The sequence below is a fragment of the Lygodium microphyllum genome, chromosome 27 (genome assembly GCF_053477565.2).
Source record: "Lygodium microphyllum isolate KBCC chromosome 27, Lygodium_microphyllum_v1.1.10, whole genome shotgun sequence".
NCBI lineage: Eukaryota > Viridiplantae > Streptophyta > Polypodiopsida > Schizaeales > Lygodiaceae > Lygodium > Lygodium microphyllum.
In genome coordinates, this window is record NC_141161.1 from 77,196,539 (window position 1) to 77,484,896 (window position 288,358).

General features: G+C 41.8%; 1 protein-coding gene, 1 non-coding gene and 1 pseudogene across 5 annotated transcripts; all 3 read left to right on the forward strand.

Moving 5' to 3' along the window:
• Positions 1-20,230: 20,230 nt before the first annotated feature.
• TRNAQ-CUG (transfer RNA glutamine (anticodon CUG)) lies at positions 20,231-20,302 on the forward strand. The gene has a single exon. It is a non-coding gene; the product is annotated as a tRNA-Gln (tRNA).
• Positions 20,303-60,376: 40,074 nt separating this feature from the next.
• Positions 60,377-216,282, forward strand: LOC148012489 (zinc ion binding protein). Of its 4 annotated transcripts, none has more exons than XM_087669722.1 (25): positions 60,377-60,644; positions 60,745-60,940; positions 61,072-61,284; positions 61,369-61,508; positions 61,616-61,711; positions 61,818-61,885; positions 97,321-97,422; positions 97,525-97,669; positions 97,742-97,885; positions 98,355-98,429; positions 165,691-165,810; positions 165,955-166,011; positions 185,671-185,730; positions 185,828-185,935; positions 199,588-199,736; positions 199,848-199,926; positions 200,031-200,093; positions 200,311-200,441; positions 200,614-200,719; positions 200,825-201,013; positions 201,102-201,329; positions 201,412-201,567; positions 201,680-201,829; positions 202,079-202,213; positions 209,657-209,847. In XM_087669722.1, the coding sequence occupies exons 1-25, from the start codon at positions 60,549-60,551 to the stop codon at positions 209,693-209,695; spliced, it is 3,045 nt and encodes a 1,014-aa protein (XP_087525848.1). In that variant the 5' UTR covers positions 60,377-60,548; the 3' UTR covers positions 209,696-209,847. The 4 variants fall into 4 exon arrangements, with proteins under 4 accessions (XP_087525848.1, XP_087525849.1, XP_087525846.1 ...); XM_087669723.1 differs by having other exon boundaries at positions 209,663-209,847; XM_087669720.1 differs by lacking the exon at positions 209,657-209,847 and adding an exon at positions 215,412-216,282 and having other exon boundaries at positions 60,385-60,644.
• LOC148012490 (uncharacterized) lies at positions 124,629-127,428 on the forward strand (annotated as a pseudogene).
• Positions 216,283-288,358: the final 72,076 nt, after the last annotated feature.

Genomic DNA, 288,358 nt, shown 5'->3' on the forward strand with positions numbered 1-288,358 from the left:
GAGATGGCAATGGATTCATTCGTGGGTGGACTCGATGCTTTATTCCTCAGTTCTTCATCAGCACTCTTGGTCTCAATCTTTTTGGCATCTACAGCCACTTGCAACTGCCATTGTTTTCACTGTTTTCTCCTCTTTTTCTTTGGCAATCGAGGTGTATCCTTTTAAGACTCAACATTCTCTTTCTCTAATATAGCTGCGGCTTGCTGAATAGCCTTGCTAGATTGTGAGGGTACAACTACCTCTCTTTCTAGAGAGTCTAGCCCTTTAGCTAATTACCCTCCATCTAGCCTCTCATCCAATTGCATTGGCAGTTGCTCCTAGTCGGGCATTTGCTCTAGAGTCTTGTCCTTACCCATTGGAACATGCCTCCATTGCTTCTTATCAGAGTGAGTGTTGTGTTTAAAGTTGTTTTTCTCTTGCTCATGAGGATCGAGTGACGGTAGTGTAGAACCAAGAGATGGTTTAGGATTCATGTCATGCATGCTTGGATGAAACTAGCTGAAGAAGTCAGGGTTGTATTGATGGGAAGTATAGAGATATAGGATTGCAGGGTCTTGAGTGAGGCAAAAGACATATGTGCTAACATCAAACACCATGCTCCCTACTCCTAGCCTACTAGCCACATGTGGATCTTCTTCTAGAAACAGTTTATTGTACAAGGGATATTTTTAGACAGTGGTAGAAAGTTGGACCTCATGGACCATTGCTAACACTCTTAATGAGGTCGGGGCAATGTACGAGAGATCATGTATTGATGTCCAAAGGGCTTTCCTTTTCTCAATGAGTGTCATTAGTCAGTGGGGCCAATTTTGGCTGCCAAAACTTTGGTTGGAGTACCATTTATACACAAAGTTACCTTGTCCTTTCCCTTTTTGTTTGATCGCTTCAAGTTTTTCCTTGTTTGTCTCACATTGAGCAATATAAAGTAAGGATATCAAGCGCAATTCTCTAGTTGTGGCTTTTGGGATGTCCTTTATGACTTCTTTAGCGATAGCTACATAGCGGGAGAAAACATGTTGTTGCTCGTCCCACATCAGGGGTTTGGCTATGAGCTTTGTGTGCTCTGATGTTGGCCTTCCAATGTCCACATGGACATACGCACGTGTGATGGTTGTCAACTTGTGGTCAAGCTTCATCATGCACTTCACCTTTGGTTCATTGGTTAGTTGCGCTATCTGTTTGGCCAAATCTTAGAGAGATTTCTCCTCAAGACTAGGGTTTAGGTGCTTTGCAAGTGTTGGAGGTGTCAAGGATGTTGATTGCGACACCACTTCTATAGGTGAATTGCTAAGGACACATTTTGCAACAAGGGATGTCATCATGGCCAAAGGTTGTGAGTGTTGTGATTCTTGATTAAAAGTAGTAGTGGCTAGATCATAGGACTGGCTACTATTGGTAGACTGCAGTGTCAAGTCCTTAAGCAAATTAGAAGTGGTCATGTCTTTTGTTACCCTTTGTGCATTCAATTGTATAGATCAAGCATCAATTGAGCTAGTCATGGTGGATTGCACAGGCATATCCTTAGGCTAAGAGCTAAGGGTGGTATCATGTCCCACATCTTGGACCTTTGGAAGCTCATATGGACATGGAGATTGGGATTGAGCAACTGCACTTAATGACTACTATTGTGCAACCTGTGTCTATTTAGGGAAAGAGGGTGTAGGAGATTTGGAACTCCTAGGTGGACTTGGCAGTGTGGCTGGAAGATTTGCTCATGGCTATTAGACGATTTTACCATTTTCTTTGTTGAGCAATCAGCCTTACCATGAGCAGCATTGTGCCTATGGTGCTCACTATCCTCTTGGGAAGTCAAAGGCTCCTTGAGCACTCTTGGTCTTTGTGCACACTTGATGGTTACATATGATATCCGCTTGTTAAGTACGGTAGGGTGAGGATCTACCTTCCGAATAGTCCTGTTTGGTTTTTTTAAATTCAATTGTGAGGGACTCAGTCACTCCAATGTTTTTGACTCGATACTTGGATTTTCGTTTAGATTTTCTTCAGCGCTTCTTAGCTTTTGATACGATCGCCTTTAGTTGATAGAGGTGGTTTAGCAAGGGGCTTTGGTACCCAAATCCATAGGTTACTTGCGTAATACCCTTGAGCACATAGCAAGTCAAAGACCTAGACACTTTTAAACCAAACTTAACATTTGGACAGTTGCTAATTTTGTCTCCTAGCTATTGAAAGAAATTCAAAATCATACTGACAAGAAGAAGAGACCTAAGAATTGCTCCCTCTACAAATAATAACCAAGTCCAACAGAGCCTCAAAGTATGTGAAGGAAGTGGATGTGGCTAATGTCTTCCTGGATCTAAGAACCCTAGAGATTGGCATATGGGTTGAAGGATGCTTTATTGCAGATGCATTGATTGATGGAGACTCATCAGTAAACATAATGATGGATGTGACAATGAAGGATCTAGGCTTGCAAGAAATACAATCTACATAGTGGCTTATGACCAAAGTAGAATCAAGCCTTTGGGCATTCTCCCATACATAAAGACAACCCTCGTAGGAAGAGACTATTGGAGGCTGACATATCTGGTGGTCAAACCAAATTCCTGTGGGACCTCATACCCTCTATTGTTGGGAAGACCTTGGCTTTTTGAAGCAAGAGCAAGGATAGATTGTTTCAAAGGAACCCTAACCCTAGGCAGAGGACCCAACAAAGTGGTGTTGAAGTTGTATGGATCACAAAAAGGCAATAGATCCATGTCTATCAAAGTCATAATAGACTCCTCCAATGAAGTAATAGATGGTACATCAAGAGACGAAGAGGCCGTCAAACAAATCCTTTCCAACAAAACAAAGGCATTGTCCCTAACAGTGGGCACTGTAAGCCAACTACCAAAGGAAGCAAGGTCCTTGTCCATGGGAGAATACCTCTTGCTTGAACCCGAATTGACTAATCACCTGTGATGATTGCGAGATAGAAGCATAGATGTAATGCTCTCCTTGTTACATGGCAGTCATAGAGACAGAGCTAGAGACAAAGACAGAGCCAGAGATAGAGACAGGAGCAGAGCTAGGAGCAGAGACAGAGACAAAAGCAGAAGTAGAAGCCGAAGTAGAAGAAATGATAGAGAGTCTATTCTTCTCTTACAAAGCCCCCACAGAAGCAAAAATAGAATTTGAAGAGGACGAAAGTAATAATGCACATGAAGATTCTGGAAGCAAGCTAGAAAAGGCTATCCTACTCGTAGAAGAGGCAGAGATGAGAAAGAAGTTCCTGGAGTTCCTGAAGCCTCGGAAGCAGAAGATCCCTTTCTGTTTGACTAAATGATTATGGTACCCTTTGGACTAAGTAATGAGTCACGTCATAAGCAACGTCTTTATAAGAAATGGATTAAGAAGAATATGCCTTCCTTCAATAGTAGCTCTTGTCATCCAAAGTTACCCTTCCTAAGAGAAGATGATGATAATGCACCTTGCCAACAACCCCCAGCCCTACAGTTTAAACAGAACGCAAAAGGTTCCTGTTATGTGACGTTCTTGGATGCATCCTCAAAGGACGAATCCTCGAGTCAAGAAGTAACTCATCCCTAACCCAAACGTGAAATTGCAATGATGCCTTTTTAGCCTTCCAAAGAGTAAGCTAAGACTCCATTAAAAGAGGATATAAGTTCCAATGAATCATTAGAAGAAGAGACCACTCCCTTGAAGGAGTCAGATCTCTACCCACAAGCAGTCTGTGAGACATTTATCCGCGAAGTGGAAGGTGAAAATCAATTGATGTTCGTGGATGTGAATGGTACTGAATGTCACCTAAAGGTGGGTCTAAATCTTCCAGAAGAAAAACTACTAGTCTTGTGAGATCTACTAAAGGAAAACTAAGACGTGTTTGCATGGTCGTACAAAGATTTAAAGGGGATTGATCCCATAGTATGCCAACACCACATGGACCTAGAGCCTAATGGTAAACCTATGAGGCAAAGGCAGAGGTGCATGAATCCAAATTATTTTTCCCTAGTGAAGGATGAATTATTGAAGCTCCTTGAAGCTGAGTTTATTTATCAAATGGCTAATAGTGAATGGGTTTCACCCATTGTCTTAGCACCCAAGAAGAACGAAAAGCTACGAATATGTGTGGACTTTCGAAAGTTGAATTCCAAGATGAAGAAGGATCATTTCCCTATCCCTTTCAAAGACCAATTGTTTGACACAATGGCAAGCCATAAGCTTTATTCCCTCTTGGATGGATTCGGCGGATACAATCAAGTCCAAATCAAAGAAGAAGATCTATCCAAAACGACCTTCACAATAGAATGAGGAACCTATGCTTACAGAGTGATGCCATTTGGGCTCTGTAATGCTCCTACTACCTTCCAAACGAGTGATAATAGTTGCCATCCAGAACCATTTGCATGACTTCATTGAGGTGTACACCTAGATGACTTTTATGTCTATAGCCTATCCGTGAGCACTGGGGACACCTAGAGTAGTATTTTGACAGATGTTGAGTGCATGGGATTTCTCTCAAACCCGACAAATGTGTCTTTGGCACCTCGTCAGAAGTTCTTCTAGACCACATTGTCTCTTCACAAGGAATAGCTACAGATCCTGCTAAGGTTGAGAAGATTGCTACCTTAATAGCCCCAACCAACCTTAAACAATTGAGGGGATTTCTTGGCCATGTGGGCTATTACAGAAGATTCATTGCGCACTTTGCAACAAAGACAGCCCCTTTGCATAAACTCATAAGAAAAGATGCAAAGTTCATGTGGACCACTAATTATGACAAGGCATTCAACACCTTAAAGTAGTATTTGATTGAAGCACCCATTCTACAGCCTCCTGATTCAACGAAGGAGTTCCATGTGCACACTGATGCATCAGTTAAAGGCCTAGGTGCAGTCTTATGCCAAAAGGGCCCCTCTAAGTTAGATCAACCTATCTATTATGCAAGTCAAAAAGTAACCGATAGAGAGCGAAACTACACAATGATAAAGCTTGAGTGCCTAGCAGTGGTGTTTGCCTTGGAGAAATTCTGACACTATCTATTGTCGACGCACTTCAAATTCTACGTGGACCATAAAGCCATGTCCTTTGAGATGAACAAGGCTGTTGTAAAGGGAAGAATGATGCTATGGCTCCTTCTATTTCAAGAGTTCAACTTTAAAGTGGTTATGAAACCCGGTTGCTCTCATGTCCTGGCTAATCATCTTTCGCAAATCCCTCAAAACAATGATGAAGAAGCGAAAGACTATCTAGACTGTTGATGCTTCCTTGTTTCTAGTCAAAACGGTTATCCCATGGTACACAGATATAGCCAATCTCTTAGCAACCCAACAGTATCCCCCTAGTATCTTGAGTCGTGAGAAGAAGAAGCTTCTGTTGGAATCATCCCCCTACACCTTGTTGGGTGGTGCTCTATACAAGAAAGGCAAGGACAAAGTCTTGCAAAGATGTGTTGTAGAAGAAGAGATTGGTATAGTATTAAAAGCATCCCATGAAAAGCCCTGTGGTGGACACTTCGAGGGAGAAGAGACAGCCAGAAAGGTCTTATTTTGCAGGATATTGGTGGCCAACCCTCCACAAGGATGCTTATGATTACTACAAACTGTGTGATGCTTGTCAACGAATGGGAAAGCCTACCAAATCCAATGCCATGCCTTGCAATCAATCCCTTTCCTCAAGCTGTTCGAGAAGTGGGGAATTGACTTCTTGGGACCTATTGATCCACCAACCAGAAGGAAACAAAATAGATACATCTTAGTATGTATAGAATACGTAACTAAATGGTGTAAAGCTAACGCTCTGAAACAAGATGATGGTAATAGCATGGCCTTGTTCTTGTAAACATCATCACCCATTTTGGCAGTCCCCTAGAGCTCGTCAGTGAGACCGAGGTACTCACTTCCTTAACAAGATCATGGAAGAGTTAACAGAACTATACAAGATCCGTTATCGTAAGTCCACATCCTATTACCCTAGAGCCAATGGCCAAGTCGAAGTTACCAATCGCATCCTATGCTTGATTTTGACAAGAACAATAGCTGCACATTGTCGTGATTGGGATGATTGACTTACAGAGGCCCTTTGGGTGTACATAACCTCCCATAAGGCGGCTACAGGACAAACCTCTTTCTAGTTGGTGTATGGAATAGACATCGTCTTTCTTGTTGAACTTGAGCTACCCTCCTTGTACGTGGCCATCAAAGAATGTGAGTCCTTGCAATGCCCTCTCTTGCACTTGGAGTGTCTCAATGATACTCGCAGAAGGGCCCTACATTGCTTGGAAGCGACACAAGCTCGCAGAAAGGCCTATCATGACAGTTTCATTAAGCAGAATGAGTTCAAGAAATTAGTCCTAGCTTATGATTTCCGATTTGGCAAGTTTTCGAGTAAGCTTCAACAATGCTAGATGGGCCCTTATAAGGTACTTGCCGTCAATTCTAATGGCTCGGTCCAAGTCCAGATAGTCGATGCTTCAAATGATCCCTTCATTATTAATGGCTATTGCCTCGAGAAGTATTACCCTCCCTAGGGATCTTGACAATCATCATCGATAACTTCCTCATTCCTTTTACGACAGTCGATACACCTTTACCTAATGCTCATGATAACCCTCTTACTGATCTTGATGATGTGATTTTGTTTTGATAACCCCTCGCACAGTCACCTTCCCCTCCCCTTTGGCTTCCTTTCTGTGTGATGTAGTAGAGGTGGTAAGGATGGTTTTGATACATGGTGTTCCTTCCATTCTACTCTTCAATTTTTTTATTTTTTATTAAAAAAATAAAATAAGGTTATGGGAGAAAAGGAATTTGATCCCTGTCATGCCGACCTATTCTTCGAGAAAAGGTGGAAACACCCTCGAGAGTAATGCAAAAAAAAAGAAAAGGAAAAGAGAGAAAAAAACAAAAAAGAACAAAACATACAAATAAAATTGTTATGGGAGAAAAGAAAGCAATTCCCTGTCATAACATGCATCGTTCCAAGAAAAGGTAGCACACACCCTTAGACGGGAAGCTAGCTGTGGAAAAGGTGGTAACACCCCATAGTCCAGGATCACCAAATCTCTAGTTGAACTCTTGCAGAAGAAGTTTTTGAGCCACCTCCCTTGGTGTGTTGAATCATGTAATCTCATCAGTGCTTCTGATTCCTACAACAGATGATGTTTCCAACATGCAATTTAAGTAACCACCTTATTGGCTACCTCCTTGTGTATGTTTCTTCATCAACCGATCCAAGTGACATTATCAATGTGCTGACACCGATCTTTATTGACACACCTTGAGCAACGGGAGCTTTCATCCTAACCAAATGGGGATGTGAGTACAAGTTTCCCTTCTATATCTATCAACTGAGTGTGAGAGAGAGGGTGGGGTGAGTGACCAGTTCTTGCCCTTTATATCCAATTGAGAGGTGAGATGTGTGAATGGAGCGTTGCACGCATGGAATGGGCCTCTCAATGCACAAAGCACAAAATTATTCTTGTGTATAGAATTATAAGGCTCCCTGGCCTTCTTTCTTTCATCGTATACTGGCATATGGTAGGATGCATAGTTGCACCATCAATTGCACACAAGGCATACACCCTCTACACAAGTGACAATGAGGATTATATCAACGGGTTTCAGGAATGGGATGGCCTCCTGTATCTATCAACAGAGCGTGAGACAAAGGGGGAGTTGAGCATGATTGATGTTTCCTCAAACAATTATTGAGAGGTGTGGATTGAGGGACATTACGACACTTGGAGTCATGTACATTCTTGTTTTCCTATGCACACAGGGGATGGGTCTCTACCATCACCATATTACACGTCACCCTGTTTTGTACACTTCACTACAAGGCTCACTGGCCTTTTGGCTTGCATTTATGCCAAACGGGGTGGGATGCACTAATGCACCATCAATTGTGCACACTGACATACTCTCTCTGAACCATCTCCCTTATCGCTTTCTAAACCAGGTGTGAGACTAGGTTTCGATCATTATTCAGATCGAGCGATGTATGTTGTGGGGAGAGTGGATGTTCTTTCATTCCATTTGAGTGAACATGAGCTGAGTACAATATCCTTTGCCATCGATGATTTCCCACGACTTCATTGGCACACCTGCCTCGTTGGGTGCTACTATATGGTCCCTACCCTGTTGAATGCGTGTTGTGAAGACACTTTGGTACCTCCTGATAGCTGATGATGACACAGCATGTGACATTGTCAATCAACTTCAAATCTCTACAACATGGGCAAAGTTTTTCTAACCCTACACCTTCTGTCTCTCATGATGGCCATGTTTTAAGTGTGGGGATATCCGCGGTTGGTCTGATGTGTGGTCTTAGGTCCTTGTTACTCAGTTCACCCTTCCCGGTAAGGTCTTAAGTTTGGGGATGTGTACATGCACATCTATATTGAATACCCTTCTACATCTACCATTATCTGCACATGCATGTCTGCGATGTCTTGATTTTACTCTGATGGGGTCCCTTCCCGACCCACCCATCCTTTACACCCTTCTCAAGGTCGTTCTGTCTCCCTTGTTTTGATGTTTCTTAAGAAGAATGCATCCTTCATTCACAAAACCCCCATCCAACCTTATAGCCATGTTTGTCCCTTTGAATTGGCCACTTTTTCCCTTTATAGGCCCCTATTCTGAGCCACAGATCATGAGTTATTAATTTTTAAAAAAATTTATGTCCATTTCACGTGTTTCCATGGGAACGCACCCTTTTCACATCGAAACTACAATCTGATGATCCATCCTTGCCCTACACCTTCTCATGGATATTTTTCCTTCTTATTGCCTATCATTCCAATGTATGATCTGTATGTTATTAATTTTTTTGTAAATTTGTGTCTTTTGTGTGTGTTTTTCATTATTTTCTCATGTGAACCTACCTTCATTACCTCCGAATTTCATTTTGACTACATAGCCAAGTCCATCTTGATCCCCTGCCCGATTTTCATTTTTCCCCTATCCTATTCCAGTCTAACAATTTTATTTTATTAAATTTTCTGTGTGTTTTTATGATCTTTTTTCCATGTGAGCACCTCCTACTGCCCTCAAAACTGTGTTTTGACTAGACAAACTTGTTCCACTCCCTTCCCCTGACAATTTTCCTTTTCGTTGCCCTCTATTTTGATGCACGGATTTCTCCGTATTGATTTTCGACTCTATTTTTATTTGTGTTTTTGTCGTTTTTTCCATACGAATGCACCTTTCCCTCCCCAGCACTGCGTTTGACCTTTTCCATCGTGACCGCCCTATTCCTAGCGGACATTTTCAGTGTTCACTTTGTCATGTTTCGACTACCAAATCTTTTTGTATTCATATTTCCTCTCCGTTTTGAATATGTTTTTCTGGTTTTTTCCATGTGAACGGGTCCTATCTCTATCGGAATGGCCATCTGATGTGATAGACCTATCAAGCACATTGTTTATATATTTTTCCTTTTTTTGCACTTTGTTTCGACAGACAGATTTTACAAAATTAAATTTTGTTTATTTTTGCGTCCTGAAGTCATACAAGTTTGTGTACAAATGCCCTCATTTTTGTCTTTCAACACGTGTGTTGCATTCGTTCCATCATCTACCATCCCTACCCCTATTGCAGCACGCCACGTTCCTAGAATCACAAAATTTTTACCCCCCCCCCCCCATCCACGCCCGCACACAAGACGGGGGGCGTTTCTCTTCTCTTCTTATTCTTATTTTTCTTATTTTTTAAAAAAATTTAAACAAAAAACATTCCCCCCCCCCCCCCCCTCTAACCACCCTCCCACATCCCCTCACCCCCCCCCCCTCCCCCCCTCTCTCTCTCTCTCTCTCTCTCTCTCTCTCTCTCTCTCTCTCTCTCTCTCTCTCTCTCTCTCTCTCTCTCTCTCTCTCTCTCTCTCTCTCTCTCTCTCTCTCTCTCTCTCTCTCTCTCTCTCTCTCTCTCTCTCTCTCTCTCTCTCTCTCTCTCTCTCTCTCTCTCTCTCTCTCTCTCTCTCTCACACCCCCACCTGCCCCTACCACCCCTCCTCCTCCTCCTCCCGCTCGCTATGGTACCAGCGCCGCCCGTGCATGGTACCACCGCGCCCTGCACCATCCACTGGTTATTTTGCCCCATTGCGCCGCCCATTGCCTATTCGTCCCACCACCCACTGCCATCACCCCCCCCCCCCCCCCCACTACCCCCTTTCCCATCCCCCCACTAATTCCCTTTCCCACCACCCACAAATCCCCTTCCCACACCCCCCCACAAGCCCCTTTCCCACCCCCATAAAACCCATTCCCACCCACAAAACCGCCCTATCCCACCCCCATAAAACCAGAACCTCCTACCCCTTCGCAGGCGGGCCCCCCCTTCCCACGCAACTTGCGTCCGCCATCACAACCTCCTACCCCTCGCCACCCCCTTACGTCACACGGCAAGACCCCACAAACGACGCCTACTTGCCGTTCCTGCAGCACCCTCCTCCCCCCACAGGCCATTCGTGTATTGGCGTGGGTTTTTAATTTTTTGCGTGCTGCAAGCCCCCGTTCACGCCTAAGGACACGTGTTTGTTTCATTCATGTCGCGAGGTTGCTACTCACATGCAGCTGCTATCGTGTGCCTTGCTGTCTCGACTTTAATTACTTTATTCCCATAAATTAGAAAACCCCACAAATTTCATTAGAAAATTTGCAAAAATGTATAAAAATCAATAAAGTTTTCATTAAAATGCTCAAAATGACAATAAAATTTTAAAAAATCCAACCAATTTTTGAAAATTCAATATTAAATTTCAAAACTTGATGAGGAAATCATAAAATTTAAAAATATTTAAAACACAATAAATATTATAAAAACTCTTAAATTTTATAAAAATACCAAAATTATTATGAACATTTTTTGAAATAATTTATCAACTTTTTGAAAATTTTCAAAAATTTTCTTTGATAATAATGATCACAAAAATTAGGAAATCATTAAAAACCCTTAATTTCATGCAAATTTACCTAAAATGGTTGAAAATTGGTGAAAAAATCAAAAAAAATTCCCCCAAATATTTTAGAAAATCATTTTCATATTTTTAGATTACTTGTATGGGCTAACCTAATCGAAATTAATTGGAAACAATTAATTGAAAAAAAGACTCATTTTTAATGTAAATTCTTTGCAAAATTCTTTTCCACTCCAAAAATAGCAAAAGAAATTTGGAAAATTTTTAAAAATTTATTGGAATTTTGTGCTTCACTTTTAGTCCATATTGTTGATTAACCAAATAAGAAAAAAAAATATTAGTTTACCATTTATATCCAAATTCATTTTATTATTCGCAAACTTTTTCAACCGGTTGGATTTTGTTGATTGGATTACATTGTGGTTGCATCATCTTTATTACTGAGCGCATTTAGACTGTGCTTGCATACACACCCCCGCCAGGTATTTCTTTTTCTATTCTTTTTTTTTGGTTCCCCCAAAACCACGATTAACTACTTAAAAGAACTTTAATCCACACACATTTTCACACGCATCCACGCTAAACACACATATTTCTAATTTAAAATAAATCTTCCTTTCACTTAGCACGTGCTTCATGCGCTACAAGCAGATCTAAGTTTATTTAAAAATGAATCCATCGTCACAAGTGCACATACTAAACAAAAAGTGCTAAACACACACTTAATTTTGAATCAATGAATTTGCATTTAGAGACCACAGTCAAGGTTCACAGTCAGGATTACGATTAAAAAACATCATTTTACACTTAATAATTTTTAACTAAATGATAAGAAAGAATCACCATTTTCTTTTAAAGGTTTATAACCTAATAAAATCTTACCCATTATTAATAACATTATTAAAATGAACCCTTCATTATATTTAATTCCCCTACACTGCACATTCCCTTTTTAATAAACGGGATTCGTGGGGATGGGTCATGTTAGAGTCTTGTCTAGTGTTTGTTGTCGATAATGGTGGTTAATATTTCCAATGTCATGTCAATGTGATTAGTTCTTTTAAGATTTTTCTTTTTGTTTTATCATATGGACGTGTCAAGGATACGGTATGTCTTGCTATTTTTCTTTTCTACCTGATACGAGGATCCAGGGTGTGTGATTATATTGCATCGCATGAAGCTTTCGATCGCACGTGTGTAAAGATCATACTGAATTTTTTCTAGGATGTGGATTGCTTGGAGTGGTCAGTTAGTTAGTCAAGTCCGAGTTTGTGTCAGTTCTTTCATATCTTATTTCTACCGTGTTGTTTTGTAGCCATTCGTTGTGATTGTCTATGTGTGTGGTGTGTGTATGTAATCCATCTGAATGGCACCTCATACTCCTCCTCCAAGTTCAGTATGTTCCATTGGTGTCTCATGACTATTCTTTATTACTAATTTCAGATCTTATCAGCAAAGCAGGCTTAGCCAAGTTTGTAGCACTCTCATTTCCACTTATCCCGGAGGATACTAATACTTAAGATCAATTTCTAGCCTCTTATAGTAAGAGGTCTGGCCCTGTAAGACGAACAATTATCCAACTAACACTACCTAAAATCTTAGGCAAGGCTCTATCTTTATCTTATCGAGGAGACTCTTTCCTACTGCTCGACAATTATTCTCGAACGAGAATATCCTTAAGTTGTTGTAGAAGTAGGCATAAGATGTGTTGGACCCTAAGAAGGTTCTTACTACCTTAGGCATCAGTGTCTCCATGATCTCTAATCTTGTGTGGAAGCAGCTATGTCAATTTCTTCAGGACAAGTTTATGCCTGCCAAGACACCCTCTAATTACCTTTCAAAGGAGTTGTTTACAGCTTCCAGAATGGTGTTGAAAGGCATAACTATTGATTAGAGTTCCTAACTTTTTTCAAAGATGAATCAACACTTTGTCAGAGCCACAAGGGGTAATGTAACTAATGCTACATTTGGTTCCTACCTTTTTGTCTTCTTGGCATATGCCACCCCTCTCCGACGAAAGTTCCTACCTTGATAGTTGATCCACTAGAAGCTCCTCCTTCTACTGAACACACTGATGTTTTCATTGAGGATCTTGATCCTATTCCCCCTGTGGTCATTTAGAGGAAACGCCTTCAACGAGTGGTTGAATCAACCCTAGTTCCTCTTGCCTCCATTCCTGTTCAATCTAGCAGTCAACTACCAGCTTTCCTTGCAACACCACATCTTTTTAGAGCACATCGTGATGGTACAGTGGAGATTTCCATTCCTTCTGTACAATGCTTGGTAGTAGCTGGAGATACAATTCCCTTCCTATGTCAAGACATCCAAAGTTCTATTGAGCTCTCGGTGTGACTGCATGTATCCAACAGCTCTATTCCTCTTGCTGTGACGAAGTTCAACAGACCAAAGAAGAGCTGACTAAAGCAAATGATGAGCTAGCTTCTGCTCATGAACACTTCTCTGATCTTTGTACCCAAATGGAGCAGCAGACTAAGATTATTGACAATCGAAAAATGGAAATTTCTAGTTTGCACACTCAGTTGGCTAACACTAAATCCCAAGTGGTTAATGTGGCTGAAGAGAGGGATAGATTATTGAAGGAATCTCAAAATCTTCAAGCATTGATAGCTGCCCAAACAGAGGAGCTTAAATTAGCAAATACCACCTTAGAACAGAGCAACATCCAAATTCAGCAACTTAACGATCAGTTGGTTCAATCACGTTCTTCTTCATAGAGTCCTACTGTACATCTAGTTCCTTCTTTGTCCCCTGCGGACTTGGCAGTTCTTCAAAGACAAGCCACATTATGCACTTTGTTCTAGGATAAAGTGAAAAGGCTTCAGTCCAGGATGGACTTATTATGGTTTTCATTTGAGCAGTTCTAGGAGTATGTTCCTCTAGATTACTCATTTTTTGTACACTATTAGCTACAGAAGTTGGCCTTCTATATTAAGCTCTCAACGATGGATCTACCTCTTCCAGAAGATGGACGGGGTGGAGCCTGCTCTTTTGAATTATTGACTGAAGTAGTCCAAATGGTCCTTGAAGATGGATGGAGTGGAGCCTAGTCTTTTGACTTATTGGCTGAAGTAGTCCAAATGGTCCTTGAAGATGGATGGAGTGGAGCTTGGATATACCTCTTCCAGAAGATGGATGGAGTGGAGCTTGGTCTTTTAACTTATTGACTGAAGTAGTCCAAATGGTCCTTGAAGACTTTGTGACTTTAATACAATGTTGATGTCTTATATGTATTTGAGAGTTGATCTGTTGATTCCAGACGATGAAGATCTAGCTTTGTATGTTGGGGATGTGGTCTTACAAGCTGCTTTGTACGTTAAACATTTGGAGTTGTTGATAGATGAAATGTTTCAGTGTTATTCCTCCAAAGTGGTTGCTTGCCCTAACACTTTGTGGCATATAATGATTGATTTTGTGATCCTGAACCAAAGACAGAACAAAGCCTCTATTCATGTGCAGAACATTAACCAATTGAGGGTGGATCTTTTAGCTTATCTTTCCAAACAACAACCATTTGATTCATCTTTCTTTGATGCTTACGATCGACGAACTGCTTTAGGTCCATCCGTTCGTAGCTTATCTTACAATAGATGGCCCATCAATTTCATCCTTATTTTTCCCTTTATAAATCCAACTCAATAGTCATTTTACCTCTCCTTTTTCAACCTCAGGGTACCCCTCAAATTCCAATCTTTACTTATTGTTCTTTCATTGAAGATCAAGTATTTTTCCCTTCTCCATCTTGTCCTTCACCATCGATACATATTCCTTCCACTTTTCTTACCTATCAATTAACATCTTTCTTAACCAATTCGCCTATATTCTCAGCTAATCCCTCTTTAGCTCATTCCTCATTTTATGATTTTTCCTACCCCTTTCTTCATCCTCTTTTACCAGTTCCTCTTCGATCTCCTACCACTTCTATTTCTGAACCCCCTCAGTTGGTTAGTGGATATGCAGACTTTGATCAGAAGATTCCAAGAAGAAGAGGATGGAGCTCAATTGATTCTCTTACTGAACCGAAAATTAATTGGACATTAATTCCATGGGAGTGGATGACTACCAATCAAGCGTATCAAAATTATCTCCTTTTTTCTCAACGATATTTACAATCTACAGATCCTTCAGTGAGATTGACGGCTCACTTTGCTTAGTACCTAGCATATATGCATAGGCATTCACATAATGATCCAAAGGCCATTCCAAAGTTATGCATGAATGTCAATGTGAACATTGATTCCCAAGAGATTTCTTATAAACCGGGTCAATGCTATTACCCGATAGATCATCAGAAGTAAATGCATTGATTCCCAAGATATTTCTTATAAATCGGGTCAATGCTATTACCCGATAGATCATCGGAAGTGAATGCGTTTTGAATAGGTTTGTTGAAACCTTGAACATAAAGGATATTTAGCATTTCATATTTTAGTTGAGCTTTGGAATCAATGTGACTATTCAAGATTGTGAACTTGGTGGTGCATACCTAGACTGATTTGTCACTTTGCTTCATGTGGCAGAGTCTTTCAAGTTTCTGTACGTTTGTTTAGTTTAGTTGAAACTGGATACGGAAGGCATTGAGTGCTTCATTTCATGATGGCTATCCATGTTCTATTGCTCTAGCTAGGTTGTAGCTTTTTTCCACATCAAGAATTTGAATATGGTGACCTTGTGGGCTTCATTGACCTAACCATTGTAATTGTTTGTGCAGGCCATGTCAAACTATCTGATAAAAGTATTTGAATCTTCATTGGAAGATCCAGAGAACATTGGGAAGGATATGCTAGGTTGGTGTGCCATTGGAATTGGAAGTGAAGGTGGAGTTGTGACTATTGATGGAACACCTACTACCGAGTTGAGTGAATCTAGGAAACGACTTGTTAAGTTTAATGGCATAATGGTCAGAAAGGTTAGGTTTGCTCCCAAAATCGAAGGAGTGGAACAACCTCAGAAGGTGGTATCATTTTGCATTGTCTAGATTGGGACCATAGTGTGTGGCCTACCATCCAAACTACCTTAGATGGACCATGCAAATGCATATACATTCAGTCTAGTGTGTGGAGGAATGGTAATCATGGTCGCCATGTGTAATTGGCATCCAAGCACAACTACCATAGAAATGATGAAGGGTATACTCAGAACCAACACACACAGACACTAACGTCACTTTTGATATTTAGCACCTGGGTTGCAAAGTGATACATATTCGGAGCACAGAGATCAAACACCAAATGAAATCAAGAACCAATCCAAAATATATTAATTATTGAAGTAAGCATCAATATAATAGTTAGGGATCGGAATGGTCACAATTACAGATCTTTGGGAAAAAAATGCACTAACAACTATAGGGATACAAGAGCAAGGTAGTATAATTGTTGAATGCAATGACTGGGGATAATAGAGTATAAACTCTATTGTTAGAGAGCACTCACAATACCAATCAAAGAAGACTAGCAAAAAAGACTCGGGAAGGATATGGCATGGAGTAGGAGCACCCTTTGATGCTCGAGCTCTGTTATGTGTATGCTTGAACATCAACAATAGTGATTTGCTCCCTTGCTTTATATAGACCACTACCTATAGTAGGACATTTTCTCTCCTCATGTGTCATGTTGTGGGTAGTCTTTATTGCTTCTACACCTGTCAGCTCTTTAATGTGCCACTAGCAGCTCCTCACTTTAAAGGCCATGAACTGGCATTGCCTTTAACAGGATTGAACCATGAGACAATGACATTGAAAATACTTGACTAGAGATCTTGAATTCAATGCAAAGGCAAATATTTTGACTGAGGTTGTGTGATATTCAAATATGAGACAAGCTAGTTGCAAAGAACCATGGAATTTCAAGATACATCATGTTCATGTGGATGGAGCACATTTTATATGGGCTAATGGAGGTCAAATGTGTAGTCAAGTTTGGTTATACAATGATTTTCAAGTTTTGGAGAGTTGACAACAAAAAGGTGTGTCAAATAAATGGGTGCTTAAGGGAAGGCTTAGCCTTAGCCTAAAATAGTATGTAGTATATCTGACCTTTTTCTTAGAGATTGTAGAGGTGTGTTGAGAGTGTTAGATCCTTACTTATATTAAGTACTTAGTTAAAAGTCATGTAGGGGATATTACCACTCACAATTGATGTCATTATGACAATTTAATATGGTTGCATTTATTGTTGTATTAGAATGATTGTCTCAAAGTTAGCGGTGTTGATGATTATTATTATAAATCTTTACAAATTTAGGAATGAAATACATTTGAGCCGTATGCAATGATTTGATTTCAGTTTTTTGATTATCTAAGTACTTTGTGGTGTAATGTTTGATTTTTCACAGTTCTATTTAAATATAACCTTTATTGTGTAGGGTGCAATGTTCAAATTGTTGGAGGTTTGACTAAATACAATTTTTATTAAAGATTGGCGATCTTGTTGTTGCAAATACCTTGATGTTGAATTTAGGGCATATTTCTAGAATTTGAATGATACATTCTACATCAAATGAACATTATTTGGGGTTCTACAAGCAAGGACACATGGCCTTTTACCTTAGAAGTAGGGTTTAGAGCAAGGCAAGCAAGTATTGGTGTGGATATTCCACAAAAATTAGATATTGTCTTTCATGAAATAGAAGTGGATCAATCCTTTCCAAAAGTTCTTGGTTCTTGTGATTAGTGGGCAAGTTCTGATATTTCTCAGTATTCCAAAATACAAATAAGCAAGTAATCGAAACATTATATGTTTCAAGGGAGGTAGCAACTTCAATTAACAGGATATTGAAATTCAACATATATCCAAAAAGACATTAATAAAAGAAGCACAATCAAACAAATATGAGTTCTTTAGGACAAGCCCATCTACCATCACTCCCACCAACATCACACATAAGGAAGATCAATGTAGAGGGAAACTCAAAGAGGACCCTAGCCATCATGTAGCATAGTTCTAAACAAGGTGAGAGGCTGGTGGCTTTGACAATCTATATGGGGATGTTATCAAAATTCATTAGTTCGCAATAACATTGAAGGGAGCAACAATACTAAGCAATCTAAGATATGGAGTTGAATAATATGTTAAAAGAGGACTTTCCTTGAAGTTTGGGGTATATGCAAGCATATTAGGAGTAGACTAGCTTTCTAATGAGATGAAAACATCTTAGTTCTTGGAAAGCTTGAGGCCCAAATTCATATCTATTGTTGGAAGTCCTAGATGTTTTATAAGGATTTGATAACCTAGTGGATGTAGCTTTAGTAGTTGAAAAAAAACTTGGAGTATATAAATCCAAGAAGAGGAACAAGGAAAATCACAAAGATGATTCAAACTTTGATTCTAAATCCAAGTATGGACCTAGAAGTGATGATTTGAAACCAGATTTTGATTTTGATTCTGATTTTGAGGATCATGATGAAGAAGATACCAGCTCCAATAAAAAGAAAAGCTCTTTTCAGAAGAAAATGAAGTAGAAGCGAAAATTAGACAAGGATGATCAACTTCTAAACAAGTTGAAGTCTTTGGGACTAGGACTAATGGCACCAAAGGAGAAAACCATTTTACCATACTTGTGAAATGTCTAGTCATTTGACTTTCATTTGTTGGGCTAACCCTAATTTTAGAGATAGAACTCCACTTTAGGTTGCCTTACAAAAGCAAGAATAGGATTCAATTTGCCTTGCAAATAATGTCATTTTTGTCTAGTTAGGAAGATGACCTAATAGGCAGCAAATAGGAACTTATCAGAGACCTAACTGATAGCAACAAAATTCCATTAGACCTAGTCAATTCAGATGTGTTTATTGTGACAAGAGGGTCATATAGTTGACCCAAATTATGAAGTTTGGTGTCAATGTAGGAAAAAAGAGGAATTCCGATGATTTGATATTCTTGAAAAGAAACAAAATGGAGAGGACACCTATGGCTCAAGGGCAAGTATCCAGAGGCTAACTTAGTTTTGTGGAAATGGGGAAAAAATATGAATCAAAGGTTGAGAATTCAAAGCTTTTCAAGGCTTGTTTTTAGATATTTGAAGTTCAAAGCCATATCCATTGTGATTGTTTGAAGTTCAAGCTAAGTTGCTTCATGTGGCTCTAGAGGACATTGATCTAAAAGCTCCTACTCAAATATAAGAAGTTTATAGGGGTTCTACTTGATGGTGGATCTGGAGTTTACATACATCTAGATTCATACATCTAAGTTCGAGTGTTCTAAAATCAAATCCAACATTGTTCCAAGTCAAAATGACTAAGCAAGGAAGGTTACAACCTCAAATAATTGAAGATGAGTTTTAGGATATTAATTTGGTGAGAGAGGAGGATTTCAAGATGAGTTTTAGGATCTTATTTGGTGAGAGAGGAGGAACTAAAAATGGTCAGCATTGGTGCTCAAGTTCAAGGAGAGTTTAAGCCAAAAATGCAGAAGTTGTTATCAGAATATAAACGTATTTTTACTTGGGATTACTCAAATATGAAGGGAATAGATCCCAATTTTTATTGTCATCAATATAAGTTCAAGAAGCATATAGTTGTAGTAATTTGGAAAAGGTATAGGATGAATATGAATTGCACCAAGTTTGATGAATAAGAAATCGATTAGCTTCTACAGGTGGGATTCATCAAGTGAGTCAGTGTGGTCACATAGCTTTCAACTATCATGGTTGTGCTAAAGAAAAATGGGAAGATCATAGTTTATGTGAAATATAAGAAGTTGGATGCAACCACAATTACTAATTCTTTCCCATTGCTTCTATGTGATACCTCTTATGTTAGCTATAATTGCATTTGATTTGTAGTTTATGATAAAATGTTCTTTAGATCAACCCATGGATTGTGCTAGAGACCCACATATTGGAGCACCCACGGGGTGCCTCCCTCCCAATATCAACTAAGAGATTAGAAAAGAGAAATAATGGCATTTTCATATATGTAGATAGGATACCTCGCTACTTGAATGAATATTGGTGCTTGATTGCACTAGGACCCTCCTCCTTAGTGACCCTATTGAGGAGGAGAACTAATGTTAGGTTCAAGTGGGCAAGAGAACACACTTACAAAAACACACTATGTGAACATAGGTGTCCATGAAGTGATGCATCCAATGAGACTTGAACCCACATCATCACATTTATGAGTGCAATGGCTAATTAGTAGGCTATTTATTCCCTTTGGGGTTCTAACTTGAGTTTTCGCCTTGTTTGAGATGTTTAGACTGTTAAATTTGCACAAAATTATGTGGCTATAATGCGGGTATTTCTGATTTATTTAACCAAAGACCTAGTTAGATAAAATTAAATAATTAAAAAAGTATATAGATATAAAATATCAACACTTGTTTCATCGATCGGTTCCGTGGTCTAGTGGTCATGACACTGGACTCTGAATCCAGTAACCCGAGTTCGAGTCTCGGCGGGACCTATGTCTGACGCCGGCTGTCGGCTTAATGTTTCATACTCGTTCTTCTTAACAGGGTACAATTTTTATGTGAAAAGATGAATCGATAAGTTTTCTAAATCGTGCAAAATGGTGGCATTTGTTTTCGCCGTTTGTCCGTCTTTAACGATGGCGTGCAAATTGTCTGGAAGAAAGGACTAATCGATTAATTTCGTGCTCAATTTGGTCACATTCTCGAATTTGAACTCTTTGGAACTTACTCTTGAGCATTGTGTGTTAAAAGATGAATCCGTTATATGAAGTATGTACAACCTAACGATGCAAAATCAAGCTGCTATGGAGCTTTGCAGCTTCGCGATTAAGTATAGGCTTCCAGTTGTCCTCTTCGGACTTTGACATTCAAAATAGGCCAAATTAAAGATTTGGCAAATTGATGATGAGATAGCAATGCCAAGCAAGCAGGGTAGGGTGTAGCCACGGAAAGCAAGGCATGTCTCCCTTCCTACACCTTCATAGTCGCTGCACTTCTAATCACCCAATCCAGCCTCCACATCAAAAGATCATGTCTTATTAATGAGGGGAGAAGATTACAATTTACCACAGGCCACTCCTCCTTCCTCGACTCGACAATTGACTTGATCCAATCCAATCTAGTCTCTTAAAACCTACTCTTGGTTGAAGTACAATTATGTTGTAAATGCATGTTGTGTGCTTGGTAGCCCTCTATTTTTGAAGCTTTGTGCATTAGTTAGTAATCTTGAGAACGATTATCCAAAATAGTTAAGATTTAGCCTTGCCAAGAGTCAAACAAATGCTTGTTGAGACTCCACGAAAGATGCTCAAATGCTTATTGAGTCTCTATGAAAAATCACTTGGACCACGAATTGGTTATGCTCATTGAGACTCCATGAAACGGAACTCGCACCATGATTTGGTTTCGATGAGCAACCCTTTAAATGATTAATTTACTCATATGGAACGAGAAGAATAGGGGAGGTAAGGTAGTAGAACCAAGTCGCATCTGTGCTACTTAGTGATGCCTTTTAACAAAAATGCTAACAAGCTTGGAGACACAAACCATGTATCTCATGTTGAAAAACATAATTTTGAATAAAGTAGGAAAAATTTAACTTTGAATTAAACCTAATAGACATTAAAATTTCTACTTGTTATAACACCTCTTCTTCTCTAATCTTTACTATTCATTATTTAAAGGTTCACTTGGGTGATTCTTGAACTACCGAGCCTATGTGGCACAAGGAAAAGAGTTTTGGTATTTAAGAAATAAAGGGTTTTTTAAAAATGACAATTTAATAATGAAAAAGAAAAATACGAGTCTTTGAAAAGTTTGTATGTGGCTCTCACATACACACACTCACTCTCTCGTTAGAGAACAAAAGAAAGGTTAGGTGTGCAATAAATAAAAAGGGGTTTTCTTTTGAAAGGTGATATATATAAGGGAAGCAATGGTGGGATGGGAGATAGAAGCTATGGAGTGCAAGAGGGTTAAGAGAGAGAAGAATACAGGAGTGTTATGTGGGTACAAAATGAATGATACCCTTATTCTTATCTTCACTTATATATGACTATACAATGTGTATATATATAAGGGGTACCCTCCTAGGTATTGGCTAGTAGTCTTTACCCGAACAACCTCCCAATGAAAGGCCAATGTGCCTTTATGGAGGTATAAGAAGAAAGTGAAGATAATAACCAATGCCCATAAGCACTTTGTAGTGTGTAAAGCACTCAAAAGGTAAACTCTTCATGAGAAGATATGTAAGACGATCATCTATATGGATCTTCACAAACACAAAAAGCTTGCCCTCAAGCATTTCCCTAATGAAGTTATATTTTATCTCAATGTGTTTTGTCTTTGCATAAAAGACAAGCTTTTGTACCAAATTGAATGGCACTCAAAGGACTATCACAGTGCAATGTAGGCACCTCTTTGACAATATCCAAATATCCAACAATATGAGTAAGCCATATAGTTTTCTTGTAGGCCTCAGTGGCTACAACATACTTTTCCCCAAAGGTAGATAAAGTTGTACATGGCTGCAATTAGAGATCCAAGAGACTGCACCACGTTTGAAAGTGAAAACAAACCTAAGACCTCCTAGAGTCTACACTCCTAGCAAAATTAGGCATCTACATATCCAAGAATAAATGTATCATTTCTTTTGAAGAGTATGCATGTAGACCTAGTGCCATTCATAATGATAGTCTTAACTACCTCCCAATGCTTGTTGCCAAGGTTTGATATTTATGTACTAACCATTCCCACTAAGGCAATGTTTGGACATGTAGTAACCATGGCATACATTAAGCTACCAATTGCAAATGTATAAGGAATTTTCACTTTTTCAGCTGTTTGCCCATTTGACTAGGGGCTATTCTCTTGGCTAAATTTCAAACGGCAATAGAATAGTGATAACCTCCCCCCTCTCCATATTGAAATGCTCCAATACCTTTCTAATGTATTTCTTCTGAGACAAATAGAGTATCTTTTTGTCTCGATCTCACATAATGCACATACTAAGAATATTAGCATTTCCCAAGTTCTTCATGTCAAAGGTCTTATCCAACCTTTTCTTTAAAGCATTCATATCCATAACTAACTTCCTAGCAATCACCATGTTATACGTATAAAGAATCAAGATCATAAAGCTATTATCCTTAGCCTTCCTTGTGTATAGGCAAAAATCAACCTCAGTCCTAGTATATCCTTGAGATTGCGTAAAGGCATTGAACTTATGATACCATTTCCTAGTATCTTATTTCAAATCATATAACCTCTTATGCAAATTAGTCATCGACTACTCCTTGCCTTCCATAATGAACCCTTTAGGCTATTGTATGTAAATATCGTCATGCAAGTCCCCATGCAAGAAATAGGTTTTTATGTCCATTTAAACCAACTCCGTGTCCTCTCTAGTAACCAATGCAAGGACTGTATGAAAGGTAGTCATCTTGACTACTGCTGAGAATATCTCATCAAAGTCAATCCCTTTCTTATGGTTGAATCCTTTAGCCACCAATTTTTCCTTGTACTTGGGCAATGCATTAGATGGAGTTACCTTCAACTTGTAGATTCACTTGCATGGCAATGCATGTTGATCCTTAGGTAAAGGAACTAACTCCCAAGTAACATTCTTTTCCAAAGAATCCATCTCTAATGATTTCATATCCCTCTTCCACTTATGCTCGCTATTCTTAATCGTAGTATCTGTATAACAAGAAGACTCACTATAATTTGTGATCAAATTATACCTATTTGGTGGTCTTAAACCCTCACAGACCTACATAAAACTGACTCAATAGGATTATTTGCTTGTCCCACTTGTTTATCCTATAAGACATGAGGTTCTCCACCATCATGTGGCACTTCCACCTCAACATTAGCAAGTTGTTCAAGCCTTACATTATGCGGAATAGGTAATACAATCTACTTATGTACAACAACCTGCCCATCCTCTTAACAAACCACTCTACGAATCTCAACTACTTTGATAGTCTGATTCTGTATGTTATCTTCATTAAAGATAACATCATGGCTACGTACTACCCTTCTAGATTTAGGATCCACAAGTGATAGCCTATTTCACCTAACTCTCCATAGCTAAGCAAAATGATTTTATGGTGCACTAAAGTGGGAGCTCACGCTCAACCGCCAAGACCCACGAACCGCTTATTGTTTCAAGCGTTTCAAGTGAGCTCTATGGCTATCTCTCACCTAGCCGATGCGTCGTCGATCCTACAAGTGTAGTGAGCTTACCTTAATGCTGATATGACTAGCCTCGTCCCTCGCACACTTCGGTAGCTCCACGATCCTAGATGCTAGCTCAAGCATTCTCAAGCCTCCTGCATCTCCAAGCTCCATCCTCCATAGCCGCACGCGCGAGAAAAGAGAAGAGAAGAAGAGAAGAGGAGATGGTGAAGAGCTTCACCCTCTTGATCCCTCACTCTTACACACTCACTCCCTCACACTCTCACACTTCCTCTCTCAAGAGCACACACAAGCAAGAAGATGAGGAGGAGAGAAGAAGACGAAGACTCTTGTTGCCACACACTAAAAGAATGAGCTTTCATTCACTTTTTGAACTTTATATACAAGCCCTAAAATCCCATGGGCACCCATCCCTTTTTTACATGACCAGCCATTGTGGCAAGGTCCTTTTTCCATTTCCCTCTTCTAGCCTGTGCCTCTAGCCTACACCCATCTAATATTTTACAATTGGCACAGGAGGGAGCCTGGTGCTCTTTTACAAGAGTTTTCCGAGTTTTTTGAGGCGCCTTTTCATTTAAAGTTGCGCTTTTTGCCCCGGTTCATCTTTAGAGGCCGCCTACGTGTCTTTGCTCTTTTTTCATCTTTCTTTTGCTTTTTCCTTCATTTTTCTGCCATCTCGACTTGGGGTTAACATTACCCCCCTCCTAGACGAGTGCCAGTCCCATGGCACTTCGATATTAGGGTGGTGTAAGGGTGAGGGCCACATGTAAACTCAGGTGCTTGTGGAAGCTTAAGAATGATGTTTGTCGGAGCAGCTAACTGGATATCATGGGTTGACGAGGGCCTCCGAAGTTGGTGGCTTGGCGCTTTTGGGGTGCCTGAAGGAGAAGGTGAGATGCTCTACCTAAGGGAAGTGTCTACCTTATTGTGTGAGTGCAGTGTGCTCGTGCTAATGGAATGGGGAGGTGGGTCCAATCACATGCAAGCCTGGGTGATGTCCCACTCTTGAGGACCCCATTGGTGCAAAGGGAGGTGCGGTGCAAGTAGCTTAGGGTGACAGGTCTAACCATAGGCGAGTGTTACCTCCCTAGGTATGTCCTGCCCTTGATGGGCCTTAAGCGTGAAGTGGGGGAGTAAAAAGGGCTAGGAGGTTAGGAGAGGAGCCAGCCGATCGAAGCCACTGGGCATGCCTAACTTGAGAATCCCTAGGTGCAATGATCGTGCTTTAGTGGTGCTAAGTGGTTCTGCAAGTGAATTTTTCCATCCATTCAGTGTGGAATGGCGTTCGTGCTTTTCTTTTCACGCTGTTCTTTTCCTTGTCCTTACCTCGCTCTCCTCTTACTCTCTCTTTTTTTTTTTTGGTGGAATGAATGACAACCAGGCCTAATCCTCTTCATTTGAATGAGGGGGGGAAGGAGGGAGGATGGATTTGCGCAAAAATTGGTGGCTTTGCATGTACCCTTTCAAGTTCATGTGGACGTGGAGAGAGGTGGTGGAGAGGAAGGGGTGATTACACCTAGTAAATTGGTTGTCACTCATGTCCTCTAGGAGAGCTAGGCAAAAGGAGAGGAGTAAGCTAGCTCTCATCATCAAGCGTGCCATAGCACAGCTATCAATAGCATTGGGATCAAAAAATAGGGGGGGCAAGCCATTCTCCTGTGACGTTGGATCTTGCTTGAGTAATAGCTTAAGAAGCCTAAGGTAATTATACATAGTTATAAAAGTGGGGTTGGGATAGGAGGAGAATTCTGCGAGAAAGCGAGTCATGGAGTCGGTTAGGCTTCCTAAATAAAAAAGGAGGGCATTCTCGAAGGAGGTGGCATTGGAATTGTAGATGATGGGGAAGTCATGCTGTCCATAGAGGGTGGCGACAAAATCCACGCCTACCCTACGAGGATACGCCATGAATGTAGGGTCGTTCCTCTTGTAGGGTAGGGTGTTGTAAAATGCCATCCAGGCGAGCATGTTGATATTGCATATTCGCCTTCTCCAGAGGGGTTGGCAGTTGTAGCCCCTTACAGTGTGCGGTGCCTCGAACACTTTGTCTTGCCAAAACTCTGCTTCCTCCGTGCCCCATAGAGTGGGGGTCTTTGCCATGTCGTCCAGCCATTTTTGGCCCAGTCAGCTGCCAGCCACGATCACCTCCTCCATTACTTTGATTGACAGGACCCTTCTCACGCTGTTAGGCATAAGGAAGCTGAAAGAAAAAGGGTCCTTTTCGATTTCCTATCGTTCCCAGATCACCAGCTTTGCGTGGAATTGCGTTGGGAGATCATCGGGGCATGGTGGGAGGGATGTGAATGGCCACACAACTGACTAGCTTGGCCTGTAGCTACCTTTTGGCTTCTTCCACCAATTTTTTCCATCGCTCCTTGAGCGTGGCTTGTCTGTCCAGGTGCGGGTCGAGTGGTTGATGTTCCTGATCATGCGGCAAGGGGGGTTGTGGGATCACATCTTCTCTGAATCTGCCCATGTCGAATTCGAGTTCGGCTTCCTTCCCCTGTCAGTTTCCCTGTGGTGCTCTCTCTTCAAATCCTAGGGTGTCCACTTTCTGGGGGGGCTAGGCCGGCCAGCAGTAGGTATTTCCTTTGCTCTTCCAAGCTCAGTCTAACCTCCGCAGGTTGGGGTGGTATTTGCAGTCCTGCATGCAGGGCTATGTGATGAGGCGTTGTTTGATTGCTTGCTCTTTGGAGATCTCACTGCTGAGCAATTCAGCAGCGGAAGTAGCAGCTTTTGCGAACATGAATTCAAACGTTTCCCAAGAACAAGGCATCGTTTGAAGTTCGGTTGCGAAGGATTCGTCCAATAGGCCTAAACCCAGGCAATCGTAGCTCAGAGCTAGCGACACAAAAGTGGCGTCCATTCGCTTAATGCAATCCACCACGTCATCCCCTGTTTCTTCAGCTAAATCAGTTGCTAGTGTGAAAAAGGATTACATGGACCAATGATTGCAACGCGGTGTTCAACACCCTAAAGCAATGTTTGATTGAAGCACCCATCCTGCAACATCCCTCTCGTAAGAGGGTCTAAGGCCTGTAGGTGGTTGGGGTTTGGTAGGACTTGAGCCTTTGGCAACGAAAAGTTGCAGTTGTGAGTGTTCTTGAGCTTGCGATTGGGTCGCTGGGACTATGGCTAGGTTAGCAGCAGCCTCAAGTGATGGCCTGCTGCTTTCAAGATGGATTTGGGAAGTGGGATCGACTTTGGCAGGTGATGACTCTTGTGACAGTGGCTATCACTTGGATCGATAGGCTTGGGCGACTCTCTTGGGTTTACGCGTGGATGAACTTGATGGTTGCGGGTCAGGGAAGCTCTGCGGCTTGTGGTTTTGAGGTTTTACGATTTTTGGGATGATCAAGCTTTAGGCTGGCGTACGAGTGGTGCCTTTGGCCGTATGGGCCTTAGGTATCCATATCCAAGCATTGCCCTCATAGTAGCCTTGTGCGTGCAAGAGGGCTTTGGGAACCCATCTTTGACTGATTATGCATCTATTCCTGTAACTACGTCTGGGCCTCCTAGGTTTAGAGTTTCTGGTCTTATGAGGGTAGGAGCATCGACCCCTAGGCGGCTGTTGCGACTGTTTGGGCATCCATTGAAGGTGAGGCTGTTGGGCCTTAGCTTTGGTTGCTATGGGTTGCGGTTTATGAAATTCGAGGAGTAGCGGCCGCGCACTACCCCCCTCCTTAGACTTGACTACATATGTTTCTATCGGTGGCTTTGTGGCCCGGGATAAGGTCGCGCAGCCCTTGCTGAAAGCTGTAACAATACGAACGTTGCCTATTGCGAGGTGGATGTGCTGCGACTCGTAATCAACATTGCACTGAGCCTGCTTTTTGAAAATTTGCCCCAGTAGCGACTCCGTGCCCGCGTCTTTAATGTCTGGCAACACGTAAAAAATCAGTGGTACAGTCGCAGACTCGATAGAGACGGTGGCTCTGCACTTGCCCAGAAGTGCGTATGAGTGGGCCCCATATGGGCTTAATTTGGCAGTGGTGGGTTGAAGTCGTGGTTTGCCAAGTTGGGTCCAATGATTGTGAGTTAAGACATTGAAGTATGCTCCCTCGTCGATCAGTGCATTAAAAGTGCATGTTTGGTTGGTAGTGACCGTGATATGGAGGTATGCGGGCTCTATGGCTTCCTCATCCTCATCGTCAATTTCAGTGATTGTGGCTACTCGTACTTTGAGAGGCGGTTCCAACATCGGCGGCTCATGCAAAGGATGCGTAGGAGGGTAGTACTTCTTAACACGACTGCCATTGAAGAAGCCTATTCCTTCACCGTCTAGGGTCTCAAGTTCGACATTACCTGTTCGACTGATCGCACGAACTTTGACCTCTTGCATCGGGCTTTCTCACAAATCAGTGCATGGATGGCTAGAAAACGAGTCTCCAAGAGGCTATTCTCAGGCTAGGAATGAAGAATTCTAATGGTAGAATCGCTTATGTTCCATATGTCTGCCTGAAGGGGGTTTGACTGACAGCCATTTTATAAGCTGTGCCGTAAGCCCACAAAGCTGCCATCAGCTTGTTGTCCCAGTCGTTGCATGAAGCAAAGACAACCTTGGTTAGGACATTGACAAGAATCTTATTCATTGATTCAGCCTGGCCGTTTGCCTGAGGGTAGTATGGCGAGGATTTGCGATGGATAATAAGGAAGGTGGATAGGAGATGCGTGATCACTTCATTGATGAAGTGCATGCCTTGATCACTGACCAGTTCGATGGGGCAGCCAAATCGTGAAATCACTTGCTTCCATAAGAACTTAGCAGTCGTTCTAGCGTCATTTTTTTGTGTTACTCTCACTTCTGCCCATTTCGTGAGGTAGTCTGTGGCCACAATGATGTACTTGGCCTGCAAATACTGTGCCGCAGGACTGATGGGTCCAATGAAGTCAATTTTCCATTTTTTGAAGGGTTGTCAAGCAATAACTGGGGTTAATTCCATTTGATCCTTGCGAATCGGAACCTTCGTCCGCTCTGGCACTCATCACAGTGCTTGACAAATCATGCTGCGTCGTAGAAAAGTGTGGGCCACCACAGTTGAGACTGTAGCACCTTTCGTACTGTCGTATCCCCACTAAAGTGCCCTCTAGCAATGCTGATGTGTACCTCTGAGAGCACATCGTGCATCTCATGCTCGCAAACACATCTACGCAACAATCCATCGTGCCCCAGCCTATAGAGTTGGCCTGCAATTAGTTGACAGGGCTGGATCTTAAGGATTAATCACCTAGGCCATGATTTTTCTATCGGTCGGTCAGGCAGTCAGTACTCAAGCACTTGGACTATGCCATCTGCCCAATATGGCATTAGATCAGCCTTAAATAGATCTCTCTCGCTGGAAAGGTTAAATAGATGGGCGTCGGGTAATTCATCAACAATACCTTGTCCAGCGGCTTCTCCGGTGGGAATGCGTGACATGTGATCAGCCATGTAATGTTGTTTCCCTTCCGTACCACCACGAAGAAGTCAAACTCTAAAAGCAGAAGGAGCCATCAAGCTATGCGTCCTGTAGCGCAAGGTTTGTTTACTAGATAGAGCAAGGCTTGATGGTCCACGAAGAAGGTAAAGGGCGTGGCCAAAAGATAATGCCAGAATTTCTTCACAGTGAATACCATGGCTAATCCCTCTCTTTCCGTCTCATCGAGTAGTTCATTTCCGTCTCAGTGAGTTGTCTACTAGCAAAGCTCACTGGATAGTCTAAATTGTGTTCACCAAGTTAGCACAACATTGCTCCCACGGCAAACTTAGAAGCATCGATATGCACGTGGAAAGTAATGGTCCAATCTGGGGCTCGTAGGATTGGTGCTGTGGTTAGAGCCTTCTTCAACTCTTCGTATGCCCATTGGCATACTTCGGTCCATTCAAAGACAATAAGTAGCTTGTACAAGGGTCTGGCGATCAAAGCATAATTCAATACAAACCGCTGATAGTATCCAGTATGGCCTAGGAAGCATTGAACTCCCTTATAGTTGTTTGGGGGTGGAAGGTCAACAATAACCCTGACCTTCGAGAAGTCAGTGGCAATGCCGTTCTTCGATACCACATGCCCTAGGATGCATCCATGCTTCACCCAAAACTGGCACTTTAAGGGGTTCAAGGAGAGACGATATAAACGACATCGCTCGAAGACTGCTCGGAGTTTGTCTAGGTGTTCGATCCAGGTCGAGTGGACACAGAGGTCGTTGACAAAGACTTCTAACTCCTTGTGAAGCATGTCCTTAAAGATGGTGCACATGAGGTGTTGGAAAGTGGCAGGGGCATTAGTCAACCCCAAGGGCATGACTATGTAAGCAAAGACACCCCACTCATGGCGAAGGCAGTCTTATGCCTCTCCACAGGATGCACTTGCACCTGGTTGTACCTTGAGAAGCCATCCAGAAAACTGTAGGCTTCCTTGCTTGCCACTCTCTCAAGCATGTGCTCGGTGTACAGCAATGGATAGTTGTCCCTCTTGGTAGCAATGTTCACCTTCTTATAATTGACGCACACTCGGATTTTTCCATTCTTCTTCAATTTCGTAAATGAATCCCGCTCTCGTCAGCTTATCAATCTCTTCTTTGACAGCATGAGTGTGTTTTGAATTCATAGGGTATGGTCATTGCTTAACCGGCGTTGCATCTGGCGTCATGGGTATATTGTGAGTCACGACACTCGGATCTACCCCCTTAAGCTCTTCTAAGGACAAGGTGAACATGTCTATTTACTCTCACAAGAGAGCGACAATACTCGTTTCTTCTTCATCAGTCAAGCCATCGGCAATGAAGACTGGTCGGGGTGTTTCCCCTTCCTGGGCTAGGTCCACCTCCTTGACCTGGGCTGGTCCCTCGATTGGTTCGCTCGTCTGCGCTTGACATTTGGCACCTAACAGAACTACTACCCTATCCCCTTTTTTGAATTTTGTAAATCGTTTAGAGAGGTCCTGTGGTTTTCGTTGTTCTTCCGTTCATGTATCCCTGGGTTGTTTTGCCTTTTCCTGCCTTAATTGTCTGCGCCTTAGGTGGATGGGTAGGTCCCCCTTGGTGCATTTGGTTGTGGGCGGCCTAGGGATTTCTGGATCACTATCCGAACTAACCTCCGATTCAGAGTCAAACCCTCCGTCTTCGCTAGAAGAGGTGGTCTCCCCTGGTGGGCACAGTTCAGATGGTAACTCAGTCCTAAGTACTGATGTCCTTCCTAGCTGGGATAGGCCTTCTTGCTCAAGGTCTATGGCTCCTACATGTTCCAACCATGTGCGATCACATTCCATGCGCATGACTCCTCGCTCCATCCTGAAGATACTCTTTTTCTGCGGCTTGGAGTCTGCTCGTATTTGCTCTATTTCTTGTCCTTCAATGTCGTATTCCACGGTATCTACCTCACCCTCACTTTCATCACTGAAGGATTGGCAGTCTTCGTATTCGTCGTTAGAATCCTCTTCATCAGACTACTCGTCGTCTCCTAGGGCTTGGTATATCTCTTGTCTTTGGTCAGGAACTAGGGCCCAGTTATACATGAGGTTTAAGTCATGCACTCTGGTCCATTGCCACTTGGATTCATCTAAGAGATCCTGGAGTGGTTTGAAATTTGTAGCTAGATTGCCAGCTAGATTGTCTATTAGGTATTCCAGTATCCCCTGGAGTTCCCTTTTGTTGGTCGGGACTTGGAAGTTGCAGGGCTTCGGTTTTCCATGAAGGCTTCCTACCATCATGCAGACTGGTACGGAGGGTGTGTCGTTAGCCTTGCCGATTGTTTTGATGGCTTGCTCATACGCCTCATGATCTGAGAACAGCAGGTCGATTGTAGGGAGGACGTGCATCCAATCCTGCTCATCCTCTGGGCATGGAATATACTTGGTCAAGGGCCCATAGGACTTCTTGACCTGAGCATTACCCTTGAGCATAGCAGAGATGGCATCTAAGTCGACTGGTGAGGTCTTCCAGGTGTCCATCTCTACTCTCACGGCGTTCGTCCTATTGCCAAGGATGATCAAGCCGTTACCCCAATCTTCGATGACTCTAGCATTGCCCATCCATGGTTGGCCTAATAGGATGTCGTAGTCCACTCCCTTCATGAAAATAAAGTCAACGGAGAACTGGACACCTGCGATCTTCATTGGCCAATTCTTAAGCACCCCGAATGGCTTGACTCTCATACCGTTTGCTAGTGTGACATTAAACCTACCAGTCTCAATAGGTGGGTTTCCCCAAGTTTGAAGCACTGTGTGGCTAAGCACACTAACCCCAACTCCCGTGTCTACGATTCCCTTTCTCATTGTGTCACCTAGGGCTACAACCGGTAAGACCGCATGCATCTCCGAACCTTCCCAGAAGGCATTGACGTGTAAGGATTTAGGCATAGAGTGTAGCGTCAAACTCGGTATTTGCGTCTCTGTGTTATGGTCATGAGAGTCTACCGTGACCTACTCTCGTGACCCTTCAACCCAATGCTTAAGATCTTGCCATAGGGTGGGATGCTGCCTAAGTAGATCTCCCAGGCTAAGTCTTACAGGGGTAGTCACCAACATGGTTAGGAGATCGTCGGGTGCTCGTCTCTCTCCTAACCTGGATTGTCCTGGCCAATGGTCGTGACTAATCTGCGGCCCTATAGCATCTTGTAGAGCCATTATTCCCCATATGAACAATCTTATAATAAGGACCATCCCATTTGGGTTCTAACTTGCAAAGAAATAACTCATGACATGCATCATAATATAAAACTACCTGACCCTTCACAATTTTATATCTTTTAGCATGAAGTTCATGAAGCACTTTCCTCCTCTTCTTCCCTATCTCTTGATGTAACAAAGCCTGCAATCAAATCTCATCAAGATATGCTAGGGAAGTCAACCTTTCCTACAATGATTCTTCCTCACCCAATGAATGGTCCATTGCAAACCTCATAGTAGCTAACTCAATTTCCAAGGGCAAGACACACTCTTCCCCATATACAAGCCTAAATGGGGTGTGGCATGTTGCTCTCTTGAATGTTATATTATAAGCCCAAACAACTACATGAAGTTTCTTGTCCCAATCTTGCTTTCCCTCAGATACAGTTTTAGATAAAATCCCCACAAGCTACTTGTTGGTACTCTCTACTTACCCATTCGCTTGTGGATTATATGGGGTGGTCTTATTGTGCTTAGTTTTCAAAGCTTCAATCAAGGCTTCTATAACCTTGTTCAAAAAATGTGTCCCACAATCAAATACTAGTTCTTTAGGTGGATGGAAACGGCAAACTATTTGTTCCATAATGAAACTAGTTGTTTCCTTAGCATTCTCCTTCATAGTAGCTCGAGCTTCAAATGATTTTGTAAAATAATCCATCACCACAATTATATAATGCTTCCACGTAGTAGATGAAGGATGCACAAGTACAATGAAATCAATAACCCACTCCTCAAAGGGCAAAGTCACAAGAATAGGATTAAGCGGCCACTTATGGTTTTTCCTAACATCATATCTTTAACAAACATCACAACACTTAACATATGCAAAAACATCCTGGAAAATCATCAGCCCACCAATAGCCAGCATGTAAAGCTTTCTGGGCAGTAAATTGTTTAGCAAAATGACATTCACATGGTGAATCATGAAATTCCTCTAAAACAAAGAGTACCTCATTAAGCATCACACAACAACAATAAATCTTATCCACACCTTTCTTATATAAAACACCCACTATTATTGAAAAGTGAAGTACTTGCTAGTTAATCTTTCTCTTCTCGAATTTAGAAAGAGTGTTGGGGGTAAAGGCGCCTTCGCCTAGCCACCCATGTATTACTACACTAACAGTTACCACCACTGCACACTGCAGGTGGTGGGTGCCCATTACCGTCACTTTATTATTTATTCTTTTAGTGACACTTTGAATAAAGGAAGGCCCGGTCACACATTGTGACTGTTGGAGTTCCCATTTCTTGTCTCTCTCTTTCTTACTCTTGCTCTCCTGCCATAGCTCTCGAGTGCAAGCTTTGATCCTTCTCACCTTTCAACTGGTATTAGAGCTCGGCTTCTCGACTCTTGAGCTTGGATCGTGGCATTCTCAGGTTTCCATCGACTCCCCAGTCGCATTGGGTCTCCTTCCTAGTAGCCATATCCGACTCCTTTGAGCTCCCGTCACTCCCCGGCTTCCCAAGCACCTTCCCGACCCCTTTGGGCATCCTCAAGGCATTCACACAGAGGTATTGCTTCACTCTTTACCGGATTTACCTCAGTTTTTAGATCTGTAAGAACACAGGGCAGCCATTACACTCCCAGCTCTCATTTCATATGTGGGATGCTCTCCCCTTGCTGGAGCTTGTCTGAGGCCTTCCTTGGCTTTAACCGGACCCCTCTGAAGCTTGGCCACCATTTTTTGCAGCCCCAGGACTAGCATTTATAGTTCACGCAATCATGCAACCCTCCTATATATGTCTTCAGCATTGACAGTCACAATAGCAGCTCTCCCCTGTCGAGATATCGAGCTCCACTCGTGATATGCCAGGGTGACCATTGTGTATTTATGTCACTGACTCGTTAGTTGCAGACGCGGTTGGTACACCGCCCATGAATAATAGCTACATGATAGCTATCCTTATCTACTCTAGTTCGTGGCTCAGTTAGTATGCCACCTTAGTTAGTTGAGTTTGGTTTGAGACCCATATATATGGTTCTTCTATTTCTTTGTACTAGAGTTCTTTTGGCTTACACAACTAAGAAGAGGAAAACTGTTTTCAGCCTCCACCTTTGTGTGTATTCCCCCATTGTGCAAGCAAGAAAGCTACAAGTGAGACTCCTTCCTTCTCTCCCACAATCTTGACATGGTATCAGAGCCATGTTCGTGGTAAGGAGCTCAAGAAAGCAAGCCAAGCTCACGGTGTTCTGGTAAGAGGAGCAGTGTTGCTTTCATTTTCTATTTTGGGAGCAGATCTCTGTAGGTAGCACAGCCGAAAATTGCAAGAGTGCATTGTCTCAGGTTGAGACGCCCTTCGCGGTGAAGCAAGAGGGTAGTATATGCTGCGGGAAAGTGCTATAGCCCTCGGCGACCTTGTTTTTTTTATTTGAGGCCATTTGGGGGCCTGTCTTGGAGGCGGAAGTTTTCTGCACGCACTCAGGAAAAGGCCCAGTTTTATGCTGTACAGCTACTGTTCTACAGATCGGTGAAAAGTTACTGTAGAAATTGCATCGTTTGCTTGTGCGCAGAGACATTGGGAGTTACAGAATCATCCATGTTGCCTGTTGATGCAAAATCGTCACTAGGAAGTGACTGTGTGGTCAAATACCACTTTCGTCAGTTTTGCAGATTTGCCTTTGTGAGGCTGAAGCTGTGTTCTTTGCAGTGACAGAATTTTTTGCAGTGTTCTGTAATGGCGTCTGATTCTCTCTCACAGATTGTCACTGAAAAGCTTGACAAGAACAACTTCCAAGCATGGAAGTTTAGAATGACGAATTTCCTTATGGGAAAAGGATATTGGGAATTTATTGCAGGAAATGAAGAAGAACCAGTTCTTCCTGATGTTCCCAATCAACAGCAAATGCAAGCATTTAAAGCATGGCATGAGAGAGCCAGGAAAGTTATGTACTGGCTGTCTATCAGCATTTCAGACTCTATGATTGTGCATATTCAAGATGCAAGTACGCCAAAGGAAGCATGGGATACTTTGTCAAAAATGTATAGCACAAATACGCAAGCCAGGAAAATGCAGCTCAAGCAAGAGTTGCACAATGTGCAAAGAGAAAGTATGAGCATCAATGACTACCACATGAAGGTGAAGAAGATTGCAGATGCACTTGCTTCCATTGGGTCTCCAGTGGAAGATCATGATTTAGTCTCAGTGACCTTGAATGGTCTAGGAAAGGATTATGCACAGTTCCGAACATCCATTTCCGTCCGTGAAAGATTTCCTGATTTTGAGGAGTTGATTGCTCTTTTAATTTCTGAGGAGCAGAGAAATGGAGGTGCATCTTCTTCAAGAGGAACTTCAAAAGAAGCTGTCTTCTACTCAAATGCTGGAAGAGGTAGAGGCAGAGGTAGAGGAGGCCGATATGGAGGCCGTGTAGAAATCAGAATATGCAGCAAACTCAAGAAAACCAGTCCTATGGAGGAGGACGTAGTAACTCTAGAGGCAGGGGGAGCCAAAGAGGTCGTGGTGGATGGCAAAGAGGCCAAAATGCAAACAGTAATGTTGAATGCTACTACTGTGGTAAAATGGGTCATATGGCTAAAGACTGCTATAAAAAGCAAAATAACATCATGAATGGAAAACTGCAACAAGGGAATTATGCATCTTCTAGTAGACAGGGTGATGACAGAAATGAGCATTTGTTTATGGTGCAGCACATGAACAATTCTGTGACAAGTGCAGAAGAAAGCAATGATGTATGGTATGTTGACTCAGGTGCATCAAACCACATGACAGGTCATGCAGAATGGATGGAGGATGCAAGGAAAATGGAAAAACCAGGATTTGTGGAGACTGGTGATGATACTGCACATCCTATTGTGCAGATTGGAAAATTTCCTTTGTCTTTGCAGGATGGGAAAAAGAAATACCTATCCGATGTATTTCATGTCCCGAATATCACCAAGAATCTGGTTTCTGTTGGTCAAATGGTTGAGCAGGGCTTGCAGGTCAGATTTAATCCTCATGGATGCTTTGTTGAGAATATGAAAAATAAAGGTCGCTTGATAGCAAAAGGAAAGAAGAAGGACAGAATGTTTACATTGGATGCAGACATGTCTGAATTGAGTGCAGCAATGTTTGCACATGGGACCGGTGTAGTTGCAGATATTGATATCTGGCATAAACGCATTGGTGATGTTAATGTACAGCGACTTAAATCAATGCAAGCCCAAAATATTATTGCAGGATTGCCCAAATTCAAGGTTGCAGAAATGCATAAGGTATGTGAAGCCTGTCAATTTGGAAAACAGGCAAGGAAACCATTTCCTAGACATGTTCAAGAGAGTGAGAAGCCATTGGAATTAATCCACTCTGATGTGTGGACTACTAAAGCTGCATCTCTTGGAGGCTGTCATTATTTTGTCACTTTTATTGATGACTATAGCAGAAAAATTTGGGTGTATTTTATGAAAAAGAAAAGTGAAGTTTTTGGGCATTTCAAAACTCTTAAAGCTATGGTTGAAAAAGAAACAAGCCTGCAGATAAAATGCCTAAGGTCAAATGGAGGGGGAGAGTACCTCTCAAATGAGTTTGCAAGGTTCCTGCAGGAGCATGGCATAAAGCAGCAATATTCATGCAGTCATACCCCACAACAAAATGAAATTGCAGAAAGAAAAAACAGGCATATTGGAGAGGTATCTCGTGCCATGCTCAATGAAAAAGACTTGCCAGATTTTTATTGGGCTGAAGCAGTTGCTACAGCAGTCTACATAATGAACAGGACTCCCACTGCAGCAATACATGGAATGACTCCAGAGGAGAGGTATACTGGTAGGAAACCAGATATTTCTCATTTGAAAATTTTTGGTTGCATTGCCTATGTACATGTGCCAGATGAGTTGAGATCCAAGTTGGATCCAAAAGCTGAGAAGTGCATCTTTATTGGTTACTCTCTGCAAGCAAAAAGGGTATAGATGCTATAACCCTTCTACTCGTAAGTTTACAGTGAGCAGAGATGTTGTTTTTTATGAGATGAGCAGTTGGTATAAACCAGTAAATGTGATTGATGATGTAGATGCACAAAATGGTAATGCTGCACAGAATTCACAGCAGCAGTCACAAAATATTAGTGGACCTGGAGCCTTCTCTAGCAGTGGTTCACATTCTTCGCCATGGACAGGCAGATTGAGATTAGGAGAATCTTCTCAAAGCAATGCAGATAGTGGTATGCAGGTATCACGAAAAGGAAAAGAGAAGGTTGATCAGCCCATGTTTGATGTGAATGCAGGTCACTCTTATGTGGATGGTGAATCCAGTGGCTCAGAACAGAGCATTGATGATGAGTTGGGTATTCCTTCTATTGTTATACCTGGAGTAAGGAAGACCAGGGATGTTTTGAGAGCACCTGGGAGTGAACCTACTTTGCGCAAGTCTATGAGAGCTAGGGATCCTGTGGATAGGCTGAAATATGATGGATTTACAGCCATTCACTATGCATATATGGTTAAAGTGATACAGGAACCAGAACCCACTTCTTTTGAGGAAGCCATGGGAAAAGAAAAATGGGAGAAAGCCATGGATGAAGAAATGGATGCCTTGGAAGCAAATGCTACATGGGAATTGGTACCTTTGCCTAAAGGTAAAAATGCAATTGGCTGTAAGTGGATTTATAAAGTGAAGCACAATGCAGATGGTTCTGTGAACAGATACAAGGCAAGATTAGTAGTCAAGGGGTATGCACAAACATATGGCATTGACTATGAAGAAACATTCAGCCCGGTTGCAAGGATGGCTAAGAGCAGTCATTGCTATGGCTGCATCAAAGGGATGGTCTTTACATCAGATGGATGTAAAGAATGCCTTCTTGCATGGTGATTTGCAAGAAGATGTCTATATGGAGCAGCCACCAGGTTATGTGCATGCTGTTCATCCTGAGTTTGTTTGCAGATTGAAGAAAGCCTTGTATGGCTTGAAGCAAGCACCTAGAGTATGGTCTGGCAAGATAGGACAATATCTTGTCACTATTGGCTTTCAGATTTCCAAGGCAGATTTCTCACTTTATGTGAGAAAAACAGAGAAATGTATCATGCTACTTGTCATTTATGTTGATGATTTGATTGTGACAAGTGACAGTGGTGAAGATATCCTTCATGTGAAAATGCTATTGAATCAGAAGTTTGAAATGAAGGATTTGGGAGAGCTGCGTTATTTCTTGGGCATTGAGGTGATTAGATCACCAAGTGGGATACAGCTCTTGCAGAGACAGTATGGATTGGACATGCTGTCCAAATATGGGATGATAGGTTGTAAGCCTATTTCAGTTCCTTTGGAGCAGAATGTGAAGCTGAGCACAGATGCAGGTGAGCTTCTAGAAGACCCTACTATGTACAGACACATAGTAGGAAGTTTGATTTATATGACTATTACCAGGCCAGATTTGAGCTATGCTGTTGGATTGGTAAGTCAGTTTATGCAGGCTCCAAGGAAACCACATTTGGATGCGGCTAGACGCATACTCAGGTATGTGAAGTCCACATTGCAGTATGGACTATTTTATGAGACTGGGGTTCACATACAATTGCATGGATACACTGATGCTGATTGGGCTGGTAGTATTTCTGATAGATGATCTACCAGTGGATATGTGTTCTCTTTTGGGAGTGCTGCAGTCACTTGGAGCAGCAAGAAACAGCCTACAGTTGCCTTGCCGAGCACAGAGGCTGAGTACAGGGGTGCAGCAATGGCTGCATGTGAGGTAGCTTGGTTGCATAAGCTACTTTATGATATGCATCAGTCTACAGATGGGCCAGTTGTCATTTATTGTGACAACATGAGTAGTATACACTTGGCAAATAACCCAGTCTATCATGCTAGAACAAAGCACATTGAGGTGCATTATCACTATGTGCGAGAGAGGGTTTTACTAGGTCTTATTGATCTAGTTTATGTCAGCACAGAGGATCAGGTAGCTGACATATTCACGAAGGCATTGGGCGCAGAGAAGCTGCGCAAGTTCAGAGACCTGCTTGGTGTGCAGGAATTGGGATTGAGCTCGAGGGGGAGTGTTGAGATATCGAGTTCCACTCGTGATATGCCAGGGTGACCGTTGTGTATTTATGTCACCGACTTGTCAGTTGCAGACGTGGTTGGTACACCGCCCATGAATAATAGCTACATGATAGCTATCCTTATCTACTCTAGTTCGTGGCTCAGTTAGTATGCCACCTTAGTTAGTTGAGTTTGGTTTGAGACCCATATATAGGGTTCTTCTATTTCTTTGTACTAGAGTTCTTTTGGCTTACACAACTAAGAAGAGGAAAACTGTTTTCAGCCTCCACCTTTGTGTGTATTCCCCCATTGTGCAAGCAAGAAAGCTACAAGTGAGACTCCTTCCTTCTCTCCCACAATCTTGACATCCCCCTCCTTTGGCACTTGATTTTAGCTCATTTGGAGCCCTCGTGCACTTGGCATTGAGCATTGACACTTGCATTTGACTTGGGTGATGTTTTGGGTCTAATTTGCACAGTCCCAAGACTATTTACAGTAGCTCATAGACATTACACAGCAGTGTTACACGTACATTTGATGCTACAGCTTGTTTGGCATTGTTATTTGATGCCCAGTTGGTCCCGTTTGATGCCCAGATGTTAGGGGAATGTATGCCTATTGTTTGGCAACCATTTGGAGCTGATTTTGGTGCTGAAATTCTCAGTTTTGAACAATAAATCACGGCTGTACACAGTTGAGCTGAAGTCATTTTACTCATGTATACTTATGCCTATGCTTTTCGGGCTATGTTTTGGGCATATATGGTGATGTATTGACACTTGGGGCTTGATATAGAGCTTGGTTTTGATTCGGGATCATTGGTTGAGCTTGAGCTTTCTTTGCAAAGCATTTGGATGCTCCCTCTTGGATGTATTTATGGCATGTATGTTACTTATGTCTGACCGGTCTTGACATGCTTAGCCTATGCCATTCCTACATGCTAGTTACATTGTTTGGAGCCTATTGCTACTGGAGCTCGATCTTGGCTTGACCTTGGATTCCCGGAGCTTACTTGAGCTATTTATTGGCTTGCCAGAGTTGTATCTTGGGATGTACTTGATGTCTTACATGCTTATGGATGCTACATATGAATGCTCTATCGCCTACATGTCCTGGATGTACCATTGATGCTTGATCTTGGACGCTTGTCACTGGTGCTTATACATGATTTGTTCGAGCTTTGTTGCTTGATATTTATGGCTTTTGTGCCAGTGGGAGCGTCTTTGGATACTTGACAGCCATTGAGTAGGCCGTCTATGCTCTTTGAGCTTTTGAGACTATTTGGAATCTTTTACCCTTCAGGATGATGCATGGTTCATATGTCTTGGTTCCTCTGATGCTTATGAGTTGACTCTTTGCTTTGGGTTCCTCTCTTTGTGAGCTGATACCTACTTGTGTCAAGTCTTGGTAGTGGCATGAACACTTTGCCCCGTTGACTGGGGGTGTGCCTACTCACTAGCAGATGTTTGTATGACATGTTTGGGTGTTGGATTCATGCTTATCGACTGTCATATACCTAGTTATGCCCACATGATGCTGGCTTTGGTCTTGGCAGTATCTGATTGACCTGGGATCCGATTTTGGCACTGTTAGCTCTCATTTACTGAAATCTGTAATTTATTACAACAAGCATATATGTATGGACTGACATGGATTTTTCATGCTGAAATATTTAGAAATGATATACTTTCACTAGTACTTGGTGGGCAGCAGCTTTGGTTACACTTTTCTCGCCATTTTCTCTAGATTTTGGTGATTTTTTGGTCATTTTCTGCAGTAAATAGCAAGCATTTTTGAACTGTCTACAGTTTTCAAGCTTGCATTATGGCGAGTTTGTCTACTGAACATGCTATTTTCAACATCACTAACCTTGATGGTACGAATTACTCTTATTGGAAGAGCCAGATATGGCAAGTGTTGGTGCAAAAATCACAAATCAAACCTTTGAGGTTGAGCAAGCATCCGCCTGCAACTATGCTAGATGAGGAATGGCTTGAGCTTGATGAGTTATGCAAGTCCACTATTGTATTATCTCCCACAGAACAGATTCATTACAATGTATTTGAGGAAGAATAGAGTGCATGGCAGTTGTGGGATAAAATCAAGAATCTCTATGACAAGAAAAGTCCATCGAGTCAGATGTATTGGCTGAAGCAGCTTATGGATCTGCGCGCATGAAGGAGAATGTGACCATGTTTGCTCACTTGAGCCAGTTCCATGCTATACTCAAGAACTTGACTTCGTAGGACATCACTTTTGCAAAGGATGTCACTCCTCTTTTCTCGCTTGGTACTCTTAATGAGTCATGGGATGTATTCCACACCGCATTATGTGCCTCTACTGCTACCTTGAAATTATCTGATGTTAAGAGTGCTCTTCTGTAGGAAGAGGTTAACCGTAAGAATTTGGATGCCTCTCATATGTCGCATGCTATGACAGTTAGAGGCAGGAATGATGGATATGGAAAGCATGGCAGTGGCAGTGGCAGTGGCCGTGGACGAGATTCTCAGAAATTTCAATCCAAGTCTCGTGGAAAGTCACGTAGTAAATCCCATGGCAGGATTGCAGATGTTACTTGTCACCATTGTGGGAAAAAGGGCCATATTAGGCCACAATGCCATGAACTGCGTAATGAAAGGCACAAAGATAAGGGGAAAGACAAAGTGCAGGATAAGTCTTCTGATCGCAGCATAGTGCCTGCAAAGTCTAGTGTTAAAATTGAAGAGATCAATGTTATGCAGCCTGAGAATGTTGATGATGATGATGATGATTATATCCTTGCAACTTCTTCTAGTGCTTCGCAGATGATAGAGATACACTCTATGTATGCACAGTGTTGGCTCTTGGACTCAGGTGCGTCCTTTCATGTGACACCTTGCCGAGAGTGGTTTCATTCATACCGTACTGTTTCGGCCTCTAAGCGCTTGGGAAATGATAGCTCTCTTGATATTGTGGGCATTGGTGCTGTTAGGCTGCAGTTTCCTTCTGGCAACAGTTTTGTTATGCAGGATGTACGTCATATATCTGCTTTGACACACAGTCTCATGTCAACTGGACAGCTTGATGACGCAGGTTATTATGTATCTTTTGGAGACTCTGCATGGAAGATCACTCGTGGCAGACTTGTGATTGTGAGAGGTGCCAAGGCTGGCAACCTCTATTCCTTGATTATATCAGTTTCTTCTCTTGATCATGTTTTGTATGTGGGTTCTATCCCACATGTATCTCTTTGGCATGCCCGTTTGGGCCATATGTCTTTGAAGGGAATGAAAATGCTTTCTAGTTTGCAGTACTTACCGCCCCTTGATTATGCATGTTTTGATTCATGTGACCATTGTCTTTATGGCAGGCAGACTAGGTCTACGCATAAGAAGTCTGGTAGGCCACACATGAGTGAGCCCTTGGCATTGGTACATTCGGATGTTTGTGGGCCCATGCCTTGTCAGTCTATGGGTGGTGCAAAGTATTTTGTTACTTTCATAGATGATTTTTCACGAAAATTTTTGGCTTATCCCATTAAGTTGAAATCCGATGTCTTGGCTATGTTTCAAAGGTGGCTTGCATTGGTTGAGAACCAGTCTGGGTATAGACTAAAATGCCTAAGGACAAATAATGGGGGTGAGTATATCTCACGTGATTTTGAGCAGTAATGTGATGAGAGGGGTATTAAGTGTCAATTGACCACCCCCTACACCGCCCCCCAGAATGGTTTGGCTGAGTGGATGAATAGAACCATCCAGGAGGTGTACGTAATATGCTTAGCCATGCATGCCTATCACAAAGCTTTTGGGCTGAGGCAGTTATTATAACTATGCATGTCATAAATAGATCACCTTCTAGTGGTTTGGAATTCCACGTTTCCGAGGAGGTAAGGACTGGAAAACCTCCCTCTTATGCACATCTCCGTATCTTGGGATGTGAGGCATTTTGCCATGTGCCCAGGGACAAAAGAAGTAAGATGGATCCTTAGAGTGTCAGATGCATTTTCCTTGGTTATGGGGATGTAGGCAAGATGGGTTACCGTCTCTAGGATCTGCAGGTGCGGAAAGTCATCTGTAGTCATAATGTAGTCTTCCATGAAGACAAGATGCATATGCAGCCTGAGAAAGTTGCTAAGATCCATAGGGTCATATTTCAGGAGGAGCCGAGAGCTCCCGCACAGCCAGTTGGATAGCCTACAACTGCAGCAGATGCTCATGGTCAGGGCATTGGATAGGCAGCTGGGCAGGCAGCAAAGCCTGCCGTGAGATGGTCTACTAGAGACAGACATCCACCTGATAGATTTCAGCCCTCGATGCATTATGTCTTGGTTACAGATGCAGGAGAGCCTTTCACTTATGATGAGGCTATGCACAGGGGTGACAGTCACTCCTGGGAGAGGGCTATGCAGTTTGAGATAGACTCCTTGCATAAGAATGACACTTGGGATTTGGTTTCCTTGCCTAAGGGCAAGAAGGCTTTGCCATGCAAGTGGGTATACAAGCTGAAAAGTACCCCTGGACACCCCAAGCCGGCATACAAGGCTAGATTGGTAGCAAAGGGTTTTAAGCAGGAGCATGGTGTGGACTTTGATGAAGTCTTTTCTCCTGTGGTTAAGATGACCACCTTGTGCTTAGTCTTGGCTTTAGTTGCCCAGCTTGACTTGGATTTATACCAGATGGATGTCAAGACGGCTTTCTTACATGAGGACTTGCATGATGAGATTTATATGGAGTAGCCAAAGGGCTTTGCAGAACCTAGCAGGGAGCACCTAGTGTGCAAATTGAAGAAAAGTCTTTATGGCTTGAAACAGGCACCTAGGGAGTGGTATCATAAGTTTGATGCCTTTATGCAGTCTCACAGGGCTACAACAGGAGTGCTATGGATCCGTGTCTTTACAAGAAAAAAGGCCATTATGGTTCTTTATTGATTTTGGTCCTCTATGTGGATGATATGTTGATAGGAGGGAAAGCTCATGACAAGCTACATGCTCTTAAGTCTCGGCTCAAGAAGAGCTTTGAGATGAAAGATTTGGGACAAGTCGCTCACATACTTGGTATGCGCATTAGACGCGACACACATCAAGGACTCCTCTACTTGTCACAGAGGGAGTACATTCATAAAGTCCTTGAGCGCTTCCGCATGTAGGACGTAAAGCCTATTGGCTGTCCATTGCCTTCTTATGTGAATGTATCATAGGCTGATTGTCCACAGACAGATGAGCAGAGGGCCGAGATGGCCAAGATTCCATATGCATCCGCAATGGGCAGTCTTATGTATGCCATGATAGCTACTCGTCCAGATATTGCCTTTGCAGTTGGTGTTGTGGCACGCTATATGGCTACACCTAGCAAGAAGCATTGGGATGCTGTGAAGGGTATCATGAGGTACCTAAAGGACACTACAGATATGTGCATATGCTATGGCAGCCAGGATACAGGAGTCATGGGGTACACTAACTCTGATTATGCAAGACATGCAGATAGTAGGAAGTCCACTTCCGACTATGTATTCACCTATGCTGGAGGTGCTGTTTCTTGGATGTCCAGGGTGCAGAAATGCACGGCCCTTTCTACTACAGGGGCCAAGTATGTTGCAGCCACTAAGGCTTGCAAGGAGGCCATTTGGTTGGGTCATTTGGTTGCTAACCTTGGTATTGATGCTATCCCTACACTGCATTCGGATTCTATGAGTGCTATTCAATTAGCCAAGAATCTGGCCTTCCATGTGAAGACGAAACACATTGAGGTGAGGTATCACTTCATACGTGGAGTCGTTGAGGACAAGTCTACTGACCTTGTCAAGATCTCGACTAACCAGAATCCTGTAGATCTGCTCACGAAAAGCCTCTCTACAGAGTGCTTTGCCTTCCTCAGGAGGTTGATGGGAGTGGGATGAGATGACGTCTTTCCTCATCCTGTTGTACATGTGTACATGTTGTACTGTATTTTTCCTTTTCTTTTCACTCGTCACTGGGGCAGATTCGCCTTTAAGTGGGAGGTTGTTGTGGGTAAAGGTGCATCCGCCTAGCCGCCCGTGTATTACTACACTGACAGTCACCGCCGCTGCACACTGCAGGTGGTGGGCGCTCGTCACCATCACTTTATTATTTATTCTTTTAGTGACATTTTGAATAAAGGAAGGCCCGGTCACACATTGTGACTGTTGGAGTTCCCATTTCTTGTCTCTCTCTTTCTTGCTCTTGCTCTCCTGCCATAGCTCTCGAGTGCAAGCTTCGATCCTTCTCACCTTTCAAAGAGTTTTCATCCAATTTCCTGTCGATTTAGATAATGCATAATGGACACATACCATGATGGAAGTACCTAAGGTTAAACAAAAAATGAATGCATTGCATATCAATGAAATGTGCCAAATACTAGTCTAATGCAAAAGTTGAAAAGGATAGGGATGTTGTAGCTATAAAGTGGTGTGGACAACATCTTGCCCAAAATAAAAGAATGAATGCTTATACATTGACATGTCACTGAAGTCCATACTTAGGAAATGAAATCCCGACTAGGCAAGAGATAATCTCATCGTGTGTAGTATAGAAGACACATCTATCACTGCAGAACATTGTAATTGCACATCATATCCCACATGTGGAAATCCCGTATAGGAAGCCTCCATATAAAAAAAATCATTTTGCTTAGGAAGCTTAGACCTCCACAATTGAAGCAACAAATCATGCCATTTAGCTTTACTATCTTGGGTAAACTAAAATTTATTTGCTTCCTCATTTACCCATCTCTTATTCTCAATCATTTTATGATAAACTTGATTAGCTAATCATTTCAAAAATTTATCCACTTGCACAAAATCCCAATTCAACCACAAGTATAAAGGCTAAAATGCAGGCAAAGGGGAAGGTTGCCAAAGTCATTCCTCCAAGTTTGACCAAGTCAATATGTAATCTCAAAGTATTCGAAAGTATTAGCAAATACAATGAAAAGAATAAACTTGAGATAAGCTAATAGCAATTGAGGACAATTGCTATCCACCCCGGGGGTATGATGCCAGGAGGCATATTACACGGTGGATTCCGTGCCACGGTGGATTCCGTGAGGTTTTACAGTGGATTCCGTAAGATTTTATTACCGGGGCTTATACACAAAGTGGATTCTTTGTGTGAGAAGTCGATGGGAACGCCTATCCTTTTCGGGCGTTTTGTTAATTTTATGTGTACATGGGTAATTCCATAGCGGGTGATTCCGCAAAATACATATTTAAATTAATAAACGTTTATGAGTTTAGAGTGCGCACTTGTGATAAATTAAGGTTAGGATTGATTTCTAACCAATTTATTTATGTAGCTGAAGACTACTAGGTATTCAGTTTTGTTGGTTTAATTGTATTATTTTACTAACGATTGTGAATGCTTTAGTTGATGTGTAGGGATAGCAGCGGTGGCAGTGAAAAGCATTGGAGGATAGCGTGTATTCAAAGTTATCGTCAATATTTTGATGGGCGCATATCTTAGGCATGGAGCCTATATTTTGTCGCGTTTATTTATCAAAGCGCTTGATATTTATTTATTATTTTTGTAGGCTCATGGGCGCATGATTTAGATATTTGTATTTGGACATTGTATTTGGGTACGCCTGACTTCTTGGGCATCCATTAGCTTTAATTCTATTTGGCACAAAAGCAAACTCAAAAGCTAAAGCATGCTATTTTGTAATTTGGGCTATTATTTAAGCTTGAAGATTATTAATATATGAAATACATGCTTTGTGGAGCACTCACGCAAGGCATGGGGGGAGATTACACCCAATTGGTCTCTTGTTCATGTCGTGCAAGCTTTCTATATTGATTTGTGTGCAAAAAGTAGAGTTCTTTTGTTCTTGGGGACCTTTTGATGCTCACTACGCGCGCTTACGACATCTGATCTGTGCACCACTCGACGCCAAGGAGGGGGGCAGGCAAGGCTCTGTCTCTTTGTCCGCAGCCTCTCACACTACCTTGCCCCACACCCTGTAGATGTTGTACCCATCGCACCTCCTGGCCGTCGTCATGTCCACCCTTGTGGCTCCCACATTGCCTCGCCCCACATCGCCTCGTGGCCGTCGTGGCCACTGCACCCCACTTGGCTGTCGTCGCGTGCACCCTGCCCCGTGGTTGTGCTGCATGCCGTCCCCTGTCACGTCCAGCCTCGTGGACTCTTGTCTCGCGCCCCCCGTCGCATCCACACCGTCCCCCCCCCCCCCCCCCCAACCCTGCCCCACCCCACCCTGCCCCACCCCCTGTTGGGTCCAAGTAGTAATATTAATATTAATAGTTATATTAATAATTATTGGTTATATTATTATTATTACTTTTAGTTATTAATATTTATAATAATAATAACAATTATTATTATTATAGTTATATATTATAATATAGTTAATAGCTAGTTAGTTAGTTATAGTTAATTGATTAGTTAGTTATTATTAATTAGATTCACGTTAATATTGTAATATTTTAAGTTATTATTGAGTTATGGGTTATTATTGTTTTTTGTTTAATTTTATTATTCTTATTAGTTTAGTTTTTATTAAATTTATTATTAGTTGTTGTATATATTATTAGTTAGTTATTAGTTATTAGTTATTTGTTTTTGTAATGATTATTATGTGAATTAGTTTGATTGTGATTCAGTTTTAGATTTTTATCACTTTATTAGTTTAGTTAGTTAAATTAAATACGATAGTTATTATGTTTAGTTAGTTAAATTATTATGTTATTGTTTATTTTAATTACTTTATTTTATATGTCTATCAAGTAATTAAATTAACAATAACATAATAATAGCAATAACAATAATAGCTAAAGTTAATAAAATAAAATAAAATATTAACTAAACCAATAAAAATAACAAAACAACAATAAATTTTTATAATAACTAAACTAATTAAAATTGAAATAATAATAAAAATATGATAAAACAATAAAAAATACATACAACTAAACATATCTGAAAAAAATAATACCATAATAAACTAAATAACAACTAAACTAAATAAAATAACAATAACAACCTAAGTAATGAAAATAACAAAACAATAATAAGATAATAATAAATTGAAATTGAATAACAACCAAACTAATAATAATAATAATAATAGCAAATAACAAATAACTAACTAATAATACATAGAACTAACAATACCTAAGTAAAATAACATCATAATAAAATAAACTCAATAAGAAAATTAAAAGAACAGTTAATAATAAAGTGAATAACAACTAAACTAATTAACTAATAATAAAAAACTTTATAACTATAACTATAACTAACTATTAACTACATAACTAATAATATAATAATAATACATACATACATACAACGAATAATATCTAAATAAAATAATATCATAAGAAAATCAAATAATAAAAAACTAAATAAAAACTAAACTAATTAAAATAATAATAACAATAAGAATAACAACTAAACTAATTAAAATAACAAAACAAAAATAAAGTAATAAAAAAGTAAAACTGAATCACAATCAAACTAATTCAAATAGTAATAATAACAAAAATAAAAACAAATAACTAATAACTAACTAATAATACATACAACAACTAACAATATCTAAGTAAAATAACACCATAATATAATAATAAAAAACTAATAATAAACTCAATAACAAAATCAAAATAACAATTAATAATAGACTAAATAACAACTAAACTAATTAATACTAATAAAATAAAACAAAAATAATGATAATAACTCATAAATCAATAATAGCTTAAAATATTACAATATTAACGTTAATCTAACTAATCAATTAATTAAATTAACTATAACCATTACTAAATATAACTAATAATTATAACTAAGTAAAACTAATAACTATATAATATAACTAAAACTAATTATTATTAACTACATTAGTTAATAATTAAATAACTATAATAATTTAACCATTAATAACTATATAATAATAATTAATAATAATATAACTATTAACTATTAATATTAATATTACTATGTGTACACGTGGGGGGCGACAGGCAGGACGGCCATGGGGCGCAGAGTGGGGGGGGCGTGGATGCAACGGGGGGGCGATGGGTGGCATAACCACAGGGCGTGTCGCATGCGACGATGGCCAAGAGGGGGGGCGGCTAGCACGACCACCAAGGTGCATGCGACGATGGCTAAGTGGGGCACGGCGGCCACGACGTCCATGGGGCGGGGCGAGGCGATGAGGGAGCCGCGAGGGTGGATGTGACGACGGCCAAGGGGCGAGGGCCACAATGGCTAGAGGGCGGGGCAAGGCGTTGCAGGAGGCCGCGAACGGAGAGACAAAGCCTTGCCCGCCCCCTCCTTGGCGGAGAGAGAGAGAGAGAGAGAGAGAGAGAGAGAGAGAGAGAGAAGACCTGCTACGCGTGGTGTGCACGTGGATGGCTGGACGCTTGGACCACCCCTTAGCACTATCTCCCACGGGGTCTTTATGACCTCGGGGAGTTGGGATCAACGGCTCCTCTTGACCCCAAAAAAAGGCTCTTCATCTGAGCCGTTGCTTTATGCAGAAGTAAACCCAACCAGCTTTACAAAACCCAACTAGCCGGAAACTTGAATCTGACGGAGCAACGGCGTCTCAAAATTCGGGGATGTTCGTTGCCACATGCAAAAGTAAACCCATCCAGGACTATAAATGCACCGCAAGTCGTTGAAATTGATTGCATGGGCTGGCAGTAAGAAGATAGTAGATTCTGCGGGCCCCACTATCTCTAATGCAAGTTTTTGAATTGTGGACTACAAGTAAACCCAGCCATTAAAGTAAACTGTGTTGACCTGGTACCGAAAGCCGAAAAGCTCTCGGTATTACCCACAGGAAAATCCTGCACGCAAGGCGCATTCTTGTGCTGTTGTGAACGGAGGTTGGAGGCCCATATTCCAAGCGCATACAAGCTCACGAGATCATTGGAACAAAGGTTTGAGGTTCATATTGCGATTTCTTGCTCATGGCTTCCACTACAAGGTGCATATCTCTCTCTCTTTCTTCCTCTCATATTTGCATTGGATGCATTGTGACATTGGAATGATGTTTTGGTGATATATACGTATGTAGTCAACACGCATGGATTATGGAAAGCGACATTGAGATCAATGATCTCGACAGGGATGAAGAGACATTAGATGGATCATCAAGCGACGAGGTTGAGATGCTTGATTTCTTAAGTGGAGACAATGATTCGGCACCACAAGAAATCACTATCAATGCACCAAGCCCAACTACCTATACCTCATCGAAGTACTTTTCTTTTAATAGAGAGACTTATAGCTTGATGGTCAGTGATTTAAGTGGGCAGAAGGCCATCACATTGGAGGTGCTCAAGCAACTCCACAGGAGGGAGTTGCTCGACTTGAAGAAGTGGAGAAGAATCAGAGAAGGTCTTTGCATTGGTAGAAATGGCGATGGACACATTACATTGGCCTTGAAATCGGAGCTATAATTGCGCATTGCATATATAGAGGAGTGGAAGAGCATATTCCTTGAAAATCACATAAATAAGGTTACAGGTGCTCACGAGGGTATCAATGTCACAATTGATTCCATCAAATCCACGTAGTGTACTAACTTGAGAAGGCATAGCATTCCTCTTGCGTATGTGAGAGATCTCATCAGTGGGTGTACTTGCAAGGTGTTCACAAGGCCCCATGGTTATAAAGGCCCATTTTTAGTTCATGGGAAGGTTCTAGAAAGAAAAGCACCCATCTTGGAGCTTACTGTAGATAGATCTCTTGTTGAGCGGAGGCTTCAAGAAATCATGCTTGAACACAATGTTAGGTTGGGCAAGGTCCGCTCGACCAAAAAGCATGGTTTAGGGAAGACAATAGTGGAATATGCATGTCATCGCAGTGGTAGAGCAACTCGAAAGGGCTCCCAAATCCATAGGTTGCGAACCTCGAAGAAATGTGGTTGCCCTTTCAAGGTGCAGATCGAGTACAAAGACGATCTCCATGATGTCACTATACGAGTCCATGGACCACACGAGGTTCATGTACCTGGATCTTGTGCCGACTTGTATCACTTGCTGGTGCATCCAACTGTGATTGATTGTTGCAAGGATGACCTGTTTGACGTTGGGACATGTCGGCACGTCGCGAAGATGAGCCTTAGCAAGGACCGGTTTCATTTGAAAAATGCATCTCCATTGGATTGTGTCATTTATAGGTTCTTCATGATACCAAGGGAGGTACAGACACTATCATATCAAATTCGAATTGAAGGTATATTACCTTCTAAGCCATTGTCTATGATATTAGGTTGCTTTTGAGCGTCAATTTTCTACGTGTCGTCCTGCTGCAGGCAAATTTTCGAAGGATGATTGGACGGCAATGTATTTGGAGGCTCTCCGTCTACGAGATCAAAACAAGGTATTTGTCATATTCTCATAAATGTTTATAAGCTGCGAAAATTAGATGGGTGCATTGTTGGGAAGCATGATTGACACATGTGATAAAGCAAGTTGAAGCTATGTTATATTTTATTATTCAAAGAAAAGACAAGGGTCTATGAACAATGGATGTATAAGTACAATTCATGTGTGTAGCACCAACTAAGAGAGAGGGGTGTGTGTGTGTGTGTGTGTAGCAACTCTATTGAAAGGGCTACTATGAATTAATGAGATGAAACACTTACTGGATATATGTATATGTGTTTTCTAGTCATATATGTCAAAAAGATGCACTCCAAAATGATAACTATCTAGATGGAACACACTTTAACAAATTGACTCATGTGATAAAGCAAGAAGAAGCTACATCCAATTTTCTTATAATGCAAATGCATGGGTCCATTCCAAAAGATGCATGAGTTCAATTCATGTTCCAAAGGTCAATTTGAGAGAGAGAGAGAGAGAGAGAGAGAGAGAGAGAGAGTGTGTGTGTGTGTGTGTGTGTGTGTGTGTGTCTGTTTTATCAGATTACGTAATATAGACAACTTATCAACTTGAACATTTACTTTGAACTTGGAAAAAGATAAGATCAAATAATGATTTCTAAACCACACATCCTATGGAATAATGTAACAAAGTACTATGGTGCAATGAAAACTTTGAACCACATGAGGACTCAATAATGATAAGCTTTGATTTAGAGATTTGTAACATGAGATTAGTGACTTCATCGTGAGATTAGTAACATTAAATCATTAGTGACTTGACAATCAAAGAAGCAAATGTTTATGATCCATTCACAAAACCCCTGCCTGTCCCTACTTCTTTTTGTGACCTATAAAACATGCACTAAATGCCTCTCTTTTCTACCATGAAGCATATGCACTATCAATGTTAGTAAAACATAGCATAAAAGCATTATCTTGACATACAAAACCTTGCATGAACTATGACGTAATAAACCATAACGTAATAAAAGTATTACCTCGACATAAAAAAACAATATGTAATACACCCCAAACCATAGCATGAAAGCATTACCTTGGCATAAAAATACTTGACATAAAATAAACCTTTACATAAAAAACCAATACAGTTGAAACCTTGTATATGCATCATTATATCAATATCCAAAAGACATTGACAAGTGAGTACATGTTTGCCGCAAACCAAGTACATGACCATAAGTGAGACCATAAGTCCATGACTGCCACAAACCAAGTAAATGTCACAAACCAAGTAAATCCACACAAGATCACCTCTCCAACACTCCAAGTGCCCACTGGTAAAGGTCCTCCTTCAAAGTTGTAACGTAGGTGGCATTGAACCTTTTTCTTGTTAACTGCAATACAATAAGTTGATTATGGATTGACGTATGCACACTAGACCATTCAAAGTCGCATAGCAAAAGCAATTATACCAGTATAGGCTTACCCATTTTTTGGTTGGTTTCCCAACCACGCCACCCTCGATGAGTAGTCTTATGAAAGCATCACATAGAATCCACAATCTATTGCATTTGTCTGTTGAGGGGCCTGTGAAAAGGGATTATAGTCATCTTTATGTGAACTTCCCTATGTTACATCTCTAAGGGACAGCATTACTTTAACACTATAGTGACATACCTTAATGTGGATGAGCTTCATTTTCTCCACATCCGATAGAAACTTAGCGCACACTGGGTCAGTACAAAGCCTTGATAATGCAAACACGGCCCTGAAACATAGACACAAAAGAGATGAACATAATACATATGTGACACAACATAAAGCATGGATGCATATAGAATGTTAAGATACCTATGCACATAAGGTAGACATGCCGTGAAATCAGTGCATTCCAAGGAGTCAAGGCATAGGATGGCTCTCTGATCACTAGGTAATTTTTCAACCCTTCTTAGCATAGGGTTGAAGACCACAAAAAGACACCAATGTGACCTATACATCAAAGAATGCTATTAAAACTAGTACATCAAAGGGCTATGATTTGCCATTTCCAATAAGTATGCATAAAGGGACTACAAACCTCACAAGCACAGGAAGAAATATAAATGTGGACCTCGTGGGATCGCAGCTATCAAAGTAATTCCTCAATGAAACACTATCGTCTTGTGGCTCAACCATATTGATGTATGGAAACCACAGACTATCCACGAAGCATACATCATGGATGTGCTCTCTTGGAATCACATACTCCATCCAACTATGAATAAAAGCACAAATTAGTTTAGTAGAATAACAAAACCCCTAGTCCTAATCATCAGGCAACAACCAAGAGAGCTATAACTAGTTTAGCAAACTTACATGGCGAACAAATTCATAGTACGGGTGGATGCCTCCTCTACGCACCGCAATGCATCCAACAAAGCATGGTCGACATCCACACGGGGTTTTGAGCATAGAGCCACGAACTCGATATGTGCGGAACTCTCTAACCTAAAATAATACCAGAAAGCAACCACACACAATGCAACCAATCACAAGTACAAGAAATACAACACAATGAAAGCATTACAATTAATAAGAACGCACCTTGAGGTGGCACTTTTTTGCCCCTTCATCTTGATAGGAGAGCCATTCTTAATGGTGTCAACCGAACTACATCCAATTGTGAATATGCAATGGGGAGCGTCACTTGGATACTCAAGAGGGGAGGAGATGGTGATAGGGGTGGGTCGAGGTGATAGGAGGAGCGACGTGAAGCGCTTACTCCCCTCGCCCTACAATGCCATAACCATAACCATAAACAATGCCATAAACATAAGCATAAACAATAACCATAACCATAATCCTAACTACATAATGCCCATAAACTACACAACAAACAATGCCATAGCCATAAACATAACCATAACCATAAGTATAAACAATAACCATAACCATAATCCTAACTACACAATGCCCATAAACTACACAATGCCCATAGCCATAAACATAACCATAACCATAAACAATGCCATAACCTTCACCATAAACAATAACCATAACCATAATCCTAGCTACACAATGTCCATAAACTACACAACAAACAATGCCATAGCCATAAACATAACCATAATCATAAACAATGCCATAACCATAACCTTAAACAATAACCATAACCATAATCCTAACTACACAATGCCCATAGCCATAAACATAACCATAACCATAAACAATGCCATAAACATAAGCATAAACAATAACCATAACCATAATCCTAACTACACAACCATAACCATGCCAAAGCCATAAACATAACCATAACCATAAACAATGCCATAACCATAAGCATAAACAATAACCATAACCATAATCCTAACTACACAATGCCCATAGCCATAAACATAACCATAACCATAAACAATGCCATAGCCTTAACCATAAACAATAACCATAACCATGATCCTAACTACACAATGCCCATAAACTACACAACAAACAATGCCATAGCCATAAACATAACCATAACCATAACCATAATCCTAACTACACAATGCCCATAGCCATAAACATAACCATAACCATAAACAATGCCATAACCATAACCTTAAACAATAACCATAACCATAATCCTAACTACACAATGCCCATAAACTACACAACAAACAATGCCATAACCAGAACCATAACAAACTACACAAAATCATAACCATAACAATAAACAATAACCATAACCATAACTAACAATGCCATAACCATAACCATAAACAATGCCATAATCATAACCATAAACAATAACCATAACCATAATCCTAACTACACAATGCCCATAAACTATACAATAACCATAAACAATAGCCATAACCATAATCCTAACTACACAATGCCCATAAACTACACAACAAACAATGCCATAACCATAAACATAACCATAACCATAATCCTAACTACACAATTCCCATAAACTAACCTGAACCATAACCATAACCAAAAGCCACAAAATTGAGATAAACTAACCTGAAAGTCCATAGCATCGCCAATGGATGGAGGACCAGTCCACAATAAGCTATCCATCTCTATCTGAAAGTTTCGCTCCACTGTTTGCAACTTGGCATGGTGGTCTAGGACTTGACCCTCATCATCAATATGAGGCACATCCTCATACTCTCGTGTGCGAGGTCGTTTCTAAGGAAGGCAACTTGTGAGTGAATATACATATATAAAAAAATGATAAACTCAAGGCCAAGGTAATAAAATTGCATTTGCATATGACACTATAGAAGAATAAACAATATCAGGTAAGAGACTTACATGTTTTTGGTAGCCATCCGCTATTCGACTTTGAGTTCTCCGCACACGCTCATCTCTTTTGGAATCATATTTGCCCATTTGTCTATTCACAAATGCCTCCACATACTCCTGCCTCTCCATGGTATGCTCAGCATCTTCGAGTAAGTCCCATAATGAGCTCGCTCTCGCATACTAAGTCTTCTCGTACTTACTTCGGGCCAAACTCAACTTTCTTTCAAGGTTAGAGAACTGAGCCTCTGCTTGGCGGTGCCAAGCACCAACAGTATGGCGAGCATGCTGTGCGCCTATGGGACGGCCAGTCTTTCGACATGGAATATCATAATGGATACCATGCTCATCCTTCAAATGCTGTATCATCCTTGCCCGTCTCTTTATGTTGACATGCCTCTTCGGACAAAGAATATCAACACGGCACTGACGGGCAAAAGACCCATCCGGTAGTGTGATCTCCATGTATGGTGGGTTTTCCTATGTAAAGTGACATTCTATTTATAAGTATCACATCTTAGGAGTATGCTTACTAACAAAACCGAAAGTAGGATAAACACTTACCTGAGAGTAGCTCGGCACTTCTCTTTCGATGGATGTTTGAGACGCGCCTGCCGCCCGAACCCCTCTATGAGTACGTCGAGGAGATGATGCAACCTAAAAAAAAAGAAACGGAACTACACAATATGTGAGAAATCAATAATGAACGTCAAGAAAACCCTAAACAAATATTAAATAGGCCACCTTAGTTTGGTATTTTTTCGCGAATGGACATCCGACGAAGGATGGCTACGAGTGCGTGGAGCCATTTGCCAGAGGTAAAAGCGTGCGCACCTACTCATAACCATTGGATAATCCATGTCACAAAACAACAAAAAGTGAGAAGTTGATAACTACTCATAACCAAGTACATATCAACTTATAAGTGCAAAGGAAGTGAGTACTCCATGATATAATCCATGACACAGTATGGTACATAATTACTTATAATCCATTAAAAAAATCCATGTCACCTAATCCATGACAAGTACGTTACAACAAAAAGTGAGTAGTCCATAACTACTCATAACCATCATATAAAACATGAAACATAACATAATTCATAAAGTAATCCATCATGACAAGTACATGACAAGAAGAAATGAGTAATCCATAATGCTTCCCGAATATTGTGAGCCCCATCCTAGATTAGCAAAATAATCAACATGCTCTTCAAAAAATGAGTAGCATGGCTTACTTTTGTGGACATGCTTGATGAAAGACCAAATATAGAATATGTCATGATTTATGACCAATGGTGGATGCCACATCCAATCTAACGACTAGATGTGTTCAATTTAGTAACAATAAAAAAGCTCTATTAAAAAAATTGGTAGGCTATCAATAGTAGGTCAGAAACCTCTAATGTTACAATTCTTCACCAAGCTATCACCTCACTACAACACTTCCAAGTACTAGTGCCTTGCCTTATTATTCCTAGTGCAATAATATATATTTTGACATTGTAACATGGTTATTGGGCTTCTTATAGGATTCCAATCAATTATTTTTGCGAAGGATTGAGACTCAACACATTCATACAATTCCCAAAACTCGCCAAATTTGACCTATATAGATGATCTATAGGTAGATCTGTGCTTTGCACATGTATTAATTGCCATATCCCTAATGGTATGTGACCATTAAGTAGATTTTGGGGCATGGAAAAAGCTAAAAGTGATGATTGGTGGGTTTGCAACTACATCAAGGATAGTCTCATTAATGTGGCTGGAACCAAGATTGAGGTTCTACATTGTAATCATATTTGAAAATAACATTAGACTTGTGACTACATTAGGGGTAGTCCCATTACTACGATTGTAACCAAGATTGAGGTTTTTCATTGTGATCATATTCCAAAATGATAGTGACGTTAGGCACATAGAGCCTTAATCAACAAACCTTGAATATGCCAAGTGATGGCACTTGGACTATGCTATGGTTGTTGGGATTCTTGTATGATTCCAATTAATGAATTTTGAGAAGGATTGAGACTCAATACATTCATACAGTTTTCAACACTCGCCAAGTGATAGTGACGTTAGCACATATTTTAATTGCAAAATGATAGTGACGTAAGTAACATAGAGACCTAATCAACAAACTCTTCCAACATCAATATGCTTGCATCCAAAGAGAGCATTATTATGAGATTATTGTGAAATTTTACAAAAGGATTGAGCCTGAGACGGGAGATAGTGCCTCCCACACAGGCGTCACGCTGATGAAGACGCTTGGGCCTCCTGAGATGTTGCAACCTCCTGAGTCACGGTCACACTGCAGCCTCCCGAGTCACGGTCACGCTGCAACCTCCTGTGTTGGGATCAACGTTGCAGCTTGAGGCCGTTGGCCTAATGTGCTGATGAAGACGGAGTTGGGATGAAGCCGACTGTGGGAGGGATGAAGACGGAGGCGCATACAAAACTGGAGACGCCGAACTGTCTCACCGAGACTCAGACGCCGACTGTGGATGAAGACCAGCATGCATCCAAATGGGCATGGGATGCGCACACACTCAAAGCGGGTATCAACGGCTCCACTCTGAGTTGGGATGAAGCCGCCGAGCTGAGAGGGATGTGCAGGTTGCACGAGCGATGTTTTCGGGATGCGCATGCAGCACTCTGGGAGAGACTGAGACACTGAGCTGAGTGGGTGGCGCACACTACTGTGGTCGGGGTATGCACTTTGAGTTGGGATGAAGCCGCCGAGCTGGGAGGGATGCATAGACTGCACGAGCTAGGGGAGTTGGGATACGCACGCAGCACTCTGGGAGAGATGAAGACGCCGAGCTGAGTGGGTGGCGCATGCTACTGTGGTCGGGGTATGCATGTAGCTCTCTGGGAGGGATGAAGACGCCGAGCTCTCTTTGGATGCGCAGGCTGCAGCTACTATGGGTATGAGAGAGAGAGAGAGAGAGAGAGAGAGAGAGAGAGAGAGAGAGAGAGAGAGAGAGAGAGAGAGAGAGAGAGAGAGAGAGAGAGAGAGAGAGAGAGAGAGAGAGAGAGAGAGAGAGAGAGAGAGAGAGAGAGAGAGAACGAGAACGGAAGGGGGGGCAAATGTGCAAATGAACTCTGACCCATCTGGGACTTCGCATGCTCCTAGGGCTTGATATCACCCTGTTCGTTGGCGGCGGCACATTCTCTGGGTCCCTCCCAATTATAAGGAGTTAAGGCGTCTCTAGTTCGCATGCGCAGACACGTATCAGACGGCCCATCGATGGGCACTTTTCCGGCTGGTCTCGTTTATGATTTGGGCAGGATGACCAAACAAGGATGGGTTTAATCTCCCATAGGATCGACGTCTGTGCCGTGGTCGTGAGGAGAGGGATCAACGAGAGCCGTTGATCCCAACTCCTCGAGGTCATAATGACCCCGTGGGAGATAGTGCTGAGGTTGGACCACCTGCTCTACTTCTTAGACCCGCTTGGACGCCTGGACCACTTGCTCCTTGGACTCGCCTGCTCCTTAGAATGAAAACTCGAATGTTATTTTCTTCTTTATTTTCATTGTGCGTGCATTAAAGGACCTCAATAGGTGATGATTGCAAAATTCAAATTTTAATTCAAATGTAGGTTTGGGGAGAGCACAGGTTTGGGGCCAAAAATGGAGGTTTGGGAGTTCACCAAACCCACAACGAAAATAAAAAAGAAAATGATATCTGGGTGCAGTTTAGTGTCTAACCAAAGCAATGGAAAACTTGCATATAATCCCAACAACCTGAGGCTGTGTGTAACCACCCTAAGATTACATGTACAGCACTTAGGGCCAGTTCACAGTAGGTCAGACGGACACATTCTCTAAAATGTCTGTCCATTCTGATTCAGTTCACACACAATCGGATAGATTTTATATAAACACTTGTGCCCTAGCTTGACAACAAATCATCATCGGCCAGCTAGTAAACTCTTTCAATTACTTTTGACGTGGCACTTGTTCAAGCCTTCCGAATGACGTAGTGTGTTCAGCCGCCTTATATCCGCCATAGATGTGGCGGACAGGTTTTATGTCCGTCCTCAATTCCCTACGCCAATCCTTTTTTGACACATTCAACATACACCCCTGTGCTTCGCCCATGTCCGGGCTTGTTTGAACCCGCCCTTAGTAACAGTAATGGCGTGGGGCGTGGGGCCGGGCCCCCCCTCTAAGATACATGTACAGCACTTAGTAACAGTGAAGGCGGTCAAAAATCAAGCTTTTGATACGACACAGCGATCAAACACGTTATCAAGCTTTATATGACATAATCGATCGATACGTTCAGTGATCGATCCTTTCTACACACACAAAATGCTTGATCAATGGGTCTCCAATCAGGCAGACACATTGCCAGGCCCATCGTATAAGTCATCCTCGGAAGCAGCAAAGGTGGACGATGAGGAGGAGGTATGTCTTCACTGAGCTAACCGGAGAGAGAGAGAGAGAGAGAGAGAGAGAGAGAGAGCTGTGCATCAGCCGGAGGATTTATAATTATGTGGCTTGGCAGGGATATGAAGTTCTGCGCTCTACGACACCTTCTAAAAGTATGAGCCAGCTCTTTGCAGTTGAGGTTCTAGAAAGGAATCCTTCAAGAAACCACGGGTTTGTGACATCAATTGCTGCTGGGAACAATGTCATTCTCGTTGGAACCGACAAAGGATGGCTCGTTCGCCATGATTTTTCCGGAGAGGAATTTCCCCTGGGTACGAGTTGTCATCTTACAGATTGTCTTTGATCTATGTTGGCAAACTGAGATTTCTGCATAGATCATCACACATTATTACTGTGGTTTTGCACCAACTCTTGTAAGGAATTGATCTCTTTGGTTTCCCAGAACTTGATTTGAATACTAGTAAAGCCTCTGAGCAAGCAGTTCTCCGAGTGTTCATTGATCCTGGTGGGAGACATGGTTTGGCGGTGGTACGCACGAATACTGGAACAGAAACACACTACCTGCATACCAAGTGGAAGAAGTCTCGGATTCTAAGTAGACTCAAAGGTGTAACTGTGTGCTCTGTAGCATGGAACAAGTATCAGATCAATGAAGGTACTGGTTTGTGTGTGTCCTGTCCTTAGGGCCTTATTTGTGAGATCTTTCTTACATTTATTTGTGGGCTCATCTTACATAAAGCTACGACACGAGAGATCATTCTTGGAACATTGAGTGGCCAACTATTCGAGACATCCTTGGAGGAGAAGGAGAAAAGGGAGAAACCTTTAAAGCTGCTTTATGAACTTACTGAACTCCAGGAACCTGTGGTTGGCTTACAAGTGAGTCCATATCAATTGGCAAGGAAAAAAGCTATTCAAGTCAGCCATTTTTTCTACATGAGCTTTTCGACACAATATGCAGCTTGTTGGTTTTCTTGGTTTGGTAGATGGAAATGAGTAGCTTGGGAGCTCAAATGCGATATTTTGTGATTGCGGTTACACCAACAAGATTGTACTCCTTTACTGGCTTAGGTTCTTTGGAGGTTGGTATAAAATTTAACTTGCGAGTATTTGCTGTCTAGGCAACTCTTTTTTTGATAAAAGGGTCTTACTACAGTAGAGGTGAATACTGAGTGGTTTGTATTGCAGGCAACTTTTGCTGCATATGCTGAGAGACCAGTTCGTTTCACAGAGTTGCCAGGTGAAGAGAGAAATAGGTAAGGGTTGCTTCAAATTTCTTTAATAATATAATGTAAGGTCTTTCTCACTATGCACTGTATCCAACTTCTATGAGGTTCTGTGATGGAAGAGAAGAGCCTCTTTTATGAAATGCCTATGTATCCATTAATAACTATTCAAAGCATTACTAAAAGTCTAGTTGGGAGCTGAAATGACACCTATATTAGCAAAGTGTTAGACCAGAAAGATCATACCGTCAGGTTTAAGCAACAACACTCAATTGTAGATTCTCTCTTTTCTTTAGTTGCCTCATCATTTGTCATTGGGTAGAGCACATGCATACTAAACAACATAACTTTGTATGCATCCTCCCTTGACTAGGCACCCTCAAATGACATGCTCTACAAGTATCCCAAGTGGCCGTGGTGCAAATGGCCTCCACTTTTTGATATTGGTCATGTTAACATCATCATGGAGAAATGACCATGCGTGGCCATGTGTCACAATTAGGCCACATTTATGTTTCATATGAAACTAATGCAACAATTTGTGATGTCAAAGTGGTAGTTTAGAGGGCTTCTCTTTAGAATCAGTCAATTTTTTTTAATCTCCAAAAATTTAATGACTCGTGTAGAAGTTTTTAAAAGGAGTTTTCATTGGAGACATTTTTTGGCATCGAGAATCTCATTTTGGACACTTTAAAGGCTTCTCTTTAGAATAACTTTTATCTCGTATACGAAGAGGTCCATGCTAAGCCTCTCTTGTCAAGTTCTTATGTAATGTAAGGAACGTGGATTATGTCTGATGAGCACCTAAATCAACTACTAAAACATCGGACTATCACTCTAACCCTTATGTAGAGGATTAAGTATGGTCTAGGGGAGCAAAAGGACTTGCTCATGAGGTGGTATACGAGAGAACATTTGTGTATGGTCTATGAGAGCTAGAGGACAAATTGTCAAAGAGGATGGCAAGTTGGTATTGGTTAGAGAGCAATAGTGCATGGCTTGTGAGAATATACTAGGGTTTGGAGAGAAAAATAATGTACATGTTGAGCAACCAATATCATTAGATGCATTAACATTTAATTGTAGTGTACGAATTTCTAATTTTGGTCTCCATTGAACCTCCCAAAATGGCTTTATTTGTATTGCTGGCATTTATTGCACATGGTAGGACAAATACTCCAAACCCCCTATAAATATGGAATGTGGGGGTATTTTTACCTCTCTTTCTTGCTTTGTGTGTAACCGGCCTTCCTTTCTTGGATGGGTGGTAATTCCTTGATTACAACCTAGTTATAACAGTAACATTAATTACAAAACTGAGAGATGCAAAATAACTTACCATCTTGGACAATGGACACCTTGTTGGCCTCGAAATTGGTGCCCCTTTCGGTATTTATTAAACTAAATAGAAGAAGAAGTTAATGTACAATGGGATCTCCCAATCCCTTTTGGTATTCCCCTTGGTATCCAAAATGACTAGTAAGTTTTCAATCTGATTTGTCTCTTGATTCGGGCAATCAATTGGCATTCTCCCGCGTTGGTGGAGATGGAAAATGCCCCAAATTCATTGATTTTCTGGTTTGTCCACCTGAATTTGATTGAAAATAGCTTTAGCCCTGTTGAATCCAAGTCTTGGAGCTTTCAATTTCTAGCACGCTTTTGGAGGCTGTTGCTAAACCCTAAATGTAGATTAGGGTTTACAACAAAGAAATCTGAAATTTCTCAGCCTTTGGTAATCTCAATGCTGTAATCTTTGGAGCAAGGGTGTAAGAAGGCTAGGAGATGAGTGAGAATACTGAGGAGAGAGAAATTCAGACTTTCTTCGTGAAAAACTGAAGAAAATCTGTCATTTACTACTACTGTCCGCTCTCAACAACTTGTAGATGTAAGGAACTGAAGAAAATCAGTCATTTACTACTGCTGTCCTGTCTCAACAACCTATAGATGCTGTCACCTGCTATTGATTGGTCTTCTTCTGCCCTTGGCTACCTTAGAAGGTCCTCCAATGGTTGCAAATTAGACCAACAACATCTCATCCCTCTCTCTTGGAGGCTGAATATACTAAAATGCCTCTTTCCAGCCTCTAAATACGTTTTTGAGTCTTGCATGGGCATTTTCGACAAGTGGCAGCCTTCCCAAATGGTTTTTTTAGCATTATCCATACCAAGGGCTTACCCAAGGTTAGGCCTATCTCCTAGTTCCACTACACATGCACTTACACCACACCGTGAGATAGACACACCCCTTAGGGAGTGCACAAATTTCTCTTGCAAGCTATGATCGTGACTCAGTGAATCGCTACCTAGCTAAAGAAGATCATCCACGACATTCGCTAATGACCAGGAATTTTTCCCTGAGTCGAACAGGACACCACTATAGCAGCTTCAGGAGCTTTTGCATACTCCGATGGTTGGATGGACCAACATGCTTGATGTAGCTGACCATTTGCCTGTTGATGGCTGCCATGACTGAACCAAATCAAGTAGAAGGAAAACTCAGTGATAGACCCACCATTGGCATAGATTTTGGAACCTCATTTCCAAATGTATGCTCAAACCTTTAAATATTACTTTTTAGTCTTTAAATATTGAAAATTAATCTAATATTTATTTTGGTGCCCTGGAAAATAATGTGATTGGCCAATAATTGAATTGGCTAGGCAACTTTCATTCTCGAGTGTGTCTATGCCATCTTTGACCATTAGATTGGTGTTAGGTACCATTAAACGCCACTTCTTTAGTATCACCAATTGATACTTATGGCCAATGAATGACCTAGGCCAACAATTGGCACCAAATACCACGAAGTACTTGTGCAACATAATTATAGCACTTTTATTATTTTGACATCTTGTGATTTCCTCGAGTCCCGGGGTTGTAAATTTATTCTAACCCTAGTTATATCTCACATGTGTAACTTTTACTTAACCATGTGATTAAAAATTATCCACATGTTAAGTGAAGTTTCAAAAATACATGTCCTCATGACAGCCCTCCCCCTTAAAATCCTTGCAATCGTCCTAAATTGCATTGCCAGATGCATCAGAAGCAAAATAGTAGATTGGAATTTTCACAAGGCATCATAGTTAACACAACATTACTCACTATTCCACAACCATTTCATATGCCCAACACATGCTGAAAATTACTAGCCAATCATAACATAACATAAGACTCACAAAGAATCTTAAAAACACTGCTAGATTATCATGTGACGTGTATTTCTCATGAGCTCAACTTATCTGGCAAAACCAAACCATAGCATAGCATAACCATTCAATGGTATCATAACATATGTTGTTGTCCATGGAACCAGATGTAAACCATTGAAAACTAAGCATAATTTGATTATAAACTGATCATCTTCTGATCTGAGAATTGATCACAAACCGTTGCAAATGTGACCCCAAATTGATCACAAACTCATTGCAAAAACGATCCAGCAATCAATGTAAAAAACTGATGCAAAACTGATTCCAAAAGTGACCGTAAACAGTTCTCAAGCTAACCAAAAGCTGAGCTGAAACTGATCATAATTTTTGTCTCAAAATTGAGGTTAAATTCATACCAAATTGATCATAAGCTGATGCAAAAGTATAGTTCCAGTGCCCAGGTGAAACTCATACTCATCTGCATACATCTCACAGTGACTAGTACACTAAGTAGTGACCTCATGGCAAACATACTGTTAGCGTAGTACCTTGGATGCATGTTGAATCCTTGTGAGATCCACCACATACGAGAGTTGTCCATAACTGGAGGAGTGGATGTGCTACCTCCCCCTTGAGCATCAAGTAATACTTCGGACCCTTGCTCTGTTGAACCTGATGGAGCTCGAACTAAAGTCGGCTCTAATTGAAAGGCATCTAGATAAAGCTGCAGCAATTGAGGATGGTCTGCCAGTCATCCTCTTTCATTCATTTGGCATCCATTGGTGAATAATTTTGAAATTTCACAAAGTATCTTTTGGAAACTTTACCTTTGATCTTTCTTTCCTTATGTGCCAAAATCTGCTCAAGTACCAAAATCTCATCTAGCTCCTCAACCTTAGGCTGAATTTCAGCACATATCCTCTGGTACATCATCATGAAAAGTCATTGACTAATTGACATGAAAGGCATTGTGTATCTGCCAATGTGGAGGTAATTTTAGCCGATATGCCACATTGTTAATCTTCTCCAATACCTGGAAGGGCCCATATGTTAATAAGAGTGCTAGGGTTTGCACTGAGGACACACAGCGTACGACCATGACAGAAACACAAAGACACAGGCACAGACACAGAGGGCAAAACTCAAACCCTAAACACAAAACTCAAAACTCAAACCCTAAACGTAAAACTCAAAACTCAAACACAAATAGAAGAAGGGCGAGCGAGAACACAACTCTGAAGTGAATGAATGCTGTAAATGAATGTAAGAGTGTACAGTGTGCTCAAGGGCAGAGCAATGTCGGAGTGTGACGTCTACTGAAGACGGATCCCAAGTCTGTGACCACTAGTCGGAGTGTAGGAGTGCTAAATAGTGAATGGCAGCAGGTTGGTCACCAAAATGCAGCAGTCTGGAGGCTGAAAATTGGTAAACGCAGTAGTGTACCACCGATTGGGGGCTGGAAAACTGTGCACAGTCTGCTGTAAACATCAGGCTGAAATAGTGTCTAAGAGTGTCAGGGCTTGCAATGCTGAAAACGCAGGCTGCCTGACCCTGGAGATGATGGACAGTAGGCTGAACAGCAGTCTGGAGCAGTCACCAGCAGTTGAGAGCTGTCGCCTACTACAGCAATGGATAGGCTGAAGATGATGTGGCTACAGTCGATGATGGCTGGACAGCAGATGGAGGCGGGCTGCAGGTTGGAATTGGGCGCCAACAGCAGCAGAGGGTGTGTGGACTGGTGTAACTTGCAAACAAGGATGATGGCTGAATGGGGGCAGCCTGTCTATTGATAGATGTGGAAGGGCCCCAAAAATTAGGGTTTCCACTAAACTTTCTCGAACCGCTTCCCGTTTTAGGGTTTCCATTGAACTCTCCGAACCGCTCCCCGTTTTAGGGTTTTACTCTAAAAGAGCATTTTTAGTGTGTTTTGGGGCTGTTTAAGAGGCTAATCAGCAAGTAATGCATATTTTAGCTCAACACCATAGTATCTTATACTTAGTTTCGGGTACAATCTTTCTCTTCCTTTTATCTTTTTCAGCCTTGCCTTTTCAAAACACAACAATACATAATCACCCTCTGCAAACTGCAAAGCATGTTTACTGTGGCAATCAGATGCCCTCTTTTGCTTTTCTTGCGATCTCTAAAGTGCATATTTTAACTTTGCAAAGGCTACATCCAAGTTTTCCACATAACGATCAGTCTCAAAGATCTTATCCTTAGTTTGCAGAATAGGTAGTAGCTTCTTACCACCCTCAACCACCTCAAAGGGAGCTTTTCCCGTAGAACTATGCGATGTATTGTTGTAAGCAAACTCAACCAAGGGCAAATACTTCTCCCAGATCTAACACTGTGGAATTTACTTCCTCAGGCGACTGAGCATTTGTCTATGGATGGAAGGATGATATGAGTTTCAGCGTTGTACCCATATTCTTAAACAACCCCTTCCAAAATAAACTGGTCATCCGGGGTTCTCGATCACTAATGATGGACTTTGGCATACCATGATACTTAAAGATGTGCTGCAAAAACAATTGTGCCATATGATTAGCCTTTATTTTCTTTCTTACCAGAATGAAATGGGCTTGTTTGCTAAACCTGCAAATTATAGTCTATATCCCATCATTTCTTGTAAGTGTCTTAGGAAGCTGAAAAATAAAGTCCATTGGAATGCTCTGCCAAAGCCTATCTGGAATAGGCAAGGGCTGCAACAAACCTGGCATCTTTTGCCTATCATGTTTTACCTTCTGGCATACGATGCATGTTTTAACAAATTGTTCTACATCATGCCTCAAAGTTGGCCAATAAAAGAAATGCTTACTACCTTGACCATGGCATCAATACCTCTATGTTGTGCATATGGAGGAGCATGACTTGCAGTGATAACTCTAGGCCTTAACTACTTTGTGACGCATAGTTGTCCAAGCATCATTAGAAATCCGTCTCTTAGCACAAAGTGTTCATGCCTTTGGCCTTTGCAAAGCTGATCATAAACATTAGCAGAGTTTGAATCAGCAACATATTGCTCTTTCATGGCATCCAACTCGTTTGATAAACCATGCTGACGGCTGAAATTTGTGGCTTATGTGACAGTGCATCGGCCACAACATTCTTTTTCCCATCAATATGTACAATTTGAAAATGAAATATAGAGAGAAAATTTGCCCATCTCATATGCTTCTCTGACAACTTTGTCTGCATCAGAAAGTACCTCGAAGTTTGAGGATGATCTGTCTGCATTGTAAAATCAGCCTCCAACAAATAATGTTTCCATGTAGACAGTGCATGAATTACAACGAAGAGCTCTTTCTCATAGACGTCAAAAAGGTACTTGTCAACCAATTCGATGCAAACATTTTCTTAAATTGTATCCACATTGATGGTGCTCTACCTTGCATCCAAAGAGTAAACCACTATTGTAATGCATTTCCTTTCAAGAAAGTGGTTGCCTTTTGAATATTCGAGGACTCTGTGAAGTTTCCCCCCTAAATAAGCTGTGTCAAACTGCTGAATGAAAGTCAAAGCTTTAGCCTATCTTGTACACCACTGAAGGACTCAAAACTTCATTGCTTTTCCATCCTTATCATAGTCTTTTGCTGCCCCTTTGGGTGTCAAGTTGTCATACACTGGCTGCTGCAAAAAGGGTGCATTTGCTGAATTTACATCAAAACCAATGCCAAACGGAGCATTTGCATAACCAACATTCATTCCTTGAGCCCCATAAGCATTTGGGGGTGTAGATGCAATACCAAACATGCTACTTCGTGCCCTAGGCATCAAGCCAATGCTGCCATACTTTGGGTTGTGCAAATTTCCAACCATACCTGAATACATTGGCCTTGCACACCATGCATTGGTTGGTGCATACCATAGGGATTTGTGCCATACATTCCCATATGCAGTCCTTGTCCAACCATAGCATGAAAAATCGTGCTTCCACAAAAATATCTTGGTTGCCCTATCATAGCATGCATGCCCAATTGTCTAAATCGCCCCGTAGGTACCAATTGTTTTATTTCATCAGCATGTTTAGGAGCTTCAAATGAAGGGTTTGGCATTATGTTTGGTGCATTTTGCTATCCCGAAGAAGTAAAAGACGTCTTCTTCTTCTTGCCTTTGCTGTCCTTCTTTGGAGCATGCAAAAATCGAGTAAATTGAGGATCCTTTGCCAATTCACCAAAGAGATTTGCTGCTGTCCTCATCCGATTTTTGAAGCGGTCATCAAATTCCTCTTCACTTTGTTGGTCATCAGCCTCCTTATGCCTTGAAGGCAGTGCATCTTGCCCAACAACAATATTTTCAGCTTGCTGTCCATGGTTTGAGCCTTGTCCAAGATCAGGCATTGCGTTCCCTTTGTTCCTATGTGAATGTTCATACTAAGAGGCATCACCATTGCTGGAGTCCATCTCACTGTATGAAGACATATTGCTGTACTTTCTCAGCTGAGAGTAAAAATCAGCACTAGCACAAAGCTTTGGTTTGCAATCAGGTGCCTTGGGCCTACCAAATCAAGGGATTGAGTGGTAATCTCGGCGATGGAACCATGAAACCAGCCTTCCTTCCTTGGATGGGTGGTAATTTTTTGATTACAACCTAGTTATAGCAGTAACATTAATTACAAAACTGAGAAATGCAAAATAACTTATAATCTTGGACAATGGACACCTTGTTGGCTCCGAAATTGGTGCCCCTTTCGGTATTTATTTAACTTAATTGAAGAAGAAGTTAATGTACAATGGGATCTCCCAATCCCTTTCGGTATTCCAACTCCCCTTGGTGTCCAAAATGACTAGCAACTTTTCAATTTGATTTGTCTCTTGATTTGGGCAATCAATTGGCATTCTCCCGTGTTGATGGAGATGGAAAATGCCCCAAATTCATTGATTTGTTGGTCTGTCCACGTGAATTTGATTGAAAACAGCTTTAGCCCTGTTGAATCCAAGTCTTGGAGCTTTCAATTTCTGGCACACTTCTCAAGGCTGTTGTTAAACCCTAATTTTAAATGTAGATTAGGGTTTGCAGCAAAGAAATCTGAAATTCCTCAGCCTTTGGTGATCTCAATGTTGAAATCTTTGGAGCAAGGCTATAACAAGACTGAGAGATGAGTGAGAATGCTGAGAAGAGAGAAATTCAGACTTTCTTTGTGAAAAACTGAAGAAAATCTGTCATTTACTGCTGCTGCCCGCTCTCAACAGCTTGTAGATGTAAGGAATTGAGGAAAATTAGTCATTTACTACTGCTGCCCTATCTCAACAACCTATAGATGCTGTCGCCAGCTATTGATTGGTCTTCTCCTGCCCTTGGCTGCCTTAGAAGGTCTTCCAATGGTTGCAAATCAGACCAACAACATCTCTTGCAGGCGGAATATACTAAAATGCCTCTCTCCAGCCTCTAAACACGTGTTTGAGTCTTGCATGGGCATTTTCGACAAGTGGCAGCGTCTCCCAAATGTTTTTTAAGGATTATCCATAATTAAATATTAATTTTTAGTCTTTAAATATTGAAAATTAATCTAATAATTATTTTGGTGTCCTGGAAAATAATGTGATTGGCCAATAATTGAATTGGCTATAAAGAAAAATGCCCTAACACAGAAACATAAACAGAAACCATACGACAAAGCATAGACTGATAAAAAGAACACAGTTAGGGTTAGGGTTAGAGTAACTAAGAGACAATGAACACAGTGAATAAATGAAATGATATGACTATTAATAATACGATGCTCATGCAGCAAACACACGATGCAGTGAATGAATATTGAACCTCGAACTCTTGTATCTCTAGGATCAGGGCAGGGGTAATGAGCTGGAGAGTGTGTCGTACTCCGAACGGATCCCGAATCACAGCAAGGCAGCCTCCAGATGTCGAACACCAGCAAATGCAGTAGTGAGAAGCTAGATCTAATGCAGACAACAGTGAGTCTAGCAAGAGCCAAGAAATATCTTCATTTCTTAGAAGAAGCTCAGAAGAAGTGTGCATGGGAGATCTTGAAAGCATTTGGTATGACTGAGTGCAAGGAGATAGCTACACCTATGGAGGTCAATGCAGAGTTATCCGTTGAGGATACACAACACTAATAGACATTGGGAGGTACATGAGGTTGGTAGGTATCTTGATCTACTTGTATAATGCTAGGACATAGTAGTTCTATTGTTGGAGTTTTGAGTAGGTTCTCAAACAAACCCTGTGAGAGTCATTGGAAGGCTAGGATGATGCAAGTTCTAAGATACTTAAAGAAAACTCTTGGCAATTGTATCACATACAATTCTGGTACTTCTTGTGGGGTTCTATGACTCAGATTGGGAAGTAGACAATGATTCTAGAAAGTCAAATTTTTATTATTATTTTCCTTTTGGTTCAAAAATTTTCTATTGGCTTAGCAAGAAGCAACCAACTGTGGAATTGTCTTCTACCGAAGTAGAGTATAAGGCAATCTATTTTACTACATGAGAAGCAACATGTTTAAGGAGGATCTTATGTCATATGGGAGTCTAGGATGAAGACCTAATTGTGCTAAGGTGTGACAATAAGAGTTACATCACCATTGCCAAGAATCCAGTGTTTCATGCATGCACAAAACATATAGAGATCCGGTATCACTATGTGCATGATTTGATCAAGGATGGGATAGTGAAGTTGTTCTATTGTCCAACAGAGAAGAATGGAGTAGATGAGAAAGTGTAAAAACGGAGCCTGTAGGAGAGAAAAACTAAAAACGTAGGCAGGACAGCCTATAGGAGAGAGAAAGACTAAAAACGGAGCCTGCAGGAGAGAGAAAGACTCAAAACGCAGGCAGGACAGCTTGCAGGAGAGAGAAAGACTAAAAGCGGAGCTTGTAGGAGAGAGAAAGACTGAAAACGCAGGCAGGACAGCCTGCAGGAGAGAGAGAGACTAAAAACGGAGCCCGCAGGAGAGAGAAAGACTGCAGCGATTGCAGATAGGAGAGAGAAAATTGTCAGGGCTGCAGTTGGAGCTTGCAAACGCAGCAGTTTGCTGGCGTGGCAGGCTGTATGATAGCAGTGCAGATGAACAACAGTCAGTCGCCAGGCAGAAACAACAGCAATCAGCCTGTGGAGGGCTGGAAACAGGCGCTAGACTGTAGGGAACAGTGATGGACAGCAAGGGCTGAGATGTCCTTCGTGATCGGGGTGTGGGCAGCAAGCTGGTAACACCTGAAACATGCAAAAACGAGATTGTAAAAGAGTGGAGTGCTGGCTGCCAATTTATAGAAAATTAGGGTTCTAGATCCTCTCCCACTTAACTTTCTCGATTTGCTCCCCGTTTTAGGGTTTAGGCTAAAATAAGCCTAAAATAAGCATGTTTTGGGACTGTTTAAGTGGCTAAGTGCATTTGTTAGCACAACACCCTCTCTCAGGCCCAAAATAGGGTGAGAAAAGTAGGCCAACCTAAATTTTGATTTACCCCAATGCATCCCATTCCAAAGCAGCCACAATATCGGACAAAAGGTGCACGTCGGCTGCCCAGTGGCCTACCAAGACTACAGAGGCGATGGATATCTTACCAAGGGAGCCCAAGTGATCACCCTAGAGAGGTTAGGGCATCGGACCAAGGGTGCTCGTCGGCTGCCCAAGGGCCTACCAAGGCCTACAAAGGTGGATGGAATCAACAATGGACTTGTTTGTTTTTTTTGAAAAGTGTTTTGAAAATACATAAGTAATAGAGAGGCAGCAGCCGATTAAGTGACAGATATAAAAAGATAGAGTTTTAAACCCAAGTTATTCACAAAACTAGCAAGCCAATCCCTCGCACTGACGAGGATAAGTGCCTAAGGATGATAAAGTGAGTGTATGTGCCAATCATGTGTTAAATATGTGAGAGGCAAAAAAAAAATGGTGGACTTAGCAAGACAAGCAAAGCAAGTAAGCAAACAAGGATAGGGAAACTGCCTTTAGGAGAACTGCCATGTGTTATGTTACGAATATGGTGGATCTTAGAGTCGACTACTCCAAAAGACCGAAAAGGGATAAATGCGCACAGATGCATGTTGACATGAATAGAATGCCAATGCATAGGGTAATGCAAAGGGAGATGCAAGATGTTATACTCATGCAATATGTTATGCAACGGCGCCACTGAGACAGTGCCCTCGCAGGGGAAGTGTTCACTTGTCTAAGTGCCCTTTTACAATTAGGTCATCCTGATAGTGCGGATGAAGTTACAAATGCCCATAATACAATACAAAAGAATAAGTGAATGTAATGTCTAAAAAATTGTAAGCATCATCAATGTCACGATCAAGAGTAGGAGCCGCCCCCTCTCAAACTGGAAGGGAAAGCAAGAGGGAAGCACCCTCTCCCTGTCAAGCTGAAGAAGTAGGGGAGGGTGTACCCAAGCGGATCCTAGGTAGCAGGTACTGAAGAATCGGCCGGTTGACCGCTTTGGTTAAGATATCTGCAAAATTATCTGATGAAGGCACAAACTCTAGGCGAATAGTGCCTAGCTCAACCTGCTCTCTGGAAAAGTGGAAGTGGACTCTCACATGCCGTGTCCGTGGTGTGATGATCGGATTGCCCGCAAGGGCAATGGCACTCTGGTTGTCACAGTATACAACTGTGGAAGAGTCACATGGAAAATGAAGGGCTGCCAGTAAACTCCTCAGATAGATGGCCTCGGTTGTGCCATTGAAGAGAGCCCGGTACTCAGCCTCGGCCATGGAAGCCGCCACCGTCTCTTGCTTACGGCTGGACCAAGAAATGGGAGCCGTGCCCAAGGTAAAGAGGTAGCCGCCATGGGAACGCCGGGTGTTAGGATCTCCTGCCCAATTAGTTTCAGTGTACCCCTGCAAACATAAACCAGAACCATATGTCAAGCCATAAGAAAAAGTACATCGCAAATAACTCAACACTCGAAGACATGCAATCCAATGTGACATCCTAGGTGTTGTGAAATACTGACCGAGTATGCTAACTGAGTAAGCTAAATCTAGCCTAGTGTGAATTAACCAAAGAAGTCTTCCTACAACAGAACGATAGGTGTGTGCATCGAAGGGCTCTCCCAGGGTATTCTTCAACAAGTGGACAGTAGGATCAATAGGCGTGGCCTCTGGCCGTGTCTGATCCGAAGTGTACTGTTCCACAAGCTGAAGTGCATACTTTTGCTGTGACACAAAAATACATCCTCTAGAACAAACTACCTCCATCCCCAAAAAATAAGACAACAAACCAAGGTCTGTCATTTCAAATGTAGCTTTAAGCTTAGCCTTAATTTCCGCTATGGCAACAGAATCTGAATTTGTGATGAGTAAGTCATCAACATATAGCAAGGTAGAGCTAACCCCCTCTGGAGTGGATCGAACATATAAGTTCGGGTCATAAGGGGTAGAATGGCATCCATGAGTCTGTAAGAACTCATCCATTCTATGGAACCAAGACCGCGGCGCATGCTTCAGCCCATAAAGAGCTTTCTGCAAGCGGAATACCGTATCCCTAGGGTTCCTTGAGGGAAAGCCTGGTGGCTGCTTCATAGACTTCCTCCTCCAAGTATCCGTTCAGGAAGGCACTCTTGATATCCATCTGATGTATCGGCCAGCCGTGCTGAGCGGCGAGTGCGAGTAGCATCCGAAAGGAAGTCAACCGTGCAGTAGGGGCAAAGGTATCTTCATAATCAATGGCGTGCTTCTGTCGAAACCCTTGCACTACAAGGCGAGCCTTGTACTTGTCTAAAGTCCCATCAGCTTTTAGCTTTGTCCGAAAAATCCACTTTGTCCCGATGACTTTTTTGTGGCTCTGACGATCCACCAATGTCCAAGTCTCATTTTGGTTAATACTGCCTCTCGCCATTGAGGGTGCTGAAGAGCCTCCTGCCAGGTATTCAACTCAGAATGCGCTATGTAATTAGCTGTAAACAGCGATGCAAATGATGCCTGAGGAGCAAGCCGGGCAGATCTTCTAGGTCCCTCCGGAGTGAAATCTGATGGTAGGGTCCCCGAATCCCGCATGGTCTGCTGGTATCAGCAAGGTAACGGGTCTCGTGAAGGGGACCTGGGAGGTGAAGAAACTATAGGAATGTTAGGAGCGGGAAGTAGACCAGGCTCAGTAGGCACGATCTTTGATGATGTGGAAGAAGGAAGCGGATTGAAATCCGGTGCAGAAGGCTGCATAATATCCCTCTCGTCAAAGGTGACATCCCGCCTAACGATCATCTTGTTTGTCCGAGGATCGAACAAACGATAGGATTTTGCTTTAGAGGAATATCCCACAAAAATAAGGAGATCAGCTCGGGGAGTAAGCTTTCCTATCTTGTCATCAGGTGTGTGTGTGTACGCACAACACCCGAAGACTTTGAAATGGGAAATAACAGGCCGAGAGCCAAAAAATGCCTCATACGGGGTCTTTTGAGGAAGAGCCGCAGTCGGGCACCGGTTGAGGATGTACACTGAAGTGTTAACAGCCTCGACCCAAAGGCGCTCAGGAAGCTTTGTTGTGAACAACATAGAGCGTGCCATTTCCATGACTGCGGTTTCTACGTGTTACGACTCCATTCTGAGAGGGGGAGTTGGTAGAGGTAAGCTGGTGAGAAATGCCATGCTTCTGTAGAAACTCGGAAAACTCGTGGGAGATAAACTTACCACCGCTATCACTCCTCATGCACCCAACACGACGACCAGTCTGGTTATGAACCAGCAGCACCCAAGCAGAAAAATATGTGAAAGCATCTAACTTATGCTTGAGGAAGTACACCTACATGTATCAAGAACGATCATCCACTATCAAAAAGAAGTACAACGCGCCGTTCAAAGCAGTAGTGGATATTGGCCCACAAAGATCAACGTGAATCAATCTAAGAGACTCCTTAGCTCTATATGTAGACTGCTGAGGAAATGGAGTACATTGCTGCTTCCCGAGTTGACAGGCTTTACAGACATCTCGAGCTAGCTTCAGGCGTGGAAGGCTCTCAACCAACTCACGGCGTGACAACTCATAAAGTGAGTCATAACCAAGATGCCCTAAGCGAAAATGCCAAAGACGCTTATTGTGCGTAGGCTCCTGAAATGTGGCTAAGGCCTGGAAGCTATGGAACACGGAGCCTTCGGCGGTCGGCTCGGTCAGAAAGTGTGTCATGTGGTATAGGCCATTAGGCTGTGCCTCACGGCGAGCAATCACCAAACCCGTCAGAGAGTCAAGGATCTCGACTGTGGTCGCTGTAAAGAAAACTGCTTGCCCCAACCGGCAAAGCTGCTGAACAGATAACAAGTTCACCCCAAGTTGAGGAACATGATATACATTGTCTAGCGAAGCCAGATCTGGACCCTTGTCAATGGCAAAACTGACGCAACCTTAAGCTTGAATCTTGACCGAGGAGTTGTTTCCTACACGGACCCGCTCGGCTACAGGGGCTTGGGTATGGAAAATGTCCTCTATAGGAGTCATGTGATGTGTAGCTCCACTGTCCACAATCCAAACTGGAGCTGAAGTGCTCGGTTGTGACGAGTGGGCCTCTGCAGTAACCTCGTCAAGAGGCAACTCATAGATGTGGACGAGACTCGCATTTGATGTCTCTATGGAGACGATATGGGCCTCTGCAGACTAGTCAGACAAGCCCTCTGGAGTTGAGAATGTTGTCGATTGAGATGACTGTGCGGTGACATTGTGAGTCTGACCTTTAAACTGCCCCTTGCCATCACCCTGCCTCCCTTGCTGGGGGGTTGCCCGACTGAGGGGCGGGGGTCTGAGACTTAGGTTTTGGTGCTGTGCCTCGTGCCTTTGATCGACACTCATCGTCAAAATGGCCAGCCTTTTGACAATGTTGACAATACCTATTCTTTTTAGGTACATTCTGCCACCCAGGTTTGAGTTGTGACTGGGAGTTTCCTTGAGAATCCCCAGATTGATTTAGCTTTTGAGTTTGATTTTGATTTTGAGTGGAGGTTTGGTTTAGTTTGCCCTTCCCTTGTTGCCCTTTCCGAGAATGAGCAAGAAGAGCCCCTCTGAAGAGGAATTCATATGAAACTGATCGAACAATTGTGTGTAACGCAACAGCTGACACTCAAATTCATAGAATGTAGGCATGGTAGCCTTTGAAACTATTACTTCCACAAAATTGAAGTATTTCTTGAGGAGTTTATTTAGGAACAATGTGACCTGATCGTCAGAGGACTTGGGAGTCCCCGTAGTGGAGAATTTAGCGAGGAGACGCCGAAACTCAGCCAACTTGACTTTCAAGTCATCATGGTGAGTGATTTTGAAAAGCTGAAGCTCATGGTCAAGATTAATACGACGGGTCCTATCTCGAGCCGCATAGCGGTCAATCAAGTGTGTCCATCGCTCCAACGCTAAGCCAAAATGCTGAAGCTGAGAATGAAACTCTGGCAATAAGCCTTGCATCAACTCGACAATAGCGGAGGCATTTCTAGCCTTCCATGAGCGGAGGACCTCGTATGGAACAAATGTGGGATCGGGTTGGGGTTATAACCCTTGCACTAGATCCCATAGGTTCTGTGAATCAAGGACATGTCTCATCAAAATCGACCAAGTAGTAAAGTTTGACCTGTTAAAACGTATTTTGTCATTAAATGCATTCTGGAAGAAGATGAGCTAGAACCATGAGGTGTCGGGTGGATAAAGTAAGATGATGGTGGGAAAGATGGTGGAGGTGAGAGTGTTTGATAAGAGTAAGAAGGAGGGGGAAGAGGTGGGTAGGCAGAAGTAGGCTGTGAGTGTCCAATGAGTGCCGATTGATGCGGAGGCACTGGAACATGAATGTTTCCATAAGGTGCCGGTGTAGATGGAGGCACTGGGACACAGTAGCCTTGTCCAAAGTAAGGTTGGGACATAGCATTATGACCAAAAGGTCCACTAGGCAATGCCATGGAGGCAAATTGTGGAGGCAACTGATCCACACTCGGGAGAGACTGAGTGGGATACCCAGGCTGCAATGATCGCGAAAGTGTGTATGAGGTAGGCGGAACACCACCCGGTTGGGGGAAGGATGAGGCCCTAATGGATGTGCCTATGTTTCCATAACCCCCCGGTGTGATGTGCGGTGCGACATGAGGTGTCTGAAATGGAAATGTAAATGGTATAAATGGAAGTGGTGAAGCAGCGGAAGAATGTGGTGGGTTTTGAAAGTGAGGTGTATGAGGTGCAGATTCTTTTTGTTCATTTTTATCATTTAAAGACTGAAAATGAAACTGTGAAGATGATGATACACCATGTAATGAAGTGAAAGGAACACCAAATTCATTCTGATTATGTGAAGTAGACGGAAAAGAAGGAAGGATAGAAGAAGAGTTACTTGGCTTTTTCTTATAATCCCCACGACGTGTGTTAACATACAAGAATTGGTCCTCTAGAGGATCTTTTTCGTAGTCAACAGACTGGACTCTTTCTTCCACATAATCTCTACCAATATATTGCAAAACAGAAGAGGTAAAAGAAGAAGGCACAAAAGACAAATCAAAAGTACCTTGCATCAGAGAGAACGGAAGAGTGTGAAAAATGCAACATACTCCGGATCTTGCTCTCCAAGAGGGGGGCCCATCCCTGATGGAGGTCTCGACGGCCTTGCAACATCATTAGACTTACGCGCAACATCTGAAGAGTGAAATCCATGCATAGCAGGCTATGATTAGTTTATATTCCTCAGAGGTCAGCTTGCCTATCTTTTCTTCCATGTACTCAAATGTTTCTTCCATCATGTCGGAACTTTGTGGAGCAAGCTGATCGGCCCACTCTCGCTCGATTCTCAGCATAGGCTGATCTGGAGACTGAATCGGTGTTGATGTGTTCGAAGTCATTTGAACCTATTGTTGTTCTTGCTTCTTGCGAAGAGCTTTCAGATCAAGGGCCTAGGTTTCTCAGAGAGTACTAGGCTCTGATACCATGTAAAGCAAAATACCCTAGCACAGAAACATAAACAGAAACTGTACGACAAAGCACAGACTGATAAAAAGAACGCAGTTAGGGTTAGGGTTAGAGTAACTCAGAGACAGTAAACACAGTGAATAAATGAAATGATATGACTACTAATAATATGATGCTCATGCAGCAAACACACTATGCAGTGAATGAATACTGAACCTCAAACTCTTGTATCTCTAGGATCAGGGCAGGGGTAATGAGCTGGAGAGTGTGTCGTACTCCGAACGGATCCCGAATCGCAGCAAGGTAGCCTTCGGATGTCAAACACCAGCAAACGTAGTAGTGAGAAGCTGGATCTGATGCAGACAACAATGAGGAGAGAGAAAGAGTAAAAACGGAGCCTGTAGGAGAGAGAAAGACTAAAAACGTAGGCAGGACAGCCTGTAGGAGAGAAAGACTAAAAACGGAGCTTGCAGGAGAGAGAAAGACTGAAAACGCAGGTAGGACAGCCTGCAAGAGAGAGAAAGACTAAAAACGGAGCCTGCAGGAGAGAGAAAGACTGCAGCGATTGCAGACAGGAGAAAATTTTCATGGAGGCAGCTGGAGCCTGCAAACGTAGCAGTTTGTTGGCGTGGCAGGCTGTACGACAACAGTGCATATGAACAACAATCAGTCGCTAGGCAGAAACAACAGCAATCAGCGTGTGGAGGGTTGGAAACAGGTGCAACACTGTAGGGAACAGTGATGGACAGCAAGGGGGGCTGAGATGTCCTCCGTGACCGGGGTGTGGGCAGCAAGCTGGTAACACCTGAAATTTGCAAAAACGAGATTGTAAAAGAGTGGAGGGTTGGCTGTCAATTTATAGAAAATTAGGGTTCTAGATCCTCTCCCACTTAACTTTCTCGATTTGCTCCTCGTTTTAGGGTTTTGGCTAAAATAAGCCTAAAATAAGCATGTTTTGGGGCTGTTTAAGTGGTTAAGTGCATTTCTTAGCACAACATTGGCTAGGCAACTTTCATTCCCGAGTGTCTCTATGCCATCTTTGACCATTAGATTGGTGTTAGGTACCATTAAACGCCAGTTCTTTAGTATCACCAACTGACACTTATGGCCAATGAATGACCTAGGCCAACAATTAGCACCAAATACCACCAAGTACTTGTGCGACATAATTATAGCAACTTTTATTATTTTGACATCCTGTGATTTCCTCGGGTCCTAGGGTCGTAAATTTACTCTAACCCCAATTATCCCTCACATGTGCAACATTTACTTAACCATGTGATTAAAAATTAATCCATATGTTAAGTGAGGTTTCAAAAATACAAGTCCTCAAGACACTCTGTGTGTGTGTGCACGCCTCTGTGTGTGTGTGTGTGTGTCTCTAATTGTTCAATGATCATTCTTCAATCTTTTCCTTCTCCAACCATCTAGTGCTTACTTCCTATAGCTTGGTGATCATCTTCCACAGTCTAGCGTTACTTTCTACAACCTGGTGACATCTTTTTCAGTTGGCGACCTACTTCACTGCTTTGTGGTTACTCAGCTGTGTGTCTATATCAGTCGACTTGTGTTTTGTGCAGTTCCAGCAGTTGCCCAGCATCCTAGGATCCTCCTAGAGCAGTTGTCTACATCAGCATTCTTGCATTTGCTGGTTCAGGCGTGTTTTGTTTGCTACAGCTTTGTTTTCTTCCTCAACAAACCGCTTTGTTGGTTGTCTACATTTGGAGTAGCAGACTTGGATTGTTGATCATTGTCATTTTCTGTGTTTTGTGTTTTTCCTCTTGTGAAGGGCTGCCCTATACACATAATCTACGAACATGACTAAAACACAATAACTCAGACAAAAGCAACAACACAAACAATGAAGGAAGATAACTCAGAATGAAATGAATGAATGCTGTGAATAAATTAATGTGTGTATAAGATGCTTCGAGGTAGAGTTGTCCAACAATTGATAACTCTCACGGGAGCAAGCTGAGGGAGTAGTTGGAGTGTGACATCTATTAGAGATGGATCTTGAGTGCCGCAAACACCAGTTAGAGCTGAGGTGATGTTGAAAAACAGGGTAGCAGGCTGGAAACCAAAATGTTGTAGTCACTGAGGCCTGGAACTGGTAAATGTAACAGCTTCCCTCTCCAGCTGTCATCCGGCTCCAAACTGCTGCATGTGACCAGCTGTCCTCATTTTTCATGGATGATAGAGAGCTCAGTTCAGACTGACTTGCTTATTTCACTTGTGTGGTCCCTATGGATGATCACTATGCAGTGTTGGAGGAGCTAGTATTCACATTCACATGAAGATTCGCAATTCACATTCACATGAAGATTCGCAATTGGCTTAGCACATGATAGTTAGAGGGGCTAGTCTATTGCCGCACTAACTTACAAATGATGAGGGCTATGATGAGCATGGTAGTCCAAAGCAAGTAAACACTTAACCATAGATTTAAAACTTTAAAGTTTATACTTTACATTTAGACTTGAGCATTTACAATCTCATGTGCATTGTATAGGTGAATGTTGATACATTTAAGTTGATGGGTGACACTCTTTCGAGTATACATCAAGAGGTGGATGAAGAGGAGGAGAGAATCTTTGCGGAGCTCTATAGAGAACTTATAGCAGTAGATACTCGTAGTTAGCGTGCATATGGGCGAGGATCTCCAATAGGTGGTAGCAGAGCCATGGTCATTCGACGCCCTTCGACATTGAGGAGTGATGGTTTGAGTGGCATGTAGATATATGTAAGGCGAGGCTCTAGTAGCTCCGATCTCGTGCCTTATGATGACATCCCTTCCTTGCCTACAGAGCCGGTGCCTAGGGAGCCATCCTTTGAGGATGATGGCAATAACCTCATTGTCGGTGAGGATGAGTATGAGAGTATCTCATCATCCGATGCCGAGGAGTCATCTTCAGACTCCCTTAATGAGTACTCAAATGATTCTGATGGTAATGATGATAGTGATGCCTCATTATAGATTCATAGATCTCTCTCTTTTTTGTATCTATTATCATTGTATCTACATGCCATTATGATCCATTGTTCATGTATGTACTAGACTTTAGTTGTATCACATGTTGCGCGTAATGCATGCAACTGCGAGGGCCACCCTCGTGTATTCATCTTATTTTGTAATGAAATGGCTATTTCCACTTTAAACACGTGTTTTATTATTTAATGATTTATGTGTTTAGAAAAATCAAGTTAATTTTTTAAAATACTAATATTGTATCGTACATTATTAAATCATAAGGTACCATTTGGTATTGTATTTTATTGTACCGTACCATATTGTACCTTTTGTACTTGACAACCATGACCAATCCTTATCTCTCCGAATGGATGTGTATAGAGGACTTCTTGTGGACTTGATCATGCAGCTATGCATAACGCAAGAATTGACACTCAAACTTGTAGAAGGTCGGCAATCTAGGAAGTGAGATAATATGCTAGTTAAAATGGAGGTATTTCTCAGGCAAATTGTTTAAGAAGAACGTAACCTGATCGTCGTCTGACTTTGGGAAGCCAGTAGTGGAAAGCTTAGCAAGTAACCGTTGATATTTGGCTAATTTGACTTTCAGATCACCCACTTCCTTAATGGAAAAATTCTAAAGCTCAAAATTGTGATTGATACATTGAGTGCGATCTCGTGTCACATAGCAGTCTATGAGATTTGACTCCAATGCTCAAATGCAGGGGGAAAATGCTACAATTGTGAGTGGAATTTAGGAAGCAACTCTTACATTAACTCAACATTGGTTGTAGCATTGTGGCTCTCCATTGACAGATGTGATCAAGGTGAGCTAATCGAGGGTCCGTCGGTATAGGCTCGGTACCAATGATGAGGTCCCAAAGTCCTTGAGATTCAAGCACTTGTTGCAAGGAGTTCGACCAAGTGGTGAAATTTAACTTGTTAAAATGAGTCTTATATATGAAGGCATTCTAGGTTGTTGCAACAGGAGTGGTAGTGCTAGGAGAGAGAGTTGTGTAATGGGGATAGGGTGGAGAAGTGGAGTACACTTGGGAAGGAATCTTAGAGTGCTCATCATGCATACGAGAAGTGTGCACAGTGGATCCAAATGTGGGTATGGGCATGGTAACCGGACGAGGAGCCCATGGGGGAGGGATAGGGACACGCGGAGTAGAGGATGAAAAGCCTTGTGTAGGAGTGACCCAAGGGATGTGTGATGACAATTTGTAAGCAGAAGATGGATATCCCTGTGGTTGAAAGGTTGGACGGGGGGGTTGTGAGTGACTGGGGGTAGTGAGGGGGATGCCCATCATAGCCATCCCAAAGTGTAAGGATGTAGTAAAGTGGGGGTATGTGGAAGGTATAGTGTTAAAGGGTGGCATTCCCCTTAACAATGCACCAAGAGGTATAGAGAATGGAGAGTAGGTAGATTGCGGTATGGAGAAATAAAAAGTTCTAGGAGTAGAGATGGAAGATCCAACCCCTAGTGTGCTTTGAGCAGAAGTGGAGTGTAATCCAAGGTTTTGAAATGAAGATGTGAGGAGATCAGAATGTGAGAAGATAGTGGTGGAATAGGAGGGAGTTGAGAAGTGCGGTTTACTTGCTCAAATGAAACACATGGTAGAGGTATACCTGATGAAGGGTATTTGATTCAAGAGCCTCCTCTAGTAAAGTTAACATATTGAAAATCATCTGGATCTTGCACAACAAAATAAAAAACAAAAGAGGGTTTTGGCTCATACGACTCAAAAGGGTTATATAAACATGACATAGGGCTTGGCTATGATGAAGAAGATGGATTGCTAGATGCTTTGAATGTTGTGGTCCCTTCAAGATCAAGGAGATGACTAGTCTCACCAATCGGTCGAGATGGAGTAGCAGCACTCGTTGGAGGGGTGTAAACCGGACTATACGTGATACACAAGTACTCCTCAAACTCTTCATTTGTAAGATGACAAAACGAGAAGAAGAAGATGATAAAGGTGAAGGTGTGTCTACCTCCTCCTTAAGACCATAATGCCTTCTTAGAGCCTCCGATGTTTGAGAAGATGAAACTAGAGCCTTTTCTATCGGGGACGTGTTATGAAATTGATCGAACAATCGTGTTTAGTGCAATAGTTGACACTCAAACTTATAAAATGTGGGTTTCTGAGGTTGTGAAACCACTTACTGCACAAAATGGAAATATTTTCTTTGCAGCTTGTTAAGGAATAGGGTAACCCTATCGTCAGGGGACTTAGGAGCCCTAGTGGTTGAGAACTCAGCGAGGAGATGCTGATACTCAGCCAACTTGACTTGTGATTTTAAAATTTTGGAGCTTATGATCAGAATTGATGCCGACAGGTCTTATTTTGAGCTGCATAGCGGTTAGTCAAATGCGCCCAACTCTCAGATGCTAAGTCGAAATGCTGAAGCTGAGAGTGAAACTCAAGCAATAAGTGCTGCATAAGCTCGACAATGGCGGAGGTGTTACGAGTTTTCCATGAGTGGACGGTGGCCTTGTATGGAACAAGGGCCGGATTAGGTTGGGTTTCCAACCCGTGCACTAAATCCCATAGGTTCTGAGAGTCTAAGACATGCCTCATCAAATTTGACCAAATGGTGTAGTTTGACCCGTTGAAATGAGTCGTCATTAAAAGCATGCTTGGCAGATGAGGAACTAGAACCATGAGGTTCTTGTGAAGATGCATAGATGGGATAAGATGGTGGTGGTGGTGGATAAGGAGGAGGAGGGGGTAAAGATGGATAGGCAAAAACAGGCTGTTGATGTTCAATGAGTGCCAATTGCTGCGAAAGTACCAAAATAGACATAGGTCCATATGATACTGTAGGTGTAGGTGGAAGGCATTGGGACACGATAGCCTTGTCCAAATGTTGGCTGGGGCACAACATAATGATCGGATGGTCCATTAGGTAATGCCATAGAGGCAAACTGCGATACCAAACAATCCACACTCGAGTATGGTTGGGATGCCCTCCCAAAGGGATAACCTGAAAATGTGTGTGGGAGGTCGAGCCTCCGTAATTGGTACACCACCTAGAAACGGGCATGTAGATGTCCTAAAGTGTGTAGTAACTCTTTAGGATCATGTTTCTTTTTAAAATAAGAGGTTTTTTCATTAATTAAGCTTGTTTTGGGGCTGTTTGAATAGGCTAATGCATTTTTAGCTCAACAGAAGGTGTTAATTGTTGAGCTAAAATAGCATTCCTTGCTAAATTAGTCTCTTAAATAGGCCCAAAAATGCTTAAATAATGAAATCCTGAAATGGTACACGGTTCGAGAGAGTTTAAAATGGTGCATGGTACAAGGTCTTGAAACTTTCTATAAATAGGCATGTTGCCTTACATTCATCCAATCTCGTTTTTGTAGGTTTCAGGCCCTCTAGCTTCGTTGTGCACACCTTGTTCGTGGAGGATATCTTAGTCGAAGCTGTCCATTGCTGTCTACATCAGTTTGGCACTTGTTTCTAGCCTCCTCCTCATTGATTTGCACTATTTCCAGCCATGGGACTGCTACTGATTGCTGCCCTGTTGTCGTACTACCTGTCTATGTCAGCAAATTGTTGTGTTTGCAGGCCCCGGCTGCTGCCCAGCCATCAGCAACTTCATCCCAACTGTCGCCCACAGGTTTCTGTCTGCATTTACTGTATAGGCGCTGCCACGTCATCTGTTGCCTGCTTTTACTGGGTAGATTGCTGTCACATCATTAGCTGAATCTGCATTTGCAATTTTCTCTCTCTTTTGCTTGTTCTAAATTGATTCGGTAGCACTGTTTGCTATATTTACCTACGGAGGCTGCCTTGTTGCGTTTCGGGATCCATTAGGAGTACGACACACTCTCCTGCTCATCACCTTTGTCTTAGTCCTCGAGACACAAGAGTTCAAGATACAGTTTTTCGTTCCCTATATGGTCTGTTTGCTACATGAGTATTGTATATTTAGTATTCAGTTATTCATTCAGATTTCTATTGTGTTCATTGTCTGTAAGCTACCCTAACCATAATTGTGTTTTGTTGAGTTTATGCTTTGTCGTATGCTTTCATTTATGTTTTTACGTTAGGGTGTTTCTTCACAAGATGTCCTCCATGAACGGGATGTGAGCAACAAAGCTTTGGCACGCGCAAATGCAAAAACGAAATTGATTGAATGGGAGGGTAGGCTGCCTATTTATAGAAAGTTTGGGGCCTCACAAATTAGGGTTTACATGTGGGACATTGAAACTCTCTTGAACCGCTCCTGGTTTAAAAGAATGGTTAAACTTCATCGATTAACTTGAGTTTTGGGGCTGTTTAATTAAAGCTAATGGTAATTTAGCTCAGCATCCTCTCTCAGGCATAGAACTGGAATTAGAAAGGGATTGTAGTCAAGCCTAAGTTCTTTTTCTTTTCTTTTTCCCAAAGCATCCCACCCCAAAGCAGCCAGAGTTTCGGACAAAGGTACATATAGGTTGCCTAGTGAGCTATCAAAACTATAGAGGGGATGATTATCTTACCAAGGGAGCCTAAGTGTTCGTTCCAAAGAGGATAAGAGCATCGGACAAAGGGTGCTCATCAACTGCCCAGTGACCTAATAAGTCTTGCAAAGGCAAATGGAAACATAATGGATTTTTTTTGGTGGGATGATTTTTTGTTTTATTTTTGAAAAGATTTATGATTGAGTGCGTATTTTCAAAAAGTTTTTGATCGATTGGGTAATAGTTAACCCCAAGACCTTCACAAAACAAACAAATATATCCCGACCATTATTGGATGTTGATGATCAAACATGGTTGCCTTCTCATGAATAATTGCCTTTGTGATACTCCTCACATTCAATAGAAAGTGCTTAAAGAAAGTCATGAACCTCCTTATGTAGGACATAGAGAAAGGGAAACCACTTAAAGTACAATGGAATATTTCTTTTATTGGTCAACATTACGAAGAGATAAACATAACTTTATTAAGGCTTGTTTAACATGTCAAAGATCCAAGTATGATATAAAGAATTTCATCTCAGGTTTCTCAAGAACAGGGTAGTAAGGTATGATCCATCCGATCTGTCTAGTTTGTGGACTTAGTATGGTATCCTACATAAAAAAATGTCGGATAAAATGCGTTGTCTTGTACGGTCATTTAAAAATGTATAGAAATTTAAGGGTTAGGCTAGTAAATATCACTTGTTTTCACATGAGAGTGGTTATCCATGAGATAAGAGTATCACAAGGCAGTACCCATCCAATACTAATATAGTTGACAAATTGCAAATGTTTTTGCTTTAGTTTTCAATATTGAGTCATGAACATGATGAGAGATTGAGACAAAATGTAGATCTAAGACATTAGTCACAAGTAATTTTCAAGATCTAATTTCATTTTTTAGATTGAAATTATATACAATGGATAAAAAAGAAGCTAGTTGCAATGATGGATCATGATTCATGGATCATGGTATGGCAAGTCACAAGTACCAAGTGGCAAGTACAAAAAGTAGTAGATACAAAAAGAAATTGAAGACTAAGACTCAAGGTGAGATGTGTGTAATGTAAATGCTTCATGAAGACTCAAGAGGCTTAGGCATTGTGATAGGGGTAAAGAATATAGAGGTATAGATAGAGGTAGGGGAAGGGAAAGAAGAGGAGGTAAAGGAAGAGGAAAGAGATAGAGCTACACATTGGGGATGAGATACAAGAGGAAGAGAATGATGTAAAGGTAGAAAGAAGTGGATGGAGGAGATTCGAGATAGAAGAGTAGAGGTAGAAGAAGAGGAGGTGGTAAATGAGGTACATGTAGAGTTTGAGAGAGAGAGAGAGAGAGAGAGAGAGAGAGAGAGAGAGAGAGAGAGGATCGAAGCTCAGTTGAGAGTGCAGTAGATAGTGTGGACAGTGAAGCACAACACCCAATGGAATAGACTGAAAGAGTGTAACTTGAAAGTACAAAGTACAATTCTTAAACCTTAGGGTTGTGGGGAGTATTCACACACGAACACAATAAGTGCCTGTAGGTGTGTGACATAAGCACATACAAAAGAAGACTATAAGTTCGGGGGAAAAAACCTCTCGTATCGAGAGTAAAAAGTGCTCGAGTGTCCTACTGATCACCGACACTCCTCTGTGAGCGTAGGTGTGAGTAAAACCTAACAAACCCCCCCTGGAGTGAAGAGTGATGAAAAGTACAAGGATCATCCGCCACCAAAGGAAATCAAATTTAAAGCATTGCGAAATGCTTCAAATTTGTCTGGAGGAAGAGCTTTGGTCAAGATGTTTGCCACATTACTGGTGGTAGGACAATAGACAAGGCTGATATCACATATATGTAGTCTCTCTTTGACAAAGTGATAATGTTCAATGTGTTTCGTGCTTGCATGAAACATTGGGTTCCGTGCCACTGCAATGACACTCTGATTGTCAGTGAACAAATGAATAGGCTCCATAACAGATACATCGAGATCAGCTAGCAAGCGTCTAATCCATACGCATTCAACTGTGGTAGTGAAAGCTGCCTTGTATTCAGCTTCACATGATGATGTGGCAACAGTGGATTGTTTCTTGCTAAGCTAAGATATGCAAGATGAGCCAAGAAAGAAACAATTGCCACTAGTGGAGTGACGTGAATCATAATTACGAGCCCAATGAGAATCACTGTAAGCATGTAACTGCAGTGGTTCCCCCTTGGCATAAAGCAATCCAAGAGATCTAGTATCCTGCAAGTAACGAAAGACACACTTAACAGCTTGCCAATGTAACATGCGTGGCTGATGCATAAATCTGCTTAGGGCTGAAACTGCAAACTGTATGTCCGGCCTAGTGTTGCATAGGTAAATAAGACATTCAACTGTTGGAGCATATGTGTGTATATCAAACAAATCACTGTCATCATGTAATGTCAGCTTTAGTCGAGGTTCCATTGATATACAGATTGGCTTGCAATCCTGTAAGCTTAACTTCTCAAGAAGTTTACCAGTGTATCTTGACTGTGATAAACCAATTCCTCTAGCATCATGTATGAACTAAATGCCCAAGTAATAATGCAAAGACCCCAAGTTTGACATTTCAAAAGTTTGCTGCAATTTTGTTTGAATGCTGAAATTTGATCAGCATATGTAACTATAAGCAAAAGATCATTAACATAGACAAATGATCAGCATCGATCCCCCCTCTTTACATACGTAAAGGGTAGACTCAGATGAGCTGTTTATGAACCCTTGGCTGAGCAAAAAGGCATCGATCTTTGCATACCAAGCTCTAGGAGCTTGTTTTAAACCATATAAAGCCTTTTTCAGCTTGCAAACCAAGTGTTCGGATCCCTCAACTGCAAAACCAATGGGATGCTGTACATATACTTCCTCATGAGGTTTCCCATGTAAAAATGTAGTTTTAATATCTAACTGATGCACAGTCCATCCATAATGGGCAGCCAAAGCAACCATAGATCTGATGGTAGTCATTCAGGAGGTAGGAGTAAATGTCTTCTCATAGTTAATGCCTTTCTTCTGTGCATAGCCTTTAGCTACAAGCCTTGCCTTATATTTGTCAATGGATCCATTTGCATTCTGTTTCAGCTTGTAGACCCATTTTGTTTTGATGGCTTTCTTCCCAAAGGGCAAAGATACTAAATCCCATGTTTGATTCTTAATGATAGAATGAAATTCAGCTTACATTGCTCCTATCCAATGCACATTTTGCTGTGCATCCTTAAAACATTTAGGCTCCTTATCATCAACTGTACTTGCTGCCATAACAAACTCCATGGTATGTGCAGTATCATGTATATGAGCTTGCCTTCTAGTACGACCAGCCATGGGTGCATCCAAATGACTATCTTTCATAGTCTATACATACCATCTAGGCATTTGTCTTGCATCCTGACTATGTATAAGCTCTTGCTGAATTTCAGTTTCAGCACTTTGCTGAATATTCAGATCAGCCAACGGCTGATTTTCTGCATTTTCCAATGGAGTAGTTGGCTGAACATTGAGTTCACTTGCTGAAGCTCTAGCTGAATCACTGAATGAAATGGGCAGCAACCCTTCAAACGGCAGCTTGATATGTGTCTAAACCAGCAAGGGATAATTCTAATTTTTCATCAAAGAGTACATCCCTATTGACAAACACCTTTTTAGAGACTGGATTATAGAGTTTGTAGCCTTTGCTCTCACTATTATATCCCACAAAAATGCATTCCAACTTTTTTTTGAGTACCTGGGGAATGTGTGCATATGCAAGACACCCAAAGGTACAAAAGTGCCCAATAGAAGGTTTCTGGCTGTTTCAAGCCTCAAAATGTATAATTTTCTTTAATGCTTTGGTGGGGCATTTGTTCAAAACATGGCAAGCACACATAACGGCTTCCATCCAAAAACTGTGTGGCAAGCTCTTTGCTTTCAGCATATATCTAGCCATCTCCATGAGTGATCGATTCTTCCTCTCTGCAACCCCATTCTGCTATGGAGTATAAGCAGTAGTGGACTAATGAACAATGTCCTTCTGCTTCAAAAAAGAATTCAGCATAGAGAATATATATTCCCCCTCTCGGTTCGAACGGAGTCTGTTTATTTTATAGCCAGATTGATTTTCAACAAGTGCCACAAAAGCTAAGAATGCATCATACATTTTTGAAATTTTTACCAAAGAATAGACCCAGCAGATCGAGTAAAGTTATCAATAAAAGTCACAAAATAGTAACATCCTCCCAATGACTTTGTTTGCATAGGCCCACATACATTTGAATGCACTAATTGTAACCTGGCTGTGGCTCTAAAAACAATATCACGGGGAAACGAAAACTGATACATTTTCCCCAAAATACATCCTTCGCATAGGTGCTCTGGAGGTCTCTCCAGAAGAGGTAATCCATGTAGCATCTGTGTATGCTGTAAGAGCATCAAGCTACAATAGTTCACATGCCCCATCCGAGCATGCCATAACTCTGCCTTGTATCATAGCAGAAGTAAGAGTGGATGCCAAGTACGCTGGCTGATCAACTGAAAGATCATCCAACTCATATAACCCATGACATAAAGTGCCAATCAAGACCAAAGTCATGTGTTCCTTGTCTCTCACCATGCATTTGTTATCATCAAAGGTGACTTGCAATCCACAACGTGCCAAAGAAGAAATAGAGAGCATATTCTTTTTTATACCTGGCACAAACAAAGCATCCTGTAGGCAGAGAATAGAGCCATCAATGGCTGTGAGCACAATCTCCCCAATATCTCTAACAGGGTATGATGCATTGTTGACACACTGTACAGACTTGCCAACTGGAGCTGCACCAACAGAAGCAAATAAATCTCTACGAGATGTGATGTGCCTAGAAGCACCACTATCAAAAAACCAAGTGTCTGCATCCTCAGTAGAGCTAAATGCTCAATCAACCCAAGAAGAGTCATAACTGCGTGTATAAAAGCAATAGTCCCTGTTTGCAAAACAAAGGACGCTGACTCAGTAGCAGTGGAAGGAGCATCAGAAACAAACATCCCTAACTTTTTTTTCTTCTCCTTAGCGATGCGCTTTCTACACTCAGTGATGTAGTGGCCTGGCTTCTTGCAACAATGGCATTTGCTCTTCTTGGCTTGCGCGCCCCTTGTTTTTTACTTCCTTGTGAGGTGCATGAAGTCCCAGAGCTTTGCAGAGCATTTTTTACTTGGTTGCCATTCTGTCTAGCCATAAAAGCCTGCTCAGAGACTATGACATCCACACCACTTTTTCTTCTTGTTTGCTCCTCCTCTAGAAGCAAATTGACTAACTGAAGAAAGGAAATAGGTTGTGGAGCAATCCTCATTGTGAGGTTTAGGACGATATGAAAAGCCAAGTATGAAGGAGGTAATGAGTTCAATGTAGTAGATATCAGTTGTGTATCTGAATAGTACTCATCGACATTAATTAGTTGCCCATGTAAGTCCTGAATTTTGTTCAAGTGATCCTGCATGGAATCACCCTCATCCATTTTCAATATCTCAAGTTCTTTCTTTAAGAAAGAGATGCGGGTCTCATTCTTACCAGCAAACATCTGCTCCAAAGTTAGCCAAGCTTCTCGTGAAGAAGCTGCCGAACGAATGTGAGGGATGAAGGATGGCTAAATTGCCAATTCAATCAGTGACAAAGCCTGTGCATCCCGTGTGTCCCATGCTTTTTGAGTTGCTGATCTTTGGGGAAGTGGCTGAAGTGGAGTAGGTTGAACAGGCTGAGGTGCCCGTTGTCCAAGTCCTCTTGGAGGAGCAGTAGCAAGAGCCACAACTCCGGGCCTAACTTCTTCTCCACTGACATAGTCCCAAAGATTTTTCGCAACAAGTACATTCTTCATCATGAAGGACCAAAGTGAGTAATTGTTACCATCCAATCTGTCCTCCTTGGATACGTAGGTAAATACATCTCCCTGATTTGCCATGATAATCAATACCAAGAGAAGGCAAAAGAGCAATGTCCAAGCTAGACTAACTTGGAAATCTCCAAAATTTCTAGAAATTTCAGCAAATAACTTGCTGCAATTAGTACATTGAGGTACACTTTGTCAAAACTGTCTGGAATGCACTCAGTCCAAGTTGCATTCAATGTTCAGCAACACTGTATGAGCAAAAGCCCCAAAATTGTCCAAAACAGTCTATTTCTCACCGAGACTGTTGTACATGTGCCAATGTCTTTCCAAAATACAAAAGCCCCAAAATTTTTGATTAATTTGCCAAGAAATTTGCATCAACCGTGTCCCAGGCACGTACTCAGAATTTTGTGCCTGCCTAGGTAGAAGCTCCTTTTTCTAGAGGTGAATTTGGAATAAAAAAGTATTTAAAAAAAACATCTGAAACAAGTCGAGCCAGTGGCAACAGGTACAATACAGGATGTGGCGGCGCAGGTTCCATATCAGGCAGTGCTGCACAAGCGGGCAAGAGTACAAACGGGCTGCAGGGGCAGTGGCAGGCAACGCAGGGCAAAGGGCGCATGACACATGGCTCAGGTATAGGCGGGCTGGGCGTCGCAGGCGATGTCAGAGGCGGGCAATGTGGTGGCTGGTCAGGGGCGGAGCAGCAGGACACGGAGTAGGGAGAGGCACAGGCGGCGCTGGAGGGGCTGAAGGCGGCACACCCAGGGTGTGGTGGCTCACGCACAAGCTGTAGGGCGTTGCATCTGGCAGAGCTGCACAAAGCACTGACAGGTGGTGCTGTACAGGGCACAGGGGCAGGGCGTCTCCTGCTGGAGTGACAACTTTTGATGCACCTACCAGCTGGTATTTCTAATGAGCAGCTAACCAGGTTTAGGCCAGAGCACAGAGAGAAGTCTTAGCTGAACACAGAGAGAAGACTGAGATGTACTTTGCTCTGATACCAAGTGTAAGAGAGAGAGAGGATCAAAGCTCAGCTAAGACTGCAGTAGACAGTGTGGAGAGTGAAGCACGACACCCAATGCAATAGACTGAAAGAGTGTAACTTGAAAGTACAAAGTACAACCCTTAAACCTTAGGGTTCTAGGGGCACTAATGTTAGTAAATTCGACTCAATTGAGAAATATTTCACTGATATATGAAAAGCTCCAAAATTTTCAAGGCCAATGTGCACAATTTTTGCAAATTCTGGGTCCAATGTTACTATTATGCATGATTAACATAAAATTTGGGAAAACCCCCAAAACTTTGGGCACAAATATGCACAAATCTGAAAACTGTGCTTATGGTGCGAACCCCCATCAGTGAATAGGGGGCCCGCTTGCAGAAATTAATAAAAATCTGACAAAAAAAAACTGCTCGAAGCATGATGAAAGGCAGCCCTTGACATTCCGTGTGATTTGCCTGCGCAAATTCTGCCTGCGACGACTGATGGATGTGACCTGTTGCTGTGTTTGAAGCAGTCGCCTGACCTCGTGTTGGCTGGAAGCAGTCTGAAGCAGTTGCCTAACCTCACGCTGGCTGGAAACAGATGCTTGACCCAGTCGCTGCTTGCCCTTGACCTGTAGACTACCTTGCTTGGTCAAAACTGACCTATCACTTGCCTTGCTTGGTCAAAACTTACCTATTGCCTGCCTCGCCTGGTACGCATGTGTCTGAAAAGTGACAACTTGACGTGTGTGAGTGGAAAATGAGCCTGAAACACTGTCGGCAGACCGTTGCCTGCCTTGGGAAGTGTGCACACCTTTGCCACAGCTCTGATATTAGTTTGTTTGGATGAGTGTGCAATGGAATGTGAGACAGTAATGGAGCAAGAGCGGTGTTGAGAGAGAGAGAGAGAATCCCAAGGTGAGTGTACCTGCAAGTCACGGTACACAAAGAATAAAATGTATTTATATGTTAGGGTACAAATAAGTGTGTGTTCACACCCATATAAGTTATACACACGGACATTAAGGGACTTTACACCCAACATAGCTATTTAGAATGAAACAAAACAACCAGAGCACAACATAGCAGATGGTTAGAATATTGGACATTGTAAAACAATAAAAACACAACTCACAGGAAGCATATGACTATGAATTTGTACAATGTTGGCAATTGTTTGAGTTTCAGCATCAGCTGATGCCTGAATATCAAGATCTGTCTGGTTCAGCTAGGGTCACTACTTTTGGGCAATCCATGTTAGGAACTACTCTTCTCTCTCATTTTGTTTTCCCCTCAAAAAACACTGTTTTGCCTTCTCTTTTTCAGCATGTTGCAGCTGCGAGTGACAGCCTTGATAATGCTTCCACATGGCTGTTCCATGTTTATGCTAACAACACTAGCATGTCAGTTCTTGTGACTCAAAAGTGGGGGGTTACCAAATCTTTGAGCAATTGCTGATGCAGCAGGTGATGATATGGCTACCTAACATAAATGCATCCATTTTCTTGGTTAATGTTGGGATATGCTTCAAATGCCTTTAAAACATAGTAACAGGGACAACTTTTAAGGTTGGAAACAGGAATGGGGATGTGAAGGGGAAGTCCGGATCACCATATCACATTACCATGCAATTGGGCTCTAACATGGGACAGGAGTGGGATGGGATGGACTGGCGACTACGGTGGGGAGCTAGAAAATGGCCATCCTATGTTATGAATGCTTTAGAAATTAAAATGTCTTGGTTAATTAGTGTCATGAGGGTATGTATTTTTGAAACCTCACTTAACATGTGGATTAATTTTTAATCACATGGCTAAGTAAATGTTGCACATGTGAGGTGTAGTTGGGGTTAGAGTAAATTTGCAAGCTCGAGACCCGAAAAAATCAGAGGATGCCAAAGGCAAAAGGTGCTATAAGTTATGCCACATAGGTACTTGGTAGTATCTGGTGCTAGTTGTTGGCCTATGTCATTCATTTGGTCATAAGTGTCAGTTGGTGACACTAGAGAAGTGGTGTTTATAATGGTACCTAACGCCAATCTGATGGTCAAAGATGGCGAAGGGACACTCAGGAATGGAAGTTGCCTAGCCAATTAAATTATTGGCCAGTTAGATTATTTTTCAGGGTATCAAAATAATTATTAGATTAATTTTCAGTATTTAAAGATTGAAAATTAATATTTAATTATTGATAATGCAGGAAAAACCATTTGGGAAGGCTGTCACTTGTCCAAAATGGCCATGCAAGATTGAAAAACGTCTTTAGAGGCTAGAGCGAGGTATTTTTAGTGTATTCAGCTTGCAAGAGAGAGGGAGGAGATGCTGCTGGTTTGATCTGCAGCCATTGAAGGACCTTCTGAGGCATTCAAGGGCAAGAGAAGACCAATCAACAGAAGCAGTTGCGTTTAACTGATTTTCAGTCATTCTTCAGGACAAAACTCTGAATTTTCTCTCTCTACAGCTTTCTTTCTCATCTCCCAGTCATTTCACAGCCTTTCTTCAAAGATCTTAGCATTTGGAACCTTAGAGGTTGAGAAATTGCAAATTTCTCTGTTGTAAACCCTAATTTACAGCAGAAATTAGGAATTAGCAGCATGCTTGGAAAGTGTGCCAAAAATTGGAAGCTCGAAGACTTGGATTTTTCAGGGTTGAAGGTGAATTTCAGCTAAATTCAGGTGGAGGACTAGCCAGCCATTGAATTTGGGGCATTTCCATCATTTATGAAGTGGGTGAAGGCCAATTAAGTGGTCGAATCAAGGGGCAAAATAGGTTGAAGACTTGCTGGCCACTTTGGACAGCAAGGGGAGTTTGGATTGCAAAGGGGATCAGGAGAATCCCATTGTAAATCAACTTCTTCTTCAATAAAGCTAAAGAAATACTGAAAGAGGCGCCAATTTTGGGGCCAATCAGGTGTGCATTGTCCAAGATCAGTAGGTAAATTTATATTTTCAGATTTGCATTAATTGTTTGCCGCTGTAATTAAGTTGTAATTAGGGATTTACCACCCGTCCACGGAGGGAAGGCTGGTCTCAATTAGTCTTGGAGCTATGTCATAGGTCATCTCACTCTATCAAGCTACATAAGTTCTAAGCAACTTGCTTTGGCTTTCTTAGTTTGGACCAAGTTTTGAAGCGCTACAAAATGGTGATTAGGGATGCAAGCTAACTCTTAACTCAACAACGATGTTTGAGCAAATATATTGCACATGACCGTCCCCACTAAGCTTTGGATGAGACTGTATCCTGCTCCCTTCTTCCGGATGCAAGTCCTTAGTTGTGTTGACTTGCCAGCCAAGCTATAATTTTGTGACACCCCATGCCTCCGAAGGTACTTCTCCAGGTGTAGGATGCCACAACGACTTTCTCAGCTGCCATCCCTCCCTTTATAGACTTATCGAAAGGCACCAACCAAAGAAAAGCATCCCGCCAAAAACAAAAACGGTGATCTCTCTTCACTCTCTCTCTCCAGCTTGTGTATCAGTCTGGCTAGGCATGCAAATGACAGATTGGGAGTATGGGCATTGAAGGGATTAAGAGCTGGAAATTGCAGCCAGTAGAGATTTCATGGCTACCAGGGGCATCAGGTGAATGGTATTTTTAATTGCAGAACCAGAGTATAGATTCTAGATATACAATCAGAATTTAGAACTGTCCCTGTTATCTATGTGGCATAAAAAATTGGGGATGGGTGCTACATCTTGGAGTGGTCTCGGAAGGTGCCTCGTGACTACCTAGACTTCCTACAAGCTTACATGTTGTGGTTGTAGGTATGCTTAAGAGTAGTATTCAGGTTTGGTACTTGTTTGTTGTTAGTGGTAGAGTTTAAGCTTGATGGGTTGCATGGATAGTTTTTGCTCTTAATGTTTTTGAGTTTGCCTTCAAAACGTTTAGAAGCTTGCTTTCTTAAAACAGCTTAATAAAAAGAGCCAGAGGCAGCAAAGGGTTTTCCCAATCAACCTGGTTAGTTAGGCTTGCAAATCAAAGTTGAAAACTTCTTGTTGAATAGCTATAAATGCGGGAAGGGGTGACTGAGAGTCTATATGCAACTTTTTTGAGAGCAGGATTCAATGGTTATAAACAAGATGTGGAGGTGGTCTCCCGGCAAGCATATGTACTTGTTCTCCGATTCCCATCCCCACCCTCATCACAGCCCCCACCTCTCCCTGTTAGACTGCATTAAATCTCTTTTGGTTTCTGATATATCTAAAGATATATTTAATATTGTATTGAAAATTTTGCAGTGAAGTGCATTTTTCGGCAAAGCAACGACGGACCGAGTGCTTTGCCTGGCTTGCTGGCCCAGGCATCTATTTTGGTGGTTTGAATCTTGGTTTACAGCCAGGGTAAGGCAATTAAGATAGGGCTTTTGCTTTCGACCTTCTCAGTTACTGTTCAACATGAAAAGGACAAGCATATTCTAATGATTTTCTGCGCCAACCATGCAGTGTTCAAAATGTGGTAGAGGATAGCTTTTTGGAGAACAAGTCTCTTCTAGAGTACTCTAAGATGAGTAGTGGGACGCCCATAAAGCCACACTCTATGGCATTAACTGATTTCCACTTCTTACTGCTTTATGAAAACAAGCTCAAGGTATCTATGTTGCATTAAGGCAATTCAAAAAATCAAGAATAAACGTGACAATAACTGGTGCTTTTTGAACAGGTGGTCAATAGGGTCAGCCAAAAAGTAGTGGAGGAAAAGATATTTGATTCACTTTTAGATCATGGTGCTGTGTCTATGCTTGGCCTGTGCACAGATGCTATTGGAGGAGCAGTATATGCGTTCAACGAGAACTCTCTCTACGAGGCAAGCACTATATACTTTTGACATGCTTTATTGACTTTACATTTTTATAGGTTTAAGGTTACTTAGTGATACTCACTGTTCACTTTTTGATAATGCTCTCTCTGTGCTCCACTCCTAAATGTCCAGTGGGTCTTGTGATGTGCACTTGGACAAAACTGTTCTTCAGCTAGAATAGTATGAACTGCTTGCAAGGGCTTTAGTCTCCTGGCTAAAATGTTGAACATTCCTATTTGAAAAGCTAATAGTATTGAAGATAATAGTATCTTGAACCCAGAAAGCTGGAGATGTAAGGTTGTGTCAGTAATGGAGTGAGTAGGTCACTGCCTCATCATGGTATGCACTTTGAGCAGCACTCGACGATGCTTGTTGTAAGCGCTTCTGGAAGAAGAAATCTCGGCTAATGTAGCAAGATGTTAGTGCTTTGTCTGAATTTAAGTCACAAGGTAAGTTTTAGGAGGGTGTTTTGCAGGATTCAAGTCCTGTACATGAGGATTCAAAGACATGGAGGTGTTACATCACATCAAAGATCCTTTCACACTTCAAGGTGTGGGTATGTTTTAAAAGCAAATACCACCATGGAGTCTTTATATAATACATCTCCATTGGTTGGTAGGTACAAATCAAGTGTCACGGGAACATATAAGCTCAAGATTGATTAGGATTGTTGGGGATGGACTACTTGATGCAAGGATGACTAAATTAGAGTTAATCAGAGTCAATAAAAAGTGGAAAAATTAGAATGGAACTCCTAATGTTTAAGTGGAAGCAAGCACTCTTAGTTATGATTCTCAAGAAGAAGGTTGCGACTTGTAATCTTTGATAACATGGATCATGGACAAGGCCGAAATCACATCCATACAAAAGGATAAGTGTGATGAGACAAAATGGTACAAGAATTGCAGCATGAAGATGCAGGTGATATCAAAAAAATAATTGGTTGGAAAGAACTGAAAAGATTGAAAAAATTGAGCTGTTTAGCCTTAGTGTAGCTCTGCTCAGCAACAGCACAGATGTTCCTTAACCATATAAACCATACAGCCCACCTGGCAGACTGCAAAAGAAAATGAAAGAGGGTCCAATGCTCCTCCTCCAAGGAACAGTAGAAATGCTTCTAGATATCCAATCACTTAGCTTAAAGTGCTTCCAGGTAATGGCCAGCCACAATGTGGAGATATACAACCACTCCTTCAGGGCCCCACTGGGATCAGCTCGACTAAATGCAAACTAGTGTAAAGACTGGTTGTATAAAACACACAATACCTGCAACTGGCCTTCCTCTTACCTTGGCTGATCGGCAACTAGTAATTCTCCTACTGTAAGTCTCCATGAGGACATCTTACAGTGAAAAGGTATCTAAGAAGTCTAAGGGTTCATGTTAATGTGGTCTTTCAACAACTTGATGGCTATTTAGCTTTCCTAATCCTGTTCATAGTAGTATTTGCAGACCAGCTGGTTAGATCTTTAGAATCCTTGAATATCCAATCACTTGCAGAGAAGAGATTGTTCCTAAAGTGGACCCCTCTCAAGCCTGCATGTCAACATCTAGATCTTCCTCAAAAGCACTCTTATCAAAGCTTGATACCTTAGCTGCAATATCCCTAGGCTTTGATTGAGCAGCAAGAGAGACAGTACTCTTTGAGTACTCCCTTCTATGCAGTAAGTAGGGTCAAACCTGGACTTGGTGAAATGTCAACATTGTAGCGGTGATCCCAAGTTGAAATCTTCGCGATTCTTGTCATCAAAACTGGAAGAAAACTCACGTTGGTTAGCATAGGACCTTAAATAATTATGATCTTTTATGTCATGCACAACTTGTCTTGAAGTTCCCTTTCCTGCTAAACCAACTTGAGGGTTGATGACTTAAATTTCCAAGAGATATACTTGACTCACAACCATCGGCGAAGGCTTAGAGGACCCTCATTTATTGAGCAAGGAACTTGTTTTAGCATTTCCTTTTTTGTCTAGAGACATCTTCTCAAGACTCTCTTTGTTTCTCCTCAATCACCCAGAGGGACTTGCAATTATCATTAGCTTTCATTGTGCCCACTCTCAAACAATCATGCTGCATAGATAATCCATACTCATCATGAACTACAATTCTCCATTCTTGATCATGACCCTTTTGAGGCTTTTGACAAACACAAAAGACATAGCTGACCAGCGAACATAAGTTAAGAAAGGCTTAGGGAGAGCATTAGAAAGACATGCTTGTTCATGAGGGGGGAACTTGGTTTTACATTGCCTTCATCCACAAGGCTTTCTTGCCTTCTCCTCAATCACCCACAAGGCTTTTCCCTTACCCTTGGCTCTCACAATGTCCACTCTCAAGAGAGTTTGTGATGAAGCAGACGAGAGAGAGAGAGAGAGAGAGAGAGAGAGAGAGAGAGAGAGAGGAGCGCGATGACGGTGACGGGCGCGAGCGTGGGTGATGGCGGATCCGGTGCCCCCTGACTGCGACGCGTTTTTTGTGTGGTGGGCGGGAGTTCAGTCCTGCGCGCGCTTTTCTCTTGAACGCCTGCCCTGTCTGCAGGCGCAGCCTGCAGTCTGCCCCTATTGCACCTGTTTCGTGACCTGCCGCCCTGTCTGCAAGCGCCGCCTGAAGTCTGCGTCCCTCTCGTCTGCAGCCTGCCTCACGTTCGACTGTATCTCGACGTGCTGCCCTGTTTGCAGCCGCCGCCTGCAGTCTGCTTCATTTTCGCCTAGCTTTTGTGACCACGGGGGTGCAGCGCAAGGAGTGCCAGGCGTCCACAGAGTGGACGGGGTCCACAGGACAGTCTGACAGGCCACGACATTTGCAGAATCAGAGCAGTGAGCTGATCTGCTCCTGTGCACAGAGAGAGAGAGAGAGAGAGAGAGAGAGAGAGAGAGAGAGAGAGCGAAAGAGATAGCGTTGCTCTTGCTTGTGTCCCCTGACAGAGAGAGAAGACAGCAGTATGGCTGGCCTGGATATGGATTTTCTAGATCGGACGGTGGCAGCCCTTGGCCCTGATTCTGATACAGAGGAGCCGGAGGACATGGTGCCGTGCACGGAGGAGATGCCTTCGGGTTCTGAACTGCTGCCTGCGGGCAAATGCTCCAAGCATACTTCTGACGAGCCAATGGGTCCTCAGGAACGTTCCTATGCGCAGGTCGCCTCTGATCCTGTGGATTCGCAGGAGCTTGACTGGGAGCATTTGTTGGACTTTGCCAATACTCTGCTTTGCGATTATGTCCAGCATAATAATGAAACTTTTTCTGACTCGGGAACTGATGATGTGCTGGAAGCCACGGTGGACCCGAAATCAGTCCTGCGGTCTTTTTCGGTGTTGCCATTATTCTTTGATCGCCGCTTGGTCCATGCTGTACCATGGCGCCCTATGGGAGACTTCCAGCTCTTGCTCCAACGAGAATGCCCGGTGTGGGTGGAAGTGGAAAATTGTCCGGCGGTCTATTGGCCATTGTTGAAGGATGCGATGGTAGTTGTGGGAATAGTGCTGGTTCCCCCAAGCCTCAGGGCTATGAATCGAAACCATTTATGCATGTTATGGGACACGGCCAAGAAGAGGCCTGCGTGGCTTCGCCTCAATTGTTCTGGCATGCATCCTTTGCATTTTCGCTTGAAATGGGGCAACTTTGCAGGACACTGCTTTTCATGTGGTAATTGGGGCATTTTATGGCCGAATGCCCAAAAAGACAACCGTCTTCCGAGGATGCGCATGTTGTGTTGCCTAAGGATGACATGGTGCTTGATGCCCCGGCACAGGAGGCCCTTCAGCCACCTAGTGTTGTGGATAAAGGCAAACAACAGGTCCTGGGTCTGGATTCCCGTAGCACTGATTGGATTGAGGCTCGTAAAAAAAAAGGTAAAAAGTTGGATGCAGGCCTGGTAGACCCTGGGCCTAATGCTTCACAGGACTCCATGCGCACGTATATGCGCAGGAAAGAAATGTTCACTTCACAGCATGCTGCGCGTACTATGGCCCCGTCTGCCCCCCGTAATCAGTCTACAAGGAAAGTCTATACAGATGGTCCCAAGGGCCCACCTGCTAAGCTGGCGTTTGATACAAAAGGTAATGTGATTACACCCTAGGATCGGCGTTATCCCCGTCCCACTCCCAAGGCAGTGGATTTTCCTTCTACCTCTAAAGCAGGCAGCCAGAATTCGTTTGCAGTATTGGCTGATTTTCTGGATGAGGGTGTTCTGGATGCTCTCGCGGAAAATGTGAAATCGAGGCAAGAGGCGTCTCGCTCCTGATTTCCTTTTTTGAAGATATATGAAGATAGCCACGAGGAATGTGTGAGGCATTTGCTCTTGCCATAAGCAACATGCCATGGGGACTGACTTGCATGAGAACCAGTGGGATGTATTGTGTGCAGTTGAGCACAAAAGTCACTGTGAAGCAGGAAAAGTTGTGGATTGTCATGGATTCCGTTTGTTTTATGTAGGGACACATGCTACGTACTATTCGGGTGTGCTGATGATTGTCCATGAGAAATACCAGCCTGTTCTTGTTAAAAATGATGTGCGGGGCCGCTTTCTGGTAATCGAAGTCTTATTTGAAGGAGAAATTTTATGGTTGTTGGGCCTCTATGCTCCGAATGATCCCGCATCCCGACGGGATCTTTGGTCGACTTTGCAGGGCTCGATGTCACTTGGCCGAAGGGGTTTTTTGATGGGAGATTTCAATATGTGTGTTGACTCTTTTGAGTCCACTTCAGGGCATTCGGTAATGGATGCGCCGGAAAGCCGGGTGTGGAATTCATTTGCTCTGCGCGTACTTGAGCAAGATCTTTGGTCATGGTTTCTCCCTTCTTTTTCAGGGTTTACTTTTCATTCCGCACAATATGCAACTACTTGGTCGCGGTTGGACCGAATGTATATCATGCAGGGGGATGATTTTCTTCCCGAGATGCTGGAAATGAAGGTCTTGCAGCAATATGCATTGTCGGATCATTTCCTCCTCCACCTTGAGATGCATGTACAACCTATTGCACCTTTTATGCAGTTGCTGGATAGGCTCCCTTTATGTTTCAACTCCTCTTATTTGAAGCATCCAATTTTTCAGGGCTATATGCAGCAATTGATTGAGAGGTTCTTGGTGGACTTCGCCTCTGAGGGCTTGGCTTCCTTTGCACGGCTGCTCTCTAATGTGCAGCGGGTTGCTCGGCAGTATGGGATCTATCATGCCTCTCTTTGTCGGCGACATCGACTTGCAGCAGAGGACTTACTAGCTTTGGTCCGTTCGTTGCTCGTGGATAACCCAGATGATGATTTTATGCTGTCACTGGAGAAGCGTTTGGCCAATCTTATTCAAGTGTTTCAGTTGAAATCTTATTAGCAGGCCAAGCTGCAAAACTTGACTGAGACATTACAAGATAGTGCCTGTCAGTTTCATAAGTTCTTTCGCGCCTTGTATGCTTCTTCTGCTCACGAAAATATGACTAGACTCCAGGATTCAGAAGGTCACATGGTGACTAACCCGCAGACCATTGTTAATACGTGCAGAAATTATTTTATGGAACTTCTTGGTTCTTCTCCCTCACCTTCTAGCCAAGTTACGCATGCTTGCTCGGTCTTCTATCATCTGGTCCGCCAGCAGGTTCCACTTGATATGCAAGCTACTTTGGAGGCGGATATTTGCGAGGAGGAGGTTATGGATGTTTTGTTACACCTGCCTAAGGATAAAAGTCCTGGTTGGGATGGGCTCACTAATGAATTCTTTGAGAACTCGGCCACGCAGCTGGTGAAGCCATTGGCGATTATGTTTCAGCAGGTTTGGGAAACAGGGGTCATGCCTTCCTTATGGAAACAAGGCCTTATCAAACTGATTCCAAAGGTCCCTTCGCCGTCAACGTTGCGACACTGGAGACCAATTTCTTTGATGGGCTCGATGTATAAAATCTTCTCCAAAGTGTTGGCGAATCGGCTTCACAAGCACCTTCCAGCTATTGTGCATCCTCTCCAATATGGTTTCATTAAGGGCCGCAACATTCTGCATAATATTTTAAATGTGCAAATTGCTATTGACTATGTGCGGCACTCCAGTCAGGAAGTGGTATTGATTCAATTGGATTTGGAAAAGGCTTTTGACTATGTGGACTGGTCTTTCATTGCAGATCTCATGTCTGCTATGGGTTTTGGTATTTGGATGTCCCGATTGATCTACACCATTAGTGCTGTGGCTTCTTCAAGAGTTATGCTCAATGGTGGGGTTACAGAGCCATTTGTCCTTGCACGCTCGGTCAAACAGGGTTGCCCTTTGAGTCCTCTCTTCTTTGCCCTAGCGACTCACCCGGTTCTTTCAATGTTATCCTCAATGTGGCTTCTGCGCAGCTGGCAAGATTGTCTCTTCCTTTGGGGCAGCACTTTATTAGCCAATCTTTGGCTGATGACACCTTTATGATTTTGCGGGTGGACAGGGACAATATTCGAAAGGCATTAGATGTCTGGACACTCTTTGGTCAGGCCTTTGGTCTTCGCATCAATGCCTCTAAATCATCCATACTTAGTTGCACGGAGTCTGATTTACAGTCATTAGGTTGGCAGGGCCAGGTGGTTTTTCGTGGCTCCATTGTAAGGCATCTTGGATACCCATTGGGGGTGGATGTACGGCCAAAGGAACTACTGGAGTGGATTTCACAAAAACTGGCTGCGAAGTTTATGTATTGGAAGTCGCAAGCGTGGCCATTCCATGTCCACCTCAAAGTGGCTCAGACAATTATGCTGCCAATGCTAACGTATTTCCTGCCATTGCTGCCGTGGACGCCTACTACTTTGAAGGCTCTCACTCATCCCATTTTTTTCATGCTATGGAAGAAGGATTCGCTGCAGGCAGGTATTTCGTGGATTTCGTGGTCACATACATGTACCCCTAAATGCATGGGTGGTGGAGCTATTTTGGATGCAGAAACTCATATGCTGGCTCTTCGTTGGTCTCTTTTTCGTGCCATGTGTGTGGATCATCACCCGTGGACCATTATAGCCCGTTATTTTCTTGAGGACAGCGGGCTACGCCATGGTAATACACGACTTCGGGCCTCTTGGTGGCATGTCCTTAATGCTGACTCTCGATTCTCCAGTCCCTCTTCCTCTCTGTTACTGCACTTGGTCGGCTCTTGGAAAGTGGTGCTCCAAAAGGCCCGTTGGCATCCAGTGGGGGACCGCTTGGAGACTAACTCCTTTCAGCTGGAATTGTTGGCAGTATCGAGATTACTTTCATGGAAAGACAAACATCAGCTTCGACCGAGATTTAACCGCATGGCCCGTTTAGGTGTGACTTCGATTTCGGATGCTACCCTTGCCACTCGCAATGTCGTCGCATCGTTTCGGACTGCTAGGAGACTTTTTAGGATCCCGCGCGGATATCGTGGTTTATGGGAACAGCTTTTGTCGGAGCTTCAGGGTAGGCAACCCTTTCCTGCCCTGGCTGTGGATCGTCCTTGGCAGGACTGGGACCTTGCAGGCTGGTTGAGTCTGGAAAAGGCCTCTACTAATCAGGTGTATCATCTTCTCATTCAAGATCACCAATGGCTGGGTGTGAAAGCTAATACTGTTTGGGGACTGCGGAAATCGCAGGCATGGTGGAAGGCAACGGTCATGGAGGGCTGGCTGAATAGGGCACCTTTCAAATGCAAGGTCTTTCTTTGGCGGGTAATGATTGGTGGTCTTCCTCTTGCCTTAGCCCTTTCCAAGCGTAGAATCTCGAATGGCAATTGTTTCTTTTGTACCACTACTGCGGAATCGGCCCGACATCGATTTCTTTCTTGCCCACTCGCCAAGAATATCTGGTCACTCTTGTCGCAAATTCGGCGCGCAGTGGTGGGGTCCTCGCTAACTCCTTTCGATTGGGCTTTTGTGCGCCCAAAGTACCCCATACCGCCACAGTTACATATGAAGATCTTGTTTCACTTTTTCAGATACTGGGGATGCTGGCACATTTGGACTACGCGCAATGCTTTTCTCTTTGATTCGGCCTCTAATGTACTGAGACACATTGCCAGGCTTAAAGGGCTCTTGCATTGGCAGATAGATCTCATCCGGCGCTCGGACTTGCTCCCTCGGGAGGATTTACTTCCCTGGCATATGGCAATTGTCTCTGGGTCGTTACCATGATTGGTGTAACCTTTTTCGTGGATTAGTACGGGGATTTCCCACACGTTGGCCTAGGGCCCTCGTGTCTCTTGTAATCATGTAATCATGTAATCTTGTACCTTTTTTTCGTAATTAATACAATTACCTTTTACGAAGAGAGAGAGAGAGAGAGAGAGAGAGAGAGAGAGAGAGAGAGAGAGAGAGAGAGAATTTACGAAAAAAAGAGAGAGAGAATCTGACAAGGAGAGAGAAAGACTAGGAAAGGAGAGAGAATGATAGAAAGAGGTGAGAGAAAGAAGGAGAAGCCATGGAAGCTGTTGAGAAGGTGAAGAGACTAGTTCATTAATTCTTGGATAACCCTAACAAAGTCTCTCCTCTCTCTTCCCCACCCCCCGGCGCACTCCTCTCCTCTCAAGTCCCCTTCATTACAGAGTTCTCTAGCATGGATGATCAAGGAACACTGAGCTTTAGGCCATGAACATCTTGAGATTGTGGAGCCATATCTACTTAAGACTTTGACATGAAATGGATATCACTTGTGAAACATTTGTTGGGCTAACATAAGCATTATGTTGGATTTGACTAATGCCTATGCTCACAGAGGAGTGTCGGTGATCTCGGTAGGGCACTAGGGCACTTTTTACTCTCCTTATGAGAGGTTTTCCCCCCCATTTATATTCTTCTTTATTTTATTTGCTTATGTTACACAGTTCGGGTACTTATCGTGTTTTAAACCTTTCGCGTGTGAACACACATTAATAACCCTAGGGTTTAAGGGTTGTACTTTGTATTTGCACATTACTCTTTGATTATTGCATTGGGAGTCATGTCTTCACTCTCGCACTCTCGTCACTGTCAATGGTGTACTCTCAGCTGAGCTTTGATCTGTCCCATCTCTCACATTTGGTATCAGAGCTCAGATATAGCTCAGGTCCAGCTGTACCAGCAGCATTCAGATTTGCTGAGCTCTCCGTTAGCTCCAGCTCGGACAGCTGCTGCCTCCGCTATTGTGCAATCACCTACACCGCCTGTAGCATAGCCCCCAGCTACCTGTGGGGCCCAGCCTGCACCAGGTCCTCCACTGCAGCACCGCAGGCTGCGCTTCCTGCTCCATTCACTTGCACCTTGGTTCATTGCTGCCACCACCAGCCTTACCTCCTCCTGCCTGGTCCGCTCGCTAGTGCCACCTGTTTCTGCTCCAGCTCCTCCATTGTCTCCACCTATTGCAGCTGGGCTGCCTGTTCCAGGTCTCCTCCAGCATCTTGCCACCTCCGCCAATGTCACATACTCCTAGTTGGCTCTCAAAGTCTGCATTAGAGGTAAAAGGAGACATTTATCAAATTTTTAATTCAAAATTTGAAGTTCAGGCAGGGGCTTTTGCCTAGCCGGGCTATTTTTGCTCCTAGACATGTTTGAGACACATTTATTGCAGAAAATTCTTGAGATTCGGGCCAAAATTTGGGGCTTTAGGGTTCAATGCAAACATTGGCACATATACTTCACCTTCAGTGTGAGATAGACTGAAATTGTGCATTTTGGACAACAAGATTTTGGGGCTTTTGCATTTTTTGTGTTGCTGAGCATTGTTTGTGCATTGGACAGGATATACATTGGACAGTTTTGATAGAGTGTGATCAGATTTGCTAATTACAGCATGGTGTTTGCTGTAATTTCTGGAAATTTTCAGATTTCCAAGCTTGTCCAGTTTTAGGTCTTGCTCCTGTGCTCTTTGAAAAGGTGACAATAACCATGGGAAATCAGGGACACAGTGTTGTATTCACATATGTATCCAAGGAGGATAGATTGGATGGCAACAACTATTCTCTGTGGTCTTTCATGATGAAAAATGTGTTGATTGCGAAAAATCTTTGGAATTATGTTAGTGGTAAAGAAGTTCGTCTTGGAGTTGTGGCTCCCGCAACACCTCCTCCAAGAGGACGTGGTCAAAGGCCCACTCTAGCACAACCATTTCCCGAGAGATCAGTAGCACAAAAGGCTTGGGACACACGAGATGCTCAAGCATTGTCTCACTGATTGCATTGGTAGTTCAGCGGTCTATAATCTCGCACATACGGTTTGTAGTGTCTTCACGAGAAGCATGGCTTACACTCGAGCAGATGTTTGTTGGAAAAAATGAGACACATATCTCTTTCTTGAAGAAAGAGTTTGAAAATGTGAAGATGGCTGAAGGTGATTCCATGTAGGATCATCTTAACAAAATTCAAGACTTGCGTGAGCAACTAATGAATGTAGATGAGTATTATTTTGATGCATAGTTAATCTCTACTACTTTGAATTCATTGCCGCCCTTTTATTTGGCCTTTCATATGGCCCTAAATCTCACCATAAGAATTTTTCTGCAGCCATTTACTTCCTTTAGTTGGTTAGTTTACTTCTAGAAAAAGAGCAAACAAGAAAGAACAGTGGGATGGATGTAATAGTCTTTAAACAAGTTTTATAGCGAGGTAGAAAGGCAAGGGCAGCCAGTTTGGAAATGCTTCGCAGAGTTTTGGAAGTTCAGGCTCTTCATAGAGCAGTAAGAAACAGAGGGACACGTAAGCTAAGAAGCGCAAGTGTTACTATTGTAAGAAGCCAGGTCATTACACAACAAAATGTAAGTAGCGCATAGCCAAGGAGAAGGAGTCAGGGATGTTTGTTTTTGATGCACCTTCTACTACTACAGAGTCCACGTCTTTTGTTGTAGACCGTGACTACTATTTCTACACTTGCAGTTATGACTCTTCTTGGGTTGATAGAGCATTTATTGTTGGAGGGCTTAGCTAAGAGGAATGGAAGTTCGAGGAGTGAGCATAAGAGTGTGAGAGTGTGATGACTGGAGAAAGAAAGAAAGAAAGAAAGTTATATTAACGTCTACAACAGGCCAAGTTAGCCTATGAGACCAAAACGTTGCATACAAAATGTTTGGGAGATTTCAAAAGTCCCAATGAAGCTAACGTTTATGGTATGTTGAACTAAATTGAGTGGGTACAAAATGATATCTAGACTGGATACAGTCTAGAGGTACTCCCATTGCGGTGTGGAACTGCTCCTGGAGTGTTCATCCTAGGATGTCCCACATGGGTCGGTCTAACATGGAGAGACTAAAGCGGCGGGGTAGGGCCCTCTGGTGGCGGCGTAGTATCCCTTGTATCTTCGACATGTGTCTTTTGCGGGGACGGGGGCCGGTGGGGGGGGAGAGAGAGAGAGAGAGAGAGAGAGAGAGAGAGAGAGAGAGAGAGAGAGAGAGAGAGCAGAGTCAAGTACCATTCGATAAGAGTGTACTAAGTATGTGTTGGTACACAAACTTCAAAGAATAAAATGTATTTATACTTGGGGCACGTAAGGGTGCATTCACATGTACAATGTGCGTGTACTATACATGGAGGTTAAACCATGCCTTTATCCCAACAACCTCCCACTTAAAGATCCGATGTGAACCTCTAACCAACTCCCACTAGTTGTATGGAATGCTCGTACTGAGCTTTGCTTAGACTTTTAGTGAGAACATCTGCAAGGTTGTCTTGTGTTTTGTTCTTGGTCAATGTGATTTGGCCATCTTCCAGAATCTGTTTGATGAAGTGATATCGCACATCTATATGCTTTGTGCATGAATGATACATGGCATTCTTAGCCAGATACACAACACTCTGGCTATCACATCCCAAAAATTCAGTATCCATAAACATGCCGATATCCTCTGTAAGTTTGCTCAACCATATAGCTTCCTTAGAAGCTTCAGTAGTTGATATGTATTTAGCTTCAGTGGTACTGAGTACAACGATGTTTTGTAATTTGGAGCACTAAGAAACAACCCCACCAGCAACTGTGAAGATATACCTGTTGGTGGACCTACGAGTGTCCAAGTCATCTGCCATGTCTGCATCACAGTAACCCTGCAAACTAAGTGCACCCTGCCCATGGTAAATACACATTCTTTGTGTACCCTTTAGATATCGAAGAATACACGTGACAGCCTCTCAATGTGTTTTGGTAGGATTTGACATAAACTTGCTAACTCCTCCCATTGCATGAGCAATGTCTAGATGAGTAGCAACCATAGCATACACAAGAGAGCGACAAGCTGATGCATAAGGGACTCCTTTCATAGCATTTGCTTCAACGTCATCTTTTGGGCTGTTGGCTTTGGTAAGCTTAAGATAAGGAGGTAAGGGTACCCCAAAAGGCTGCTTTAGCCATGTTAAGTCTAGTACCTTTTCAATGTACTTTTCTTGAGATAAAAACAACAATTTCTGCGTTCTATCTCTACGAATCCTCATGCCCAAAATATGCTCTGCATTCCCCAAATCTTTCATGGAGAAGGCTGATTTCAGGTGATTTTTGAGAGCATCTGAAACCAGCCTTCCTTCTTGGAATGGGTGGTGATAACCTGATTTAAGAGTTAATTACAGCAATAACTAAATGCACATAAAATGAAATATACACTTTACCATAACATTCTTGGACAGTAGACACCCTGTTGGCCCCAAAATTGGCGCCCCTTGCGGCATTTCTTTAGCTTTCATTCAATTGGAAGGAGTACAACTTGAGATTCTTCAATCTCCTCCTACTAACCAATTGCTCTTGATGTCATAAATGTCCAGCAAGCCTTTTGGGTCATTTGCCCCTTGTTTTCCCCCAGGACTTCTTCTCCAATTTGACCCTTGGCTGGCCAAATGCTGTCCCAAATCAATTCGGGATGGGATTGCTTTTGAAATCCCTTGATAATCTTCAATTATCAGCTGCTGATTTCAGTCCCTTGAGCCTTCAATCTCTGGCACAGATCCCAAGGTGGCTACTAAATCCTAATTTCTGTTGTAAATTAGGGTTTACTGCAGAAATTACAGATCAGCCCACCAAAAATGACTGGGATCTCCTCCGAATGGTTAAGAATTGTTGAGAATGGCTGGGCATAGGCTAAAGGAGATGAGAGAATGCTGTAGAGAGAGAAAATTTTGAGATTTGTCGCGAAGAACTGACCAAAATCAGCAACAAGTGCCTTGCTGTATCAGCCCCAAACGGATGCATCAACAACAATAGGAGCATCAGAGACTGTGATCTTCAGGAGAAAGTGCATCAGCACAATTGCCAGCTTCCCAAGGTCAAGAATATGCAATCTCCATCACCAAAATGGTCTCCAATGGCTGGGAATTGGCCCCAAAAGCTGGCAGCAACAGTCCAACATCTCTTTCCAACAGCTCCAAAATGAAAAAACAAGATTTTCCTCTCCCTTTAGCCCTATTTAGCCTTTCCCCCACTTGCATGGGAAAGTTTTGCCAAGTGGCAGTTTTCTTAATCCATTTTCAGCAATTTCCAGCCATTTAATTAATTTTCAGAATTATTTAGTTCTGAAAATTAATTCAGCCCTTAATCCATGCCGAGAAAATTGACCTTGCCCATCCAAAAATTAATTGGCTAGGCCATTTGCAACCCAAAGTGGTCCCATGCATTAACTGACCCTTGGACAAGCATTAATCCATTAATTAATGCCTAGTCCCTAGTGTCACCACTGACACTTAATGGCCATTTAATGGTCCTAGGGGCAAACTGACACCAAAATTCACCTAGAATCTAACAAGTGTAACTTGTTACAACTTTTGCCTTTGACACCCATCTTTTTCACAGGGTCCTTCGGTCTTCAACTGTGAGAAAGTAGCTTGCACCTCACATGTGCAACACATTTGCATCTTTTAATTGCACATTTGACTAATCCTTTAATCAAATGTCAATTAAACATAAGCAAAGGATCAAATTTTCACATCCTCGTGACAGACCACCCCCTTGAAATCCTTGCAATCGTCCTCGATTGCACTGTAATGTGTCAAAGCAAACAATACTGCACTGGAATTTTCACAAGGCATCATAGTCAACACAACATTGGCCACTGCTGACTAACTATCTCATATGCCCACCATTTGCTGAAAATTTCCAGCCAGCATAAACATAGCATAAAGCTCAATAATAGTCCAGAACTGTTGCCAGAAGTCAATCCCTTCCTTTTGTGCATACCCTTTGGCAACCAGTCTTGCCTTGTACTTGGGTTTCCCGTCAACTGTCTTTACTTTGTACACCCATTTGTTTGAAAGTGGCTTTCTTCCCTTGGGCAATGACATAAGATCTCAAGTATTATTTCCATACAGAGATTTAATCTCTTCCTGCATAGCTAGCTCCCACTTATTGCAGAATTCACATGACTTGGCCTCTTTGTATGTAAGAGGCTCACCCTCATCTGTAAGCATCACATAATGCAAGGACGGGTCAAACCTATGTGGTTGCCTTCTTACGCGTGTAGACCTGCGTACCCAATGATCAACATTTTCAGGAATTGGGTCTATATCTGGATGTATATTATTTTTAGCATTTATTGGCTGCTGTAAGCCATTTTCAGCATGCTATTCATGCTGTACAGCACCTTCATTTCCATTACCAGCACCTGCATTTTCATAATCAGCAAACGTATCTTGCTGTCCATGGCCTCCTTGTGCTTCTATTTATTGTCCATCATCATCTGGCTCAAAAATAACTTGCTGATCATCAGTTTCAGCGTGTGGTACAGCACCATGAGGCTCATTTTCTGAAGTAATAGGTGGTTGCAAACTCTGAAACTTCACCTTTTTCAGATCTTCATTAGAGGCTAAAGTGTCTTTCAACAATTTTGCCTCATTAAACACAACATTACAGTTGTGAAGAATTTTCTTGGACTGAGGTAACCACACTCTGTAGCCAAATTCACCCTCATCACCATAGCCCATGAAAATGCATTTGGTGGATTTTGGGTCAATTTTGTTCCTCAGCTCATCCCTAACATGCACAAAAGCATCGCAACCAAATATGCGTAAATGGTCATATGAGGCCGATTTGCCGGACCAAACCTCCTCAGGGATGCCATTATTTAAGGACCTATTTGGAGAGCGGTTGCAAATATGAACCGCGGTTTTGAGTGCCTCTCCCCAAAATTCATGAGGGAGATTAGCAGTGGATAGCATGCACCGCACTCTCTCACATAAAGTCCTATTATATCTTTCAACCATCCCATTTGAAGGACTGTAAGGAGCTATAAGCTCCCTCTTAATACCATGCAAGTCACAAAAGGACTTGAATTTAGTTGATGTGAACTCACCCCCATTATCAGTTCTCAGGCATTTCAGCTTTTTACCTGTCTGAGTGGTCACAAATGCATGAAAAGTTTTAAAAACAGCAAACACTTCACTTTTCTTTTTCAGCAAGTATACCCAAATCTTCTTGGAATAGTCATCAATAAAGGAGACAATATATGCAGCACCACCCAATGATTTCACGGGCATACTACATACATCAGAATGCACTAAGTCCAAGACATTAGACTTACAAGAGACACCAGAGTAAAATGATTTTTTTATTTTCTTTCCAAACTGACACTCATTACAAAAGTCAAGTTTAGAACCTTTTCCATCAACCCTCTTCAAAGAGGTAAGGACATCAAGTTCTTTTTGGCTCATATGGCCTAATCTCTTATGCCATAACTATAAGTGGCTGCAAATTTCAGCAACTGCCAGAAACTTGCCATTCAAGGCTTTATAGTGCAAACAATACAAAGTGCCCTTCTTGGTTCCTTTTGCAATTAGCATGGAACCCTTTTTCACTTTCCACAAACCACCACCAAACAGTGTGGTGTAGCCATGCAAGTCAAGCTGACCAATAGATAGTAAACTCTTTTTAATGCTAGGCACATATCTGACATCTTTCAACACAAGCTCTTGACCATTGTCTAAAGACAAGTATACAATGCCAATCCCATCAATGCTGCAAGCATGGTTATTTCCAAGATACATCTTTCCATAATTGCCTGTATTGAACATAGCAAAACACTCTAAGCAAGGAGTTACATGGAAAGAGGCACCAGAGTCTACAATCCAAGTCTGAGTGACACCATGATCAATTGACAAGAGTGCATCAATCACATCAGTGTTGGTAATCTGCATAGCTTGCATGTGACATACAAGGGCATCATAATCAACTGCACATAATACATCAGCCTCTGTATCTGAAAGCTCCTCTATGACCACACTAGAGGCCACATTGGCCTTTCCTTTGCCTTTGGTTGCCACAGATGCTTCTGTCTTATCTTCCTTCTTCTTTTTATCTCTTGTATTCTTCTTTCTCTCTTGTTTCCTCTTGTAATACCCGCAATCAAGTTTCTTGTGGCCCTTCCGACCACAGTGATAGCAAGTAATGTCACTCTTTTCCTTATCTTTGCTCTTGCTCCTGTTACTTTGTCCTGTATTTGCATTTTTCTTTTCAGCCCTGCCTCTTACATTATAAGCTGAGTTGCTGCCTTCTCCACTAGACATACGTCTAATTTCTTCATTCACGATAGAACCCCTCACCCCTTTATATGAGAGATTGGGGTTATTGCTGAGTGAAACCACCAAGGTCTCCCAAGAGTCAGGCAGTGTCATGACCAAAAAGATTGCCCTCAACTTATCATCAAAGTCCAAATTTGCATCTTTGAGCTGATTTAGAATCCTTGTAAATGCACTCAAGTACTTAGTTGGAAGCTTTGACTCATCCAGTCGCATATTCACCAACTTGCGCGTTAAATGCACTTGATTAATAGGTGTGGTGATCTCATAGGTTGTTTTCAGCTTGTCCCATATTGCATAACCTGTATCTAAACCCTTAATGTCAGTCAAGATGTCATCAATGATACCCATCTTAATGTAAGCCATAGCCTTTTTGTTTACTCTGGCCCAATGTGCATCAAACATTAATGGGGGTTTATCTTCCTGGAAAGCATCCTCACAATCCTTTAGAAATAAAATGCCCTGCATACGGTCTTTCCAAAGGTCAAAGCCATGACCATCAAACGGTTTGATCTCCATCAAACTCTTGATGTCTGAATTGGAAGAAGTTGCAGCCATTTTATCACGAACACAAGAGTAAATGTACTAAACTGTAGAAGTACAAGCTGAGTCAGCAAAATACATTGCTGTTCTTTCTCAACCAGAAATAAATCTCTGTTGTTTGTACATGAACTAGCCACCACACGGGCAAGAAATGCAGAAATTTACCAAATTCTGCACAAATCGCCAAAATTTCAAGTCCAAAATTGCATAAATGTTAGCCAATCTAACCCAGCTGAGAAAAACTTTGCCAATACATGAAAAGCCTCAAATTTCTGGGATCCAATGTCAAGAAATTTTGCTCAAAGGAGCACAATTTTGACTAATTTGGCAAAATCCCCAAATTAATTGAGGTCACCACACGCAATATTTGCAAATGCTGACTTCAAAATTACTAACAAGCATAAGCAGAGTCAATTCTAGGAAAAGCCCAAATTTCTAGCTCAATTTTACACAGAATTGGCAACTGTTCTTTGACGCGTGAACCCCCCACCAAGAGTAAGTGATGGCTGAAAGGATTAAGGGGAAGATTATATATATAACTTTATATGACTTGACGTGGGTCCATTGACCCGTCAGGTCAGGTCGCGTGGCCTGTTTGTCGATGACTGGCCGTGACAGTCTGACGTCGCGTCGGCTGCTACCTGGCCCCTTCCATGTGCCACTGCCCATTGCTGCCGGCAACCAACATGCCTGGTCGCTTTTCCCGCACGCGTGGACTTCTACGTGCTATCAGCCCAATACGCCACTTGTTGTGTGCCTGGTGAACTGTCTGTCACCACACCAAGTTGCTTGAACTACTATCTGTGTTAGTCCACGCCCGCTTGTTGGATGTCGTCCCCTGGTGGAGACTAGTCACGTTGGTCAGTAGTATGGTCGCCCGACTCCAATCTGGTCACGAACTCCAGTTGATCGTTATGTGGAAAACTTGGATGTAGTCTATGCAAAAAATTAATATGCCCTTTAGAGATTGCAAGAAAAGCAAAAGAGGGCAATTGATTGCCACAAACGTGCTTTGCTGTTTCTAGAGGGTGATTCTGTATTGCTACGTTTTGAAAAGGCAAGGGTGAAAAGGATGAAAGGAAGAGAAAGATTGTATCTGAAGTTGAGTATGAGATACCATGGGCCCTTCTAGGTATTAGAGAAGATCAGTGATGTGGCATATCGGCTGAAATTACCTCCACATTGGTAGATACACAATGCCTTTAGTGTCAGTTTGTCAAGGCCTTTTCAAGGTGATGTACTTGAGGATATGTGTGCTGAAATTCAGCTTGAGGTTGAGGAGCTGGATGAGATTTTGATAATTGAGTAGATTTTGGCACATAAGGAAAGAAAGGTCAAAGGTAAAGTTTTCAGAAGATACTTGGTGAAATTTCAAAATTATTCACCAATGGATGCTAAATGTATTGAAGAGGATGACTTGGTAGACCATCCTCAGTTGTTGCAGCTTTACCTAGATGCCTTTCAGTTAGAGACGACTTTAGTTCGGGCTCTATCAGGTTCAACACAGCAAGGGTCCGGATTATTGCTTGATACTCAAGGGGAAGGTAGTACTTCTACTTCTCTAGTTATGGACAGCTCTCATATGTGGTGGATCTGAGATGCATTTAGCATGCATCCAAGATATTGCGCTGATAGTATGTTTGCCATGAGGTCACTACTTAGCGTAGTGGTCACTGTGAGATGTATGCAGATGAGTATGAGTTTCACCCAAGTATTGGGACTATACTTTTGTATCAGCTTATGATCAAATTGTCATGAATTTTGCTTGAATTTTAAGACAAAAATTATGATCAGTTTCAGCTCAGTTTTTGATTAGCTTGAGAATCCTTTATGGTCAATTTTGGGAGGAGTTTGCATCAATTTTTGCATTGATTATTGGTCAGTTTTTGCAATGAGTTTATGATCAGGTTGGGGTCACATTTGCAGTATTTTGTGATCATTTCTCAGATTAGCAGGTGATCAGTTTATGGTTAGATTATGCTCAGTTTTCAATGGTTTACATTTGGTTCCATGGACAACAGTATATGTTATGATGCCATTGATGTTTTAGCCATGGTTTATGTTTGGTTATGCTATGCTATGGTTTGGTTTGGCCAGATGAGTTAAGCTCATGAGAAATAGACATATCACATGATAATTTGGCAATGTTGTTAAGATTCTTTGTGAGTCTTATGTTATGTTATGATTGGCTGGTAATTTTCAGCATGTGTTGGGCATATGGAATGGTTGAGTCATAGTGTGCAATGTTGTGCTTTGATGGCTTGTGGAAATTTCAATCCACTATTTTGCTTTTGATGCATCTGACGGTGCAATTGAGGACAATTGCGAGGATTTTAAGAGGGAGGGCTGTCATGAGGACATGTATTTTTGAAACCTCACTTAACATGTGGATTAATTTTTAATCACATGGTTAAGTAAATGTTTCATATGTGAGGTGTAAGTGGAGTTAGAGTAAATTTACGAGCCTGGGACCTGAGGAAATGACGGAATGTGAAAGGCAGAAGTTGGATATAAGTTATGCCGCACAAGTACTTGGTGGTATCTATTGCTAGTAGTTGGCCTAGGTTATTCATTTAGCTATAAGTGTCAATTGGTGACACCAGAGAAGTGGCGTTTAATGGTACTTAGCACCAATGTGATGGGGTCAAAGTTGGTGCAGAGACACTCGGGAATGGAAGTTGCCCAGCTAATTTAATTATTGGCCAATCAGATTATTTTTTAGGGCACCAAAATAACTATTAGATTAATTTTTAGAATTTAAAGATTGAAAATTAATATTTAATTATGGATAACGCTGGAAAAACCATTTGGGAAGGCTGCTACTTGTCAAAAATGCCCATACAAGACTAAAAAACGTCTTTTAGAGGCTGGAGAGAGGCATTTTAGTGTATTCAACGTATAAGAGAGGAAGGAGATGCTGGTTTGATTTGTAGCCATTGGAACAGTAGGTGACATCATCTACAAGCTGTTGAGACAAGGCAGCAACAATCAATGGCTGATTTTCTTTAGTTCTTTGCATGTACATGCTATTGAGATAGGGCAGCAACAGTAAATGACTAATTTTCTTCAGTTCTTTGTATCTACAAGGTGTTGAGATAAGGGAGCGGTAGTAAATGACAAATTTTCTTCAGTTCTTCACGAAGAAAGTCTGAATTTTCTCTATTCTCAACATTGTCTCTCATCTCCCAGCCTTTCTACTGCGTTACTCCGAATATTACAGCATTGAGTTCACCAGAGGTTGAGAAATTTCAGATTTCTTTTCTGTAAACCCTAATCTGTAGAGGAGAAATTAGGATTTAGCAGTAGCCTAGGGAAGCCTGCCAGAAATTGGAATCTCCAAGACTTGGATTCAGCAGGGTAGAAGCTATTTTTTCAGTGAAATTGAGATGGAGGGACGAGCAAATCATTAAATTTGGGGCATTTTCCATCTCCATGAAAGCGGGTGAAGGCCAATTGAATGCCCGAAACAAGGGGCAAATCAGATTGAAGACTTATTGGCAATTTTGGACAGCAAGGGGAGCTTGATTTCCGAAATGGATTGGGAGGTTCCCATTATACATAAACTGCTTAAATAGATACCGAAAAGGGCGCTAGTTTTAGGGCCAACAGGGTATCCATTGTCCAAGATTGTAAGTTAATTTGCATTTTTCAGTTTTGTAATAAACGTTACTACTGTAACTAAGTTGTAATTAGGGAATTACCACCCATCCACGGAAGAAAGGTTGGTTTTATTGTCCATCAGTATACTATTGCATATACTCCACAGGGAATGGGTTTGCAGAGAGGAAGAATTAGTCACTCATGGAGATGGCCAGATATATGTTGAAAGCTAAGAGTTTGCTACATGGTTTTGGGATGGAAGTAGTTATGTATGCTTGCCATGTTTTGAATAGGTGCCCTACTAAGGCATTAAAGAATGTTACGCCTTTTGAGGCTTGGAACAATCGAAAACCTTCTGTTGGGCATTTTCTTACTTTTGGGTGTCTTGCGTATGCTCATATTCGCAAAGTACTAAGAAATAACTTGAACAAGAAGGCCATTAAATGCATTTTTGTAGGGTATAGTAGTGAGAGTAAAGTATATAGATTGTATGATCCTTAAAAGTATGGATGGTGGAGCTATTCTTGATGTGAAGACTCACATCATGGCCTTTGCTGGTCACTCTTTCCAGCGATGTACACTGATTATCACTCGTGAGTCTTTATTGTCCGTTTCTTCTTGGAGAATTAGGGCCTTATCCATTGTAATACGAGCATACAAAATTCATGGTGGCACATTCTTAACTTTGATGCCCACTTTTCAACACCTTCCTCCTTTTTGGTGCATCATTTGGTTTGTCCTTGGTGCTTGGTTCTTCGAAAGGTTGCATTGGCTTCTTGCCGAGGATCGCTCAATGGCTAACTCTTCTCAGCTAGAGCTGCTCGCTATGTCACCATTGCTCTCTTGGGATGGGAAATAGGAGGATCGCCCCAAATTTATCTATATGGTGTGCTTGGGTTTTTGACTTTTGTTTGCTGATGCCACTCTTATCAACCATGGGTCTTCATGTCCTTGTGCACTGTTAGGAGACTTTATTGGATTCCTCGTGGGTATCGTGAGTTGTGGGGTCAACTATACTGGATGTTGTAAGTTGTGCAACCCTTTCTTGTCCCTGTTCTTGATTGTCCTTGGTAGGACTGGGATCTTCCTGGCCATCTTAACCTTCAAAAGGCTTCAGCTAATCAGGTTAATCATCTCATGATTAAGAATCATCATTGACTGGTTGATAAAGCCAAGCGACTTGGGGTATGCATAGATCTAAGGTTTGGTGGAAGATGATTGCGATGGAGGGATGGCTAAATAGGACACCCTTTAAATGCAAGGTCTTTCTTTGGTGAGTGATCATTGGTGGGCTGCCTCTCACCTTGGCTCTTTCAAAACACCGAATATCGAATGGCAGTTGCTTCTTTTGCATGACCACTGTGGAGTCATCACGTCATCGATTTATCTCTTGCCCTTTAGCTAGGAAAATTTGGACTTTCTTGTCAGATGTTTGGAGAATTATGGCTGGTCCATTGCTGCATCCCTCTGATTGGGGTTTTTCCCGGCTCAAATCTACCCCACTGTAGCAACTTGTGAAGCTTATGTTTCATTGTCTCAGATTTTGGGGTTGTTGGGATAATTGGGTCACCTGGAATGCTTTTATCTTCAATTCAGCTGTAGGTGTTCAAGGACATATTACTAGAATCAGGTGTCTCTTGCATCAGTAGTTAGATCTTATCTAGTATGTTGATCTCCTTCTTCAGGAGGATTTAATACCTTGGCATATGGTAATTTCCTCTCTTCACTTGCTGTGACTTTGCATCTTTTTTTGCATGATGGCCTAGAGTCATCCTTCATCTTGTAATCTTGTACTTTTTTCGTAACTAATACAATTACCTATTGAGAGAGAGAGAAAGAGAGTAGGGCCTCACACCTTCCGTCAGCGCAAGGTCTGTTTTTCCCTGCTTGAGCCCTGCCCTCGGCCACTTGTGAACAACCGCTCGACCTGTCCTGCATTTGGTTTCCCTGGCTTTGACCAAAGCGGGGTCTCATTTTGTCTTGCTTGTCCTGTCGATTCGTCTCCTGCCCCTGACTTCCAGATGCTTGTCTTCCGCCTGCACGAGCGTGCTCAGTCCCAGCTCCTGGTAATCAGCGTCGACCTAATCTGACATCCCTGCTCTGCGCCTAAAAGCGAGGGTGCGACGATCTGCTCTAATCCGGGTAAGACAGATTGTGAGTGATAGAGATTGTAAAAGGCCTGTTTAAATTGAACAACAAAGTATAGATTGGGGCTTAAACGTCGCAAGATGTTGGTTGAAGAACCAGACTTGTGTGCTCTGAATTCACCTCAGCAAAAGGCTTAGGCCTCGTGCTCTCAAACTAACGAGTCTTTTCAGTTTATGCTGGCCTCTGCCAATCATCTGATGTCGGAATATGGTCAAGATAATGAGGGTAAAGCGAGTTCTTTACCACGAGGGGAACATGTGGTCGCTGTTATGGGTGCTGATCTGGTTCTACAGCAGACTGTTGCCTTCCATGAGAAGGCTGCCATCTTTTACTTTACGGGAAGGACCCCATTGATCACTAGTATCCATGCATGGTTGCTATCCATGCTTGCCAATGTGGAGATGTGTTAGGATGATGTTTTAAGGCAACGCTTGGCATCCCTTGTGGAAGAGATCTATGTTGGCCCGAGGGGTTTTTTTGAGGTCCTCTTCCACTCCCCGGAAGTGTGTGCTCATATTATGCAACGTATCTTGTGTTTCATGGATGGTGAGTTAGTCCATATGGTTCCTTGGAGGCCTATGGCCGAATTTCAGGAGATATTGAGGCAAGCATGCCCAATTTGGAGCGAGGTGGTTGATTTTCATGCCCATCTTTGGCGACTTCTTCCCTTTGTTTTGAGATCTCTTGGCGAGGTGTTGGTGGAGCCCGGTTGGCCTCCCGTAAGAGGAATGGGGCGTGCATGCTTTGGGATACAGGGAAACCTCGCCTGACTAAAGTTTATTTTTAGGTTCTAAGGTTGCAAACTTTGGTCTATGAGCTCAAATGGGGCACATTTGCTGGACACTGTTTCAGTTATGGACAATTGGGACATTTCATTTCAGAATGTGATAGAAGCCAGGAGGTAATGCAACCATCTTTGGATCGTGATTTGGATAGGCATGACCATCTTTCCCAGCAAAATGGCTCAATAGCTTGAAGCTGCTTCTCAACAGATTGTCTAGCAGGGACAGTTAGATGGAAAGAAGGTTGCTTCTCAAGCCGGAAATCAGTGTGTATCCTTCGGTGGGTTAGAACTTGTCTCCTCAGGATAACTTCTGGGTTATGGTGGTTTGCCGTAATGCTAGACAGGAGCCTTGGTCTGCTCATGTTCACCTAGCTTCCTGGACTATTACTCGGATGTTTCAATGCCGAGGTAGGGGGTTTTATATGAAACCTTAATTTGCAGATGGTGTTAATGAAAAAAGGGTCTTTGATACTGCTTTTCCCTTTGATTCGCGAGGGAGGATGGTGCCTCCTCGAGATGTTTTCCGTGCCCAGCAACAACAGTTTTCTTCTCGTACTTCGATTGCTAGTTTGTAAAGAGCAGATCTGGTTGATGTGATTGGAAGCTTTAGCTTTTCCGGATTTTCAACCTTCGTTTGTTTGAGGGTTAACATTACCCCCCTCCTAGACGAGTGTCAGTCCCATGGCACTCACTGTCGTAGGTAGCAGGCTTTAGCATGCATCGAAAACGTGGGTGGCAAGGACGTTTGTGGTTGCCATGGATGAGTGTTGGTAGTGGTGGGGAGGAAGGTCGTTGGGGGCACGTTGGTGGTTTAGGTGATTGGTGGTAGGGCTGTTCTTTGTGGGGATTGCACTGATGGAGTACAAGTGGCGGTTTGTTGGGGATTCTACACATGACGATTCTTGGCGGGCTTGCAGGATGATAAAGGATAGGCATTCAGAGTTGAGTGTCGATGAAGAGCGAATGACACCTTCGTTGGAGTCTTCAATACCTGCAATTGAAAACCTCTTATAGGTGGTCTCTCCTTGGAGGTAGTACTAGTTTTCTCCATCGTGCACAAGACATAGTTTAATTAGTTTGGGAGACAGGCCGAACTCTAAGCAAGCTGAGAGTATTGTCCTGCACTTGAGAACCCAAACTGTGTATATACTTCGGTGCAGATATTATGTGAGTGCTCGTGCATACTTAGATATTACGTAGGTAGAAGACCGTGGGCTGGTTTCTCGTAACAAGTGTAGATGAAGCAAAGTTGTCCATGTTGAGAAGAAATACACGTGAAGGTGTATGCGATCCTTTGCATTGTGACTGCACGACGTAACATAATTGAACACAGGAACACTAGCTGGTAGCTATTGGACCTACGTGATGAGGACAGTGTACTTTTCATGGCCATTCGTGCGGTGCTTACCACAATTGATTGCAATGGTATTAAGGCAAAGTGCAAGAGGGAATCGTGTGAATGGGTCAGGGTGATAGGTCTAACCATAGGCGAGACAAGCTCCCCAGGTATGTCCTGCCCTTGATGTGCCCTGAACAATTGTGGGTGATGCTAAGGGGCTAGGGAACTAGGGACGGAGCCAGTTGACCAAGGTCACTGGACGTACCTAATTTGAGGACCTCTAGGTGCTATGCTATGATCGTGGGTGCTTTCTATCTTTTCGTTCTTTCCTTTCCTTTTTTCCTTTTCTGTTTGCTTTTTTTGTTTCTTTTTTTTATTTTTTTATTTTTATTTTTATTTTTGACTTGCCTGAGTACAACCATTGCAATATCTTGAGGCTATCAGCCTTTCGATGGGTTGGGAAATGTCAAGCTTCGAAGGCTCAAGAAATGGATATTACAGTGATGATTGTGCTCTAGCCTCGTTGTTAGAGAAGTAGTTGTTGAGATGGGGAGATACACTTGAGATATTGCAAACCTCTTTGCGACACGCGATATCGGTACAATTGAGGTAACAACTGTCATGAGCCAACTGTAGAGCTTGACCCTGAAAGAGAGCGTAGCCCATGACTATGCTTTGGGTCATGCGATGTGGGCACTTGCAAGGGTGATTTTTCGCGTTCGGCAGTGTGGCTTTGTCGCGGTTCTTTGTGAGGTTGGTGGTCTTGCGGTGACTTAGGCATTGAACACGTTCGCACGAAGACCTATGCCATCCTGCATCCACTTGTCACTTCACGAGAGTATATGCAAGTCGTATGCATCAAGTGCAACGAACAAATGCAATCATGTCAAGATATTACTTTTTCAAAATCCTATGATGTTGATTGTGATGCCTATTCCGGTGCTTGTTAAAGACGTGGCATATATTAGCGATAGGTAAGGGAAGTGTGTACAAGTGGGGAGCTTGCCCCTTTAATCATTAAAGACAAAAACATATGCTAGGATGGCCTTTGTTAAGTTGCTTATATATCATAGGGGCTACTTGATTTGCACGAGGCGGGGTGAGTCCGGGTGGTCAGGCAACTGAGGCTCTGCTGGTGAGGGGCTCGTGTGAGGTTGGGCAGGGAAGATGTCGGCCGGGACCTGAATGGTGTAGTCTTTGGCCGCAACCGTTTCTAAAATGCTTTTGAATAATGCATCTAATTCTTCGTTGTCTCGAGCTGCCCTCTCTGCTTTCGAGCACCTGGTGCTCGAGCGTTTGTTGGGGGCCCGCACAACTGGTGCTGCCACGCCTTGTGTGCTCCCTTGAGCTCCTATTTCCCTGGCCTAGGGATTTTTCGGCCTACGTCTGGGGCGGTGTCACTTGGGGCCTCGTTTCTTTGCATATCTTTTGAGGCTAGGCACGTAGCGTTCCGGCCAAGGTAGATTCAGTACGTACGTACGGATCGTTACCGTACGGTATGTACTGATCGTACGTTTTGTGTACGTATGGAACATAAAAAACGTGATCATATTTTTCATGTAAAATTTGGGGCCCAAAACGTGATGTGCCTAACGATTTCTGCATCGCTTGGTTATTTGTAAATTTTCATGGGCAAATTGAGACAAAAGCCCCAAATGTGTTCACTGTTTCAGTGTTTGCAGGTTACGTGAGCTACAGGAGGTGCCAACGTGCACAGACCAGGTACGTCTCGTCTCTCTCTGTCTCTCTCTCTCTGCGCTCTCTCTCTCTCTCTGTGGGCTCACATTCATGCATGCTGGAGCCTCTCTCTCTCTCTCTCTCTCGCACGCGCATGCGCACGCTCGCTCGCGTGGATTCTTGTGCACGTGTCGCACATATTTACTGATGTTTTTCTCTCTTATCTTGCTCCAGGAGCCATCATGCCGAAACCAGTCAATCCCTATTGGAAGGAGTATACCAATATACTCCATATCATCAATACTCCTGGGCAAGCTGGTTCAGGTAGTCGCAGGTGGTCATGCAAATTTTGCAATTTCACATTGACCAGTACAATTACGCGTGTGGTAGCATTTGACGGGTATCAATTGCACAAACAATTGTAGCGCGTGCAAGAAGGTGCCAAAAGCTGTCCGAGAGAAGTTGATTACTGAGAACTTCCCAGCAATGGGGGCAGTAGCAAAAGGCCAAGGATCCCGGAAAACACAAGATGCCTTGCACGATGCTCTTATTGGGGAGTTTGGTGATCCTCCTACATAGGTAGAGGAGAGTTTTGTGTCTCAGCCCGTTGCCTCAGAGCAACCATCTGCTAGTAGGAAGAGGGCTCGTGTCATGCAGGAGGAGGAGGAAGGTTCTAATGATGTGCATGTGCCTAGGCAAACCACCTTGTCTTCACGTGTGCATTCTCAGTCTTGGGTGAGAGAGCGTCAGAAGGTGGCTGAGATGGAGATTGCTCGTACTCTCATTGAGTGCAACATCAGTTTCAATATCTTAAGGACTGAGCATTGGAAGAGGATGGTTAGGGCCATTGCCCAAGTGGGTGCTAGTGCTACAGATTCATGGTGTGGGCTGGATTACAAAAAAATGCGCACCACTGCACTTGACGAGCGAAAGGCCTTAATAGATAAGGCATTGGCCCTAGTGAAAGATGGCTGGCAGCAGTTTGGATGCACCATCATCTCTGATGGATGGAGTGATATACGCAGGCGGCACATCATAAATATACTTGTCTCCTCTTGTCTTGGTACTTACTTCTTGCGCGCTGTAGATGTAGGGAAGGCAGGAGAGAAGATCACAGGTGAGTTTATCTATGGGTATATTCGTACAGCCATCATGGAGATTGGTAAAGAGAATGTGGTCCAAGTTGTTACAGATAATGCATCCAACTGCAAGGCAATGGGAAAAATGGTGAAGGCGGAGTTCCCACACATTGTGTGGACTCCATGTGCAGCCCATTGTCTAGACTTGCTTATGGAGGACATAGGCAAACTACCTTGGGTGCAGCCCACAGTTTCAGATGCTACTAGGATGACCACATTCTTTCAAAAGAAGCATTAGGCTTTAGCCAGCTTTCGTAGCCACAGTAATCTAGATATGGTGCGGCTCTCCAAGACCAGATTTGCATATATGTTTTTGGTGTTGCAAAGGCTCTTCAAGCTTAGGGATCCACTTTTGCAGACAGTTGTGGACCCAAAGTGGAGGGACATGTCTCATGCACAAAAAGAGGTGACCAAAGCCATTCAAAGGCGTATCCTAGATGAGTCTTTTTGGACAGAGGTGTAGGATTTGACAGTGGCTTTGCAGCCCATGTATGTGATGCTACGAGTCATGGACATGGAGGGGTCCACATTGGGTCTGGTTTATCACCTCTTCATGCAGATGAAGAGCCATATCACAGCATGCCAAGCCTTGTCCCAGCAGCGGTAAGTACTAGATTTTGTTCTTGTACTTTATGGCTGCTTGCATATGCTGTTTACTTATTATTAAATTTTAATGCATAGGCTATATAGTACAGCACATGCATTGGCCTTGCAATGTGTCTAAACTTTGATGTTGCTGATTTTTGTAGTCGAGATGATATCTTGACTCATGTAGAGAGTCAGTGGAAGTTTATAAGTCGTCCCATTCATGGGATGGCTGCTTTACTCAATTCTTTCTACAAGACCCCAGGCTTGTTCCATGAGCAGCATCTCATGCAACTGAAAGACAAGTTCATTGCACGTATCTTTGACGAGGAGCAGCAGCTTCAAATAGATGCAGAGATGTACAGCTTCATGAATAACTTGGGACCATCATTTTCACAGGTGGTGGCATTGCGTTCGGAGGCTACTAGTCTTCCTCTCACATGGTGGCAGAGTTATGGTCGGCAAGGTCTTCCACGTCTGACTTATTTGGCTCTACGTATCTTGTCACAGGTAACTCACTCTCTGTGCTCTCTCTCTCTCTCTCTCTCTCTTTCACTCTCTCAAGTGTAGCAATGGCAATTATCAAGCCAATGATACCTGCAAATGCAGGATTGCTCAGTGGGTGCTTGTGAGCGCAATTGGAGTGCTTATTCTTTGATTCATACAAAGATCCGGAATCGCCTTAGCAATTCTCAATTGGAGAAGGTAGTGTATTGCAGGGTCAATATGAGGCTTGTGCGCGCCTACCATGCCTTGGGGACACCCAAGTAGGTTCGAACTAGTAGCTATTTACATGTTTGAAATATTATATCTCTATATTAGTATTTAAAATTTACATTATTGTTCAATGTTAACAAATGTATGCTATATTACCATCTTGAACAAGTTGATCCCTCACGTATAAAGCTGGTGGGTGATCCGAATCATCCAATCACAGATGAGGACCAGCATATTAGGGACGAGTAGGAGGAGATTTTGCGTATGCTTCATAGAGAGATGGAGGAGGTGGATAGGCATGTGACGAGGTCACGCGCACGTGCTTATAGCATTCTACTACGTGAGCAAGCTGCAAATCCAGAGTGCTCAACGGAAAGGCATTCGCAGAGGGAAGCTACCCATTCGGACTCCTTGGCGACGTGCGAATGAGGCAGTTCGTCTCATTCACACTGAGGAGGAGGAGGATCTAGGTGATGCAGTCTAAGCTACAGGCCTTGTGATGGTAGAGCCAGAGTTTGACGACGATGGCAATGTCGTGGCGGATAGAGACATGCTCTCTTCAGCCTCATCATCGTCCTCTTCTGATCATGAGTTTTGCTAGAGTCTAGGCAGTGGACTGTGGGTACTAGTGACTACACATAGATCTAAAAATTTTAAATTTTCATATATTTGAGTTGGGTGTTTTTATTTATGACATATGTATGCTCTATTAGGAGCCATCTTGACTTGACATTTGTCACCTTGGTGGATTGTTCCTACATTCCTTGTTAGCAATTGTACGTTGTTTGATGCAGTGTACTGTGTTATGTTTTGGCTCTTTATCATGTAGACTTCCTCAATGTTAGTTTGATAGTCTCAAATTTCAGTTTTCACTATTCAGTGTTATGCATGTGTTAAATGTTTAATGCTTAAAGGTTTCAATTGTGATGTGACATGGTCATAAATACTAAGTAGGGAATGTATATATCTTTATGCTTAATGTACAGTGGGAAACACCCTAAAATATCCTCTTGTTTATTATTTTTTTACAAAGGTACGTATTTTTACGTACATAAAAAATTTATCCATACAGAACGACGTATAGTACGTATCTATACGTGCCGTACATTACGTATGGAACCACCTTGGTTCCGGCGGAGGAGCTTGTGCTGCATGCTCCCTTCGACGGCAGAGAGCGTCTTTGCAAGCTAGCTGCACTGGGTGCTCCATGTCTGCTACGTAGGGGGGCCTGTAAAATGCAAACCAAGGATTAGACCTTGAGACAGGATAAAACCATTCGCATGGAAAGGATTATACAGTGAGTTATCAAGCGCATATGACGAGGAGGGGAGAGGTGAGGTATGCAGTGGTTGTAGTAGAGGGATGGCCCCTACGATGATGTTCATTTGACCTCCAACCATTAGCAGATGCTTATGCTAAGTTGCGTGGACTGGTTGTCATGAAGTGGGACATGACTTATCTTCGGAAGGATAGACCGGAAAGGGGAAAGGTATATAGAAAGGGATGGTACCCTGTCTACACCCTCACAGATGTTGGTCAGAGCTTCCTATGGTGGTGATGAGGGTTGTATGCCCTCCACCTGGAGGCGGGAATGGTCACACAACTTCTAAATGTGTGGTGAGAGGACCTGAGGAGCTTAGCCTGTTGAATCCAACTCTTCTCCCTGCGCTTTACTATCATTACTTGTGTGTGTTGACATTGTCTATACAGGGTCACAAAAGTCATTGTTTATTTATATATATATCTACAAATCCATGTCACTTCACGAGGATAAAAGCCAATTATAGAACTCCGGATTGTACTGGAGCATGGCACACGCATCTAGCACTCGTGGCAGCTTACTTAATACCGATAGATATTTTGCAACATCGAGTAGCATGGAACCTTGTCTGAGTCTATTGGCAACATGTAACTCCTCCTCAGTGAAAACCTTATCAGATAGAGAGTTCTCTTGGCTAGTTTCAGCTAAGTCCTTACCCCAAATGGCAGTCAGCATTCGAAAGGAAGTTGGTGCCACATAGGTTGGGTCTCTTTGAGACCGCCATTTGGCCAATCGCTCCTCTGAGACTGTCATGATCTGGGCTCCTAGTTCGGCCATTGCAACGCGGTTTTCACACCAACATTGTTCAAATTGACTTCGACCCTCTGATAGTCGCTTTAGTTGCTCTATCTCTAAGAGATTTGATTGGCAGAGCACATCATTAAATGTTACAATTAAGCGCAGTTCGTCGGCTTCCTCGTCAGTGATGAGTCGCATGTGTTCATACAGGAGCCTGTTATAGTGCTTGTCAAGACGTTCTTGCTTTTCTCAGGATAAGGGAAATGGCAAGTATTCTTCAAGCTGCTCTTTAGGGAATGCGCCCATGTCTGCCAGGACATAGACACGTGCGAACACTTTGAGCTTAGCATCCTACAACGCTGTCACAACAGGGTGACAAATTTATACCAATCACATCCAAAGAGAACCATGACGCAATAACGAAGCCTTAGGAAAAACATGGAAACCCCAAGAGCATAAGAAATCCTAGCGTTGACCAAACCTGCTCGTCTAGACCTCAGCCCCCAGCTATGCTAAAGCCCAGGCAAACTTCTAGAACCTTGCATGAGATACGTTTATTAATTTAATATGCATTTTGCAGAATCGCCCGCTATGGAATCACCCATATACACACTAAATTAATGAAACGCCCGAAAAGGACAGGCGTCCCCATCAACTTCTCGCACAAAGAATCCTCTTTGTGTATGAGCCCCGGTCATCTAAGTTTACGGAATCCACCGTAAAACCTCACGGAATCCACCGTGGAATATGCCTCCTGGCATCATACCCCCGGGGTGGGATAGCAATTGACCTCAATTGCTATTAGCTCAATGTGGAGCTAACAGAGTGGGGAAAGCATTTAAGTCTCTAGCGTGCATCCATTGTGCTTCCTCTACAGGATGGTTCTTAAATTTAACTAGATATCTAGAATACCTTCAGCCAGTTCTAGTGGTCATGTAGTCTGTGTCTATGATGGCTTCTGGTTCAAGTATTTCAGTCTCTTCCTCTAGTAAAGGTGGGTTTTCATAAACAGGGTGGATAGGTAATTGGCCTCTAAATGGTCTCAATAAACTGATATGAAATGTATTATGAATATTAACTCCTAGATTTTATGGACCATTTAGAATCATTCATAAGATTAATGATAATGCATTCAAGTTAGAATTGCCATCTCGCAGAGATGTTGTTTTTGATGAGATGAGTAGCTGGTATAAACCAGTAAATGTGATTGATGATGTAGATGCACAAAATGATGCAAAGGAGAATGCCACACTGCAAAAGATTGTCCAAGTCGAACCCCTGTGAAATCTACTTCTGATACCCAATAGAAGATCCAAGAACCTGCTTCCAATTTGGTGGAATTGGAAGTGGCTGCCATAATACGTGCAAAGAAATGAGAATCTGTAGTTCCAAAGGAGAATGTTCCTTTTGCCAGGACTGTGAAGTTTAACATTCCTCTGGAAAAGCAGAACAATGCAATCCAGAAAAAGGAAGTACAGAGCACCACAGAGCCACAGGGTCAATGCGAGTTCTATTGTCGGTGGATTGAGTGTTGCAAGCAGCCGTTGATGGTAACGACTGCTTTGATTTTTCAAAGCACATGGATGTGTCTGAGGTTTCACCGCTATTAGGAGAGGCATCAATTGATTCAGTGGTGGATGGACTTGATGCTTTATTCCTCAGCTCTCGAGCGCTCTTCGTCTCAATGTTCTTGGGTCCACAACCACCTGCAACTGCTGTTGTTTTCGTTGCTTTCTCCTCTTTTTCTTGGTCAGTGAAGGTATATCTCTCAACGACTCAGGACCCTGGACCAGGTCAACCGTTGATGTGCTTGGTTGGGCCTCAGCATTCTCTTTTTCTAGTGTGTCCTTATGAGACATAGCCGTGGCCTGCTGAATAGCCTCGCCAAGTTGTGAGGGTACAATTGTCTCCCTTTTCGGAGAGTCTAGCTCTTCAGCCAATTCCCTTGTTTTTAACTCCTCTAGCCTAGGCTTTAGGCATTTTGGAAGTGTTGGAGTTGTCAAGGAAGTTGGTTGCGACACCTCCTCGATAGGTAAACTACTAAGGACATGTTCCACAAGGGGCATTGTCACGGCCAAGGGCTGTGGCTGCTGTGATCCCTGATTGGAAGTAGTAGTGGCTAGTCCAGTGGGCTGGCTACCCTTGGTGGATTGCGGTGTCAAGTCCCTAGGGCGATCGGAAGTGGTCGTGTCTTTTGTTGCCCTTCGAGCATTCATCTGTGTAGATCGAGCATGAGTTGATCTAGTCGCATTAGGTTACTCAGGTATATCCTTGGACCGAGAGCTACAGATGGTGTCATGTCCCACCTCTTGGACATTTGGAAGCTTAGATGGAGATAGAGATTGGGATTGAGCAGCTGCACTTGATGACTGCTGTTGTGCTTCCTGTGTCCGTTTGGAAAAAGAGGGTGTAGGAGATCTAGGACACTTAGGTGGACTGAGCACTGGCTGAATGATTTGCTCGAGGCCATTAGACGATTGTGCCATTTGCTTTGTTGAGCGTTCAGCCTTGCCATGAGCAATGTTGTGCCTATGATGCTTGTTATCCTCTTGGGAAATCAAAGACTTTTTGGGTACTAATGGCTTTTGTGCACGCTCAATGGTTACATATGACATATGCTTATTAAGCATGCTAGGTTGAGGCTTTTTCTTTCGAACACTCATGTTTGGTTTCTTGCCTCGAGACCTGGAGTTTCTCTTAGCTTTTCTGCTGTGCTTCATTGCTTTTGATGCAATTTGGCCTTCAGCTGATAGAGGTGGTTTAGCAGGGGGTTTTGGTAGCCAAATCCATCGGTTACCTACGTAATACCCTTGAGCACGTAGCAACGCTTTGGATATCCATCGCGGCGTTGTGCTGACCCTCCATCGATGCCTTCGTCTATAAGGCTTGGGCTTCTTTTGGGGTCTTCTATGATATTTGTAAGTCCAAAGCCCGTCCTTGGCATTGTCTCTTGACCTTCTTGTTTCAGGCATGGCCTCACTCACTGGTTCTCGTTGTTTGACCTGTGCTTGTATCAGCTCTTCCAACAAGTCCTTGCTCTCGTTAGTAGGCTTGACTGTTATGTCAGTACCTTCCTTGCTTTCCCTCGAGGTTCGATGAGGTCACCCTTGCTAAAGGTTGTGACTATCCTCACACCCGGTAGTGTCAGGTGTATCCTTTGTGCTACATAGTCAGCCTCACACTTGGTCGCCCTTTTGAAGGGTCTTCTTAGGAGGGTTTTCTTCCCGTATTTAGCACTATTTGAAGGAACATGAAATAGGATAGGCAAGCTCTCAGTTTCAATTTTCGCAAGGATTTTGCACTTTTCTATGAGTGCTTGTGGATGTCCCCCGTAAGGGCTAAGAGTTGCATTAGTCAGTGCGAGCTCTAGTTGGCCTAGTAGGGTCCATGATTCATAGGTCAAGATATTAAAATGTGCTTCCTCATCAATTAGAGCATCAATAGTATGCTCTCTTTTTGCGGTGAGTTTGACCCTAAGGTATGCAGGTGGTACTATGTCTTCGTCTTTCGGGTCTTGGCTTGTAAATTTAAGCCTTTGGACAAATGCCCTTGAGTCTCCAACTGCACGACCAGATGTGGATTCTCCACCGATGTCTTGGGTCGTCTGTGCAGTGTTGCTCAAGGTACATCTCTCGTCAAGAGTGTCATGTCTAGTCATCTTCGCATTTGTAGCTTGCTGGTGTTGCATTTTGCTCTGACTAGACACGGTCTGAACACAATGTCTTTGTATTCTCGTGGTGTGGCTTTTTTGCCCTTGATGGCTAGATTGGCCTGTTGAGGTTCTAGGGTCTCTTTTTGTCTTTGTTTGGGTGTGGGCTTCTGTTTGCTACTTTCTAAGTGAAGATCTATGCTTGTGTAGAGTCATTACTACACTAGGGCCTAATCCAGAGGATCTTTCACGACGCGCATTTTCTCTCCATCCTACTTGGGGGAGGTGCGGAGGGGGCAGAGCCCCCTCTGCGGGGGTCCGGGGGGGGGGAGGGGGGCAGTCCCCCGCGGCCCGCAGGGCCGTTACGGTAAACACCATGCGCAATTTGGAGGACCATTTATAGCCAAAATTTAAACTACTTGCTCTAGGTTTCAGCCCAGTGATGGATGTGTGATGTGCCTGTAGCTCTACGTAGCCTTTGGGGTCAATTTCGGGGTTTAGATGCGTCAAAATTTGTGTTCTAGATACCTGTCTAATTTTGACAGTTTTTTGTCCGATTCTCAGATGTCCAATTTTCAGGAGTCTGATTATCAGAGTCGGACGTCCAATTTTGGTTGGTCCGATCGGCCCAGTGGTCCGATTTTGGTCACATCCGATTTCTGGAATCGGACGTCCGATTTTGACAGGGCTCCGATTTTGAGTGGTTCGATTCCTTTTGTCCGATTTCCAAGGTCTGAGTGTCCGATTTTCAAAATTGGAGAGGCGAGTGCTCGATCGGATAGGCAAAGATGGTCCGATTTTGGAAATCGGAACGGAAAAGTGGTCCGATTTCGGGACTGGGTCCAATTCTGGGATTGGGATCGGAAAAGTGGTCCGATTTTCGGAGAGGTCCGATTTTCGGAGTCGGATGGTCCGACTCTAGAGATAGGGTAATCCTATTTTGGGACTCGGATGAACTGGTTCGACGGCTCGGCCGACGGCCCGCGAGTTGCACGCGATGCCTCTAGGCCGACGTCTACTTCACTGAATCGTGCCGTGCCTTCTAATTAGATGCAAAGCAACAGAGGGAAACGCCTGGCGTACCTGGAAACGGTGTGGCGCTCGAATCGATCAACACGTCGACGATCTCCTCGCAGCTCTCTCTCTCTCTCTATCTTCCTGGCTCTCAAGCTCACTCTCTTCTCAGAGGGTAGGATGTCAAATGTGGCCTTTCCTGGTTCCCTGGGCCTCTTATTGCCCCATCCCAGCCTGCTGTAACCTTAGAGGTTAGTTCCTCATACTCTTCCAGCCAGAAATCTGAATCTGTGCCCCTATTTCCCTATTTCAGCCTGCTATACAGCAACAGAAAACCCTACTGTTTCCCTTCTTTTTTCCTATCCTAATCTTAACCTAATGCAACAAAAATCAAAACTAGAGATGGAGATGGATGGTCCTACTCTAATATTCAATAACAAATCAAAAACCTACTTGCTAAGGAGATCGAATACCTCTTGAAGCTCCCTCGCTTCCTACCTATCTACTTCAAGCACCGGTTCGAGGAAAACCCTACTTCAATGCTCGATTCGAAGCGTGCAAGTGCTCAAGGCTTGAATCTGTGGGAGCTTTCGCTCAACTGCCAAGACCCACGGACCGCTTATTGTTCAAGCGTTCCAAGCCGAGCACTAATGGCTACCTCTCACATAGCCGACGTGCCATCGATATCTACGGGTATAGTGAGCTTACCTCCATGCCGCTTGAGTTACCTCCTCTCCCGCGCACTCCGTTAGCTCCACGATCCAAGTGCAAGCTTCAAGCAAGCTCCATCCTCAAGCTCCACGCTCCAAGCTCCATTGCCGCGAGCAAGAGAAGAGAAGAGAAGAGAAGAAGAGAGGAGAAGATGGAGAGTTTCTCCTCCCCGGTCCCTCACCCTCACACACTCACTCCCTCACACTCTCACACTCCCTCTCTCAAGCACAAGCTCAAGCAAGTAAGAAGAAGAAGAAGAAGAAGAAGAGGAGAGCCACTTTTGGCCACACACAAGAATGAGCTTCTCATTCACTTTTCAACTTTATATACAAAACCCTAAATTCCTTTTAGGTGGTCATCCCCTTATCCCCTTTTTTTACATGGCCGGCCGTGGCCTAGGCTCTTTTCCCCATTGTCCTTCTATCTTTCTAGCTTTCTTTCCACCGCCCGTCTACATTTACAAATTGCAGGAGTGAGAGAGCCCGACGCTCCTTAAATTAAACCATGATGCGCTTGCGCTCTTTTACAAAAGTATTGACTTGCGCTTTTCCTTGTGCACCTTTCTCCCTTATTTTCTCCTTGTGAATCTTTGTCTTCCGTTTCACTTTGCCTTGACCTTTGTCTTCTGCTTTAGCTTTTCCGGATTTTCAACCTTCGTTCGTTTGAGGGTTAACAACCTCGTTTGCGGAGGACATCTCAGCCGAAGCTGCCCATTGCTATATCCATCATTTGGTGCCCGATTTCTAGCTCTCTTCACGCAGCTTGGAGCTGATTCTAGCCAGGCGACTACTATTCCTGTGTAGACCTGTTGCCCTCCAGCCGGCCACGCCATCACAGTTGTGCTGCTTGCGTTTTTAGTCTTTCTCTCTTTCGCTGCTTACGTTTTAAGTCTTTCTCTCTCTTGTAGGCCGTCCTGCCTGCGTTTTTAGTCTTTCTCTCTTCTCAATGAGTTATTTTCAACCAATGTTGAGCAACTTAAGGATCTGTTGACTCGCCTATATTAGTAAGTTTGGAATCCCGGTGTCATGCCTTCAGATTGGAAGATTGCAGTCATTCGGTTACTGCTCCAAGGTTTCCTCTCCTACTTCTTTGAAACAATGGAGACCCATTTCTGTTATGGGCTCTTTATACAAAATCTTTTCAAAAATCATCGCTAACAAATTGCAAAAAGCATTTCCGCATTTGGTTCATCCATGCCAATATGGTTTCATTAAGGGTCGGAATATAATGCATAACATTTTGAATGTTCAACTGGGGATTGACTTTGCAAAAGCTTCAGGCCAGCAGGTGGTCATGCTTCAGCTTGATATTGAAAAGGCATCTGATCATGTAAGCTGGTCTTTTTTGAGGTAGCTAATGTTCACTACGGGTTTTGGGCTGTGTATGGTTTCTTTAGTGGATACTATTGCTAAGGGGGCAGTGGCCTATATTGCTCTCAATGGAGGAATCATTGATGAAATTACCTTATCCCGGTCTCTGAGACCAGGCTGCCCTCTCAATCCTTTGTTATTTGCATTAGTTACTCACCTGATGCTTTCTTTGTTGGATAAGTTGGCCAATTAAGGTGAGATAGTTGGTTTGTCTCTTCCCAATGGGGCCCAACTTGTGGGTCAATCTTTGGTAGATGATTCTTTTATGTTTCTTAAGGCTGATCACTCGAATGTTAATCGGGCAATGGTCGTGTGGAAACTTTTTGCTATGGTATCGGGACTTCATATTAATGCTAAAGAATCCACTCTACTCTCTTGTACGGAAAATGATTTGTAGACTTTGGGTTGGAATGGTATTGTGATTCCTAAGGGAAATATAACTAGACACTTGGGTTATCCTATTGGGGTGGAGGTAGCTCCTCGTGCCTTGTTGGATTGGATGGCATCTCATATCCATGATCGGTTTATGTACTGGAAGTCACAAGGCTAGCCTCTCCATGTGAGACTTAAAGTAGTAAATCTCCACGTCGGCCTCTCGAAAGACATGCCAATTACCCCGAAGGTTCAATCGATCAATTGAATGCCATGTAGCTAGATGAGACGCCACACGCTCCTTAGTTGAGAGAGACACAAGCCACAAAGATCTTCATGTTGTTGGACAATTAGTCAAACCATTATGGACTTGTTCGACAAATAGTTTGTTGGGAATAAAGGGCCATCGTGCCTGTTATATGTGCACGGGTGTGAACACACCCTTAGCACATTTGTACTTTCATATATATATCTATCTAAACATGAGGTATACCCATTATTGAACCCACAAGTCGTACTCACTCTTCTCTCTACTTTGCACTCTCTCTCTCTCTCTCTTTCTCTCTCTCTCTCTCTCCCCTTGTGTGTCTGCTGTGTGCAAATAGTGCGTGTCTCCATCCTTGCATTACAAGGCACAACAAACTGGTATCAGATCAGGCAAGGAGTGCACGCTTCTCGAAACGTCAAGAGTGAGCCAGGTGAGAAGGCGATTGCCAAGGCGACATTTGGTGTTGGATAGCAGGCAAGCGTGACTAGCAGAAAGTGATAGGCGAGCTCTTGACAGGTAGCAAACTATAGGTGGGTAGTAGACTGACAGTCGATGGGAGGGTTCCTGCATTCACGCGAAGTCAGACGGGCTGGTGGCGGGTAGGTGGAGGTGACAACCTGTAGGTGATCGACTGACATTGACAGACGGGGCAGTCGACAGGAGCCACGCGACCAAGAAGGTCGACGGTGCTGCGGCCGGATGAAGCGAGCTAACACCATGCGACGGGGCTGGTGACGGGCGACGAGCTACACGGCGGATCAACAGACCCCCCCCCCCCCCCCCCCCCCCCCCCCCCCCCCGCGGGTGACATTTCAAAAAAGAAGAATTTTACTTCTTGACGAGTATTTGTGCGCATAATCACATAGTGCAGATTTGTGCAATCTTGGGCTGAAAATTTGGGGCTTTTCTTGGATTTGGGGATTGTGATGTGGAGCAAGACCATTTGTCTCAGAAATTGCAGGAATTTGTGACATTTTGCCTCCGACATTTGGGGCTTTTCATTTACATGCAAGAATTGGGCTGAAATTTACCCAATTTTTCAACATTGATGCACATTGGACCCTGTGCAATTTGGGGCTTTTGCTGTTTGGGCAAAATTTGTGCACCATTTGGTCATTTTATGTACACGTGGGTTTAATTCCATGCAATTTGGACATCCAGCACTTGAAAAATTTGGGGGTTTTGCTGAAATTGCTCTATTTTGGCAAAATTGGTCTATTCTATGCATGTCAGAGACAGTGCAGATGTAAGGTTGATGCTTTGAGCACAAAAGTTTTGGGGCTTTTGACCGTGCGTGTCAAATTTTGTGCCCGTGGATGCATGTAGAACAGAAATTGCAGTAAAAGTTGGGACTTCTCATGTAGTGTGATGTATTTGCCCGTGCAACAGCTGTAATGAGTTGTGGAGTGCTGTAGCACAAGGTTTAGCGCTTCTGAAAATTTATCTGCAGATCTGAAATTTATGCTTCTACGTGGTTATTTATTGTTGGTTGGTACTTGATTGTACCTTACTCACTTGTGTACAGTTTCGGCTTGCATTTGCTGAAATTTTTGGTCACATTTGGGCTGAAAATCATGGCTGGCACTAGTGACAGAAGTCATCTCATGAAGAAGAAGAAGGAGGAGGAGGAGGAGGAGCAAGCAGTGGCTGTGGCGGGAGCTAGAGGTCCGAGGAGGAGGCGAGAGCTCGAGTGAGGTCCATGGAGGAGGAGGCGAGAGCTTGAGTGTGCTGCGCGAGTTGGGAGACGGGAAGTGTGGAACTGGACTCAATCGCAATCTGGTGGGCTAGATAACGAACAATGAAACATGCCGTAGGATCGTGAGACGGTGACCTGCCGTTTCAATTTTGGTCCAAAACGGCCGGTCCGTTTTGGCAGCTCCGAAGCGGCGTTTCAAGATACCATGAATAGGAACATAGAACCATAAAACTATCGATCTTGTGCACATTCCTCAAAGGTGATCTTGAGTGTATTGCCTCAACCTTTGTAGGATCCATACAAATACCATCAACTCAAAATGTGGCCTAACGATGAGATGGGCATTGGCAAAAGCATAGTGTGCTAAAAAGAATATATAGGATTTCTTATGGGAATCCTAAGTTGGGTAAAAAGGACCTACTTTGGTAAGCCGCACGCTAAACATAGCAAGAATTTCCTTTCATATTCTTTTTTTTGGGGAAAAAAAAACATGGAATGGAATACAAAATAGGTTTTTGGATTTCCTAAAAATTTGAATCATTCAATATATATCTATATATGATGAAACTTCAAGGGTTGCAAAAAAATTAAACTGATTCCATAAAGAGAAAGAAGGGAGGAAGTGGAATCATCGCGCATCTTGAAATATCTGTAACTTTCTTCCTAAAACTCCGTAAATCGTTTGAACTAGGCAGTAAAAATAATCAATACAAGCATGGAGGGTTTGTCGAGGGACTCTACCTTCTCTGGTCAATTTGTATGAGTTGCAATCAAGCTCTCTTCTACATCTGTACTCGAAGGCTGATCCTTTGTAGCATCCGTTCTCATGCAAGAAAAACTCACTTTTCTTGTCATTAGTTCCCAGCCTGTGCTTACGTAACTCATTGAACACAATGTCCAAATGCTTTCTATGCTTTGTCTCATTCTTCGAGAAGATAATCATGTTATTAAACAAGGTGTCCACAAAGGCCCCATGTGGCCTAAAGATATAGTTCATTATCCAACTAAATGTAACAGGAGTATTTGTAAGTCCAAAAGGCATGACAAGTAACTCATTAAGCCAAAAAGATGTCTTGAAAGCTGTCTTTGGAACATCCTCTAGTCTAATGCGAATGTAGTGATATCCAATTTTTAAGTCGATACAGCTGAGTATTGTTGTTCCATGCAATCTATCCAAAACATCATTGATCTGAGGGATCGAAAATTTATTTCTTATTGTCTTTTGTTCAATGTAGATATAACATGAGCCATTCTATTTTTGTGTCAAAATCACTAGAAAACAAAAGAAAGATGACTTGGGCGGAATCAACCCTTTTTTTAATAGCTCATTCACCTAACTCATTATCTCCTCTTGATAGGTTGTATACCCCTTATAAGATGGCTCATTAGGAGGGCTATTTCCAGGCATGAGAACTATACCGTGATCTTTAGGCTTTTCAAGTGGTAGCTGCATCGGAAGTGACTAAGAAAAGCAATCAATATATATTTCAGAAACGAAGTGCGATCCTTTTCCAATGTAGACATATTCCCTACATTTTCATTATCATCCTTATCCTTAGTAAAAACCTAGTATGCTAAAAGATGATTTTTTATTACTTTAGAAATGACAACAATCAATACAACACGGACGGATTCCCCTTTCAGGTTTATATTTAATGTATGGATCTTGCCCTTACACTGAATAGTAATCACTCTAGCATGGAAGTCAATCATTGCATGCACATGATGGCATGAAAGGCATACCAAGCAATACATCTCACAACCCTTGAGCGGTGCAATGAAAAACCCTTTGCTATCCACATAACTTTGAATGTGCAAGTGAAGTTCCCTAATGAGCGGTGTGACAGACTTTGCAAGGCACTTGTAGACGTGGTGGATCTATTGTAGAAATCCCTGATTCGACTCCTTTTGGCAGCCCAGAATCATACTTCTCAACTTGCTCATGAGGAGCAATTGGATGGTAAAAAGTCACAGGTAGCAAGGCATTCCAAAACTTCGTATTATACTACTCCAAGTTCTTGCATTGAGTTGCATCTAGCTTATTGCAAGCTATCATAATGCCCACCTCAAAAATACTTGTCAAACCAATTTGAAGCAAACATTTGCTTGAATTGTATCCATGTTGATGGTGCTTTACCTTGCATAAAGGCCTCAAACTTCACCCCTTTTCCACCCTCATCATAATCTTTTGCTACCCTTTTGGAAGTCAAGTTATCATAAACTGGCTACTGGCAAAAGGGTGCACTTGTTGCATTTGCATCATAACCAACACCATAAGAAGCATTTGCATGACTAGAATTCATCCCTATAGCTCTAGAAGCACTAGGGGGTGCAAATGCATTACCATGCATACATACAACTTTGTGCCCCAAGTATCATGTCACTGCGACTATACATGAGGTTGTGCATACCACCAGCCATACCTAGACACATTGGATTTTGCATTCCATTTATTTGTTGTTGTATACCATAAGGTGCCCCCAAGCATCATGCCAGTGCTGCTATACATGTGGTCGTGTATACCACTATCCATACTTGGATGCATACCACCAGCCATACCTGAATACATTGGATTTTGCATTCCATGCATTGGTTGCTATATACCATAAGGAGTTGTGCCATACATTCGTGTATGTGGTCCTTGACCCACCATAGCATGAAAAATAGTACCACCACGAAAGTATCTTGGGTACCCCATACTTGCATGCATGGCACATGCCTTGCTGTCCAAAACTCATTGGATTGGCACTACCAAGATAGCCTTGCATTTGTGTATTTTGCTCTGCTGGCACTAATTGCTTTTTCTCATCAACAATCTTTGGTGCATCTTGAGACTACAATGCCTGTTCTTTGGGAACTTCTTGCTGTCCCAAAGCCTTTTGAGAATGACATCTTTGTCTTGCTCTTGCTGTCCTTCTTTGGAGAATTCAAAACATCTCTCCGATTGTGTATCCTTAGCCAATTGGGCAAAGATGTCAGCTCCTGCCCTCTATGGAGTCTTCAACTGGTCATCATATTCTTCACTTTATTAACATCTGTGGCCTAGAAGGACCCGCTTCTTGGTCAACACCTACATTTTCTTGTTGCTGTCCATGCTGTGAGCCGGTTCCAATATTAGGCATTGCGTTTCCCCCTTCATTATGTGCATCTTTAGATTGAGATGCATCATCACTGCTTAATCCCATCTCATAGTAAGAAGTCATACCTGCTGTAATTGCTCAGCTGAACACAATTTCAGCACTAAAGTAGAGCTTGTGACCTCCAATTAGGTGCCTTGGGTCCACCAATTCAAGGGAATTGATGTTATCCTAGCAATGGAACCATGAAATCAGCCTTCCTTTGGAGAAAGGGTGGTAATGCCTTAAACTCTAATTACAACAAGACTTAATATCACATAGATTGTAAATGCAAAATTTACCACTTAATCTTGGACAATGGACATCAGCACATTGGTCCCAAAACTAGCACCCCTAGCCTTATCTTGTATTGCAATTTGGATGGAATACACTAAGATTCCATGAATCTTCTTCACTCTCCAATTGCCTTTTGCTGTTACAAATGATTGGCAAGCCTTTGGATTTGCCCCTTCGTTTGCTTGGGAAATCGGCCTTCACCGTGCTCCTTGGGTGATAAATTCAGCCCTGAATCATTGTTTGTTGAATGGCCTCTTCGATTTTAGATTTGCAGTACATAAACCTGTCATGAATTTAGGAGGCCATCCAATCCAGCAAGGCACGGGGAGCAACCTCCACACCAATAGGATATCCCAAGTGTCTGGTTATATTGCCCCTTGGGATCACAATTCCATTCCAGCCCAAGTCCTGTAGATCATTCTACGTACAAGAGAGACGTGTAGATTTATGAGTATTAATGTGGAGACCCGATGCCAAAGCAAAAAGATTCTAGGCCACCATTGTGCGATTAACATTAGTGCGATCTGCCTTTAGGAACATAAAAGAATCATCTGCCAAAGATTGACCCACAAGCTTGTCACCGCAGGGAAGAGTTAAGCCAACTATCTCACCTTGAGCTGTCAACTTATCTAATGATGAGAGCATCGGATGAGTTACCAAAGCAAACAGCAACGGGCTAAGAGGACAGCCTTGTCGAAGAGTCCGAGATAAGACAATTTCCTCCGTAGTCCCTCCATTAAGAGCAATACCAACTAGAGCACCCTGACTGATGGTATCAACTAGAGAAATCATACGGGGCCCAAAACCCATTGTAGACATTAATTGCTGCAAAAATAACCTGCTAACATGATCAAATGTCTTCTCAATATCTAGCTGAAGCATAACAACCTGTTGGCTAGAAGCTTTGGCATAATCAATTTCCAGTTGGACATTCAAAATGTTGTGCATTATATTCCAACTTCAATGAAACCGTATTGACGTGGATGAATGAGGTGCGGAAATACTTTCTGCATCTGTTGACAATAATTTTGGAGAAGACTTTATATAATGACCCCATAACTGAAATGGGTCTCCATTGTTTCAAAGAGGTTGGAGAGGGAAGCTTGGGCAATAGCCTAATGACAACAATCTTCCAATCTGAAGGCATCATACCAGAGTTCCACACCTGCTGACATAGGCGAGTTAATGGGTCCTTAAGCAGTTGCACATGGGCTGAAAACAACTCATTAGGAAGCCCATCCCAACCTGGACTTTTCCTTTGAGGCAAGTGAGACAACAATTCTTCCACTTCATCTTCTGAAATATCAGCCTCCATTAAATTCACCCATTTTGGTTTGATCTAATTACTAACCAGGTGGCAAATATATGTTCGAGCAGAGAGAACAACATCGGAAAGAATCTGTTGTGGACCCAACAAGGATCTACAAAAGTGAAGAGTCATTTGAATAATGGAGGCAAGATCAGTCACCATATCACCTTGGCCATCCTTTAAGCGCACAATATTTTCCCGAGCATATTTTTGATGCTGAGGAGCAAAAAATTGATGAGTTTGACAGTTGTTATCATGTAAAGCTTCAGCTTTGGCCAATTGTTTGTATTTTGCATATTCCTTTTCCTAAAGAGATTGAACCCTGCCTTTCAACCATTCAATGCATGTGAGCAAGTCATCATTGGAGTCCCCAATCTGACACAGAGACAAGGAATGAGCTACTAAAGATTGAGCATGTTGCAATTCAGCTTGAAATGAGGAAGTATGCTGAATACCATATTGTCGGGATAACACTCACGCATTATCCCTAAAAACCGCCATACTTCCATCCCTCTAGATAGGACATTCAAGCTAAAAGAAGCTATCAGTTGCTGAACACCTTCCAAAAACTGGTTTTACTGAAAAAAGATTGATTAAACTAAAGAGACAAATGGGCAAGGAGAGCCTTAAATGCATGAACAGGTCTTTGGCTCATTTCCAGAACCAAAGGGTAATGATGTTACAAAACATGTTGCCTTTCCACCCACATATCAATGATTGCAAGAAGAAAAGAGTCGCTCTGGCAGATGTAGATCCTGTCCAGTCTGGCCCAAGTAAATGGATGCTTAAAAGAATGATAAGTATATCTGGCTTGTGATGGATACATCCATGACCACATGTCCTGTCTCAAAGATGCCACTGCAAGAGCATCCCAAGGCTGTCGCTCAGGACCATCCATAACCAAATGCGGAGAGGTCGCCTGATCTGCAAAAACACATGCATTAAAATCACCCATAACAAAGCCTTGACGAGCCATGGCAAGGCAGTGCAGGTCATCCCAAAGCTGATGACATTCCCTTGCATTAGAAGGAGCATACACATCTACAATCCAAAAAACCTCTCTCTCATAAATTATTTCCAGAATCAAAATTCGGCCACGAGGGTCTTGAGAGATTAACGATGGCTGTAGGGAGGAATTGACAACCAACATAACTCCCAATTTGTGCGGAGGTCGACCACTAAAAATACCCGCATAATCCTTATATACATAAGAAGATCCAGCCAAAGCCTGTTGTTTATGCTCCACAACACAGAAAACATCCAATTTTTCAGCTAGCACAACTTTCCGCAATCGATGCTGCTTGCTACCTGAAGAAATACCTTTCACATTCCACAGAGCAATTTTCATGATCAATCACAAATGAGAAAAACTATTGAACCACCGCTTTTCCTTTCCCTTTTACATCAATAGCCTTGGCAGCCTGGAATCTCTTCATTTCACCTCCGATAACATCAACAAGATCTATCCTCTGCAAACCTGCAACCGAAGTACGAGAAGGGAACTGTTGTTGCTGGGAGTGGAAAACATCCCAAGGAGGCACAAGCCTCCCACGTGCATCGAAGCACAAAGCAGAATCAGAAGGCCTTTTATCTTCTCCTGCTGGAGCACGCGAAGATTGAGGTTTCATATAAAACCCCCTACCTCTGCATTGAAAGGTTTGAGTGATTGGGGGCGTGTGACATTAATGTGACATTAAAAGTGATATTTAATGTCACGTTAAGGTCATAAATATGGAATGTGACATTAAAAGTAACATTTAATGTGACATTAAGGTAAATCTAGGGGAACATGCACGAGAATGACCGTCCGGGCTCTTGGGCGCCCGAACGGGGTTAAGGGGAGCCTAGAGAGTAAGAGAGTCCAAGAATAGTAGGACTCCAGAGAAGTGGACGGCTGGCAAAGAAATACGAGGAAGAGGTGCCAGCACTTATCTAGGTGTGGTTGGGAGGAGAAGGACTCGTGCTCAAGTTTTTTTCATCGTTTTCTCTCTGTCTTTCCCGAAGCCATCTATCATTGGTATCAGAGCCATGAGGATTTCTAGAGGTCTTCAACGAAAGGGCAGTGACGGATTTGCCCGCAATCTGTTCAGTCAACAGTCGACGGACCGTAAATTCGTTGGTCAGAAGTGCCGTGACATGTCATGAAAGTAAGTAGCTGGTCAGACGAGACGTCGACAACAATTGACGGACCCGTAATGACCCGTAAGTCACTGGTCAGACGTGACGTGACACATCACGAAAACTTAACGTGACGTGTAATTCTGGTCACGAAACGTATCGAAAGGGCAGCCATTCTTTTTTACGTTTGTTTAAAAAAAAAAAGAAAACACGTAAGCTGATGGTGGGCCATCGTAAGCTGATCGTGGGCTATCGAATCTTGCCCACGCTTGACTGTGAATGCTCCTCCATGAACACACCAACAAGACACACATTCTTCTCCTTTTCACGGGCTGAAGTTGAAGTTCTTTTCTGATATGTGTTGGATCAGTCGACTGCGTGTTTGGACTTCTTCTTTTCAGCCTCGACTGTATTTATATCACAAGTATAGGTTCACCAGGAAGCAAATTCAGGAAAGTGACATTGATGACCAACGTGATTATTAAAGAAGGGGGCTGAATACTAGTCGTTCTGCAAAGAAGCTCCATTTTCTGCGTGACCGACTTTCTTCGGGTGATAAAGTTTGTTTCTTACTCTTTGGATTTCTTTCCAAACCAGCAACCACTGCCTGCCATTAAAATCAGGGAAGTACTTTACTTTGTATGCAAATTTCTTATCTTTGCTTTCCAATTCCAGTGTATTAATGGCAGAAAAAGGGAAAGAAAGGGTAATGGAAAGCTCTAGTTCTGGGGACCAACCTATGGTAGATCCCCATGAACCAGAAATACAAGAAGAACAATGGGAAGAATTTTTTGCTACACGAGAGCAATTTGATGATCTTACTGCTCGTGTGCAAACTCAGGGGTTCAAATGGAATTTTTAACTCAAACACTCACTGAAATAAAATCTCAATTAACTTTATTGTTGGAAAGAGATAAAAATAAGATAGAAATCTCAGATGTCCCATCTTCATCCAAAGATTTAGATGTGACTATGCGAGATCCTAAGGAACCCCAAACTTACCATAAATTGAGGGATAATCCAGTTCTAAAGGATATGAAACCACCTCAATTTTACGGGGAGGAAAAAGATAGGAATAAAGGCACAATCTTTAATTTTCTCCAAAAATGGGAAGATTTACATAAATTAAAAAATACACCACCACATCTCCAAGCATTGGAGGCTAGTTTAACTTTGGGGCCCAAAGCATGGCGAACTTTAAAGGAGGCGAATAAAATACGTGAAACTTGGGCTCAATTTGAATATGTCTTTTTGAAAGAATTTCTTCCTGAAAATGAAATGGAAAGAAATTGGGAAGATTGGGATTATGTCAGATAAAAGGGACGACCCCTGCTGACATATCTGGAGGAATATCGTGAGATAATCCTCAAATTGGAAGAAATAGATGAATTCCAAAAAACAAGAGGATTCATTAGGGGACTAGATAAAGCCTGTAAAAAGGAAGTAAAACAAAGTTTATCTAAGACGCTGGAAGAGGCAATTAAATTTGCATTAATTTATGAAGATAATATGCGTCATGGTACACTCACTAGTCTCACTGATACGGAGCCCATGTCTAAGGAATTGGAAACCTTAAAATTTGTGGGCAAATTTAAAAGGAAAATGCCATTTTTAAAGGGTAAAAAATAACTTTTTGAAAAAAAACCATACATGAGGCCAAACTTAAGTCCTGATGACTTTGATAAGGCCAAAAAAGAAAAGTTGTGTTTCAATTGCCTATCCCCTAACCATGCTGCTTGGAATTGCTCTCAAAAGAAAAAGGGGGAAGATAAAGGAAAGGATAAGGACAAGGGCAAGGGAAAAGAAAAACAAATCCATGTAGTGCAGACCTTAGAATTAAAGGGCCATGAAAAGTACAAATCTTTAGAGGTCTTGCACATGGATGTACAATATAGATGTTGTATGTCAACTTCTATGTGGCAGCCTACTTTTGGGCCACATGATTTACTTAGAGTACATGCATTGATAGCTGGAAAAAGGGTTAGAGTCATGATTGATGACTCTGCCACACATAATTTTATAAATTATGCACTTGTAAAAAAATTGAAACTTCCCCAACAAAAGAGTGGCCATCAATATGTTGTTCGTATGATGCAAGGCCAAGACAATAAAATATGGGATACAATGGTATCCAATTTGGAAATTGAGATTCAAGGATATAAAGACAAACTCGATTTCCAAATAATGAACATGGAAAGAGCTGATATTGCTCTAGGGAGGGAGTGGCTATGGGGATTGGAACCATCCTTAAAACGTAGTTATCACCATAATACACTGGAATTTGAAAGGGATGGTAAGACTTTTGTCATTCAAGGTGAACATGAAGTATCTGATAATCCTTTGCTGTGTTCTACCGAAGTTCTGAAGTTGATAAAGAAGGAAGTTTGTGAGGTATATATGCTATGGTCTCTTCCTGTACAGAATACTTTTACTTTCTGTAATATAAAGCAATAATTTTCTTATGTTTGTGAGTTGAATGTTAATAATGAATTGAATAGTTTGTTAGATGATTTTAAAGATGTGTTTCCTTCTGATTTACCAAGTGGCCTTCCACCAGATAGGGGTGAAATAAATCACCCAATTGATATAAATAAGGATACACACCCAATTTCAAAACCACCGTATAGGTTAAGTGAAACACAGCATCAAGAAGTTGAAAGACAAATTAAGGATTACCTGGATAAAGGGTTTATTCAACCCAATAATTCACCTTGGGCTTCACCAATTTTATTGGTAAAGAAAAAAGATGGTTCTATGCGACTTTGTGTTGATTATAGAGCACTTAATAAAATAATGGTGAAGAATAAGTTTCCTATGTCCAGAATGGAAGATCTTTTTGATCAATTGCAAGGGGCAAAATTCTTCACAAAGATAGATTTAAGATCAGGTTATTACCAAATAAGAATTAAGGGACAAGATGTTTCCAAGACCGCATTTCGTACTAGATACGGGCATTATGATTTTTTGGTGATGCCTTTTGGCCTCACTAATGCACTAGCTACCTTTATGAAGCTGATGAATAGTGTTTTACGGCCCTATCTAGGACATTTTGTAGTAGTCTTTTTGGATGATATCTTGATCTTTAGTAAATCAAGAGACGAACATTTGGAACACTTACAATTAGTATTCCAACTGTTAAGAACACATTCCCTTTATGCGAAGAAAACTAAATGTGAATTCTTTGCACAAGAGGTCAAATATTTGGGGCATATTATCTCGAAAGAGGGAATCAACATGGATCCAAAAAAAGGTAAGGGCAATTATTAAATGGCCACCTCCAAGGAACCTGGAAGAGCTGCAGATCTTCCTAGGTTTATCTGGATTTTATCGTAGATTCATTCGAGATTATGTCAAAATAGCTGTTCCAATGACAGACCAACTTAAAGGGAAAGGAAAAAGTTTTAATTGGGGAACAGACCAAAATGAAAGTTTTCAAAAACTTAAGGTAGCTATTGCTATAGCTCCAGTATTATTAATAGTGGATCCCAATAAACCATTTGTGGTTGAAGCTGATGCCAGTGATAAGGCGATAGGCGCGGTCTTATTACAAGAAGGTTGACCAGTTGCTTTTGACAGCAAAAAATTAGACTATGCAAAACAGAACTATTCTGTTTATGAGAGGGAGCTGTATGCAATAGTACATGCAATGAAGAAATGGAGGCACTATTTGTATGGTGCCAAACTTTTGATTTTATCGGATCATGAAAGCATTAAGTGGCTTAATGATCAACCGGATTTACACGGGCGTAAAGCTAGATGGGCCGAACTCCTCCAAGAGTTCGACTATGAGATAAGATATAGAAAAGGAAAATATAATATAGTAGCTGATGCACTCAGCAGAATGCCCATCATTAATGAATTGAGTTTTACTCAGTTCACTTTCAACTTGCTTGAATCTTTAAAAGGGAAATGCCAGGTTGATCCGGCATATTCCAACATATCGGAAGCAATAAAAAATGGGGATCCAAATGAAAGTGCTTCTACTGAGGAAGGAATATCTGAGGATGTTCAACAAGGAAATGGAGCATCAGGGGTTGCTCAAATTGGATTCAAGTGGAAGAATTTTACCATTGATAATGGTTATTTACTCTACAAGGGTAGGGTATGTGTCCCGAAAGATACAGAAATAAGGCGCCAGATACTCTTTGAGTGTCATGATACCCCTAGTGCGGGACATCCAGGAGTTAATAAGACTTATAGTCTTATTTAAAGGCAGTTCTATTGGCCTGGAATGAATAAGGACGTCCTTGACTATGTGGTCAAATGTAATAAATGCCAGGTTAATAAAGCTGAAAGATTAAAAATGGGAGGACTTCTCCATCCATTAGAAATTCCTTCGGGAAAATGGGAGAGTATCTCCATGGACTTTATTGTTGCTTTACCTAGAACACAGAGGGGGCACGACTCTGTGTGGGTGATTGTGGATAGGTTAACCAAAATGGCTAGGTTTATTCCAACTTCAACTGATGTTAAAACACCAGAATTGGCTAGATTGTTCGTAGAGAACATATACCGATTGTATGGCCTTCCGGCAAATATAGTTTCTGATCGGGATAGAAAATTTGATACCCATTTTTGGCGTGCGGTATTTAGGAAATTGGATACTAAACTTAGCATGAGTACGGCGGATCATCCGCAAACAGATGGGCAAACTGAAAGGGTTAACCAAATTCTTGAAGATATGCTTAGGGCATATGTAAGTAAAAGGCAAACTAATTGGGAAGAGTATTTACCGATAGCAGAGTTTGCATATAACAGTGCCAAGCACTCTTCCACTGGATATAGTCCATTTATGTTAATGTATGGGTTTCAGCCTAGAGCTTCTTTTGCAGTAGGACTGCATAAGGAAAAGGTTCAGACAGCTAAATACTTTTTGGAGGATATGAATAGTATGTTAAAATTTGCTCAAGAAAATATTAAAAAAGCTCAAAATCGAGCTAGAGCATATGCAGATCCTCACCGAAGAGACATCTCCTTTGAAGAAGGAGAATTGGTCTATCTTAAGGTGCTTGAACAAACTAAAACTATGAAAAAGGGACAATGTCCAAAGCTTTCACCAAGGTATTGTGGTCCTTTCATAATACTTAAAAGGGTGGGAGAATTGGCTTACAAGCTCCAACTACCTGCTGGTAGTAAAATACATCCAGTTTTTCATGTAAGTAAATTAAGGAAGAAGCTGGGTGATTTGGATAATCTAATCTTAAATGATGATATTGAGGAGCTATTCAATGACCAATCTAATCCACATGAACCAGAAAAAATATTAAATGTTCGTAATAGACGAACAAGGAATACTATTTATCAGGAATGTTTGGTTAAGTGGAAAGATTGTTCAGAAGAAAGCTCAACATGGGAGCGAGTAAGTACTTTAAAGAAAAGGTTTCCCGATTTAGAGTTAGACCTTCCAAGTATCGTTTTCGAGGATGAAACCGATTCTTAAGGGGAAGGAAATGTGACATTAATGTGACATTAAAAGTGATATTTAATGTCACGTTAAGGTCATAAATATGGAATGTGACATTAAGAGTGACATTTAATGTGACATTAAGGTAAATCTAGGGGAACATGCACGAGAATGACCGTCCGGGCTCTTGGGCGCCCGAACGGGGTTAAGGGGAGCCTAGAGAGTAAGAGAGTCCAAGAATAGTAGGACTCCAGAGAAGTGGACGGCTGGCAAAGGAATACAAGGAGGAGGTGCCAGCACTTATCTAGGCGTGGTTGGGAGGAGAAGGACTCGTGCTCAAGTTTTTTTCATCGTTTTCTCTCTGTCTTTCCCGAAGCCATCTATCAGGGCGGCCGAGGATGGGCGTGAGCGGAGTGAGAATCCTCTCTTGCACTACGACGAACCATAGTGACCCAAGAATCCTCTTGAAGAGACAAATTCCGCCCACCCGCAGGTGAAGCACGCTCCCCACCACCGTGGGAAACATCCTTCTTACCTTCATTACGATCATGTTGGGAAAGCTGTTCTGGATCGGGTTTCGGCTTCTGAATTGTTTGTTGAGGGAGGTGGTCTTGCATTTCCAAGTCTGGATCCATATGGTGTTGCCCTACCTTCATATTTTTTTCGCATTCCGAAATGAAATGGCCCAACTGGCCACATCTGAAACAGTGTCTTGCAAAAGTATCCCATTTCAACTCATATACCAATGTTTGGAACCTTGGAACCTCAAAACGAATCTTTGTCGGGCAAGGTTTCTCTGTATCCCAAAGCATACATGCCCTACTTCAAGTGCGGGATTCTAGCCTAGGTTTCACCAAGACCTGCCCAAGGGTTCTCAAAACTAGAGGGAGGAGTCTCTAGAGATGCGCAGGGAAATCCACCACCTCTACCCAAATTGGGCATGCTTGTCTTAGCACCTCCTGAAACTTAACCATGGGCCTCCAAGGGACCACATGAACTAGTTGCCCATCCATAAACAAAGGAATGCATTGCATAATAAGAGCCCGCTCTTCCACAGAACGAAAAAGAACCTCAAAGAACCCCTTCGGGCCATCATAAAGCTCTTCAACCAGGGGAACCTGCATATGCCCTGAAGCATCATCTCAGCACTGTTCGAAATTGACAAGCATGGATTGAAGCCAAGCACAAATTCTAGTGATCAAAGGAGTCCTTCCAGTAAAATAAAATATGGCTGGCCTCTCATGAAAAGCAACTACTTGTTGTAAGATGAGGTCGGTTCCCATGACTGCAACTACTTGATCCCCATCCGGTAATACGTTAGCTTTATCCTCATTACAATGGACATAATCCGACATAAGATGATTGGCAGTGGTCAGCATGAGCTGTAAAGACCCATCAGGTTGTGAATACAAAACGTGAACCTCAGGCTGAGGTGGATTCGGGCCTAAGACTAGTTCTTCAACTGACATCCTACAACGTTTTTGCCCATCTCTTCACTATCCAACAATGGCCCGAGTTCATGAGCCAACGAATCACCATCCGAGTTGGCCAAGTCTTTGTCATTCCCTTGCGCAATGTGCTGATCGAGAAAGGCCATATCGATACCATTAGATTCCTGCAGATTTGCCATAGCAGAACCAGTCTCTCTGACTTCTCTCTCTCTCTCTCTCTCTCTCTCTCTCTCTCTCTCTCTCTCTCTCTCTCTCTCTCTCTCACCGCCACAGTCCACACAGACAAGGAGTATTGATTGATCGAGCCGTTCAGCTTAGCCAATCCAAACGTCCTAGGCCTCGACATAGACACCGACGACACCTTCATAGGCGGATACAGGGGATTATTTCTCGGGCTAGAGCTAGGCCCTCCATTCCCACATGAGATTGTACCATTTTGAGCTCATTGTTACTAGATAGAGCTCTATGTTTTACACATAGCCATAGTTAGTTTCCTTTCTTATTTTGCTTTGTGCTACATATTTTCCCCAGACAATTGTACCATCATACACATGATTGTAACTCCTGGTCTCATAGGTCATTTTGGCCTTTTGTAGACATTAATATATCATTTCATTTCATTTCATTGTGTGTGTGTGTGTGTGTGTGTGTGTGTGTGTGTACAGAGATGGGTCTGCTTTCTTTGTCTGTGCGTAGAGGCAGATTGCACGTGCAACAGGAGAATGTACTGTCTACAGTCTCTGCTCATCAATAATCTGCTGTCTCCTGGGCACAGATCTGTCCTTGTAAAATGTCCATCTGTCTGTCCCTGTTACTGTCGTTTCCCAGCCTCTGTAGGGATGTATTCTGCAAGTGCACCCTTTGATCTTGGCAATTCTGTGGTACGCTGGTTAGGGCTTCCATGCTGCAGAGCAGCACGATTACAGGTAGGCACTGCGCAGGTCACGTTAGCGGGTGCCAGGGGCTAGCGCAGGTGAGGGCATCCTCACACACACACACACACACACACACTCTCTCTCTCTCTCTCTCTCTCTCTCTCTCTCTCTCTCCCGCCCCTGCCCCAAAACACCCCCCCCCCCCCCCCCCCCCCCCCAACCGCCCAAAGCCCGTGTTTGTGGTTCTCTTCCGTTGCGCACTCGCACATGGCATCATCCCCGAAGTGAGTACATGGAGTTACCCGTTCGAGAGGAGACCCCTTGGGCTGAAAACCATTTGCCTCTTGTTGAAAACACATATTTGGTGTATTCTATTGCTTCAGATGACATAGGCAGACCATTTACAGTTCTTCTATTGTGGAGGTATAGGTGATTTTCACCATTTGGGACCATTTACAGCAAAACACAGATTTTTGTGCGTGCTTGCAAGTGTTGAAGATGTCTTACCATTGGTTCAATGGCTTTGATGACTCTAACAAGGAGATCTCTCATCACTCCTTTGCAAGGCAGCATGATTGTCGCAAAGATGGGAGGTCCCAGCCCCATTTTGAATGGGAATCCTCTCTTGACACGTCACACAGAATGGAGCAGCCCTCTCCTCCTCCCACTCTCCATGTGTCCAACGGGACCCATCCTTCTGACCCTCAAATGCCTATGATGGCACTGTCAGTATAGGTGCTTGTTCTTCTTTCTCTTCATAAAGAAGATTGCTTGGACGGATCAAATTACTCGTTTTGGTTATGTAAGGTGGAATGTATCCTTGACACCTTCAATCTTTGGGAGTTTGTTACCCACCCTATTCCCTGTCCCGTGGAGGATCCAGAGTGGGATCGACGATGGATCGTGCAGCCCTTTGGGATCACCTCAATTGTAGAGCTCAATCTTTCCTCTTTATGAACTTACAGGATTTTGTCCTCGTGCCTGTGCGTAGGTTGCGGCAGGCAGTGGAAGTTTGGAGAAAGCTTGCTTCTTTATACAATTAGAAGATATTTGCCCACTAGATTACTCTTGAACAGAAATTATAGATCCTCACTATTGATGACTCTCCTGCCATGAAGAATCACTTCAATAGATTGGAGGGTACGAGGGATGAAAATTTTTCCCTCGGTAGAATCATCTCTTCGGAGGATATGGCCATGATTCATTTGACTCAATTGCCCTCTCCAAAACGTGGTGTCCTCTACACCAACCTTCTTACATTGAGGATCCGTAAGACTCTTTTATGGGTAGAGCTTGCCTTGCTTGTTTTGGAGCATGACGAGTGTCTATTGAAAGAGGTAGCCAGTGGATTTAGCTCCATGAAAGCTTTTACTGCAGGTATGGGAGGGGGAAAGGAGGAGGAGAAAACAAAGGCCAAGCCGAAGAAGGAGATAGAGGAGCATTCTTAAGGCTTTGATATAGAATTTGAGAGAAGCCTTGATGCCCATATTGTGGGAAGGAGACACATCCAGAGGAGAAGTGTTGGAAGAAGTACCCTCACCTTCATTTGGGAGCGAAGGATGGAGCTACGTTATGCGGGCCTTTCTCTACCTCTATACCAAGTATTACCCATGATCTTGTGTTCCTTCATATCCATGTGTTGGAGGAGCCTTCTTCAGTGGTTAATTCGTCTTCAGAGAGCCCTTGGCTCATTGATAATGGTGCTTCGAGTCACATGACTCTATGAGGTGATATGCAACATGATCTTTGTCCATCTGAGGGATAAGTCACTATTGGTGACGTTTCCCGATGCCTATTAGTGGTGTTGGCACTTTGGCATTATTGCCAAATTGTTCCTCTAGCTCCTTTTCGGAAGTCCTACATGTTCCATACTTGGGCTTTCAACTCCTCTCAGACTAGACTCGGTATCTGGGTTGTCTTTACTAAGCAGGTTGTGTTTCTTGAGGATTCTTCTTCAGGAGCTGTTTTTGTGATAGGTTTAGGGTTTAGGATGCTTTATAGACTCCATTCCCCTTCTCTCATGCAAGGTCCTCTGTGGTAGTTGTCTATTGTTGCATATGTTTCCGCTTGTGCAACACCATCTATTCCACATGTTCCTTCCCATCTCCCACTCTCTCCTTGGGTGGTTCCCTTGTATCCCAATCTCTTTCAGAGGAGGACGATCTAGATAATGCGGTTGTGGATTTCCTGGCCCCTAGTGTTTCAGAGGATCTTCTTCATCAGTAGTCTACATCGATAGACTTCATTGGCATTGATATTCTTCTTGGCACCCCAAGATCTGTTTCTTCTTTGGCCTTCAGCCCCATCTAGGATCTGAGAGGGGGTGTTAGTAGTCATGTTTGTCATGCACTATCATCTCTTGCTTATGAGCCTCCGTTTGAGTTAGATGGGGACATTAGGAGCTCTGACATGTCTGTTATGTGCTTTGACAGAGAAGGCAGCTCATTCTAAAGCATGCATTTCTTCTTCCAGTCGAATTTTGTGTGCATTTCTTGCATTTTCAATTAGTTTTCAGCCCTTGCCAATGCTTGCCAAACTGCCCAGGATGGCACATCATCAGGGACTGATCAGTCCTTTTTTTGTATTAAGCATTTTTTTCAGTTAGTGTAGATTTCTTTCTACACATCTCTCTCTCTCTCTCTCTCTCTCTCCATGGTTGTGCGCACTCTTACAGTCGTGACTTGGAGTGCTACTAGCTCCCATGCTTGGAGGTGAGTTCGTTTGGCTCTATGGTTGGGAGGTGAGTCTGATGTCCAATTCCTTTTATTGTGAGTTTGGCTTGTGCTGAGTCTTGTGTGCAGGTTAGATCCTAGGGGGACATTTCATTGGGAAGTGTTGTGTCCTTGGACATCCGGATGGGCACTAATAGCATTGGTCATAGTAGTTATGAAGTGACTTAAAGCGAATGCACTTAGGACACTTATGTACTCTCTAGACTTATATTGTCCACTTGTCTCTATTGCCTAATGAACACAAAACCGTGTATGGTACACACAATGACATTAAGGGTGGGTCTATGATGAGGGTTGGACAGTCCATCAAAATGTTGCATCCATGTTTCTTTCACTTATTCGTAATATCAAGCAACTCTCTATCAATGCATTTGACTTGATCATTAAACTCCTGTGTTCAAAGCATGTGATAAGATGGGGCCTTATAGCTTGGCCCAACTTCCCCAATTGCTTTGACCATGTCCAAAAAGTATGGACTCCTCACTTTCTGATGGGGAATGTCCTTAGCATAAGAGAACCTATAGAGGGCAACATCAGCAGACTTCTTTGAAGACCCCTACGATGTACCCAATTTTTGCCTCTTTGAACTTGGTGGCTGAATGCTACATGAAGTGGAAGCACTTGTACCTATAGCTCCAACATTAGGGGCATTTACATGGTCACCTACAATGCTTGCCTCACCATGAGAGCCCCCTCCCAAGCTAGCCACAGATTGATCAATAGCTGCATGAGGGTCTAGAAATCCTGCTTCCACATGGAATTGACGGCAAGTCTCCTCTTGTGTAGGTGGTTGTGAGCATTTATCCACATGATAACCCCTTAGTCCAAGAAAATGAGCTCTTATGCGAGACGGGCTTCCATCCCAAGTGTGCTGACACCACTTGCACTTGCAGATAAATTGCCTCCTTCCACATTGCCTCACAATTACAATTTCCATTCCACCTTTTTCTTTCTTCCCATTTGTGTTGGCTTGAAGTAAAAGAATGGGGATAAAGCTTCATCAGATGAAGACATTCCAAATTTACAACTAATTTAGCTTGCTGAAATGTCAATTTCAGCTGTAAAATCAGAAATCTCAGAGATTTTAAAGGCAATACTAAAGGGGAAAAGAGTATTTCTCAAGAATTTGAGAGTTTACTGGCTGAATTTGAGAGTTAAATGGCTGTTAGTGTCTGAAATTTCTAAAAATTCCAGAAATTTCTGGTTTCAGTCCAAGAAATTTGCAACAATAATCACACAGATGCAGTCTGAAGTTTCAGACAACAAAAACAACACATGTAAAAGATGATAGAGAGGGGGAAAACAATAGAAAATAGCTTACCCTTCAACTTGGGGGCAGATAATATCAGGGTTGAAGGCTGAATCGACCTGCTGAACAGTGTATGAGCAGGTTTTCCATGTTTTGGTACAGGGAAAAGGCATGTGACAGCAAGGCGACACCTTCCTGGTCAAAATCGTTAAGTGGTTTTATGTTATTTGCGAGGCACAGCGTTTTTGGCAAAATCATGATGTTGTTTGTCTTTCTTTAAAAGTATGCCAAGTATAAACAGGATTTCATACTCCTGTTTTCATACATTTTTGAGACGTTTACATGGCGAATCAAACGTGTCTAATAAAAACCATGGTCATGGTTGCATTCTGTCCATGGATGGATCCATCCCGTCCGATCTGTCCAGTCTGGTCGGATGCATCCTATCTGTCCACGATCTGTCTGGTCCGTACTATACCTGTGCAGGTGACTGTTGCCTAGGGTCAAAGCTGACCGTTTTTACCCGTTTTTACTGTATTTTTTTGTCCATTTTTTTTCCAAAAGTTGCTCTTTTCAAATTGGTTTGGGCCTTTATAAACTGTCCCCTCCCACTTGAATCTTCACCCTCACCTTTCAAGCCTGCTGCCTTCTTCACTCAAGCCTCTTCCTCAAGCTCACAAGTCATCTTGCTTTCTTTCTCTTCCTTCTCTTCCCACCTTCTCTTCCTCTTTCTATCTAGTATCTTCCCACCTCTTCCTTTTTCTTCCAACTTCTAAGTTACCACGTTCTCTTCCAAGTTCGTCTTTCTATCTTCCCACCTCTTCCTCTTCCTTCCAACTTCCAAGTTTCATCTCTGTCTTCCTCTTCCTCTTTCTTCAACTTTCAAGTTCCATCTCCCTCTTCCTCTTTCTTTTTTTTTTGCAAGTAAAATGTGGTTGATTATATTACTCAAAAAACTGATTACAATAGAGTGCTCATGCTCAACAGACTAGCTGGAGTTGATGCAAAGTCACCAATACATCATGTTTACAAGCCTCTCAAGGCGGTCTACGGGGGATGGGGGCAAGAAACCCCGTGGGGGGGGGGGGGAGGGGAGGGGGGGATATCGCTAGCTGGGGCTGCCTGCCTACATCACGAAGAATAGACCCTGGCAGCCCCAAGTGCACATGAAGTGATCTCGGAGCTCCTGATGAGCCCTGGACTCGGGCAATATATGTGGACACGGCTTCTCATCCACTTGTCCAATATATGTGGAGAATGTGGTCCATGCCTGAACATCCCTCAAGCGATGACCAATGAGATCATCAAGAAATATTTCCCCATTTCAAAGGCATCGGGCAAGGTATCCTCTAGTATGGTGCAAGCTTAGGAGGAGATAGTCTCCCTTGACATATGTGCACCTATGGCCATTCCTTCGGCTATACCTACGGCTACTATGGAGGGACTCATTGACCCCTTGGATTTTCCTTCTGCCCCCTAATAGTCTCTACTATCTAGCTAGTTTTTCAGCCTTGACATTTATATCTCTTGCTTTTTTGTACATGAGTCTTGCATATGAAATTTGTCACTTGTGACTTGCCCAAGACTCTTTTTTTGAGCTATGGTACATGTCTTCAGACTTATGAATGAAATTGGAGTATACATTTTGTCTCAACCACTTGTTATGTTCATGAAGTATTGTTGAAACTTGAAACTTGACTCTCATGTCTATTTGTGATATTTAAAGGTTAAAACTAAGACTCTCATCTTAAAACATGTAATATTTACTACACTATCCCTTAATTTTCTATATATTTTTTAATGACCATACGAAACATCGGATTTTATCCAACGGTTTTTTGTGTACCTTTGGTGCCTTACTAAGTCCATGGACTGGACGGATCGTACCTAACTACCTTGACTATGGTACCCATGATTTCATATTATTTAACGTTGCTACCTTGGTCAAAGTCTTGTATGGGAAAAATCACTTAGCCTATTCGGTTCTTGGTTTGGAAGAAGGATTCTCAGTGATTAGGCATTTCTTGGATCTCTTGGGATCTTTCACTCCAAAAAGCATGGGTGGTGGGGCTGTTTTGGACCTAGAGATACAAAGATTGCTCTTCAGTGGTCTTTATTTCAGGCTTTGTGTGAGGGACAGCAGCCTTGGATTTTGATTGCCAGGTTTTTCTTGAAGACCAAGGTATTATGGATCGGAACACTAGGATTCTTGCTTCATGGTGGCATAGGGTAAATGTTGAACAGCCGGTTCACCTTAAATCTCTGAATCATTTGGTCCATTCTTGGAGATTGGTGCTTGCCACGGTCTACTTGGCATCCTCCTTTAGATCATGAGTAGGCAAACTCCTTGAGAGTTGAGTTGCTGGCCATTTCAAAGCGTTTCCAATGGAAAGGCAGACAACAACAGAGGCCAATGCTGAATAGAAGGGCATGACTAGGGCTGATCGCTGCTGCTGATGCACTATTGCCTAAAAGTGGTCCTATGATGTCTTCTAGGTTAGTTTGGTGAGTTTTTCATGTTCCCAAAGGTTATCATCTTTTATGGGACACCATTTCAATCTCCCTACAGGATTTGCAGCGTTGTCCTTGTTTGAATTAGGATGTCCCTTTTTGGGAAGATTGAATGCTTAATGGTTGGCTGCATTTGGGCAGCACATCAGTAAATTAGGTATACCACTTGCTTTTACGAGAGGAGGACTGGCTGGCTAACAAGGCCAACTACGCTTTGGGTCTTCATAAAAGCAACAGTGGTGGAAATCTGTGGAGTTGGTGGGCTGGATTAATAGAACTCCCTTTAAATACAAAGTCTTTGTTTGGGGAATGTTGATTGGTGTTTAACTCTTCCATCTGCACTCTCAAGACACAGTATCTCGAATGGTTGCTATCTCTTTTGTACAAGTGAAGAAACTTCTTGTCATTGGTTTTTGTCTTGTCAAGTGGCAAAGAAAGTTTGGTCTTTGATGTCTGCCATTTGGTCTTGAGTGGGAGGCCGATCAATGTCTCCAAAGGCATGGCTTTTCAGATGACCCAACTTCTCGGATCCTATAGAGCCTGATATGAAAGTTCTTTTCCATTTCTTGCACTTTTGGGGCTGTTGGCGCACATGGACTGTGCAGAATACATTCATTTTTGATTCAGCTTTTGGAAAGCGTAGTTACCTCACCCAGTTGAGAGGCTTTCTTCATTGGGAGCTGGACATTATTGGGCTAGCATATGTTCTTTCTTGCGAGGATCTACTTTCTTGGAACGTTGCTGTTTGTTCGGTCCCCTTGTTGGTCATATGACCGTTTATACTTGTACCCATTGTTGGGAATAAAGGGCCATCGTGCCTTTATATGTGCATGGGTGTGAATACACCCTTAACACATTTGTACTTATATACTCTGCACACACACACACACACACACACACTCTCTCTCTCTCTCTCTCTCTCTCTCTTTCTCTCTCTATGCTATGAGAAAGCATTGCGTGTTTCGATCCTCGCGCTCTCTGTCCAATTGGGCGTTCCTTCAGAGCAGGCAAGGAGTGCATGCTTCTTGAGACATTAGGCGTGAGCTAGGTGAGTAGGCGAGAGTTGCTATTGGAGAGCAGGCGGGCACGTACAGTGGTCTCGTGTGTAGGGAGTGACCGGGACCAGGCGGCAGACGGCTAGGCGAGCAGGCTGCTAGTTTTGCAGAAGGCAACGGCATGAGTTAGGTGCAGGCGTGGACAGTCGACAGGTGACTGTGTTGATTGCGTGACGACCAGTCGATGGGTGACTAGGACCAAGCAGGCGTGATGACCACCCCCCACCCTCTCCTTCGGTCATATGTTTCTCAAAAATCAGTTTTTTTTTTAATCCCTTTTCCTTTGCAGGTTTTCGTGCGTGTAAGCACAACTTAGGATTTTGGGTAGATTTGTGCCAGAAATTTGGGGATTTGTCCAGATTTGATGCGAGCAAGACACAATAGGGATATTTGTCTCAAAAATTGCAAGAATTTGTGACATTTTGCCTCCGACATTTGGGGCTTTTCATGTACATGCAAGAATTGGGCTGAAATTTACCCAATTTCTCGACATTGATGCACATTGGACCCCTTGCAATTTGGGGCTTTTGCTGTTTGGGCAAAATTTGTGTGCCATTTGGTCATTTTATGTACATGCGGGTTTAATTCCATGCAATTTGAACATCTAGCACTTCGAAAAATTTGGGGGTTTTGCTGAAAGTGCTCTATTTTGGCAAAATTGGCCTATTTTATGCATGTCAGAGACAGTGCAAATGTATGGTTGATGCTTTGAGTACAAAAACTTTGGGGCTTTTGACCGTGCATGTCTAATTTTGTGCCCGTGGGTTATGTACAACAGAAATTGCAGCTAAAATTTGGGACTTCTCATGTAATGTGATGTATTTATCCTTGGAACAGCTGTAATCAGTTGTGGAGTGTTGTAGCACAAGGTTTAGTGCTTCTGAAAATTTATTTACAGGTCTGAAATTTCTGTTTTTATGTGGTTATTTATTGCTGATTGGTACTTGTTTGTACCTTGGTCACTTGTGTGACAGTTTGGGCTGCATTTGCTGAATTTTTGGTCACATCTGGATTGAAAATCATGGCTGGTAGCAATGACAGCAGTCATCTTATGCACAAGAAACTTGAAGGAGCACATAACTTTGCAGTTTGGAAAAAACAGTGCTATAATATCCTGTTGCAGAAGAAGCAGGCAAGGCCGATTAAGACCAAAGGGGTAAAGCCTGCGGATATGGAACGAGAAGACTGGGATGAGTTAAATGAGCTTGTACGCTCAACTGTTGAGCTATTGATTTCTGATGCCTTGCTGTTTAACATTGAAGGTTTGGATTCTGCCTTATTTGGACTCAACTGGAAGAACTGTATGCACAGAAGAGTGCCGCAAGCAAAGTTTATTGGCTGAAAAAGCTGATGGATTTGCGTATGAAAGAGGGTACAGCAATGTCTACTCAGTGGAGTGAGTTTAACTCCATTTTCAGCCACCTGGTTGCCTTGAAGTTCATGATTGATGAAGAATTTAAGGCTACATTTTGGCTTTGCACTCTGCCAGAGAGTTGGGATATATTCAGGACTGCTATGAGCAATTCTAATGCGATCCTTCTGTATGCTGATATAGAGAGTGCTCTACTTATGGAAGAAATGAATCGGCAGAACAATGCATCCTGTAAATCTTCCAGTGCTTTGCATACTAGGGGCAAATCACAGCAGAAAGGAAAATTTGATAGCAAGGGACACAGTAAATCACATGGTAAGGATGTTGAATGCCATCATTGTGGAAAGAAGGGTCACTTTAAACGTGATTGTTACAAATGGAAGAAAGAGAAAGGAAAGGGCAAGAAGACAGATGATAGCAAGGAAGAGAAGAAAAAGAGTCAGCCTAAGAAGAGCAGTGTTAAAATTGAAGAGATGAATGTAGTTACTCATGACAGTGATAGTGGGAATAACGTACTCTTTGTCTCTTCACACTTAGTACACATGCTTTACTTGCAGATACAGAGGATGACATGCATACTTGGATTCTAGATTCAGGTGCTTCCTTTCGTGTCACCCCTCATCATGAGTGGTTTTCTGACTATACAGGGGGTCGATATGGTGTTTTCCATCTTGGCGACAACTATGTATCGGACATTGCAGGTATTGACAGTGTGCAGTTGCAGTTTCAGCATGGTTCTGTCTTCGCACTTCAGCATGTGTGGCATGTACCTTAGCTCAAAAAGAGCTTGATTAGTATAGGGCAACTAGATGAAGATGGATTTCATACCACCTTTGGTGATGGGAAATGGAATATGTGTAAGGGATCTAGAGTGATTGCCAAAGGTTGTAAAAGTGATATCTTGTATCCTCTCATTGTATCTAGTGTGCGTGACCAAGTTGTTGCAGTGACCGAGCAGCCAAGTGTTTCTTTGTGGTATTGCCGGTTGGAACACATGAGTCAAACTGGAATGAAAGTGCTTTGTCATTTGGGTTACTTGTCTCGTCTTCGTTATGCTGATTTTGAACATTGTGATCATTATGTTTATGGTAAACATGCACAGACGTCTCATAAGAAGTCCCTTTCGTTGAAATCTTCCCCTCTATAGTTAGTACATTCCGATGTATGTCAGATGCTAGGGTTAGCTGTAGGGGGAAAGAAATACTTTGTCACCTTTGTCAATGATGCTACACGAAAGGTATGGGTTTACCATATTTGTCACAAGGGCGAAGTGCTTCACAAGTTCAAAAAATTCTTGGTATTGGTTGAGAATCAAAGTGATAAGACACTTAAGTGTCTTTGCTCTGAGAATGGTGGGGAATATGTGTCCAAGGCCTTTCAGGCTTTTTTGACAGCAAAGGCATAAAGAGGGAGCTCACTGCCTCTCATAATCCATCCCAAAATGGAGTTGCAGAGCGTATGAATCGGAGCATATAGGATAAGGTCCATACGATGTTGTCTCATGCTGCATTACCCCATGGTTTTTGGGTAGAGATTGCTATGACAGCCATACACTTGATTAATTGGTCACCAAATAGGTTTTTTGGGGGGCGGGGGGGAGTTCCCAAGTAGCGGGGTCCGCCAAGCCTCCTTCGTATGCATACTTGAAAGTGTTTGGCTGCGAAGCATTTGTGCATATCCGTAAGGAAGAATGCAATGAACTTGAGCCAAAGTCTTGTAAATGTATTTTTCTAGGATATGGTGATGATGGTAAAATGGGGTATAGATTATGGGATTCCGAGAAAAGGAAAATGGTACGTAGAAATGATGTTATCTTCAGGGAAGATCGCATGCATAAACAGTCCAAGAAGATTGAGGAGGTCCGTAGGGTTGTATTCCGGGAAGAAATACCTTTTGGACAGCAAAATGTGCCCGCTGTATAGCAACAAATACCTGCTGCAAATGAACCTGCAAATGCAGAAAATAATGTTGGAAATGATCAGCCAGCCATTGCCCATAATGATGAGGCATTGGATATGCAGGAACAACCAAGATAGCAAGCTGTTAATGCTGATTTGCAAGCTGAAATGCCAGGACAACAAGCTGAAAATGAAAATTTGTAGGCTCAACAGCCAGCAAAAAATGATAATTGGGTTAGGAGATTGTCTAGGGCTACTAGACAACCTGATAGATTCATTCCTGGTGCAAACAATGTGGCTGATTATGTCATGTTGACAGACTGTGGTGAATCGTCTTGCTTCCAGGAAGCAAGGGACAGGCAGGACAACAAGAAATGGTATAAAGCCATGTTGTCAGAGATGGAATCTCTTGCGAAAAATGACACTTGGGATTTAGTGCAGTTGCCTAAAGGGCAGAAAACCCTTCCATGCAAATGGGTTTACAAGATGAATGTCACTTTTGGTTACTAGGCAAAGTAGAAAGCAAGATTGGTTATGAAGGGATACAAGCAGGAACATGGAGTTGACTTTGATGAGATTTTCTCTCCTGTAGTCAAAATGACTATATTGAGAATCATTTTGCGCTTAGTTGCAGCTGAAGATATGAAGTTCATACAGATGGATGTAAAGATTGTATTCTTACATGGTGATCTGAATGAAGACATATATATGTAGCAGCCTGAAGGGTTTGTGGCAAAAGGGAAAGAGAAGATGGTGTGTAAACTCAAAAGGAGCTTCTATGGGCTAAAAGAAGCACCAAGAGAATGGTATCATAAGTTTGATACATTTATGCAGTCTCAAGGTTTTCATAGAAGTCAAGTGGATCACTGCTTGTACACCAAGAAGGTAGCAGAGGGCAGCCTGATTATCTTGGTTCTGTATGTTGATGGCATGCTGTGCTGACAGGGATACTCATGTCTTGGACTCATTGAAGCAAAGTCTTCATGGTAGCTTTGACATGAAGGATCTTGGTGGTGCAAATCACATTCTTGGCATGCGAATACTCAGAGATATATCAAAAGGATTACTTTATCTATCTCAGTAGGAGTATATCTCAAAGGTTTTGCAGCATTTCAATATGGAGGGGGGGATAATAATTGGGGTTCCATTGCCTCCATATGTAAAACTCAGTGCAGAGGATAATCCTACATCTGATGATGAGAAGGCTGAAATGACCAATATACAATATGCTTTAGCTGTTGGCAGTTTGATATATGCTATGATTGCTACACGTCCTGACATTGCCTTTGCAGTGGGAGTGGTTAGTAGATACATGGCAAACATTGGTAAAAAGCATTGGGAAGCAATGAAAGGTATTATGAGATACCCCAAAGGCACAAAGGATTTGTGCATCTGCTTTAGAAAGCATAAGACATCTGTTGTTGGCTTTACGGATGTAGACTATGTTGGTCATGCGGATTGCAGAAAGTCCATTTCTGGGTATGTGTTTGTCTTCACAAGAGGAGCAGTCTCTTGGATCGTCAGGCTACAAAATTGTGTTGCATTGTCTACTACAGAGGCAAAGTATGTGGCTGCCACTGAGGCATGCGAGGAGGCTTTATGGCTTTCACGTTTGGTTCGAGAGCTTGGCATTACAGAGTTACTTGTTCTCCAATGTGATAGTCAGAGTGCTATCATGCTAGCACGGAATCCCGTCTTTCATGCAAAGACGAAGCACATATAGGTGAAGTATCACTTCATTAAAGATGTACTTGACAACAAGAGCATTGAGCTTGTTAAAGTGCATATAGATGATAATCTTGTAGATCTTCTCATGAAGGGCCTTCGAGCAGAGTGGTTTACTCATTGTTGACAGATGATGGGAATTGGATGGGTATATGTATTTCAGCTTTGTACATACCTAGACCTAGCTGATTCTTTTCTCCTCTTAAGGCACATTGCCTTTAGGTGGGAGGTTGTTGGGAATAAAGGGCCATTGTGCCTTTATATGTGCACGAGTGTGAATACACCCTTGGCACATTTGTACTTTCATATATATCTATCCAAAAACCTAAAGATGTACACTAGTCATTGTACCCAAGAACGTTATGCTCCCTCCCCCCCCCCTCTCTCTCTCTCTCTCTCTCTCTCTCTATGCTCTGAGAAAGCGTTGCGTGTCTCGATCCTGGCGCTCTCTTTCATAACACCCATGTTGCACTCCTAGGTTTTTTATTTTTGTGCTTTAGTAAGTAATACAGTTACCCTTCACAGAGAGAGAGAGAGAGCATTTCTCGATCTGTGCAGGGGCCATGTGTGTTTGTGCATGTGCATGCATGCTCACGTTTTATTTTTTTTCAGATTGTAGTAAATGATGAAGGCAGGGATATGTGGCAAGTGTACCTAGATGTTAAAGATTATGCCACTGCTTTAGAGCACTGTCGAAACACATTGCAAAAGGACAATGTCTACATGGCACAGGTAACTGTCTTTATGCTGTCTGAAGTTTCATATTTTGTGTTAAATGTAGGTTCAATAGCTTTTCTTTACTGACATATTCTGTTTGTCTGTGTCTCTCTGTCTCTGTCTTTGTTCCCCTTTCTCCTCTTCCCTATAAATTTGCAGGCAGAGGCTGCTTTTGCAGCAAAAGACTACACAAGGGCAGCATCCTTCTATGCAAAGGTATGAAAATTCTTGGTCTGTGTTTGCAGTCACTGGACTTGCTTGATGTTATATCCTTGGCAGTTTAAGACCTGGTCATGTGCTCTAAAGATTCTGCAATTTACTATGAGGATAGGTGGAATGCAATTGCTTTAGTGAGGATAAGGTCCAAAAATGCAACTATGCTATTTGAAGGCGAGATACATTTATTGAGCTCTTGCAAGGACATACACTGGATGAATATACGAGAGATAGTAGGGACCTTACTATGTGATCTAGGTTGCGGGAGAAGATATTCTGCTTCCTGCTCTTCATAACTTGGAGCCGTGGCAAGATTGGGCTGATTGCAATGTAGGAAAGAGGGAGTTTATTGTGGTCTAGCTTGGGGAATAAGATATTACCCTGTTTTTTTCAGTTAAGAAGATATTACCTTTTATCCTGTCAGTGTTCTTTAGTGCAAGGTATGCTGTGTGTTCAAGATACTGTGTTTCCCGTACTATTGTAATACTACTCTCCATTTTTTTGTGTTCCCCTGAAGAGAGAGAGGCAGGGGTGAGGGAAGGGGAGTGAGAGAAAATCTGCTTGCCACTCTTGATAAACCACAGCCATAGCAAGATTAGAATTTTCACAAACCTAAAGGGATTTCACTGTATGCACAGCCAATGAAATCCTGGTTGATGATAAAGATGGGTCATGGAAGAGGTGGATAAGAAGTGGTCTTACAGGTTTATTAATTCATTGTGGTGCCAACTATCACCACAGCCATGGCAACCAAGATTCCTTACTAGGGCAAGGGACTTGTATGGAGTCTCGTGGTTGGAAGGCATTCCCATGGAAAATATGTGGCTGCCTTGCATGATTCTATGTTTTTTAGTACTACTTGCTATACCAGTCCACATTATTTCGTGTCTTGTCCAACCTCTAGGCAAGTTTGGAATTCCCTTTATGGCTCTTGGATAGCCATCACAAACATAGTACCTTGGGCCAATGTAATTATGATGGGGACCTTACATAAGTGACATAGCATATTTAAGCATGATGAGGGCTTTGAGTAATGACACACCTGAACATTGGCTTCAATGTATCTTTCAATAATAGTCTTTTTACAGGTTGGAAAGGGAAAAGAGATGGAAAGGTAGAGAGATTGGGGCCATATAGAAGGTGGCTTGCCTTCAATCAACATGCGGGGGTGCGCATTTTTTGTGAAATCAATGTTCCAATGAAGTTAGAAGCTAGAAGATGCAGGGAGGCTCTGTGCAGCAGTATGCAGGGCTGATGATGGAGCCAGGCGGGTGGAGCAGACAGAGGCAGGTCCAGGGTGACGCACGTTTGACAGGTCCAAAAGGATAGATGGGGCGCAACTGGCATTAGCTTGGAGTGATTGGTGGCAACCTGGTGTGGCATGTTCTAGCATTAATTAACTAATTTTTAGAGTTGATGTCACCATAGGACATTTTAAAGGCCCATTTAATGCTTTAGCCCCATACAGACACTAGGCACCTACAAGCACATGTCTACCATAACTTAATAGAACTTTTGCCAATGTTACCCATTGCCTACTTACGGTACGTAGGCTGTCACCATGACTTAATTGACTTGCACCTCACATGTGCACGTCACAAGTTCACAACTTAATAATGCCAAAGCTAAGCATTAAGAATACACCTCCCTATGATAGATCACCCCCTTGAAATCCTTGCAATTGCACTGCAATGTGACATAGGAAACAATATTCAATTGGAAAAACCATCGTAGTTCATAGTCAAAGGGCATCAACTGCTACTATTCAACTATGCTACTACCAAACACATACTGAAATTTCCAGCCAACATTATCAAGTCACAACTCTCCAAAAATGAATCATAACTGCTGTTAGAACCACATGGGATGTATCCATTAACTCTAAACAAAAAATATTCTGATTTATACAACCATAGTAAAGCGTGAATAGAAAATAAACCATGGCTAAACTGTTAGTGGCATTGCATAACATTGTTGTCCAATAAAACTCAATCGAAAACCAGTGATAATTGATGAAAATGTATAGATTTAGAGCCATGGTAAAAACTATACCCATGTGCCACAGAGCTAGAGTTGAAAGAAACAACGATCTTTGGTGAGGTCGTTGGACACTCCCCATCGAGGGCCCAGCTGCGGGATTGGCTCCACTCCACGTTGCGCATTGGCACAACGCAGATTGCAGAGACAGCAGTTCTCATGGGCCAAGGGATCTTCATGGTTAAACTCACCTTTGCAGATGTAGCTCGTGAGTTAGTGGAGAGCTCACCCTATGCCTCTACGAAGGGGGTCATTTACATGGTTCCCTGGTATAGCGGCTTCACAGTGGAGACATTTGCGCTCCATAACAGATTTCTCAGACATCGAGTCACCTTACTTTTCCTTGGATTGGCAGTAGAGTACCGTCAGTTAGTGGAGGCCTTTCGATGGCTCTTCGACACAGTTCTTCCTGCCTCCTTCGTGGATGCAGTGACAGCTGCAAGAGTCCGAAAGGTACGAGTGCACGTGAAAGACACAGAGTATACGAAAGTTCCTGGAGATTGAGATAGAAGGTCACTCCTTTAGGCAGGAGGTCATTGTGACTGGGCAACCGGGACAGTGCCTACGTTGCCATGACTTTGGACGTCAAGCAGCAGATTGCATGCGTTTTGGAGACAAGGCAGCTTCGTTGACAGGCCCGCAGGTGGACGCTGATGGCTTCACATGGGTCTAGAGACGACAGGGGGAGCCGCAGCCAGCTCCTTAGACACAACCTCGATAGCAGGGAGCTAGAGAGTGAGTGACGCCTCCCCGGCAGAGCGCACTCCCAACCCACAACACACACCCCCCCCCCCCCCCCCCCCCCCCCCCCCCCCCCCCCCCACCTCTCATGGATTCCCCACTGACCTTGGCTTACAACTCCCCCCTTCCAGGGCCACTAGCGCCCCCCCCACACCCACCACGTACCTCCGACCATCCCTTCTCCCATAGGAAGTGATGAGCCACACACGTCTACTTCCTTCTCGCACCAGCAGTCTTGCCCTCCCCACATAGCCAGACAGATGCAGTTGTTACCATAGGAGTTCTTCTGCAATGGCCCGTGGTCCTACACTGGAGAGTTGCGAAGCGCGGAGAGTTCCTAGTACCTCTAGAGGTGGGAATCTTCGTGGTTCGTAAGTCAAGGAGGGGCAAGGTCCATCTACTAGCACCATCGGATTGACCAAACTACGTCTTTTTCCTTCAGTCCTTTCACTCAGGGGATTGGATGATGACACAAATAGAGGAGAAGAGTGAGGTGGTGGATTATATCTCCCAGTGGATGGGAGAAGAAGGACTAGCACTGTTTACATTGCAATGGCCAGGTTGCATGATGGACATTGATTGGTGGATTGGTGCGGAGGTCCCACACTTGAGCATTATTTTTCGAGCCCCTCCACAGTGGAGAGCTTCGATGGATATGATTGAGTGGCCTCTAGCACAAGGGGCCCGTTTCTACCAGTGTACAGAGGCAGGACTCTCAGCATGGCTAATAGATGCATTGGTAGTACCACTTGGAGCATATATCACCCCTATGGTCCGCCCGAGGGTCACCATGGGGGGCTGGAGTTTGCCGTCCAGGCCTACTGCAAAGCATACTTGCATGCCCCATAGTTCTTCCTCCTCATTAGCAGCTTCTACACCAAACAGATGCCTGTTCGGTCAATCATAGGTTTCCCCATGAGCTTACACCTTGCATCTTGGAATGTGAATAGTCTCCACTGTAGTGGGGCACGTGGTTCTAGGAAGTTGATTGTTGGGCAAGAGTTGCAGCCGGCCCTTGCAGGATGGATAGACATCCTACTCTTGCAAGAGCACAAGCTCACCCTCGCCTAGGCCCATCGGGTAGGGAAGGTTCTCCCAGGCAGGTCACACATCTACTGGGAGTACTCCATCGGTGCCCATGGTAGGAGTGGAGGCATATGCACCTCTATTGGCTCGAGTCTTACCGCCTGTGTACGGGATCATGGGGTGATTGTGGCAGGGAGGGTTTTGTGGGTTAGGTTGGATATTGGGGACTCATGCCTTGGAGTCCTCAATGTCTATGCCCCCACCGAGGCCAGGGCATGCAATAGGTTCTGGGTGGAGATTGCAGTAAGACTTCCAGAGGTGGACTCCTGGATTGTTGGAGGAGACTTCAACAACTTGGAGGCCTTAGAGGACTAGCAGGGTAGAGGCAAAAACTAGCAGGGCTTTGCTCGGGAGGAGTAGGAGGTATGGAAGGTCTTCCTACTGGCAGTAGGAGCTCGCGATCCTTGGAGAGACCCAATTTTCCACAGGAGGTAAAGGTCGTTGGACTTCTCGTGGAGATACAGGCGGCTAGGCAGAGTCTTGCTGGAGCGGTTGAATAGGTTCTATGTGGGAGAGTGGGGCTGCTCTCGCAGAAGCCAGATAGGGCAGTTGGCTAGCACCACTTTGTCTGATCACTGTCCGGTCCTCCTAACATTTGATCCCCTAGCATCTTTCCTAGGTACAGGATCTTGTCGGATCCCTAACTCGATTTACAAGAGAGAGGAGGTGAAGAGATAGATTGAGCAGATTTGGACTAGGGAGTGGAGCAAGAGGGACTAGATTGTAGAGAAAGTTGTAGAGGTTCTAGCCGAGTCAAGCAGTATCTGTGAGGAGGCAGCCCTACAGGCCAAGCAGCAGTGTTTGAGGTGATAGAGTGGGTCCAACACAGTGGTCAGTGATTGGCTGTACTACTACTGGATTTTAAGAAAGCCTATGACAAGGTGGATTGGGACTTCTTGGAGGGCACCATGGAGAGGTTGGGCTTCCCCCAGGCAAGGATCCATAGGGTCTTTGCACTCTATAGATCGGCTACCAGCAAGGTTCTCATAGGTGGCAGGAGAGGGGAGTTTTGGCTGGAGAGATCGGTACCGCAAGGTTGCCCATTGACCCTGTATCTGTTCCTACTCTTTGCAGAGGCGATGTCTCACTTCCTCAGATCACATGTGAGTGGGTTACGCGGCCGACGACTTCTAGTGAGAGGAGATAGGGCTGTTAGACTCAGAGTATGCAGATGATACAACACTTTACATAGAGGACGATGAGTTGATGCTGGAGAGAGTGAGACTAGCTCTCGAGGTGTTCTGTACTGCAGCAAGAGCGAAAATCAATTGGCAGAAGTCGGTTGGTTTTCTTACAGACCCAGCCTCTAGTACAGAGTGGGGCGTCCACTTGGGATTTAGATGGGTGTGCAGAGGGCAGACCGTTCGCTACCTAGGGTTCCATGTGGGACTCGACATCACCCCCGCCCAGCAGTTTTTCCCAGTCATCGACTCTATTTGGAGGAAGCTGACCTATTGGAGTACTGCTCGCCTCTCCCTAGCAGGCCAAGCCCGGTGGTCAACCAGGTTCTCCTAGCGACGGCTTGGTATATCGCCTCATGTTGGTGCTTCTCCTCGTCCTGTGTTGCTCAGCTTCGCCGCCTACTGCGGAATTTCCTCTAGGCCGGGTCGGATGGTTCTAGGGACTCTCGGGCCAAGGTGGTGTGGGTGACCATCATTTGACATTAGTCAGAGGGAGGGCTTGGGATCATTGACCTAGAGGATCAGAGTATGGCCCTTTTGGGCAAGCTTGTAGTCCGCGGTCTCATACCAGGAGGGCAGACCTGGAAGGTCCTACGGCAAGAGGGTCTCCAGGAGTGCAAACCGAGGCTTGGCGGGGATTGGAGACCGTCCTTCAGATGGATCATCATGAGGGCCCAGATCACATGTGACGCCCCCCAGATCCCCCTTCATACGTAGCTTACTTCGTGTGTGGCAAGGCCTTCGAAAGGCCCTAATTCAGAGTCCCCTAGATTGCCAGGAGAAGATAGACCGTCAGCCGGTGATCTGGAACCCCTAGGTCAAAGATCAGGAGGGGATACAAATTAGCGAGCGACTCCATATCTAGTGGGCTAGTTGGGAGGCTGGCCCGGATCGCACCATTTGGACCTGGCGAGAGGTGTATAGGTTGGTGGACGAGGTGTTGTAGCAAGCATCAGGTTGCTAGAGAGGAGTCGAGTTGAGAAGGGAGATTGACATAGCAATACCTCAGGATTGGCTTGGCCCTTCGGTATACGAGAGAGGGTAGAGCTCAAGGAGGTATGGACTGCTAAGTTTTCACTGACAGGTATCCCCCTACAAGTGGCAGGTAGAGTGGGCGGTGCGCTGCATGGGACTTTCTTCACCGTTCATGGGGGGGGGCGTCTGGCCCTTGACAGAGGGCAGCAGGATGAGGGGATAGCTATCCTTTCGTGGAGGAGGATTCGGGTGGTGGGTCTTCAGGGGAAGACATGGCAATTGGACCCCTATGTTTTCTGGGAGGAGCTCCGAGAGTGGCGCATCTGTAATTGGGAGGGTAGACCACTTGATGAGCTGGAGTGGGATCAAGGAGAGTGGCTATGACCGGCCACTGTGGTCGCCAAGAAGCCGCCAAGGTTCTTGGATTACATAGCCAGGATTGGCAAACACGTGCTGATGCAAGAGGACATGGATTGGGCGCCGTCGCATAGCAGGTACTGGGTGGAGTACATAATCATGGATTCTTTCTGAGGGACTTTTTGGCACCGCCTATGGGATGGTTGGAGGCCGAGGAGGACATCGTATTTCGTATGGTTGGTGGCACATGGAGGCCTAGCGGTAGGGAGTTGGTCAGTCCAAAAGCAGAAGGAAGGAGGATGTGAACGCTGCACACAACAGCTTTTGGAAACTCCAAAGCACTGCCTCTCGTCGTGTGAGGTGGCGTAGTTGATGTGGAGGAGCATGCTGCTTTCTCCACCACATAGCACCTAGCCTTGGATGTATCTCATGGGGAGCTTTCTGTTAGCAGGTAGTCAGCCAAGGTTGGCACCTTCTGTATGAGGCTAGGATGGAGGAGACACAATCTTCCTTATTGAGGCTGGGTTGTGTGCAGTAGCCGGCTTGGGGCTCTACCCATCCGCTAGGTACTAGAGCCCACAGTAGACCGCTCTAAGGTATGGGAGATTGTACGGAGTCTCACTGGATGGCATATCTGGAAGGCACGGTGTCAGGAGGTTTTTGGAGGAGAGAGACTTTCTGTACAGGCAACTTTGGCAGAGCTCTGGACCTCCATCATCCACTCACTTTGCGGCCGATGGGACCGGGTGTAGGGCGAGTCTTGAGCTCGCTAGGAGCTCCGTCTTCGTTAGGAGCTCCGTCTTCACTTCATGTGTACTTGGGGTTGTTAGGACTTGTTTTTCGTGATGCAAGCAGGCAGCCCCAAATGGCGATCACCCCCCTCCATAGTTTCTTGTCTTCATCTCTTCTAGACCGCCTTGAGAGGCCTATATATTTGATATTTCTGTGATACTGTATCATCTCTAGCTAATCTGTTGAGCAGGAGCATTTCTATGTATTCAAGTTTTTTTTGAAGTAATATAATTAGCCACACTTTATTTGCAAAAAAGAAAAGAAAAACTTGCATCTTACACTTCAGATTATTGCATTGGGTGTCTTGCTCTCACACTCTACATTGTGTACTCCACCCTCAGCTAAGCTTTAATCTCTTCCTGCTCTCACATTTGGTATTAGAGCTAGCCCTCAGCTCAGCTCAGACTATGGCCAGCTGATCCCCTTGGCATTCAGCCCAGTGTGCACACAACTTCAGTCGCCTACACAAGAAGCCCGCCAGAGGCCAATAACTCCACTAACAGCTCCATCAGCATCTCCACTTGCCAACCTTCAACGTAGCTTGCAAGCAGGCCCGCTGCCACCAGAGGAGTCGTCCCAGAGTCACCCGCCACCAGAGGAGCCATCCATTGCCACCAAAGAAGTCGTTTGCCACCAACGTAGCCGCCGCAGCCTCGACATGTTGCTCTCTACGCTTGGAAGCCTGCCCTGTGCGCCTGGATGCTGCCTGCGACTTGCCCACCAGCTCCGACCTGTTGCCCACCAGCTTAGACCTGCCGCCCGCCAGCTCCTGACCTGCCGCCTGTCTGGCCTTGCGTGAGGAGCGCTGCCCCTTGCGCCTAGAACACCACTTGTCACCGCCTTGCAAATGCCAACTCTGCCTATTGCAACTCCCACATGCCTGGAGTTGTAGCACGGCTCCACTAGGTGTGAGATAGTGAGCATTTGAGGTAAAGGAGGCATTTACCCATTTTTTTCAATTAAAAAGTTTGAGTTACAGCAATGGGATTTTGCTCAAGGAGTGTATCTGCAGAGATTACTTGGGAAGCGGGTCAGAAAATTTGGGGCTTTTGGATATTGAGTAGACATTGGTACATATAGTAAAGGTTCAGTTTGAAATAGACTGATTTTGAGCATTTTGGGACAAGAAAATTTGGGGCTTTTGCTTCTCCAGTGCTGCTGAGCAATTATTGCACCTTGAATTGCATGCATTTCAAACAGTGTTGATAGAGTGTGCTTTAATTTGCTTATTGCAGCAAGGTACTTGCTGTAATTTCAGGAACTTCTAAGATTTCCAGGTTGGTCTAGCTAGAGACATTGCTCTTTTGCTCTTTGATCAGCATTGTTTATCATGGCAAATCATAGAGGTGATGTATTTACTTACGTATCCAAGGAGGATAGGTTGGATGGTAGCAACTATTACCTCTGGTCCTTCATGATGAAGAATGTGTTGATTGCCAAGAATCTTTAAGATTATGTCAACGGTAAAGAAGTTAGGCCCGGAGTTGTGGCTCCTACTACTCCTTGTCCAAGAGGACGTGGACAATGGGCAACTCAGTTGTTCAGCCTGCTCCAGCTTATCCATTTCCCCAGAGATTAGCAGCACAAAAGGCATGTGATACACATGATGCACATGCTTTGTCGCTGATTGTATTGATAGTTTAGCGGTCTATTACCCCTCATGTTCGGGCTGTAGATTCTTCATGAGAAGCTTGGCTAGCCTTGGAGCAGATGTTTATTGGAAAGAATAAGACGCGCATCTCTTTCTTGAAGAAAGAGCTTGAGACAACGAAGATGGATGAGAGTGATTCTATGCAGGATCATCTAAATAAAATTCAGGACTTGCGTGAGTAGCTTATGAATGTCGATGAGTATTGCTTAGATGCGCAAATGATATCTACTACCTTGAATGCATTGCCGCCCTCATACTTGGTCTTTCATACGGCCTTGAACCTCACTATGAGGATTGTCCCACAACCACTTACTTTCCTTCAGTTGGTCAGTTTGCTCTTGGAGGAAGAGCAGACACGAAAGAATAATGGTGTGGATGTTATAGCCTTTGAGTAGGCTTTTATGGCTCGACAGAAGGGCAAGGGCAACCAATCAAAGAATGCTCCACATAGCTCTGGGACTTTAGGCACTTCACAAGGCAATAAGAAACAGGGGGGCATGCAAGCCAAGAAGGGAAGTGCCACTATTGCATGAAGCTAGGCCACTACATCAGTGAGTATAGAAAGCACATAGCCAAGGAGAAGGAGTCAAGGATGTCTGTTTTTGATGCACCTTCCATTGCTAGTGAGTCAGTATCCTTTGTTGGAGATAGGGACTTTTGTTTTTACACATGCAGTTATGACTCTTCTTGGGTTGCTAGAGCATTTAGCTCTACTGAGGATGCAGACACATGGTTTTTTGACAGTGGTGCTTCTTGGCACATCACATCTCGCAGAGATTTGTTTGCCTCTGTTATTGTAGCCTCGGTTGGCAAGTCTGTACAATGTGCCAACAATGCATGATACCGTGTTAGAGGTATTGGGGAGATTATAGTGACAGCCATTAATGGCTTTATTCTCCACTTGTAGGATGCCTTGTTTGTGTGAGGTATAAAGAAGAATTTGTTATCTATTTCTTCTTTGACAAGGTGTGGTTTACAGATCACCTTTGATGATGACAGATGTATAGTGAGAGATAAGGAACACATGACTTTGGTTTTGACTGGCACTCTATGTCATGGGTTATATGAGTTGGATGCTTTTTCAGTTGATCAGTCAGTCTATTTAGCGTCCACTCTTACTCTTGCTATGTCACAGGCGGAGTTATGGCATGCTCCCATGGGGCATGTAAACTATGGTAGCTTGTTGCTTTTGTAGCGTACACAGATGCTTGATGGTTTACCTCTCTTGGAGAGACCTCTTGAGCACTTGTGCGAGGGATGTATTTTGGGGAAAATACATCATTTTTCATTTCCCCGTGATGTTGCTTTTAGAGCCACTGTCAGGTTATAGATTGTGCACTCAAATGTATGTGGTCCTATGTAGACAAAGCCATTGGGTGGCTGTTACTATTTTGTCTCTTTTATTGATGACTTTGCTCGCTTCTGTTGGGTCTACTCTTTGGTGAAAAAGTCAGAAGTGTATGATGCATTTTTGGCTTTTGTAGCAGTTGAAAATCAATCTGGCTGCAAGGTGAAGACTCTCCGTTCGGACCGAGGGGGGAAATACATGTCCTCTATTCTGAATTATTTTTTGAAACAGAAGGGCATTGTTCATCAATACACTACTGCTTATACTCCATATTACAATGGGGTTGCAAAGAGGAAGAATCGGTCACTCATGGAGATGGCCAGGTGTATACTGAAAGCAAAGAGCTTGCCACACAGTTTTTGGATGGAAGTAGTTATGTGTGCTTGCCATGTCTTGAATAGATGCCCCACCAGGGCATTAAAGAATATCACGCCTTTTGAGGCTTGGAATAGCCCTAAACCTTCTGTTGGGCATTTTTCTACTTTGGGTATCTTGCATATGTACACATTCCCAAGGTACTCACGAAGAAGTTGGATAACAAGGCAGTAGTGAGAGCAAAGGATATAGATTACATGATCCTATCTCTAAAAAGGTATTTATCAGTAGGGATGTGGTTTTCGATGAAAAATCAGAATTATCCCTTGCTGGTTTTGACACATCAAGCTGCCAGTGATGTATTTGAAGGGCTGTTGCCCATTTCTTCCCGGTGATATCGCTGGAACTTCAGCAAGTGAACTTAATGTTCAGCCAACTGGTCCATTCGGTAATGCAGAAAATCAGCCCATGGCTAATTTGAATATTCAGCAAGGTGCTGAATCTGAAATTTAGCAAGAGCTTGTACATAGTCAGGAGGCTAGAGAAATGCCTAGATGGTATTTAGAGACTATGAAAGATAGTCACTTGGATGCTCCTATTGCTAGTAGTACTAGAAGGCAAGCTCGTATGGTGTATATACCATGGAGTTTGTTATGGCAACATATACATTTTGATGATGAGAAGCTTGAATGTTTTGAGGATGCAGAACATAGTGTGCATTGGATGGCAGCAATGCAACGTGAGTTTGATTCATCATAAAGAATCAAGTATGGGATTTAGTGTCTTTGCCTATTGGGAAGAAAGCCATTGGAAAAAAATGGGTCTATAAGCTGAAAAGGAATGCGGATGGATCCATTGACAAATATAAGGCCAGGCTTGTGGCCAAGGGTTACGCACACAAGAAAGGCATTGACTATGAGGAGACATTTGCTCCTACCTCCCACATGACTACCATTAGGTCTATGGTTGCTTTGGTTGCCCATTATGGATGAACCGTGCATCAACTAGATATAAAGAGTGTATTTTTACATGGGGAACTTCAAGAAGAAGTGTATGCACAACAACCCATTGGGTTTGCAGTTGAGGGATCTGAACACTTGGTTTGTAAGCTGAAAAAGGCTTTATATGGCTTGAAACAAGCTCCTCGAGCTTGGTATGGAAAGATCGATGCCTTTTTACTTAGCCAAGGGTTCATAAACAACTCATTAGAGTCTGCCCTTCTACATATGTAAAGAGGGGGGATCCATGCTTGTCATATGTCTATATGTTGATGATCTTTTGCTTACAGGGACACATGCTGATCAGATTTGAACATTCAAAGAAAATTTACAGCAAACTTTTGAGTTGTCAAATTTGGGGCCTTTGCATTTTTACTTGGGCATTCAGTTCATTCATGATGCTAGAGGCATTGGATTGTCACAGTCGAGATACATTGGTAAACTTCTTGGGAGGTTTGGCTTATAGGATTGCAAGCCAGTCTGTACACCAATGGAACCTGGACTGAAGTTGTCATTGCATGATGACGGTGACTTGTTTGATATCCACACATATGCTCCAGCAGTTGGATGCCTTATCTACCTATGCAACACTAGGTCGGATATATAGTTTGCAGTTTCAGCCATAAGCAAATATATGCATCAGGCACACATGTCACATTGGCAAGCTGTCAAGCGTGTTTTCCATTACTTGCAGGTACTAGGACTCTTGGATTGCTTTATGCCAAGGGGGGACCACTTTATTTACATGCTTACAGTGATTTTGATTGGGCTGGTGATTATGATTTTCGTTACTCCACTAGTGGCAATTGTTTCCTTCTTGGCTCATCTTGCATCTCTTGGCTTAGGAAGAAACAATCCACTGTTGCCATATCGTCACGTGAAGCTGAATACAAGGCAGCTTTCACTACCACAGTTGAATGCGTATGGCTTAGATGCTTGTTAGCTGATCTGGATGTATCTATCACGGAGTCTACTCCTTTGTGCATTGACAGTCAGAGTGCCATTGCAGTGGCATAGAACCTAGTGTTTCATGCATGCACGAAGCACATTGAGATCATTTATCACTTTGTTAGAGAGAGGCTATATGCAGGAGATATCAGCCTTGCCTACTGTCCTACCACGAGTAATTTGGCAGACATCTTCACCAAAGCTCTTCCTTGTGACAAATTTGAAGCATTTCACAATGCTTTAAATTTGATCTCCTTTTGTGGATAACCCTTGTATCTTGATCACTCTTCACTCCAATGGGGTTTGTTTTGTTTGACTCACGTCTACGCTCACAGAGGAGTGTCAGTGATCTTTAGTAGGACACTGGGGCACTTCTTACTCTCGGTACGAGAGGTTTTTTCCCCCAGATTTATTCCCTTTATTTTGTGTGTCTATGTTACACAGTTTTAGGCACTTATCGTGTTTCACACGCTTTGGGTGTGAATACCCTCTTACAACCCTAAGTTTTAAGGGTTGTACTTTGTACTTGCACTATACACTTCATATTATTGTATTTGATGTCGTGCTCTCACACTCTACATTGTCTACTCCACTCTCAGGTAAGCTTCTATTGCTTCATTCTCTCACATTTTTCAGCAAAGCTTCATATTCATCATCCATAGCCTTGCACCAGTTCTCATCCTTAATTACTTTTGCAAAAGATGTAGGCTCTTTATATTTCAGCACTTCTGTCATGTATGCATAATGTCTCACTGAGTATCCACTATAGGTAAGCCTATCCATAGGCTTTCTTTCTCTATGCGATCTCCACAACAGAGGTGAATTAGATTATGCTCTCTAATGAGGCGGTACATATCTCTGCTTAACTCCAGGTGTTACTAGTGCAGGTATACCAAACTCATTATCTAGATACTCACTAGAGTCATATCCTAAAGTCAATGGACTTGTAACAACATTGAAAACCTTCTTTTATACCATAGAGGTTTTGGCATGCTACCCTTGAGTAATTATCTTGTATACTCTAATAGCATTACTATTTAGAATTTACACATTTATTCTATCATCTCTAGTCTAAAATACCCGATATGTTTTTTTTTTTGGGTATTACTATTGTATTGTACCTTATAAAATCTTAAGGTACCATTTAGTACCATATTTTATCATACCCTATAGTATCTACCTTTTATACATGACAACTCTAGTCTACAATCTTTGTGAATTGTTGTAAATTATTATTATTATTATTACACAAACTTCCCTTTTGTTATAGGTGAGTTTATTGGTGGTTCATGGGATAATACTGAATCTCCTCTTATTTTCCTTCCCCCCAATTTCCTGAATTATTTATTACGATGGATCATTTTAAATTCCTTTCTTAATGCTCTTTGGTAACACACATACACATACACATATTTATATGTATATATAGATATATGTGTGTATGCATATGTGCTTTTCTGTGTGTGCGTGTGGATACATGTGCATATGTACACACGTATACATATATCAAGATATATGTGTGTGTCGCGACGGCTTGGTACATTGCCTCGTGCTGGTGTTTCTCCTCATCCTGTGTAGTGTAGCTTTGCCGCCTAGTGCGGAACTTCCTTTGGTCCAGGTGAGACGGCTCCAAGGATTCCAGGGCCAAGCTGGCATGGGCGACCATCATACGGCATCGGTTAGAGGGAGGGCTTAGGATCATAGACCTAGAGTATCAGAGTATGGCCCTCTTGGGCAAGCTAGTTGTCGGCGGCCTCACACAAAGAGGGCAGACTTAGAAGGTTCTATTGCAGGAGGGTCTTCAGGATTATAGACTGAGGCTTGGCGATGAGTGGAGGCCGTCCCTAAGATGGATCTTCATGTTAGCCTGGATCACCCCCACCGCCCCCCCCCCCCCCCCCCCCCCCCCCCCCCCCCCGCCAGATCACCTTTTCTTCGCAGCTTGCTCCGCATGTAGCAGGGCCTTCGTAAGGCCCTAATCTAGAGTCCCCCAGGCTGCCAGGAGAAGATAGACCGTCAAATGGTGATTTGGAATCCCTAGGTTTAACGATCTGAAAGAGGCACAGATTGGTGAGTGCCCCCACATCCAGTGGGCTGGTTGGGAGGCCGGCCCAGCTCGTACCATCAGGACATGGTGGGAGGTGTACAGGATGTCGAATCCCACTCTAGCTCATCAAGTGGCATGCCCTCCCAAATCCAAACGCGCTACTGCCTTAGCTCCTTTCAGAGGACAAAAGGGTCAAGCCGCCATGTCTTTCCTTGAAGGCCAATCACCCGGATCCTCCTATATGAAAGGACAGCTATCCCCTCATCTTGCTGCCCTCTATCAAGAGCAAGACGTCCCCCCTCCTGTACATTGAAGAAAGTCCCAGGTGGACACTGCCCATTCTACCTACAACCTATAGGGGGATGCCTGCTGGTGAAAACCTAGCAGCCCATATCTCCCCGACCTCTATCGGCTCTCATATCAGAGGAGCAAGCCACTGGAGAGGTATTGCTGCATCTATCTCCCTTCTCCTCAACTCCACTCCACTCTAGCAGCCTAATACTCAATGCAGCACCTCCTCGTCCCCCGGACCCCAAATAGCTGCCCCATATACGAGTGTGGGTGTCTAGGGTGTCAAAAAGCCACGGTTTGATGCGCGGCTCATGAAATTGTATGTGAGCACATTGCCTCTCCAATGCACCTAAGGCTGCATATGCTTTTGCCAAACGAGCCTTTGATGTCTCTCTCCAAGAGAACCGTGGTCCCTTCAATGTGACCCCAAATAGACATACTGCCTAACCATTTCCACTGGCTCTCCATCAAAAGAAAATTGGTGCTCAGCTCTTGTCACCCAAGCAGCCGAAGTGTTATATACCATAACTTTAGTTTTCCCAAGGTTCACCTTAAGATCTCTATCTCTGCAAAAGGCTGATAATGCATCTAAGTGTCTATTTAGTCCCTCAGGTGAGTCAGATATAAGTACAATATCATCGGCATAAAGTAGTAATGGTATCAGCACTCCACCTAGGCTGGCTCCGGCCCCACCAGTCCTATCCACATATTCTGAAATTTCATCTATATACAACCCAAATAGTGTCGGTGAAAGTGGACAGCCTTGTTTCACCCCAATGGTGCTATTAACTGTATCTAAGATACCCTCAGGTGTTTGTACTCTGCCCGTCACTGTCTCATACAAGGCGTAGATACTCCACTGTATCTCTATAGGCACATCAATGTTTTGCATTCTTCTCATGAGTCTAGCACGTGGCACTGTGTCAAAGGGCTTGCGAAAGTCCACAAAACAGCAGTAGATCTTTTTCTTGAATGCCTTGCCTTCTTCGATGATTGCCCTCAATGTAAAGATATGGTCTAGAGTTGTATCTCCCCTCCTGAAACCAGCCTGGCCTTTTGATCTCAGGCCATGCATCTCGGCCCATTCACTCCATGCTTGTTCCACGATAGAGCCATATATCTTGGCCAGCATGTGTCCAATCATGATAGTTCGGTAGTTACTCGGTAGCGCGGGGTCTCCACTCTTAAAGAGCGGGACAATAATATGGTCTGACCAACAGGTTGGAAATCCCTCACAAACTGCCCTATTAAAGATGTGAGCTAGCGTTGATGCCAAAATATCACAGGCATGCGCGAAGTGTTCAGCCACTAAACCATCATGATCTTGGGCTTTTCCATTTTTCAGTTTCCATATGGCATTCCTCACTTTTTTTTTTGTGAAAAATCTGCAATTTGTTGGTCTTGAGGTTGAGGGGAGTGGCATAGGCTCTTGGCCAGGAACATCATAGAGTGTGCAAGCATATCCATGCCAATCATCCAGTCTAGTAATTTTTAGGGGTGGCTGGTTCTCATGCATCTTTTTCCATGCGCTCTTGCTGTCCTGCCCCAAGAACATGGAATACATTTCTGTTTCAAGTCTGCTCAGGTATTCCCGCATCTTTTTGCGTACCAACCGTCTGAAGAGTGTTCGAGCATGCTTATGTGTACATATGCCAAGTGCCATCTCTCGCTGAAAACATGCTCGTGTCTCTCTGCACTCATCATCATACCAGCCATTCTGTGGGACATTACCTCGTGGAGGTTTATCTGATGGTGTAGTGTATGGGAAAGCGTATGCTGCTGAAGTGTGTATTATCTCGGCCAACTATCCGGTAAACTCATCCAGAGAGGCCTGTGTCTAGCTCCCTCAATGCATCTCGCATAGTAGTGCTGTATATGTGTGAGGTCGCTTCCACAAAATCATAGCGTGGTAATTTTGGTTGGTGTGGTTGTGCTTCGTGTATATGTCCATATTGCATTGTGAAAGCTAGAATAGCATGGTCTACTGCTAATCCAATTGGTGTGTCTGAGATTTCAAAGCTTTTTATGTGAGGTAGCAAGTTGGGTGATCCAATCAAATAGTCCATTGTGCTTGACCCTTTCTTGTTATTCCAACATGTGAAACCATTAGATCTTGGCCACTGTGGCAGCCCGTTAAGGATGGCCAAACCATGTGCACTTCCCAATGCCAGTAGGTGTGTTCCATATTCTGTTATCTCTCTATCTTGGGCTGATCTAACTAATCCCACTTCATCTAATGCAATATCTCTGAACATCTCATCACTAGTGTCAAAGAAAGCAGATTGGTTGTTTCCTGTGCGTGCATTAAAGTCTCCTGCTAGTAGAACATCCCCAATTCTCATGTATCTCATTATGTCCTCATATAGTGGTGTATACGGGGATGCCTCTTTAGGGGCAAACTTAGAGTATGCAGGGGAAAAATAGCATATGGCAATATACATGTCTCGAGTTCTGCTTGTACGTAACCTGATCCACATGTATCTTGCCTCTACATCTCTATGTACCACTTGGACTGTATCTCAGAGCTCTTCTCTAAATAGAATTGCCACACCTGATCCCCTCGTCGCTCCAAGCCGCCTAGGTTGAGGGCGATATACACTTTCCCATCTATATCCATATACATCAGGTAGACGGCTGTCTTTACATTGATGTGTCTCAATATACATAGCAATGTCTATCCCTTTGAAAGTATCCTCAAAATAACCTACATCTATCTTAAGGGAGCCATTGCAATTTCATAGTGTGAACTTCAGGGTCTCATAGGCCGCGCACCATCATGCTGTCCTTTTCTCTGTGATGATGACTCTTCCATCTTTTTATAGAGTCCATTTACCTGCTTTCCGTGCCTCTAGAACACGTGGCATATTTTCCCTCCTGTGGGCTAACTGGGCTGGGGTGAGGTCTTCATCTAGGTAGATCTTTTCTCCTTTGAGAGCGATCCTCTTGGAGAGGAAGGCTCTCTTCTTTTCCAAGTCTCCAAACTTCAAGATGAGGACTTTTTTTTTGTGTTAGCTTTCCCGACTCGCCAAGCCCTAATGATGGGTACATGTGTAGCCCCAATGTTGGTGGCAAGAGTTGTAGCATCTTCAATTGGGGAGCTTTTCTTATCTAGTCCAACCACTCTTACGTGGAGTGCGTGTGCCCGTCTTTTTGCCTCTTCTTTCAAGGTGGCATTCATAACTTTCACTTTGTTGCCATGCATGCCTTTGTTCTTTTTTGCCACATCTATCCATTCTGCATTTTCTTTGACGGTATTCTCAACATTCTCCATTTTCTTTTGGGTGCCTTCCACCACACTTGCATAGGTGTACATATTCTTTTTTAAAACATCCATTTCTTTTTGTAGTTCCGGTGTGATTTGTGGTTCCTTTTGTACGTCCAGTTTCTTTTTGCATTCCTCTAGTTCTTCTAGTAGATTAGAGATCATTGAGTCTTTCTCTGCCATGTGTGCATCCAATGTTTGTTGTATCTCCTTTTTTAGTTCTTCCATCATTTCAGCTCGAAACCGCTCTTGTATATCTTTTTCCATTTCCTTCCTCATGGTACGCATTTTAGCACAGAGTATGGTCAACATCTCCTCATATAGTGTTTCATTAATTTTGTGGGATGTCTTCCAATATCTACTCGATCTTGGAGAGACATTCCAATCTCGGGTTTTACGCCTATAGGTTTTGTATCTCGTGTTCTGTGGCAGTGTATGAAACATTGTCTCCATGGTTGGTTTTGTGATTCCTTCATTGTCAGTTTCTTCCATCATGATTATAGTATGTGCTATAGCATAAAACTGTTTACAGTCTGACTAGAGTAGTAAACCAGTAACATAAACTATCACTATAGCATGAACTGTCAGTATATCATAAACTGTCAATGTGACTGCATCATAAGATATGACTGTAGCATGAGCTGTCAATGTAGCATAGAACTGTCAATCTCACATAAGCTGTCGTTGTAACATGAAATGTTAATGTGCGTCAGTCTGAAATCACGCAGGTCTCTAGTCTACATAGCATGCAAGGTTCACATCAGTCTGAGTACATCTGCAATCTCTGTACATTCACACAGGTCCGCATTCACGTCAATCTAAGAGAGTCTATAGATTTCTTATACAGTCACAATCACGACCCAAAACTGTCCCATCAGTCATTGCGCATCTCTGCAGATACTGTTCACAAGGCCTACCACTGTTTACTATAGGTACATCCTGTCACTGTTCACTTAGTACTCATTCGTCGCTGCTGCCACAGTACATTCGTCACTGTTGCCACAGTACTCATTCGTCACTGCTGCCACAGTCCATTTGTCACAGTGCATTCGTCAAACTACATTCGTCAAAGTACATTGTTCTGCCAAACACGTATGCTGATGTCACGTTTGTCTTGTCTGCATTTGGCTCGTCACGTCTGTCGCATCAGCATCTGTCTGTCGTGCCCGTCACACTAGTGTCACGCCCGTCACGATCCTGTCACACCCGTCTCGTCAGCGTCATGCCCGTCACGCCCGCCAGCGTCACGCCCGTCACGTCACGCCAGCTTCCTGTCACGCCAGCATCAGCTTCCCGTCACGCCAGCATCAACTTCCCGTCACGCGAGAGAGAGAGAGAGAGAGAGAGAGAGAGAGAGAGAGAGAGAGAGTTTTACGAAAAAGAGAGAGAGAGAGTGTGTGTGTGTGTGTTGTGTAGATACACACACATGCACGCGTGCATATATATTGGGGGGGGGGTGAGGTGTGTATGCACGTGCATGTGTACCACTCTTTATTATTTCACACACATTGAGTTGACACTTTATTTCACACAGTTGTTTTGTCTCTTTCTTTGAGATATGTGTTTCTCCCCTTTATATAGAGGGACTTGCATTTGAATATTGAACAACTCTTGGTTGTTGTGGTTGTAGATGAGTGTTGCGTTAACCTTTGAGGAGATAGCATTGAAGTTTGTTGCAGTTGGTGAACTGGTAGGTTGTTACATGAAAAGTACTTTTTATCTTTTAACTTTTGGAGTATTTTAGATTTTTTTCTGTATACAGTAACTCCTATTCTTTCTTAATTCAGGATGCATTAAGGACATACCTTTTGCGAAAACTTGATAGTCTTAGCAAAGAAGATCGAGCTCAAATAACAATGATATCTACATGGGCTGCAGAGCTTTACCTTCATAAGGTTTGTGTTTTGTGATAAATTTTGTTTGATAACATGAGCCATAGAGCTTTACCTAGTGTTGTGTGCATGTAAGCCTATGTGTGTCCTTGTTTGGAGGATCATCCCCTTAATACATTAATGAATGAAACGAAGTAGTCCACCAATGAAACAACAAAGTGTATGCATACGCATGTGTTTGTTCTTGGGAAAGATTACAACATTTGCTTTTGGATTGGCTTGATAATAGCACGGTTCTGCAAAGGTTATTTACTTTCTTTTCATAGTCAGTTTTGGATCTTTGGCTGCTATGACAAGCATTGGATAGGTTATTGAATCTTTCTTGCATGGATCAGATTTTGACTATTGGGATTGACTGCAATCAAATAGATTGTGGTGTATCCAAGATAGATAAGTTCTACTTTTCTCAGTCATTGCGTCAATCCTCACATGTGGTTGGTTCAAAGAAGGGCAGTCTCATGTAGTTCAGTTTTTCCAATATTATTTATATGCATGGTGAGAGTCCTCTAGATTATATATTGCAATAAAGAGTAGATTGCACCACCTTTGAGGTTTCCCATTGGTAATATGTAGAAGTATCAAGAAAAAGTCAGGTTTTGACAAAAAGAAAAGTGTGGTTGCACTCATGATGATTTATGTTCTTTATCTACAATAGAAAATGGTAATGTGTGTGTGGTTGTGTATGTGTTACTATGTACAAGAGAAAAAACTATAGCATCTTGCATGGCATTTGTATCATCATGCTAAGCCAATTCTTACCGTTGTAACATGAGCAAGGTGCTGATACACAAGGTAGAATGGAGCCAGTCTTGGAGCTATGCCCTGGAAAGAGGAGTGACCCATAACCTATCCAAAGACTGCAGTCTTCTCCAACTGTTTCTCCATGGCACAAACTGTTTGGGGCTGTTCTTTGGAGAGAATCACATGCAGGGCTGCACCTGTGGGTTGTGGCAGCATTGAAACAAAGGTAACCATTACATATGTATCTCTTGGGGCCTTTTGAGCATGCTGCTAGCCAATTGGACAAAGGGAGGAAGCAGTGTTAGTACAGCTTGGTGAGGTAGTAGGCTAAGAAGATAATGATGGGCAGACCAAGCAGCTAGGTGGTGGCGGTGACTTGGGGGGGAGGATTAAGAGGTCAAGCTTGTATAATGGATGTGAATAGCACATTGCCACCAGAATGACAAATGGGCTTAATGATTTAATGAAAATGAACTCGAATTATGGTACACCTAGCTCTTGGCATAGTGACCAATGCACTAGTAGTGAAAGATTTGACACCAAGGCATGCAATGGGCAACTGTAAAAGCTATGTGGTACAGGAACAAGGTGCAATATAAAACTTTCATTAAATTGAAAGTTTGCACCTTAGAATTGAGTTACATTGAAAGTTTTGCCCAGTAAGCAACTCGTGTAGGGCACTTAAGCAAGCCCTGCGCTAGAGTTTCATGCAGTGAGTAGCTCACATATAATTTATAATGAAGTCATTAATTAGCCCTTGATAAAAAAAGTGATCTGATTGAGGGGCAGTTGGCTATTCATTTGGAAGCTTGATCTTGGCTATTTGGAGCTCTCTTTCTCTCTTATTTTCCCCAGTTTGGAGAGTGGTAGCAATAAAAGGAGATACATGGTTGCTGATTTTTCACGATGAACAGCAAGAGGAGAGTGTTTTGCAGCCATCCCAAGGTACTGGACGGCTAGCAATCAATCTCTTTCTTCTTGTTTCTCTCTCTTCGGCTATGAAGCTGTGTTTTCTAGCAAATCAAAATTAGGATTTGTTGTTCACAGCAGTTTAATGGCGAGGTTTTGCAGAAGTCACTCATTTTGGGGTGGAATTTCTCGCTGAAGATATTCTAGCCCGAATTCCCAACTTTCCCCTTATTTTGAGTCATCAAATCATTGAAAATTTGGAGTAGATATCAAGGAAAATGTATTTAGACATGCAGGTTTGATGTTCCAGCCACTAAAAGCATTAAATTCAGCATCCAATGTTAGGGCTTTAAATTCAGCTTCCAATGTTAGGGCATATGCCAAAGATTAGGGTTTATGGACATAAGATTTATATGTTTGAAATACTTCAATTTTACGGTGAATTGAAAGTGCATTGGTTAGGGCAAAGCTCTAAGATTGTTGGACAATCAAGGTTGAGACCTCATTCATCAAATGGGATCAGTCTAGTATTGAGATTTGTGCGAATTTCTCATTGATTGCAATGTGGCAGCAGTGAGAGACCATGGATGCATTTCTCAGTGTCATGTTGATCAACATTGGAGTGATTGCAGCTCTGTAGGCTTGAAGACACACTAGTCTAAGTGTGTAATTGAGACAAATTCAAAGCTCGTTGATCAAGGTTGGTGAGGGTATTTGAGGACAAAGAAATTGGAGTGAATCTAGTCCATTGAAGAGCTAGACAGACAAGGAATCATTAGAAAAAAGAGTGCCAGTCTGTGACAGTTGCGTTGAGTACACAAGCGGGCCACAAGTGGTTTGTGCAAAGGCTCATCTTCAATATTAAAGAAATACCGTAAGGAGCGCTCACCTTGAGGGCCAATTTGATGACACCTATGCTGCAAGAGTGCTCTAGCTCTCAGGTTCTTTGCGTCATTTATTTTCTTTGCTGAATTGAATAGTCTGTGTGCTGTAAGTTTATGTTCACTGCCCTATAGATCAGATTTGCAAGCCGGTCTCATGGTTTTGTTGCCTGGATATCACCATCTTTCAGAAGGGGGTGAGCTCTAGTTGTCTCGAGGTGCACATACAAGTTTTGGCTTGCTGTAATTCAGAGTACATCAGTGAATTTCTGAAAATTGAGCAAAGATGTCTCACAAGGAATGAGATTCAAGTGATGACAACTCAATATCCTTTGCTGAGGAGCAGTTTTTGCATAGTGTAGGCTCAATTGAAGGATTGCCAATGTTGAACAACAACACACTAATGTACACCAAATACCACACAAGTGAATGTCTCTCCTTTTGATGGAACTTTTGAGTCACCAAAGAAAGATGATGCAACTGCAATGCTTTGGGTGCAATTGATGAATGCAGTCAATGCATTGGCACATGTTACTCAACAATCAAAATTATCTGATTAAATGCTTGGACCTCAAAATTCGAAGCACAAGAAGAGGCATTCGCATTCTAGGCATGCTAGAAGAGCACATGGGCAGCAGCCTTAGTCTATGCCATTTAATGGGTAGCAGTCCAATGAACATGGGGCTCCAATTCAACAGTTTGTACATGGGCATAGTGCTAGTATGCATGCATAAGGGAATAATTTGGGCAGCCAACTATGCAGCAACCATCTACACATCTAGGCTATTTTGGAGGTGGTTTTGTGTTCTAGGCCATGGATGGCAATGCATCACGTGGTCCTGGCAGGCAAGGAACTTATGGTGCTGGTTTACAGCCTGGTTTGCAGCAATTATAGGGTAATGTTTTTGATGGTATACAAGAAGGAATACAACATGGCATGTAGGGAAATATTGGCATGCAACTAGGGTTGCAATCGGGCTTGTATGGGCATATGGGAGGCCGTGTAGGGCAATATGGAATGCTAAGTTTAGTGGCTGGTCCTAATAACCCAACCCATGGGTGTGGCTGATGTACATGCAGGAGTGGTGCCTTCTATGCCTTCATATTTGCAGCCACCAATCTACAATAATATGCAGCCTTAGGAAAAGGCTAAAGATTACAAGGTTAAATGTAAAGTTTCTTGTTATTATGTGGTGTAGTTTAACATCTATGCACGATTGGATGCAAATTGGATTGAAGAGGGTGATTGAGTGGATTCACCTAAGTTCTTGCAGATTTACCTTTAGGCATTTCAATTGAAGCCAACCTTGGTTGTAGCTCCATTAGGCTTAGCAGAGCACGGATCTAGAGCATTGCGTGATGCTCAAGAGGAGGGTAGCGTATCTACTCCCTTTGGTCAGATACGCTCAGATATCAAGTGGTTGCTCAGTGTACTTTATGTATAGTGTACTTTATGTATACCTGAGATACTATCAATGAGTATCATACTTCTTGGGCAACAATTGTGGATATGTATATGTCAACAATAGTGCATATGTTCCTTCAGGACTTTTTGCATTACATCTCAATGTATTGTGTTTCGTGTGCCAAGTGGAGGGTTCTAAATGCATGTTTGTTTACCTTGAACGGAATGCTTGTATGCTTAAGATTTATCACTAGTGTGGATCTCTTGGGATGACCATGATCGTAAGTCTTGTGAAGCCATACAGATCTCTAGATATGGCTATGGTAGAAGTTTTGTAGAGCAATTGTTATGGGTGACTAAGATATCTAGTAGAGCAGAAGCACTAGAGTGTGGCATGTGGATACATGCATGGTATATTCTATTTGGTTCTTGAAGAAGTAGGGGATGTGATACTTTTGTCATATGAGAGGTATCTTTGCTTGTGGACCATTGCTATACTTTTGGAGTGTACTTGAGGATATTTCTTCCATTTGTGTCATTGGTGAATGCATGTTTTCATAGAGTATGGCTTGGGGATGGCCACATGATAGATTGCATTATGACATGAACTTTTGTTATGTAGTTGATTACACCTTGTCACAGCCTTTGTGTTCATGATCTTGTAGGCTTTAATTATGGAATTGTATTGAGGGCTTGTACAATTGATTCGTTGATTATAGATGTGAGCTTTGAGGATGATACATAGTTGATATGTGAGTGGGTGAATCTCTCATTGTGGCAACTTGGTGTGTTTGGATCTCTAGCAAGGAAAGCATATGCTATTTGAGCTTTATAGTTGAATGGTATGGATTCTTTAAAATGTATGGTTGTCTTTGGTGCTAAAAGAAGTTGGGTTTTATAGTTGTAGAGCATGGATATATTGATGCTACTAAGAAAGTAGTTAAGACTTTTTGCAGCTAACTTTGAGACGAGATGGATGCTTTTGTAAGGAATTATGCTTGAATGAGGCTATAGGGTTTGTTGCACCCTTTTGTCTTAGTAGGAAGTGAGCTTTGAGACTTACTATGATCAATGTAACAAACGTGTATTTCTACAACTTTGCTTGATTATTCATTAGTGCAATGAGTATAGCCATGGATATATACACAATTATGAATGGTTGTTTACTAGTGCAGTGTGACTTCCATCCATTGAGAATACATGTAGCAACAACATTATGCTTGGTTACTAAGGAAACATGTATTGGTCATTTTGATATGCCATGGGTTTGTAAACACATGCAATTGGGGTCAATTGGTAGGCTTTAAGAGGAGGATATGCCACCAGAATGATAAATGGGCTTAATGATTTCATGTAAATGAACTCTTATTCTAGTAACCCTATCTCTTATATAGACTTATTAAATTTATTTCCTTTGCACTAATTAGATATAAAGAAAAGTGCATTGGAGCTGGCCACTGATGAGTGGTCACAGGTTATGGTGGACCCACGCGGTGGGTTAGAGAAAAGATAGTTCACACTTCCACCTATATGGCCCGATTGGGCGTCTGTGACTAGAACTCACGCATATCAGGGTTAGACTCGCACACAGAAAGGATTGATGCTTGAAGTGTGGGCTAGATCCACTAGAACAGACAGTTACAATCAACAAGATGGAATGATCATGAAATGCTTGTATAATGTGCATGTGTGGGCTGAAGGCTTGAAATGCACATTTCTTTGCATAGGAAAGTCACATGAAGATTCAGATACAATTTTTGCGATGTATACGAAAAAAGCTTTCATATGACACCCATATTGGGGGGGTCCCTAAATTTTAGGAGCCTCGAATTAGCCTAAAAATGCTAGTCCTAAAAAATAGGGATGTCATTCTAAAAATAGTAAGTTCTGTACTCTGATTGTGCTTACTAAATTTGGTTGTTTCTATTCTTGAGAGTATTCAACCCAAAAAGGAAGGCCATAGAGAAGAGACAAGTGTCAAGACACTTGTCACACAAGTTTCCAAGTGTCCCACCACTTGTCACATCTCATGACATGTGGCTGGACACTTGTCTTGTGCTACTCCACTTTCCCCTTTTGTACTAGCTTTCCCCTCTCCTATAAATAAGAGCTCGTTTTTCTTCATTCATCATCATTTTTCTTTGCTGTAAACTCATGTACAACATCCACAGATAGCCTGAAATTGGCTCCATCCATCCCCATCATCATCCCCCACTTCTCCATATTCCCTCTTCTATCACTGCTGTTTTACAAGACAGCAAGCCTGTAAATTCATTACAGCACCTCCTCCTCGAGCTGTATCTTCCATTTTAGCAACAAGAAGCAAGCCCTATCCATGTACTGCTGATCAACGATGGAGAAAGGCTGATTTTCCCTTTTTCTTCTTTCATACTGTAAAGAAACCAGTTCTTATCATTGCATAATAGATAATGCATGTGTGTTTGTACATCTTTGCATGATCTTGTGAGAGTGAGAATTACTTCTTCTCACTCTCAGGTTGATTGTAACTGAGCTCTTCCCTAAGGAACTTGGGTTGAGCAGAAATACATTCTTTCGGGGGGGGGGGGGGGGGTTGCCCATCTTCAACCCTCAATCTTGTCTCCATTACATTTACATTTTCATGGCTATAATTTTGTGAGTAATTTTCATTTTCAGCTTTAAGTGTTCATTCTTTTTTATATTAAATCTTGAAAACAAGCGAATATCATAATTGTTAAGCATACTACGTTGTTCGGGGCGTTTACAGTGGTATCAGAGCTTTGGCTCGGTCCTTACCCCCAACACTGGTAGTGCTTACAATTATAAGTTTGATTATTTTTAGCCCTTGCATTGAGTGCTTGAGCATATTATTTTTCTTAAGAGTCTCAATGGATCAGTTGAGTGCTATCCTTCAAGCCATTCAAAGTCTTAGAGGAGAATCAGCAAATTCGTGAGCAACTTCTCAAACTAGAAAAAGTTGAGAATCCCAAAGAATTCAAGGAAAGAAGCCCATCTACTTCACGGAGACAAAGCCATACCAATGAAAGGAGCCGATCAAGAAGTCCAACTACTTCTAAGAGGCAGTCCCATTCTACTTCAAGACAAAGAAAGAGATCGCGTCGAAGCTCATCCTCTTCTTCAAAGTCATCTGGCGGCTATTCTGATGGATCCTCTTCTAGTAACGAAGAGTCACACCCTTCTCGTGGAAGACCTCATCATCGTCAAAGGCGTCGACATTCTTCACCCTCGTCTCCATCTTCATCCCCATCAAGCACATCATCATCTTCAACCTCAAGATCCGAGCATGGACGAAGGCATAAGAAGAAGAAGAAGACTAAGTCACTATCTCAACTTGAAAAGAAGATCAAGTTCAGTATGTATGACGGTTCTCGAAATCTTGATCTTCTTCTGAAGTTTATTTGTCAATTTGAAATTTTGTATGGTCGTGACAAGTATAAAGAAAAAAAAAAGATTAAGTTTTCAGCTTTACATTTAACCGACTTAGCCCATACTTGGTGGACGGGGTTGGAATATGATCATGTTGCCCCAAAATCATGGCGGTTCTTTGTTCGCATGATACAAAGTCAATTTCTTCATGTTCATTTCAAAAGAGATGTAAAAATGGAATGGGATCGGCTTTGGCAAAGGAAAAATGAGTTACTTGGTGACTATACCAAGAGATTTTGGGAGCTACTTTTGAAGGTCCAACATTTCAAGAAGATCAGCAGTTCGGAAAAGCTTAGGAAGTTTCAAGGAGGTTTGCATTTTAAACTTCGTACTGCTCTTAATCATTATCATTGTTCTAGTCTCAGGGAACTCATTGATCATGCTGAGACATGGGAGATGGAGCACAATGGCAACAAATCATTCCAAAAGAATGATAACAAGAGAGTAGCTGATGATGAGGAGTATTCAGCCCCAAATGAAGGACAAAAACAACGGCAAAAGCAGCCATCAAATCAAAAGAAAATGAAGCCCTATGCACCTCCTAATGCTCCTCAATTTCGTTTGAATCTGTACCCACAAGCAAAGCAACTTTCCGAAGAAGAAAAGCAACGCTTCATGAAAGAAGGGAAGTGCTTTAAATGTGGACAAACAGGCCACATAGCGAAGCAATGTCCAAACAAGGGACAAAGCAAGGTTTCTGACAACAAGCCTAAGTCGCCAGTGAAAATCAATGCTATCAGTAATGTAGTTGCAAACACAACTCACAATCTAGAGACGCGCAAATTATTAAAAGCTTGGGGACAGTTGCAAGGTAAGCAAGTACTATTCTTGATAGATCTTGGGGCGAATGAAAATATCATTTCCTTGCAATTAGCTAAAGAGCTTGGATTAAAGAATGAAGAGATGGACACTCCGGCAGAAGTTCGCCAAGCTTTAAATGCTGATGAAGGTGACACAGTGAAGACTGTGATACCCTACATTGGCAAGCTCAAGTTTCAAATTCAAGGCTACAGTGACGAAGATACCTTCTGTATCGGAGACCTTGATGGTTGCGATGTGATTCTTGGCATGCCGTGGAATCATAGAGTAGATTCAACCATCTTCTCTCAGAAAAAGAAAGTAGAACTCACCAACAAAGGCAAGAAGTACGAGATCCAAGCTGGAGTTTCTGGAGACACCATACCTATGGTAAGCCATATGCAAGTCTCTAGAGCAATTAAGGATTGTGTTCAACGTTGTTTGCTTTATGTCACTGATGTAAAAGATAATATGAATGCTGAAAACCAAGAGCAACTTCAGCTCTTGGAAAAGTATAAAGATTGTTTTTCGGAAGATCTTCCTTATCAGCTTCCCCCAGAAAGGCTAGAAGACCATCATATTGATATTATCCCGGGCAGTTCTCCTCCTAATATAGCACCATACCGTGTGAGCCGTCCTCAACAAGAAGAAATCAGAAAGCAAGTTGAAGACCTACTCAACCGTGGGCTAATTAGGCCAAGTAGCTCACCATTTTGTTCATCGGTTCTTCTTGTTCAAAAGAAAGATGGCACATTCAGGATGTGCATTGATTATCGAGCCCTCAACAAAATCACTGTGAAGAATCGGTTTCCTATTCCTAGAATTGACGACATTTTGGATCGTCTAGGAGGCTCAAAGGTTTTCAGTCGCATTGATCTAAAGAGTGGTTATCATCAAATTAGGGTAATACCACAAGATGTACACAAAACTGCTTTTCGCACTTCATACGGTCTTTATGAATTCTTGGTGGTTCCTTTCGGATTAACCAATGCACCAACCACCTTTAATCGAATGATGGAGTACATCTTTAGAGAGCATCAACAATATGTCGGTACTTTCTTTGATGATATTCTTGTCTTTAGCAAGAATGAAGAGGAGCATCATCAACACTTGGAAATTGTTCTACAATTACTACAACAAAATCAACTCTTGGTAAATGGTAAAAAGAGTGAATTTTCCATGCATAAAATAAATTACCTTGGGCATGTCATCTCTTCTGAAGGGATTCAGATGGATCCTGAAAAGATCAGGATAATCCAAGAATGGCCTCATCTTCATGATGTACATGAGGTGCGATCGTTTCTTGGCTTATGTTCTTATTACCGTCGCTTCATCAAGCATTTTGCACATATGGCTTCTCCACTTCATGACCTTACAAAGAAGAAGATCTCTTTCCAATGGAAGGAAAAAGAGAAGACAGCCTTCACAAGGCTGAAAACAGCTCTTATTTCTGGACCTGTTCTTATCATTCTAGATCTGGTAAAACCATTTGTGATGGAAGCAGATGCTTGCGGTGATTGTATTGGTGCAGTGCTAAATCAAGAAGGCCATGCTGTAGCCTTTGAAAGCCGCCGTCTAAATGATGTGGAGAAAAGGTATGACATTTATGAAAAGGAGCTCTTAGCAGTGGTTCATGCTTTAAAGATATGGAAACATTATCTTTTAGACAATGAATTCCTTATTAAAACTGATCACCATCAAAGCTTGAAGTATTTCAAGACTCAAAAGCATTTGCAGGAGAAACATGCAAGATGGAAAAATTTCTTGTCTATGTTTCATTTTCAAATTATGTACACTCCAGGGAAACAAAATGTAGTTGCTGATGCACTTTCTAGAGTGCCTCGCATTGCAACTATTACAGTGGCTCATTATGAAGATTTTCAAACGATGAAGAATACTTATGATAAAGATACTGATTTTGTAGCAATTTGGTCAAATTTACAGTAAGGAGGTTCTCATCTAGATTATTCCATCAAAGACGGTTACCTTCTCATGAACAATCGCCTTTGTGTCACTCTTCCCGTTCGACAAAAGGTGCTTAAAGAAAGTCATGAATCCCCTTGTGCAAGGCATAGAGGGAGGGCAGCCACTCTTAAGTGCAATTGAGCGCTACTTTTATTGGCCAACATTACGAAGAGATACACATAACTTCATTGAGGCTTGTCTGGTATGCCAAAAATCCAAATATGATAGGCAGAAGATTCCAGGATTGTTGCAACCTCTTCCAGTGCCCAAAGATCCATGGAAATCTATCACGATGGATTTCATCTCAGGTATTCCAAGAACACCTCAAGGTCATGATATGATTTGGGTCATAATTGATAGATTCAGCAAACAATCACATTTTATTCCATGTCATAAAACATTGAAATCCGCACAAGCTGCAAGACTTTTCATTCAACATATCTTCAGATTACATGGTATGCCTTCTGAGATCATTTCAGATAGAGACTCCAAATTCACAAATAACTTTTGGCGTGTTTTATTTGAAAATTTGGGAACCACTTTAAAGTTCTCCTCAGCTTTTCATCCTCAAACTGACGGCCAAACATAGGTGATGAATCTCACTCTTTTGGATATGTTGAAAGCTTATGTTAGTGAACATAAGTCACAATGGGAGAAATATCTTTCATTATTGGAGTTTGCTTACAACAATACAGTGCACTCATCCACAGGGAAAGCTCCAAATGAAATAGTACAGGGTAAAGTGGTTCCTCCTCCAATTATTCGTACTAAAGATAAGATTTTTGCTGCTGATGAGTTTGCTTCAGATTTAAAAACTGCAATGGATCAAGTTCGAGCCACTATCAAAGTTTCCCAAGAGCGACAAAAGAAGCAAGCAGATAAACGAAGAAGACCTTTGGCTTTTGAAAAAGGTCAACATATCTTGCTAAAGTTTGATAAAAGCAGGCTCAAACAAGGTTCTGGTCAAAATTCATCTTTTCCAAAGCTCTCCAGTAGATACTTTGGACCCTTCAAAGTGATTGAGAAAATAAATGAAGTTTTTTATCGACTTGAGCTTCCTGCTCATTGGAAAATACACAAGGCTTTTCATGTAAGTTTGCTAAAACCTTACATAGGACCAGAACCAAAGGAACCCATTACTGAAGATCCCCCAGAAGTTGAAGAAACAGAGCAACTCTTGGAACCTGAAAAGATTTTGTTTCTCAAGGATCGAACCACGAGAAGTGGCCTTGTGACACGAAAATTCTTACTAAAATTCAAGAATCTACCCACAATAGATGCACAGTGGGTAGATGAAAAATTCATGAAGGATTACCCAAATATTCTACAGCAATATCAAGAAGCTTTTCAGCTGAGGACAGCTGAATAAAAGCCAGAGGGCTGTCACAACTCTATAGAAACAGAATTTGTATCATTTTTCATTAATTTGTCTATATAATGATTTATTAAATTTATTTCCTTTGCACTAATTAGATATAAAGAAAAGTGCATTGGAGCTGGCCACTGATGAGTGGTCACAGGCTATGGTGGACCCACGCGGTGGGTTAGAGAAAAGATAGTTCACACTTCCACCTATATGGCCCGATTGGGCGTCTGTGACTAGAACTCACGCATATCAGGGTTAGACTCGCACACAGAAAGGATTGATGCCTTGAAGTGTGGGCTAGATCCACTAGAACAGACAGTTATAATCAACAAGATGGAATGATCATGAAATGCTTGTATAATGTGCATGTGTGGGCTGAAAGCTTGAAATGCACATTTCTTTGCATAGAAAAGTCATATGAAGATTCGGATACCATTTTTGCGATGTACATGAAAAAAGCTTTCATATGACACCCATATTGGGGGGGTCCCTAAATTTTAGGAGGTCCCTAAATTTTAGGAGCCTCGAATTAGCCTAAAAATGCTAGTCCTAAAAAATAGGGACCCCCCCAAATTTGGTTGTTTCTGTACTCTGATTGTGCTTACTAAATTTGGTTGTTTCTATTCTTGACAGTATTCAATCCAAAAAGGAAGGCCATAGAGAAGAGACACTTGTCACACAAGTTTCCAAGTGTCCCACCACTTGTCACATCTCATGACATGTGGCTGGACACTTGTCTTGTGCTACTCCAGTTTCCCCTTTTGTACTAGCTCTCCCCTCTCCTATAAATAAGAGCTCGTTTTTCTTCATTCATCATCTTTTTTCTTTGCTGTAAACTCATGTACAGCACCCACAGATAGCCAGAAATTGGCTCCATCCATCCCCATTATCATCCCCCACTTCTCCATTATCAAATTCTTCCATATTCCCTCTTCTATCACTGCTGTTTTACAATGCATGTGTGTTTGTACATCTTTGCATGATCTTGTGAGAGTGAGAATTACTTCTTCTCACTCTCAGGTTGATTGTAACTGAGCTCTTCCTTAAGGGACTTGGGTTGAGCAGAAATACATTCCTTCGGGGGGGGGGGGGTTGCCCATCTTCAACCCTCAATCTTGTCTCCATTACTTTTACATTTTCATGGCTGTAATTTTGTGAGTAATTTTCATTTTCAGCTTTAAGTTTTCATTCTCTTTTATATTAAATCTTGAAAACAAGCGAATATCATAATTGTTAAGCATACTACGTTGTTCGGGGCGTTTACACAAGTGGTTCGTGTAAAGGCTTATCTTGAATATTAAAGAAATACCATAAGGGGCACTCACCTTGGGTGCCAATCTGGTATCGTCTATGCAAGAGCGCTCTAGCTCTTAGGTTCTTTGTGTCGTTTATTCTCTTTGCTGAATTGAGTAGTGTGTGCACTGCAAGTTTATGTTCACTGCCCTATAGATCAGATCTATAGGCCAGCTTCACAGGCCGATGGCAAGGAGGGAGGAGGCGACAGACTACACTGTAGCAGAAGGCTGAGGCAGTGAGGATAATGGTGTGGCAGCTGGTTAAGGATAGGTGGGAACTAAGATTTCTAGGAGGCATGAGCAGAGGTAGGGGAGAAGGGGCAGCAGGCAAGTGGGCAATGTTGAGGAGCTGAAGTGGTGAGGGCTTCAGGCTCAACTGTCAGGCTGGGAAAGCACGATGCTTTAGTGGCTGGTCCTATGAATTATTAAAAGAAAAATGTTAAGGATAATACAGGTAAGTGTGCAAGGATGACAAGCTCTCATCAAAACCATTCTTCAAGGCAAAGTATCAATCATGACAAGGTCTTGGATACCTCATGAAGTTGATCATAATAAGAATGCCTTTTCATTTTCTACACCTCTTGAATTTGGGTGCCCATGGAAAGATGTGGTGGCCGATCCTAACCCATTTGTGAAAATTGATCACCTTGCCCTTCTCAATGCTTCCAATCCTTGGCCTCTGAAATGAGCATGGTTTTATGTATTATTTTATCTTTTTATAATATTATCTGTTCTGCATGGTGGGTTTTCATATCATTTAGGAGACTTTATATGCTCACTCTCCTTCTGGTTATCATCTCAGATATGTGAGTGCCAACAAGCATGTCCCTGTTAGTGGTTTGCTAACATGTCAAAGATTTCCATGACAGCTCAATTGCTTGGCCATGAACAATCACGAGGGCAGTGAAGACAACAAAGAGCAGAGTGAGTACCAAATGGTTGTCCAAGAATTTCGAGCATTTCTTAGCGACTGTAAGGATATTCTTGATGAGGCCACAACATTGAAGCTTCTAGGCAGGTAGACATATTTGGCAAGTCACCTTTACAAAAACAAAGGAATAAAAATTAAAAGTTTGAGCTTTATGCAAAGTGTTCAATGGGATTTGTGAGTGATCTTATTGACTTGCAGCTATGGAAGGGTCGATGAACTCATCTTCTTTGCAGCACTCAAGGAGCAGCATGAAACTGTAATCCATCATTATATCAAGGTAACTGTAGCACTCTTAGTTTTGGATTGGATTTTGTGGTGTAACATCTCAGTTTGGGAGATTTATATGGTGTTAATGTACAAGCGTATGTGTATCAAATGCAGCAAGGCAAGGCCAAAAAAGCGTTAGCAGTGCTTCGAAAGACCAATGTGTCAACAGATCTACAGGTACTGGATTGAAATACTGAATGTTGTACTCTCTAGAAGAAGTTGTATTGTTTGAGCAAATCCCCGATTTTCCTGCCTTTGTGCACCATGCACATATGGGATGTCTCTTGTATGCTGAGTGGCTGATCAACTTGCTATGGTGTAACAGTACAAATTTGCACCACATCTGATAATGCTAGATCTTTACGAAACTGTGGAAACTTGCTGTGTGTTACAGTACAAATTTGCACCAGATCTGATAATGCTAGATCCTTACGAAACTGTGGAATACTGGATGACGACTGATAATTTGAATCCCAGGCGTTTGATCCCTGCACTGATGCGATATTCTAGTGAACCTCATCCCAGGTAAAGTTCTCACCAAAACATTTTCAGCAATGAAGTATTTATGTGTGCCATTGACCAAGTACTGACAATGCTTATGTTTAATTGTACAGTTTCTTTTCAGATCATTTTGAGCATGTATAGCCAAATTGAAAAATTTAAATCACAATTTAGTATTGTTGGATGCATGCTGTAGAGATGAAGCCAATGAAGCCATTAAGTATCTCGAGTTTTGCATTCAACAGAAGCAGAATGAGGATGGTGCTGTCCATAATTTGCTTCTTTCATTTTATGCAAAGCAGGTGATTGTTCTGTTAATGGATAAACCCCGGGCAAGCTTTAGCTTCAAAATCTTTCAGGACATGAGGAATAAGTTTTTTGATATGCTTGTGTTTGTCTGTGATCAGGAGGATGAGACTGCTCTCCTCAGGTTTTTGGAGACCAAGTATGGAAGAGGAAGGCCTGGGAGACCAGATATATTTTATGATCCAAAATATGCCCTCCGTTTGTGTCTCAAGGAAAAAAGAATGCGGTCATGTGTCTACATCTATAGCACAATGGGCATGCACGAAGAGGCCGTTGCTCTGGCTCTTCAGGTAAAGCTGGTTTCTGTCAGACTGAAGTGTGTCAAGGTGATAAACATGTTGTCATGATATGAAGAATCGGCTGTTGAGAATCATGCAGGTAGATCCCGAGCTTGCAAAAGCTCAGGCAGACAAAGTAGAGGATGACGCTGAGCTGCAGAAAAAGCTGTGGCTTATGGTAGCAAAGTATGTAATCCAACAAGAGAAGGGAGTTGAAAGAGAGAACATCCGCAAAGCAATAGCCTTCTTGAAGGAAGCTGATGGGCTCTTGAAAATTGAAGACATTCTCCCTTTTTTCCCAGATTTTGCCTTAATTGATGACTTTAAGGTAAATTTAAAGCAACTTAGTTTGGCAGAAAGATCATGATGACCTAAGTTTTATTGGTGATACTTGGGGAATCCGAAACCAGGAAGCAATATGTGCATCACTAGAGGATTATAACAAGCAAATCAGCCAGTTGAAGCAAGAGATGAATGATGCCACCCTTGGTGCAGATAACATCAGGCGTGACATCAGCTCGCTCACTCAAAGATTTGCCATCATTGATCGTGATGAGAAATGTGGGGTAAGTTTCTGCACCCTTATGCTCATAATGAGATGTGTATTGTGGTGCTATTGAGGTGAATAGGGGCAATCTTTAACATGTGATATGCTGCTGTGTCCATTTCTTATTGCAGGTGTGTGACCTCAGTATACTGGCATCAGTTGGCTTGCAGATGAGAGGATATTCCTCCTCAATGGCACCATTTTATGTTTTTCCATGTGAACATTCGTTCCATGCAGAGTGTTTACTGGCCCTTGTCATTAAACAAAAGGACAAAAGGGAGGTAATGTGTCCTTCCAACTTTTGAGTTTTCCTGCGCTAATACCTTTTTATGTTGATATGTTCCCATCTTGCTCGCATACACATGCTCAAATAGACATGTACAGATATTTTGTGAATTTTGCTCATTGCTTGTCCTGGTCTGTAACTATAATTCAGAATATGGGAAAATATGTAATGGATGGGTCATCATTCAGAAAGAATTTTGTTAGGAAGTGCAATATAACATTTCTGAGACATGAATTGTTTGCAGAGTGATTACGTACTAGACCTACAGCGCCGCCTTACAGTTTTAGTTAGTGGAGGAATTTTGACAACAGGAAATACTTCAAATGGACCAGATGAAGAAGGCTCCATTGATACAAGTATTATTTCTCCAGTAGATCAGGTATGTGTGTGCATGCATGCGTGCATACGCACTCGTGTGTGTGTGTGTAAATGCTTCTAGCTATGTCCTAGTCTCTTGTAAATTATGGATAGACAATAAATGGAAATGCCACGTCCTTAAGGTGTAAGAGAGAACAGGGGAAGATGGAAAATATATAAACAGAAAGGGACAGGACATTTCTAAGGGATGAAAGCAAAGAGTATGGGTATGTTGAAGGGATACGCCTATGATGGTCTAAACCCATGTTTATTTCCACAAATTTGCCAAATGGTATTTCAATCCCAATTGATGGGGGGAATGTTTTTTTGGGGGGGGGGGGGTGATGAATTCAGAGAAAAGTACAAATTCTATTAAAACACCTCAGAACAAAGTGTCTCAAGGCGAAAACAAAGTACAAAGCAGCCTTGTAAGGGACTTCCATATCAAGAATAAAAAGGGGAAGTCTATTACAAAGCTTGAATGAATAGCCAGTGGGAGAGGTCTATAATGCCAGACCATGTGGGTCTGGAAGAGGAAAAAGGTACCAGAATCCCATGTCCTAAGAAAAGCATCTCTCCTCTTCGTCATAGTCTCCAATTTCCTCCCATCTCCCATGAAGAGTATGCAAAGTCTCTGTCCAGATCCTCGAGAGAGTCTCTGCAGAAGATAAGTCCAAAAAATCAATAGCCTGGGTACATTTGGATGTCCATATGTACCAAGCAATAATGCTAGCTATGAGCTCCCATCTGTGACAATGCCCCTACGTCCATACTGTCTGTGAGAAATCTGGCATGAAAGTCTTGCTCACAAACTGCCCCAAGATGAGATAAGGTTGAGCCCTTTGTACATCCTCATACCCACAAGCTTGGACACTGTTAATGGCCCATACAACTGTACCCCACGTAGCAATCATAAATTCTGTAGTGCAATGAAACACCATCCTAAGGGCTCTCCTCCAGACCTCCTAAGCCCATGGGCAATCCCATATGCAATGCCTTTGAGTCTCCTTATGCTCGCCACATCTAGCACAAGGAATAGGGTCTCTACCATATCCAAGCCATGTACCAACTACTAAACTCCTATGTGCTAGCAACCAAGGAAAGAGGAAAATCTTTCTTAGTCTAAAGCTATTCTCCAAATTCTCCAGAAGTCTGCAAGGAAAGGCAGTGACATATACTGGATAGTCCAATGGTCAGTTGTAGCTAGCACCACTCTGATCTAGATTCCCCTCCTCAACTTAATGGTATAGCCAAGGAAGGGCACATCTTGAGGCATCTCTACAAATGAATCTCTCTATACCCTCTCCCCAGAATCCCATTGAAGTCTTTGTAGCGGCCTCCTATATGTCCAATATCTCCATCCATATCTTATAGAAGCCTGAGGGTCTGGGTCTAAGTACGGAGTCTTATCACAATGAGCCACAACTCTAATCCTTTGTCAAGAGCATCACGTGAACTCCAATTGATCCAAATCCTCTCTCCTAAGTCTACCATCCATCTCTACTGACAAAGTAAACACACTCTCTCCATTGGTGGCTACCATTGCAAGAAGGATGTCTCCTCTAGTAAATAGCCTATCCATGTCTGATTTTTCATTGTGTCATTTCTCCATTCAAGGGGTACCACTTCCCTGATACCCTTCATTATGACTCTAGCCCCCTTGACACCTCAAAGTCTGTCTTTGTATATGGGCCAATAGCTCCAAAAAGGCAAACCACTCCCCCATTGTAGAAGCTACTTGTAGAGAGAACACTCACTCACTCACTCACTCTCTTTTTTTTTTCGTAAAACTCACTCACACTCTCTCTCTCTCTCTCTCTCTCTCTCTCTCTCTCTCTCTCCAAATACACAACCTAATCATAGATTTCTATAGAGAATCGACTACCCCCTCCACTATAGATCCCTTATTGGACCAACTTGCGGCCCCTCCACAAGGGATCACACTAGACACAGCCATAGAGAGTTGCACAGCTCGTCGTCCATGCCCATCCGGTCCATGTCCCCGCAGGAGGCATCAACTACAAATACAGAGGATACTAAACCATCATCAAGGGACCATTTCCCGCCACTTCAGCTCCTCTATGTTAGATAGACTCATGGAGATATCTTAGGATGAGTGTCTCGTGAGCAGCTCCACAATTTATTTGGCTTAGGCATCAGTTTGTACTCATCACCTATGTATTGTTTGTTGTTTATTTTCCATTTAGTTAGTCATAGCATTAGATGACATTTATTTTGGGACTTAGGAAATTCCTTGACTCTTCAGATATAACATTTTGGTCTCATAGGCTGATTTGGCCTTTCGTAGATGTTAATATAACTCTCTCTCTCTCCAACTCTAAACCCTAAAAACTCAAAACATAGACAGAGAAAGACTACAACTTTGAAGGGAATGAGTTAATGTAGTAAATGAATGTAAGAGTATACAGAATGCTCAAGGGTAGAGTAGTGAGTGCACAGTATGACGCCCACCAAAGATGGATCCCGAGTGCTCTAACTACCAGTCCAAGATGTCAAAGATGGGAAGGTGCAAAATGTTGATCACCAAGGCAGTAGGCAGCCAGGTGACAGGTAGGAGGAGGTGTCGAATGAGGAAGAGAGCAGCAAACCTGCAAAACACAGCAGTTGGTGGAGTGTCAAATGACATGTTGGGGATTGCACTACAAAATACAGCCTGTTTGATGTCAAGCAGGACAGTAGGGTGGCCTCCCTGATCAACAAACGGAGTAGTCTAGAGGGGCTGAATGGTGTTGCCTGCAGCTAGAGTGATGGAGAGCAGCAGTGGACATGTCACTAGGGAAGGATGATGATGTGGCAGTAGTGTGGAGGGTTTGGACAGCCACAAGAAGAAGGCCGATGGCTGAAATCTGCACGCTAATGCAAGAAACCTGCACAAAACAATGGGGCTGAATGCCTATCTATTTATAGATATGGAAGGATCCTACCAAATTAGGGTTTTACATGTGGGACACATAAATTCTCTAGGACTGCTCCCCATTTATTGAAACTTTTTGTAATTTACTATTTTGCGGCTTTTTTAAAGAGCTAATCGCTAGGTAATGAAATTTTAGCTCAACACCTCCTTTTAAGGCCAAAATTGGAACGAAGAAGGGATTAGAAGAAAAGCTCAAGTCCACTTTTACCCCAAGGCATCCCACTCCAACACAGCCAAGGTAGCAAACAAAGGGTGCATGTCTGAGAATTATTGTACCAAGGGAGTTCGAGTAGTCACTCCAGAGAGGATAGGGCATCAGACAAAGGGTGCTCATCAGCTACCTAGTATATAGTTGCTAGGGGTTTCAAAAACAGGAGGTATAAAATGGGTTTTAAAGGTTTTATATGAGTTTCCTAAAATGTGAGAAATGGGTTTCATTCGAGATGAAAATAATTGAAATTCAATTTGCATATAAATCTACTTCAAGTCCTATGGGCCACAAAAACACATATCGATCATGATCTAGCGTTATATAGAAAATCTAAGTGAACAATTAATAGACCAATAATTTATATACACGATACATGTACTCTATAATTCATCATCAGATATCATGAATATAGAGGAACAATAATGCCATTGTTTTAAAAATTGCTGAAATATGTAAACTAGAATCATTCGAAATAGCAAAAACAATCCATGTCTCCATGGGACAACCAAGTGTGACATGTCACATGATTTAGCAAAGCTACTACTAAATGTGTTCAAACTTCAAATCCATATCTCTATAGACCATCTTTTGATAGACAAAAAATGGCAATTTGATCGAACATGCGAAATTGGGTTGATTGTGACGGTCAAGGACAAATTTTCAATTGAGCCATTTACTAGGTGTCAGAAATGCCCGGACATTTCTAATGCTTCCTACTTATAGAAAACATGTTTCTTGGCAACTATGGCCTAGTGGTCTACCAAGTCTTGCAAAGGTGGATGGAACCACATTGAACTTTTCTTTTTGGCGGATGAAATCATGCAATGCAAAGAAGAAGGTACAAGAGGGAAGGGAGGATGATGACAAAGACGAGAGCAAAATCTTGTAGAATACCATGAAAGTGTAGGAACCCCCTCTCAATCCTAGATGTTGATATTGAAGAAAGAAAAGGAGCCTGATGTCGGCCTTCTTGTGGTGCCGAGAATCACGATGATAGATAAAGATGAGGATGAAGCACTCTGACTAGAAAAGCAAGGTAGAAGTCACGATCATGATAGCATCAAGAGAGATGCTGCACAATCTACCTCAAGAGAAAAGGCCTCCATGCTGATAGAAGAGAAAATCTTCTAGGAAGATGAAATCATGAAAGGAACAATGCACATCCCATGTCTCCAGCCTAGGAAGGACCAGTGCAAACTTACATGTTAGCCCTACACTTAGATACAAAACCCTACAAAAGAGATTAGAAGCTACAAAACAAAGTTTAGTAGTGAGAGTCTCCAAAGCAAAAGAAAACTGAAAGTAAAGCTAAATGAAAAATGTACAATGTGTATGTGTATGAGCAAATGTAGTAGAAGACTAAGGAAAAGCTAAGGATGTGGCTACCATGGTATATGTCCATTAGCAAGTCATTGCCAATGAGATGCTTGACGAGAAGTAATCCAAGACATTGGTGTAGAGGATGACCTAAGAATGGATGCAAAGAGGGCAATGGGTAAGGAGCTAGTAGACCAATCAACTAATCCTTTAGGAGTATTGTGTAACGTGCCTAGGTCGCGACACGTTTTAGTAGTCCATCGGGAGTCTGATCTAAAAAATGCCACCTGGCACTCCCACGGAATATCACAGGATTTGTCGATTAGCGACTCGTGAGTCTACTCCGCAACGAAACATATTGGCCAACTCTATTAGGATCGACCTGAATCTTTATGTGTTTCTAATGGTCAAGTCATTCTACAGTCTTCTAGCGTCGGGGATCTTCAGACGAATCTACTTTGCGCAAAGCATCTAAACCGAGGCCGACTCATATCGCACTTGGTGTAAAGAGTGGGAAACAAGAGAGATGCATTGCTCAATCTCTCTACCCGTAGGGTAAAGTCCCATATGAGCCAGGGTTCTATCCTATATTATCTAAGGTCAATACGTCATCGCGATTTAAATGCTAAGAAGCCTCTCAGTTCTTTGGGACCACCCTGCCGTAGGACGAACCCGTCAGGGATTCCGTCCATCCACTTTCCTTGATAGCTTTAGTTTCCTACTTACCCAAGGACACTTTAGTGGTAACACATACAAGCAACTTCCTTAATTAACTCGTTAGTCACATGTTTCTTTATGTCATTTTATGCATTGACACGAAAACAAATCAGACAAATTCCTTGAAAATAAACTTTATATTGAAATTTCAACTAAGATACAAATCCCGTCTATAGGATGATTTCTGCAATCCGTAAGGATGCGTCTTATTTTCCTCTAGTTTCTGTCCTTGCGTTTCCCAGGTGTTCAACCTGAATCCGATTTGAAAGATTTTTTTCTTATCAATTCCTTTGTTAGATGACTCCTTTTCCAAACAGGTGTTCCTAAGTACAAGCACAAGCAAAAGTGCACAATATATACTAGACAATTCTTTGTTCTCTCTACCAAAGGAAATTCTGATTTGATGTGTTAGCATCTAGTCTCGGCTTTATCCTCGTTATCATCCGATATTTCGAGAGATAACTTCATTTAATTTTCTCATTCTTTTGAATCATAATACGGGGGAGTTTCGGAAACGGGAGAAACGGAAACGGAAAAAACCAAAGTTTTAGAGTTTCGGCCAAATTTTGGAAACGGGAAACGGTGTTTCGGATTGTACACTAAAATAAATACACTATTATATGTGTACGTAAATATATCAATGCCTACAACAACATGTACGTAAATTTCATACAAAACTTTTCAGTCCATGTCATATGATTGAAATCATGATTCATTATACATATCACGACTCACGAGTGAAGATTGAAAAGTCAAGACTCAATGGTTGAAACTTAAGATAGCTTAACACAATTAAGACTCAATTTTCAAAACTTAAAGCAACAAATGAATTATAATTTATGACTCATGAATCATCTATGATCTAAAGAGCAGTGAAGACTGGCATCAAGAATAGTGGAGATTGACATCAAGAGCAATGGAACAAGAATCAAGATGCATAATAAGTGAAATCAAGATACAATGATACATGTAACTACGTCATGTGAATAATCAATTGAAACTCCAAAGTCCAGTGAGCACTAAGCACTGTGTACTAGTCTCTAGACTCTAGTAACTACTGAGTAATAAGTATCAACATCAATGAACAACTGGCAACTGTAGTCTGGACAACAAGGCTTGATGTCTTTGTTGGAAACACATGCCAAGTGGTCTTTCACGTGTGTTAAGCTCCCCAATTTTTCCAATCCACAATAGTTGCACCACCACTTCTTTGATCCATTGGAGCCCTCGTATCCCTTGATTGGAGTGACATGTCTCAAATATGGATCTAGTGCCATGATTAGCCTTTAGATAATGGGGAGAAGAAGAACAAGAAGAACAAGAATAAAAAGAATAAAAAGAAGACGAAGACGAAGAAGAGGGAGAGGAAGAGGAAGAAGACGAAGAGGAAGAGGAAGAGGAAGAGGAAGAGGAAGAAGAAGAAAAGGAAGAAGAAGAAGAAAAGGAGGAGAAGGAGGAGAAGAAAGAGGAAAAGAAGGAGAAGGACGAAGAAGACGAAGAAGAGAAAGAGGATGAGAATGAAGAAGAAGAAGAGGAGGAGGAGGAGGAGGAGGAGGCCATGGCGGTGGGAGTTGAAGTGCCTGAAACGGACTGCAAGGTGCCAAAACGCCAGTCTGCCGTTTCCGTTTCGGTCCGAAACGGCCAGTCCGTTTTGGCAATCTCGAAACGTTGTTTCGGGATACTATGTTTTGAATGGAGTATCCTTGCAATGTTGATTGCAATTTGGGACATTGTCTTCCCTACAATGAAACCCTACGTATTCATTTGAACTAGGGTTTGTCACGTAATTCATACAGTTAAGGACATTGAATTCCTTTCAGCTTCAAGCAAAATGGGCCTTGAGAAGAATCCTTCAAACTTTTAACACTTTAGGGTTTGAAATTCTTTCGACTTTCTAAGAACCTTACATATTCTATCACAAGTTCAATCTATGTTTTATGAGATATAATAGGATTTCCTATTATTTCAACCAAGAAAATGGATGCGGATGTATAAAATCTATTTGGCTTAATTGTAGTTTAATGCATATTCTTGAAACTTTTCATATATATATATATATTAGCATGAAATTTCCATGCAATTTATGTGTAATTTAACCACTTCTAAGTGCAATTTTAATTGATCACCTAAGATGAATGCGATGAACAAAATTTTCCTAGTACGCTCATTATCTCGAAACATGCTCAATTAAGTTGCGATAATTAATGCAAACATTCTTTTTTTCCAATTTCTTTTCCCTAATACAACAGGGTGCACCTGATTCATAAGAGATGTGTTTCCCGTAGTTGCAGTCCCTTGGTTCGCGGTCCCGTTGGTTGTGGTAGGAGTTTCAGCATTTGGAGAGATCTTTCGCTTGGGGGCCATCATCCGCAAGTGGATTCAAGAGAGAAAAAAGAAGGAATGAATTTGAGATGGGAGAGCGTAAGAGAAGATGGCTTAGTCGAAGACCGAGATAGGAGGAATGAGCTAACTCTCCCTCACAGCCTCTCGAGGTAACTCCTCTCTTTTTTTTTTCGTGAAGATAATTGAATTAAGTAGTAAATATTTACATGAGACCATCAAATCAATATACTCAATCTCTCTCACACTGTCACTGTAGAAATTTACAAGATGTGAGCACGCTCTCAGAACAACCTATTACATAAACAATTTTAATAAATTAGACAGAAAGAAGAGTTGGAGTAGAGCGAACAATCGCCAGCCAAGAAGCAGTAATGTCCGGAAGGACTATGTCTGTTGACATCATAGAAGTGATTTGCCATAAGACTAATCCACCACACGGGCCATATGCCCATGGCTGCGCGATGCCGAATAAAAAATAAAGGCATTGCGAGTATGCCATATGTGCCACAAGGCTGTCCATCTAAGAAAATGGAATAGGTAGGAACAATCTGAAGACAAAGAGGGCATAGAGGACATATTTTCCATAATCCACGAACGAACGGGTATGCGGTGCTGGGTCACCGGGAACCACATACGGGAAATGAAATTCCAAATCTGTTTCACAACAGGGCAAGAGACAAAGAGGTGAAGCAATATCTTGTCGCATGTCAGAAAACACAGCGGTCTGCAAAGATCTTTCGGGCACAGAGCTCTTCTCCCGTTGGAAGATCCCCAATTAGCACCCTCCACATGAACACTTTACCCTAATACGGAACCTTAGTATTAACCTTCCCTGTGACCCATCTTTTAGCTTCCACCATTTGAAGATATAGCTAATTCATTGACCTTTTTTGAAAGTCATTAGGAAGCACAAACTTCCAGACACGCCATGGATGCAATGATTGTAATGTAGGTAAAGAAGAGAACCTTTGAAGATAGTCTTGTATTGATGACCAAATGTCTCTGTATCCACGAGGCACCCTAAAGTACTGACGAATACGCCTAAAAGAATAAAGGTGAGGTCCCAAGAATAACCCCATCACAGACTGTCTTCAACCCTAACCTAGCCATCCGATTAAACTTATCTCGCTGCAAATCTTTGTGTGGCTAATCCAACAAACTTCAGGAAGCTAGTATTTCTCCTTGTAGCGAATTTTCCTCCTTACGAATATTCGGAGGATGCCAGATAGCAAAACAAAGCATCTCCTGCCAAGAAGCAATTAAATGAGAAAGGAGAAAAGACCGGGAGACCTTTATGGGCCTCGTAGAATTAAGCGCATGCCACCAGGAAGCATGAATAACCGTGCTTCCGTGAGAGATGCCAGTCTTTTCTATGAAGAATTTGGCAATATCTGACCAAAGATGACATTGAATGCATAGACACTATAAAAGGGATAGCCTCAAAGCGGCCATATGCAAATTAACATCCAACAAAGCTGTACCCCCCCATCTTTTTCGGAGTGGTTACATGCTGCCAGGAGATCCATACCTGCCCCAAACGATTGCCTTTCTTTTTCCACAGTATAAATCTGATAGGTTGGACCACTTCCAAAAGGGACTTCTTAGTCCAAGGCAGCAATGGTAGAAAGAACGAAATCATACTGATCATGATGCATTGAGCCACTTTTAGCCTAACATGAAGAGGCTAACTCTGAGATTTCGAGTACATGAACCTATCATGGATTCGGGATGCCATCCAATCCAACAAAGCACAAGAAGCAACCTCCATACCAATAGGATATCTCAGGTGTCTAGTTATATTGCCCCTCGGGATCACAATTTCACTCCATCCCAACGCTTGCAAATCATTCTCCGTACAGGAGAGAAGGGTGGATTTCTGAGTATTAATATGAAGACCCGATGCCAAAGCAAAAAGGTTCCAGGCCACCATTGCCCTATTGACATTAATAGGATCCGCCTTGAGAAACATAGAAGAATCATCTATCAAAGATTGGCCCACCAGCTGATCACCACCAAGAAGAGATAAGCCAACTAATCCAATAATGAGAGCATCAGGTGAGTTACCAAAGCAACAACAAGGGGCTGAGTGGACAGCCTTGCCGAAGAGAGCGAGATAAGGCGATTTCCTCCATAATCTCTCCATTAAGAGCAATATGGGCCACATCATTCTAACTGATGGTATCAACTAGAGAAATCATACAGGGGCGAAAACCCATTGTAGACATTAATTGCCGCAAAAATGACCAACTGACATGATCAAATGCCTTCTCAATATCCAGCTGAAGCATAACAACCTGCTGGCTAGAAGCTTTGGCATAATCGATTCCGAGCTGGACATTTAAAATGTTGTGCATTATATTTTGATCTTTAATGAAACCGTATTGACGTGGATGAATGAGGTGCGGAAATACTTTCTGCAATCTATTGGCAATGAACTTGGAGAAGATTTTATATAACGATCCCATAACTAAAATGGGTCTTCATTGTTTCAAAGAGGATGGAGAGGAAACTTTGGGCAACAACCTAATGACTGCAATATTTCAATCTGAAGGCATCATACCCAAGTTCCATACCTGCTGACACAATCGAGTTAATGGGACCTTAAGTAATTGCACATTGGCTGAAAACAACTCATTAGGAAGCCTATCCTAGTCTGGACTTTTCCTTTGAGGCAAGTAAGACAGCACTTCTTCCACTTCTTCTTCAAAAATATCGGTCTACATTAGATTCACCCATTCTGGTTCGACTTGATTTCTAACCAAGCTACAAATGCATGTTTGAGCAAAGAGAACAGCATCTGTAACTTCTCTCTCTCTCTCTCTCTCTCTCTCTCTCTCTCGCTCTCTCTCTCTCAAGCTCCTTCTTGCAATCTCTTGGAGGGGTAACCTTCTACCTCCCTCTCTCTACCTCTCTCTCGTAGCCTCTCGGAGTCTCCTTGTGTTTCTCTAACTGCTCCCCATGCCTCATATTTATAGCTAAACAAAATAATAAGGGTTGTGGTTGAGAAGAAGAGCTTTTTGTGAAGGGGATCTTGGAAAAATCAGCAATTTGATGCTCAAATTACAATTATGATAGTTCCGTTGGCTCCGAAAGGGGGGGTAAAACCCCAAGATACTTAATTAGAAATCTTCCAGATCACTCCTTTTCCTCCCTGTTCGAAGTGTTGTTTACTGCCTGTAAACTGCGATTACGATGCGTGCGATTTCGCCAATCCTTCTTTTTTTGTATTAAATCTCCAAAACAAGATGGAAAAAACCACTTGCTTTTTCTACATGACATCTTGTTCTAGAAATCTCCATAGCTTTTTAGGATACTTACAATAAGTAATATCTAAAATATGCTAGTTTTGTCCAAAAATCTAATATTTTTGGACCATCCATACTATACACATTAACACTAGTAATTAATATGGCTCATAACTCTCGTTCACCTTGTAACCTCCGTGAAGAGTGGCTACGGTTCTTGTCAATCCAGAAAAATATCGGATTACGACTCTCGGTTTTTTAAAATATGTTTAATTAAATAAAAATTGTTAGTTGTTAATGTTAGTTAGTTTTTACTTTAGTTAGTCTTTAGTTAGTAACCTTACTAACTTATTAATTGACTAACTAACTTTCGAACTAACCAACTAATTTTTAATTGTATGGAAGTATTACATATTGAAAGATATAGGCTATTGAGATTGCCCGCGTGTCACATATCTAATAGCCATTGGGATAGGAGTAGATGGGGTAGCAACGAGAGGCATAGCCCCATTGGACTATCTAGCAAGAGGGGAGGGAGTGGCAACGGTCTGTTGAGGTTTCTTAGGATGAAGACCTTCGGCCTGCCTTGATACGACACTCCCTCGTCATCTAACTTTGAAGAGTCAATAGTGGCAAACTCACGGAGTAACCTCCAATATTCGGTCAACTTGACTTTCAAGTCATTCCCTTTCTTAATGGAAAACTCTTGAAGCTCAAAGTCGAGATTGATACAGAGAGTGTGATCTCGTGTCACATAGTGGTCAATGAGATGGCTCCAACACTCAGAGGCATGAGAAAAATGCTTTAATTGAGAGTGGAACTCAAGAAGCAACCCTTGCATTAACTTGACATTGGCTGTAGCATTGCAGACACTCCATTAATGGATATGATCAAGGTGAGCTAATGGAGGATGGCATAGGTTATAGACCAACGATGAGGTCCCAAAGTCCTTGTTGCATAAAGTTCAGCCAAGCGATGAAATTCAAGCCGTGAAAAGGAGTCTTATCTGTGAAGGCATTCTTAGCCATTGCAACAGAAGTGGTAGTGCTAGGAGATAGATAAGGTGTGTAATGGGAGTAGGGTGGGGGAGTGGAGTACACTTGGGAAAGAATCCCAAAGGGCCCACCGTGCATGTAGGAAGTGTGCACAATGGAGTCAAGTCACCAAGGCAATAGGCAGCTAGGCGACAAGCGGGAGGTGTTGGATGAGGAAGAGCGAAGCAAATCTGCAACACATAGCAGCTGGTGGAATGTGAGATTACATGTCGGGGCCTGCACTCTAAACCACAGCTTGTTTGATGTCGAGTGGATGCTTGGACAGCAGGGCAGCCTCCCTGTTCAGCAAACATAGCAGTTCGGAGGGGCTGAATGGTGGGCGGCAGCAGTGGATAGGTCACCAAGGAAGGATGATGATGTGGCAGCAGTTTGGAGGGGCTGGACAGCCACAAGAAGAAGGCTGATGGCTGAAATCTGCACGCGAACGCGAGAAACTTGGATAGAAGTATGGGCTGAATGGTGGGCAGCCTATCTATTTATAGATGTGGAAGTGATCCTCCCAAATTGGGTTTTTGCATGTTGGACACAGAAACTCTCTACAACCGCTTCCCGTTTTGTGAAACTTTTGGTAATTCACTATTTTGAGGTTGTTTTAAACAGCTAATCAGTGGGTGATTAATTTTTAGCTCAACGGTGGGGAGACATACATCTCATTTTTTGTTTGCAATCCAGTTGCTAGATAGATCTGGGATTGTATATCTAGGGATTTTCCTTGAATTACTAATTGAGCATGAGCATGGGTCTTCGGGAGATTACCTCGAATTTATGTATTGCAGCTCCAACATTCTCATTTGTTTCATTTCTTGCGTTGATTGGGTTTTGGCACATGTGGTATACTATGAATGGTTTTCTTTGACTTGGCCTCTTGAATTTAGGTCATATTCATTGTTTTTTCCATACGTTTTCATATGGCAAACTCATATGGTTATGCAAGTATGATTGGAGTATGGATCATGCATGCCCCTACTTTCCATATGGGTATGGAATCATTCATTTCCCACGTCTAACCATATGTGTGTGATTCCAATTATGTTCATGTTGTTGCATTGGAGACTTACTGCTGTGGTAGGTGGTGCCTATGATATCAGCAAATGTTGGCATCTACGATATGGCTGCTCCATTTTTAAACATTATTTTCATGACTTCGATCATTGTTCATACAGGATGGGCAGGATACGCCAAGAGTTCAAGGGCTTCAACACGTCTTCTTTTTCTGTTTGTAGACCTGTGGCTTTTTTGGATTTTTCTTTTCTAGCGATGAATATGGTGTTTGCATGCTGGCCAGACGGCTTCTTCTACATCTGATTATTCTTAAATTCACCAACCTTGAGAGAGAGAGAGAGAGAGAGAGAGAGAGTGTGTGTGTGTGTACTAATTGCTTGTGAACCTTGCTCCAGCTTCGTATGCAGCTTGATGAAGCCATTGCAGGAGAATGTCCCTACTGTGGAGAGCTTATGGTCTCTGAAATTACAAAGCCGTTCATCTCATCGGATGAGTCTGAAATCGCTCTGTCATGGGAGATTAAGAGGCAATAAAACTAGTTTTGAGTCCGTTTATGGCAATTTGTAACATATCGAGCAAACTTTTGAGATGTATGCCTATCCCTGTAAATCATCGCGAGATTAGTAAATATGAAATGCTTCATGCTACATTTCTAGCCACGTAGTGGTTGTAAATAGTACATACTATCCCATTTTTAAGATTCACCTGGTGAAATTGACCCATATGTATTTTGTATTATGCATGCATGCATTCACAGAGAGATTTTGAACATCTAAAAACGTCATTATGAAAGCAGAAAAAAGGAAACACAAGGGAACAGGCCTGCAAAAGCAAATGGAGGATCTATTCAGTGTAGTGGCTGTGATTTTGTTCTCGCTCGAGCTAGAAAACATAACTGCATCTTTATCTTCTTGCTCGATTCATCCCCAAGGATCTATGCAGTGTAGTGGGTGTAATTTTGTTGTCGCTCAAGGAGCTAGAAAACATAACTGCATCTTTATGTTCTTGCTCGATTCATCCCCAAGGATCTTGATGAGTGTGACTAAGCTCTGATTATGGAGGCCTCACTAGCACGTACTAAGAAAGCAGTAAAGTGTTTCAATCCTGGCCTCTCCCACAAAGATGCCCTTTGGGTACCACCCAGTTCAAGTCCTAACTTTTGAAGGCATAACTGATCAATTTGAAAGATTGATTAATGCCTTAATACATTAATCAGTGGCTGTAGTGTGAAGTCTTCTCATTTGAAAGATTGATTAAATTGTGACATTAGTGGCTATAGTGTGAAGTCTTCTCATTTGAAAGATTGATTAATGGTAAAGTGCATGTTTGACAAGAACTTCCAAAAAGAGCAATTCATTTGATTTTCAATATGCATAGATGGCAAAATGTCGTACTATGTATGCTTTGAAACTATGCATTCTTCCATAAGATGGTTCCAAAGACAACTTGAAGAAAAGTGGAATGCAAAAAATGGGACTTCCCAATCTCTATGCATGCTTGAGTGTGCATGCATGCGTGCACATGCTTGCAAGCATGCATCCATGTGTGTGTGTTTGTAAATTCTAAATAACTTTAGATATATCTAGTGGTAATGTGATTGCCATATTATGTAATTCATATGGAGTCTATACCCTTCCTCAATGAATACTCATGAGAATATTATTCTTACCAAGCTTCACTTATGACACTACCACAACTAAAACTTCTAACAAATTGATTGCATTTGCTTCATGATCGTTAAAGCTGAATTAGGTGCACTTATCGATATGTTCCATGGACACATTGTCACGCAAAGGGATATACCGAAGCAAATTTATTTAAATAAGATTTGGCATACCATAATAAATACTGATATTTGCATTAAATCACAATTACTTTTGTCAAACCATGCGATTAAGCATGTTAATATGATTTCCCAACACATTATAGGCAAAGTACTTGTCATGGTCTTTTGGTGATAATATCTTCCAAGATATCTAATATAATCACTTAACACTCACACATTCGCATGCACACATGCATGCCAATTGAGCCAAAAATTTTAAGCATTTTCTAACTTTCTTTGTTTGTATAGTGGCCAGTATAATCTCTCCTAATGGCATATATGGGAAGCTTTAGCTATTGAAGTGGTGACATGAAGGCGAGATTGTTTATTAGATATGTTTTTTTGCTAAAGTATTGATAAGTGTATTTTGAAACTTATAAAATCTTTATGTTCTAGATGTGCAAAATAACTTAATATTTCTTTTACATTTGTTAATAATAGGTGATTTGATTTATTTATTTTTTGAAAATAATATTGGTGGTTTGTTACTTTTTACGTTTACTCTTTTGAAAGTCCAAAGTGAACATATCCTAATTCATTTCCGATATAAATCCATGCCCATCTCTCATTTTTGCTTTAAACATCCCATCCACATATCTTACTCTTGACTTCTCTTTATATTCCTACCTTGTACGTTTGTCACAAGTGAGATAATATCCAATGACATTTTTACCAGTTCTTATAGGTTCAAAGTTCACTAAAATACACCTATATGAGGTATTTTCTTCTAGCATCAACTACTACCTTAGAATGTACTCTAAAATATGTGGATTTCCTTCTTGTCTCCTTACATTCTTTGTTATGATTCCATTTTCCTAGGCATTGATAATATTTCTTATCCCTCAACTATGGAGATTATTCTATATAAGCAACTAGAAAGTTATCTTCTATGCTTATATATTAGTTTATGTAAGCATGCATATTCACATATTTTTTCATGCTACAATCTATACTCAGATTGGGACTTTTAAGTGTAGAATACACCTAGAAGGTTGGACTTACCTAGTGTTAGACCTATCTTCTAATCCAACAAGGTATATCCTATGTACAAGATTGGTACTCTTTTAGGAAAGTGAATGTATGTGATGTTTTAATAGGATGTATTAAAGCTCATGGAGAACCCAAACTCTTTATCTCACCAAGTCCTTTATCCTTCTTCACCTTATAATTAGTCGCTCCTGGCACTCATAACTCACATTTATTATGGAACTCTTCATCTTTGCTTCCAAAACCAAGTCCATCCTTTTGCAACTTAAAATTCCTTATCCCTAGCACTTATAACTCACAATTATTATGGAAGCACTCACTAATCAAGTGTACCTATATTAATAGTGTTACTATCTCCAATATAGCATTGTCACCTAGTGCACTACAACCTAACTTCCATCTAGCAAGAAATTGAACTACATTCCTCATCTTCCACAACCCAAGCTACTTGATTATTGACAAGAACCATGGTTCCTCCATCAAACTTTACCACTCAAGCTTCAACATTCCACAAACTAAGATGCATGATGCATGTTATATTTGATCATAAGTACCAAGGGACTAGCATTCATCTAGGTGGCAAATGTTCAATTGTAATAGTTACCAAAAATAGCAACTACTAAAAAGAGTAAGTGTAAAAAATAACAAATGTGGTCTAAAAGGTCAAAGGAGCTACCAAACACACCATGACTTACAACAAGTACCATTTTAAAAGTCGTAAAAAATAGTAGCTATAGAAAATGATAATTGATAAAATTAATAGTCACAATTAATAACAACTAGAAAAAGAAAGAGACCAAAACAGAAGGTGGGAAATTATTTTTAAAAGATTTCTTACACTTTAAGGACTCTTGAAATGACTCCTCTTCATATTATTAGTCTTCGAGTATCAAGCTTACTCCCATGCAAATTGTATAAATTATATGGTAAGAGTAAAATGTGCCCCAAGCCTATGCACATTGGAATAGTTCACAAACGAAATGCAACAATCGTGTGCATGCATTCCAAAATCCTAAGGCCAAACTACAAAAGCCCAATGTAAAGTTCAGGCACTATGAGTGGACTAGAGAGGAACTAATAAGGGTGCATACCCAAAAAGAGACCCTATGTGTACAATGTGTAAATTTAAACAGGGAGCCCATTTTGGTGTGTGCAACTTTGAAAGAATTGCTCCCTTATCTTCTTTTCATTCTTGCTTCAACATAGCTTGTGAGAGAGATTGAGAGATTGAAAGGAAGTGTGGGAGAAATTGGAATAGGCTATTCCTATCCATTTTCCTATGTCCTTCCCTTTCCTTTCTTTCTCAACGTGGTAGTGTAGGACAATATAAGAGGGGGCTTTAGGCATTTAGAGGAACACACGTGGGAGAATTATGGGACCATGAGAGATTTATCCTAGTAGACAAGACTAGATGGAGAGATATGCTTCCTATGTTCTTGTATTCAAGGGATTGAGTAGAGAGAGCATAGATGGTTAGGAGCTAGAATATGAGTTGGCTATATGAGAGGTAGTTTGATCATAGAGATTTGAAGCACCTAAAAGAGTAAGTGTCCATCTTAGCCCCATTGTGTTAAAGTACTTAAAGGAGTCGTAGAGGCTAATATTTGTTAGTTAATAAGTTTTTGACATAATGATCGCTTTCCAATCCCACTTTTTAAAATATTTGTATGAATGTTTAGGCCCATTTGTAAGGCACCTTCATTGCCACAAGCTCTCATAGCATTGGACAAAAAAAAAGTGTTCATTGTCATGCTACCTACTAGCATCATGTTTTCATCTATATTATACTTGTGTGTCATGCCCACACATAGGATATCCTAAATTAAATGACGTCCAAAGGCAACATCTTCAACTAGACACATGCCAAGCACATCTTGGGTACATACAAACAAGCAACATCTTACCATACATGCTCTAAGGTACACTTCTAAGAAACCTTGTATATCACATGTGTTCAAGGGCATTAAAAAACCCAACTTTTCACATGTTCTAAGGTGATAAAATGATCGTTCTTTCTTAAGAAACTTATAGGGCTTTTTTCAATGTGCATTACGAAACTCCCTTTTGCAAATGTAATCTTGTAAACTAATCAAAATTTTGGCATAGGAAATTACCCCTCTTGGTGGACTCACTTGATGTTCTTACATTTTTGGAGATGCACACCCAAGCATACACATCCACCAATGCCTTATCCACACTTACCTTCCTTTTATGAAAAAGATTCCCCCTTTCAACTAAATTTGCAAACCACTAATCCAAGAAAAGATATCTCAAAGTGGCAGCACATCAATTTGCAGCTAAACAACCACAACTTGACAAACATATCTCCGATTATGCTACCATTGGAAAAAGCTCTCTCTAATTTCTTCTTCAACAAGTGACAAACATATCCCACATTGTGCTATCACTAGGCAAGTATCTATTCAATTCTTTCTTTATGATATTTGGACATAAGAGGAGCAACAAAAGAAAGGTGACATCATTGAGCAAAAGACCCCTTGAGTTGCATTCAACTCAAAGCATTTTAATGCTTCTTTTCCAAGCCCATGTTCAACATACCTTGTTATCAAGGCCTCCGAGGATAGTGCATGTTTTAGAGGTAAGTTGTCAGAAACTATGTAATTATGCAAACCATCCATATTTACTGTGTACAACCACAATCGTAGTACTTCATGGACTTAGCTCTCTGAGCTCTGAGTTTGCCACTGACAATGACCTCGCAGCCCTTAGCACCACTTTCCATAATGAATCTCAAAACTCCATAGCAAGACCACCCAAAAGCTTGTACCGCAAGGACTTAGCTTGGGCAATCGCACAAAGCCCACAGTTGTTGACCTTCTCAGCATAAAGCTCCACAATTCCTTCAGGGAAATTGAACCTCTTCTGAACTACAAAAGTCAGTTCTTTGATTCTCCATCCTTTCTCAGCGAGAACATTCTGAGTCCTGCTGGCACGGATGATGATCTCTGTGCGCATGGGAGTGACGCGGAACTCGATGCCTGAGTATCCATCTTCTTGGGACCTTCACACCCTCAACTAGTGCATACGGCACGCCATAGTCGATGATCTGCTAGCTATGCACACATGCAACCTACTCTGCCTCCCAGAGAATTATCAGATGAAGTACTACGAATGAACCCTTTCTAATCCCTTTGTTGGAATCTCACCATGGAGATTTTGGGCTTTCATTTAGTTTCCAAGCTTCCACAAGCTTTCAAGATGTAAAGAAATGTGAGTGTTCATCCATGTTTTGCTTGTCGTGACATCATTGCAACCCATGAGACCACATCTCAAACAACCACCCTTGGAAAATATCCTATGCTTTTGGTAATGAGCTAGATTTAGCATGCATGTCAGTCAATGCATTGCTAAGCTTAACCATTTTTCAAGGCTAAGTCTAATAAGTTTAGAAAATGAAGTTGCCTACTAGTTTCTAATGCACTTGTGCTGCCACAAGTTGTGACGCTGCAATTAAATATTTTGGCATTTGAAGGGATATCAACTTGAAACATTGGTGCAAATCAATAATGCTCCATCACTAAAATCTCTTTTTGCATATGCTGAAAGCAACATAGTCCACATCAACACACTTCGGCAGGTTGGTGCCCAAACACATATTGTGTCAACAAGAAAACCATATTCAACAAAATGTATAATTTGGCAATAGGGCTCCCAACAAAAAGGTCCATTTCTAGGTCTTGTTTAATCACCTTAACACACAATTGTTGTCTGTCATCTTTCAATGGCTTCAAATATGAAACATGCTCCGAAAAGAAGGGCCTCATAAAGTCGAACTTAGCATGTAAGGTTTGACCTCTTTTCACTAGCTTTGACTGCTTCAGAGGTAGAATAAGATCCAAAGAAGTGGCATAAACATATCATTGCTAAGGCTCGCATGTAGGCATGGTGGGTTTGATGGTCGAAGAGGGTGACCACATCTAAGAGGAGCTTGTGCAAGTGAACATAAGATTAGTATCCTTGTATTGCATGATTATTAGGAAACTAAAAAAGCTAAATATGTGAGATTTTACTTTATACTCTAAATTTGATTATGCCCCAAATGAGGCCTTAGTTTCAAAGCTAATATGTACTTCATTGTCTTCATGCTTCTCAAATTAAATCATTACTAGCCTTACCTTGACAACTCTTTATTTTTGGCATTTCTTGCCATGCCCTTGTGATTACATGACCTTCTTGATATTTCCATGACACTCAACTATTGAAAGGCTATATAGAGTAAGAGGTTAGAGAAGTTCAAGACAATAAGCAATTAGTAGGTACATTGGATATTGGACCTTCAATTTTGAAGGGCTATGTCGATTAACCCATATTCCACGAGATGGGTTGATTTACATGTATTAACCACAATGGCGAAGGCACTAGTATTTGCAAGTGCAATGGTAATGTAGTTCCATTAATTTGTGAGCTCTCGATGGTTTGCTTTGTTGCTAGCTCGGTAGAATGCTAGCTCTCATGGTTTACTCAGGACTCAGGAGGACAGCGCATCAGAGGGTGCTTCTTCTACGGCCAGGAAGCCCCACTTCACTGGCTGCCCTGTCACCATCTGATATGACCACGACAGACAAAGCAACTTGGGTGTTTGTTTGGAAGGAATAGTCGAGGACTGAAAGTGGAGCCAGTGAGTAGGTCATGATAGGAGCATCACATGACATGTACATAGGTAATGACCCTTATATATTGATTGAAATATTCATAAAAGGATAAGTGAATATAGTCCTGTCAGCAGTGAGTCATTGAAGTACATAGATGTGATCGCATCTTTTCAAGCCTATTTCATTCTATTTATTTTCGAAATATCCCTTTACGTTCCGGATTGTAAATGCATTTCCATTTCTTATACTCTTGTTTATTGAGAGAGAGTAAAATGTTGTTGCCATATTGATGGAGGAAAAAGGTGGATGCTAGGGGAGATAACAAGATAAAAGAGAGGTGAGCCTCCCTCATTATCAACAATCCCGAACAGGTGCACAACCATGCCCAGATGAACTTTGCACTCCTCCCCGTGATCTTGAGCTAATACAGAGAGCTTATTCTATGGTTTTATCTCTCATCACACGTACTATGAGTGGAGAATTGACATAGTTTTTATATATTTTTTGAGAGAGAGGGGAGGGGAAGGGAGAGAGAAGAAAAAGAAGAAGAGAGAGAGGAGGAGGAAGAATAGAGAGAGAGAATAAAAAAGAAAAAAATACGAGAGAGAGAGAGAGAGAGAGAGAGAGTAGGGACAAAACAAAAGGAGAGAGACAGAGAAGAAGAAGAAGAAGAAGGAAAAGAGAATTATATAGAGGAAATATCAAATTTAAAAAAGAGAGAGAAAGAGGAAAAGAAAAAAAATAAAGAGAGAATGAAGAGGGAGAGAGCAAAGACGAAGAAGAAGAGAGGGGGCCACAGAGAGTGAATTATAGAGAGAGAAAAGATAAAATTTGTAAAATAGCTAATTCTCGCAGCAAGCAATATAACTGGAAATACAAGAAATACACCATATGTGCGAAGAAACCATAGCCAAGGTGGCTAGGCATGAAATTATATTGCCATGGAAGGCTGAGAATCATAGATGAATGCTGCAACATGAATACTCACCTCATGCCAAGGTGGGACATGGTATGCACCCCATGATCTTGGTGGCTAAGAGTATGCATCCTCTTAGATGGTGGGAGGAAGATGTCAAGGAGAGGACTGGGGAGAGAGAAAGAGCAGAGAGAAGACTACAGGAGAGAGAAGAAGAGAAGCAGAAGAGAGAGAAAGAGAGTGATGAGGAGAGAGAAATACTAGAAATGGAGAGAGAAATACATGAAGCGAGAAAATACAACCATGAAAGCTGGAGAGAGGGAGAAGATGAAGCAAACTTGTGTTATTATAATCTGATGCCCAAAAATTCAGTCCCTTACACCTTTTATACCAACTAGTGTAGCTGGTATGTTATCCTCATTGTTTTATTTTTCCCTCTCTTACAAAAGGAAACCTCAATTCTTGTATTCTTCAAAATGGCAAAAGATCCTTCACATTTTACATCTCCACCTTTTATACTTAACCCTAAGCTAAGGCATTTATGCTTTATTACAAGCCATCTTGGCCTAAAAGAGCTTTATCCTCAAAGTTGGAATTAAGACAATTTACAAGGAAAGATTACAAGGATAGCTTTGTAAGTAATGGATCCATGCTGAAAGGAAACTCCAAGTTGAAGATCTCATATGTCAATGAAGTACAAGTATGAAATCTGAGTATATTGTTGGGAAACTGACCAAAATAGGCTGCTGCACAAGAATGGCCATAACTTGAAGAAAAAATGTCCAATCACTATATATGAGCTATATGTAACAAGTGGGATACACACCGACTAGGGTTTAGACACCCCGTCACATTGACCGAGGTATTTAAGGTATAAGAGCCCCAGAATAGGGCAACTAGTTATTATCAAGATCACACTCTTCACCTTTATCTCCAACTTCCATGGCTTCCTTCTCCTCTTTTCTCTCTTTCTCTCTCCTCTTCTAGTCTTCTTCCTTCCTCTTTTTGTTCTCTTTCTCTCTCCTCAACTCTCCTTCTCTCTCTCCTCAGCTTCTTTCATTACAAGTGGTATCAGAGCTTTAGGCTTTGGTCCTTTTCGTCTTTTCCCTTTCTCCCTTTTCAAATCTCAAAAACCCTAGTTACTCAGCTTACAGGTACAGGTACAGCAAGAAGGACTACATTTAATTTCAGCTTTTTGGAACAAGCAGGAGCTATGGCTGGAGACTCAGACATATCTGGAGGTAAAACGGTTAAAATAGTAGGTCGTCACTTCTTTTCATGCAAATTTTAATGGTTCTAGGCCAAGTTTAGAGTCCCAGGAATTGGAAGAGGGTGAAACCTCAATTACTTTTTGCCTCAGCCCTCTTTCTCTCTCTTCTCCTTCAAGCTACCATGGCTGCCAGCCCAAAGAAACCCCAAGAAATCTAACCTGAGGGTGCTCCCCGTCATCAACTAGCCTCGGGACTTCTTCCTTGATCCCCCAAGCTCCTGATCAAGGAGTGGGCTGGGGGGATTTGCTGCCCAGGAGGCCTACAGGACAGCCCCGCAATTTTTGGCGCATTTTGCGCTGGCTGTTCTACTCCTCCCCAGCCCTCTTGCCACTCCTCCTCTTGCTGCCCTCCCCTCCCTGCCACTCTAGTGCATTCTCCAACACATTGGCCTTCCCCCCCTTGGCACTTTTGCTCCTCGGAATCAACTCCCATAGTGGACAGTAGTTTGGGACTGTTTGAAATAGTTTGGGGCAGCCATGGATTCTTCTAAAACTAAAGCTTCCTTTGACCCGCAGAGCTCAACCCCACAACCCCTTTAGCCCATGAAGGATTTCTCTTGCCCGGATGAAGCCATTGAGCTCAACATGCATGGGAGCTTTGCGGGCAGCCATGAAAGCTTCACTTGAAGCTTCCCATTCTTGAAGCTCAAGCTCGAGGATAAGCTTGGGAGCCTTCTTCATCAACAAGAGCACTCAAATGCTGAAGCACTTTTCCACAGAGGTCCAACCAACAACCGGACTTAATCAAGGGAGGAAGTGGTATCATTGATGATTCGGGCTTCAACTGCCGTCACAAGCATTAAAGAGGTATGCCATTCTGATCTTAATCTCTCAATTTAGCCACTTGCTGAGCTTAATCCATTGTTGGAGAGATTCAAGATTGCATACAAGCATCATAACTCTTTTCGAATTTCATTGTAATGGCTGACATTAACCCCTACCTTGTCTTATGATCTTGGATGAATATCAGCCATTGTAAATTGGGTAAGTAGCAGCCAGTGAGTCACTGGACTGCCAAGGTAACCCCTACCCCAACCTTCATCATTCCTTGCATCTCATGAAAAGGCCCAATGTCTTCTTTCCAATGCATCTCATGCTGATTGCTAATTAAAAATGTCTGCCATGTATACTCCGACTGAGGAAAAAGGCCGATGCCAGGCGAGGTGGTAAGACAAAGGAGAGGTGACCCTCCCTTACCACTTAAGACCTTGAAGGGGTGCACAACCCGGCCCGGGGGGAACTTTGCCCACCTCCCGATGATCTGGAGCCCAATACTTGTTTACAGGTGCAGGTACTTCCATAAGCCCCACTTCCTTGCCCCAATGATCCCTCTTGGATACCCCACAATGCTAATAGCACCCATGTATGCCACTTGAGGTACATGCAGTCAATGGAGATGTATGGCAATGAATGTACTTATGCATGAATGGCAGAGTTGATGGGTATGCAATGATGCTCGGAATTATGTTCAGTACGCTCAAGATGCTATTGATGTGGCAGGTCAGGCCCCTTGCTCTATGCTCTACCCATGTAAGACTTTGGTACTAGAGAACATGCAGTGTTTTTGGTCACAGTCCTGCATGACTCTCACAAAGATCCCATTCCAGAAAATTCTGTCTTGAATTTTGGGGTGAACCCTATAGCTAAACTTGAAGAGGGCTTCGTCCCCTCCGGTATGAATTAAAAATCTCCCCAATCGGAGTTACGCTGTGAAAGTTATGCCCATTTTTGTGCACTAGGGTCACTGTGGACAGGTTGCACAGGTTGCAGACTGCTCCAGGACAGGCACTGTAAAACCCCTATAGAAAATTTTGATCATTTTCTGTCATAAAGGTTAATAGCTCATCTCGAAGAGGTCGTCGTCCCCTCTGACTTGAGCCCAAAACCTCACCAATCGGAGTTTTCTACAAAGAGTTACGCCCCTTTTACTGACAGCAAGTCCTATGGACTGCACCCAGATGGCTGGCCGGAAAGGCAAAAGCAAGGCCCAAGAGGAACTCCAGAGGGAGATTAGAGACTCCTGAACCTCCATGAATGAGGAACCAAGCTTGGCGCAAGATTACCATGGTGACATATAGGAGGAAATGTGTGAAACTGACCCGTATGCCATTCTTAATCACACCCTCTGCCAACATGAGCTCTCTCATATGGAACGCCACAATGATATGGTCAACAACCACCGCCAGATGATGTCCAAGTTTGATGAAGCAATCGAGCATATGGCTATCTCAAACTCAAAGACCCAACAGACCTTGGAACAGCTCACTGCTCTTGTTGCACAATTAGCGATTGCTTTATCCCAAGAGAAGACCAATGACTCTAGACATGAGTCTAGACGCCCTCCACATCAGGAACCGTCGCATGGCCCACAGGGTATACTTGGTGCTAATGGAATTTCCCTTTCTACTTATGAGATCGGGGAACCCTCTCATACGCATGATGAGCCCCTATTGAATTCCCCTGTCCACCATGCCGGCAACATTCACTTGAGGCCTTCTCCCACCTTGGGTCGAATTTTACCCGCTCTACCTAGGAGCCCCCATGCACCACATATGAATCAACCCCATCAAGGACCATATGGTACAAATGGCCAGCCTGGCATTCGTGGAGGACAACATGGCTATAATGGACAACATGGGCTAAATGCACCACAAGGGATGTATGGACAGCAGGGCATGTATGGCCACCACGGGATGCATGGACAGCAAGGATTTCATGGGCAGCATGGCCCCTATGATTTGCGTGACAAGGTCATTATCACAAAGTACAATGTGCAATCCCCCTCACCATCTGACCTCGAAGAATGGACGTCCAAGTTGGAATCCTACTTCAACATCTACCCCCGCAGCACTGATGATTAGAAAATACTTTTTGCTTCTCTCCACTTGGATGGTTTTTTCCACACTTGGTGGCACTATATCAATCGGAAAAGAATCAATAGTTCATTGATTGGGAAGATTTCAAAATGCATATGGTCCAAGTTTTTGTGTCCCCTGCGGTAAAAGAACGGTTGGCAAGAAGATGGTATACTCTTAACCAACATATCCTCACTGTACGTGACTACACCAATCAATTCATGAGCTTGACCATGTATGTGGAAAGCATCAGTGACAATGCTAAATTGCACAAGTGCATCTATGGGTTGGAACTGAGTCTATCGGGGCTGATGTCATGGCCCAAAAACCCACTACACTATTTGATGCAATCGAACTGGCTGAGAGATATGTAAGAAAGTACCATAAGAATGAGCATTTTCAGCAAGGTATTGGACCTCCCGCATCCCTTCACGATCAACGCCATACAGAGGTGGTTTTCGAGGCTCTTCTATGCCTAATAACAGCCCCAGAGTACCCACTTACCCCGCCTTCCATGCTGAAAGAAAAATGGGCACTTTTGGGACAGTATCGGGCTCTATTGCTGAAAATAAACAGTCCACTGCATCACCTTCCCATGGATCCAGTAGTCAACGGTTCATCTCCCCAGATGTTGTGAAGGAACGGAAAGAAAAGGGCCTATGCTTTAAATGTGGAGATAAGTACACTGCTGATCATGCCTCCAAATGCCCGTACAATAAGATAAAAGTTCATAGCATGTATGTCATGGAAGATTGGCAAAATGAGAAGGATGATCTGGCCATTGACTAGATTGAGCCCACGGAGGATGTTGATCATGAGCAGTTCTATGACCTAGAGGATGGGGTCCCCTTTGACTCGGGCAGTGCTCCCTTACAGATACTTGATTTAACATCCCACCCATCTTCCACTTCCCTTTGCTTGATCTCCTTGGATGCTTGGACGAGTTCCCACAGGCCCAGTACCCTTCACATTCAAGGTAGTATCAATGGGAAGCATGTTTTTATCCTTGTGGATAGTGGAAGCACTCACAGTTTTGTCAATAAATCAACCATTGATTGGTTGAAATGTATCCCTATGGCATTACACCAACCCTTGAAGGTCCAAGTAGCAAACGGAGAAGAAGAGATCAGCACACATGTATGTCCTGCAGTTTCCTTATGCTTGGCTGAAAATTATGTGGCACTGTTTGATCTGATTGCCCTAGATATGGGCCCCCTTGATGTTCTCTTGGGCTGTGTGACTGACTGAAATAATTGGGAAAATTTACTATGGACTTCTCTCAGCTTTACATGGAGTTTATGATGTATGGACAGCCTATCCACCTAGAGGGAGTTCGAGATCATGCTGATTTTCAGCTCATTACAACAAAGCAACTCAAACGGGAGTTTAAGAAATCCTCACAGATCTTTGTTTTGCAATTAAATAAGGACACTTCTGATCAGCCCTCCGCAGTATCACATGACTCTACCTTGCAGGCCTTACTTGAGGAGTACAATGACTTATTTCAGATGCCTACATCCCTCCCTCCCAAGAGACAAGTGGACCACCCACTTGACCCAGAGCCCCATTCCAAGCCAGTGAACAAACCCCCCTATAGACTCTCCAAGTGTGAGCATGAAGAGGTTGCAAAGCAAATCAAGGAGTTGTTGGAGATGGGTTTCATTGAACCGAGTTATTTCCCCTATGCATCCCTTGTCCTCTTAGTAAAAAAGAAAGATGGCTCCTTTCGCATGTGTATTGACTACAAAGTTTTGAACAAAATTACAGTGAAGAACTGCTATCCCATCCCACAGATTGATGATTTGCTGGGTGAGTTAAAAGGGGCATGCTTTTTCACTAAGATTGACTTGCGCTCTAGCTACCATCAGATTCGTATGCAGGTAGGAGATGAGGTCAAAACGGCCTTTAGGACTGATCGTGGACTTTACCACTTCCTTGTGATGCCTTTTGGGTTGACTAACGCCCCTGCCACCTTTCAAAGCCTCATGAACAAAATCCTACAGCCCTTTTTGTTCAAGTTCGTGCTTGTTTTCTTTGATGACATCCTCATTTACAACAAGTCATCTATGGAGCACTTGACACACATTCGGAGGGTGTTTGACATATTGAGAGAGTATCGACTCTTTGCTAAGGAGAGTAAATGTATATTCATGCAGACATCTGTGGAGTACTTGGGACACATTGTGAGCAAAAATGGTATACAGGATGACCTCAAAAAGGTGCAATGTGTTAAGGATTGGCCCACTCCTTCCACCACCACTTGCGTGGCTTCCTTGGTCTCTCTTCATTCTACAGACGCTTCATTAAGCACTATGCCACCATTGCAGCACCTTTGACTGATCGCTTGAAAAAATAGTCGTTCTTTTGGGATGCCACTACAGATCATAGCTTCAAAAAGTTAAAGAACGCGCTTACTTCAGCCCCCATCCTTGTTTGCCCTGACTTCTCTAAGCTCTTTATCATTCATTGTGATGCTAGTGGCCAGGGTTGGTGCAGTATTGTTGTAAAAGCATGGTGTGATTGCATTTGAAAGCCGCAAGCTTGACGAGAAGGAGATGCAAATGAATGTATACGACCAAGAGATGTTGGCCATCCTCCATGCCATCAAGAAATGGCACCACTATTTGTATGGCAGCCGCTTCCAAGTGAAAAGCGATCACCGAGTCCTCCAATACTTCTTGACTCAGTCTACTTTGACTCCTAAGCAACGGCGATGGGTGGCAACCTTACAGAACTATGACTTTGACATTTCACACACACGGGGCAAGGATAATATTGTGGCCAATTCTCTCTCTCGAATGTGGGCATGTAGAGTGTCATCTATCTCAGAATTGCACAGTGATTGGGTTGAAGAGCTCCAGGAGGCTTACTTGTTAGATAATCACTTCAGCCACATATTTCAAAAATTACAGCATGGGGTTATGGCAAAACTCCCAATATCAGCTCAAGCATGGCCTTATTTGGTCCCATGGCAAGATTATCATCCCACACACTTCCCCTTTCACGCAGAAGATCATGGAAGAAATGCATTCTTGCCCCACTGCCAGTCACTTGGGTGTTTTCAAAACATATGACAGGATTGCCAAGAGCTTTCATTGGAAAGGCTTATGGAGGGACGTCAAGGACTTTGTGACCAAATGTGTTCCATGCCAATAAAACAAAGATAGTACACTCAGGCCCGCTGGCCTCTTGCAGCCTTTCCCTATCCCTGAAGGGAAATGGACTCACATCACAATGGACTTTATCACTAGCATTCCCATGACTAAGAAAGAGTGGAACAATATCTATGTGGTAGTTGATCGCCTCACCAAAGTTGCCCACTTTATCCCCACTAAGGTCCAACATACTACCTCTTAGGTGGCCACTCGGTTTATGGAAAATGTCTTCAAGTTGCATGGCTTACCACAAGTCATAGTACATGATCGGGATGCAAAGTTTATGAGCAACTTATAGCGTATAGTTTTCACCTCCATGGGGACCAAGCTTGCTCCATCCACTGCATACCACCCTTAGAGACTGATGGCCAAACTGAGAGAGTGAACAAATGGCTTGAGACATATTTGAGGCACTTTTGCCATGATTTACAGCACAGTTGGGATACGTGGCTTTACTTGGCTGAGTTTGCATATAATAACTCCACACAATCTAGTACTGGAGTTTTCCCTTTTGAGACCTTATATGGGTATAAAGTTCCCCTTCCTACAGTCTTGTTTACTGATAAGATCAATCCTCAGAGTCAAGCTGAATTGGATCGCATGCAAGCTTTACTTCAGCAATGCAAAATGAATCTTCAGAAGGCCAAAACACACGTGAAACTCTATGCTGATGAAAAACGAAGGAATTTGGAATTCCAAGAGAGGAAATTGGTCCTTTTGAAAGTGCCTAAGTCCCGCTACTCCACTCTCAAAGAGGGTAGAAGTAACAAGCTAGCCCATCGCTTCTATGGCCCATACCGAATCCTAAAGAGAGTTGGCGACTTGGCCTACCGCTTAGAACTCCCCCCTACCACCAAAATCCACAATATGTTTCATGTCAGTCAGCTGAAACCCTTTGTAGGCTCCTCAGTGGACTATGTGGAAGAACTTCCCCCCATAGATGAAGAGGGCATCACTCAATATGTTCCTGAAGCAATCATTGGGCAGCGAGATAAGTACTTACGATCCCGATCCATCAAAGAATACCTCATCAAATGGCAAGGCCTACCCTTGGAAGAAGCCTATTGCCGCCCAGCAACCATCCTCAATGAATTTCCCTACCTTTGTAAACCCCAACGGCTGGAAGACTAGCCGGTCATGCCCCAAATTGCCCACTTCATGCCCGCAGACTGCACACTATTTTAGAACAGTTTTATACTTACTCAAATCACATGCATGTGCATTCTACATAGGCTGAAATTACTTGTCATAAGCTCCGTTTCGACATATAGTACAGCCTATTTGGAGTAGCCTATCAAAATTTATGACCAGTTTACTTCAGCAGACCGATTCAGGACTGCATGCTGTCCCTAGTCTCTCCACACCTATTCTTCATTGTCAAAGGGCTCTGAGTAGTACTCTGCAACCCTCCCTTAGCCCACCATCACTCCCCTCTATTTATCCTTGTTTTTTAGGGAAAAAACCTTTCGAGTGGGGATGGATTGTAACAAGCGGGATACACACCAACTAGAGTTTAGACACCCCGTCACACTGACCGGGGTATTTAAGGTGTAAGAGCCCTAGATTAGGGTAACCAGTTATTATCAAGATCACACTCTTCACCTTCATCTCTAGCTTCCATGGCTTCCTTCTCCTTTCTCTCCTCTTTTTTCTCTTTCTCTCTCCTCTTCCATGGTATCTCACTAAAGGCAAAGAGTGCATCTCATGTAAGATACGGTCTTTGAAAGAAGATTGTGGTGTCAACTAAACTCTACCATGATATCATAAAAGACCATTCTGCCATTTGAAATTGGGATACTCTTCTCATTTGCTTTGTTGAAATTCCTTCATCATCTTTGATGCTTGCTCATCAATCAAATACTCTTCTTAGATATCATGTATCCAATCTTTATGCACAATTGAAATTGTAGAGATGGAACATGTCCACATTCTTGATAAAGCATCCGCCACAATATTATCTTTTTCAGTCATATAGGATATTTCAAAATCATAGCTAGCCATCTCCTTTGTTTAGGAGACAAATTTGGTTGGAAAATGAAATATTTCAGTATAAACACGGTGATTGCTTTTAACCTTGAAATGGTTGCCATATATATAGTGATGTCCACTTATTAATAGCATGAAAAATTACCAACATCTCTTGTTCATAGACATGTAGTTGATGCTCCTTATCATCAAGCTTGCGAATTTCATAGGCTATAACTCCATGGTCTTGATATAGAACAGTCCCAACTCCTCTCCCACTAGCATCCACACATATAATGAATTCCTAGAGAAATCCGAGCATATAAGAATAGATGCTGAAACCAAGAGAGATTTCAGCTCATTGAAACTCTTATCGGCTATGGAGTACAAAAAGAAATCCTATTTCTTCAACCTATCGATCAAAGGAGCGGCCACATGAGTATAATTTTATAAACCTCCTATAGAAGGAAGACAATCCAAGGAAACCCCTTAAAGAAATAGAATTCGTGGGAGTAGGCCACTCTTTGACATATTTCACTTTGTTGGGATCCACTTGAATGTCTTACTCTCCTACAATGTGACCCAAGTATTCCACTTCATCTTCCATGAAAGAATACTTTGAAATTTTGGCAAAGAGTGTGTGTCTTCTTAATATATCAAAGACCTCTCATACATGCATCAAATGCTCCTCCTTGGATTTGTATAAATGAGGATATCGTCGAAGAATACAATGACTGTTTCAAACAAGAAAGGCTGCAATATTTTATTCATAAGAGCTTGATAAATAGCGGGCGCATTTGAAAGCCCAAATGGCATGACCAAGAAATGGTATAACCCTCTTTCAGTCCTAAAGGTTGTTTTATACTCATCTCCTTCTTTCATTCTAATTTGGTGATAACTTGAACGAAGATCAATCTTGGTACAGACCTTTGCATCTTTAAGCTTATCCAAAAGGTCATCAATACATGGAATCGGGTATCTATTCTTCACCATGGACTTGTTTAACTCCCTATAATCAATGCACATGTGAAAAGATCCATCATTCTTCTTAACTAAGAGCATGGCAGAGGCAAACATTGATTGACTTGGCTAAATTAAACCCATTTGCAGTAACTCTTTGACTTGTCACTCCACCTCTTCCCTTTCAAACTTTGACAAGTGATAGGGAGGTTTTTTAATGGATTTTGTATCAGGCAACAAATCAATAGGGTGGTCAATCTCTCTCTTTGGAGGCAAAGATGATGGTGGGCTGAAATAAATCTTTGTATTCCTCCAATAGCTCTTCAAACCTTAGATCCCTTTTCTTTAAAGAAGAAGATGGCTAATTTGGTGGCTGCTCTTCATCTACTTTCACAAGCAAAAGAGTGAAGATACATTATCTTGCATTTATTTCTTTTCGTAACTTCTTCATGGATATGAGTTCCAACTATTTTTGACAAATGCCCTTCAATTCTATATGCTGTCCATTCCATTTGAACTCTATTTGCATATTTTTCAAGTCTAACAAAAATTTTACAATGGACTTTAACAAATCACAACCAATGACAACATCTATAGGTTCCATTTCCAAAGTAATCAAGTCCACTTGTATGGTACATGAAGGAGATAAAATAATAGGAGTACGTAGACATACTTCATTGCTTGATTCATAAGCTCTATTGGTAACTTGGATCTTCAATAGCACTTGCAATTGTTGAGGAAGCAATTTTAGTCCATGCAAAGATTTGGTATTTATAAAGTTATGGGTGATGCATGTGTCTATCAAAAGATAAACCACTTTTCCATTGACTAGTCCTTTAAGTCTAAGGGCATTTTCTCCCTTACAACGGGTCCACTCAGGCAGTAGAAAATGTGGGTGCTAGGGGGCGACTCTGGCCGTAAATTTTCCCTTATTCCTGGAATATAACAAGACCCTTTGTGACCCAAGATGGAATCCGAGAACCCTAAATACTAGTTACAAGGGTGGAATCTTGGTGGGCAGAATACCCTTATGGAATTTTGTGTATCTTCCGCAAGGTCGGAAAGATGAAAATTGTAATAAGCTTCCAATATAATAAAGAATTTTGTTTTATTCAAGAATTGTTTGAATTGTATGCGTGTTCGTGAAATAAATTACGTGAAGGAACCTGTGATTTAATGAACTAGTTAAGGAAGCTTGTTCTATATGTTCCAATATAGGTCATTAAAAAACTAAATATGATTTTGTCATAAAAGAAAAGTGGGTGGATGTAACCCCCACCAACGGGTCCAATCCAATGGTAGAGTGGTCCCGGTTAGCTAGGAGCTTTTCTAAATCGGTGATAGAAATAGCAACTAGTCATTAGGTAGAACCGACTTGCATTGTTTTAGGGGGTTGGAATGGGATTTTGCCTCATGGGTAGGAGGGTTGATGTATCGCACTTCCCTCTATCTCCCATTCTCTTTGAACTAAGTGCAATGACAACTCTGCTTCAGATCGAGTAATCCTATAGAAGTGGGAACTTAAAATTATTGACGCTAGACCTGGCTCTTAAGAGACCCGTTTGATTTTAGAAACCCAAAAATTGAAGTCGATCCTAGTGGGTTCGATCAAAACACTTCCGTTGCAATGTAGACTCAGTGGAGTCTAAGTGAAAAACCCCGTGTGATGTTCCAAGGGAGCGTCGGGTGGCATCATTTGGAAAACCTACTGATGGACTACATAAAGATGCACCTCGGAATGAGCCGGGCGAATACCTCATAGTTGGTATTAGAGCACACATTAGTATAGAATATGACAAAAGCTTAATAAATAATTTGAGTATCAAACTCTAATTATTGCTACATAAATTTCATAAAGTTTAACTTGGGAATTATTGAAAACTTCCCAGAATTTCACACCCACAATAATTCAAGGAAACCCAAGATAAAAGAAATATTTTGAAGCAAGTCAAACCTCCGGAATTTGATAGGAAATGTGAGAATGTGGAAGCCGATGCAAAAATTTGGATCAAATACATGCTCAATCCATGGAAGATTATTTTACTCCTGCTGAAACTATCCCAGCCAACCAAGCCATGATAGCTAATCTAAAATTAATTAGCGAAGCTCTGGAAGTAGTGGTGCCGAGATCAAGGTGTCCCCGAAAATACCATTACTTAGGATTTGCTAAAAGAAGCTATAAGAGAAAGATATTTACCTCCAGCTTATCACACCCAGAAGATGAATGAGTTCTTTAATTTGAAGCAAATGGGACTGACCTTGGAGGCATATTCCTCCAAGTTTGTTTCACTTCTTAAATATGCACCCTCCATGGATACTGTTCCACAAGTGTCCAAGTTCTGCAATGGGCTAAATTCTCCTCTGAACACTCATTTGGAATCAATGCGTCCAATAGACCTCCAAGATGCTTTGATTCGAGCTGCTCCTATTATACGAGAAGTTCAATCAAAGCCTAAAAATAATAATTTTTGAAGCTACAGTAACCAGAGCAAAGGAGGATTCAAAGATCAAGCAAAAAGAACCCAAGGCCAATTTTACCAAGGTCAGGAGAAAAAGACAAAATCCAATGCAGTTGGAAATTTTGTTCCTGCCCAAGGAAACATCGATGAAGCTTGGTGGAAACCATCGTCAAGGCCAATTTTGAGGTCAAGGCAGAGCTACCCAAGGTTGTGGTGGTCAAGTAGCTATGGTAAGAGGAAGAACATCAAATATTAGCCTAAAAGAGATTAATAGGGAGGAAGACCCTACTATGGAAGAAGATATTGAAAGAGCAAATGTTCATGCTGCATTCCACAAGAAAGGTCCAAATCATCAATATTCGATAATACAGACATCAGCTAATCATCAAGGTAAATCATTTAAAGTTTTGATTGACTATGAAAGTACACACTCATTTATTTCACCCAAGTGTGCTAAGAACTTAGGAATAGATACATCAAATGCATCCAAGTGTAGAGTTTAACCTAGGAGAAAACCTTTCAAGTATGAGGTTCAGAGTAATGAACTTAGGAGCTTATGAATGTTTACTGGGAATGGATTGGCTAATTCTCAATGATGCTCATATCCATTGTGGAAAAGGTTAAGTCACATTTGAGGATTTGAATGGTGAAATAGCAACTACACAAGGTGAAACAAGGAAACCTAAAGTTCAATTAGCAAAAGCTTCTCGAATTGTGAAAGGCTTGAAGAAAGGATTACTTGTTTACTTGATTAAGCTTAATAAGGTAAATCAAGATGGTCATATAGAAGAAGAACCATCTTTGTTAAAAGAGTACGCCGATATATCTCCTAAAGAGCTAACTGAGTTACCTTCGGAAAGAGAAGTGGATCATGGGATCAAACTTGTTCCAGGAGCTGCTCCAGTGGCAAAGAGGCCTTACAAAATGTCTATTTCTGAAGCCATCAAACTAAAAGAGCAACTCAAACAATAGCTAGAACGAGGGTATATTTAGCCAAGTAGTTCACTATGGGGAGCCCTAGTATTATTCCAAAAGAAAAAAGATGGAATTCTTTGTCTTTGTATCGACTACCAAGGGCCAAACCAAGTAATAGTAAAGAATAAGTACCCAACGAGCTTCTTAATAATCTACAAGGAGCAATGATCTTTTCCAAGATCTATCTTCAGTCATGATATTATCAGATTAGAGTCAAGGATGAAGATATTCCTAAAACTGCCTTTAGGACAAGGTATGGTCATTTCGAATTCATGGTGATGTCGTTTGGGTTGACAAATGCCCCAACTACCTTCAATAGGTTAATGCAAGACATTTTCAGACCTCATCTCGATGATTTTGTTCTTGTATTCTTTGATGGCGTCCTAACTTATTCTAAGGAGGAAGAAGATCATGAACCACATCTTCACATTCTCTTGGAGACGATGAGAACACACAAGTTGTATGCCAAGAAGAAGAAGTGTGTCTTCTTCAAAAAGAAAAATTGAATACTTGGGATTCATAGTATCTGCTAAAGGTATATCAGTAGATCCTACCAAGGTCAAAGATGTTCAAGATTGGCCACCTCCAACCACTATCAAGGAAGTGAGAAGTTTTCTAGGTCTAACAAGATGGTATAGGATATTCATTCAGAAACTATGCCCAAATTGCAGCACCTCTTACACACCTACTCAAAAAGCAAGTTGCCGACACCAATTGAATAGTCTACCTTTGAGCAACTAAAACATAGTTTGGTAAGTGCTCCTATTTTAAGGCTACCTAACTTAAGCAAGGAATTTGAAGTTGTCACAGATGCCAGCTCTCTTGCATTGGGATGCGTTCTAATGCAAAAAGATCATCATATAGCTTACTCTTCAAGAAAGTTGAAAGCTCATGAAAAGAAATATGCTACTCATGACCCGAAGTTGTTAGCTATGTTTCACACTCTCAAATTATGGAGACATTACTTGCTTGGAAATAAGTTTTCCTTAGTTACAGTTTGTAAAAGTCTTAAGTGGATTTTTATTTAGCCTGATCTTAATATGAGGCAACAACGGTGGATCGAGATTCTACGAGAGTATGACTTTGAAATTAAGTTCAAACCTAGTAAAGAAAATGTAGTAGTAAATGGCATTAGTCGTAAAGCCTTCCTTAATGCTCTTATCGTTGAAGAACCATCTAGGGCAGAAACTCTAGCTACAATGGTATCAATGCGCCAACTAATCCTATCATCAAGTTGACTAAGGATAAAGCAAATAAGGACCCAAACTATCAACAATTGTTTTGGAAAGTTCAGAATAAGGAACAAGATCCCAAACTCAAGACTAAGTATTAAGAATTCTCTACAAATGAAGACGAATGACTTTTTTATTTCATAATGAGACTAGGCATTCCTTCAAGTTAGACTCTCAAGAGAAGGATACTTTGGGAAGTACATAACTATCCTTTTTTAGGATACCCGAGGCATGCAAAAACTCTTAATGCTGTCAGGAAAAGCTATACTTAAGTATATCACTGAATGTCTAAATTAACAAAGGGTAAAATCTGAACGTGTCATGTTACCAGGAAAACTCCAGCCACTTGACATTCCCTAGATGAATGGAAATTTATTAGCATGGACTTTGTAGTTGGTTTATCTTCTATACAAGAAGGATATTACTCAATAATGGTAATAGTAGACATGCTAACAAAGGTCACTCATTTTATTCCAAAAAAAACCAATTACAAAGCTTCAGATATTGCAAAATTTTTTGTAAAAGAGATTGTTAGGTTACATGGATTACCTAAAAGGATCATCAGTGATAGTGATTCTCTTTTCACATCACATTTCTTGAAGAGTTTATTAGAAGCCATTGGAACCCATTAGCATTGCTTATCATCCACAAACTGATGGGCAAGTAGAATAAGTTAATCAAGTAATTGAGGATATTTTGCGCGCATATTGCAGCAAGGAACCTAAAAGGTGGATTCAATATCTACCCTTAGTGTAATTTTCTTATAATGCCTCCTATCATCGAAGTATTCAGATGACTCCATTTCATGCACTATATGGTCAAGATTACCATATGCCACTTAATTTTTCCGATTCTACTCTAAGGATAGAAACTTCGAGAAAAATGTTAGAAGAAATGGATTATCAAATCAAGATTATTAGATAGGATATTCAAGCTGCCAAGGACCGACAAAAGACGTATGCTGATCTAAAAAGGCAAGAATGAATCTTCAAAGAGGGAGACATGATCTTCATCCGTGTCTATCCAAAGAAGAGTTCTTTATCTTTATGAGAATTTAAAAAGCTAAGTCCAAGATATTGTGGACCCTATAAGATTCTCAAGTGCTTAGGACCAAGCGCTTACAAGATACAACTCCCTAAGAATATACAAATCCACAATGTATTTCATGTTAGCTTATTGAAAGCATACGTAGCTAACTCGAACCATATCCTTGATAATCAACAAGTTGTAATACCTAACCAAGGAGTCCTTGAGCTACAACGTGACAGAGTAATTGATGTAAGGGAGAGAAAATTGAGGAGTAGAACCCTTAGAGAATACCTTGTCCAATGGAAGGATTAACCTAAAGAAGATGCTACATGGATAGATGAGAATGCTCTTCATCATTAATAATACCCATGGTTTCTCTCGAAATGAGGACATCTTGATTTCTCTAAGGGGAGGAGGATGTAATACTTACATGCAATTAAAAGTTAGTTGGTTATTTTGAAAGTTCGCTAGTAAATTAGTAAGTTAGTAAAGTTACTAACTAAAGACTAACTAACGTTAATAACTAACTAACTAACAATTAAATTTTTTTTTTTAGAAACGAGGATCATAATCGGACTTTTTTTTTGGATTGACAAGGATTGTAGCCACCCATCACGAAAGTTATTACCACGTGAACGAAAGTTATGAGTCATATTAGTCACTAGTGTTAATGTGTATAGTATGGATGGTCCAAAAATATTATATTTTTGGGCAAAACTAGCATATTTTTTATATTGTGGATATTTTTTAAATAAATATCCTAAAAAGCTATGGAGACTTCTAGAATAGGATGTTATGTAAAAAAAAAAAGTGATTTTTTCAACCAGTTTTGGAGATTTAATACAAAAAAGAAGCATTGGCAAAATCACGCGCGTCGTGATCGCAGTTTACAAGTAGCAAAGAGCACTTTGAATAGGAAAAAGAAGGAGTGATCTAGAAGATTTCTAATCAAGTGTCTTGGAGTTTTACCCCTCTTTCGGAGCCAACGGAACCATCAGATTTGTGATTTGAGCATCAGATTGCTGATTTTGCCAAGATTCCCATTATAAAGAGCTATTCTTCTCAACACAACCCTTCTTCTCTAATTCAACTATAAATAAGAGGCTTGGGGAGAAGTTTAGAGAAGCACAAGGAGACCCTAAGAGGCTGTGAGAGAGAGAGGTAGAGAGAGGAAGGTAGAAGGATACCCCTCCAAGAGGCTGCGAGACGAAGCTAGAGAGAGAGAGAGAGAGAGAGAGAGAGAGAGAGAGAGAGAGAGAGAGAGAGAGAGAGAGAGAGAGAGAGAGAGAGGAGTTACCTCGAGAGGTTGCGAGGGAGAGAGTTAGCTCAATTCCCCCTGTCTCTCGGTCTTCGACTAAGCCATCTTTTCTTATGCTCTTTCATCTCAAATTCATTTCTCCTTCTTCATCTCTTGAATGCACTTGCAAACAATGGCTCCAAAGTGATGAGGTGGAAAGACCATGGGAACCATTGCAATCGGTCAAGGGGTATTGCTAGAGATACGAAAGTACCCGAGGTTGTCGGAGTTTCCACTATCAATGGAACATCGAGGTGGCGAACGCGAGTGTGAGCAAAGATGAAATTTCCAATGTCGTCATGCCAAACCAGATTATTCACTGCTAGGCTATTATTTCACCACATAAAATAAAAAGGTTTATGTCGAATTTTTACAAAAAATAAATGTTAGCCTTTGCATCAAACGGTACAAGAGCTACTTGCTAGATTGCATAAATAGCATCCGTATAAGAATTAATTACGTAAAATATTAGCTCTATATTTTACACTTACACAAATTGACAGTTTCATCTAGAAAGAATACTAGTACATTTATAAACAATTAATTGCTATGATTTGTAGTTAGATTAATTGAGACTCTAAATCATGGAATCATGATAGAAATAGTTACAAGAGGTTATTGCACATATGATTTTATACGCACTCGAGATTAGTAAAATAACTCGATATAATTATTGTTAAACAAGACAAGGTCAAGTATTGACTAATTCTTTAAAAAGTGAAACTCTATCTAAAGGATCTGTAAGTCATCTTGTTAAGTTATTAGCACAATATTTTTCTTTAAGGAATTTCACTTACGTTGGGTAAGATAGTCCGAATGGAAAATTGATGCCTTGCTTAACATGTTGTAAGAGATGTACTCAACACTTCTTTATGGGGAGGAGAATCCTCATTAGAATGTAAGGTTACCTTAGGATAAGGTCTACCTTGGCTATGGAAGCTATGAACTGCACAATGGTATGATTATCATTGCATCAATTGATATATGTTTGAAAGGACTGTTTATGTTTACTAGAATTTAGATCTTTGATTAAAAACATTGGCAAACATGATAAAAGAAAAGGTCGTGCTAGGCTGTCCCCAAGCTAATTGTGAGACCCTACTCTAAGGGGATCATGGTTATCTCGAGGCTTAGACCAGCTCCGTAGAGTGAAAGGTCTATTCGTAGAGATAGTCTCGGGAAGTAGGAAATGTGGGTGCTAGGGAGGGCTTTGGTGGTTGTAAAGTCCACATTATTCCTAGAATCTAACAAGGCCCTTTGTGACCCAAGATGGGATCCTAGAATCCTAAATACTAGTTACAAGGGTGGAAACTTGGTGGGCAAAATACCCTCATGGAATTCTATGTATCTTCCGCAGGGTTGAAAAGATGGAAATGGTAATAAGCTTTCAATATAATAAAGAAGTTTATTTTATTCAAGGATTGTTTGAATTGTATATGTGTTCGTGAAATAAATTACGTGAAGGAACCTGTAATTTAACAGACTAATTAAGAAAGTTGGTTGTATATGTTCCAATAAGTGTGCTATAAGTAATTAAAAAACTAAATATGATTTCGTCATCAAAGAAAAATGGATGGGCGTAACCCTCAACGGGCCCGCCATCCAATGGTAGGGTGGTCCTGGCTAGCTAGGAGCTTTTCTAAATCGACAATAGAAATAACAACTAGTCGTTAGGTAGAACCGACTTGCATTGTTTTAGGGGGCCGGAATGAGATTTTGCCTTATGGGCAGGAGGGTTGACGTACAGCACTCCCCTCCGTCTCCCATTCTCTTTGAACCAAGTGCAATGGTAAGTCCGCTTCAGAACGAGTAATCCTGTAGAAGTGGGAACTCAAAATTACTGGTGCTAGTTGGTTGTTAGGAGACCTATCTGATTTTAGGAACCCAAAAATTCATGTCGATCCTAGTGGGTTTGATCGAAACACTTCCGTTGCAATGTAGACTCAGTGGGGTCTAAGTGACAAACCCTGTGATTTTCCAAGGGAGTGTCGAGCATCGTCGTTTGGAAAACCTACTGATGGACTACATAAAGATGTGCCTTGGAATAAGCCTAGCGGATACCTCACATTTGATCATTAGAAATGACTTTACTATAAGTGCTATTTTGAGATCCCTTTTGTGCATTTTCTACCCTTGTAAAGTTTTGTTTTGCTTCAGCCATTGGTCTAGAACCACCACCAACACTTGGTTTTGACCCATAAACCATTGAATAAGTAGGCACCTTGCTATAATTACTGCTATAGGTATTAATTCCCTTGCTATCTTGTCTATTCACATCCCTTGGCTAGTTGAAATGAGCTCCAAACTTAGAAGATTGATTTGGTGAGGAATACCATGCACTTTTAGGTTGAATATCCATTGAATCTCTTCTATATTTTTGCCCATACATTTCAGCATATTGAATAACATCATGAATGCTCTTGGGATGCATTGCACCTACTTTCAAAGAAAGGGTTGGATCTAGACCAAAGATGTATTTGTTTAATTTTTTCGAATCATCAACTCCTTCAATGTACATAGAGAGATTGAGGAACATATTGGATTAGTCAGAATGGACATGCCCCTTTGTTGAAGTCCATACCATCTTCTTTGCAATCCTTCTTTTTCCATTGGAGAGACAAACACCTCTAACATTGCATTGTTAAAATTTTCCCAAGAAGCAAAAGTGTGATAAACTCTTTGCATGTATCTCCATTATGTATGTGCGTAGACCTCAAGATGGAGTGCTGCAAAATAGATATTAGCTTCATCATGGTGAGGAAAAAGTGTGAAGTACATCGCTAATTTATTTACCCATTCTTCCCACTCCATTGGAGATGCATTATCCCCCTTGAAGTTGGAAATAGTGATCTTCTCTTTGTACTCCCTCTCATTATAGGTTGGCTAAAAATTGTTAGAGTGCTGCCCAAAGGATGATTGTCTTCAAGACTCTCTATACACTGAACCTCTTCCAAAAGAATTTGGTCTAGAAGCATTACCACCTTGATTTGGTTGATCCAATCCAAAAGAATGAGGCTATTCACTAGAGGGCTGACCATAAAATGAGTTCTCTTTGTTAGTGATATCATGGAATGACCTTGTTTCCTCAAATCTTCCATTCTTATCATGCATCTCCAATTCTTTTTGCTTGATGGTAGATTGGAAAGGAAAGGATTTGTGGAACGGGTCACATCCATGAAACTCTTCATTCTCATATTCTCTTAAGTCCTCCTCCTCTTCATAAGTGGCCTCATGTCTTGAATTGAATTTTGGATGGGCATGATGCTTTGATGGTATCGATGGTTAATAATAGGCACTCTTCAATGTTGATGGATCTCCTTTCTGAAAGGTTGACATTATTGGCTGATCAATTCCTTTTTCTTTCATATTAGTTGGCTAGGTTGAAGTATTTCCAATATGAGAAGTGGATACATTTCACGTACAAGGTGTGGTTTGAGTTTTCAAGTCATTGATGGTTGCTAATACATCTTCAAATCCACTTTTCATAGACTTTGCTACTACATTTTCAAATCCACTCTACATAAACTTGACCAACTGTGCTGAAGACTCTCATTTACCTCATTGGATGTTTTCTCCATCCTTTCCAATGAACTAGAGAGTTTTTTATAAGTATCATGCATCCCAATATTCAGTATACGTAGCTCTTTTGAACGTATGGAGTCTTCAAAAGGTTCATGAAATAATTGATTCTCAGCATTGCCAAGTCGTACACTATGACAATTACCAACACTAACATATTCATCTTGTTAGTCTTGATTATAGGCTTCATTGGTGTTATTTTGAAAGTTGATATACTCTCCAATATCCTATTGAATGGTTTCCATCACTTAGTCTTTCCTTTGTTTTTGGCCATTAGGGATAGTTGCTCTCAAAGATGACTGTTCTAGAGAAAATTGACAATATCTTGCTTAATATTATACCAATCCAAATGATTTCTTGACCCAAAGGAAGCTCATATAGTGGGGACATTCTAGATTTGTTAAGATCTCAGCTTGCAAGAGGGGTAATAGATATAATGACCTCAAACAATGTACCCTTGTCAGCCTGCAGTTCCACTATACCAGCTATTAGAAAAAATGTAATAAATTTTGCTCCCAATGTCCAATTACTAAACTTTTTAGTTCAAATCAAATCTCGATATTCCCTCTTCAAATGAAGATATCAAGCTCTCAGATCAGATCATGATAAAAAATTCTATACATAGAAATTGTGTACCTATTCTATGAATTTATGCACCCTGTAAATACCCTGTGAATGCCTTGTTTCACCCTCATCCTGAATTGTCTCTTGGAGTACTTGTAGACACCCAAAACATCTAGTAGACTTGTGATAGACTATAGGGCACTTGTAGGTCTCCAAAAAACACCTATAACTGATTGTTAACTGTTTGGAAATGATCAGTAATTACCTTGTCACCTGTAGTAATTAGGAGGGCTAAATGGCCATATTCTCTTACTACTGAATGTCTATAATAACTATGAATTGCTGATTTTACTGAAATACCAATGTCAATTCTTGGCTCAAGAGATGTACCTGCACCTAAATTTAAAAAAATGCGTGTGATCCATGACTTGAGGGGCGTGCAAATTTCCCTCTCAAGCCGGTTTGTGCTCCCCTTTAGGGTCCTCGTCTCCGTAGGGGAGGGTCACCTCACTATTATCCTACCAACTCGCCCGACATCCACTTTTCCTCGTGGATATAAACATGGCAAGGTATATGCTAAGGCTAAGAAAATAGTGATGATATGCAATAGATTGAAAAGATTTCTTTAATCCCTTTAATGATATCTAAGTGGAAGTAGGAAATTGATCAAATAGAAAAGGATAGGGATAGGTATTGCCCTTTCTTGCAGTGACTCATTGCATACAATGAATTCCACTTATCACTTGATTTTTACTTTCGGCCATATTGCAATCAATCACATTTAAGCAACCAAAGTCAGGGTTAGGTATAAAAATCCAGCAAATGAGAAAGATTAGCATCAATTGGCTACTCATTTTAAGCGGGCAGGATGAAGAAAATTTAGCATAGCCACATTTAGCTCTAAGTTGGGTTTATATGCACTTTGTCAATTTTAAAATAGGCTTGCCCTTAATTCACTCTTTTTTAGCAAATGGATGGCTTTAGCAATTGGATTTAAAGGAAATTAAGAGCAAAATGTAGAAATACCTCTTTCATTGTTGAATGTAGATGATCATAAAAACTCCAACAACCATATGAGACTTGACTCAATCTTGATCTCGCGCATGAGGTGGCCAAGAATACCTTCAAATTGTAATTCCTTGGATGAATATTCCAGCTCATAAACTCCAAGAAAACTCCTATGATCATAAGCTTGATGAAGATTATGCTTATGAGCACCAAATGTGATTGAAAATTGAAGGGGAATCAATGATGAATCTTCCAAGAGAGTAGAAGACTTCAAATCTTGAAAATGAGCTCCCCCATTGGAGTACTTGAACTTGCATAAGCTATCCATATACTTGAAACATCAAAATCAAGCTCCATTCTTGCAATGTTGAAGCAAGACCTTCAAACTTTGGCAAAATCCAATACCTAGAAACCTTAGGAGGCATCAAGAGCCAAAAGCCCTATGATTCCAATATTCAAAGACCAAAAAATATGAAAGAATCAAGTGATTGTCCTATTCGCCCCAAATCAAAAGAAGAGGATGCTCCAATCTTGCTTGAAATCCTCAATGTAGACCCAATGTGTGTTGTAGATGCTTCCTCTTAACCTTTGGAAGCTAAAAGGTATCAACAAGAAGTCAAATCTTCAAGAAATTGAAGGAATCTTCATGCTGTCTATTTTCGGCCATAGCTAGGGTTGTGAATGAAGCTTCAGGGTTGAAGGAGAGTGAAAGATCAAGCAATAGAGTATAGGTACTTCATGTCAGGGCTATCAATGATCTAACAAATGAAGGAGAGACTCAGTGATGGATAAGATTGATGATTTCCAGGACAAGAGTATGCTGAAAAAATCAGCGCAAACTGCCAAACATCTCCTTTTGCATCACGTGATGAGAAACTTGATGAAGATCAAGCAACATAGGTAGTCAATAGGCTGCCCAGAGTATCAAGAATCATCTCCAGTAGGTGGCTTGAAAAGATATGGCCATGATAGAGAGAAATGAGAAAAGAACTCCATGGTAGTTTTCAGCAAGAAGCTTGGAAACAGGAAAGAGAAGCTTGCTCCAAAAAGTAATAATGGTTTAACCCTTCTAAGCGCCCTGTTTAGGCTTCAGTTAAGTCCATGATCCTTCAAAATGGCCCAAAGTTGACCACGAACCACCAAAATGACCATGAATTTGCCATTATTTCTTCAAACATTCTTCAAGACCATAAAATTTAGTCACGACTTACTGTAGAGACCTTAACTAGTCATAGTTTTAATTGTGTCAACCGTTGTAACTAAATCTTGTACTCTAGTTACCTGTCACCGGTCCCTATGACTAAATTTCCCCAAGAGAATGACTCTTCCCATGGATCAAAGTCCATGCTCTGATACCAATGTAAAATAGCTAATTCTCATAGCAAGCAATATAACTGTAAATACAAGAAATACACCATATGTGCCAAGAAACCATAGCAAGGTGGCTAGGCATGAAATTATATTGCCATGGAAGGCTGAGAATTATAGATGAATGGTGCAACATGCATACTCACCTCATGCCAAGGTGAGACATGGTATGCACCCCATGATCTTGGTGGCTAAGAGTATGCACCCTCTTAGATGGTGGGAGGAAGGAAACCTCAAATCTTGTATTATTCAAAATGGAAAAAGATCCTTCACATGTTACATCTCCACCTTTTATACTTAACCCTAGGCTAACGCACTTATGCTTTATTATAAAATTTAAAAGAGATAATAAAAAAGGAAAAAATAGGAGAGAGTGAGAGAGAGAAGAAAAAGATAGGAGAAAGAGAGAGTGAGAAGAAAAGCGCAGAGAGAGAGAGAGAGAGAGAAGAAGAAGAAGAAGAAGAAGAAGAAGAAGAAGAAGAAGAAGAAGAAGGAGAAGAAGAAGAAGGGAGAGAATTATATAAAGGAAAGATAAAATTTAAAAGAGAGAGAAAGAGAATAAAAAAAATTAAAGAGAGAATGAAGAGAAAGAGAGAGAAGAAGAAGAAGAAGAAGAAGAAGAAGAAGAAGAGAGAGGGGAAAACAGATAGAGAATTATAGAGAGAGAAAAGATAAAATTTAAAAGAGAGAGATAGAATTAAAAATGAAAAAAGTGGAGAGAGAGAGAGAGAGAGAGAAGAAGAAGAAGACAGAAGATAGAAGAAAAAGAGAGGAGAGAGGGGGAAAAAGAAAAGGAGAGAGAGAGAGAGAGAGAGAGAGCTAGCATCCAAAGCAAAGATATTTTTCCTTAAAGCCAACCACAAATGGCTTCTAAATCATTTCCAAAGTAGGATATTGCATCCCCAAATCAAGCCTCAGTGACTCAAGTATCTACTTGACTTAGATCTAGATCTAGGAAAGGGATGCAACATAGAAGCTATGGAGTGCAATAGGGTTGAGGAAGAGAAGAACACAAGAGAGTAATGTGGATAGAAACTGAATGGTCCCAATATTCTTTGTTATCTTCACTTATGTATGACTATACAATGTGCACACGGGTTCCCACTTGGTTATAGGCTATTTTCCTTTACCCTAACATAGTTGTGCAAGAGGGCCATCTAGTGGCCTACTTCTCAAGGAAGCTAAAGACTCGTGAAAAATTATGATACACATAATTTAGAGATGTATGATTCATGCTCTCACATATGGAGACACTATTGCTTAGAAAGTAGTTCACTTAGTAACTAATTATAGGAGTCTCAAATAGATATTTACCCAACCAAATGAGAAAATGAAGGTGGATGGAGGCCTTACAAGAGTTCGAGATTGAATACATGCCAAGCAAGGAAAACATTGTTATGGACACAATGAGCCATAAAGTGTTTCTCAACATTCTCATCTTAAAAGAACCTTCAAGAGCTAAATCACTAGATTCTATAGTACCAACACCAAGTAACTATGGAATATCAAAGTGAAGCAGCATTGAGATGTGCACAAGAGGGAGAGAAGAGCCCAAAAGTACAAGAATAATTCTTCCTTATTAACTGTGGAATATCAAAGTGAAGCACCAAGTAACCGTGGAATATCAAAGTGAAGCAGCATTGAGATGTGCACAAGAGGGAGAGAAGAGCCCAAAAGTACAAGAATAATTCTTCCTTATTAACTATGGAATATCAAAGTGAAGCACCAAGTAACTGTGGAATATCAAAGTGAAGCAGTGCACAAGAGGGAGAGAAGAGCCCAAAAGTACAAGAATAATTCTTCCTTATTAAGTTGCTCATGAAAGTACAATTTGGGTCACTTTCACTCATCAATTGATGTAGACCCATGGGATGTTTATATAGCCCCAGATGGCTAGGGTTAGGGTTTCTTTAAAATTTCGGATTTCTGGATGAATGTTAGCATAGGCTGAGGCCATACGAAGGTCTTACTCCTTGCTAAGTGCAAGTAGCAGTGTCTAATCCTTTACAATAGGTTAGGAATAGCTCAATGCAACCAAGTTTAATACAATATGTTTTAGACAAAGGGGACAAGTATTTGTGTGCTTATAAGTGGACACACAAATATTACAAAAATCAAAGAGCTTACTAGAGGCGGTTTATTGATTTAAGCTTGTTGATTCAGAGAATCAGACCAAAGAATATCAACAATTAAAAATATGGCAAAACACTTTAGTATTAGTATTAACAAACACTAGTTGCAAGCTTAGTGTAATGCTTGACCATAATCGGAATAGTCGGCCTCAATGCACTCGACCTCATCAATGAAGCTTAGTCAAGGGTCTCCAAACATGAAATGGGCTTTAGATGAAGTACATCAGTGATTAAAATCATTTTTAATGATAACAGTGAAGAGAAAAAAGCAAGAAAGTCAAGCTTTCAAGCTTGTGGCTATAACTGCCACAAAAACCACAGATAGGATTTTGCTCTGTGTGTGAGAAACATGGAAAGAATTTTACCAAACCCTCTTAGGTGGAGATAGCCCACTTTCGGGGCAAGGGATTGTGCCCTCTACTACTCGTGCTCTGCAATGCGAAGTCTCATGCTATCCAGATTGCACCAATTCTATATTTTTCCAGCAATGTCACCTTCCTTGTTGCCCAATGTCAGTGTTTGATGCACCATGCTGAAGCGCCCTAAGTTGGGCGATGAAATCTCTAGAAGAAATCAAGAGCCAATATGGCCTCCTTTGCTCACACCAAGTCCACAAAGGTCAGGGGGTCAAGTTATGGCTATGAAGGTTAAGGGATAAGATGAAGAAGATGAAGACTCATGTGCACTTAGTGATGGATGATGCTAAAGGAAGCTAAGGAGATCAGAGATGCCTCTGATACCATGTGGAAAATCAAAATGAATCAACATTGAGTTGTGCACAAGAGGGAGAGAAGAGCTCAAAAGTACAAGAACAAGTCTTGCTTATTAAGTTGCTCATGAATGTACAACTTGGGTCAATCTCACTCATCAATTGTGTAGACCCATATAGGCTATTTATATAGCCCTAGATGGCTAGGGTTAGGGTTATGGTTATCGCTTCGAGAGGCTTAGACCGGCTCCGTAGCGAAAGGTCTGTCCGTAGGGATAGTAGTGCTAGAGTTGCAAACAGAGCTGCAAGTTTGAACTATGTGCCAACACCAAGCACCCCATCATAGGTTCCTTCATGTTTAATTTAAGTCTTTAAAAAATGAAGGAATTAGGCTAGATAAAATTTGATAAAAATTATAGTTAACGTATGCAAGATTTTTTTAAGTAACAAAATGATAAAGAAGTCTAGGCTAGACTTAAATTAAAGTTTTATGGAAAGATCACATGCTAGCCTGATATTTAAACTTAAGAATAATGAATAGACTCTTTAGCTTATTGAAAGACAAATTAAATACATAGATTTTTATTTTCAATGAGTTAACTACAATTCATTAGTTGGAACACATTTAAACAAGTTAAATTCGTTCATAAGAATACTTAAAAACTTAGATAAAATATTTTTTCTTAATTTAAACTCATTGAAAATCCCTAAATTAGATGGGATAGAACAAACAAAGGCATGATTGTATGATCCTTGCCATAAAGGAACCAATGGAAGGATCCATTGGACTTCCCCTCGAAATGCTAAGGATTTAGATAAGACATGCTTTAGGGTTATTTAACATTAGAAAAACCATTCAGTGATAATATCTAAATGAACCATGTGTCAAAAAATATCTTCAAGCTCTTGGAAAGTTTTTACCAAAATAAGTCAAAGTCTTATTAATGTGTTTGCCAAAAATAAAATTGCTTCTTGACCTAAATCAATATAAGAAACCCTCCATATATTGGTTATCTATTCTTTGAGGAGTTGACCTAGGTTAAGTTGTTGAAATCAAAACCCTAGCAAATGAGAGAACTAATTATTTTTTCTTTCCTACTAAGATAAGAGATAGACTTTATAGAGAACCCTAGTTCTATGAAAAAGAGGGATGAAAGCTCATAGATTGAAAAATACTTCTAAATTTCAAGGGGAAGAGTAAACCCAAGGATTGTTGAAAAGATTGCCTACTAGGGAAATTCTATTTGTGATTTTAATTATATGAGGTTAAAAGGAAGGATTGCACTAGACCTCCCCAAAGGCTAGTTGTGGAATCCTACACCAAGGGGGTTGGTTTTACCACTTCAGAGAGCTCGAACTAGCCTCGATGGTGAGAGGTCACTTCTTAGGGAGGATGTTAGCTAGGAGGTGATAAGGGTTCCAAGGGGGACTCTCACTAGTAAATTTCTGATTCACCTAGGAAGGATGAAATTTCTGAGAGCCTTGTCACTAGTTAAGGGAGAAATCTTTTTGGAAATTGAACCTTTGGGTTGTTACTTCCATATGGGTGGAAGGAGAAATTATAATAAGAAATCCATATCATCAACTCTGTGTGTGTGTGTGTTTTTATTTTTTATCAACACAAAGTCAATCCCTTGCTTCTTCAAAACAAGAGCTTTAGCAAATCTCCTACTAGATTCAAGCAAACCCATTGCTTTCAAAAAATAAGCTACTCCTATGCTTACATACATTAAACCATGTACCAAGATCTCTTAGAAAAGAGGAAAGATAAAAATGGGTGTTACCCCATTCCCTAGTTGATTGGAGAAGCCCATGGATCCTATCAAAGAGTATGACTTGGTCAAAGACCAAGACACCTTCAAACTAAACCTAACATTCTAACTATTGTTAATGTTGTCCCTCAGCCACTACTAAAAGAAATTTAAAAGAAAATTGACAAGAAAATGTGGCTTAAGGATTTCTCCTACAGCTACTACTAAGTCTAATAAAAAACCCCAAAGCCTGTGAAAGAAGTGGATGTGTCTACAGCTATTTTGTAGCTATTCTGACTTACTTGGTCAAATGGCCTTCTAATATTCCAGTACATTGCTGAACACAACCTCTTTACTTTTTATTCAAGGAGAGTGCTGCATCAGAACTTCAGAAAAGCAACCATTAAAATGTTTGGTTGCAAGTTAAGCATCTTAAAAGGGATTGGACTACAACAATGGCTTAAATCTATACTTGTGCCGTCCCCGCGGTGAAACCTGGGTCCTCACACCTATACTTTCCATCAGGACCTATACCAAAACCCTTTGGGTCTGCAAATACATTCTCCAATAGCTGGCTTCTTGGAGGGAGGGGGCTTGAATCTGCAAACTCGACAGCGTCCTCCACAATCTCGTCAACTTTAATTTCTTTTGAATAGCCTTCAACTCATCTTCAGTTGCAAGCCCATTCTCCAATAGATACTTCTTCAGAGCCACGATCAGATCCCGTGTAGCATAATGGGCCTTCTTAGCTGTGCCATCATATGAAAAAAACACAAGATGGTAAAATTGCAAGCTTATTATAACCTGATTTTTCACCAAAGATACCCTCTGCTGTTGAGGAGATCATGGCGTTTTGAAGCAAGAGCGAGAATGGATTGGTTCAAAGGAACCCTAACCCTAGGCAGAGGACCCAACAAAGTAGTATTGAAGTTGTATGGAATGCAAAAAGGCAATGGGTCCACATCCATTGAAGTCATAACCGACTCCTATAATGAAGTAGCAAATGTACATCAAGAGATGAAGAGGATGTCAAACAAATCTTTCCCAAGAAAATGGAGGCAGAGTCCCTAACAGTGGGCACTGTAAGCCAACTTCCTCAAGATGCAAAGTCCTTGTCAATTGGTGAATACTTCCTACCTGAACCAAGAATGACTTTCGACATTACCTCTAATAGCGAGATAGATGCCTAGATGTATTGATCTCCCTACTATATGGCCGACAAAGCAAAGCTAGATACAGGGGCAAAAGATGAAATAGAGAACCTGTTCTTCTCTTACAGAGATCCTAGAGAGACATAGACATAGATGGAATCCGAAGAGGACAAAGATGATACTAAGGAAGACGGTTATGAAAGCGAGTTCTCTAAAACCTGTTACTTTTGTCATATAAGCATAATGACGGGCTGAATATCCAGTGTAAGTATACCTATCAACAGGTCATCTGACCCTCTCTGATCTCCTGAGCTGTGGCTCACTGTGAGCTTGCCTCTCATGAGGCGGCACATAACGGCTCTGTCTAGCACCTGGCGTCATAATAGATGGAATCCCCAATTCACTATCTAAGCTGTCACTGCTAGATGAATCATAACCTGCAGTGAGTGGACCTGTTACATCTTCAAAAACCTTTTCTTTTCCCTTATCTGTTCTCCCCCTCACTGACATATCCGTGTCAGTGGATGCAGTAGTGTGACTCCATAATCGTCCTGTCCAAGGACTCACTGTAGATGATACATCACCTGTCTGACCAGTCATGGAAGTACTCTCTGCAGGAGTATTTTCAGCATGACTCATACTGGGTGAGCCATCAGTAGGCACTGCAACAGGATTCCCATACCAAGATGCTAACTCATCAAATACCACATCTCTGCTTATTAGTGTCTCATGCGTAGAAGGTACATAACACTTATAAGCTTTCCGTTCCTGTGCATATCCAATAAACACACTTCTCACTGCCTTAGGATCCAATTTCTTCCTCTTCTCATCCGGTATATGCACATATGCAATGCTACCAAATATCTTCAAGTGTGAAATATCAGGTTTATGACCATACAGCCATTCATACGGAGTGACATCATGAATCCCTGCTGTAGGGGTTCGATTCAACACATATACAGCAGTCACCACTGCTTCAGCCCAATAACCATTTGGCAGACATTTTTCATTCAGCATAGCTCTAGCTAACTCCATCAAAAACCTGTTTTTCCTCTCTGCAACACCGTTTTGCTGCGGTGTATAACTGCATGTGAGTTGTCTTCTGATCCCATGTTTAGCAAGATACCTGTCAAAGTAGTTTGAGACATATTCACCTCCTCCATCTGATCTCAAACATGATATGTAATAGCCCAATTCATTTTCAGCATGTTTCTTGAAGTCTTTGAATGCATCAAACACATCATCCTTATGTTTCAAGATATAAAGCCAAGTGTACCTACTGAAATCATCAATAAATGAGACATAATATCGTGCACCGCCAAAGGAAGCATTATGAGAAGGACCCCAGACATCAGAGTGTACCAACTGTAAAGGCCTAGTGCTATTTTTTACATGTCTCATGAAAGGAAACCGTGCCTGCTTCCCAAACTGACATGCAGGGCATACATGACCAAAATCATTATACTTGAATTTAGGTAATCCAAGTACTACTTCTTTCTGCTGCATAGATTTCAACTTTTGTACATTGACATGTCCAATCCGCTTGTGCCAAATCTCTACATCCCGAATGGCACTTTCATCATGTGCAAACATGGCTGCTTTAAGTTCAGGAATGGTCGCTTCCAAAGTAAACATCCTGCCATCCCTTCTGCCCTTAGCAATTAGCTTGCAGCCATTTCCATACTCCTCAATGAAACATCCATCCTTGTTAAACCTCACTTGCAGATTCTGTTCTGCCATTTGACCCACAGACAACAAATTCTTTGTTATGGTCGGCACATGTAAAACATCATGCAGGCCTTTCTTCTTGCCATCAGGCATCATCAATGGAACAATCCCTTTATGCTTTATGTCATGTTGGGTATCATCCCCAGTACATACATGACCATGTGTACCTGCAACCATCTCATCAAACCACTCTCCATGCGGGGTCATGTGGTTTGACGCTCCAAAGTCAATGTACCATCTGTCATCTCTATCATGTCTCGATGCATTTTTAGATACATGCTGCATGGCAAAGAGTCTATCAACTGACTCATCATGAGCACCACTGGAAGATGCATAGTGCCCATGCTGTCTGCCCTTTGCCTTCATATCTCCTTGCTTCTTGTAACAATCCTTTGCAATATGCCCATACCGGCCACAATAATGGCAGTCCTTGTCCCTGTTGGACTGATCAGACGACTGCCATGAACCAGAACCACCACCTCTACCTCGGGGTGATCTCCCCCTGCCTCTAAACCCACCAGATCCATGCTGGCCTTGTGTATTTGCACCATGCCAATTACTCTGCTACTGCTGCTGTCCATAAGCATTACGAGTGTCACCACGACCTCGAAATGAACAACGACTTCTAGATCCTCTGACACGCTGGCTAGAGTACAACACAGTGTCTCTACTCTGAGATGCACTAGAACCTATATTCAAACCAAGTTTGACTTCCTCATGCAGCAACAAAGCAACTAGCTCTTCCCAGCTAGGGGGCTCTTCTCTGACAGAAATGGAAGTGTCAAAAGCTTTGTACTCTTTGCCTAAGCCATTCAAAGCAATAGCAATCATATCATCTTCTGATACACTTGAGCCAATAGTAGCAAGTTGATAAGCTATGGTCTTAATCTCCGTGGTATACGTCTGGATGCTCTTGCCATTCCTAGACATGTTGTTGAACTGTTGTTTCAACTGGATCTTTCTTGCATGTGTCATGGTTCCATAATTTTTCATCAGTATATCCCAAGCATCCTTCGGAGTCTCACATCCAGTGATTTGAATTACCATAGCATCAGATATACATAAGGAAAACCAATGCAACACCTTGCATGCTCTTTCATTCCATAGCCTGTAGGCTCTTTTCTGTTCATTTGTTGGATTGTGTGCAGGCAACTCAGGAGCAACTTCATCTCCTGTACATAAATCCCAATAACCTCTGCCAACCAGAAAGTTTTTCATTCTGAATTTCCATAATGTAAAGTTCTTATTATCCAACTTCTCTCCAACTATCTGAGTGATATTGTCAATCCCATGTGCATTAGCCATGATGCAATAGACTGACTATCAAGTGCCTGACTCCCTGCAGTCCAATAAGTATGACTGACTAAGTTCAGTCCGTAACAGTTTATGACAGTTTTCTGCACTAAATTGCAGAAAAAAACCAGGGTATTTCAGCCCACTAACACCCCAAAACAACCCTCAAGCAAGTGGTCTCAACTGTAGATATAACTGTCAATACATAAGCTATGTGTTTGCTTCAGCTTAAGCTTATGTAACCTCACTGCCAGGGTACATACATGCAGTCTGAAAACTGTAAACTGTGAGTAACCAGCATCAATTTCAAGTCCAAAACTAAGTGTGTCAACAAATTCAGTTTCAGGTTGCAGTCAACCAAAATTCAGCATACCAAGCTCCAAGCAGCTCCAAAATGTCTTTTGACCATGTCATACATTTACTTTATAGTGGCAAGTTCAATACATGAGCATCTGAGTAGACATAGACAACCTGTCTTCATTGACCAATGGCATAAACCTCATGAGCTGTTTGTAATTAATCAGGACATTGTAACTGCATTTATTTCAGCTTCAAAATTCAGTTTTCAATGATGCTCATTGCTTGCTTCAATTCTCCATGCATTCAGCATGTATAGGCCAGTTCACATAGATGATGGAACCCCCAAGATGACCTGTATTGCTTCAGTAATGCACAGTACTTGTCATTGACTGTGTATGACAGTTTTCAGCCTGTCATTGATTTTCAGATCTGAGTATTCTGTCATTGACTGTGTATGACAGTTTTCAGCCTATCATTGATTTTCAGATCTGAGTATTCTGTCATTGACTGTGTATGACAGTTTTCAGATTTTCAGATCTGAGTATTCTGACATTGACTATGTATGACAGTTTTCAGCCTGTCATTGATTTTCAGATCTGAGTATTCTGTCATTGACTATGTATGACAGTTTTCAGATTTTCAGATCTGAGTACTCTGAGCAAGAGATCTCAGCTCCAAGACATTTGATCCAATGTATACATGCTTTGACAAATTCTTGTGCTCCAAAGATGCCTTCTGAGTGTAGTACAAGGCTCCTGTGTGTCAGTAATGACTGAATGCATGCTGTCCATTCATGTTTACAGCAGTTCAAAAATGATTACAGGTCTGTGTCTGTCACTCCAGCTCATAACAGAGCTCCCACACAAGCATTTACTTCTTGCACACTTCAAATACCTTCAATAGTGAGCATACATGCTCTATGAACCTTGTCCAGGTGCCCCACTGAAGATTGACAGGTTGCTATTCACTCAGATCAGCGGGCGCAGATTTTCAAATATAGGTTGCTGTCCATTCAGATCAGTAGGCGCAGATTTTCAGATATAGGTTGCTGTCCATTCAGATCAGCAGGCGCAGATTTTCAGATACAGATTGTTGTTTTTCAGGAGGCAGTCCACGATTTTCAGACACAGGTAGCAGTCCACGATTTCAGGACACAGGTTTCAGGAGGCAGTCCACGATTTTCAGACACAGGTTTTAGGAGGCAGTCCACGATTTTCAGACTCAGGAGGCAGTCCACACTGATTCCTTCCTTTGACTATGGCTTCAAGTTGTCATGCCCATTCTCCCACAGCCTCATGGATGAAGCTTTGATACCATGTTCAAATAGTAGAGAGAGAGAGAAAGAAATGGAAAGACTCCATATCCATGAGCCTTTAGGCTCTCAAGCTCATTCCTTCATTTCCACACACTCTACTGAAAAGCACACATGCACTACAAGATAAAGTGACCTAGTGTAAATGTAGACTAGACTGACTAACTCTAGTCAGGTCACTAACTGACTACTAACCCGACTTATTTAATGTAGTCACATATAGACAGCTGTACACACTAGCTGTCATAGATGTCGGTCATAGATGAAGACACACTGACGGTGAGCTTGATTTCTAACAACCACCTTTTCCATAGGCAGCTTCTTGCCCAAGGGTGTTTGCCACCTTTTCCTGGAGCGAGGCTTGTTATGATAGGGAATTTCTTCCTTTTCTCCCATAATAGTGTTTATTATTTTTTCCTTTTTTTTCACCTTTTCCACAGTGAGCTTTCTGTTCAAGGGTGTTTACTACATTTTCCTAAAGTGAGGTGGCTTGTTATGATACGGAATTTCTTCCTTTTCTTCCATAACAGTGTTTATACATTTTTTTCTTTTTTCATTCTTTTTTTTTTCTCTTTTTTCCCTACTCCGGAGGGTGTTTCTACCTTTTCTCAAAAGAGTAGGGCGAATGGTAGGGACCAAAGTCATTTTCTCCCATAACTAATATTATTATTATTATTATTTTAAAAAAGTTTTTGTTCACATGGCTAGAACATTACTTATCAGAACCATCCATTGCCACGTCAATTGGATTGAATAGGAAGGTAATCAAATAGAAAGTAGAAGTGGAGGTGAGGGGCTAACAGAATGGTGCCACCTCATCAGGCTAAGAATGATGGAAATCAATAATAGCATAAAAATTAGGAAGGAGTGATGCCTCAGAGGGAGAGAAAATGCCGGTTATGATTGTCAGGATCCCCAGGGAGAGAAGTACTTCTTTAGGCAATAGCCACTGATTAGAAAGGAATCTTTCGAGGCGTCCATAGCCTGTATTTGAACAGAGTCATTAGGGTTGTTGATAACAAGTAGCTTGTAAAGGCCCATCTGATGTTGCTTTCTTGGGAACTGACCAAATCTTGAATCATAGGTGAGGACTAGGTCACCTTCTTTGAATTCCTTATGCTTGATAAAGTTGTTGTGGTAAGCCTTTCGTTGAGCCTATGTGGCTTTCATGCACTATAAAATTATTTGGCATATTTTGTCCAAATATTCCAAGTGTAGAAGACAACACTGTAATGAATCACAATCTCCCAAGCGTTCAGTGATAGCCACTCACAAAGAGAATAGCTCTAACTCGACAGGGAAGACCACTTTTATGCCATACACCAGCTGGAAAGGTGTCTATCCTATACCATATTTCCCTTAATGGGGAAGAGACACTTGACTTGGGACCATAGCCACAAAAGGTGCCATCAAAACCAAACAAGGCCTTGAGAGATCACAAGAAAAAGCTACACCTAAATATTGGCCAACTTCTCAAGATTCAACAAGAGATTCCTAGCATCCTAACAAGGAGACAATAAAGGAAAACAAGAAGCCCATTGTCTTTCACAGCAAGAATGAACGTCATTTAGTCATTGTAGAATTGGTGAAAGTATTAGATATGCTTAATGCCCCACCCTTGTAAGGTGCCACCAATGATCCATGGTGCTCTAAGTTGTAAGGCTCCCATTATGAGGAGAAGCGATGTGTGAGCATGGACATTGAGTGGGTCCTAACTTCTATTCAGATGAGGTTTATGTGATCAGATGGCAAAAATGTAACCTTTGTAGATTTAGCCTTTGGGTTAGATAGAGTAGCTATGCTAGTAGCAACTTGAGGCTTAATGCATTGAGTTGGGGGGTGTGGGAGTTAACAAGGACCCCTATTTTGGGTTGGGAGCCATAGAAATGGTCCCTAGCTAGGTCTCAAGGGAGCCACATTTGGGGATAGCACTCCCAATTCAATGGTAAAGGAAATATTTCCTAGAGTATGCCTTAGCTGACTAGGGAAGGTTCATAATATGGTTGGACTTGATGACCAAACTATCTTTCTAGGCTATAAAAGGAAGACCTCTCTAAATCCATTATGAATCTATCTTTCACCCAGTTAGAGTTCTTCTAGCTACCCTTAAGCTCTTTGTCTATCATTTGCTTGGACCACCATCTAAGATTTACAGTGGAAGCACACAGGTAGACTGAGCCATCTTTGTATCAATTAATTTGAAATTAAAGCAATCTCTATTCTTCTCATATTTGTTGTGTGTACTCTAATCCTTGCTCAGATTCTATTCACACTATATTGTATAATCTCTTTATGGTATTAGAGCTTAGGGAGCTTTGAGAAGTGAAGAGTATGTGAGAGGAAATGGATTCAATAACAAAGAGAAGAAATGTTGTCTGCTTTAACATGTAGCAATACTAGCGCATCAAGTGGTGGTGTTGCTATACCGACAATTCAAACATTGAGGATTCATCAAGTGGTGGTGTTGTTGTACCAATAATTCAAACATTGAGGATTCATCTACCAACCTTTAGTGAAGGCAAGTTATATGGTAAAAACTACACTTTGTTGATGTTTAAAATCACAAATATCCTGGGACCCAGAACCACAACCCAGAACCACAACCCAGAACCACAACCCAGAACCACAACCCAGATTTTGGAGATGATGCTGGGACCCAGAACCACAACCCACCGCTCTGACACATCAAATTAGAGTATTATGATTCCTCCAAATGCAGATATTTTATAAGCTTGGAAATGAAGAAATGCAGATGCACTATGTCCTTAGTTACAAGCTGTTTTGACAATGTTTTGAGCATACAACCAAGGCATTAGAGGCTTGGAATGTACTGAGGAGTCGATGCAAAATGCAAAATCAAACAAAGATTCAAAACTTGGAGAATCAACTAGCAATAAATAATTTTGTTGAAGGAGAGACTACTGAAGCATTGATCACTCAGATCAAGAATTGATGCTACCAGATGGCTAGCACGAGGATACAAAAGACTAGTGAGGAGCTAGCTTTGAGGTGTCTTCAGATTTGTCCACCAAAATTTGATGGATTGGTAACTACCCTAAACACTCAAGTGAGACCGTAAGCTTTGACATTTTAGGAATTTTGTGCAGTACTAATAGAGGAGGAGTTGAGGCTTAAAGCCCAGCCTTATAAGAGTTTTTGTATACCCAAAGGGCCTCTGTAAGTTGACCATCCCAATCACGATGATATGTAGCAATTGTCCCTGTTGAGATTGAGCAAAGGATACAATTAATAACTTCGACTTGGCCTTTGGCTCTAGGATAGTAGGGTGTGGACTTGCAATGGCATATCTTGTGAAACTCTATCAGTTTTTCCATAATATTGTTGAGAAAGTGAGTACATTTATAACTTTCCAACTCTAAGGAACTGCCAAAGTGAGTAATGATATTCTCATATAAAAACAGGGCCACGTTGTTTCTGTCATCTCATTTGAGAGATTTGGCTTCACACTACTTTGTCACATAATCTATATAGACCAAAATATACATGTTCTGCTTTCTTCTGGTTGGTAGATTGATAGGGTCAACAAAGTTAGTGCCCCACTTCTCAAATGGCTTTAGGAAAAGGATGGATTGTAGTGGCATACTGCTATTTTTGGTAGGTGTTCCTATCTGTTGAGAAAAATCACAATGTTTTGCAATAATCATAGGCATCTTTGTGTAATGTAGACCACCAGTAACTTACAAGCAGAACCTTTTTGATGGTCACTTCTCCTACAAAGTGTCCTCCACAATTCTCATCATGACATGCTTTTAGAACTATCCCAATCTCATCTCCCACTCTCTTGTATATAGGGCAACCTAATAGGGTTTAAGGGGCTAATTCTAATAGAAGATTCTTCTTCTCACGATTAGAGATGCCAAGAGGATACTATTGAGTGGCCAAGATATTGGCTATGTCTGTGTGACATCAGGGAGGTTTGGGTCATCTTGCTATTCTTTATTGCTTTGAGGGATTCACTCTGCCTTATTCATCAAGAATGAAAATGCCTCATGGTCTACATAAAATTTGAAATGCGTCGATAGTAAGTATTGTCAGAATTTCTCCAAGTAAAATACCATTGTGAGGGACTCTAACTCCATCATTGTGTAGTTTCATTCTCGATCAGTTCATTTTTGGCTTGCATAGTAGATAGGTTTATGTAACTTTGAGGAGCCTTTTTGACATAAGACTGCACTTAACCCTTCTATACAAATGCATTAGTGTGCACATGAAATTCCTTCATCCAATTAGAAGATTGTAGGATGAGTGCTTCAATTAGACACTGCTTCAAATTGTTGAACACTTTGTCACAATTAGTATTCCACGTAAACTCTGCATCTTTCCTTAGGAGCTTATGCAAGGGGACGACTTTGTTGCAAAGTGTACAACAAACCGTTTGTAATAGCCCACATGGTCAAGAAATCCCCTCAACTATTTGAGGTTCGTTGGTGTCATTAAAGCTGCAATCTTCTTAATCTTAGCAGGGTCTATTGCTATCCTTTGTGTAGAGACAATGTGGTCCAAAAGAACTCCTAAAGAGACTCCAAAGACACATTTTTCAGGATTGAGAGAGATTCCATGCTCTCCACATCTATCAAAGCATTGCTCCAGGTATCCCCAATGCTCACGGATTAGGCTATAGACACAAAAGTCATCTAGGTATACCTCAATGAAATTATGCAAGTGATTTTGGAATGCAACTATCATTACTCTTTGATAGATAGCAAGGGTGTTACATAGCCCAAACTACATCACTCTGTAGTATAGATTCTCCATTCCATTATAAATGTTATTTTGGATTAATATTCTTCTAGTATTTGGACTTGGTTGTACCCACTAAATCCATCCAAGAAGGAATAGAGCTCATATATCCAGCCACAATATGTCTAACAGTTGGTTTGTGAAAGGAATAGGGAAATGATCCTTCTTTGTCTTGAAATTCAGCTTTCAAAAGTCCATACATATTCATAGCTTTCCATTCTTTTTGGGTACTAGCACGATGAGCAAAGCCCATTTACTATTGGCCATTGGATAAATAAACTCAGCTTCAACAAGCTCTGACAATTTGGCTTTCACTAGGGCTGAGTAATTTGGATTCATATGCCTTTGTCTTTGCCTCACAGGTTGGGCATCAGGCTCTAGGTTGATGTGATGCTGACACACCATGGGATCAATCCCCTTTAGGTCTTTATATGACCATGCAAACAGGTCGAAGTTCTCCTTCAATAGGTCATGCAAGACTGACAACTCCTCTTCTGGAAGACTGATACTCACCTTCAAGTGACATTCGATACCATCTATATCCACAAAAGTTAATTGCTTTTCACCTTCCACTTCACGGATGAAGGTCCCACAGACTACTATTGGGTGTAGATCTGACTTTTTTAAGAGAGTGGCATCCTTGTCTAATGCTCCACTAGAAGTTACTTCTTCCTTTCATAGGGACTTGGCTAGCTCTTTGGGATGGTGAAATGGTATCATGCCTATTTCAGATTTTATGGGAGAGTTAATTACTTCTTGACTCGAAGACTCATCTTCTAAGGAGGCCTTCATGAACATCACATTATAGGAACCATTTGAGTTTTGCTTGGGATGTAGGATTGGTATTTGTTGGCAAGGGGAATTATCATTGCCCTTTCTTAAGAAGTGTAAATTAGGGTAACAAGAGCTACTACTAAAGGATAGCTTATTCTTCTTAATCCATTTCTTATGGAGGTGTTGCATATACTGTGACTTATTAACTAGTCCAAAGGGTACTAGAGTCATTCTATCTAATAGCATGGAATCTTCAGTGTCAACTGCTTCTCAAACTTTGTCCTCATTAGTATTCTCCTCTGGTTGTATAGCTTCTTCCATGTTGCTCTCATCTCACTGTTAGAGGTGATTTCCAAAGTCATTCTTGATTTAGGTAGCATGTATTCACCCATCGACATGGACTTTGCTTCTTTTGGGAGTTGACTTATAGTGCCCACTATTAGAGGGACTATGCCTCTATTTTCTAGGAAAAGATTTGTTTGACAGCTTATTTGTCTTCTGCTGATGTACTCTTTGTAACTGCATTGGAGGAGTCTATTAGACTTTAATGGAGATGGATTCATTACCTTTTTGTGAATCATACAACTTGATTACCACCTTGTTGGATCCTTTGCCTAGGGTTAGGGTTCCCTTGAACCAATACATTCATGCTCTTGCTTCAAAAAGCCATGGTCTTCCCAAAAGCAAATGATATGAGGTCTCATAGGAATTTGATTTTACCACCAAATAAGTCAACCAATAGTCTCATCTTGTAAGAGTTGTTTTCATATATGGGAGAATGCCTAAGGGCTTAATTTCTCTTTGGTCTATGAGTCTAATAAGCCATTTTGTGGGCTACATACCTTGCAAGACTAGATCCTTTATCGTCACATCCATCATTATGTTTATTGATAAACCTCCTGGGTGTATAAGGTAAAATGTAAATCAGATGGATCATTGGAAAGATATAAGGCTAGGCTGGTTGCAAAAGGGTATGCGCAGCAGTATGGTCTTGATTATGAGGAGACTTTCAGCCCTGTAGCAAAGATGGCTACAGTTAGAACTGTGATTGCTTTGGCAGCAGCTAGAGGCTAGAAACTATGGCAGATGGATGTAAAGAATGCATTTCTCAATGGAGAATTACAGGAAGAGGTTTACATGGAACAGCCTGAAGGCTATGTACATCCAAAATTTCCAGCACATGTATGTCGGCTGAAAAAGGCATTATATGGGTTGAAACAGGCACCCAGAGCATGGAATGCTCGCATCAGCAGTTATTTACAACAACATGGTTTCCGATTGGGAGATGCTGATTATAGTCTGTTTGTGAAGAAGACAGATAGTGGCTATGTTTTTCTAGTTGTCTATGTTGATGACTTAATCATTACAGGAGATGATGAAAATGGGATTACAGAAATAAAGACATGTTTACAGGCTGAGTTTAAGGTCAAGGACCTTGGAGAGTTGAAATACTTTTTGGGGATTGAGGTTGTTTCTACACCTCGAGGCATATGGCTACTACAGAAGCAGTATGCTCATGACATGTTACAAAAATATGGTATGGCTGATTGCAAGCCTATGGATACGCCTTTGGAGCAGAATGTCAAGCTGCAGATTGATGTTGGGATAGAGATTGAGAATGTTACTATGTACAGACAGATGGTAGGTAGCTTGATCTATCTCACGATCACTAGACCTGACTTGAGTTATGCTGTGGGGCTGATCAGTCAGTTCATGCAGAAGCCTCGCAAACCACACTTGGATGCAGTCAGAAGAATTCTGAGATATGTAAAGGGTACCACAAATCATGGGCTGTTTTATGCATATGGGAAAACCCTTGACTTGATGGGGTACACTGATGCTGACTGGGCTGGTTGCACGTATGACAGGAGGTCAACCAGCGGCTATGCATTTGGATTGGGAAGTAGCATGATCAGTTGGCAGAGTAAGAAACAGCCTACAGTTGCATTGTCCAGTACGGAAGCATAGTATCGTGGTGCGGCCTTAGCGGCCTGTGAAGCTAAGTCATTACAGAAGTTACTGAATGACTTGGGAGTACACTTGGACAGCAAAGTCAAGCTGTACTGTGACAATTTGAGCAGTGTTATGTTAGCAAGCAATCCTATTTATCATGCAAGATCAAAACACATTGAGGTTCACTACCATTTCATCGGGGAAATGGTTTTAACATATCAGATTGACTTGGAGCATGTGAAGACTGAAGACCAGGTAGCCGACATTTTTACCAAATCACTTGGTAAAGATAAGTTCATTCACTTTAGACAGCTACTTGGAGTGATGCAGATGATTTGAATTTTGTTTTTGAGCTTGAGGGGGAGTGTTAGAAATCAAGCTCACCGTCAGTGTGTCTTCATCTATGACCGACATCTATGACAGCTAGTGTGTACAGCTGTCTACATGTGACTACATTAAATAAGTCGGGTTAGTAGTCAGTCAGTGACCTGACTAGAGTTAGTCAGTCTAGTCTACATTTACACTAGGTCACTTTATCTTGTAGTGCGTGTGTGCTTTTCAGTAGAGTGTGTGGAAATGAAGCAATGAGCTTGAGAGCCTGAAGGCTCATGGATATGGAGTCTTTCCCTTTCTTTCTCTCTCTCTCTCTACTCTTTGAATAGTGGTAACACCCCACAGTAGTCCAGATCAATCGATCAACAATCCCTATAGTATAGGTATCATGAATTCATCATTGTGTTGTTTAGACTAACTAATATACATGCTACTTTTAACAAGTTAGTGCATGATATGTTTCCTACTTAGATAAATTCATATGTGTCTTTTTTGATTATATTTTAACCTGCTCTAAAGATGAAGAAGAACACTTGTTCACTTATGTATTTTTTAAGAAACCCTAAGAGCAAATAAACTTAATATTAAAAAGAGTAAGTGTTCCTTCTTCAAGAAGCAAATGGAGTATCTATCGAGATGGCAAGCTCTATAGTAAAAAAAAGCAAGTGCACCTTCTTTAAGAAGCAAACAGAGTATCTATCAAGATAATGAGCTCAACATATGCATATATTGATGATGAATTGCTTGGATAGATGGGTCCATAGATCTACACTTAGCATATTGGCTGTCATTATGATCCTTACTAGGCCACTAACTCATCAATTAATATATTTAATTAGTTACACCCACCTACATTGAGCATAGTTATAGGGCAAGTTGATTAGTATAGTTAGTTATGCACTATTTAACATCGTTATATTGAAGGAGAAGGAGCAAGAATTCAAGTAAGTAACCAAATAGTAATAAGATCTCCCATTCTCTTACTCTTTTCCCTAGATAATGCATGTGGAGGAACTAGAAGCAAGATAGAGCAAAAATCTCAAATTGCTATGAGATTTGATATGCTAACAAAATGGTGTGTACTTTGCAAATACACCCTTTAGGATATTCTTGCTAGGCTTTTATTTATTTGAGGTCATTTTGGGCCCTATTTCTGCTCCACAAAATTGCAAATAATAGTTTTAGGACATACTATAATTTTGGTTGTGTCAAGCATTATCATGTGCATAGGATATAGATTTCAAATCTGTAAGTTCCAATAAATTTATCAAGAATAAAAAAGAAGGTTTATTTACAAATAGTTTGTAGATTGTATACATTGGGGTGAGAAATCACTCAAAAAGGCTCTTTGGTTTATTGTTGTAAACTTCTTGTGAAAGGTTGTAGAAGACTTGCTTGCTATTGGGTACTTAATTTTGTCATAATGGCTAAGGATGGTAAATATCCTATTATTGAGAAGCTAGAAAAGAACAACTACCTACTGTGAAAGTTCCATGTGATAAAATTATTGAAAAAGACCTATATGAGTTTGTTTCAAGTGAAAAAAATAAACTACAAATAAGTGATTCTCCAACTATAGAAGATTTAAAGGTATGAAAAGAATGAAGTGAAAAAGATAAAAAGGTGATACATTGGTTATTTGCAATCATTTATAGCTCTATAATGAGGCATATTAAGAAATGTAGAGAGTTCTCTTACACCACCTTTGAAAATATGTTTTTAGTGAATACATATGCAAGGAAGATTCAGCTCAAGCCAGAGTTGAACACTTTGAAAAAAGAAAAAGCATCTAAAAGGATTATGGTTTGAAGGTAAGTGGCATTGCAAATGCTTTGGTAGTTATTGATGCAATGATTTGGTTTTTCCTACTTTGAGTGGTCTTAGTAATGAGAAGATCTGAAAATCTTTTGTTACTTATGTGTATACATGGAAGCCATTTCCAGATTTTAATGGGTTGGTCTCTCTCAGAGTACCCAAGAGATCAATATATAGGGTGAATCATTTAAAAAAGGTGGTGAAGAGGTCCAAGCATTCTACTCAAGTTCAGAAAGGGGACATGGTAGTTCTTCTCTTGAGGTCGTGGTATGGAATGTGCTAGCAGTAACTAGCAAAACAAGTTAAATCAATAGTTTAGTGATATGTAAATTTTGGGAGGCCATGTTAAATATAGAGATAGGGAAGCTCTAGAGAAAGAGGTGGATGACATAATAGAGGTTATGACGATTTTGGAATTGTCTGCTTGGTGATATGCAAATTTTGGGAAGTGATGTTAATTCTAGATATAGGGGAGCTCTAGAGAAAGAGGTGGATTATATAATAGATGCTTTGTTGATTTTGAAATTGTTTGTTATTACAATGGAAGAATAAGTCATATTGCATCAACTATTATGATAATAAGAATAGCATTTGTAATGGTAAATTATAGCAAGGGCATTATGCATCATCCTCAAGATAGAATGATGTTAAAAAAAAGAATGTATTTGTCATACAGCTGATGATGAATGCTATTACTGGAAAGAGGACAAGTGATAATGTATGGTATGTTGATTCAAGTGCATCTAATCATATGAATAGCCATGCTTAATGGTTTGGAGAGATGTGGAGAGGAGCAATGATTCATAGAACCCAATCTCATACATTGAAAAAGTTTGTTTGTCCTTGCATAATGGCCAAAGCATTTATGAGATATATCACATGTGATATCCATAATAAATAATTTATTATCTATCAACCAAATGGTAGAGCAAGGGCTGCAAGTTAGATTTAATGTGAAAAGCTATTTTGTTGAAGGCTTTAATAATAAATGCATAGATTGCAAAAAGAAGTAGAGTTGGCCAAATGTTTACTTGGGCTATGAATGCTAAAGGATGTAGTTCAAAGGATTGTTTTATGCTTAGTGCTATCTCATTGTCCAAAGAATAGGTGATGAAGCTACTAGGCTAGAGTATAATAGGAAATTTCTTCTTTTAAAAAAGCATAAGAAAAAAATGTATTCAAAAGGATCGATTATGTGTGTTTGTCTACAGTTAGAGTTGTAGAATTATATAGGGTGTATGAAACATATTAGTTTAGAAAGCAAACAATACAATCTTTTTTACATAATAGAGATGTGAGCAAGAATACACTTGATTTTGTGTATACAAATATTTGGGGGTCTATGTAGAAATATCTCTTGGTGGCAGTAAGTATCTTGTTACATTTATTGATGATTGCTTTAGAAAGCTATGGGTCTATTTCATGAATAAAAAGAGTGAAGTGTTTGAGCACTTCAAAACTTTCAACACTACTATTGAAATAGAAACAAGCTTAAATTTTAAGTGCTTGATTAGATGGAATATGAGAATAGCTCTCTAATGAGTTTAGCGACTTTTTGAGATCTCATGGAATAAAGTGATAGTTTACATGCACATATACTCCACAAAAAAAAAAATTATAGAAATGAAAAACAAGCATACTACAAGGAATTCATGGACGAAAAGAATATGGCAAGTATTTTTGACGTGAGATTGTTCATACTTCTGTCTATCTTATGAATAGAACTCCCAAAGTTGTAGTTCATGGTATGAACTTTGAAGAATGTTTTACAAGAAAGAATTATGATATGTCATAACTTGAAAGTATTTAGTTATATTCTATATATTCATATGCCTAATGAGTTGAGGAAGAAATTGGATCAAAGGTTGAGAAATGTATTTTCATTGGATACTCTACTCCCAAAAAGGATTTTGTTGTTATAAGCCTCTCTCATTGGTGAGTTTAGAGTGAGTAGGGATGCCATTTTTTATGAGATGAGTAGTTGGTTTGCATCTAGTGGAGATGATTTGGATGATGTTGATTATCATGATAATCATGTGTAGACAACAAGAAGGAATCACAAATCCTAAGTGGACTAAAGATATCATCTAATAGTGGTAAATCTATAGTCAATCCTCAATTTGGAAGACTAAGGAGCATCTCCATATCCTTAGGTGAATCTACTAGTCTTACTAGTAACGACAAAGGGAAGAAAAAAAGTTTCATAGATGGTAATGATGTATCTATTAGTCATTTAGTTCTTAATGAAGACTTTAGTGGATTAGGGAGTTTAGATGGTGAGCTTGGTATTCCATTAATCAGGAACCACATGTACGTATAGAAAGCATATAGTAGTGTAAAGACTTCATTGAGTAATCAATGGTATGCATGTCTAGCCGAGTGAGATACCTTATTAGAAGATTTGGTTTTAAGGGTTATGTAGCTCACCATTATGCTTACATGGTAAAGGTAGTTGAGGATGTTAGGACCACTTATTTTGAGATAGTTGTTGGTCATGCTCATTGGGATGTAGCAATTGATGAGGAGATGGCTATATTAGAGGCCAATAGGACCTATGATCTAGTACCATTATCCAAGGGCAAAAAAGATATTGGTTGTAAGTGGGTTTATAAAATAGAATATAATGCAGATGGTTCAATTAGTAGGTATAAGGCCAAAGCTGGTTGTTGCAAAAGGCTATGCAAAAAAATATAGCATAACCTATGAAGAGACATTCATTCTAGTTGCTAGGATGGCAACTATCAAATTTATGATTACTTTGGTAGCAACCAAAGGTTAAGTTTAGAACAGATGGATGTGAAGAATACCTTCTTGTGTGGTGATTTGCAAGAAGAGGCATATATAGAGCACCTAGTAGGTTATGAGAATTTAGAGCATGCCTGTTTGCATGGTGATTTACAATATATATATATATATACATATATATATATATATATATATATGGAGCAACCAATATGTTATGAGGATTTAGAGGATCTTACGTATGTGTATAGGTTAAAGAAGATGCTCTCTAGGCTAAAGCAAGCACGCAGATCATGATGTGAAAAGATTGAATAGTATCTTATCAACATTTTCTTTTATGTCCTTGATGTAGACCACTCACTTTATGTGAGAAAGGGTGATGCATATGGATGACTTTATTACCATGGGTGATATTAAAAGTGAAATTTCTAAATTCATGGGCATTTTGAAGCAAAAGTTTGGGATGAAGGATTTGGGTGAGCTAAGGTACTTTCTTAGTATTGAGGTGATCAAGTATGTTGATGGTATATGGTTGTCCCAAAGGTAATATGGCTTTGGATATATTATCCAAGTATGGTATGACAATATAAGCCTCTTTCAATGCTATTAGAATAAAATGTAAAGTTGAGTACTGATGTTGGGGATGATATAGAACACCCTATTATGCTTAGGACAATAAAATGGAGTTTGATTTATATGACTATCACAAGGTTAGGCTTGAGGTATGTTGTTGAACTTGTGAGTTAGTTTATTGTCAGTACCTATGAAGCTTGATTTGGAACATTTATACAATCTTATAGTTGTAACAAAGATTGATGAGCATTACATACCATTGATTGGTAATATTGATGCATATCAATATTTATATCTAAGCATTTGCAGTGACCTAATAGACATTGTTCACCATTTCTAACAAACGTGAGAAATGAAAAATAGAATTAAAAGGTGGATTTTGCCTAGTGCTAGGGTCATTTGGATATAAGGAACAATCTACCCAAATGTAAATATTTTTCTTTCCCTCAAAATGATTTTGGAAAGCAATTGTTGCATCTAAACCATGCTTACTGTAAGGGGTTTTTCTAATTGCATACTCCATACGAACATGAAAATCCATTATCCTCTTATGATTAATTATGTGCTTAATTGGTACCATAAGGAAATGTAAGGTAAGAGAAGAAACAATATAAATTGATTTTTTCAATATAATATTGATTTAAGAGGATTATAGGACAAAATAGAGCATGAAAAATGCTTGGATAAACATGTAATATGCTTAGGTACCATTCAATATGAAAAAGAATACTTTTGAGAGGGGAGAGAAAAAGTCCATTTTTGGGGTCAACATTTGCCCACCATGCTGATGGATGCTTAAGAGAAGTAAGAGAGCATCAAAATATATAACTACCTTGCTAGGATCATACGCACCATATATATGGGTATTAAAAAATATAAACTAATTTGGAGGCAATTGAGTACAAAAAAGTGTATAAAAAATGAGTATTTCAACTTACAATATGATTGGGCACATTTTTTTAGAAAAAGAAATGTATTTTCAATGAAAAAATTTAAAATTTTAATTTTTGGAAAAAATAAATGTAATTTTTGAAAAAAATTAAACAATTATTTTTTTGAACAAAAATAAATCCAACTTGCTTGTGTGGCACTTTTGGAAAAGTGATGGGTTCCATTTTGGAGGATGAAATATAATAGTGACTAGGGGAAAAGAAGGGAAGAGCCCTCTTTGGTAGGAAAAAAAGGCATGCAATTATGACCATGGAAGAGAGACAAATCCAAGATTAAGATTTCCTACAATTTCTTATGAGGCGGCCCTTTTTGAGTCCATATTTTTCCTAATGATGTTTATGTAGCTTAGGATCTTGTAATGAAGGAGGCCTATCTAATCTAACTAAAAGAGAGAGAGAAGGAAGAAGACTGCATAAGAGAGTAGAGGAGAGAGAAATACTAGGAGAAGAGAGAGAAAGAGGAGGGAAGCCATGAAAGCTTGAAGGAAGGAGAAAAGAGACTTGATTATTGATAAAACTCATGCCCTAATTGGGTCTCTCAACACCTTATATACCCTATCACGATAACTGGTCATTCCCATGCTAACCCGTGTCCTACCCGTCTATCCCCACTCTTTTACATTCCATCCCGACCCCGAAGGTTTTTTCCCTTAAAAACAAAAAGAGGACTTATGGCTCACAGCGAAAAGGGGGGGGGGGGGGGGGGTGGGGTGCAGAGTACTACTCTGCTTAGCATTACAAAGGAGAATATAGGTATGAGGGAGTACAATCTCATGTGGAATTGGGGCATAGAATCGTGTATATGATGTATATGACATGCGCAAGTTGATAGCATATGAGTTTGGCCTCCAATTCTTGACAATTAGGGTCTGACAAACAGTGGACAGCACGCTATCCAGAACAGGCCTGTTGGAGAAAACGAGTCATAACTTCCTATGGGTAGCTCCAATTGAGGTGTGTGACATGTCAAAACGAAGCTCATGAAGTGTACTTTCAAGCCATATAGGTGACACTTGACTGGCATTAATGCAGGGTAAAAACTATTGTGAAACAGTATGCTGTCTATAAGTTGTCTGCATTTCAGACCGGGGCAAATTTAGCTACTGCTTAATCAAAATTGCATCCTTGAAGTAGGGAAAGAACTGCACTGGTGAAATGCTGATCAGGATAGGGCTTTTCCAAGATCATTCCGTTCCCTGGGATCAAATGGATAACCTGCATAATAAGCATCAAGAGCACAAGGGTCATCCATACAAGCATGGGTCACCATACTACCACCGAGGTCAAAAGGATAATTGTGATCCAATGCATCCACTGTATCATAGAAGTAATTCATGGTGTCATTATCAAGAGCACTGATGGTGGCACAAGATCCTTACCAACCCATATGGTAGCATGCATTGACTTGTCCGTAAACTCATTAGGAACCACTAGGTCAAGTCAGACTAGGGCAAATGAGGCTGCAATCACTACAGCATTCACTGCATCAATCCCTAGGCATTTCATGTCCATGAGTTTCACATGCGTGGCTACTATTGGGCATTCAAAGTTAAGGGCCTTGGACTGATGGGGCACTTGCTCATGAGCTTGCAGCAGTGAGATGCTCTCATCATGGCATCGTTCTTGAGAAGTATCTCGTGGCTCATAAGGATGCACATGTTGCTTATAGTAATGATCAAGTGGTTGATGATATCGAGCACTCCATTGTTGATAATGATGTTGCTCCCCATGTACATACTCATATACATTTGCATGATGTTGTCCATGTACATAGTGCTGTCTAGATGGTTGTCCATGTATGTGACCAAAATGTAGCTCATAAGAACATACATAGCTGTTAGATGCATGCTGCTTAAAGTATTCACAATCATCATATGCATGTTGACCATAAGTAGGTGTATGCACTTGCCTTTGCACATCAAACCCATGCCAATGGTCATGGTACTCATAATGTCTGTGAGAATGCCCATACATGCCTTGCTGACCAAAATGTCCCTGGGTGCCATGCTGCCCATGCATTACATGTAGGCCAAACTGATTATTAGGGCCTTGCTGCCCAAAATTCCCATGCTGCCCATGTGCACCTGCATTAGAGTCTTACTGCCCATGTACACCCACATTAGGGCCTTGCTGCCCATGCAATACATGTAAACCAAACTGAACATTGGGGCCTTGCTGCCCGAAACTGCCATGTGCATGCTGCCCATTACCATGTGCATACTGCCCATTACCATGTGCATGCTGCCCATGTGCACCTGCATTCGGGCCTTGCTACCCAAAATTTGTATTTTGCCCTTGCATATAGCTTCCACTACGTGGGAGGTGTTGTCCCAAGGATGGGATGGAAGGGTTCGTCACATGGGTGATGGGAGGATGGGTTCACCATGTTGCATAGAGGGCTCACCCGGCTCATAGGTGATATGGGGAAAACCATGGGTGCTACCAAAACCTTGCTGGCCATGTCCCATCACCAAGGGGGGAGGGCAATTGGTCTCACGGGAGGACCATGCTCCTTGGGCTGAGCCGAGGAGGGTGAGAGGGTGGAGATGAGGGTGCCCATGCACTCTACAAGCAAGTCCATCTTAGCCATCATCTCACTGATGCTGATCTTGGCGATTTTCCATCTCCCTATGGCGGTGTTCTAGCTCTCGATGCCGCTCAGCATAATGGGTCTCATGTTTGCATAGTGTATCATTAAGCATAGAAAAACGGTCCGTCTCGGGGGCTTCTTCTTCAAGCATGTCTTCACAATCCTCTTGGGTGGAGCTAGGATCATTCATAGATGCACGGGAGTCTCTGATCTCACTCTGAAAGTCCTCCTAGGTCTTGGCTTTACCCCTATGACCTGCCATACTAGGTGTAGTCCACCGGACCCCCTGTCACAAAAACTGCAATATCTCAAGCTAGGCAGCTTTGATCGGGGAACTTTCTAGTTCAGAATGGAGGGAAGAGGTGCCCTCTATGAGCCTATGCAAAAAAAATTATGACATAAAATATTCAAAATTGACTGTGAACAACTTTCTGTGGCTGTACTGAAGGGGACTGCAGCCTGTCCTGCAGGACCACTGCACAGAAAAGTGGCTGTAACTCTCCAATGGGAGCTCCAATTGGGGATCTTTCAAGATCTAGTTGAAGGTATCAATCCCTCTATGCAAAGAGCATAGGTATGTAATAATAGGTCTTATACAAGAAATTCTATAATAAGAAATGCATGGTTGAACTGTGCAATCCAGCACCCTATTTTCAACTGTGAGAGGCCTGTTTTGAACAGTCGATACCCTGGAGGGTCTAACCACTTATCAAACTAAATGAGGACCTTTGGGAAACCTATGAGAACCTTGGGGAACATGCAAATACTTCTTCAACCCACCAATACCTTTGTAACACCTTGGAAGTCTACAACAACATTTATACCCCCTTTATGAGTTGGAAGTTGTCCTGTAAATCATTGTAGATTGAAAGTCACTGCTTATATGATCCAGACCATTGCCACCATGGCCAAATACATTGCCAATAAGAGCATAACCTTTTCAAACATGATCCTCTCATGACCACATAAGCATCACTGCAAAATAGGGGTATATAATTGCCAACATAGACAAGTTCATCGACATCTCAATGTTAGCATGAGCATATGAGTGCCACCATAAGTGCCATTGCCAAAAAAGTGAATGTGTCAATATCCTTTGCAATTATGATATAATCTCTGAGGCATAACCATACCACATTCATAGATCAATTAGCATCAAAACACCTATCATGCACTCCCATGTCTAACACTGTCATTGTCAACATGTCAAATGAGCTAGTCTGAGGCTGACTATAGGGATGCTTGTTGTGATACATGTAGGATAGCACACGGGGATTCCAAGCCTGCACAATTGCATGCAATCATATGTTGTATGGTTGTACTCTGATCCAAATAGATCATGCCTTGTTCATCACATTAGTATGTTCAATCTTGCTCGCATACATGATCTTTTGATGGAAGTCAAGCATCCATATCCCCATATCAGAATTGAGCCAATTCTCTGTTTTTGAGTCCTGGACATGTTCAGGTCAAGCAATCAATTTCATTACAAATACTAGTAATTTGCACAAAAATCCCAAATTCTGCACATGGTCTTTTGTCTCGGTAGAGGTTTGAAGGACTTAGTTGCACCTGATTTGAATCCAATCTTCTTAAAAAAGTAATAACAATAGCTATGGATAGGAAAAATCATGAGAAAGAAATGGCTTCTGTTTTGCTTTCTTCACTTTATGTAGAGGCTTGATATAGTCTGATGGGAATGGTAATAATCCCTGCCTTTAGAAAGACTCAGCTCCAAATAATCACGCAGATGAAAAATTCTTCCAGGAATGTCCCCGAAGTTTGTCATTTGCGTCTATAGGCTTGACCAAATTCTGATTACTTGGCCAAGTTTCCTTGAGGTGCTTCAGGAAAACCTTAGCCTTCTGAGGGAAAGCAGTGGCTCTTCTCCTATGTCAGGGCAAATGCAGGCCTTCAGTACAATGTGAATCTCACACTAGACATGCCTTCTCGTATAGAGGGCACCGGAGGGCTCAATCTGAAATCCCCTTACGATTGCCTGATGATATAACCTTTGATCATGAATTTGGCATGCTGGAAACTCCAACCTCTCAGATGAAGCAAGTGATGACTTGTTTTCCGTGTACATCAATGTGGACAAGCTCAATTCACATTCTACAACATCTGCAGCATTACCTAGCTCCCAATCTCCATCAGATGCCCAGTCGTTGCCTCCCACACAACTCCACCATGTGTGAAGTGTGTCAGTTGATGATGTGTTTGCATGCTCAAACACAGTAGGGGGCACCTGGAATGATTTTGGATTAGTAGCAAAAGGATGTGACATCAGTACATTAGTTCTATGGATGACTTAGTGCCAATCAATCTGTGCTAATCAAGTGGGAGTTTCTCTCATCTAAATCGCATGAGGCCAAGAAAGAGGATGGATCAGTGCCAATCAAGCGGGATTTTCTCTTGTCTGAATTGCATGAGGCCAAGAAAGCAATGGCTCTTCCTGTCGAGAGGACTAGATCTGAGAGTTTAAGCTAAAGAGCAAGTGGTAAAGCTCTAGAGATCGTGAAAGGTTCATCGTGGGGTCATCATTGGCGCCACAATTGAAGCAATGGAGAACCGATCAAACAAGGTTGTTGCCATAGCCAACGAGGGGAAGATTAGGAGACTTTGCATTCCGCCATAGCCAGGAAGCTTCGAGATTCAGTCAGAAGGGGGGAGAGAGTGTGTGCGAGGAAGGAAGAAGGAAGGTTGCCATCCCCTTGTGGTACTCCATCACTGCTCCTTACAGCTCCTGTCCCTGCTGTACCTATTTGAACTAGGGCATTTTGTAAAATGTAATAAGATGTGAGGAAAGAGAAGGAAGAAAGGACCAAAAACCTAAGCTTTGATACCAACTGTAATGAAGGAGGCCTATCTAATCTAACTAAAAGAGAGAGAGAGAAGAAAGAAGACTGCAGAAGAGAGAGAAGAAGAGAGTAGAGGAGAGAGAAAGACTAGGAGAAGAGAGAGAAAGATAGGAAAAGAGAGAGAAAGAGGAGGGAAGCCATGAAAGCTGGAAGGAAGGAGAAAATAGACTTGATTATTGATAAAACTCATGCCCTAATTGGGTCTCTCAACACCTTATATACCTTGTCAGTATAAGTGGGTATTCCCATGCTAACCCGTGTCTTACCCATCTATCCCCACTCTTTTATAGATCTTCAAGGAAAACTACTACTATTGATGTCATCTTCAAGCCTTGAGTTTGCATTGCTTTCACATCTTAGATTTATGTGGCATGCAATTGATTATAGTTTTAATTAATGACAACTTGAGTTTCTTTTACCACCATACCTATGTTATAGCTTTGAGCTCATATCTTGTATCCCAACTTGCAAAATAAATATAACAATGTTTTTTTATTATTGCAAGGATTATAGGTTGAGTGAACTTGAAGTTGATTAACAAAATAGATCAATGTAGGAGAACAACAAAATAAGCTAGGAATAGATGAAACATTCTGAACAAATGCCCAATGATTGTGCATCTACTAGGCATTTATCACTGTAACAAGTTGGCTCATGCTCCCCCCTACATCCATGTAGGCAGCTAAACATTCATTGGACGACCATGGAGAGCAAGGATGTGTGCTAAAGCAAGCTAAGGGAAGTAATAAGATGGAACTTAATTATGATTTTGCTATTGTTGGTTTTGCTCCTATAGCGAAGACACCAAGGAGGTTGAATGTAGACCACAGGAGGACCAGAAGTATGTATATGAGAAGAAGAAGACTGAGATTGGTGATGTTAAATGAGTGCTTTGGGTCCTAGTGGCATTCTCCCTACCACGCATTAAATAGAGGTATGTAAAGTATGCACTATGTGGTCTTTAGATTTTCTTCATGGGGAAACTCCCTCTAGAGGACAGGTGGTTCTATTCCACATATGGCTCTAAAGCTTGCTTAGTTTAGTTTAGGTTTGTTGGAAGAGGGTTTTTTCTTTCTCTCATCTTGTCTAAGGCCAAGCGATACCTCATTCTAGGATTCTCTATTTGCTACAAAGGTAACTTGGTGTACACAATGCCTTGGTGAGAAAGTTTTAATCCTGAGGAGGTATTGTAGACCAAATGTCCTATGTGGGTCAGTTTCTTGGGTTTGCCAGTATGGATGGATACTAAAGTTGAGGTGCTTGTAGAAGCATTGAGCAAGCAACTGTATGTGCCCTTGGTGGTATAGCAACAAATGGCATGATCAAGGTAGAAAAGACATCATGCATACTATGAGATTGTAACAAAGCAGATCCCAAAAGTCTTGGAGCTTTACCCCAATGGTCTAGATATGCTAGTGGATGTTAGATTTGGTGCATTCCTCAATTCTTGCTTTATTTTCCAAGATGTGGGTCACTATGCTAAATATTTCCCTAAGAAGAAGGGCCCCATTTTTGGATAAGAATTAGAATGTTGAGCCACCATAGGTCAAAACCAATGCATGAAGAAAAGAATAATGCTAGTGATAAGTAGCAGATGTCTCAAGTTGTATAAAGGAAAAGGTAAGGAAAAAGTTCAAGAGGTTGCAACTAATAAAGGGAAGGGCAAGGAAAAAGTTCAAGAGGTTGTAGCTAATAAAGGGAAGGGCTAGGAAAAAGTTCAAGAGACGCATAGGAGATTGTCTGAGCCTTCAAGGCAAAGGGCTTCTTGGAATTCCCATGAAGGTAAAGAGAATGTTGCTCCAGTCAAATTGAAAGGTAATAAATTTAAGAGGAAGAAGCTTTTGATTAATTACCTTTTCAACAAGAATACCTTTTCCATTTTGGATGATGAAGATGGACAAGAGGACATTGAGATCACTATTTATGAATAGAATGGTGCTGAAATTAACTGCAATAATATGGAATGTATGGGGTCTAGGTAGCGACTCCAAAAAGGACATGGTTCATTGCCAAATCAAGTAGAGGAAACCTAACTTGGTTGCGCTTCAAGAGGTGAAGCTTGGTGAAGTAGTTGGATTTTAGGGGGTATCAAATATTTGTTGATGTGTGCAGACAAGGCTATAGAGGCACAATTGTTATTATCAAAGATTCATTACTAGAAGATAATTGTGGGCAGGTGATGGAAGCATGATTGTAGTCATTGCTAATGTTGATGGTGAAAAAACTATGGTGATATTTGTCTATGGATCCCATGTTTCCATGGAGAGAGCATCTCTTTGGAGGTAGCTTAGCTCAGTTAATGGAGACATGAGGACTATGTTCCTTGGTGATTAGAACACAACCCTGCTAGATAATGATAGATCACATGTAATGCTTCTCCAAGAATGAGAGGAGTGGAGAAATTTTGAGTTAGAATAGGAGCTGGTTGATGTGTCGATTGTATTTAGTGGGGAAACTCAATTCCCTTACACCTATCACAACAAAAATCTTGGAGAACATTGGCAGCTATAAGACTATATAGGGTGTATCTTAATTAAGGGGGCTGGTGGGTCATGCTTGACATGAGGATCACAATGCTTTCTGAAATTGCTTACTCAAATCGTATTCCTTTGCTTTTTACTCTAAGGTTTGCAAGTGATTAGAGAATGGGAGATGGCCCTCCCCTCTTTAAGCTCAATACCTCCTTCTTGCAAAAGGAAACCTTTTGTGAGGAGCTCAAGATGTTGTGGTCTAAAACCATGGGTTCAGCTAGCTGCCCTACTCATACGTTGTTGAAAGGAATTGCTACGATAACAAAACATGCTAAGGGGCATGACAGATAGCAAGTGGCTCTTAAATGGGAAAGAGATGCCAAAGAGGTGTTATTAAAGGTGTTTTAGTAGTAACTTGGGGATCCCATCGTGCAATGGGTACTTAGAAGTATAGAGGCTTTCTTAGATGAAATGCAAAATAAGAGGGCTAAGGATGCAAGAATCCAATTACGCAGCGCATGGTATGTCTTTGGGGATTCTCCCAATAAAATTTTCTTCAAATCCCTTAAAGTAAAAAAGAAAAAGGACTTTATTTCTATGACAGTTCAAGGAAATGGAAGGATAATCACAGATAGTGAAGGGATTGCCAAGACGTTCACATATCATCTTTCTGCCATAGTTGGCACCACTAAACAGATCTTCCCTAGATTTGGCAGCATTCCTCTAGCCTAGCAAGGACCTAGGGACTTGAGATGAGGCAACAATGCTAGGATTCCCCTTCTCAATTGATGAGGTTAAGTATGTTGTGGATAAGGTGTCAAAAGGGAAGTCACTAGGTGTAGACAATATCCCCATTAAAGTCATAAATTATCTATGGAGTATTTATGGAGTGGATTTGTATATGCTAATGAAAAACATTAGAAATGGTGGCACTTTCCCTACAGCTTTGAATAGGTACCCCATTAAATTAATACTTAAAACCCTTCATAGGCCAAAATGAGAAATTGGCGGCTCCGCTGACTATGTTGGGAGTTGCCTCTAAGATGTATGCTAAGGTTCTAGTCAACATGATAAAACATCTACTTGGGAGGATTCTTCACCCTCAGAGAAGCATGGGTTTGTGTGGAGAAACATCTAGGATGTGATCTTGAACTTGACCTTTTTGATGGACCATGCTCTTAGTTTGGGGTCTAGCTTTGTCTTTATAAATATGGATTATGATAAAGCCTATGATAGAATAGGGTGGAGGTTTTGAAGACATTAGGATTTTGATATATGTTCTTGAAAATGATCAATGCTCTCTTCACTAATGCAACTACTATGGTATAGGTTAATGGTATTGTCTCATCCCCTTTCTGCATCAAATAGTCAATACGCCAAGGTTGTCCGATAGCATCGTTATTGTTTGTGGTCATAATAGATCCCCTCTTGAGGAATATGGAGTTGAGAGTATAGAATGGACTCATTAGAGCCCTCCCTATCTTGGGAGGTAGTCAATTTGTTTCCCAATTTTTTGTTGATGATAATTTAAATCTACTAAAGACTAAGCAACATTTTTTTGTTGAGAGTATAGAATGGACTCATTAGAGCCCTCCCTATCTTGGCAGGTAGTCAATTTGTTTCCCAATTTTTTGTTGATGATAATTTAAATCTACTAAAGACTAAGCAACAATTGGTTAATGGGTTACTGGATACTTATCGGGAGTTCTCAAAATTTTCAAGCTCAAAAATTAGTAAGCTAAAGTTAGAACTAGTGTATCTAGGGCATGGTACTCCTCTAGGATTACTGATGGATCTAGGCTTCAAATGGATCAATCATGGCTAGGTTTTTAGGTACTTAGGATGTCCCCTTAGGGTGGGCCTAACCCCCAACAAGTAGAGGGTTGACTGAATGGAGGCCAAGGTGAGAGCTAAAGCAGATAGTTGGAGGGGCAATCAATTATTCTTTTTTAGTAGGCTATTGGTGGTTAAAACAATGCTTGTAGAATTAGCTACTTTTTTGGCAATGACTCTCCCTTTAAATAGAGCAACCTAGGGGAGAATAGAAAGGAATTTGGCTTTAGTCATGTGGGATAGTGATCAAGCCAACATGGGTAGAGACCCATTTCTTGGTCACTAATCACAAGAGAGGTGATTGAAGGTGGCTTTGGGCTACCCAACCTTTGCAATAAAGCCCAAGCCTCCCTACTGCTTGGACTATTGAAGAGGGTGGATGGCAGACCATAACCATGGATGGTACTCATCCAACATTGGCTCTCCTAGCTTGGCTATGGGGTGTTGAGATTGCCTAATTTGGGTTGGTGGTCTGATGTGCTACTAGCTAGAAAGAAGATTAAAATACCCAATTCATAGGTAGTGCGGGGACTTGCTTTAGCATGGCAAGAAAATTTTCCAATGCGAGATGGGTTGGATTAGAAGATAGAAGAGGTGATAGGTCACTTGAACAAGTCATCTAAACCTTCAAGGATACATATGATCCACCATATAGGCCCATTCAAGAGCAACTACAAGTTTCTAAAAGATTGGCTCATAGAGATATGATGAGGTGGATGGATCTATGGGACCTGGTCTTGATGAGCATTATTAGTCTAAATGATATGGGTGTTAAATTTGAGCTATTTGCAAATTGAGAAGAGATTCCTATCTCTGAAGTGATGGGAAGGGTTAAGGATTCATGCCCTACCTCAAAGAAAGCTGGAAGTACATGGTATCTTAGAAAGGGAAACCATTGGTCAAATGTAGGGGGAACAGGGACATGGTTAGGAAGGATTTTGGGCATATCTTAGGAGCTACTAAAAGTTGGAGGAGGTGGTATCCACACACAAGAAGGAGGACTTGGATTAAACAAGTGTAAAGAACCTGATGTCTTTTCTATGGAAGGTTGTTATGTGAATAAGCCCCGTATGAGGGAGAGACTCAACATATTGATGAATGTTTCACCACTTTGTGTTCTCTACGAAAGAGCTAATGAGTCCTCTAAGAATCTCTTCTAGGATTGTAGGGAAGTGAGAATTATCTAGAGCAAGGTTAAGAAGTGGATCAGGAAGGTAAGTTTTGATGAACAACATGATGCCAAGCTTGTCCTCATTGGCGATTAAGGGAAAAAGGATGAGCAAACATTAAAATTCTGGAATGTGGTTTAGGCTCTAACCCTACAATAGATATGGATGCATAGGAATGAGGTCATTTTTGGTAGAAGAAAAGAAACTAGTGAGTTAGGTGAGTTGTGGGCTAGGATTAGAAATGACATTTTGTTAGCCCTTTATGGTTGCTTTGTGTATATGATAAGGCCTTTAAGGTGTTTTATAGAGTTTTGTCTAAAACTCAAGGCTCTCCCCCCTTGGAAATGGCCCTATTAGAGGCATTGTAAATATTCCATTTTCTTTTGTTAATACATTCTTAAACCACATTATTAAACAAAAAGGATTATAGGTTGACAGCAAGGGGTTAATATGTGTGCAAATCTTGATAAAAAGAATAAAGAATTATATGCATTAAACTATCTAGGTTTAGAATTATGTATGAGTCAATGAGAAGATTTTGAAAGCCAACAAAAGCTAATTGCTATAGAAATTCGGATTATCTTTTGGGAAAAAAATAAATACAACCTGCTAGTGTGGCACTTTTGGAAGAGTGATGGGTTCCATTTTGGAGGATGAAAAACAATAGTTACTAGTGGGAAAAGAAGGGGAGAGCCCCTCTTTTCTAGGACAAAAAGTCATACAATGATGTGATGTAATATATTAAAAGGGAAATTTAAAAAAAAATTTGCCTTCACGGCGGCGTGTCGAGCAGGAGCTTGTGAGGTGGAATGGAGGAGCCAGCAAGCTCCTCGCTGGAGCTTGCTTGGCTCCCTTGCCATGCATGATGACAGGTAAGGGGGGAGGGATTCTCTCACCCCCCTATAAAATTAGGGAGGGAAGAACGATCGGGGGAGACTGCCATATTCTACTGAACGGAGGAGGAGGAAAGGACAGAGACGAATGTTGCCGCCTAACTGCCAGGAGGAAAGGAGTGATTGACATCGAAGCCAAGGAGGCGGTTGCTGGGAGGATCCTTAGATTTCTGACGCTGCCATTGATCCTACCCTCGAGAGGAAGGAGCCAAGTGCCATCACGTCAGCTTCTATCGCCTCTATCCCGTGAGCCGTCATCTGCCGCCTGCAGACTCCCCCCCCAGGTCGTCGCTGTCGAAAATCACCCCCCCTTTTGACTTTCTGGAAGCTTGGAAGCTTCCAAAGGGGGGGTCATCTTAGCCCCCATTCCCCTTGGCCTTTAAACCCCTTTTCACCCTTCGGGTTTTAAAACCCCTTAAGCCCCCTTTCACCCCCTTCTTGTGCCTCACCAAATTCTCCCAACTACCCCCTCTCGTGTTTTAAAGGGGCATAAGCCCCTTTTTTTTCCTATAAAGGAAGGCTTAAAGGTCCTACTATTACACCCCCCCCCCCCCGTGTTTTTTTTAAAAAAAAAATCCACTTAGCCCTTTTCCTTAAGCTTTTTTTTCGTATTTTATAAATCCTTAAACCCACCCCCTGTGTATTAACCCTTAAACCCCTAACCCTTGACTTGGGAACCACCACTCTTTCCTCCGTATTTATACCTTCCCTAGCCCTCCCCTTGTGGCATATTGAAACCCCCTTTTTAAGTTTGACTTAAGGGTCCTTCGACCTTATTTATAACCTTTACGGTTACTATATCCCCTTAGAAGTTCTCTCCTGCACCTTGTGTTTTTTCCATCCCTTTTCGTTCCTCGTTTGAGCGAGTCATTAAAAGACCATTAAGCCTTCCCCATGGCTTCAATGGGTCTTAATCGTAGAAGACTCTGAAACACGCTTTCGAATTTCCCTGACTTCCAAGGAGGGAGCCTTCCAAAAAACTACTACAAGCAGTGCAAGGAAGCGACGGTGGAATTCCTAGGAGGAGTTGTAGAGCTGCTTCCACGTTCGAAAAACTACAATTGCGATGCCTCCTAAGAAAGTCCAAGGCATAGCCGCGGGAGGGTCAACTCCCAGTATCCATGTGGATATCTCACCCCAAAACCAAGTTTTTCTTCTTGGCTTCAATTCGGTTTTAAGTCGATCATGCAAAGAGAAATTGTTAGGGATAGGATATATTTGTCCGAGTTATTTGTAATGAAGGAGTTTAGCTTATTTGAATGAATGATAATGTATATAACTTAGTTTCCTTCGAATTGCATCAAGCATTATAAATTATGAGCAAGATTATCCATTTACTATAGTAGTATATTTTAGTTAAATCCTAAAGGTATAGAAATTATATCTTGCACCATTAGTCTTATTCCTTTTTGCAAATGATTAAATTCATGATAGGTTTCTTTCATTGCTCAAATTACTAGGAAGTTATCATTGCTAATTGCACATCTTAGCAAGGGAAATGTTTGTTATTTGGCATGAGTTCATCTGCAAGGAAAAAGGAAGTTTAAATTGAACTATATTGACTGAAAAGTAAATTGTCACAAGGATAGCAAAACCGTGACAAGACGATTAATATTACCTTCCAAAAGATAACCAAACCAATCCAAACATAGAAATATTCATACCCTAAGCACTTGACTACTTTCCTTATTGTAGGGTCAAAAAAATTCGTAAAAATAAAGAACTAGGGTTGTCCCCTAGATTCTTAAAAAGAAACCCTAGGGCCGACATATGTCAGCTTAAAAGATCTAAAACGGATTATTCCATCGCAGGACTTGCGCAGCAAGTACGAAATCATTTAGTCTTGTGATTGATTCACAAGGAGAAAGGGTAAAAACCCTCAACAAGGATGGCAGATCCCTATGCAAGTTATCTTGCAAAAGGACATATTTTTGGATATCCTTCTAAATCAGGAAAGTTGTAAATCGAAAACTAGCATATCTAAGGAACTTTAGGGTTGACCAAGTTGGGTTAATAAGGTACGCCCTACACCAGAATGTAAAGGATATTGCCAATTTACAAGACACCTTGGGAACAAGTGCTGATACACTCAAAAGGAAAGAACACTTCCTTAGCAGTTTGCCAAACAACACGGTTGATTAATGGAAATATTTGTGCTTGCTAGAGATTTTAGGGCTCTGTTTGAATTATGAATTACAAATTAAATGAGTACCTGTACTTCAGGTTAAAGACCTGAAGGAAGAGGCAGTTTCAGTTACCCCCAACTACCTGCCTAACCCTAACCAAGGGGGTTGTTTACCGCGCCGAGAACGTGGACCGAACCCGCCGCGAGAGGTCTCTCCGTTGAGCTCTACTTGGAGTAGGAGGACGCTTGGGTGCCAGGGGGGCTCTGGCCGTAAATCCCTCGCCTTCTGGGTCCTACACAAGAGGCTAACGTGACTCGAGATTGGATCTCGAGGCCCGCATAGTAGTTTACGGGTGGAAGCTTGGAATAGTGATTCCTGGGGATTACTGGATAGACTTCAGGCGGATTATGGACAAGCCTATGGGCGGAACTCCTTGTATTTCAAAGATAAAATGATGAAATGTTTTTTTTTAAAAAAAGAAGAACTTGCTTGATATTGTTTTTCTATGTCACGTGATAAGATTACATGAAGGAACCAGTGCTTAAGAGGATTAATTAAAGAAGCTGATTGTTATATGTCAAATTAATGTGTTAGATAATTACATAACTAAAACAAACCGAGGAAAGTGCGGAGGCTAGGCCATGGGTCCGTCCTACGGTTGGGTGGTCCCGGTTTCTCAAAAATCTCGAAGAACAGCGGGATGATCATAATCATCAAAACGAATAACGAGAGCGATGACCAACGATCCTAGTTACGTCTTACCCGATTTACGCTGTTTTAGGGGAACGGAATGGGACTATGCCTTATGGCAGAGAGGTTGAGCCTTGCATCCCTCTCGTTTCCCATTCTCCTTGAACCAAGTGCAGCGTGAATCCGCTTCGGACCTGGCGTTTCTGCGTAAAGTAGTTCGCTCGGGTCTGACGCTAGTTGCTGTTAGCTAATGACCAATCAGGAAAACCCTAATTCCGGTCGATCCTAAGTGGGAACGGCCAGGATACTTCCGTTACGTGGCAGACGTGGGAAGACCTAGATCGCAAAACCCGTAACATTCCATGGGAGTGTCGGGCGGAGTTTTCTAGACATCCTTTCCGATGGACTGCTAAGACGTGTCCTGGATGATACTAGTGGACAAGTTACAGTTGGTATCAGAGCCGACCAACAACGGAATTGTTTTTATGAGATCTCAATAAAATGAAGTAAAGAAATTGTTGCTGTCCAAACATTTTCTCACCTATTGTGAAGCGTGGAACAAGTTTTTGGTATTTTGGGTCATGTTTATGACTGCAATGCATTCTCCCATTTATCGACAAAGAATTGGGATGATGAACATCCTGGAGCAGATTTATAATCCATCACCTTTATACATAGAATGAAGATGGACGGGGTCTTTAGGAATCTACTATATAGCCGCCCACCGGTTTGCTTATCTACAGACCAACCTAAAGAGGATCAAGTGGTTGGAAGACTTGAAAGTCGTGAAGCTGTTCATTTTTGTGGAAGCTCACATAAATTCGACTTTACATATTCAAGGTCGGAGGGTTGAAATGAACTCATATGTATATGAGGAAGTAACTCGTGTAATCCCAGCCGACAAGATTAAAGTGTTGGGCCGCCATGAGAAGTATGGATTCCAATGGAAAGGGTATCCTGAACTTCCAATGAACTATCGATTCCTAAAGATCCATGACCCAAAACCCTAGTATTACACAGTTCCTGTAGACAAATGCAATACAACGTTGTTCTCCCCAAACTGAATGTAATGATTGGCTTATCATCACACGAAACATTGTATTCAAAAAGGCTATGCCCATGTAAATACAAATAAAGACTTCTTTTTATCAATATCTGGCTGTGCATAAGAGTTGTTAAAAAGTTAAGTAGCTACATTGTTTACGAGATAGCTGAACTAAAAATGAAAGATAAGCTAACGTCGATTATTATATAATAACGTTAAGAAAACTTTTATCCAGGCACAACCCCAGGTACAGGTTCCAAATTCGCCTCCTACATCAAGTTCTGCTGTGACCCAGGAGAAGAAGTTCCTCCTCAAGCAGATAAAGCCACCCGAGTTTGACGGGAGAGGCAGATTCGTCCAGGCTGATGCTGAAATTTGGATTGAATCCATGGAGGATTACTTTGAAGCAGTTGGTACTGTAGCTACCAATCAGGAAAAAAAATAAATCCAACTTGCTAGTGTGGCAATTTTGAAAGAGTGATGGGTTCCATTTTGGAGGATGAAAAATAGTAGTTACTAGGAGGAAAAGAAGGGGAGAGCCCATCTTTTCTAGTAGAAAAAGTCATGCAATGATGACCATGGAAAAGCAACAAATCCAAGATTAAGAATTCCTACAATTTCTTACGAGGCTCTTTTTGAGTTCCTATTTTTCCTAATGATGTTCATTTAGCTTAGGATCTTCAAGCACAACTACTACTATTGATGCCATCTTCAAGCCTTGAGTTTGCATTGTTTTGTAATATTTCTGCAATGAAATATTAACAACTCTAAATCCCGCGCAAAAGCAATCCGAAGTAATCTCTTGCAACCAAGAAATACTAGCCTAAGTGCACCATCCTCGTGCATTAATGATACCAGCCCCGCATTGTGCATAGGAAACCGTGGCTCAAAACCCTAGGCCTCTATGGGAACTCCCCTTCAAGGGACAAAAAAGATAATGAACTAATTGCAATTTTTTTAAAATCTCCCTCCCCTTCACCCGTTGCATGGGTGGGAGAGGGAGTATGCGTTGGAACTTGTGGAGGGGCATGAGGAGGAGGGCATGCATTCTGCCACTTGTGTGGCCACCCCCCCCCCCCCCCCCACCTTAACCTCATATAGACCCCCCTCCCAAGCTTGGAGGGGGATGGTTCGTGCTGCCCGCCGTGGAGGGAGCTGCCCACAGCCTATCTGCCTGCCGCCGTCATCGCCTAGCTGCCACCGTCATCACAGGAGGCTACTGCCGCCCCCATCATAATCTTCATCATCATCATCATCATCATCACCCTCATCGTCATCCTCACCATCATCACTCCACGTCATCTCCCTGTTTAGCCAGAAGCTTGAGAAG

Coding starts and splice junctions, on each gene's coding strand:
- LOC148012489 (XM_087669720.1), top strand. CDS start 60,549: ATGCTTGATCAATGGGTCTCCAATCAGGCAGACACATTGCCAGGCCCA. Junction 61,886..97,320: donor CCAGGTGAAGAGAGAAATAG/GTAAGGGTTGCT, acceptor AAAATTTTGCAG/TGAAGTGCATTTTTCGGCAA. Junction 200,442..200,613: donor TCTAGTGAACCTCATCCCAG/GTAAAGTTCTCA, acceptor TGCATGCTGTAG/AGATGAAGCCAATGAAGCCA.